Source organism: Strongylocentrotus purpuratus, unplaced genomic scaffold, assembly GCF_000002235.5.
Source record: "Strongylocentrotus purpuratus isolate Spur 01 unplaced genomic scaffold, Spur_5.0 spur5_scaffold_6, whole genome shotgun sequence".
NCBI classification, from domain to species: Eukaryota; Metazoa; Echinodermata; class Echinoidea; order Camarodonta; family Strongylocentrotidae; genus Strongylocentrotus; species Strongylocentrotus purpuratus.
In genome coordinates, this window is record NW_022145612.1 from 45068830 (window position 1) to 45312406 (window position 243577).

Genomic DNA, 243577 nt, shown 5'->3' on the forward strand with positions numbered 1-243577 from the left:
TCTAAAATCACATTTATTCACTAAAGAAAGACGTAGAAATAAAAAACGATACGTATCCCATTTTGTATTTGTATTGAATTAGCAATTTGCCTTCGAAATAGAAAAAAATGACAGTTTATTCGAAGAAATATGAATAGGCGGTGTCACAAAACCCACGCGTCACATCCCTCATACACTAATGACGCCATACTCCACGAGGGGGCGCTTGGCATATCCCACGCCAAGCACGTCACGAGGCAACGAAACTGACCCCCCCCCCCCCTCAACGAAAAAATAAAAGATATGACCGCCCCTTATTGTCATATCCTCATAGAAGGATTGAAACATAATTACGCTAATGTTGCGAGCTCTTTGCTTGATATCTTATCAATCCAGTCCCCTTTCCACGGGTTCCTTTCGGTTTACCGAATATCGCGTGCTCATTTAGATATCTGCATGGCAGCGATATCAAACAACAGACGAAAAAATAAAACCCCAAATGCTAATGTCTGGTAGACATGTGCAGACTTTCTGTCGCTGGCTCAAGTGGTCTCGTTTGGTTTTGGAGTCTTCGGGGTTTCACAGAATTTCCGCGCTCTTTATCTATCTGGCAGCTTCCCAAGGCGAGCACGAAAAAGCATTTAAATCATCATAGATCCTTTTCCTTCCATATCCCTTTTTTAACCAGCACATGTACTATCTTTTTCAAATTTGGTCATTGTTTGGTGTTAAGATCATTGACTGGATGTTAATGGAAAGACCAGCTAGTTAGTTACCTCGGTGGTGTCGCACCAAACCCAATATTCTTTCCGTTTTTCACAGCCCGCACTAACTAACCTTTAATCAGTATGTCAGTATGAAAGTGAGGGGGTGGGGGGGGGGGGGGCGGCAGCACACAATACATAAAGACATCTATATCACTGATTCCCAAAACAATCATATGCCTCATTTATTGTACAATTGCTTCACAACATTTAAAAGATAAATCCCATTTAATAATAATAATATTTAGTTTTTATATAGCGCCTATCACAATTGTCTCTAAGCGCTTTACAAAATTAATATACTATTACCCCGGTCATTGGACTCAGTGCTTGCCCGTACACACTGTGTGCACAAATGACGCAATTTCTACGGTTTAAATGTAGTCATTTCATGCTGTGTAAATAATCGGATGTGTAAGATGACTCCAGGATAATTTATACTAATAATAATTAAATATTTGTATATATAGCGAATAACACATAATTGCATGTCTCTATGCGCCTTATGCTAAGGTCACAAATCTGAGCAGCGACCGACCGATCAGTAGCCTGCTCGGTCGCTGCTGGAATTTAGGCATCGCCCAGCAATTAGGTCGGTGCCGGCCGGCGACCGCCCAGGCACCGAGCGTATTTTGGACGGCGAGTGAAAAGTGAGCAGGCGCCGCCCAAATTTTAACTCCGCGCTAAAACTTCAGCGGCGACCGAGCGATGCCCTAAAAACGAGCGATGCCTGGGCGGCCGCCGCTCGGTGGCCGAGCGGCCGCCGGGCAGAATTGGTTAAAAACTCGCCGCTCGGCCGCCGAGCAGGCAACTTTTGGGTAATGTGACCATAGCATTACAGAACAGAATACAACAGCAGTGGAAATAGTGCACTGGGATCATAATTGTGAGATTTCACAAAGTGCTAAATAAGTATGTTTTCAAATTACTTCTGAACTTTGTGTATTGTGTTTATATTTCTAAAGTATTCCTGCAAGTTATTCCGTAAAACAGATATAGATATAGGGTGAGAGTTTGGGTTTGTTCAACCTTATACGCGAGCGGTTAAAGGAGTAGGCCTCAACATAAAAGGGTATCATGAACAAACAACAAATTGGGAGAAAATGAGAACATGTTTTAGGAGTCGATAAGCAGGAGGAACGCTCCCCTCCCTAGATCCGTTTAATATCGCTGCTATTAGTTGACGAAAGTTAAGGAATTGTATCATAACTAATCATAATTTGCATACGGTCCTTCCTTGGGGACACCCTTCTTAAATTTATCCTGGCTCCTTCAATGGACTGTTTTATATCTGCAGAAATCAGGACGAAATAGCCTAGAGAGGAGAATTGAACAGCTTCAGTAGACGACTAAATTATTCATACCCCTCGTAAATTTGATGTTTTTTTTTGTTTTTTTCGTAACTCAAGAATGAAAGTTGGACTGGTCGCACAATGGCCTGTTAAATACTTTTAGACATATGCTTTAATGTGACCATTCTCAAGAAACATAAATCGGGACAAATTAAATGTTAACATACTTATAATAACTTACATAATTATAAATCTTGGCAAGGGTATGAATAGTTTGGCTGTTAACCGTAGATAATTAGTCAAGTATATAGACATGATATAATTATAACAAAAATGTCAAAACAAGTGAATCAATTACCTGAAATAGAATTGAAAATGGTAATAAGGAGGTTGCAAATGACTAGTTTCCAGATGGTTGATCAATATATCGTCAAATGAATCCACGGAACTCAACTAAGAGTTCAAAGACCCCGACATGCATGCAGTCGAATTTACCCTGTCTTATTCCGGCAAACTACTTCACAGATCGCGCTATGTAAATTAGTCGTGTAAATAATGTTTGTGATCACAGTTGATCATATCGAACTCTGGTGTATTTTTTCTTCTTCTTCCTTTCATTCTTATAATTTGTATAACTTGAAAGCGCCCAACACGATATAACCAAATTCAGCGTTAATTCTACCCTTATTGTTTCAGAATAATTAGACCTACTCCTAATGCTGCTGCCGTTGCTGCTACCACCTCCACCATCACCACTACCACCCTTTATAATATGTTTCCTTGTATTATAAAATCTTAATGCATGGTCAGCAACGTAGCAAAAGTTATCAAAAGATACACTGATGTATTAACTTTCTTATGTTACCGTTTTCTCAGCGTTTGATGGCAACCTCGTTTAAATGTTTGTATATTCATCGTTATGATAATTTAAAAAAAAGATGCTAATGGTGATAAAGATTGAAGTGAATAGCATATCTCATATCGCTATATCATTAGGATAGGTATGAGTAGTTGGGGCCTACGACATAAAAACAAAAGATGGAATATCAGTCTTCAGCAAATCCAAATATTGAAATAGAAGCGGACAAAGGGGCAACTTCAGGGCAAATGGAGTAGACACGGCTAAAGGAAGAGCAATGTTGTTAAAGAAAGAAAACATCAAGCCAAGAAGAGGAGAAAAAAAACATGAAGAAGTTAACTTTAAAGCATGTCCTTAGAAGCCAAGAAAGTCAACCACGGTAGATTAAGTACGAGGATGAAGCGCCGCATCTCTATAGAGATAACATATGGAGCGAGGCTTCTAGCCGGCGCCTAGCCTAATGAGGAGGCATAGCTGCCAGACCATTACGACATAACAGTTCCAAGAGCCTCCGAATCTCTCCTCCTCTATCCTCTCAACTACTATCATCCCAACTTTCAATTTTACATCCTGAATGTTAAAGCATGGTTAAAGGTTCAGTGACTTTGGCTTGTCATGATTCTGCCGTGTGTGCTGCAAGCCTTCCATAATTTCGAATAGCATTCATCATGCTCCGCTTCCCTCATGTGTTGAACTATTTGAGAACATCGCGAACATTAGAGATGCAACACTGTTTTTGCCATCGTTGCAATCAAGTCATTAATATTGCGAGAGGACAAATCTTTGAAGAGCAGAGCATGAAGGATGTGGATGCGAGCGCCCCGCCCCCCCCACCCCCACTCAGGTTTCGAAATGACCGCATACTTGTTGCCAAAATGTCCGGTAAAGGGGTACTTTTCGTGCGACAAAGTCCGGCCCGAGAATTGTAAAAAAGGGGTGTATTTGACTTTTCACCCGGAGATTTCTTTAAAAAGGGGGTGTTTTTTCTTTTTTTCTCTCATCTCGTTGGACTCCTGAGAAATTATTCCGAATTTAGGCGGATAACATTGAGCATTTTTCCTGATTTAGGGGGGTCTCCAAGGCAGGAAAAGCCCATGAAAAGCCCGCGAAAGGGGGGTTCGGAAATGTTGGCAGTCCTCAGATAGGGGGTGCTTTCAAAAAGAGGGAACAAGCATACGCGTACCCTAAATAACACTGAGTGGGGGGCCGGGGCGAGCGCCTTGCTGGTATCTTTTCCTCTTATAGCGGATGATCTTAAGATCCTCTCGATATAGAAAACACGATCGCAAAGACTTTCAAGAAAATAACTCGAGGCCAATTGCAATGCCCTATTTGAACTGCGTACAGAAATCATGTTCAGATTATGTAACATCTCATCGTAATATTCGCACATATAAGTATGTGATACACAAGGCCATTGAAATCGGGTTGGGTTTTTAAAGAGAAGGTTGAGTTCTGGGGAGAGGTGAAAACTAATTTGTGAGCGTTATCATTGTTATTATGCAAGTGTCGAAGAGCATCAGAGAAAAAATGTTCCTGAAAAGCATTGCTCTCCAAATGCCTCCATATTCTAAATATGACAAGTAACAGCTTATAAATAAGGCCCGATTTTATGCCATATACATCATTATGTGTACAATAATATTGTTCCTTTTCCAAGACGATTTCTTATCATTTTGATGACTCCAGAACCTTGCAGTACTTATGCTACATGATTAATTTTTTCTGATCGACTCCACACCGTTTCGTTCACAATGCAATCGGATGACCAGAACTCAACTTTATTTTAAGTCTCCGCGTTCGGGTCAATCTACGGCTTCTGTTAGCATCTTCAGTGATCGTACAATCTCATAGGAAAGTTTTAACTCCAGAAAATGTTGACCACCATCATAATCTATTAATATATTATTACTTCTTTCGATGCCAAAAAATATCGGCAAAGCAATAACAATTCAAAGAAAAGTGATAATACTCTAATTTGGTGCAGGCACCCGCTTCGTGTTGGTTCAAGCAAATCTTGGACAGCCAAGAAAACACATTGCATATTAATTCTTGGAATTTCACTTTAGGCGAGTAGATTATAAATGATAGTGAGAGATTAAAATTGAAATAAACCAAATTTTCTTATATTACGATATCGTTTACTGATATTAGAACTCGGTAAAAGAAATTTTAACTTTTTTTCATTAGGGACAGTGGTCCGTTATCATCTTTTTTTTTTACAGGGGACAATTTTGTTTGAGAGTAAGAATCTTTTCTATCTTGCCCCTAGATATGAATATCTTTACAGAATTGTAAAAAAGTAAAAACAATATGAAATTATGTGGTAACTCCAGAAACTGACAAGCAAGGTAGGGGTGTGGTGGGGACAGAATATTATCTAGGCAGCCCCGCGTGCCAAAAACCCGCAGCACCACTTGTATCGACTTCATTTTCCTTGCCTTCAAAATAATGTGAGGAGTTATAGAAGAAGAAGAAGAAGAAGAAGAAGAAGAAGAAGAAGAAGAAGAAGAAGAAGAAGAAGAAGAAGAAGAAGAAGAAAAAGAAGAAGAAGAAGAAAAAAAAGAAGAAGTAGAAGAAGGAGGAGGAGGAGGAGGAGGAGGAGAAGAAGAAAATGAAGACAAAGAAATAGAAGAAGAAGAAAAAGAAAAGAAAATGACGGAAAATACGAAAAAGAAAACGAAGGAAAGGTGAAAGAAGGAGAATAAAAAGAAGGAGATAGAAGAGGAGAGGAGGAAGAAGAATATCTATCAACAATACACCATTATGAACGTAGACAAAATTTCATTTTGAGCTCGGGTTGGGATCATCAATATAGGGAGAACAAAACGTCATAAAAGTCGTTACTCGTTACCGCCAATTAGCCCGCGTCTAGACAGCCTGCTTGATCACAATATCACATTTTGCTTTTATCTGACGTCTAATTATCTCGCTTGCTACTCGGCTTTTTAAAATGACTGCTAAATGGAAAAGGAAAAATGATGATTGTGGGCGCTTAACCATTTGTATGCCCCGCTTCGTAAAAATTGAATAATTAACCAGTTTCAATAACTCGATTCAGCAATAATTTCGTTAGGAAAATTAATATTGTATATGTTCTTTTGAATCCAGCGATCTCTTTGAAAGTTTGTCATCGGTTATAAAAACTTTGATCATGTTTGCAGGCGCTTTGATTCTGGAGGGCATGGGGAGGGCATGGGGGAGTCCCCCTTAAAAATTAGGAATGAACATTGTTTCCGTTGTTTACGTTTGCCCCTCCCCAGTCGACTCACGCCTATGCATGTTTAATAATTTTAATTCAAAACTAAGAGAAATAAATACTTGAATTTAAACATTTAAATATTTTAATGCCACTTTAAAAAGTAGATTAATCATTCAAAACGACAAAGACATTAATCATGGAAGAACATCGTGAAAGTATAATGTTATTTGACGTGATACATTAGAAATATAACTCAAAGATTAAAGTATGTACGGTTGATTACATTACAAGGGTGTCCATTCTGTAGGGTACTTTTGTTAAAAATACTACACAATTTGTTAAGATTGTAATAAAAATAGTATTATTGATTATTATTGTTGTTCAGATCTCCCAACAGGATGGAACTTCCAATTCCATTTTGATTCTCTCCCCCACCCATTTTCCCTTCTCTCTCTCTCTCTGTCTCTCTCTCTTTCTTTCTCTCTCCCACACTCTCTCTCTCTCTCTCTCTCTCTCCCTCCCTCTTTCTCTCTCTCCCTCCCCCTCCCTCTCTCTCTCTCTCTCCCCCCTCTCTCTCTCTCACTCACTCTCTGTCTTTTCATCAAACTAATTATTCTTTAAAACAATGTTATTCTTCATAGAGTATCAGTAGCATGAGTTGTCAAGCTTTGGCGCCAGCCCGTATCTGCGGGTACCATCTACTCCTATTGGTGGCCAAGAATAGCACACTTCAAATAAAAATGACGAAAGTAAATCTACAATTGCATCTTTCCCCAACAGCATGCATTTGCCTGGAATCAATCTTTATAATTTTGTATACTTCATAAGTAAAATAGAACTCAGAAGAAAGTTTGCCGATGCACAAATAAATCTATACTCTCCAAATACCAAGTGAGCCCATGCACCAACCAATCTAGCCCTTTTTGTTTTGTTTTAATCCTGTTCGTTTAAATTAGGCGCGTGCGATTTGGACTGATAAATGTGTTCGAGATTCGGACTATATATATGTCCATACTTCATGTAGAGTATATAGTTTTAAGTGGAGCGGCAGACAATTGCTGTTTTTGAGACTTATCATGTCAATATTGTTGTCGGCGAGAGGCGGAACGCCGCTTTGATGTTGTCGCTTTTAACGCAATTTCAAAAATGGGATACATGCGTTTTGCTTAGCTGCAATCTGAAATGTCAATTCTGAAATCGAACATCCCACATAAGTTCAGGCATTCCGTTTAGAAAGAAAGAGAAATTGAAATTGGTAGATTTAGTTTGAAGTTATTCTTCATGTTCCTGTTCTCATTCGTTGGATACTTAAAAAAAGGACTTCACAGAATGCCGGCGCCACAAGAAAATTATCGATCTTTCTTTATGGTTGGGAATATAAAGTTTTGAGTTGGATATCCTCAGAACCGTTTAAAGCAAATATTCATAGAAGTCAAAAGGTCACTCTGGATATAAAATGTATTACATGCCACAGGCCACTAACAGTTTAGCAAAGGAGACACGGGTATTCTCGTCAATGCTGTCAGCAAGTTAGCTGTTTTTAAACCCATTTATTTCATTTACATATAACAATGAATATAGAGTTTGAATTTGAGAACAATCTTTAATCAATGAAAACGTGTCCTGTCTACAATGATATAAGAAGCTAGCCGAAAGCTTGCATATATCTTATAATTCATTAAAACAAACATGTTAGTGATATTCGAGTGATAATAAATGTGATCAGGAGGCCTGCATCTTGTATGAAACATATTATATTGCAACTACTAAAACTTTTAGACGTAATTAGAGTAATGTTCCCACATGATAATAAATTCATAGCACTCTGTGCTTTAAATTCGACGTCGATACTGATATGGATGTAAATTAAATGATATGATAATAAAATATTTTATCTGCCATTTGATGAGTCTAATTGGCATATCCAGATCTTGGTGGTGGTGGGGGGAGGGGGGAGGTGTGGGGCAGGCAGAGAGAAGGTAGTCTGAGGGAGATAGAATATTTAGACTGAATGTTTGACATTAAATTAAAAATGCTGTATCAAGCTCACTAGAGAGAGCTAAGCAAGGAATCGACATCTTTGTGACAACGCAAAAACAGTTTCAATTATTAAGTATTAATTTGATTATTTGAGGATACTTCGTGCTGGCTTCATAGAAGAAGTTATTCAATCTACTTTTGCAACGCTTTATTATAATCATTTTATATTTTTTTGTCAAGAAGTACATGGAACTGTGCTCCTATTACCCCGAGTGGTAATACATCTAAACCTTAACATTACTGATGTATGAAGCAACGTTACAAACGAGCAGAACACCCTTTATTAAGATGTCCAGAATTCGTGAGGTTTCAAGAGGAACATAATTTGCTTGGTTGGAAGTTTATCGGAGATATCCCTTCCTATTCCTTCAAATAAACCATTGATGAGATTCTTTAGGGTCAGATCACAAAAGCGGACTAACTTTAGTCTCGACTATTAGACAGACCCCGACTGAGTGAGCAGACTTCTGCAAATGATTGGAGCGCCAAAGGTTCAACCTATTCATCTCGTAAAACTTATCATAATTCTGTGACAAAAATCTTAATTATTATTATAATAATTCTCATTTCCATTCCATGACTCCTGAGGAATTGGAGATGCTGAAATTTAGTGTGGGCTAGCGTGAATATGATAAAGGTGTTATGAAATGCGCTCTTAAATAGTCCAGTGAAGATTTAAGGCTATGACATTTCATTTTCATTTCATTTAATTAATTTTCAGCACGGAAACAATCTACTTTTCTTAATGTTCTATATCCTCATATTTGATATTATGGTTTTATCGTTCTTTCCGATTTTATTCAAGAATATGATCTTGTGTCATTCTATCATGCTTTCTTCATCAGTACTCCTCTATAGTTTCTTTCCCCTCATATTTTAATATATGATTTAATAAGGGAAACTCCCTCTAAATCTTACATCCGAACAACTACCCCCCCCCCCCCCCCCGACCACGAATACTTTCCCGGACACCTATTTCTAGGATAACTAACACCTAGGAAAATTAACCCCGGATAACTATGATAACAACGTCAACAAGGAGTAATCACTGGGAGGTAGATTTTCTAAGAGAGTAGCTGTCGGGGGTAGATGACCGATGGCATTTTTTACTTGGAGATAGTTGTCTGGGGTATAGCCATCTTTGAAAGAAGATTTACTGTCTCTGTATCTTATGAAAGTTATCATTTATGTCCTTTTCATCAATTGTTTACTATTCCATCTTCCCATTTTATTCTATTTCCAAATATTTCCTCTCGAGTCCGTGTTCAGGATGACTATTTTCATCTAGATCTCATTGTCATATCCTCCCCAAATTGTACTTTCTTTTTAAATTCCTGAGTTAACATTGATTTTTTTTTATATTCGTTAAGAATTGCTTAACTAGTATAGAACAACAATAAAAGTAGAGGTCCCAGCATGGCTCATCTAATTTGGGAGGAAACCAAAATTCATTTTCTCCCCTGTTACTTCAATATCACGGGACAGAAACAAATTTTACCTCGTGTGTCTCTGCGTGCACGCAGTTAACGAGCAAGACACCAGGAAGGCGGGCCAAACACAACTCTGAGTAATAACGCCATATTTTACGAGGGATTCCGCCAAAATATGAAGATAATTCGACATCAGACGAGATCGCAGACAGTTCATCTGCAGAAGAGACAGTAGAGTCGTTAGGCTAATCCCCTTTTTCCAGTCTTTTTTTCCTCCTTCAGCAATTTCTTTTTCATTTTGATTTGGAGAGAGGGAGATAGACACCCACACGCACACGCAGGCATGTCGTCCCTGATTGCTCGTTTCTGAAATCGATTTCTGATATTGTCTTCTTTTCAACAGACGTAGGAACATAAAGTATTTTCAAAAGAGTATAAAGGCACGATTGAATTCAAAATGTAAACGAGGGTACGTACCAGGTAAATAAAGATTAGAGCCCAAACGTTATGATTCACTAAATGGTGGTTCAGGATACAATAGTTGAGCGATTTAGAAGATAATACTATTTAGAGAATACAAGATGTTAAAGAGATAAACAAAAGAGGGATAACCACATAAATCATGCATGTAGAAAATAATGATGATCTAAGGTTAATATTCCTTGTTTCCATTTGTTCAAAAAAGTAAGTATTACTAAAGGATCTTCAAAACTTTGATTGTATTTCTAAAAGTTAAAGACAACGAATGTCATAACACATTAGAGCTTATCACCAATCTTAGTTCTGATCATAAGCACGGCATGCAGAGCCAGAGAAAGCTTGGAGTTTGTGATAGGAGAAACACTTTTTCCCCATGTGAAGACATTGTCTGTACATTTCCGAGTCAAACTTGGGGATAATCTTAATTACAAAGTTCAAGGGTTTACTAGGGGAAGTGCATGTATTAACTTGAACAAAATAATGCTCTTCTGATCATTTAGAATTACTGATAGCTTGCAGCCAATCATAACCATCATTCTACGAAAATTGAATTTTTATTAGGATCGAGTTGAGGGCGGGGTCACAATAACTAACCAAATCAAGGAGAGTTTCTGATTGCTAGGAGCTTGTACTTTTCTCATGAAGGACAGTATAATTGAGCTGTAATAAACGCATTCATATCTCGTAATTATCTGTAGTGGCTCGGACTTCCAGGCAGTATAAATGAGTAAAACGAACTGTATGTGAATTAGAAAGCAGGAAATCTTTGTGATGTTCTTTTTATGATAGAAGCGGGAGTTACGTGAACTCTATTTTGTACAGCGGTTGTCAATATAGAAACTTGTTATAGATACAAAAAAGGGAGGTATGCGAATATAGGAGAGATGAGAGAGAGAGAGACACACACATAGAGAGAGGGGGCCGAAGAGGGATGGCGAAGAGCATAGAAAAAAAGGAGAGAGAGAGAGGGAGAGAGAGAAAGAGAGAGAGAGAGAGAGAGAGAGAGAGAGAGGATAGCGAAGAGAGAGGACGAAGAGAATAGAAGGAAAAGGAGCGAGAGAGAGAGAGAGAGAGAGAGTGTGGGGAGAGAGAGAAAGGAAGAGAGAGAGGGAGAGAGAGAGAGAATGAATAGAGAGAGAAAAACCGAGATGGATGGAGGGAAGGAGGAAAGGAGGGAAGGAAGAGGGTTGGAGGGAGGGATGTGGAGGGAAGAATAGAGGGAAGGGTGTAAAATACCATTGTTTATAAGGCAGAAATAGTTTGTGAAATAAGAGGCAACTAGGAGCAGAGATATAAACAAAACTGAAGACAGGGAGATTGCTAGCTAGAGAGAGAGAGAGAGAGAGAGAGAGAGAGAGAGAGAGAGAGAGAGAGGTGGAAGGTAAAAGATGTAAAAGAAATGATGGACATATTAATGTGAAGGGGTGATGCTATAGTCGAACAACGACAAGTTTATCATTGTCATGAAAACCCTGTTGAAGCTTAATGGCATCCTATAAACTTGTCGTAACTTGAGCATGTTGAAGGTTGATGTATGGATTGAATTTTTGACATCACGATTCATAGTGATTTCCTGAAATAATTATGATGAACAAGATATCATGCATGTCACCGGAGGCTTTTATGTATACCTTCCTCCGCGTTCTTACACCCCGTTCCCCTCCCCCAACCACCAACCCCCTCCTCCCCATCCTACCACCACCACCACCACCCCTTCCACCCTGGTCCCTGGATGCTCCCCCATTAATGAATTGGAAAGCATAATCTCCATTATGGTCGTCTGCAGTTGACGTCTGCCAGTTATGTAAAAAACGGGGTGAACGATCTTTTTTGGCGCCCGAGCTTATTTTCATGAGTGATCGTATCATCATTATTAATTCTCATTTGCAATTGAAATTTCCGCATCATTCTTTATGCATTGTGAGAGCAGTAGGAGCAGGATCTTTGAGTTATTATTGATGAGATTCATTTCTCATTACCGTAACCGACATCTATAGTAGCATCTCAACTCAGGTTTGTTCCTCTCCTCATGTTTGCATGCCTCTGGAATTTTTGAGCTTTCATTCATTTTCATTCTCTTTCACATCAAAGATGACGCTAGCTTATTAGCAAAATTAAAATCTTTTTTGCGAAACCACTTATTCGTTGTGTTACACAAATGCAAATAATACCCCGTGTGCGTTCTTTACATTCCCCCCGACAATTATTTATTGCCTATATTGTCCTCGAATAGATCTAATTTCATAAAATGTTTTTATGATTGAAAATGTAAGAACCCTTTCTTTCTTCAGAAAATTAGTTTTACTCAGTAAATGCCTCGTCTGTCCCCTAATACCTTCCTAATCATTTTTTCTGCATGTTCTTGTGAACTTAATTTTACATTTATAACACGAGAACGGGATTAGGAACATCATCGAGATGAAAAATAAAAAAAATCAGTAAAATGGTGATCATGTTAGAAGAGTAAAGTAGAGATTGGGAGAGAAGTGAAAATGTAAGCAATCAGAAGTGGGTCTTAATCAATCAGTTTTCATTAGAATAAATGTGACTTTGTACTTTAACCATCCATGCCACTCTTTCATGTCCGTGTCTGACCTCAATTTCTATTGGAACGGACTGGTAGAAAGGAAAGTGGTGAAATCGGCAAACTTTTTGACCAATCAAATCCGAATAGATAGAGACGGATGGGCTAGACCGGTCATAAAGACACCTTATACCAATACTACGTTTTGGTCTGATGGAAACTCGGGTGGATATAGCATTGGCGTCATCATCAATCTAATGAGCCATTGTAGTACAATATCTATTCGCATCTCGATGGGTAGTTTCATCAGTGCTCGTATATATTCCCACCGAGATCCAGGCGACTGATGATGCCGTGTACGGGGGCTTCCGCAGTAGCGCCGATGACTCTCCCAGCCCTAATAGCGAGACAAATTTGGGTAATGAGCTTTTTAGATTAAAAGATACAACTTTGATGACTGACATGAATAGATTGGAGGGAGAGTGTATTATGGATTATGATAGATAGAAGGAGGAGGAAAGGCCCAGATCATGCAGAAGATAGTCAGAGGGAGAGACTGACTGCATGGGCGATACGAGAAAGAAGGAGAGACCGAATGAATTGAGATACAGAGGAAGGCATATACAGATAAAGATGAAATAAACATAAAATATCATCAGAAAGAATGAAATCGAATGAGACAAAGATTAGGAAAATGTTAAGAGAAAGGGGTCGAGAGGGAGGGGCGAGATTACTCATAATATGAGAGAAGTAAGAATGAGATATAGATTAGAGAGAAAACGGTCAAGAGGGAAAAAGAAAGACAAGAGATACTCTGATAAAGAGAGAGAGAGAGAGAGAGAGAGAGAGAGAGAGAGAAAGAGAGAGAGAGAGAAAGAGAGAGAGATGAAGAGAGAGAGAGAGAGAAAGAGAGAGAGAGAGAGAGAAAGAGAGAGAGAGAGAGAAGAGAGAGAGAGAGAGAGAGAGAGAGGGGGGGGGGGGAGAGAAAAGAAAGAAGAGAGGCGAGCTGGATGGTGCGTTTTAAAGATCTTAATGCGGTTACACCAAAAGAAAAGAGAATAATAGACACAAATCTAGAATAGAGTTGTAAGAGAAAGAAAAGGGGCTGATAATGGACTCTTTATATATTATTCATATGTGGAGCCGATGTGGAGCCGGTAATACAATAACTGAAAAAATATGTTTTCATTTGAAATGGTAATGAGTGCAATCTCGCAGCAGTCGGACAATGCAATATGTATTTGTTGATCAGTCGCTCCCTTTTTTTTATTGCAAAGTTGATTGTGTGGCAAGACTCGACAATATAAGGCTTATTTATTGTTATTAGGATGACATTTCCACGTATTTGTTCATTTTCTTTTCCTTTTCTATTCCGAATGTAACTTTTGTGCGAAGGGGGATAAGCAGCGGTGCCAGTTCCATATCCGGGGCTGGCGCCTGAACACATTTAGGTCCGAGAGCCGGGCTACAAACCAGCAGAAAGAGAATATAACAACAACGAGCCAAACTGATATGCCTGTCCTACGAGCAAGAGAGCTCAGTGAGACGACAAAATGGGTACCGTAGGCTGAGTAGTTTATTGGAACATGATAGAATACACGACTTATTATCAGGGTGGAAATTTATGAGAGTAATTCACAAGGACATGCTATCTCATTTGAGTGGGATTTTGCCGCCAAATTCCTTTGAAGGCATGCCGCCGTTGATATTGACTCGCACTCCTCTCCAAAATAGAAGATTTATCATTTTTCCTCTTCCAATTCTCTTTGTGTTCAGCACATAATCGAAGATACGAGAGAAAGGACACGTAAGGAAGCGTTACAGGAACGTTTAAACGATGAAGGAAGTTAGAAGTAAATTGATCTCAAAGGCGGACGACACTTCAAGATTGAATCTATTTCCCTTGTTCTCAATTGATCTAATCTCTCTCAAACTTCTAGAATCAAAAGACCTCCATACAAGTTAAACAAATTTCCAAACACGGACATGTTTTTTTCATTCTCCACTTTCATCCAAACGTGCAATATATGGCAAGCTCTTTGCTCAACACCGTATGGTACAATGCAATGTATCAAAACAAAACAAAACAAAATGAAACGAAAATGAAAGGAATAAAGAAATGAAAAGGAAGAAAAACAAAACAAAACAAATAAAAGAAATCAACAACACACACACAAAAAAAAAAGATATAAAAGAAACCAATCAAAACAGGTGAGCTTCTTCTGATAGCCCTTACACAACCTCCTCTCCACCTTTCTCTCTCTATCTCTCTCTCTCCCCTCTCCCCCATCACTCTTTCTCTCTCGTCAGTTTACCCTTCCTCTTCCACTACATCACTTCCCCTTCACCATTCTCTACATTCAAACATCTTTTGAACGACACGAAAGGCAGAAGGTTGAGTTTACAAAATATCATTTTAATTCTATTTTATAGCATTATGAACATATTTCTGATAGATTTTGTACACAGCTTCTTCTTTGTATTTACAACCAGTCACAAGAAATTATTACCCAAGCTAATCACTGCTTGTGTTTCAGTGAGAAATTATCATATCTCTATACGTCAGAAGAAAAAAAATGAATACAGCAAATAAGGTGTTTAGGGACACAAACACATTAAAGGATAAAATATATAGTCATGTGAAACGTTATTTCACACATAATGCTTTATAATCAAACTTTTCTGATTGAAAAAAATATCAAGTATAACACATAAGACTAGGAGAGTTTTAATACATGATGTGTTGCTGGCTCTCTGAACTGTTGAAAGATAAGCAAATGAACAGCTCTAGATAAATTAACATAAATGGTGCTATCAATTTTTCTTCAAATGGAGATTATAAAAAATGAGCCCCAAAATGGTATAGAAATTAAAACCATATTGCCTGGGCCGACAATTACATGGAATTTATTTAAAATTAATCCCCTTATTCATAATGTTAGAGTAATGTTGGAGTAACATATAATATGGTTTATAAAAATTATCACAGAAAATCGACATGCATTTCGTCACATCTTTAAAGAATTAACATTGACAACTTCTATGAATATTTTTTTCTCACATGTTAAGACAGAATTCATTTACAACTACCTTTACTTCTATGTAAAGTTATAAGTAATTCCTTTAATAACTGCATCTCTATCACAGAACTCTCAAGAACTATAAACCAGAAATCGAATCAGCTCCTAATTAAGTAGATTGCCCAATGTAGCAAGATGCAAAAACAATCTGCAACACAACATCAGAATGATCTCTCCATGTGATAAATGTAAACTTCATATGTGTGCACCATAGACAATATATTAAGGAGACTTCTAGAATGGGAGTCAGCAAACCCTGACAAACTTACTTTCCCGCAGTCACAGATATTTTGTAAAATGGCAACTTCAATGAGCATTTGAACACCTAATACAATACAGAGAAAATTATCATATTCCGTAATGGCAGAAAAATTCATTTTCTGCTGAAACATAGTAACTTTTAGTTTTAATACCACCCTTTTTATCTTTCTTTTTTAAATAAAATAAATGTGACGGTGAATAATGTAGTGCAATATTCTACTTTGTGCTTTTCCTAGTATTCAAATAGCTAAATTGGGGGGAGTCTTTATCTTTAGAAAACCACAAGACTCCAGTTCCAGGCTTAGTTGTGTAAAATTACAACACACTAGTTACCTTGCTTAACAATGAATACCCACACATGGGGAATATCATTCTTTTACTACAATTGAACTACATTGTACCATATGAACTTGATATGCCTCTGCAGGCTTCTGCTTGCTGTATTTCATTTTGATTGATTCAACTTACCTCTAAAGTTAGTAGATATAGATTAAATCATGTTAATTATAATACATGTTTTCATATATGAAACAATGGACCTATTTGCATCTAGACTGTTTAAATAACTATTGATCAAAGCATACTAAGGTTGTTTCATTCAAAAAGGATATAGACTAGCACACTTAACATGGAGTGATTTCATTTCCATATAGACTATTCATTTTCCCCCTAAAAGGTGATAAAATTTGCTTTGATTTGAGAATAATGTTCATAAGATAGAATTCTGAATCTTCCTTCTGACAGACATAAAATTTGCATTATTAATGTTTAACATCATTGATGAATAAACAAATATCCCAAAACCAATTCTAAAGACAAGGAAATTAAAAAATTGAACATTAATAAATTATTTATGTATACAGTCAAATGTGTTATTCAATACTGTATCTATTTCTAAATTTGTTTTATTGTTTGTTTTTCCATGCACAGCAGCACCACATATGAAAACAAATGGTGAGGAATCCAACCAAATGCTACAATAAATAAGAACTGCCAAAAATAAATCTTGTACAAAATTCATGTCGGAATAACAGGCAAAGAATGGTAAGTGCAACAACTGGGACTGCAAATTAGTCTTCCTACCTTCCTACCCCATAATTTGTGGTGGTTCTTATACATAACATATTGAACAATCTGAAATCACTTTAAGACAGTTTCTCCATAATTATATTTCAATCACCCAAAACTCAAGATTATCTTTTAAGTGGTTGCCACTCTCCAAAGATTGAAAAATTAGAAATAATGTTTCAGATGTAACATAAAGAGTGGTCCTCATTAGAAGTTATCAGGTAAGTTGAGATAAATGTAATCTGCAACCAAATATGATTCTAGCCCCAACATAGAGTATATCCATAGAAATCTTATAAAGCATCTTGCACAAGAATCATTTGTATCATACAGTATACAGCATGGATAATTAACATATATAAAAGTGATTTTCAGCAAAGATATCAAATTTGCTATCTACAAATTCTAATTTGAATTAGGAAGATCTTTCTTTATACACAATTTGCACATATGTAGAAAAAACACAAACACTACCTGATATACACTAATTAGCTGAAAAGTGCACTGAATTTAATTGCTAGAACCAATGTTGGCTTCCATATAATCAACTAATTTGGCTTTTCTGTGCACATTTCAGTCTGTGATAAAATAAGTTAACAACCTTATTGCAAAATGGTAATAAAATATTAAAATAATCATACACTATGAAACTAAATATTGCCGAATATACATATCATGTATGTACAAACATGCTGGAAATAATCATTCTCCCCATCCCCTTGGAAATAAAAAAAAACATAGGCCATAAATGGATAGTTACATTCAGCAGTGATGATAATCCTCGTCATATACAGATGGGAAAAGTTTTCTTTCCTTTCCAAGATTTTGTCAATTTAGTTGTAAGAGAAGGAACTAACTTCTGCACCAACAAATGAAGTTTCATTAACATCAGAGTCTTACAGGACACTTTTCTTGATGAAATTTGAAATCTGTATCTCAATAGAATGTTCATGAGGGCAGCTATCATGCCACGGATCAATTTTCTAATCCCCTCAATAGGATACTGTCAGTGTAAATCACACTTTGTAAGATGCGAACTTCTCTAAATCTAAAATTGATCCTGGGTGGTGTTGTTTCACAAAGCCTTTTTTCAATGACAAAAACCAGAGAGAAATCTGCTGATAACCAATCAGAAGCAGGGATGTTAGTAATTTGTCACTGATGACAAGTTTTGTGAAACACCCCCCAGGACTGTAATTCAAGGATTGCGTAGGAAGTTATCCAACATAAGCTTTGGCAACAATGCTCTGACAGCATTCGTTCTGAGCTTCAATTTTGAAGGTTTGGTCTAAAGCTAGCTGTGTTTGGGCTTTAGGTTCGATTTACAATTACTGGTATGGTTATACTGCGAGTCTAGGGTAGATTGTGAAATTGGATAAGTTGAGCATATATTGAACTGTCTGAGCATGGGGGAAAGATGCACGTTTATATTAGAGGGTCTTTGGGAATTACCTACTCCTCAGAAAAAGGAGTTACAGTCGCTTGTCCAATGGAACTATCCTGCAGGCATGCATACTTTGTGTCCTTAAAACACGTCAGCAGGGGGTTCTTACAGGCTATGATGTCTTGTATCACTCCTGGAGAAGGGTTCTTAACAAACAATCCAGATCACCACACAGCACACGTTCTGTCGAAGCTGTTATGACTTGTAGCATCTACGGTGATCTGGAGTCCAATAAACCTTGCATAGCGATGGACCAAGTACCACCACAAGAGTTCTATAACGTCTCTCAGGCTAGGATATGTCATGTAGCATTAAGAGAGAAGAGTTCTATGCAATCCAGATCAACACACAGCACAAGTTCTGTCGAAGCTGTCATGTATTGTAGCATCTACCCGATCTGGAGTTTGCACAGCCATGGACCGAGTACCACCACAAGAGTTCTATATTAAACATCTCTTAGGCTAGGGTGTGTCATGTAGCATTAAGAGAGAAGAGTTCTACACGGTCTGGATCCCAGTACATGTTTGAGGAGTGATAGACTAGGGACCACACGTAGGGGATGAAGAACTCCTCTGGTTGGTCCTCCTCTACGTATCGAAACTTCAGCTCAGGAAATTTCTGGAGAAAAAAACAAAGAAAAGGGGAGAATAGATCATCATCATTATTATAATTCCGTATTTTGCATCACATGTACCTGGAAGGCACAAAGCAAACTGAATCACTGTAACCTATGATTCTCTCTTGTTGGTATAACTGATTGGGAGTGTGCAGGTGGACCACTACTCTTATTCAAAGTGTGCAGTGGGTTCTTAACATGCAAAGGTGGTGACCCTCCTATCCAAGGGATGGAGTGTTTTCCACTGCAACATAGCCTGTGTCTAGGACACAGGATGCAAACTTCAGTCATTCACCTGGATTGGATTTGAACCCACGTTATATGGTTCAGTTGGCAGATGCTTTACCGACTGAGCCAACTCCCCTCCTCAACACTTAATATTCAAATGACTAACTAAGATCTTATCCGATTCAAACACGAAACATCTTAGTAATACTGAATTAGTTGGGGACCCAAGTTCAAGGGTCAGTATGCAATATTCTAGAAAGTTAATTAACAAAACTATCAACTTATTTGATATTTATTCTCACCCATGCATTAAGAATAAAACAAATCTGGATTTATATAGCGTTTTATACGGAATACAATCTCCAAGTGCTTTACAGATAAAATTATTACCCTGGTCATCGGACTCATGTCTTGCAAAAGGACATAAGTGCCGTGTCGAGGATCGAACCCACAACCTTTGCATTTCCAGTCAAATGCGTAAACCTCTCGACTACGCCACCTCTACATAAATGGGTAATCACCAGGTACAGTAATCAGGGATATCAATATTTTTTATTTAGTCAATATTTTGCATGGGACAAACTACTTTTGACTCGCCCATCTCACCCATCTGTAGAGGTGCCGTGGTCGAGTGGATACGTCACCTGACTGTCGATCACAAGATTTGCGGCCCGAGTCCTGCTCAGCACTAATGTCCTTTGGCAAGACATTGATCTACATTTGCCACTCTCCACCCAGGTTTTAAATGGGTACCCGGTAGGATACGAAAGCCAATGTAGTATGCTTAGCAATTTGAGCCTGGTAGCTCTTGCTGGAATGCTCCCCAGGGAGTGGAGAAAGTGCATATATATTGTGTGGAGGCAAGCAAGAATCTGATGACTGGGGTAATAACATATCTGTACAGCACTTAGAAACTCAGACATTGCTGATATATTAAGCGCTATATAAGCAGAAATACTATTATTAGTAGTATTATCTCCTAGCTTGAGAGACTTACCCTCAACCTATCCCTGGGCCATTGCAGCATGCCTTGTTTGATGATGCCTAAGACTTCATGAACTGACGGTGAGTCATGCTCTTCTTGAGTCTCTTCTAACCTCACAGAGAAGTACGTCAGTACCTGCAAAGAGAAAAGCAGAAATCTTTTTATGACCTTGAGAGGTTTATAAACTTTACTGAGAAAAAGGATCAGAACCCCGAATAAAAACAAGCATGTTGTTTAGACTAAAATTTCATCAATATAAACTGGAAACATGAAGTGGAAGATTCAATTCTTTGTTAAAGCTTGAACCTTCATGAACATATGACGTTATGTTAAAGGTAAGGACCAGTTTTGAAAACGCCACCCACTCAAAAAAGAAAGAAATGGAAGCTCTTATTACCAATCATGTGAAAGAATATGTTTTGACTAATACGTGATGATACAAATTTTGCCAAGAAACCGCCTACTAATTGATATATTTGGTAAATTATTATATCTATTTGGACCTGATAGATATAACCCACGTGTTGTGCACGTATGCGTACTCCCATATACATCTTTCTGTGTACAGTGCTTGTAACTTTACCAAGACTGGGCCAAATTTCTTATCATTTTGATTATTCGAGAACCTTGCAGTACACACCAATACTTATATGCTAGATGATTAACCTTTTCTGATCGTTTCCACAAGGTTTCTTTCACAATGCGATCGCATAACCATAATTGGTCTTTATCTTGAATGTCTTGAACAAAGTTCATTCCACAGTGCATATTTTTATATTTTTTAAAACATTTTTTATAGTATTCTATAAGGGTGTAGTGCTAGAATTCTAGAGTAAACATTGAAAACATGAAATCCATTTTCAAAATCAAAACATGATTTCACATTATTAATTCAATAGAAATTAGTTGAAAATTACACTACGGGTGATAAAATTGTGCAAATAACTACACCTCATCTTAAAGGAGCACAGCTTAACAGGTTAAAATCTGGAAACTGAAAGTTTGTGGGCATGGCAAAGAACAGGCATAAGATAGAAAATCTCTGGACTTTCTACTTTCCTTGTCCCTCCTTCTCTCTTTCTTTCTCTTAAGTATTTAGTCGGTTGCCCGCAAGAAAGCCTTTACTGCCATTGGAATACATTACCCTTACAGCCTTCTCGCGGGCAGCCAATGATTTGCTTTTGAGAGCTTGGTGTGAGTCTAACGTTTTTACAGAAGAGACACTTACCGTGTCAATATTTTGTATGATGTCCTGGAACTTGGGATGTGATTTGAAGCTAGTGAAAAGGTCTTGCTTGTAGAGTAACGTGTAGACTAGATGAGGATTGTGAGGGAGCATGTTGATGAGACATGAATTGATGATTTCTAGCACCATACGAATGACCTCCTCCAACACGCTAAGATCTGATAACTGAAATCACAATAAAAATACAGAACAAAATATAATTACAATCAAAGGTGCTGTTTTCAATTGTTGTAAAATAGAATTCTTTGGCTTACCTTACAAACTTGTTTGATCATGTTTGCTACTCAAATTAATTTACATGTGACTTCAACCTCAAATCCTTGCTACAAAATCACCTCTTGTTTTACACATCAACAAAACAAGGCAAATCATTTGATTTTTTTTAAACAACATAATTGAAGACTAACAGATTACATTTCCTCAGGTTAAAACTAAAGGGCACAAACCTTATTTGTAAAATATCTTTTTTAATGCTGTTTTCCATTAGATTTTATAGGTATAATTTGATTTGTAATTCAGAATGAAAAAAATAAAAATGAGGTGCACTTTTACAAAACAGTGTAGCAATGCTCTTAACTACAAGAGTTCAATCCATGCAAGTACATTTGGTAGATTTCAAAAACTTGTCAACACATCTTTAATTCACATTCACAATAATGTTAACATATCATTGGTAATATCCAATCCAACAAACAATTCCCAAGGTGATGCACCATCATAAGGTTACCTCTACAATTTTGGAGAACATCTAAGCAAAGATAGCATGTACCATTGATTTAAAAACAATGGAAACTGAAACTGATTTATCAAATCATTCAATATTCTAGTCGGATTGAGAAGACAAATAACCTTACCAGATCATCGTGTTCCACCTCAGCATCCTGTGTAAGGTCTCCATTGGGTTCAAGCGCTGATGATGCTCTCAGCTGCTCTACAATCTTATCATGCTTCTTGATCAGTAACTCAAACAAACTACAGAAAGAAAGAAAGAAAGAAACAAAAATAAATATATAAATACTTTTCAATAAAAAAATTCAATCCTTCCTCTCTTAAAAAAAAAAAGAAACCATATTTAGTCCTTCAACCCATTGGATATGATCAGCCTTTGTATAATATGCATTTGCCACAGACCAAGTTATTCAGGAAAACAGCTTCACATTAACTATCATGTTAGGAGGGGGAGGGGGGGGGGGGGGGGGGCTAGGTAAGCACTGAATCCAATGACCGGGGTAATAATATATTTGTAAAGCGCTTAGAGACGTTTGTATTAAGCGCTATATAAAAATTAAATATTATTATTATTATTTTTTAGGGGGGGGGGAGGGACTTCAGAAACGTAGAAATACAAATTCTCCTCTACAAGAATACAGGCAAGGGTAATAAATATGCCTATGCATTCTTCCAACCTTCCAAACCACCACTCTGGGATGCTACAAGACCATATGTGACTCGATAATCTGGACAAACAGAAAATAAATTCTTCTTGTGAAACCTGTATGCAGGAGAGACTACTCACCTGACTATTCTCTGTGTAACATAGGGATGCAGGGAATGGAACTGAGAAGACATGTTGGCAAGAGCTGCTAAGCAGTTTGTATGCAGGTACTTATCCTGTGGGTACAGAACAACATACAAAACGTAACATATCAAAGAGGCTTCCATCCCAGTGGGCTTTATTTAAATAAAAGTTTTAAGCATCTGTGTATGGCACTAGAAAGCAGATCTAGAACTTTCTTGTTCTTTCGTTCTGAAGGATGATAGTTTACTGTAGCATCTAGAATTGGAGTTATTTTAGGACCTAATATCATTTCACAGATTTAGGAATGACCAACAAAGTTACAATACATCAAGTAAAAATTCATAAACTAGACATGTTTCAATAGATATTTCTCTCTCACTCCCTAAAAATAATTGCCAAGCAACTACATTCACATTGAGCTTGATTTCATAGCTTATATATCAAACTGTCCAGAAATCAAAAGTGAGTAAAATTTACGTAAGAAAGCCATAGAAGGGGAAAAGTGAGAATGTAAAAAAAAACATGTTATCATTTACTTCATATTTTCATAAAAATAAAACAAAATTTCATGGCAAAAGTAGTCAATTCTGACTAATTGCTAAATAAAATCAAACAAAGAAGAAAGAAGGAGAAGGTAGATAATACCCACCCTCATTCTTGTCATGTTGTACTGTATGGTCCTAATGACAACCAGAACAATCAGGCCACCAAGTGTGATCTCTGTGATGGTTCTGTCTGTGTACCATGTCACTTGTTTCACCATCTAAGACAAAGAGAAAAGGGTACACATGATGACACAAAAGTGAATATCCTCATCATTATGAATAATGATATTTGAAAAGACTATCCCAGTATTAAAGACAATATTAGTGAATAAAAAAGATAGAAAAGAAGATACTCTCAGTCTTATGAGCATCATATTAACAGAACTGGAGGGCAGATAACCTCACTTAATAAATTTGACCTATCTAACCAATTTCTTCACAACTTAAATGATGTAATAATAGACTAAGACAATGTTGGACGTTTTTTCCTTTTTTTTCTTTCTTGCGTGTGAAAACTGAAAAGCATGGATAAAGTGAAAAACTATTCACAACATCTGGCGTTAAATGAGCATTTGTTCATGTAATTCATATGACTCCTCCCATATCTTCAAGTAGAAGTCTCCCCAAGCCAACAGTTGAGAGGCTTCTGTGTATTTCCTTATTGTTGCCTTGCCTAGGAATGACCTTTATAATATAAACAGGATTACTTGAGACAATTCCTTCTGGACTATTTCCTTCCTGTTTCCTTTAGCAGGATAAATGGAACCAGACCATATCTCATTGCTACCGCTTTCCAGGACATTGGAAGGTCAATGAAAGGTCAATACAGGTTAAAGGTGAAGTGTCTCTTTTGTAGGCTGAAAATATAAACTTGTGTGAATCCTATGGTAAACAAGAGATAATACCAACTAAAAACTCCCCTGAAAAGATTAGAACTGGTAATTGCCTTTATCTGGAATTATATCGACCATTAGGAATTTTCGCAACGCATAGAAAATAGTCTAATTTTCAGACACTTGTACAGTATGGTCTTATGTTTTGTGCTGCGCAAAGATTCAATCAGCTTAATTTTTGTCATGACAAGAAGTGGGTTATTGATGTGAACTAATGCTCATGTACTCTTTACAGCTTATTTTATGTATGTCAGTATTAAAGAAAAAAAGAAGTCAGTCAGTCAGTCAATAGTGTCTGACAGTAAAGTCTGGAAAATAAAAAGGTTTTCTTGCATAATTTGAATACTAGGACACTATTAACGTTTAAATTTCACAGAGAGGACATACGTGACATATTCATAATTCCTGCAAAGTTCTACAGAATTTGATGTTGGCTGCAAAAGGGATACGCTACCTTTAATAAACCAGTCATACTAAAGACGTTCCAGATAGATATCAAAATCAACTTCACCCAGTTAAATGGGCACAAATCAATGAAGACGTTTTACGACTCATGAGAAATAAAGAGTCCTGCGGAGATGTTGCCACCTGTAATTGCTTGATGACTCACCAATTCATGAACACACTTATTGAAGGAATCATCTTCACTCAGGATGAGCAGGATGATGAGAGTCATGTAGATGTGATGTGAATTCCTCTCCTGGGCATTGTACAGTATCTTCAGTAGGGGTATCACCTGTTTACATAAAAACAATCAATAAATAAATAATACCAATCTATTGATGAGCACATAGAGAATTCAATTGTTTTTATTATAGGATTCATTTTGCATCAAATAATTGTTGCCTTGTTGAGCAAGCCTTTATAGCCCTTAACAAATGCATCGAAATGTTGCAGTGAAATAGAATATGTAATAATTTGGAATATTGATCTACTTATAAAATTGGTCTGTATAAGTTCAATTGGTGATATAGAATATGTGGTGGGGGGGGGGGGGGGTAAAAATATTACTCTTGTAGACATTGTTTTCGATTAAACTAGAGACAAAGGCAACATTTTAACAGACAGATTTAATGGTCTACATTCCCCTCCCCCACAGAAATATATAAAAATGATTTAAAGTTCCTATAATTTGATTAACAGTTCAAGGCTTATCAATAAAATACACTGGAATTATGATGGGAATGCTAGCTAGGGTCAACTGCCAACTCTTTGGCTCTACTATCTATGATAGTAAAACTGAAAAATGCACACATTTTAAAGAAGCACAACCCAAAAATATACATTACAGGAACGTACCAGTGTGTCGATGTATGTTCTTGAAAGGACATATGATCTACAACAGCACAAATATCTACATCAATACATCAATACAACATCTACAACAGTAAAAATGAAAAATGCACACATCTCAAAGAAGCACCCCCAAATATTAAAGGAATGTACCAGTGTGTCTATGTTTGTTCTTGAAAGGACGTAGTTCCTGAAGTTGATGTTCTGATGTAGGAGGAGGTAGAGGAGGAGTGTGCTTTGATCATCTTTGAGATGGTTGCAGAATGCTTCATACAGGTTGGCCGAATTTAGCTTGAATGGTGGCAGGGAACCAGATGGACCAATGGGCATTCCACCGTCTAGGGGGAAAAAGAAAAAGAATCAAAATATGATGATGATGGTGGTTATTTTACCTGACTGCTAAGAAAACATAAATGCTTGTAAGTGAGCAGCCAGACGGCCTACGGCTTTAGGTCCTCTCCGAGGGACCTGGTAATGAGGATTAATGCCTTACCAAAGGGCACTAGCGCATCGACTTGGTTCCGAACCCGGGTCACCGGAATACGAGACTACTGCTCTACCGACTGAGCTATCGCGCCTCTTAAATGAAAATTATATCACTCTGTTAACAATAACAAATCAGCCTAAATTATTGCATTTAATAGAATTCTGATTTCCTCTAGATCATAATACTCTCTCAGGTTTGAATCAGACCGGGTTGAGCTTCTGAGATATATTCACCAGCATCAAGGACAATGAATGATCCTACAATCATTTTCTTTCATTGGTCCATAGTTTAGAATACTAGACTCGCAAACACATACTGCAGCGAAATTCCCCAAAAGGCTGCAGTAAAATATACATTGTGTATTGAATCAAAATAGACATAACAAGCATTTAACTGTTTGGAAACTTACACTTATGGAGAAGACTGTGTTTACCTTGTGAATTTGCGAAATTGCAGAGTGCCTTCCTGTAGGGATTGTGTATCCCCTTCTCATGTGTGTAGTGATTGGTGAGGACCTGTAGGAGTAGGAGACTCTGGTTGGCTAAGAGTGCCCTGTCTTCTCTATCATCCGGCTTGGATCTTGTCCCGTAACCTAGTGTGAGCACTGCCCAGATACCAGCTGAGGAGAGAAGGAATAGCATCAGTTTCACTCTGTGTGATTTGATAACTTAATGCTCCCCAGGGAGTGGAGAATGTGCATACATTGTGTGGGGGTAAGCCTGAATCTGATGACAACGGTAACAATATGTACTACGCCTAGAAATAAATTATCAGGCGCATTATAAATGTGAGCTATTATTTTTTTATATTATACTAAAATAATATGCCGTTCTTGTATAACGTCTCTATGCACTTCTACAGGACTTAAGATATTATTACCCCGGCTTTGTCTCCAGCAACCGTAGCGCTCGGTGCATTCAAGGAATGATTCCTACCAGGTACCCACTTACTACACCTGGGTTGAGTGTGGCAAATGCACCGGGGTTGATTAATTAAGATAGGAAAGCCAACCGTCTTTGTGAGTTTGTTAATCATTACACATCACACATACAACAAAATGTTACTGATGTACACTTTCCATATTTATGAACGACTCTACCCTTAAAATGTAATTTTTCCTCTTTTTAATCTTTTAATTTAAAATTCAAATGGTCCATAAAAAAAAGCTAAATGCAAATTCTAATACAGCAGGTATGCTTATATTGGACATTAACTCTATGTGAAGAGACGATGTAATGGCCTTTTGGCTTTGAAAGGCAATGTAGCCCTTGTGTGCATATTCCCATTCTATACAAGAACTTTGCTTAATAGCTTTAAATTATTTAAAATACTCTAAGTACAGTGTCATAGAGAAATCCAAAAAATGAAACAGTTAAAGAGAGAACTACACTAGGTAAGAATGCCAGGTGATATTTTCAAAACACTTCATGGCTAGGCATGGCATGGCATGAGTCTGAGTGGATACGTCGCCGGACTGTCGATCACAAGGTCCGCGGTTCGAGTCCCGCCGCCGCACTAATGTCCTTTGGCAAGATATTGATCTACATTTGCCACACTCCACCCAGGTGAAGTAAATGGGTACCCGGTAGGAATTTATTCCTTGAAATGCTAGAGCGCTATAATGGCAGCACAGCTAAAGCCGGGGTAATAATAATATCCAATATGTCATGCGCAGTTGAGTATATACATATAGAAACTGCGCATTATAAATTTACAATTATTATTATTATTATTATAACCTGGGGTTACAGAGAATATTAGTTGAGCCTACCTGCTATTGCTGCAGAGATACCGTAGAGAAAGCTGGCTGGTTTGGGCGAGTCTCTTAGAAGCTCTGCTGGACAGTCTTCTCTCTTGATGAACTGGTCCAGGAGAATCTTAACCAGAACATGGGCATCACTGGAGCTGCAGAAAGATAGACAATAGTAAAACAATTAGCAATTTGGCATACCGTAATCAGAAAGTAGTGATTGTGAGGTCATTCGGTCATTACATCTCAACTCAATACAAAAACAAAGTATCCCCACCTTATCAAAGAAAAGTGTTCAATGTAATAACTATACTAAAGTCATTGTCTTTCAACAAAGGTTACTACAAAGTGTGCATGAGCACTTTATATTTTGAATATTTGCTTATGAAATCTACTAAGAACATCTATCTTGAAAAGTGCTTTTCACATATCATTGTGAGGCAGGCAGAAGGGCATCAGCTATCAAGAATGCCATAAAACAAATTTCTGGTCACTCGCAGCTAAGGTTTTGATTGTTTATTTAAGACATGTTCTAATTTATTTTAAAACATGACAGGGATTCTGCTCTTTACCAACTTCTTAAAAAGTAAAAATGGATAGCTTCGTATCAAATGAGCACATATTTCTGTAGTTGTAGGTAGTTTAACGTGAGCGACCTTCTGCTTAATGCAACAGTGCATGTCCATGTATTGCACAACGCAATTACCCCTTCTGCCAGCCGCACGATATTGATTTATTGCGACCTTGAGATATGGATTATACATTCCGTTTGGAGCCAGAAGGGCGTTAATTCATTATACATTAACACAGATGTAGCGCCCTTCTGGTTCCAAACAGACAATAACAAACGCACCATCCACGCTTCGCACAACGCGTTTACCCAGCCACACCAGCTGCTTACGCAATTACCCTGGCTTCTACCAGCCACACATTGATATTAATCTGGTGTGACCTTGAAATATGGATTATATCTTCTGTTCGGAGCCAGAAGGACGTCAATTCACTCTACATCAACATAGAGTTAACGCCTTCCTGGCACCAAATGAACGATAATATACTCACCATTTTCCATGCATGATGTACTCTGTTATGAGGCTCTTGTGTGATATCCTTGGAATGTACATCTGGACCGATAGCAGAACCAGGAGGGTGTTTATCGTCTCCAGGTGTATCACATAAGTGAAATTCCTGCAATTTAATTAAAAGGATCACTAATTCCTATTCCAATCTGATAAATGATGATAACAACATAATCTTATACATGGAGATACAACTTTTAATGACTGTTACACATGATAGAGCAAGAAATATGTCAGTAGCACCCCACATTAAAACCAATGAGCATCTAATTAATGTTACAGCAAGACAAATACATTTGTATGACTAGAAACATTACATAGTAACAAAGAAAACAAACTTCCTGTATCAACAGTCCTCTCATCCGTGGATTTTAGTTTCAATGAACCATAAATCCTTCCTTTCTCAAGTACTACCAATCCCTTTTTCAACAAACAGGCTCATTGGATCTGAGACTGCTACATTGTGCACTACAGACGAACATCAAGTCTTACATTCCCTCCCACTGTCCCACACATTATTCAAAACCAGTTTTACTTTCAATACACTTTACATCTACACAATAATCTATAAACCATACACTACAATCAAAAGACATGTTTTGAAGCTCATGAAAATAAAACTGAAATAGAATGTCTATCAGTAACCATATAAGTTAAAGGCATCATTTAACAATGTTAAATCTGAGATGCATGGCCCTACGTGTAATCAGTGTCTGTGATATGGTGTAATATTGAAGCCCAAAAAGAATGGCGCTTCAAAATGAACATGAAGTGCCTCAAAAAAGTGAAAATCTTTCAGTGACCGGTTATACCATACTCATTTTCCCCAATAGACTGAAGTGTTACAAAAACCATTAGGAAAACGGTTTTTGAAATTTTGATTTCCAATCATACTCTAAATATCTTGATAATCAGACAGGCGATTGGGTTGTAAAATTCATAGAGTTCCTGACTGACCTATAGGTTTATAATTACCAACCATTGCAGCATGAGCTAAATCCAGAATTTTGTTTCAGAATCTTAGACAAAAATAGCCAATCCCTTTAAATAGGATGAGTTCACTTACAGCACAGGGACTTCAATGAGGAGTTGTATGAGAGTCTGGATGAACCTCTCCAGGAGCGACTCGTCTCCATCTGCGTCCCCGTTCTCCATCACGTCTTCCACATTGAGCACGGTGGAGGAGGGTTTGGTTCTCACCAGGACCGACAGCTGCTGGAGGATACGCCCCTCCGACAGCATCTCCAGGAAGTACTTCATGCTCCGTCGGATGATGAACAGGGCGTTGTAGGTCTGCCAGGTGAAGACATGGCTGAAAGACAAATGCAATATTTCAGAGCTCAAATGTTGCTTCTTTAATCGGGTATTTAATATATAGTATTGAAAATGACTAGCAAACAGATCCTAAAGACACTCATATCAGGTCCCATATCCAATGTTGATCTTGACATATATTGATAAAATCAAAAACACAATTCATTCCAAACGATTCCAAGACAGGGAAAAAATACACGGGAGCTCAGGGAAAATTACTCCCCGAAAGTCATGAAAGAGCCCCCCAATATTGCAAAGAGTTCAACGCAAAACAAATTTTTAGAGTGTTATTTTCATGCAAGCAAGCTTGAAAATTAGACCCCGAAATTGTTTAAATATTTGTTTCCCTGTTCCAAGAGCAAGATACATGTACATGCACAGACATTTCAATCCAGACTGTCTTAGGGTACCGTATTCATAATGCAAGGTAAGTGTCAAATTCAGAAGTGTGTCCAGTCATTAAAGGTAAAGACCAGTATTGGAAACGCCCCAATTTCAAAAAATGAAATGGAAGCTCTCATTACCAATCATGTGAAAGAATATGTTTTGACTAATACATGATGGTAAAAAGTTTGCCGGGAAACTGCCTACTAATTCATATATTTGGTAAATTGGTTTCTCTCATGGTCTGTGAGAGATATAGGGTAGTCCCATAAACATCTTTCTGTGTATAGTGCTTGTAACTTTACGAAGAATGGGCCAAATTTCTTATCATTTTGATGATTCCAGAACCTTGCAGATGCTAGATGCTAGATGATCAACCTTTTCTGATCGATTCCACAATGTTTCTTTCACAATGCAATCTTATGACCATAACTGGTCTTTACCTTTAACATATTTTACACATGAGGACAAGCTCAGAAAAGAGGCAACAGAAATTTGAATCCAAAAAATAAAATGAGAAAATAGAGTGCACCAAGACCAAGGAAAAGAGCACTAAAAAGGGTACAGCATGTAAATATTTGATGATAGTACAAACAAACCATAGAAATATTTTACATTTTTCTGCATAAACAAAATAATAGGACTACAAAAGTGTTTAAAGTTTAATGGTTCAGTATTAAAGTGATATAAACTTTGGTAGTGTATTTTTTAAAAAAATCCATTGTTCTATCCAAAACTATTTTAAACTTGGGCCCATTTGATTTTGTATCTATAGTGACAGTGTTAATGCTTTTACATTGATATGTAATGAAAAGGTACTAGTTACTTGATATGACATTGCTAATGAAATATGATTCTTCTCAACATTAAATTTTTGTTTGCTAAACATACAATTTATATCTAAAGGTGTCTGTTTAATCAAATAAATCCAAAAAATTAATTCATTTGTTATGGTTCTAGGATTTACAAGAGATCCCATAGATAATCTGAAAAACCTTGTTAAGAGAAAACAACTTAATGTCTCAGAGGAATAATTTGCAAGATTAAAAAAATTCTGAAGAAAATTATATTAACAGAGTACAAACAAACTTGTATTATTGTAAATATTTTGTGAATTTGTTCAATCATGTAATCTGTGTAATATGAATATTGTATCATTTTTAAGCAATAAATTCCTTATAAGGGGATTTAATAAAAAATATAAAATCCAAATCATGTTAATTCACGTGTCTCAACACAAAAGTTGCAATATTCATGTTTTTATAGACTTGCACATGACCTTAGTGGATATATTTGAATCTGTTATATGTGCATGCCCCTATAAGATTGATAACACTGCATTCAAGAACACAATATGCTGTTTGATATGCACTGCATAGGCAAATTTTTACCCTTCCTTCTCCAATACAGCCCTCCTAAAGCTGATAGGAATAACGACAAGAAACAAAGTATGAGTAAATTTGGAGGAAAAGAATGGAGGTATGTAAATACAACAGAATAAATCTAAAAATTTTGGAAGAAAATACACTGTATCAAAAACCTTGTTACTACTTTTCATTATTTTAATGTGACTAATCACATTTGTTCTTTATTATATAAGAAAAGACAGAGACTAGTCAGAGAGGTTGTAAACATGTATGGAACTTACTTGAGTAAATAAAGAAGACTAAATTCAAGGTGAATTGTTTTGGTGAAAAATCGTCCTATAATTTGAAAATACTGAACAATTTTTACACTAGTCACTTTTAAATAAAATTATTGTATTTTGACGGTACTCACTCTTCATTTTGTGCAGAGACTTTGAGCTGCATGGCTCTTTTGTTGAACACACGAACTAGGGCACACAGGTTACCAGAATGGAGATTACTGTGCGCTGTAAAGAAACAAAAATGAGACCAGGGTTCTTGTTAGTGCATACCAGCAACACCTCTCGAGCTAATACCAATTGTGGGGGATTTCTGGAGAAAAAAAACACCAGGATACCAACAACTTCCACAAACACAAGGGTAATAAAAATGTCACTGCTTACTTTGGAAAATCATCACATACTGCGTGACCATATTTCAATCAATGTGAATTCACAACTAGGTCTGAAAGCTTTAAGCACTAAAAACAGAATGGATGAGATACATCTAGGATTAACTATTTATAGTAATAAGAAACTGCCCTACCTGAATTCAAAATTGATCTGTTCCACTTTTACAAAAACAAGTTTATATTCTCTTGATAGTCCATTTGTAGGAAAAGCCTGCTGCAAGAAATCTCACTTTCAAAAGAGAGCCATTATACACTGAAAATAAGTTTCATAATACACTGTCTGCTCTCTCTCTCTCTCTCCCTAACCGCAACAATCAAGATCTTACCTAGTGTCTTGCAGAGATTCTGTGAAGATTCCTCTATCAGCCTAGCATCGGCACTACTATGCGGGATGTTGAATGAAAAGGACAGGAGCTGCTCCCAAAAAGGATCTGTATCGTCGATGGATTCCTTCCCGACGAACCTCCGAAGAAACTCATTCTCTCCAAGCTCACTCAGGCTACTCCCAGTGCCACCCATTGTGAACCAAAGATGGCCCAAGAATCAGATGGTCTTCCCTTCTTTAAAGTCTTCTTTCTTGATGCTAGCAAATCTCTCTGGTTCTGGTTCTGGTTCCGATTCAGGTGTTCACATCAAAACAAGTTCTTGCTGATGAGTTTGTCACTGAAGGCCATGATGGTCGGGAAATTCAGAAGTGGATCAAGTCATTTGTAGAGTTCCAACCAACTGTAAAGATATAGCAACATTTGAAATATAAGAAACTATAATTCTTTTTTTCCCTTCCAACTAGTACTAGACAGGGAAACAGTTGCAGCCCAAAGTACTACAGAGAGTGAATATTCAAACAAGATAATGATTCCCTTGCATGGAGCATTTACAATGAAATAGACCATATTAGGATTTAGGATGATTATGACATGTACCCTAAAAGACAACTATCCCTAGACATATTCCTTCAGACAACAAAGTGAACAAACTCATCTAGTCCCTCATTTTTCCTCAACCCAAACTACATCTAGGTCTATGATTTATCCTATCCATATCATTGTTCCAAGAGTGTTCCAGTTTTGAATTGGAAAAATGATTGTACATGTAGACCGTATACTAATTAATTATTTTTTAAATGAACTTGGCTTTAAGTCTATCAAGACTTTTGCAACTATTTTTTTTTACGGACCATCACAACAGTGGCGGGCATTGCTAATGATGATAACTTTTTATTTATTTCTTTTCTGTTTAGAGCAAGTTTATGGTGACCCAGTGCCAGCTTCACAAGATCCAACTAGTCTTTAGCACCAAGCATGTTGCAATTTGGTGCTATATCTGTATTTTTGACAATGTCGACACTCAATTATTCAATGTTTGTATGTTGTGATTAATGCAGTGTTACAAAAATCATGAGTTTAGATAGTTTTAATCCCTCACACAGTTACTTTAATCAAAGTACTGTTAACATTATTCTGCAATTCTGTCTAACTTATTAGGGAAAAAAATTTCGCCCGATTTTAGTGAATAATCGGCTTGTTTATTAATCCCCCTCCCCCCTTGTGCATGCCGCAATTGTTACTGTCTGTTTATGTCATAAATGGGGAAGGTTGATGAATGTCAGTTTTAAGTTTGATTGTAGAAATCCTAGAACTCCCCATGGCCATACCATTACCATTTACCAGACGATTATCTCTGTCTATGAGTACGACTACATACATGAGCCTGACTGCCGGCTGCGAAGCTCGTTAGACCGTTACTTTTTAGTGTTCTTCTTCTTCATAATCTTATGGATAATACTGAAGATTCTTGCAGATGTTATACTGGGGGGTGCAGGTGGACCACTACACCGGGGTTTCCCCCTACTCTTAATCTTATACGAAGAGTGCAGTGGGTTCTTATCATGCAAAGGTGGTGACTCTTCTCTACACAGGGCCTCCATTTAACATCCTATCCGAGAGACGGAGTGTTTTCCACTTGACATAGCCTGCGTCTATGAGACAAGGGGAGGGGCATGTTAAACACTAGACCGAAAGCTTCAGTCTCTATACCGTCGGTTGTTCCACTGAGACTACGTCTGGCTCCACTAGACCTCCGGTTATAGAGACAGAACGATCGCCTATGCCAGCCTATGTTGAAGATATCACGGCTAGATTCTAGCCGTTAGGCCCCTCCCACAAACATGAACAAACTTGCCACGGCCGTATTGTTATGCCCCCAAAATCCCCCAAAATGTCATTTTACCTCGTGCATATCCAATTTTACATTAGGCCTAGGCTATAATACATCGGTTCCACTTACTAACTTGATTGAAATAATCCGTTTAATGGTCCCTTTTAAGGAAATTATGGGTCAAAATCGACATCCATGTTGAAAATCTTGCAAGCCGTGTTAAACTCTTGCTGCCGTCAATCTCATCCTTTCTAGTCTACGCCGAAGGCAAAATGATTATGAAGGAAAAACTGTGCGCCATCTACACGTTCGTAATGGCGTTATCACAGTTTTTCCTTCATGATCATTTTTGCCTTCGGCGTAGACTAGAAGGGATGAGATTGACGGCAGCGAGAGTTTAACACGGCTTGCAAGATTTTCAACATGGATGTCGATTTTGACCCATAATTTCCTTAAAAGGGACCATTAAACGGATTATTTCAATCAAGTTAGTAAGTGGAACCGATGTATTATAGCCTAGGCCTAATGTAAAATTGGATATGCACGAGGTAAAATGACATTTTGGGGGATTTTGGGGGCATAACAATACGGCCGTGGCAAGTTTGTTCATGTTTGTGGGAGGGGCCTAACGGCTAAAATCTAGCCGTGATATCTTCAACATAGGCTGGCATAGGCGATCGTTCAGTCTCTATAACCGGAGGTCTAGTGGAGCCAGACGTAGTCTCAGTGGAACAACCGACGGTATAGAGACTGAAGCTTTCGGTCTAGTTAAACACACAACACAGGCTTCAGTCATCCCCCTGCCCCTGGGTGCGATTCAAACCCCGAGATTATTGGCTTGACAGGCAGACGCTTTAGCCTTTACACAGAGCTATCATTATCAAGTGTCACGCATTTTGAGGGTCAGGAAACGTTCTCACACACGCGATTTCAAAAAAACGCTATGCGCTATATGTACGTTATACCCTCGCCCATTCACTCGCGCGCCGAGTCATGATAATGTCAAGCCTAGCTGATCTTTGAACTTGGCATCTCTTTTTACATGATAGTTGATACATCGTTTATACACAAATCTTTTAGCCTTTGCCTTTGGCTTTACCGACTGAACCAACTCGCCTGATCCATCAGCTGATCAGCAGGATCAATGTCCATTGACATTGACTTTTGAAAGTGATAGAATCTAGTGACGAATGACCGATTAGTAACAAACATATATTTTTCAAAGTAAAAAAAGACCCTGGACTAGATCTGACTATTAAATACAATTCTTGTTACGAAAATTTAACACTCACAGCTCAGGTCACATCTCAAAACCCTCACAATCAATGACAACACTGCATGCTGCACAAATGACAAACAAGAAACAGTTCCGACAACAACCGTCATGACACAAATTGATTTCTCATCTTTATGTGCAGGTGAAAATCACGTAACATAGTAAATGTTATACTCTCAAATATATACATTACCTAGATGAAAGCCCATATTAATATGGAGATCAAATGAAAAATTTTACTAGCGCCGATATGGTTGTAATAATGTGAACGATGAAAATCCATTGACGTGTCGGCATCCGTTTCAATAAAATTTTAACTTCACTGAATATATCGATTAAGAAGTTCGCAAATTAGTTACTTGGTGCATGTACTGCAGTGTCAATTTAACAACTAATACTGATTGCACATAGAACATTTCAAAATCGTCCCATTGAATATAGAGACACAATTAAATACTATCAAACTATTTAAAAATTATCTTAAATTTATTAATTACATTTTTGTATAGTATATTTTAATGTAAAAAAGAAAAAAAACTAAATATAATTCCTAATATTTTACCTTTTATCAAATCGGCACCTCCCATTGTTTATGAGTGGATAGAAATAGTTGGTTATTATATTAATGGCTCAGCAAGATAAATTCTAGACTTGTAGTTACAGTCGCTTGCTTACAATCAGTGGGCTGATTATATCTGAAGGGGATCGCAGACTTGGTTGTGGGTGGGGGGAGGGGGGGGGTAACATTTATATAGGCCTACATGATGTACAAGCAGAAAGGAGATACAGTATAGGTAGAGCTAGCAGAAAATAACTATGTTCGGGTCCTATTTGATCAACCCATTGGTTGCCCCCGCTCCCCTCCTAGTCGCGGATCTAGCTTTTTGCTATGGGGGAAGGGGGTTTGACCCAATGACGTTGCAGAGCATCGTCCACGAGTCCCCAAGTCCGAGCCGCATAGCGGCTAGGCGATTTTTTGTGTGTGTGTGTGGCTATTTTGAACCCCCGTAAGTGATGTTTTTCCTGGCATCTATACGTCAGTTTCTATGCCCATCACATTTTCACTTGGCAGAAATCTTTTCATACATGATATCCCATCGAGTAAATTATTCATTATAATTATAGAAAATTCCTGCCATGAAATCTGGTTACTTTTTTTGTGTGGACACACAATATTATAATGATTTATGTATAACAGAGATAGAATTCGAGTTAGAATGAGACAGAGAGCAAGCGAGAGAGAGAGGGAGAGAGAGAGAGAGAGAGAGAGAGAGAGAGAGAGAAAGAGCTAGAGAGAAGAAAAAACTAATACGACATGTGTATTTGCAAAAAATTGAAATCAACGATGGTGTATTATTGCCTGTGACTGACGCCCTCTACATCGGTATATCTTTCAGATCAGACTGTTGTGAACGAAAAGCTTTTGTTATTGTCTGGGAAGATATACATAAATGGCATGAGCGATGTTGAGTCATTCATATTATCTCAGAATTCTCCTGGTAATCGCACAGCTCGGGGAGATATCATTCTCATCTTATCTCATTATACATGCTTATGCACTGTGAAGAACAGTTGCTGGTATATATTCATTCAGTTTTATTTATCATCGTCTGTTAATTCTGCAGATGAATTAGCTTCAGAGCAGCGACGTCGTTCGTTCATTCATATTTCTCTTGCGCGCGTTCTATTTTTGCGAAGTGGTGAATGGACTTTATATGATCGCGAAGCCTCAACTTCCAGCAGTGGCTTTTGTGGTGTATTGGCGTGCGACTTTAGGCAATTATGTACGTTGAATTCTCTTTGTTGAGTCTATGCAGGCAGGAATAGTACAATAACACGAATCTATTCACTGCATAGAGTGCACATCTAAATTTTATAACTGTACAATTGGTGATAAAAAGAAAGCGGGTTTTATCCCATCGAAATGACAGTTGAGCTGGTGACACCGAACTTGTTCACACTAACCTACATTTAAGAAGAGCTGTCCTCGAAAGGCCTATTTTATTTTCAAGCCTTTCCCGTTTCTAGCAAGTGGAAACCCCAAGCCTTGGGCTTTAGACTGAACTTGTGATGATAAAGGCCAGACTTTCTGTGGATTTCCGTCCGAAGGGACTGGACAGGACGATGATGGCGAAATCAGTGATTTTCTTGGTCATTTTTACTGGAATACTGACTCCGTTTGCGGATGGACAACTTCTTCAACCAAACAAGGAGGTCATTTGCAACTTGTAAGTTCGATTTGTTTTTACGTCAGTTGTTTTGATCAAATATGTGAACTGTGATTACGTTGTGTTAAGATGTGTTTGTTTTTGCTGTTCCAACATTTGTACAACCCAAGTGGTCGAGAAATAAATAAAATTGCCATGCATGCACACTTGCAAAAACTGTAATTACGCCATATACATGATTGATGTATACATGATATGACTTTTATGAGACAGTTATTTTATGAACTTAGTGGGTTGTATTTATAATTCATTTACAATTATTATGAAGTATTGGGCTTGATGTTTCATGACAAAGTATATTTGAAATAATTCCTTTGAATTCTGAAGTCTATTTCTCTTCAAGCATTAATTTAATTGGTTTCAAATTTCAGCGAAATATGTTGTTTCCAACACAATATCAACAGTTCATTTTCAAGTTTTTATTCAGCCTAAGTGTGTTTTTGATGGTCTGGCACTAGTCTGGCAGAAAACATAATGCTTTTAGTCCTTTAAAAAAATGTGATGGCCTGATGAGTATACATATAGGCCTAAATAAGGAATTATGCAACTGTATATGATGGTATATTACGGTAAACATCTCAACAAAATAAAATAAACATCCTGAGACACTAAGTAAAAGTAATGAAAATCATTTCATTGCCTAGTACTAACATCAGTGCTGCTGGGGAAGAATTGTAAATAACACAAGTATGACAATAGAGACCATTTTCAAAATACTCGTTTATTTTAAGGGGTGGGCCTTATACACTTGTCAAAGGCAGGATTTATTATACAATGAACCTTTCTATTACCAATTAGTAATAACTATTCGAAGATCATTTTGTGATTATCACACGTACACAAACCATACATTATAAGTGTATAAAACGATTACGACGACCCAGTAAGTAAAAAATGATCTGGGGGAGAAAAAAATATTCGCGTGGAAAACATACAAGCAAACCCCTACGCCATGTCTGATAATTTTTTTTTCTTCAATCAGTATCTAAGTCATAATAAATCAATTTAAAGAATCACTTTTTTAGGTTGACGATCTTTATCTGAGCAATCATATCATGTGTCCATAGGTATTCAATTGAGAGATTAACAGAAAAGAATTGATTATTACTATTAAGAAATCAATCTTACGCACTTGACATCTTTATCTGCTATTCAAACATGATCTATCACCCGTCTACATAATAATTATCTCCCTTTGAATAAATAGAGTTTTAAGACTCAGTAATTTATCACGAAGACGGTCAATAAAGAGTTAGGAATCTGCGTCAGCTGATGAAACAGAAAGTACATCGATGGAAGATATGTTAATGTCATTTTGGCCTTGTTTGAATATGATGTATTTGCCATCTGTTAGAGAGCAAATGATACCATCATCGTTATCATCTAGTTTATGGAGACTTAACGTGTCAGAAACATGATTTATGAATATAAATCTTTCTCTTTTTCTGACATGGGGAAGGGTGGAGGCGGTTACCACAGGGGTGTGACATGGGACCTATATATTCAGACATTTAGATATCGTGCGAACTTGATTGACCTGTTATCAGTCGTGAGATAAAATTAAAAATTGAACAGGATCCTCATGAGAGGGTCTTCCGTATAGGCCTACTGACTACATCATAATCGTTTATCCATTTCACATTTTCTGGCGAAACTGCAAAAACTGTCAGAAGTGTCAGCTGTGATAATATTTAACCTCGATAATTAGTGTTCATGACTGCACTCGAAACTGATTAAAAATGTCTGTAATAATGATATGACTCCTAAAAAGTTCATGCGACATCATTTTCTTGAAACGAGTCAGCATTGCCATTTTCCGCCATTGACGATTTACTTTTCTTATGGAGATGACGGCGCAACCTTAATTTCGAAACTGATCAATCTAACATTTTAGATTTGATTAATTTGGCGAGTATTTCGGAGAAATTTGGGTCACCACAATATTATTAATCTTGCGAAATCATTTTATAAACACTTTGATACTAGTACATCAAGCATCAAATTATTTTATGAATATGTTCTCAAGCATATTTAAACGATTAAAGTATTATAGGGTTGGGCCGGTACATCAATATTCATTTTGTACTCTATATAGATTCATAAACACGTCATCCCTTTTCACATTATTTAAAGCTTACATATTCATGATATTGAAAAATGATGATGCAGAAACGAATTTCACTGCGCCATCAGTCTTTGAATATCTTACCTCACGTGAAGGTTTTGTCTACATGTATGTCGTGTACAACATGTAGATCTACATAGCGGTGACATTGTACAAATATTGTCTGTATTGCTAGCTTCTTTACGATCAATGCATGACCTTCCATGCTCTCAGCTAGCCATTATTGCAATGCAGGAAATTAAATAGGTATTACGTAATCAGTCACGCACTCCAAAAAGACATAGCTTTGCGCATATAGTAATATAATCGCCAATGCGTGGCTGTCGGTCTAGTTTATTAACTTTATTGGTTTTCATAAAATCGGTCACGTGATGAATACAAGGAAATCCAAATTGGACTTAATGGCTTCAGTATAAAAGTTTGTAGTAATGACGTAGAGACTAGGTTTCCCAATGAATGAATGATACAGTCAATTTCCTATACAGATCAGAATAATAACTTGTTCGTCGGTATACTTTATTGCATGTACGAATGAATATCTTCATCTTATACGTTGATAGTACTGTTGATCACGACTTTCATACTGGCCTTTTTGAGAATTCAGACTTGAAATTATTTTCTCACTGATTCGATTGAACCAAACTATATCAATGCAAAGACATATAAAATACGTACACGTTGTTTGTGGGCATGCCTCGTTTGATCATCTGCAACGGTGCGAATAATCATTTTCTTGGAAAGGTATTGCAATCCTTCAAACGAGAGAAATACTTTGCAAATCAGTCGAAACGTCTATCGTAACCTTTCAGAAGGCAAAATATAAAGTTCCATCATTTTTAAATGGGAAGGAAATTTATGGAAAGTATAAGGATATAAAAGTCTATTTCATTTCCTGTAACTAAATAATTTTGCATTGCAAGACTAAAAGAAAAACAATGTAAAAAAATATTTCAATGCAAATTTTCGGTTATATCATTATGTTTGTTATTGTGATTATCTTGTCATTGTTTATATTATGTGGAAAATGAAACAAATTCGCTAGATGCATATCAACATGAAGAAAGGGAGAACATGGACTGCTTTTTACTCAAATGAATGTCAATCATACACTGAAACCCATTCAGAATCAATAGTTTGTATTTATATATAAAATACACAATGTATATTCATACACGTGTGGTTAGTTGTTTTGTACAAACATCGCAATTCCCCATTTATATACTCTATTCAATTTTGACACTCGGAGGCACTCGGTGGCACAATCATGTTGTTTGCTGCTAAACTCGTATTTTATTCTGCAAAACCACACTTTCTGAAGTTATTGTTTTGGAGCTGTCTACCGCAAAAGAGGGCAGGTTTTCCTGACGACCAGTTCCCATCGGTTAGCCACACATTGACAAGATGAGCCAAATATTTTCCCGCGCAAAGTCAAAGAAACAAAATTAGATTCAAAGCTAAAAGTAACATGCCTTGCATAATGAAAATAAAAGTAAACCTCACTTCCAAATACAAAACAAAGTATAGTCTAAAATGATTGATAAGTATGGCAAAATTGCCAATTTCTCCCTCAATATGTTCGTTTTGTAAGATTCTAAACATCATGAAAATAATTCTAAAATTGACTCTCTGTTCCACTTAATCATTAAAGTTGCCGATATTAATTATATATATATATATTTCTTTCTTTTGTTTCTATGTGTTAGTTTTTTGTCGACGAAGGCGTTCGAAATAATTAAACCTTTTAAAAATGATAGATATCATCGAATTATCTGGATCATCTTTCATTTTTCGTATGTTCACCGTCGCAAATCTTGTTATTGCTCAATTCTATTTCTAGTGATTCTGACTAGTGTAGATGCATGCAACTGCATGACCGTGATTGCCATTTAAATTGCACAAAATCAATCAGCGACTCAATTTATTGTAAATAAACTGCATCTCATGAGTGTATTTTTTATTCGGATAAAAGATATTCTGAATAGGCAAACAACCTAAATATGTTATTAAAATCAATGGAAATTCGAAACGAAATGTACATGTACATTTCAAATCGGTGAATTCTATTTGAGGGTGAATGTGAATTGATCATAATCTTTAGAAAGGAATAGCTGGGTTGCACTACGGAATACGGATCTGATTATGCTCCCATGTCCTAACATAATAAAACAAGGATTTCATTCTTTTATACTATATGTATATAGCGACTGTTTCTTATGCTTGAAAATATAGAAATACATTTATAAATTCTTACTTGTAGTGAATAGGTCGGATAGCTGAATTTATTGCGGGTATATAGGTAAACGTCCCATGCAGTGTACCAGCGCACCTTGTCGAGTTCGTTTCGATTTCCCCAACGCTGTATCATCGTAAAATCAACAAGATGTTTTGTCAACTGCAGGTGCATGCTACATGAAGGACGAATTATTGTTTACAAAAATGATGGTACGTGCACTTTTTTATGAATGTCTTATCATTCACTTTCAATGTAGCCTACTGGCAGCAGGGGCTGTTGCTGGGAGGGCAGTTGAAGGCAAGGAAGAGAGTTGAGGGTCGAGTAGTTATGATTACATAACGTAAGAGGAGAATAAGGTTGCTTGGGCCATTTGTATGCCTTTGACCATGAACCTAAAAAGAAAGGTCTGGGTGTAAGTCGGTGGGTGCCTAGTAATGAGCTGTTAATATTTGTTTTCTTCATTGGGTTGTCATTGATGCTTCTGTATTACATTAACACAGGTAACACGTTAGTAATAATCAAATCCAAAAGATTTTAGTTGAAGTTAATTTTGGAAAGAGTGCGAAAGCAATCTGAAGTAAAGAATAAATAAGCATTTGATAAAGCAAATTTAATTGAGTAAAAAAATCAATACCTGTATAAAGCTGGTTGAAAACCATAAAGGACAAGGTGCCGGGACAAGGTGGTTCTAAAGTGATATTCAGAACAAGAAATACAAGAAAATGTTAAAAGGAAATTCTATACATCTTCACTTTATGCCAGTGCATGTGGTGTATCAAAACTCATGTGCTTCTCTATAATTAGACGACAGTTGCACTACTATACTGGAATCAAATCATCATCAATTGTAAATATAGAAAGAGAAAGTGTTGCAATGGGAGTTTACTTCCCTCTGCATACCCACCATACTACTCCCACTCTGCTTTGTTCACTGCATATATTATGAGTGGACCTGCATGGACCTGTATGAGCAATGCATCTCATTGTATGCTTCGATAAGCATCACCCACACATAATCGAAGAAGGTCATCCTATTGTTATCTTCATACTGGCTATGTCTTGATCTCAGAATACCCATCTATTGTCTGCGTGGGACGCAAGATCTGGAAACATAATTGGTGGTTATAATGGTGACAAGAAGCATATTCATCGGGACTTCTAATTCAGAACGTCCTTACCGATATATAGCTGTGTCTTTATGCACTGAGGAGAGCTAAACGAGAAGGAATAAAATTATATTGTCGCAATCCATATATTTATTAGAAGGACAGTGAAGAAAAGATACTCCCATTAATCATATTTGTGAAAAGATTGAAAGAGATATAGCAAGGAAAAACGAACGAAAACAGCATCATTTTGAAGTTGCCAAATGAAATTAGTCAACACGCAAACGATGTATGTCACATGATATGCTTGTCATAGCATTTTAACAACAAAATTTAGAGCAACTCTAGTCGTCTTTACACACTCATTATACTTGATATACGATACTCCACTCGCACTAGCATCTGACGAAGTTAATGATTATTCAGAGTTTCCTGGTACGACATGTTTCTGGCTTCACATGTCCAACAGGTACCCATGTCATTCACTAATCCTTTTGGACTTTTATTCAATTATCCATGACGAAAATATTGGCACCAAGACAATATATAAACTTTGCTCTTTAAATATTATTTATGTTTGCTTTAAATTTGCGTTACAGTTGCACAAAGAGAATATTTTCGGGAATATAACGAAATAGTGAAATATTGCATTTATGGAGCATCGAAGTTAATAATTATTCAGAGTTTCCTGGTACGACATGTTTCGGGCTTCGCATGTCCAACAGGTACTCATGTCAGTCACTAATCATTTTGGACTTTTATTCAATTATCCATGACGAATATTTTGGCACGAAGACAACATTCAGACTTTGCTCATCAAATATCATTCATGATTGCATGTTTACAAAAAAATATTATTTTGGGAAATATAATGAAATAATGCTTTATAATGCAATTTCAACTCAGTTCATTGACCGGGGTATTTATTATGAATTCTTTCAGCACTCCTTGGATGAAAAACGTTCGTTTTGTATCTATGTCCATTTCATGAATTTCATTATTATCGGGTCGCGAAAAAAATGATAACAAAATTAATGTTCTAGAACTTTATTTGATGAGAAATTTGGTCGTAATAATAGCTACTATCCATTACGTTATGATGTATCGTGAAGTATAATCGAATGAAATGCAGATGATTAACTGGCAGCGATATAAATCAAATGACACTTGGATTTTATGAGGAATGAATTAAGTGTGCACGTTTAAAGGTTAATCACGAGAGATCCAGACAGAGTTTCCTCATTTTAATCTAAAATATGTGATAAGAAATTTTAAGTCAATTTGATACACTGTAAATCAGTTGAACTATTGATATCTTTTAAAAAAAGGGGGCGATTGTTACATTTTGACATCATAAACCTATAATGTTTTTACGAAACATGTCAGGCTAGTATAAAGGCATATTAAAAAAGCTATTTCAGATGTATACCTTCGCTGATAACAAGTTCCATTTAATGGGTTTAATGATGGCCACCAGTATTTTGCTTTATTGTTGGATTGTGCGATGATGGGACTTTAATTGGGACCTGCATACAATGGGGGAAAAAGATACCCTAAATCGAGGCGACACCCACTTCATGCATCTATTGATGTATATAAGCCGATTTGATGATTATCTACATTGTACAATGCATTACAGTCGATTAACAGTAACACCCGTAATGTAACTGTATAGGCCTATTTTCCACCAGATTTACCCCAAAAACTTGAATACAAGCTGATTTTCAAAGCATTCGGGAAGATCCATTTTGGGGGCTTAATAGTGTCCACCAGTCCTGCGTTGTATGAAGTGCACGAAAACGAAGACTTCAAGTTGCATAAAAATGAAAAAGGTATAAGCTTTTTGGTGACAATACCCACTCCACATTTTGAAGTGTTTTTAACCGATTAGTTGATTATCTACAATCATCTATAACAGACTTCAGACTAACAGACTATATTCAAGACTTCAAGTTGCATACAAATTGAAAAGGTACCGTTTTGGTGAGAATACACACCCCACATTTTGAAGTGTTTTTAACCGATTAGCTGATTATCTACAATCATCTATAACAGTACTACAGTTAATTTACTGAAACTGTCGATCAGAGAGTCAAGAGGTTCTAAACCAATTTTCAACACGGGTGTTCCTTTGGCTATTCGGGGTTAACATCAAGTGCTAGTTTCTTCCATTGAAGTTGATTCCTGGTAATTCTAATTCCAGAACTCATTGACTCCATTCTCTGAATATAATTAAATTGCGCCTTGGTGTCCCCCTGAAATAATTTTAACGCTTTGGAATGAATACACAAGCTGATGATATATGATCCAATCTCAATAAAAAGAAGAAAAAAAAAACGAAACTCCGGAAACAGGATAAGAAAAACGTAAGGAAACAATTTCAAAATATGTCACTTCATTCATTTCTATTCATATAATTTCTTCTTCTTGTTTTCTTTCATAATGCCTTGGGCATCTTTGGGATTTTCATTGATTCTCTGAATGGTTTAACTCTTTCGGATGCCTTCGTCCACGAAAACGAAAACAAAATTACAGAGGTATTTCTTTCCCAGTGTTATAATCGGCCTTGGCAATGCAGAATATTTTGCCTAATTACCATTCCTTTGACAAAACACTACTTTAATAGTTATGGTAATAGTCATACATCATGATGCTGACAGTGTCAATTTGCTCCGGTGTATGTTTTTATTGTATACACTGTCTTTTTAGTAATGATTGCATCAGCCAAACATTCGCACATTTACAGACGTGGTACGGTTTGTATTGCAGTATCGTAGATCTTTCGTTCACGAATTAGAACTCAGTTCATTGGAGATTTATTTTAGAAATCTCCTCCGTCCCGCGGGGACTATACACGCCGTCAAATTTAAATTGCCAAAACCACAAGTCCTGCCCTTGATGTGGCAATGAAAGGGAGATAACCTACTCTTTGAACTTGCCAACAGGTAGACTTTAAACTTGGCATATGGGTGAATGAGTTCTGAATTAGTCACCGCAAAAACGAAAGAGGCAGCTGGAGTGTACGTAAACACGGACCAGAAATATTATTGTGCAAATTATTGGCATGATAAAGCATGGTGTGTGTTACATGCAGTCCAATGTATGCAGGAATGGGCTGAATCGTAAGTGCCGTTTGGGCATGTTGGGTGCCAGTTATCACAAGTTTGGAATAACAGAAAGCAAACGGAGGAGACAAAGAAACACAAACGTAAACATTCTCATCTGCATGGAATATTTACCGGTATGAAATATGAAACAAAATATCAGTCTGCAATTTGAATAATACTTAGTTTAGTCATCATTCATGACGAGATTTTTCCACATACCAACAACGAAACCAATCACAAAATTTCTATATTTACAGTCATGTTGGAAACTGTACATGATAATGATTAGCTCACGCATTATACAATTTCATTGAATTATCATGAATTCTTATGGAGCAATTTGTGTAGTACATCGACTCTTTTGGTACTCTTCACAGTAATAAATCGTGAAAGGTCGCATGCATTCATGGATTGCAACACCTGACATGAGTTTCCCAAATTATGAAAGAAAAAACAAATTTTTAACGAACTTAAGAATACAACTTCCTCCAATAACATCACGTTCACGTTATCATTGGGCTTGATAGGTTAACCTAAATCCCATATTATTATTGTTTGAGGAAGAAAAACCACATTTAGCTATTAATTGCCCTTAATTTTACAGCATGTGTGATTGTTTTAGATAGCACAATCAACATTGGTCAGTTTATGTGGGTGGGGTTAAATTCTGACCAAGGCAATAGGATCATTGCTGAAACGAACAGAATAACAAAAAAAAAAATAGAAAAACAAAATTGAATCTTTGTGGATCAGAGCGATTTTTGAGTTGGTTGGTTGGTTTTATCTTGCTGCTAAGAAAACATGTAAGTAAGCAATCAAGGAACCGACAGCTATATGTCCCCTCCGTTGGACTTGGTCCTTACCAAAGGTCACTATATAGTGCATCGGCGTAGTTTCGAACCCGGAACCGACCGGTTACGAGACCATTGCTCTACCACTGGACCATCGCGCTTTCCGCATCCTATACATTCCCGGCCCATTTATAAACTCTCGATCGAGAGGCTTTTACTAATTCTTAGAGTAGTGGTATTTAGCACTTTTGGGCCCACGACCCCAACTGACATTCTCTGTCCATGTTGTCACCGTCACTGTCATTACCCCCCCCCCCCCCCCCCGTCTCCCAAAACTCCCACAAACAATGGTCAATGTCATTGTCCAATTTCATAACACTGTTATTGTTAAGCTAGGCAGGGATTTAGTTTTATCCATTTATTACCGCAACCCTGAAAAAGAAAAAAATACGAATGAGGCACACCATTGCTCAATAGATGGAGTGCAAGAATCATACTTACTTTGTAACATTCACGATTAAAGATGATTATGTAATGATTGTGATCATTGTAATAAATGACAACCACCACACTAACAAACAAACAATGAGTATGTAATTTGATCATCCAATTAAACACAACAAATTTCCTAACTTTGCGATTTTGGCGGTATTCTCATGAGCCAGAAATCAATTACCGAATCACGTATAGCTTCCGCCGATTATGAGTTGGATTTGTGTATACCGCGGAAGGAAGTTGGGAGCTTCCCATTACTCGTGCGAATTACTGGTTGGAGGTTCCGTTCTAAAGAATCTTTCGGAAAAATTGGGGTTGCGTCTTGTGGGAATTTAACAAGATTTGATTCGTAATTATAATTACTCATCAAACTTGATTAAACTTCTCTGAGTCATGATTGTTTCACATTCGGAAACAAAAATCATAACTGCCTTCTAATACTCCACGACATTCAAATCTCATTTTTTTTTTCTCAAAGAGCAGTGATATCTTTTAAAATCAACTATCAATACAATCGTAGGAATGATATACAATGTTCGCATAGTAAAATAGAAATTAATATTCTTATCTTATTGAGATATAGCAGTCGATTTTGTTCTGGGCAGTAAACAAACACTGAGTAAACCATATTTTGTAAAATTAAAAGAAACAATCGAAAACTATTTAATTAACAAAAGAATTGTGGCAAGTTTCGGTCCATGGTACGTCTGTTGAGAGCTGAAATGTAGAAGGGCATCAATTTTTTGTTAAAGTATATGAGTTAAAGCCCTTCTGTTTCTCATTGGACGGTACTTTGTCCTACATCTACGTGTAATCTGTCACACAGACATTACAGAAAAGCATCATCATTTTTCAACCGCATGAAATCACTTTGCCCAAAATTTCCCAACATGTAACAAAGAAATCGAATAAGGAGTAATGAGTATTGAATCATACGAAAAGACTTTCAGTTTCCAAAAGTTTGATGCCCTATGTCTACATTAATCATGCTAATGAATTGCTTTTAATTTAATTTAATTTTCTTTCAAATAATAAATTATAGCTGATTTGTTTTTATTTTATTTTCATAACAGTTCATGAAAACCAGGACAACCGTTTAAATCGTGGGTTGGTCATGATAATTTTTTCAAGGGTAACAAATCGCACATGGCTTGATATTTCCGTTGTTTTAGAGTAATCGACATAATATTGATCCACAGTGTCCAAAACAATGATAGTCCTTGGATCATATTCAGTACTATAATGACAATAAGATATATTTACTAAATATATTCTTGAAAATTCAAAAAAGGTTGATGGGCGGCAATCGACTAGTTGCATAGTATGAGGTGTACTACGAAACATTGAAACAATGCTATAAACCAAATTAAGCAGATTGATAATTAAAATAAAGTTTTTTATTGTTCAGTTGCATGGAAGATACACAGGGGAAAGAAGGTGAGATCTGAAAGGAAAAGAAATACGGGGGTAGGGGTGGGGCCAGACATTAAAAAAAAAAAAAAAGGCGGGAATTGATGGGCAGATGGAAAAGTGGCCATTTAAAATGGAAGAAGGAGAAGAGGTGAGACAGGTTAAAGGGTGAGAAACAGAGAGAAGAAACCAGATATAAAAGGAGAGAGAGGGAGAGAGAGAGAGAGAGAGGTCAGATTACTGACCTAGTGGTAATAGGAAAGTTAAATTTTATGGAAAGTAGAGCAAAGATAGAAAGAACAGCGCTTCCAAAAGAAATTGGGAGAGCTGAAACTAGAGGATAAGCCACAGAACAGTAATAACCCCACGTGATGATATCAAAGTGCGGTCATTAAAAAAATTCAGGAACCTGCGCATTGGTCGTCCTTAAACTTGGAATTCCGTTTAGATTAAACGCATTCCTAATATAATATTTAGTCTCTCTCTATATATATATTCGCACATACATGAAAGTACCGAGCATAATTCTTTGTTAGCCCTCAAGCAACAGTCAAAACAGTTCTATAATTCTGGTGTGATTTTTGCGATAATCGGTGACATAGGACATAATTGACGGTTATCGGCATTCCTGTGAAAATCATCGGGTAAGAATTCAAACCTTTTATTCCAAGTATAAAAGATAATTTATTACAGAATGCATGCGAGCTTTAAATGATTTGAATATAATCATATTTTCTATATAAATTATTATAGTGACATATACCTCGACGGCACTTTAGAATACAGGGAATCAACATCGTACTAATTATACTCTGGTGCAAACACATGGCACTGACTGTGTAAACCGATTTATGGCTTTTGCATTTCTTTATTTCCTTCAGCCTGCGTTGCCTGGCATGGCAGTTCTTCAAGTTTAAATGATTTTTACCTTTGTCAAAACAATGTTTGGGTATTAATAACTGTCTGTTCGTTTTCACCACCCTTTCATTCGATAGGATAGGGGAACACATTTCGTCTGCATTCTGCATAACGAGTTGTTGTATATAATATCACAATATTAAATATTATTTTCGTAATTTTTTTCTCAATGTTGAAGTATTAATTTCAATGTTAAAGTACAATGCTGCTTGTATTGTGTAATGGTGGAACAATTTGAGAGTCTACTTCCGTAGTTCGATTACGTATATAATTCGAGAAAATACATATAGTTAACAACTAACTTAATTATACCCTCACCAAATATTGTAATTGTTCAAGTATGTGCAGTTATGATTTGTCCCGATTTATGTTTCTTGAGAATGTGACATACTAAAGGTTACATCTTAAAGTATTCAACAAAGGCTCTCATTCCATCATTCTACCTTTCATTCTTGAGTTAGGAAAAGCAAAAACAAAACAAAGTTACAAGGATACGAACAAAAATGGTTTACTGTATAGATTCTAGTAAAATGATGTCGTTCTTGTATAACGAAAAACAATAATACACTATTTTCTCATCGTTATATGCCTTCGTTATTTCCAACAAATCTGTGGAACTTAATAGTGTGACTACCTTTTGCATTACATGATTTTTTTAAATAAATTTTACACTGACTGGGTGTTGACGTTCGTGGTTACTTAGACACCCGCTTTCAAGTTTGGCCACTTCATTATGAATGTATGCCGTACATGAATGATTTGATCTTGTGCACCATTTGAGAAAAATACCCACCGCCCCGAAAAAAAGAGAGACATCGGGTTCCGTTTTATCTTCTTTATCCTGAGCGCTGTTTCAAGAGTGCTGCTGACGGGAAAGATTTTGGCGGAAATACGGCCATTCTTGAGATTGTTAAAAATTACGTAAATCTGAGAGAAAATACATAGGATGTGAGCTCATCGTAGTGTTTGACCACATGTTTTCAGCGGTCAGTACAGTGGTCAAATCTTGACGGATCTTACAAATTGGCAAACCATTGTCACGCATGCTACATGCACTTTGGAAGACTTGAAGAACAACCCTTGTACGATAACATTTATTTCAAGGTTTGAACATTTTAGCATAAAAAGTGGATATTTCTTCTGCATTTATTCTTAGTTTTTACATGTTATCCCAGACATAATTACGAATGCTGTAGAATTGAATAAGAATTTTCTTTTGATGGTCTTAACAGCGATATGAATTGCTTTAAAAGAATAGACAATTATGTGGGTTTTTATGAATTATTTATTGTTAAAAATAAATATATAACTTTTGAACTTTCTGACGTCATAATGCATTTCTACCATTGTGTGGTCAATCGAAGACGACGGTGGTCTTTATCGTGTAAGCAATTCTAATTGCGTAAGTTATGTAGTAAAACAATCACCTGCCAATCTTGGTTTAATTTCCCACCAAGCCTAGACGGGAAGTTCCCTTTCTTCTTATGCAGACTGTTCCACAGTTCTCATCTTACTCATTATGACACGATACTGTGTATTCTCTCATGATATGGATCCGTCAGGAAGAGTTCCTTCTTCACTTGTAATCGCGTGTCCCACAAGCACAAGCCAGGAAGCCAGGATGAATAAACTTGCCCTTAAATTTCGTAATTTCGTGTTTGATGTAGTAATTACGTATAACATTTGTTTAATGACAATTAAGATACATTGCTCCATTCTTATTTATAATCAGTATAACTCTCAGTATTTCATACTTGAAGAGGGGCTAAACAAAAAGTGTCACTTTTCTTCGCACTCTCTGAATGTAGCGGAGTGGACATTCAGTGAAAGAAATTGATCACTTTCTTTTGGAGTGAAATTCTACAATCAGAAAGAGTGGAATTAAGCCCCCCAAAAAAGATTAATTCAAACCACTATAATTATATGAAGTGATCCCTAATAGTTATGACTCCTAACGGAGGGAATATACAAGGCTCCTTTGCGTGAGGAGTATGCTTGTGTTTAACAATTAAAATATGGATGATAAATTTTTACCACTACCAGCAGATCTTATAGCTTATTTCGTATCATATGATTATGATATTTCGTTTCAAAGAGGCAACTTCTAGGCACCCTCTCCTCAGCGAACACTGCGTAAATTGTTTTGAACAATTAAAATAATGTTACACGCTATAAAATTGGAATGGCTCTACCTCTCTTTTTAATGCCAACTGGCTCCACATCAAACCTCATTATGGGCTACCTTGATACATATCCTCTCAAACTGAACAAAATAAAAAGAGAGTGATATACGGAAATATTTAGCTTCCCGTGACATGAAAAACATCATCCATGGTCGCTGCTTGAATACTGTCAATAATGCTCTCCCTTCGTTACAGTGTACAAAGGACGCCATGGCGGTCCCATTAGGCATTAAGGTCATTTCCAAGATGGCGGCCGGCCTGCATCGCTATGTTATCAATGTGTCCATCTCAGAATCTCACCTTGATAACATGATTAAATGAGGCCCACGGAGACGTCAGAACAGTCCGCCTACACACCCTTACATTGAAAGGAAGACATTAATCTTGCTCGTTGTCATGAACAGTATGGATTCGTTATATATGTTCTGGATGTAAGGGTTGAAGGTCATGTGAAACATTTTTATATCTCAAGTGAAAAAGAATGCTATCCTTTTAAAAACATGTTTTATTATAACTAGCAGCCTTTCACAGAGTACAGCGAATCTACCACCCTGTTGTGCAAATGCAGCACATTGTCATTTTCTTTAGAAGTAGCTTTTCATGACACAAAGGTGTTTCACGTCTTCTGAATTGAAATTTTCAAGAACTATGCAACCGTAAAACCTTCCGTTTTACAGCGTTAGGGCAATTATTACACCTTTCATAATCAAAAACGTCTATTAAAGAATGCTTGTACCAGGGAGATGTGAGTTTACATCTCCCTGCTTGTACACTAGACATGCTGGAGAGATACGAGTGTATTTGCATTATGCAAGATAGAATGATAGATTGTCCTTCAGTGTATCTGGCGAGAAAGCTAATTGCCTCTGACCAATGGCGAAGCACAAGTGAGCAAGGGCTAGGGAATTAAATACCAAATCCCCCGGCTCAAATGTTACTATTTAATGTGATTGAAAAATAAACAGTAGTACCTTGTATGCGAGTCTACGTTTTAGACTTGTATAGAGCGTAATTGATTCTTATAGGATTATGTTTTAATTTTATGGCCATTTAGGGATTGATTACTTGCCATATTAGTGCATGTTGTCTCCAAAAAAATCCTTGCGTTTACTAGCACGACTTCACGTACTGAGACTATAATGTCTGCTTTAGGCATGTCATTCTCCTTCACTATTTGACCACATGATTGCGTCCTTGCGAGTTCAGAGAAGATTATTACTTCTTGAGGACATGTCGAGTGATTCAAATGGTATTTATTTTTATAATCCCCTTTTAATGTTACATTTTTGGGAATTCACCTTGTTTTATATTACTCTAAGAAAATAGGTTTCAATGAAATAGATTAATCTTCGTAGAAATGTAGGTTTGTTTTGTTATTTTTTGTATATATATATATATTTAAAAAAAAAAAATTAATTATACAAATATATGATCGAATATTTTATAAAGAGCTTGATATGAATTGGCAAATATAACAGAATCCGTTCATATTTGAAAGATAATCTACTGGCCTGGATGGAGAAAAAAAGTGATGTAAAAGTTATTTCCGTGATGCTTGTACTCTGCATTGCCCTTATATGGGGGTGACCGCTATAAATTAAAGAAAAACAAACTCAAATTGACATTCAGACAGACGTCAATCGATCGATCTCCCTTACAGTTTCCTGTCATTGGCACCCACTATTTCCTTTAAATATCAACTCAATATTTTAAACATCGGTTCTTTATCATTTTGGACATTGGACGTAGGCCTTCCTGGAAATTCGCACTGCCGCCCCCATCATTATTATGCCCTCTCTGTATGGTTGTGCCCCTCTCTGTGGCCTTCCGGCTCCATCCTTCATTAGCAGGTGTAGGCTGTCTGTAAAACATGCCTCCTGATCACCGTTATGACTAGCGACATCATTAACGGCATGGTCAACACGAATTCCAGAAAGGACAGAACAACATATACAAATACATCTGATAAATAATCTGATTATGTAGCAGGAGATGTCGCTAATTAATTGGCCATATACAGGTATATAGAATTTGGTGCTGTGTGTACATATGTACAGCTATGACTATACATGTAGTTGTTCTCCTTGAAATTATCAATCATATGATCGAGGGGGGGGGGGGCGAATCGAATTTTCAGTTAGGGTCCTGATCTTGTCTCGAATGATATGTTTGTTTCGCTTCGTTACAGCGTATTTCAATATCCACTTAACAACTTTATTTAATTCATTTTTTTTAAAACTGATGTTTAAAAGAAAATTTGACTGAAAAAGAATTCTTCATGCTGATTTTTTACTTTTAACGTACATTTTGCACTTCTTGTAGTTTGCCTCTTCGTTTTATTTTCCTTTCGACTCGCTACCTTTATCTTTAGTACTCTCAGGGATGGATCCAGGAATTTGTTAAAGGGTGGCGGGTCCAATTCAACCAAACTCTGACAAGCAAAACGAACATAGGATTAAACAACATTATCTCTGACAAAAAGGCTGTCCGGACTCAACAATACACGCAGTGATAAAATACTTCGTCCTCAATTAATAAATCTTATTACACTTTATGGAAGGACGTCTTGATCTGTGAAAGGGCAATGACATATAATTTATAACCTTCCTGAGTAACTGTCAATCAGCACCACCAGTACAGAAGCGTAACAAGAGGGGGCACTAGTATCGTGGAGAGGAGGTGGGGGGGGGGGGTAGGTGTTCACCTGTCTTACTCCTTAGTGAATGAACTTCGAATTGACAAGACCACTGTTTATGGAGAAGGGGTGTGGAAAGGCCGGGTTGTATCGTCCTCTTTTGATATCGACTTTCTTCTTCCCTCTTCATTCTGTTCACCATTAATTCGATTTGGGCCCCCTTTGTGCCTACGCCATTTATCAATGGATGGATTTAGACGTACGTGACGGTAGTTGAAGACTTATTTTTTAAGTCTTTTTAATGAAACAGAGGCGTACGAGGTTAAACCTTGTCGGTTGTGAACAGAGAAATACCATTTATAAAATGGCGCCATATGCTAGCGGTATTATACAATGGTTGATAAGAAAGAATCACCATGTACATGGAAAGCTGTGTGTATGTTTGTGTGAGCGCTCTCTTGTCTTACTTCGTGAGACAAGTAGAATGACGAACCCAGCTACTTTTTAACTTCTCTGTATCCATCAACCATCCGTCCATTTCTATTTCTAATTCCTGACGTGGAGTCAGTCTCTTTCTTCCAGACATTAACCCCTGGCCCTGTTCTTAGCAGTCATCACTCAATGATGCAGATGTACGGACGGCCGTTGACCCGTGATGATGCTGTCTAAAAAGACTCGCCATCCTCACGTAGTCATTTTGTTTCAGTTGCGATGCTATTGTGTCCTCTCTCGATGCCATTCCTTCCTTGGACGCCAGTACTGGCTGTGCATGAGCCTGTGACGTGATGCCATGTCAGAACGAATCATCAAGGAAGAATGATTAGTACTTTATAATCGTTTTTGAGGAAAACAATCGCGAGCAAGCAGGGACACAGGGAGAAGAAACCTTAGGGAGAGGGGATCTCAGCGGCAGCCATGTCTCCAAGAAACCACGGCCGCTGCGTGCATGAAGACCTTGAACTTGCATCCTTTCTTTAAAGTTCATCGAGGTCGTTGACTGTTGCAGATGATGGTGAAAGTAAACGATGAAACAATGTAGATGATGTAAGAGGGTATCGGGTTTATTGAAGAGACGGGAGTGACGTGGATCTGGTTTGGGGTTTAGACGTCTACGTACGTACTATACTGTTTAATATCGACGTTATACCGCAGATCACTTTCAATTTGTATGGGTGACAAAGGTGTCCGTAGATTAACGAGTAAAATTAGATAATTCACCATGATTAATTAGAAGTACCCATTATTGTCCACGTTTTCAGTGCGCTAAAATCTAATTATCAAAAGCGGAAACATTAGATAGCATAGATAATTATGCCATAAATAGTTGTTCATATTCGCTGCTGGCATGGGAGCTGCTTAATAAGGGAAGGCGTGGAGGGTTCCTCCCTTCTAAAAAATGAAAAAATAAGAATCAACGGATCTCCTTATTGTCGAAATTTTTTTAATAATTTTCTTTTCGATCAAAATATGATACTATCTTGGAATTCAATTGATAGGGAAATTAGTCGCAGGGATGTGTCCATTATAATGAGCTATAGCTGCTTATCATATTAGTGCAGCGATATTAGAAATGACGATGACTCGATATGACAGGTTGCAAGGAATGCAAGCTGTATTCGGTGATCTGTAACTGCGCCATGCTGGTCTACATGGAAGAGAGGAAATTCACTCATACTGTGTACGACTGGGTCACATAGTGCATTGCGATAATAAGCCATAATAGGATCAACATCGAGCAAAATGTTCCACCTGTAGTCACGACATATAAATATATCTGAACATAGGTTTATAAAAGGACCACGGTTGTACATGACAAATGTATAGATGTTTGCGATCGTACTTTCAAGAGCGATGGCAAGTACAGTATTTTCGAATCAAAGCGTGGTTGCATGTTTACAGGTTACACTACTAGACATCACATTTACTAGACATCACATTTTAACTTGTCTCTCTCGACCCTGGTCTAGAAGCCTAAATAATTACCAAATACTTCTTGCATGCTGTGATAGCCATTAATATAGACATGCTAATTTCATTATTGTAATTAGAGGCGTTCGCCTTTCTTTCATATTCAATGCAAATTACACAATTATTGGAAATGGATCCCCTCGTTCGATTTGGCTAAGTATGACCTGTTGGGGAAGTTTATTAATGGTTATAACCTTTTGGTTGAAGAGAATAGATCTTTTTATAGCTCAGCGTATCATTCAACCTAGTTTCACAAAAAACTGCAATCATGACTTATATTACATCAGCGGATGTGTTATCGCTACATCATTAAATGACCAGAGGTTACCCTTGTTTGGCTTTTGTCCTGGAAAGTCATGGAAATAATAATGTTATAAACAAAAAAATAATGTTATGAACAATGCATGCCACTCAAACTTACCCCCATGTGCCTTGCATGGTGTGGTTCGCGGAATTTCAAATACATTACACAAGGCTATCAAAACACACATCAATATATTTTTACTTCATAAATAGGCACACCGAGAAATTGATCCCTTTTCGATCATTTTTTCATTAGACATTATTTGTGAATGATTAACTCCTAAAAGAGACACTTTATTCTATACTTCATAGGCCCCCCTATAAAAATTATTAAATTAATGTATTGCCGTTTTGGTGGGAAAGGGATTAGTCCATCGCCTGCTGCTTGGATGCACATGCTCATAATGTGATTCGCATGAAACCGCGGTAAACCGATTAACATCGCGAAGGTGGAGCAGACGACATTATGAACATGAGATGGAAAAGTCGACATTGCGGTGCCTCCAGTTATTATTCACTCAGTTGGACATCTGCTGACGGCATGTGCCTTCGATGCTTCCAAGAATTTGGGGTCGGCTGTTTCCCTCGTGATGATTGCTGGCATAGGTTCAGAAACTTTCACAGGGCTTAGGCTCCTAACTTGGTTTAGGAGAAATGGCGCGAGAGGGGCCTTTCATGAACCTTGAAGGAAGTACATCTTGGAAGGATCATTGTGGGAAACATAAGCGGAGAGGGTTCCTGACATCATGATTAATTGTTAGATTGTATATAGTTGTCTTTAATATCTGACTTTAATCACGTATCTCGTCCTCATTTGGTGGTTATTTAGTGGTGGTTATTTTTACCTGACTGCTAAGAAAGCATAAATGTTTGTTAGTAAGCAACCAGAGGACCGACGGCTTTAGGTCCACTCCGAGGGCATATCAGTAAATGAGTAATAAACTCTGCTTATTCATGCTGAAAAGATATTTCGATAATGTTTGATTGGAAGATGGAAACGAATAAAAGAGAAAGTTGAGTATCTATTGGTAAACTCAGGGAGAGTGAAAAAGGGAAAGGACAGGAACCCGTGAGATATTTTCTTCAACCAGGTTTGTGTTGTTGTGCGGAAGTAGTCGCGAAACGCGTTTCAATAACTCTTATCGAGTCCCGAAGTGATATTATGAGATAATTTATTTAGTCTGTCAACACAGTCATAAGGATTCCTTTCCACATTACCTAACCATAATTTGCAGCCTTTAGATTCATACGGTAATCGTTTTGGTGCTCTCTTTTTTCACCATTTCGCTGTAATCCACTTAGAAAGCAGCCAGGCAACGAAATTCAATTTTCGTTTCTGCTATGAGGGCCCTATTGTGCCTACAGGAAATGCGTATAGTTTTGTCGACACAAGTGGAACTTCCAGGTGATTGTTGTCATATGGCTGCTAGTTCACCATTTGGCGTAGTCATGGTAGCTACATGAGGAGAGGGAGGGCACGTGCCCCTAGAATAGCGAAAGAAAGATATTAAAAGAAAGAGAGAAGGAGAAATCGGGAGGGAAAAACACACGGGAGAAGGAGAATGACACAAGCCCCTACCACACCGCTCGGTCGCTTCACTCACTCGCGTGTCATCCACATAGAAAAGCCATTGCTCCCTTTTACTGAAACTACTATTACCGACTACGCCATTATCGTACTTAATCCCATACCATGTAGTCTAAAAACACTTGTGGTACTATTATGAAGTTCCGGAGTAATAATATGGACATTGAACCATTCAATACAAAATAAAGGATAACAATTCCCAGTTTGACAGAATGCAATTAGTACTGAAAAAAGAGAAACTTGCGGAAGAATTGCTTAATCCCACACCAAGTGCAACTGTGGTACTATTTTGAAGTTCCGGAGTAATAATATGGACATTGAACTATTCTATACAAAATGAACCCATTGAGCCCGGTAGAAAGGATGAAAATTCCCCGTTTGACAGAATGCAATTAGTACTAAGAAAGAGAAACTTGCGGAAGGATTTCTTTAGATCTTTCCGAACTAACAAAAGAAGTAAAATTTCGGCTAATTAATCTTATTATAAAGGCCACTATCATGTCCATTGTCAAAGTACTATTTACCAGCAATGTGGTAGTGTGGGAGTTATTGAAACTTCCGGCATACTTTGTTTTCGCAATAATCGGCAAAATCAGGAAAAAATAACTCAATGCAACTGTCGGATATGTTGTAAACAAAATAGTTTCATGTTGATGCGCTTATCTCCATACTGCCAACTTCACGGAACTCTTTGATTCAAAACATCTATAGCCATTCTCTATCACCTCCACCGTACATTAAGTAATAAATGACCCTTGTCGGGATAGATCTGTTCATGTCTAACGTGCGTACGAGCTCCTCTTTTTCATTATTCTATGATTATCTTTGGAAGGGTGCTTGAATTCCTTGATGAGCATACGGGGAAAAAAAACAGTATAATTTCCCTTGATGATACTTCGGATAAGGTCATGTTGGGTTTACAATGTGTTTTAAACCAAGCATAATATGTCCAATAACATTTGGAAAAAAAGCTGTGATTATCAAGTTATGGTGAGCAGTATGCCATTCACATGGTGTGTATTGTATAATCATCGGTATTGCAAAGGCAAGGTTTTTTTTCTTGCAATAACCTATTTATTTAGTTATTCGAACGAATAAATAAATGACGAAGGCGCCACCGCCTTGATATTTTGCTGTCAGTGGCACACGCTCGAATGTGGGTGTGCGTGTAAGTGTGCGGCGAGTGCGTGTGAGTTAGCACTCACACTCATCTATTGTAGACTCCGCAAAAATGGAATCGATCAGCATGTTTCACCCGAATTTTCTTCCCACTAATCAACTACTAAGAAAACTGAAATTCAATAAGTTTAGGAAGTAACCTATACTTAGATAGCTAAAAGAGACAGAATGCAAAGTACTTGACCACTCGGCAGTTTTGACCCGTTCTTAAGTGACCCACATGCAAGGCAAATCCTCCGCAACCTCACTTTGAGTGACCCAGAATTAAGATGGATGGTTCATTAGCATAGATGCCTTTGGGTATGGCGTCACTGGTTTGTTGTCAATCTGATGTGATGTGATGGGCGTGAAATACCTTGCGGTGTTGTCAGAAATAGCAGCAAGGCATTATGTGAGGCACATAAACGGGGAAAAATGTTGGGTAATGTTAATGATCGAAATTCCATTGAAATTACCAACATAATGCTGCATATTATACGTTCGGAATATAATTATAAGGAACAGAATATCGGATGGATCTTAAGTTGTTTTTACAAGAAAAAAAGGCTAGGTATTGCTAAATCATAATAAACATTAGTTAATGTGGATAATCTTTGTATCAATTTTGACCGTTATCGTAACAGCTACTATCAGGTTGTGCAAAAAAAAAAATCCCCTGTCGTTGAGTATGCGTAAAAGAGAGAGACAAGCTAAATGTATTGACACTTGGATGACCTGCTTTTGATATCTCTGAAGGCTTATAATCAAATGCGCTTAGTATTGATTACCAACAAAATGGGTTGAACCCAAGTCTCCGCGACCTGATTTTATTTTCCTACAGGACAAGCAGGGTATATCAAACGTAAACCTTTCCAACACAACTGAGGTTATTGTAAATGACAACACATTACAAATTGTTGGTTCATTTTATTTATTCTCTTAAAACTTTTACAATTTTGGGAGAAATCTTAGTGGTCTTATTTATCTCAATTTGATGGCAATATCGGGTTTTTCATCAGTTTCCTTTTAGAATTTTCCTTTCTTTTTTAAAGCATCTGAATTGAAAGGCCACAATTTATCATTTTTCTTTTCGATTAATTTTTCTCCTATAAAGGACAGCCGGTCATCGAGGTTTTTTTAGTTTCCATGGTTATAACTGTATCTACATTTACTACACCTTAACAACATAACTATATTATGCGTTACTACAACATCATTACATGATGTATCATATTCATCTTCATCCCAATGCACGGGTCACCATGGTAACTGGATGCAGCCATGCGAGCAACGTGATTCTCCGGTGTTGATCTGGAATAAGCCTGTCTATTTTAACAGACGGACTTTGAAGCTTTCTAAATCGGATTATAAGCCCACACCTTGCCGAGGCGCGATTCATTGGGTCGGTATGTCTACATCGGTAGCAGATGAATAATGGTGGCGCCTCAAAATAATTATGGTAATGCGCATCCATACAAAAGAGCTAATGTTTCAGTAATCTCACGGCATACAATATGATATTCATGGCTTTAAGCGTCCCATACAGCAATACATTAATAATCAGTTTAGATATCGAAATATTAAATGGCTCAATTCGGGATAAAATGTTGTTGTAGCAACATTACAGGGATGGAGATGGTGATATTAGATTAATCTAAGGCTACGATTTTTGTTCTCGACACATCTACATCATCGGGGTGAAACCGCAATGCGTAGTAGTAACAAGTTGATAATATGAGCGCGTCAATGATGCTTGCAATTACTAGACGATGTACTGGCCAACGATTAAACATACGATGTAACCAGTTGAATTTTCATTACCGACTTTCGCTTGTGAAAGAATGGGTGAAGCATTAAATTTATTAGGGAAATTTTCTCTCTCTAGCATCGCTTTCGATTCAAATGCACGAAGGCATATAGTCTTTTTCTATGATTGGATTTAATGAATTATGTAATTTCTTATCCTTTAAAAAAAAAAATTCATTTCAAAAGCATTCTGTTATTGGAAATGTGGAAAACTTTATATCTAGTCAAACCTATATAACCTTATTCCATAGATGACATTAATCTGATAACATAATGTATTGAAAGTACGAATATGTTATCAGATGCTATAGTGACTGATTGTGTTAAGTATTATCATTATTTCTTACATAGTCACTGAAAACCTCATGACCAGGTCATCACCAAATTAAAGGCTCAAGGTCACCTTGACAAGGTGTGTATGGCATGCATGAAAATGTACGACGGCGCCACGCTGCATCTACATACTGGTATCTTTCTAACCGAATCGGTGAACGCATGACTTCTGCTTTCGCGCCCATTGTTTGCCTGTGATGATGACTCATCGTCATCATCCAGGTTTTACTCAAGCGCGTGTCGTCTGCAAAAAGGGCGAAAACAAGATTTGGAAGATGAAAATCACTCATTATGTTCCTTTCGCCACACTTACTGTCCGGAATAATGAGATTTGTTTCTTAACTAGGATTATCAGCTCACGATTTGGTTATGAGAATGATTTTGATACTTAGTTGCATTCATGTTTCGTCAGGCGAGCACGCGATTTTACGCTTTGCACTGAATGTTCGTCTCTTATGAGTCATTATTTGTTAACTATTTTATAATCATCAATCCAAGCCGATGTGTCTCTGTATATATTACAAGCAATGAATAAATTAACATTTATTTGTACCACTTCAGAGCGTGAGCCAATAGAAGTTTCTAAATAAAGGCAGCTTGTTACCAATGCTGCAGGTACACTGTACAATTATGTCAAGTCTTTTCCAGTTCTGTATACTTATGATACACAATTATAAAATTATTATAAACACGACTGTTCTTGTAAGTCTAGCGAAATGTATTGGTAAAAGAATGATTTTGTTTAGTTGACTAATGTTAAGATCTTGACAAAAAGGTGTACTTGTATTTGGAATACTTTTTTTCGGGTTCGCAATCATATACTGACAAACCTGTTCGTGAGAACCGAGTGTCTGCCTGATTGCGTGTATAATGTACCTGGGCGGGGAAATCGATTTCAAGTTGAACGGACGCTGGCAGTATAATCAAATTCAAATTATTCAAGACAGCAGGAGGAGCCTATTGTCATAATTCCTGGAAACAGGGAGGAATCACCGGGAAGCAAAGTCTCTCCCTCTCTTCAACCTCCATCTCTCTCTCTCTCTACTCTCTCTCAGCTCTCCAGCTCTCTCTCTCTCTCTCTCTATCTCTCTCTCTATCTGTCTTTCTCTCTCTCTTTCTTTCCCTCTCTCTCCCTCTCTCTCTATATATCATTCTCTTCTATCCATCTCTCTCTCCCCCTTTACCTGCTTCCCCTCCTCTCTATATCTTCCATAATTCTTACTTTCTCTCTCGAACTCTCTTTCATCTGCTCTTTTCTTTATCTTTCCCCTCCTACTCTCCCCCAATCTCCATCTCTCTGTCTCGTTTTTCTCAAATTTTCTCTAAATCATTATATCGCTGTCTCCATCTCTTCTCTCTTTTTTTCTCTCGCACAATATTTGTTTCTATCTCTTTCCCCCCTCTCTATCAATTTCCATTTCTGTTCTTACATTACTTTCTTTGTCTTTCTATGTCTATCTTATGTTCATCAACTTCATCTCGCCATCTCTCTCTCTCACACACATACACACACACACACACACACACACACATACTCTCTCTTTCTCTCCCTCCCTCTCTCTATCTCTCTCTCTCTCTCTCTCTCTCTCTCGCTTTGAATTCCCTCTTTCACTCGGTCTTTTCTCTGTGTATCACCCCTATGCGTGCCATGTATATTGCCTTCGCACGTGTTCCATTTATTTCCATCACTTATTTTTGATTCAGTAGGCTCGTGGATTCCGAGAATCGAGGGTCGTTGGCAGAATCGGTTTCTAATATTTCTCTGGTTTTATCCATCAGCTCTAATAGCTCCATGTATAAAGATATTTATGTAAAATAGGGACTTATATTGCAGCATAGTGATTGGTATCCGAGGAGAGTAACGGGAAATCGTTTGAAAGGTTAATGCTTTCATCTCGAGTTGGTTGTAGTAACTTGCTTTTCCGTATTCGCATCATTATGTTATAAAAACTTACTAGCAGAATAATAACGCTATCTTCACGTGTGTCACAGTACGGTTTTCATTTCACTGTTCAGAAGCAAAATTCAATGAAAAAAACAAGATAAACCGACTGATATATAGCCAACTATATAATGAAAACGGGTAAAGCAACTAACAAAAAGATTTTTATTGTTATATCTTATAAAATAGGGATAGTAGAAAAAAGATTGCAAATGTGAAAAGGATTAATAACAAACATTTGCTATTACTCTGAAAAACTTAATGAGAGGGGAGAGTATGATTGCATGGGTGAACGACCGCATGAGATCAATGCCATTGACGAAACGAGTGTAACACCCATAATACATGCGATGGTATAAATCAATTAAAATGGCCAGCTGGGACTATTGTATCAAGATGATATTAATAGCGCTGGGACGTATTGAAGTAGTATAAATCATTGATTGTTATGTTGATATATTTTTTAATGTCTCAATGACGTTCCACGCTTTCAGGGACTGTGATGTGAGTCATACCACAGGGTTCACTAACATATAAGCATACTAAAAAGGGGTTATTGACACTTCCTTTTTTTTTTACCATCACATATTTAATTTGGATGAAAAACATATATTACAAATTCAAAAGGAACAGCTTTAAAAATGTAATATAGAATAGAAAATTCCAAGAATGTAATCAACATGGTCGCCAAAACTTTCGAAAAATTAACTTTCAGTAGTCTTGTTCAGCACCTATTCAAATGTGCAAACATTATAATGACGAATTCTATAACCAGAACATGATTTCAATTGGATACCCATTGAGTTTAATTTTTGAAAGGCTTTGCACGTTTGTGCAATGGTAATCTGAATAGACAGGTACAGATTTGGAGGTACGTGTACATGTATAAGCAACGTTTGTCTAATTGTTGTTCATTTTTTCATATATTTTGACAGTGTATCCTGCGTGGGCTGGTGTGAATGTACAGGAGCTGACATCAACTTAACGCAATTCTTAGACCCGTTCGCTTTGAATGCCTGCTCACTTGGTGATTTTATAGGTAAGTTAGAGTACTTAATAGCATTCAACTTAAGAGAAGGTGTCCTTTTTTGCCCGCACACTTCAACCGGTCGCAAATTTCAGAATTTTATAAATTTTATAATGCCAAAGAAGATCAGCCCCCTGTGACACTTTTGTTTTCACTTCTTGATGGGCATGGTGAATTAATCGGGTGGAGATACCGCGGTTTTTTTTCGTATTAAAATAAAAAGGATATAGTCTTTTTTAGCGGGAAATTGACTTTATTTACTTTAACATTCATGACCTACTTTGACATAAGCCTTCCGCACCATCTGGGAGATGTGTGATGGCTTCTGCTTCATGACCTCAAGCCAGATCTTCCTATCTTGTGACGTTCTGGTCGCTTCTGTGAGGGATCTCAGACATCTAGTAGCACAATCAGCCTTTACACAATCAAGCCATTTCTTGGCTGGTCTGCCCCGGGGTCTATCACCATGAATATTAGAATTTAGGAGTATCTTTAGGTATCGTGATGGTCTCATCCTGTTGACGTGGCCAAAGAATCGCAGCCGTTTTCGGGCTATCTTGTCCAGAATGGTTTCATCCAGTCCTATAGAGTCCTCCGAATTGTTGTGTTTCTTATTTTGTCTAGTCTGGTTAAACCCAAGATTTTTCGGAGGCAGATCATTTCGAAGGTAACATCCATGCTGTACCATATCTGTTATTGCATTAATACTTAATATGTTCTCTCCGAAATACCATTGTCTATACAGATTTCGGAACGTGTCCCAACGACCCAAACAAGGTGGTTATCGCTCAGAATCGGGAGGCTAACGTAAAGACTTGTCTTCAGACGAGACCGAACCCTCTGGTCTTCTTCAAGAACGAGACAAACGGTACAGACTACGCTCTCAGAGCTTGGGACGCCAGTCAACCAGACAGCTACGTGGTGCTCAGCGAGTTCTGTGCACCTCAGTGTAACCCGATTTGCGGCATAGCCTTACCGCCAACGCCAACGCCATTTGTTCCAATGACGTAAGTATCAATGATGCCCATTGCACACGATGCGTCATCTCGATTGCGTTATACATGCGCTAATTATACCTGCGCTAATTAGACCTGTGAGGTCAATCAACCCATGCGCCAGCAAATCAACACAACGTATGCAATGCTAATGTTGCATCCACGCTTTGAACAATGTCACACTATCAAATGATGCGCCAGACAAGTTGCTGACGCAGTCTTAAGTCACACATAGCTGACGTAGGACAGTGTCAGCATACAACACGGCCTGACGCGCTGTGCGAGAGTGAATGCAAAAACAGTGCGTTAAATTACACACGCATTCGCTAATTGCATCCATAGGCTTGAATAGCGCATGTACCTAATAACGCAATCGAAATGACGCCTTGTGCGGCAACGGGCATAATGTATATTTGACATTTTTAAGTGTTAACAACAATAACAATAACAACAATAATAGCCTAATGGTCCACTCCAAATTTTATTAAACCGAAACGGAAATTCTTTTTGCCCAATTGATCGTGAGCCCGGCAGCCACTGAGCAGCGCCAGATCGACGTTGCTCTATCCCTTATTGTTATGTCGGATTGACTTTTTTCGTCCCATGCACGTAAACATTTTGTCTTCATTTGTCAGAGTATAACTTCATATTCAGGAACAACTTTAGAGGAAAACACAGAATTTGTATATGGCACTGGTCCCACTTGTAACACTCAAGTCACACAATTGCTATCAGGAATTTCGATTCCATGATTGGGGAGGGCATAACCACACTGATGAAAAACCCCACAAGCTCTATAGATACACAATGCTGTGAAACTATTTAGGGGGAGCTGCCCCCATGCACATCAGGGTTTGATGCCTCTCCCGGTTTATGATGGTTATGGACAAAATATTTTAAATAAATTTGATAAATAAATAAATAATAATTCTTAATTACTCATGTATAATCTTATGTGCGATGATGATGTACTAAAAGAATTTCAAAATTTGTCATCAATCTTTCACAGGACCCGAATGACGACCGGTCGGCAGATTGACGTAGTTATTCCAAGAAAACCAGAACCAACAGGTTAGTCAATTTCCTGTCATCTTTGTGTGAGTTGCCTGTTGTCATGGTTACGAAGAAACCATTGTCAATGTATTCATGAGATGTTGAGAGCGTTCTCTTTTGCGTTGATAGTTGCTATCCTTTTATACTATATCGCATTAATACAATTTTGTAAAACAAAAATCGAACTGTAGCACGATTTCCTACTCGTAAACTTTTCGTATTCGTATACAAAATAATGGAAAATAATATTATTAATGTATTTTACTTAAATCAACATATTATACTTCGTCAAGATATCATCGATGTTATGACATGGGATTCAACTTGTGGGTTGCTTTTAATGTAACAGTATGCATACATTTTGATAATTGGACACCAGAACATGGTACTGAATATGGGAAGAGACTAGTATAAGTCGCTTATGTTGTGATACCCACCCTCAGTACATTGTCATTTCAACCAGGGGTAATAATTGTTAATATGATACAGCAGTGTACGACACGTGTAATACATTTGAATGATACGAATTGTATTTCATTAATTATTGAATGTCACAGAAATATACTTCCAACAGCAGCGTATTGTGAATATCGTACGCAAATAAGAATGAGTAGTGAGTCTGGTGGTTGCAATCAGGCGCATACGCAGGGGGGGGGGGGGGGTTTGGGTTAAACCCCCCTCCTGTGTATGTTTTGTATATGTTTTTTGTGTAAATCCCCCCTCCCCCTTTTTTATTTAAAAAAAAAAAAAAAAAAAAAAATTATGCCAATGACTGACCTAAAAAAGGTGACCTTACCCCCCCCCAACGGAACAAAATGTCAAATTTTTAAATTTCGAGACCCCCCCCCAAAAAAAAAGTGTTCTCTTACCCCCCCCCCCCCCCCCCCCCCCCCACTGAGCGACTTTTCGGCTGGCAGAGACGTTGCGATTTTTTTTGGACTCCAAAAAAAAAAAAAAAGCGTTCGCTTACCACCCCCCCCCCCCCCCACCACTGAGCGACTTTTCGACCGGCGCGTTTTTGAAATTTTCGGGAGCAAAATAATAAAGCTGAGTCGTTGCGAAATTTTGGCCCGATTTTAACCCCCCCCCCCCCTTGAAAAAATCCTGCGTACGCCACTGGTTGCAATAGATTGATTATACCATACCATATTGACCACAGTGGTTTATATCAATTTAAAGGTGTGATTCAAAGCAAATAAAGTTGACAAATGATTTACGTATTCTTGAAACAGGTTCAGGCCTCTCCCCCGCTGATGCTCGAATTTTGGGAATTGCTGTGGGCACCTTTTTGGCCGGTCTCCTCATCTGTCTCATCGTCGTGTTCGTTTGTTATTTTCGAAGGAAAAATAACAAGAATCGAGCTCCAAAACTTCCTCCCAGGTAAGACCAAGTCATGCCCCTTATCATCTCCTTTCATTTAAGTCTGGGATAACAAAAAAAATCAAGTTCATATTAGTCACATGTAGAAGATTATGAAGGTCTCTTCTAACTATGATAAGTGGAATGGAAACCCTAGAAGGTATTTTACTTTTATGATTTATCCCTTTGTTTTATATGCAATATAGGACCTGGTATGACGATGTGGATCTCAAGAATGGACCAAAAACCCTTCGTTCTTTGATGTCAATGTTTATATCTCAATTTCTCTATTTTGGTTTAGTTATAGTGTTTAAAAAAATGTGTAATCTTCTAAACACGTACCTGAGTAAAATCACTCCCACTTTGTCAGAGGATGTGCTGTGGTAAGCTGTTGGCTCCTTATAGCTAGTGGTAAAATGTATTGACTCATAAACACTTTGAATATGTCCTCTTGAAAATTGATGCAAAATTTAATGGTGACGAGCTGACATGTGCACCGGACTGCGCAATGGACCGGTTTCGCGATAATTTTGTATTGTTTTTATTATATTGTTTGACTCTCAATAAACCAGACATGATCTCTGTGTGTGACAAACATAAAATGCTCTTTTGAAGTATATATTATGCATAAATTTAGGGAGGCCCTTCGAATTTGAACTCATTGGTAAATATTCTCAATGTTTACATTACAGGCGCAACATGCCCACTCAGAACCGGGATTATGCAACGATCGAAGAAATCCAAATGACATCAGCGAACAACAGTAAGTAGATAGTTCTAATTGTTTGAGATGAACCTCTAATGTTAAAAATGATTGAGGTGTCATGACACTCAGATTGGAGTTGTATCATTGTCTGAATTTAAAAACCAAATATTTCAACTGTTGTCTGCAGAATGTGAACATAGCTTCCATGTGAGATACACTGTATATTTTAGCTCTCATCGCTCTGGGAATAATTATTGTTTAAAGGTGATAGGTCCGACAAACAGTTTTGATGTTAGTGATTTATTCATACTTTGCCTTTTAACAATATTATATACCACTCAATTTTCTAATTCGAATATTTTCCATGAGCTTTAGGTTACAAAATGTGAAGCACATTTAAGATGAACTTGTACAGAAAATTTATAAGATATAAACGAGAAGGTAGCATTTGATATGATTAGGAACCTAATTCGCTATGTTTCATCAATCTTTCATCTACCAGGTCCTGCCAGACGAGGTGGAGCCTATCCAAACGGGTTGTATCGAAGTGAGAGTCTGTCTGCAATCAACTCATTCAACCCAGATCCATCAATCCATCGGTCAGTATCAGACATCGAGCTCCTAGGCGACCCTCCCCATCCACCAGTCCGGCAAATGAGCCTTCTACCAGGGGTCAATCCAGCTTTGGCCGATTGTACAGATGGTCCTGGTGCACCCCAAGATGACTACGGATATACCAAGTACCTACCCGAGAGTGACCAGCAGGGGTTGCCTTACATGCACCTTAAGGTAACGCCTTCCCTGTCAGATCCTGAAGGTCAGCACCAGGCTTCGAAACCCCACCGGTACAGGAGCAACACAGCCGATACGCATGCTAACAGCGCAGATGTAGGAAGGGCTATTGATAGGATCCGGGCTCGCCAGGCGTTGAAAGATGGAGGCAACAGGAGGTTTGTACCAAACCAGACAGGAAGGGGTCGAAGCACTACGCTAGGGGAAGATTACAATCGCTTGAACAGGAATGGACATAAAGGTGTTCCTCGCTCGAAGAAGAACGATTCCGCTGCATTCACACCCGTTCCTGTACATGGACAGTACCAGTCCAGACCAAGAAGGTCTCCTGAGAGTGTTCGCAGGTGGAGGTCTCTACCGGATATGACAGATGGAGGGCAGGCCCCACCTACCATGCAAGCTGATAGTGTTGACGAAAACGCTCCAGTTTATCAACTCCTCGAAAGGAGTCCAGCCAGCTCAATTGGAGACTATAGCAAAAGGAAAACTTATCAGCTACCCTATGGACGTGACGAAACGGACCTTCCAGAGTCAAAAGCGCGAGATAGCCGAGGAAGTGGACGTACCGCATCCGAGTCAGGTCCATCTTCATACGGCTCGCAATCTCAGGGTAGTACAATGGATGATCGATACGACCCTGTTTATGAATCTCGCTTGACAAATAACACAAAAGCTCCACAGTCTCCGGACGAATACCAACCCCTTTCGCAGTCTCGTCCGGTGTACCTAGAGTTCGACGATCATCCAGCCGCAGATGAGGCGGCGTTAGATAGCGATTCGTATCTTAAACCAAACAAATCGCACAGATCACCAAAGGAGAATTGTAAACTAAATGGCGGCAGGAGTGGGATACATGCACCTAACGCACCAAGTAACGGCCATCTACGCGATAGCATGCAGGATACGGCATACATCTACGGGGGTGATAACAACAACCTCTCATTGAAGAAACAACCATCAAAGTCTGTCGGAGGAAACACATACGCTGCTCTAAAACTGAGACAGACCGAGGACGGTTATGATAACCCGAACGATGAAGATGAAATGGAAAATGGAGAATACATGTACCATCCGGCTGGTCCTGATGTCATGGTTTAAAGCTATCCAGATCATGCATAATTATGATCTACCATAAAGTATTTATGAATATTTATTTATTGTTTAGGAAGAATGTTTTTATTACCTTGGGCGCTTTGTTAAGTAAATGCAATCGACGAAACGCTACGAGGGATACGTTAAGTATTCCAAAGAACTATTTGTTATTGACTTCATAATTATGTAACCTGAAGAAAATGGGAACTTATAATTTAAGAAGAGATGATGTTGGCTAAACGGTGGTACGATGTATTCTTCAATTGATTTGTGCACGTTTTTTTTCCTTGCGATACTTCTTCTTCTTCTTCTTCTTCTTCTTCTTCTTCTTCTTCTTCTTCTCTGTTTTTGTCTTCGTGCGCATTTTGAATAATTTCGTTATTATGGGCTTTATTTTTTTCCTCCAAAGCTTTGTCATGTTGTAAATCAAAATGTGCCTCCCATAATTTCTTTCATTTATGATATATTATTAGTCAGGATTATATCTTTCATGATAAAATCCTCTTAAAAGTGCATGAATATATTCAATTTTAGTGTTCGACAATGCATTACAGCTGTATATATAGCAAACACATTTTATATATCATAGAGGCGATTGAAAATTATGCTGCGTTTGTGTGGGTATGACGAAGGGAGACAGTTGATACTTGTACGGTCAGAAAAGAAAGGTTTTTCATGGGCTTATCTTGTAAGTTTGGCAGAAAAATAAATGTAGGTTGATTTAAATGAATGAAATTTAAATAAAGAAAACAACATGTCTAGTGAGTGGACTCATATTGAAAAGAGTTAGATTTACAGACGGCTCAACAGGGTTGAATAAGTTTTATATATATTTTATTTATGTGCATAATTTAGATTGCATATTCGCACTTCTAAAGAGGGCTACTTTTAGTATTATTCATAGAATTGAAGGCCTTCAAATCCGTTAAATTGTACAAGCTGCAGAAGTATTGAATTAATCTATTGATATCATAACTGATGCAACTGAAGTCTAAAAAGGTATGTTTTGTTATGTGGTATTCATTCAATAAGGGCCTTCAATTTGGACTGTTTTCTACACACTCGGTGTTGTAGATAATGTTGATGAATCAATACTTAATCGCTTATTTGACATTGATAATTTACTTTGCGACAGTTATGTTTTGTGAAAATATCAGTTACTCTTTAGATTAACACACAGATCGTTTGTCATAACGTAACTCATTATTTTCCGTGCAAACGAATTCAATTTCATTCAGAATCCCACAGTTGTACGTATGCTTCATTGCGCTTGGAATGATCATTGGATGTACAATAACATATCGTAACAAAAAAAACTTAAATTGATTTTATAGTCTAATACTTTCGCATTTTTAAAACTTAATTTTTTCCAAATTCAACCACAGAGGAACGGAAAGCGTCTAAACAGCCTTATCAATGCAAAATTGTCGAATCTCAATTGGTGTTCATTTTCAAACCATTTGAGATAAAGACATGAAACTTCATGAGCATATTTGTTATATAATTCTCTATCTATGTGCCAAGTTTCAGAAGTTTTCGTTGATCAAAGGCCGAGACAGGAGAGTATTCCCGATAATCCAGTCTTTTTAGGATTAAACAATCTACATTCATTTATCAAAAGAGTTATTACGTTTCTCAGTGACAGACCTTATACAGGCGTAACTGTGTTTGGAGCCATGTGAATCTTATTCACGTCGTTAATCATGGTAATATCACCTGTTATAAATGTATCATTATTATATACATTAAATCACACTATTTTCTAATGTAATACCATAAAACGCACATGAATGCCAATATTTACTTAATCATTGCTTACAGCGCACTTTCGGATGACTAAAAGTCTTATTTTGTTGTAAAATAATTATATTTGTGTACATTTGCATCACTAAGCCAAAGTCGTTATTTTCTTGTGTATGTGAAATGTAATGAAATAAAATGTATCAAATTCGTTCTTGTGAACGCGTCTCAATTGTGTATATTATTTTATCGAAATAATGGAAAACTTGTTTTCTATGAATGCAAAGTAGGTCAAGCAGTTTCATTTTCCTCCATCAAATCCAGTTATACAGTACATGGAAAATAGTAGCTATATAGTATAGCAAGCAGCACAGATATATAAATTACGTATTCTATGACAGCTTGATGAATAGTGTCAGAACAAAATGAATACGGATAGTGAAACAAGAGACGGTGCAGGTTCTAAGGGAATCGAAAGAAAGAAACTAAGTGGATGCATAATTATGTATATGCATGAGTCGGTGAGAGAATCGGGATTTTTTTTTGTATACGAGAAAAGGAAATGAAGGATAAAGAGAGAGAAAGAAAAATGTACGTGTGTGTGTATGTGTGAAGATCACAAGAGAGAGAGAGAGAGAGAGAGGGGGAGGGAAAGGCAGAGAGGGGGGGGGGGGTAGGGACAGGACCAGGAAGGGAAGAGATTGATAAAAAAAAAAAAAGGAAATAAAAGATTGGTCAAGAAAAAGCATTCAAATAATGAATCGAAATGAACCCTGAACAAAATAGAATCTTATCCAAACTGATAGTCAAGATCTTTACTATACCCCGTCGCAATCATTCGAAATCATATTTTTATACAGAAAATATTTATAGCTCTGCGTCAATGATTAACAATATTTGATAAATAGTATTGTAACAGCTGTTGTATTTCATAAGAACACACATAATTATGAGATATCATTATAGGTCATCTTCTCTACCACCGTACTAATAACGTTACTATTTATGTCATCTCCAGTCTTGTGTCACTAAAATAAGGAATCATTGCGAAGAGGTCTTCTAAATTCTTTATTCCAACCTAATGGTAAGTCAAATAACATTCAGTGAAGATACAAATAAAATGTACGATTTCTACGAACCCTTGTTTGATTTGTCATGACAGTCTCATATATTCTGGGGTTCAAACGGCAATATTTTGTTCGTAAATTGCGATTTGTGTAAATTTCTGTAAAAAAAAGAAAAAATACGTGGCGTAGTTTTTATATCACTTTAGCAGTTTTGTTTGTTTTTTGCTGTTGTTGTTGTTTTTATATAATTAGAAAATGGACAACAATCTAGGCCTATGGATCATAAATTAATTGACTCTACCCTGTTTGAGACTGAAACAAATAATTTAATAATTTATACCCCCCCCCCTCGATTTCCGCTTAACTTTATAACAGATTCACATTTCTCTGTCGAAATTCTCCTTCACTATTCCATACATCATGGCGTTTGTTTATTTGGTATCTTTTTGTTGTTTTGTTTTATATATTATTTTCTGAATTTATAAAGTAAGGCTACCTTGAATCTGTATTGCAGGCCTTTACAGTATATTTTTAAAGACAAGCTTGATTTCTGGTAATGATAAGCCCGACACTATGTGCAAATGAAAGTTGTGGTTTTTATTGATGATGCGTGATTACCAGCAAGTTTTTGTGAGGTTGTTTTTATTTAAGTGGTGCAAACAATCAATCTACTGCAGGACAAACAATCCAGAATGAATTATAGCCATGTTCTCTCGACATTCGATTCCCGTACCAGAGCTCAAGATTAGCTTTAACCCCGGCTTTAACCAGGATCAGGATGATTCAAGCTCTAACCCTACTTCTGCTGGCCTCGGCGGTCATTGCCGAGGAAGCCGCTTTATTGGAAGCCGCCGAACCGATTGCTGGTAGCTACATCGTAAAACTCAAGGTAATTCGAAATGATTGATATTTACTGGTAATAATTGATGTTGATTGGCCATACATTGAGATAAACAAATGATAAATCTTATCATTATGTCGTCTTATGAAACGACCAAAGTGATCTGTCACTAACGGCATGTTCATATAGATTAAACCAGTGGCGTACGCAGGATTTTTTCAAGGGGAGGGTTTTCAAATCGGGCACAAAATTTCGCAAGAGGGTAAGAGGACACTTTTTTTTTTTTTTTTTTTTTTTTTTTTGGGGGGGGGGGGGGGGGGGGGGGGGGGGGGGGGAAATTTTGAAAATTGGACATTTTGTCCAGTTGGGGGGGGGGGTAAGGTCACCTTTTAAGGTCACCTATTGGCAATTTTTTTTTTTAATTATTTTTTTTTTAAAAATTTTTTAAATTTATTTAAAAAAAATTAAAAAAAATAAATAAAAATGAGAGGGTTTTCCAAAATAACATACAAAAAACATACACATAAAAAAAACTCGAGGGGGGGTTTTACCCCAAAACCACCCCCTGCGTACGTGCCTGGATTAAACAGCTGAATACGACCACGGTGCACACTAATTTACTTGCAAATATATTTTCAGGTTTTATTCCCTTCGTGATATAGAAAGTGATAATGACATGAAGCAGGGGCGGTGCTCCCGGGGAGAGGAGGCAGGGGGCACAATGCTCCCCAACTTCTTAAAGAACCCCAAAAGTGCCCCTTTTTACATTGGAGAAATGCCCTTTTAACTTTGTAAGAAGTGACCCTTTTTGCACAGGAAAAGTGCCACTTTAACTTCGTGAAAGTGCCCTTTTCCCTTTTCACCTCTGAAAAATGCCCCTTTATTTTGACACGTACCCCTTTTCCTTCGACAAGTTCTCATTTTTTCTTTGCATAAGTGTCCATTTTCCATTCTCATCAGTGCCTTTTTTAAAATCTCTAGTAAGTGCCCCTTTTAAGGTACGAGAAGTACCCTTTTTAAATTTTGATAAGTGCCCCTTCACCTCTGATAATTGCCCTATTCAAATCTGAGAGGTGTCTCTTTCCCTTGACAAGTGCTCCTTCCCCTTCTGATAAGTGCTCTTTTCATCTTTGATGTGTGCTCGTTTTTCACCTCTAATAACTGCCTTTGTTATATTGACACGTGCCCTTTTTCCTTCTCATGAATGCACTTCCCCTTCTCATAAAAGCCCCCTTTCACCTCCGATAAATGCCCCTATTAAAATCTGATCGGTGCCCCATTTGTTTCAATCTAATCTAATTTTCCTTTATTATAAATGCCCCTTTTCAGGTGCGATAATTTCCCTAACAATGGTACGTTCCACTTTGCCTTTCTAATAAGGGATCTATCCCCTTTTCATAAATGCCCCTTTTCAACTCTTATAAATGCCTTTATCAAAATCTGATGGGTGCCCCTTTTCCGTCGACAAATGCCCATTTCCCATTCCTTTTTTCCCCTTTGCCCTTTTTTCATCCCTGGTGAGTGCCTCTTTGTGGTGTGAGAAGTGCCCATTTTCCCCTCTGATAATTACCTTTTGTACTTTGACACGTGCACCTTTTCTTTTCTAATAAGTGTCTACCCCTTTCCCATTTTCCTCTCATCATTAAACGTGCCCCTAATTTAAAGCAACTAAGAGCAATTTCATCAAAACTCACTCGCATTTATAGATGATACAATTATGTTACTTATCGAAGGTCTTTTCAGTCTACCGTTATGAGAATGTGCTTATAACCCCATCAGGATTGGGTTTTTCCTCTTTATGAGATGTAATTTATCGAATTGCTACCTCACAAATCTTAAAATTGTCTTCGCTCTCTCGCAAATTAGGGGTAAATAGCCATGTCTAAAAAAAAATATATATTTTCGCTTTGAGATTTCCCTTTGAAGGTGGCCCTTTTATTTTCTCCAGAAAGTGCCCTTTTTTGTTGGTGCCCCCCCCCCACCCCTTGGAAGTCGCTCTGCCGCCCCTGGAAGGAAGATATGCTCTTCAAATTCATACATGTATAAACTACAAGTCTTTTATAATTCTGCTTCTAATATTGATGTAAACAAGTTCTGTCTTAGTGTGCCCAGAGTTAGGTAAAATCGTGACGGCTAAATGGAATAACGCGATGGTGTAATTTTCTTAAGTCATTATGGCTCCGGGTCAAGGCTCCACATAGTACCTTGACGAATATGAAGGTACCAATACTTCTTCGAATCTAAGGTGGATCAAACAATGGATTGACGAAGTTGAAGCTGGATATCAGCTCCACATGAAGGGAATATTTATTACCTATTTTGTAATGACTTATTTCTGCTTACAGACCAACGCCGATATCGAGTCTTGTGTATCTACAATCAAACTTGCTGGTGGTCATGTGGAACATCGTTATAACCGACTCTTCCAAGGATTCTCGGCTCGACTTTCTGATACGCTCTTGAACATGGTAAGCTTTTACCCCATCCCAGGGCATCATCCTCTGGGTCTACGGACTGACACTGGGGCAAGGAATCACCCCTCCCCACTATAGAATGGCTATGAAGCAAAGAACAACAGAAAAACAAACTAGGCAAAATGAACAACAACAACAAAACAAGAAAAAATGACACTGAACTATAATCATAATTAATTGCTTTAGCAGGCTAGTATTGCCCATTTTTCTTCGTCGTCGCCACCCTCCCCCCTCTTCCTTAATCAAACGAAATCCTAACTCTGATGATGGTGTCCCCTCCCAAATGAGAGGGGCCCAAGTTTAAGCCATTTGCTATACACTAAGCCATAAAGTGACATCTGGTATCCTGTCATAACCAGCAAAGGTCTTATTTAGATGACGATGGTGATGGTGATGGTAATGATGATGAGGATGGTGGTGATGATGATGATGGTGGTGGTGATGGTGATAATGATGATGATGACTGATGGCGACGACGAAAATGACGCCAATGGTGTTGATGATCATGAAGATGACATTAGAGATATGGTCAGCTTGTGTGAAATGCGATGATAAGAATAATATGACGGCGATGATAATAGTCAACAATTTATTCTATTCATGTCAGCCTATGCTTTACCTTAATTTTAAAGTATTAAAATCCTCTTTATGATAAAAAGAAGGGTGAAATCAGTTACAGGATACCATTTTACTTACAGCTATAGATTCAACGTTCTTTTGAACGCTGGAAAGCTTTTTAAACGCAATGTTTTATATTGAATTAATGCACTATTCCTTTTTACAGGTACGTCGACTGCCGGATGTCGAATACGTGGAGCAAGATGGTGTAGTTCGAGCCATGAATGTTGGATCTTGGGGACTTGATAGAGTAGACCAACGCTACCTACCCCTTGACAATAGCTACACACCTTCTGGTAGATATAGTTCTATCTGTTCAACATAAAATGTCACTGATCTTCTCATTATGACGATCTTTTAATGATATCAATGTTTCTATTACTGAAAGAGATTATTTATATGATTTTTTCCTCATTTTCATCATCATCATCACCATCATCATCATCGTCATCATCTTCGTCATTGTCATTATATCATTGTTTTTTTTTTTGTATATTGGTTTCTTGAAATGGTCTTTGCTATGTTATCTGTAAAATAAGGAGTTTTTAATTTGTTGATAATTTACACATATTTTCCTTTTATATCAAACCATTCCCCCGTTTCCCTGTTTCATTTTTCGCAATGTCTAATTCCTTTTCTCCCGATGGATACAGCCTCTGATTGCTTCTTTGTTTTATTCTTTAGTGTCTAATACTTTTCTCTGATTTATAATTCATAGTCATTAAACTTTTGTTCGATTGTTTGTTCATTTATATATTTATTTACAATGCCTGATTCTTATCCCATTCCCATTTTATTTGCTTTTGCAGCTACTGGGAGTGATGTTGTCGTCTACGTCATAGATACAGGTGTAAACCAATATCATGTTGACTTCGGAGGTCGTGCAATCCATGCCTGGACATACACGGGCGGCACAGCTGTAAGATGATTTATTGTTCTTTGTTTCACAATAATTGTGCCTGTTGCGCCATTTCGATTGCGTCATTACCTGCGCTAATTGAACCGTTAAATGGATGAAATTTTAGTGCATGCGCTAGCAGTTCAACACAATGCTTGCACTGTTCGTATGGCGTTCACTATTGTACGAAATCGCTCTCACAAGGTGCGTCAACGACTGCGCCATTCGCTGACGCAATTCTGCGTCTGTGAAATGACGCCTTGTGTGCAACTGACATATTTTTGTCCAATTATTTTACGTTACAGTTGTTGTTTTAATGATAAAACACGGTATAAAAAGCATACAAGTAGGTATAAAAAGTAGTTATATCGTAAATAATAAATGAGTAAAGGAGCACAGCTCATAGATAGTGACTATGATCTTGAGTTGTATTATAACTTGACACATGGCTGCAACAAGCCAGTCACAAGTCTCCGGGAAAGAAGTTTTTATCATCAGAATTTCCGTATATAGGCCTATGACTCAACATTCTTGAGAAAAGATAGCTAGACATGGTAAAAATGCGAACATTTGATCTGACTTCTCGTCACACATTTCATATCATAGCTTTGTTATGAATTCCTCTTATCCTTTCTGTACCATCGATTGTCTACAGGAGGATTGTCAGGGTCATGGGACCCACTGTGCTGGTATTGTTGGTTCCAAGACGTATGGCGTAGCCACGGAAGTCCAGATCAAAGGAGTTAAAGTACTCAACTGCTATGGTAGTGGATCATACTCCAACATGATTGCAGGTAAAGGGTTATGAAAATGCTTTAAAAATCTACCCATTGAGTGAATGTATCCTTCATTTGGGAAAAGAAAGAAAAAGAATGTTATGTGTGCAACAATTTGCGAAATTATGATATAAAGAACAATGAACACATGCTATAAAAAGATTCTAATTAAGAACATAAGGGCAAAAGGGCACTATAATTTGCCCGGAGCAATTAACCCTAATAAGGCCGGGGGGCATTATGCCCCCACCCCCCTCCACGATTTTTCCGATTGCTCGGGAACGCATATGGATGGCGCCCCGCCGCACAGTGGGCCAGGGAGGAACCAAAGTGCGCCAAAACTCATGTTTGGGGATTTATTTTTTATAAATCCAGAGGAAATGTTTGGATTTCCAGGGATTTGCGCTAAAATTTTATTACCAACATTTTCTCTGATGTCTAAGCTTTAAGTTGATACCAGATTTGGCTGCCCGATTCTGCCCGTTATTATGTTAGAGCCGTTTTCCTTGCAACATTGCCCCGAAAATGTGTTTATTTCGGTCCGCGGTGTCAGAATAAGTGTCACGCGCCCCCTCGCGCCGTGATTTATGACCACGAATCCTTCATGATTCAGCCGCGGACCCCCAAAACCCACAGTTTTCGGGGCAATGTGGCAAGGGAAATCGGCTCTAACATAACAACGGGCAAGATCGGGCAGCCAAATTTGGTATCAACTTAAAGCTTAGACATCAGAGGAAATGGTGGTATTAAAATTTAAGCGGTACACTGCGGAGATCTAAACATTTCTTCTGGATTTATAAAAAACATGGATAATTAGTCCATTTTTCAGTGAATTACCCTATAATATATCATGAAGATTGTGTTTCTATTAATTTTAACCCATTCATTCAACGAAATGAACTATCAGGAATATGTGAGAGCAATTTCATATCAATAACTTAAAAACTTCATGTTGAATTGAAAGATTTATAAAATAAGTCACTTTTGCACTAAAACTGTGAATATGTAGGATTTTGCTGTTTGAAGTAGTAAATTTATACCCTTATTGTGCATAACGGAATTAAATATTTCACTGAGGTATTCCTCTATGTATTACCTTTCAACTGGGCAAGAAAAAAATTTAAAAAAAGAAATCACCCAAACTTAGTTTTGGCGCACTTTGGTTCCTCCCTGGCCCACTGTGCGCCGCTCGCAGACTTTTTTCTTTCGAGTCTTGCGCATCTCTCTCGAAAAAAAAAAATGAAAATCGGACCAACAGTTACAAGGTCACGTGACCTTTTGTCTTTTTGGAGACGCTTATGATTACTTGAATATTACTTAATTTCTCAAGCCCTTTCAAAATATTTTCCTACTCCCCTCATTTTCCTTTTCTCAATATTTCTCCCTTACCCCAACCCAACACTTTACATCTTCCTCTCGCTTTCCCTCTCCCCCCCCCCCCTCTCTCTCTCTCTCTCTTTCTCTCCTTTTCTCTATTCGGACAGGTATTGAATGGGTGGGTGTAGACTCAGTTGGTCGAGCTGCCGTCGCCTCCATGTCTGTAGGAGGGGGCGCCTCCACCAGTCTCGATACGGCCATCAGGGAGCTGGTGTCGAGCGGCGTACCCGTAGTCGTAGCTGCGGGAAACAGCAATGCCGATGCCTGCAACTTCTCTCCTGCCAGGGAACCTTCGGTAGGGTTTGTTCTCTTTTATACAGTGGCGTAGCTAAAGCGGGGAGGGGGCGGGGGTATGTGCCCCAATCAATTAAATGACACAAGAAAAAAACCCTGAGAGAATCAGATAGAAAGGAAAAGGGGAAGATCATCTAACCCCTTCGCCCTCCCCCAAGTCACTCTATGGCCTTTATCCACGTAATACTTTGGTGCTACCCCCTCCCCAATGATACCGATGCCTTCTTTAATAATGAATAGACCCATACCACGTAACTTCTTTGTTAAATTCCTAAACAGGACAACGTTAAAATCATAGAAATTATCAATGACGTTTTCTGTATATAATAATCTACTCTTTCTTTGGTTCCCTTTTATTGTTTCTTATTTTGTCAGATCCCCCCTAATTTGATTTCCTTTCAACATAAAATGTTCCAGTATATTAAAAATCCAATGTTACTTTACATAATATGGATATATTCCTTCTAGGCTATAACAGTAGGTGCATCCACCCAAACCGACTCGATTCGTAGTTCGTCCAACCACGGATCGTGCGTCGATATCTTCGCCCCTGGTAGCGAAATCACGTCGACTTGGTATACGAGTAACACGGCCACTGCTGTGCTTAGCGGCTCATCTATGGCTTGTCCTCACGTTGCTGGTAACAATTTATTAACTTTTTATCCTTCACTCTTTGTTTGATTTCTACCCCTTGTGTTTGTGTTGTCCATATTCTCCTCCTTTCCTTTTTTCTTAACGTTTTTTTGTTATATATTTCCCCTTTTCTATCTCATCTGCTGTATGTTCCTTTTTAGATGATTCATTTTCTTCTTAAGACTCCTTGTTATATCACTGACCTGGTATGAGAACCAGTAGTGTCTTTCAAGAAATACAAATTTCAATCCAAATTCAACACTAATTTAGACCCGTTATCATTAAAGCGACAGCATAATGTCCATATTTTGCCAGGTGATGCCTTTTGAGGCTCAGAAGGAAAAATGTTGATAAAATAACTTTACTGTATCAATCAATCGATCTCCTTATATGCTCTATCATTCATCAAATAATGCAAGTTGCTTTTTTTCTAAATCTCATAAAACTATGTTTTATGTTAAATCTTTAAAAAGTTTTATAATAAAATGGCTTAAATGGAATTACCAGAATTCTAAATTCAAATCTGACTTCCTCATTTTATCTGCAAAGTGGTTACCAGATGGTGCTTTAATATTCTTGTGACATATGATCAAATGGAGGACTCATATTCCAAGATCTTGTTTTATGATTCTTATGCTAGAAATGTTACGAGTACTTTTAACATAAATGTGTTTTCCACATTACATTGATGAGTACCCCATCGTCAGATACTTAAGCCGTACCGCCCTAGTTTGACCAGGAGGGATTAGACCTCCCTGCATGGTCACCAACAGGTGGTTATCTCACTCAAATAAACTCTCAATTAAAATAAGAAAAAGTGGATCATGGGGGACCAATGGTCACCAATTAGGCATTGTTTGCTATATAGAGGGCGCAAGTAGTTTTAAGTAGTGCAGTGGGGCTTTAAAACTTCCTTCTTTTTCCTTCCTCCATTTAGGTGCTCTTGCTCTCAATGGACGAGATACAACTAGCCTTCTAGATTCTGCAACCAACGATGTGCTCCAAGGTGTACCCACCGATACACCTAACAAACTCCTGTACGTGCAGTAATTGGTGTCACGGAGGACTCCAGTATTAATCCGAGCAAAGAACAGTATTTCTGGTTGTGATATTACCACAAAGTGAACATGAATTATGCCTAGAATTCTTGATAGCATTTATGGTTAACTTGCACGTAAACTTTGGATTACAGATACATTTCAAAGCATGCAAATCTGAATAAATGCAAAGCAATTCATCAAAATATCAGGAATATAATGCAACTTTATTTCAAGCAATCACACAAACTTAATGTAGCTTTTACAAAATGCACGACTTTCATCTCCGGTGTTTTCTGTACCCAAACTAAACGAAGACAAAATATTACAAATATACATCTAGCATGAAACCATGAGCCCGTTTCACGAAACTTGTTATCGGTGATAAATGACAGTCTTTGTTATAAGCTACTGAAATCCATTTTTTTCATTCGTCATTGAAAAAATGCTTTGTGGAACGGGTCCCGGGTACAAGGTTAGGAATGCCTTCTTCATGTCTCCATGAAGCAAAAAATTAGCAGTACCGGTACTTATAATCTGTGAATGCGACAGTATTGCCAGCCTACAGCTAACATGTATCAATAAATGATAATGCAGTACATTACATGTACCCAATTGTTTTGAAGTTTAACTTATGCATTTCCATCAACTCACAATAATTGAGGTTTAGATCCTGTACAAAAAAGATACTATTGACATAATTAGCATTCTATTCACATATGTACACGTACAAATAGCCATATTCTGAATTTCATTCAACTAGTTTCCTTTGAATTATCCCCCTTATAAGCAGTATAATGCCATCATATTATCTGTTGAGAGGCAGAACGACTCAACTCCAGGTTAAAAAATATGCCGCTCAGTCTCAGAGCAAACAATATTCATTTAGAATGATGGGGTCAATTTCACACCATCTTGAAAAATTAAGCAAAGTTGATCCAATGAACGAGGTTTAAAGGACATTTTGCAGGCAATGTGCAATCATAGTTACTCATCATATAAGAATATATTCATAAGGGATAAGACATGACATAGTAATGGATGACCGTTCAACCAATCTAAACATGCTAATGCATTCCACTATAGTGTTATCATCAACATTGGAAATTTTTTTGGAAGAAGGTGTTTTATATCTCTTTATGAGATCCTAAAAACAGCTTTTTTAAAGATGTCAAAGTTGAGTGGATGCCGAAATGAGAATCATGGGTTTGAATCCCCAAATTGCTCCTGTCCTTTGGAAGACATCAAATCTACAACATTTGCCACTTTCCAGCTAGGTGTGGTGAATAGTGGGTACTTTGAAATATAGGAAGAAATCACTTGAATGCTGTGAGCACCAAAAATGGTAGATGAGCTCCAGTCATATCCCATCTCCGTTGCAGTCTCATCACCACAAGTGACATCACAACCCGTTAATAGTTCATATCAATAATTTAGCATTCAGTCTTCCGGGAGGTCTAGTCTTCGATGGAGAAGTTCGGATGGACAACCAGTAGAGGGTCCTCTTCAGTAATCATCTCTTCACCCTCTACGGCGGGGGTACCGACTCGTCTTGTCTTCAGTCCTGTCTTGGCTAGCTCAATGATCACATGATCCTGGAAAATAATACAGAGAATATTCAAAAAGAATTTGATGAATCCACGATACCAGAAAATAATTCCAATAGTACAATGACAACGTACTGGATAGTAATCCTCCCTTTTTTTCTTGTTTAGTAACGATATTTCCAATTTAAGTCTAAAGACCTTCAGCAACAAAATCTTCTTTGCATTATATGGTTTATTAGTCCAGAGGAGTGTTTCACAAAGACTGAGATCGACTTTAAGTTGGACTTAGGTATGGCAGGCCGTTCATGCCACTGTTTGCTCTCACCATTAAGATCTTTAGATAATATTTTTCCCTTCAATAATGAATTATCAATAAATGTAAATTCTGTAGATTTGTGACCATGATTTGTAAGTCCCTCGAGAGACCAATGCCAGTAAATGTTGAGAGATAACAGTGGCATGAACGGCCTGCCATTGTTAAGTCCAACTTAAAGTTGATCTTAATCTTTGTGAAACACCCCCCAGATCCACCAAGGTTTTGATGTAACAAGCAATTTCCTTGGTCCCAAGGAGTTTATTATCATGAGGTTCCACGGAAAAACACCAACCGGCAGTGTAGACAATCATCAAGGCTTAACCAACCTTCATACAATTTGGCCAAGTGGTTTGATCTAGCTACAGTTTCCCCAATCTTTAAAGTCATTGATGAATAATAAAATACAGTCGAACCCGTCTACAGCAACCTCCCAAGGGAAACAAAAAAGTGGTCTTTGTAGACAGGTTCCTTTAGAACATTTTTCAATGAGAAACCATTTTCAAGGCAAACAAATAATGTGCTTGTTGTAGATAGGTGGTCTTTGTAGACAGGTGGTCACTAAAGCAGGTTTGACTGTATAAAGTACATTGCAGAAGAAACAAAGTATAAAACCTACCCTATGAACCAGTCTGTCGATGACCTTCTCGACCTTGGTCTTCTTCTCGATGAGCTCCTCTTCCGTCTCAATCTCCTCCTCCATCTCCTTCAGGTACCAGTTCACCACGTCACTCTTTCTTACCCCTTCAAAGCCTTCCTCTGAAAGCAATAATACATGAGTTAATTATTATATCTATTTGGACGGGATAGATATCACGCACGTGTCGCATAGTCCCATATACATCTTTCTGTATACAGTGCTTGTAACTTTACCAAGACTAGGCCAAATTTCTTATCATTTTGATGATTCCAGAACCTTGCAGTACACACCAATACTTATATGCTAGATGATCAACCTTTTCTGATCGATTCCACGTTTCTTTCACAATGCAATCGCATTACCAGAAATGATCTTGATCTTTAATCCTCAAGATGAAAAATGTTACCTATCAAATCTGTTCAGACCCAAATTCGATCATGTGATCAAAAGGCAATCCATTCATCTCCTTTCCTACACATATAATTAATCAAATGTAAGAATTTTGTTTCCTTTTAGCTATAAATGATATATATCAGCAAAAGTACAATATCGCTTGATGATTTGTAAGTTATACTCTCTGCATGTAGAGTGACATTAAGATGTTGAATTTTAGTGAATATACTTACCACATACTATCAACAATGACATAGTCTGTGGTAGGTTAGTCTGTGGAATGACAATAAAATTTCTCACAAAAAACTGAAAGAATACAATTTGAATTCCATTCACACTAAATATTAATTTTGATACCGTTTCTCTCTCCTAAAAAGTAAGATATACAAAGACGTTACAATGCACCCACCTTCCTTCTCCTCCTGTTGTCTCATGTAGATAACAAGTAGGTTTGACGTCATCTTGTACTCTTCAAACGACATGTGCAATCCCTTCTTCTTGGAGGGCTAGGAGCCGCAGAATCTTGCGTCGTCTGCTCCTGGGTGGGAGGCGTGTCCGTTTCCATGGCTTCCACCGGGGTCGCTGTATCCTCGTCCAGTTGGGGCCCATCGTCTTCCTCCTCTTCAAAGTTGATGACCGGTTGTTCGACCCGGATGATGGATTTATTGAGGAGACGGAAGGCCTCCTTCACGTGCTTGGGCTGGACCTCGTCCTGGCAGTGTAACCTTGCCATTCCCTCCGAGAGGCGGATCATGCTCTCGAGCTGACGGACGGTGATGCGCCATGACGACGTGGTCGACCCGCTGTCTCGCTGTCTCAGACGACGGTATTCATCCACCATGAAGTCCTGGGATTCCTTGGTGATCTACATTGAAAAGAGTTGGACATTCAGGATTGGACATTGTTTCCTACCTTGGCCTACAATCTAGATAACAACCTTGAACTAAAAATGCAGTCAGAATCAAATTGTTCTGGAACATCTACCATGAATCTTCCTTAGAAGTTTAGTGGTATTTTCTATTTCACATAACACAATTTTCATTGTTAAAAAGTCAGTTGAGAAAATGACTTTTGGAACTGTTAACAATATGATAATAGCTATTTCCATCTTTACATTGATATATTTCTACTTAACATACTTCAATCTAAGCACATGTGAATTAAATATATTATTCACCTCCTCTGGCAATTATACATAGTATTTCTGACTTGCAGATATTTACTTAAATTTGAAATTCATGATATTCCAGTCAGAGTAATGAAAGATCATTTGATTCAGTCCTAAAGGCCATGAAACCTCCCAAGATACATATCATCTGTTCAGAGCCAGTAGGGCTTAACTCTGTGTAAAATGATACCATAGGACTCAACTTTGTGTAAAATGATACCATAGGGCTCAACTCTGTGTAAAATGATACAATAGGGCTCAACTCTGTGATATGAGGCAATGCCCCTCTGGCTCCAAACATGACACGTGAAGACATTTGGCAAAGAGACTTACTGTTGGCTTGAACTGTCTGGCAAACATGAGGTATCTCTGCATGTCTTCTACCGAGTAATGCCTCTCCACACTCTCCTCCCTCCTAGCATGCAGGTCCACAATACGTCTGGCAATGGCATAGTCGGTCACCTGAGGGATCATTCAGAAAGAAAAAAATCATTAGAAAATGGGACCCTAGAAATATTAATTATCTAAATGATATCTCTTCTCCATCTATCAGTTTCTCTTAGCATATAGGTTTAAAATTAACTTTCCATACATACATAGATCATGCAGTCAATCTGTAACACTAGGGCCACTATTCTGCTCATTCATTCAAACCTGGCACTGTGACAAGTCATATAGAACAATGGGAAAACTTGGCCTCAGTCTAACATTCCTTGGTTAAACTTGACTTAAAACCAAATGTAAACCCAGCAGGAGGTATACATCTTAGTAGAATATATGGGCTTGGGAATTATTAAAAAAAAAAATTCTTAAAGGCCATTGTTTAACAACGTTCCAGTTTTACAAATCTGAGATGCGTGGCCCAACGTGTTATCAGCGTCTGTGTTATGGTGTAATATTAAAGCCCTTCATTGCGCTTCTTAATGATCGCTAAGTGCTTCAAAAAAGTAAAAATCTTTGAATGACCGGTTTTACCATACTCATTTCCCCAATAGACTGTAATGCTATAACAAACTTTTCAAACCAATCATAAATATCTTGATAATCAGACAGGCGATCGGCTTGTAAAAGTCATGGGATTCCTGACTGACCTAAAAGTTTGTAGTTATGATTGCAGCATGAGCTAAATCCAGGATTTTGTTTAGAATCTGAGGCAAAGGAATAATTAAGGATTAAGGAATATCTAATCACAGAAAAATCTTGAATGTTGACTACATTTTGTCTCATTATTATAATATTTCAGTAGTAGAGATGAATAAAGTTGTCTAAAGAACACTTGCCTCATTGCATTCATCCACAAGGATGAAGAAAAGGTCGAATCTGGACATGATAGGAGCGGACAGCTGGATGTTCTGCTTGAGTGGTTTTGTCTTGTCATAGCGCCCTCCGATGGGGTTGGCAGCTGCCAGGATGGAGGTACGAGCGTTGAGAGTGGCCTAAAGAGAAAGAAGAAACAATATCAATCACAATTAAGATAAACTTGAGTTCTGGTAAAAAAAAAAAATGAATTTTCACAGAATCAAACAAAACTTACACTGAATGTTGAAGATTACAAATAAATGTCATTTGCCAAACAATTTTGGTAGAAAATGTAAATTGGCACAGTAATGAGCATAGAAAGATAAGGAAATCAAGGTAAGTAGGTCCAACACCATTTGTGTAGTCCCATATACATCTTTCTGTGTATAGTGTTCGTTACTTTACAAAGACTGGACCAAATATATTATGATTTTGATGACTCCAGAACCTTGCAGTACACACCAATACTTACATACTACATGATCAACTTTTTCTGATCGATTCCACAATGTTTCTTTCACAATGCAATCACATGACCAGAACTGGTCTTTACCTTTGATCAATATATTACAACCACTACGATATACTCTACAATGGTAACACCTCATGGCACTTGTCTATATAGTCTGAAATGCTCTAGCGGTACCTCCTATTATGAAATCAAAAGCATGTATTCAACATCTAGTGCCATTTCTGCATTTAATGTTACCTAACCTTCACTATCTCACTCTCTCTCTCTCTCTTAAAAGCTTTGAAGTTAATGATTGGAAAAGCTGTGTGTACTAGTTTACCCACACTGTGTGGACATAACTATGTTTATAGATAGTGTACTTGGGTAACCATTCATCAAGATCCTTCTGTACATGCAATGAAGATGTCGCTCAGAGCTCAGAGCGAGAAGGGAATTAAAGATAAAATTGAGTTCTGGTCATGCGATTGCATTGTGAAGGAAACGGTATGGAATTGATCAGAATTTTTTTTATCGTGTAGCAAATAAGTATTGGTGTGTACTGCAAGGTTCTGGAATCATCAAAATGTAAAAAATTGGGCCAGTCTTGGTAAAAGTAACAAGAACTGTACACAGAAAGATGCATATGGGACTACTACACAAACATGTGGCATAAATATGAGGTCCTCATTTTTAAGCTCTTACATTTCATATTTAGAAAGTGAAGGCATTTGAAGAGCCATTTTTTTCAGGCAACATTTTCTCTCTGATGTTCTTCCTCACTTGCATAATAACAATGAAAATGCTCACAAGAAAATGCTCACAAATTATTTTTCACCTCTCTCCAGAACTCAACTTTCTCTTTAACTCTTTCTCTTTAACTCTATGTACAAGTAGTTGAGTAATTCTAGCTTTCAACAGATGATATTGAGTTTGGCATGGTATCGGCCATATTTCCTATAACCATCCCTCATTCTCTGCCCCTCCCTCCACCCCTACCCAGTAAATCTCCCCATCATCCATCCCTCCCTCTGCTGGGATACTCACCTTGACGCCAGCCTTTGTGATGGAGATCGTCTGTTGTTCCATGGCTTCATGTATAGCCACCTGATCCTTGACGTCCATCTTGTCAAACTCATCGATGCAACACACACCCTGGAGAGCAAAACAAAAATCATTCAATCAATATTTCTTACATATTTTCTTACTTTACTTGTTGCATCTTTTTTTCTTCATCAGTATATTCACAGACATGTATATCGTTAATGATTTTACACTATGAATTATTTGTTCAATTCAATATCATTCACACAAGGACTAATTAAGAAATAATAATACAAATAAAACACTTTTGTAATCTAATAAACCTTCTCCTCATTTCAATCTTATTGTATTACCATACTCGTGTAAATTTTAGATTATGTAATTTGTCAAATATTCACTTTATCTTGACAGAATACACCGAAAGCACTTGTAAAGTTTGTGTGCATTCCATATATTGCAAATTCTACATTTGATTTCTCTTAATATTTTAGCACTACACCTTATTTGGAACTTTGTTCCTATGAACATTTGGTAAAAGTGGTGTCTTTAAAGAGAAGGTCGAGTCCTGGGAGGAGGTGAAAAATAATTTGTGAGCATTATCATTGTTATTATGCAAGTGTGGAAGAACATCAGAGAAAAAAATGTTCCCCGAAAAGAAGGGCTCTTCAAATGCCTTCATACTCTAAATATGGCATGTAACACAGCATACAAATCGGACAAATTTTTATGACACATGTTTGTGTAGTCCCATATACATCTTTCTGTGTAAACTGCTTGTAATTTTACCAAAACTGGGCCAAATTTCTTGTCATTTTGATGATTTCAGAACCTTGCAGTACACACCAATACTTGATTGATCGACCTTTCCTGATCAATTCCACACCGTTTCTTTCACAATGCAATCGCATGACCAAAACTCAACTTTATCTTTAAAGAACACTTGAATCCAGAGTTTACTTACATTATCAGCCAACATCAACGCACCAGCCTCGATGACAAACTCTGATGTTTCTTCATCCCTGACTACGGCTGCTGTGAGACCTGCGGCAGAGCTGGCCTTTCCACTGGTGTATACTGCTCTTGGACTAAACTCTTCAACAGCTCTATCAATACAAATAAAGAAGGAAATATATGGATATGGTTGGCCTCTATGATATGTCATTAACCCTTCAGGGGGGTGTTTCACAAATCTTGTCATCAGTGACAAATGACAGTTTTTGTTATAAGCTACTGAAATCCTCGCTCCTGATTGGTTATCAGCAGATTTGTCACTGATTTTTGTCATTTGTCACTCATTTACAAACAATATTACAACTGGCGTTTCATGAGATAAGCTTGAGTTGCAGTGCATGCTTTCATTAAAATAAATAAATGAGTGTTCCTGATTTTCAAAGTCAAAATTCAATGTGCATTTTTTTAAAATTCCACAAAGATATAAGATCTTGGTCAAAATGCCATAAAAATACAATATTCACGCTGTTAACCCTATTTTAACTGGGCTATTTCAGACCAGGTTTTTACTTGGGGGGGGGGGGGTGACCCCCCCCCCCCCATAAGATCTTGGCCATTTCATTGCCGATCGCCGCGAAAATTTGCATACATGTCAAGTGAAGTTCTTGAAAAATTCACTCATTTGCATATTTATGGTAATTTATGCAAATAAGGTCATAAAATTAACATTTTTTGCCCATAAATCATACATTATTCATATTTAAGCATTCTTTTTCACTACATATATTTGTTAGGCCATTTGGAATAATAATACAACACAAAAAATTGAAAGAGCCAGGTTATTCCATATGTTATCTCTTGTTTTGATAATTTCTTATGTATTTTATTGTTTTTGTTGTTTTCTTTTATTTATAACTACAATTCAACTATTTTGACCCCAATACAAACACCTTAACTTTAAACAAGACTAAATAACCAATGTTTTATCTCTTTTTAGGAAAAATGACATTTCCATATGTTTTGTACACAAATCACGGGATGACATGCAAAGACAAAAGGTCACATGACTTTGTAACTATACGTCCGATTTTCGAAAAAATCATTTTAAAAGATGCGTAAGACTCGAAAGAAAAAAGTCATGAAAGGAAATTTTTTTTATCTGCCGCAGTTTCGGAGTAGTCGCAAAATTTCTACAGGGGGGGGGGGCTCAAATTGACCCCCCCCAGTTAACATAGGGTTAAAACAACCTCAAGCAATGATCCAACAGTAATTTGATTTTAAATTTGAATTTGAAACTTTTATTAGGATTAAGGAAAGGAGAAAAATAAAATTACTTGAATAACTAGATACTACTTTTTCTACTGCTGAACAAATGGGATTCATTTTTAGAAAGATAAACAGGTCTTACTTGAGAAGCTGGCTTTTGGCTGTACTGGGGTCACCAACAACGCACACGTTTACATCACCACGGAGACTGGTTTTTTCCATCGTTGTCTTGGGAACTCCCCCAAATAACATCAGCAGAATACCTCTCTTCACTTCATCATTACCTGCAGAAAAATTATATAATTTTTTTTCATGAAATATGGCTAAAACCATCAATTTCCCTATTTTTCACATATTTTCCCCACATCCATCAAAAGTAAGGAATGCTAATTTGTGATCCAAAGATTCCTGAGCATCATTTTCTTGAGCGAGTTTCAACGATTTAGACTTGGATAGATTAGTCTATGAAAAAAATAACATGACAATCCCCACTTGGCACTTCAAAATATATTCATGTATTATATGACCATCAGATCACATATTCTCCTAAATGCTGAAATTCAACAAATTTAAATATTCCTTGATGCCATCAACTTCCATTTTCAAACCTCATAATTCGTATTTTACAAGTCTTCATTAATTTCTTGCTTATAGTCGCCTTTTTAAAAACATTTCTCATGATGAATGGCTGGGAAGACTCATTACGATGTCGTTATGGAGACTTATTTCTTCTTCTTATTTTCATAAGTGATTTATGCCAACAATCATCCTTTTTCATATTTCTTACCATGAATGGTTGGGAAGAGACTCGTGATGAGGTGGTGGTAGAGGTTCTTGTCTTGACTCATTTCATAAACCTTCTGCCATTCTTGATCCGTCATCTGTTTCTTGATGGCTTCCGCAGTCATCTCCTCGCCTCGCATGTCTCGTCCACCAAACTGTAGCAAGGGTGGAAAAGTTTTGATCATTAAAGGCATCGTTTAGCAATGTAAAATCTGAGATGCATGGCCCTACGTGTTATTAGTGTCTGTGATATGGTGTAACATTGAAGCCCTAGAAAAATTGCGCTTCAAAATGATCATAAAGTGCCTCAAAAAATTAAAAAATCTTTGAGTGACCGGTTTTACCAGACTCATTTCCCCCAATAGATTGTGGTGTCATATAACGGTTTTTGAAATTTCAATCACCAATCATAAATATCTTGATAATTAAACAGGCGATTGGCTTGTAAAAGTCATGTGATTTCTGACTGACCTTAAGGTTTATAATTATGATTGTAGCATGAGCTAAATCCAGGATTTTCGTTTAGAATCTGAGGCAAAGATACCCAATCCTTTAAGAAAAGTGTTGATCACTTGAGCTATTCTATCAAAAATAAACTCTACATTTAAATTCAACTTCCAGTTAAAATTTCTTTTTGCTAATCCACAGGGACTTATTGCACGATTTCATATAAAACTGGCAATAATATTAAAGCTTACTTGGCCGGGGTATAATTTACTTCTCCAGTGTTTTGATGCTATGACCTTGTTAGCCAAGAAGGCCAACCTGCAAGAAAAAAAGGTCCGTAACACCGATGGCTCTTGAATTTCCCTCCTACTACAAATAATGTTGTGAACTCCCCTCCCCCCCCCCCCCACATCCCAGAAGAAAAAAAACTATTCTCGACTTACCCTTGGGTTCGATGCTGTGACATAGTTAGCCAAGAAGGCTAACCTGTAAGATAGATCCCTTACACCTAAAGCCTTGAGTCCCCTCACACCCTCTTGATCAAACCCTGCACCACCCTTACCACGGGCTGCTGTCTCTGCACGTGCACCTGTAGAAGAGGAATAGAGTTCATTTACAAACTAGGTATCCACAGAAACAAACAATGGCCATATTTTAAAGGGGAGGTCCACCCTGAAATTAAGTTAGTTTTAATAGGAGTAGAAAAATGAGAGAAACAAGTCAGTGAAAGTTTGAGCAAATTCCGATTAAAAATAAGGAAGTTAGGATTTTTGAAGTTGTGATCAATCAAACACAAATTGGCAACTCTATGACGTATCATGCGAGCTCAACTTCCATTTGTTCAGTACTAAAAAACTCTAAAATTTTCATTTTCCCTCAAGAAAAATTTCAACCATACATGCACCCTAAATATAATAATTGCAAATATGTTTCTATACTCCCCCTGCAAGGATATTCCGTCATCAATAACGAAGAAAACATGATTTTATGGAATATTATGCACAAAGCAAATGAAGGAGAGCTCGTATAATAAGTCACAGAGTTGCCAATTTGTATTTGATTGATCACAACTTCAATAATTCATAACTTTCTTATTTTCATTCAGAATTTGCTCAAACTTTCACTCACCTGATTTTCTTATTATTCTGCCTCTATCGAAACAAACTTATTTTGGGGTGGACTTTCCCTTTAAGATCTGGTCAACAAAGACATTTACAGAGGTTTGACCTAATACGAATTTAATATATTTGCTAAAGAAAAATAAAATGAATTTCATGATGTTTTTGAGATGAAAAAATAGAAGTTACAACCTTGATATCATCTATTACTGTTTGACTACGAGAAAAAAAGCGCAAAAAATATAGACTTCAAGGAAAGAAAATAGTTTTCCAATATGCAAATTAATTTTTGCAAGATAAAAAGGTATTTTTAAAATCTTGTCAAAACTACAACTCAGAGATTTCATCAGTGCAAAGCGTGAAATTCTAGCAGCTTCTCTTCACTAGTCAAGTGACATTTTATAGGGAGTGTAGCTTAGCAAATACTGATAAACGCCATCTTCGTCTTCTTTTGGACAACAAATTTCCCCAGAGTCGGGCCACAGGAAAGACACGTAGTCTCGTCAGGCTACACTCCCTCTAACGACAGTCCCACTGTTGGTCTGTGAGCATACAACCAGCCCACTTCAACCACTTCAAACTTACCTGGCATGGAGAGCGTCGATACATCAGGTACTACGATGAGGGTTCCGGTGAAATCACATTTATCGCCTGCCTGGGGGCGCTCTACGGCTTCTGCTCGCAAGACAACTTCAACACTGCAATTTGATCAAAATTTAAAAACGTAATATTTGCTGGAGAGGTTGGTTTTAGTCTTTGGATTCATTTTAGGTAAACATAAGACACTTGCTGTTAAACACTAAAAAGAACTGTCTTTGAAGTATAGTTTTTTGTAGGAACATAAATCTTAAAAGTGCCAGCTAGATGTAAGTTTGTTTTTGTGTGTGTGTGTCAGTGTATTTCATTTTTAAAACAGTCACATCACAATGATCAGATGTTACTGGGGTAAGAATGAAACAGAATTGCTCTGCCTCTGCATTTTACTGAAACAAGGGAACATGATATCCCATGCCAGTGGTAATCAAAGGCTTCAGCTAGATGTAAGTTACAAACCTGCTCGCAAAACATAGAGCCCTTTACAAATATTCTCTTTGATGCAAACACGTTTTTCTATCTAAAAGACAGAATTTCAGATTTAACTGCCTACATCACTCGTAATGTTCAAAACATTATCTGAGATCTGGCTTTCTCTGACAATTCAAAGGCATTGAAGTACAAAAATCATCATTCCTTGAGCACTAGTATAAATTTTCAGTTTAATTATCGCATGTATCTTCTTGTAAATATCTGGAGTGAATTTCCAGGGTCAATTACATGCTATCATCATCAAATTCAAATTTTCAATCTTCACTTATTTCTAGATATCATAGATGCTTCCTGAAATAGTGTTTGGAAGAACAACATTTAAAGGCCGCCTGTACTAGTTTGGCTATGAGGGATTAGATCACCCAGGTGGTCATTGACAGGTGGCTACTGATCTCATCAACTCAGCTCTCAATTTACATAAGAAAAACAGGATCATGGGGGACCAATGGTCACCGACCAGGCATTGTTTTCTATATAGAGGGAGCAAGTAGCCACAAGTAGTACAGAGGGGATTTAAATTAGAAATCAGATTTGATGTATATACCTGCGTGGTATGCTTCCCCTTGGTAGCTCTGCTTGTGTCTCTTGGATTCTGACCTTCTGGAAGTCCACAAAGCGAGACTTGTTCGTGTCCAGCATGAAACGGCTTCTGTTGGCACATACTGGATTCCTGCATATGGTGGGCTGCAATTGCGAACACAGATACAATATAAATTAATTAAAATTTAAGATATAAATTTAAATAGATTTTTTCACATCAAATCCATTTTGCAATTATCAATTAACAAAACTACAGTCTGCCTAGTTTTTCCCCTTGAAAATGGTTTCTCATTGAAACATGTACTATTAATGAACCTGTCTACAAAGACCACTTTTTGTGTTTCCTTGGGCGGTTGCTATAGACAGGTTTGACTGTATATGGAAAAGCATATATTTTCAGTCTCTTCTACTTCTAGAGAGCAGACGCCAAGAGACTTGAGTTACGGATATCAATGACTGATATTAAATGACATATAGAGAAAATAATGTCTGCATAGGACCAGCAAAATATATGTCTTGTTTATGGGGACTATTAAAGTTTCTATCACTTTCTAGAAGCCACACAGTAGATTTTGGCTATCATGATGTATTACAACTCCCTATTCCTAGACTTATTCCCCCTTCATACAGGTCATTTCATCAATTAGAAGAAGAAGAAAGTAAATAGGGGGGGGGGGGGGGGGACATTATCGACATACCTGTGTGAATTTAAACTGCTGCTCCACATCTTTGATCTGTGTCTGGCAATCGAGACAGACAAACGTTCCACTGACCAGCTCAGGATGGACAGGATGAGTTCGGACGACTTGACCACTGATTCGAATCAGAGTACCGATCTTAGCCGTGGTCATCTCACGAACTCTGGAAAGGAGAGGATTGTTTGGTTAAAAGCAACAGATTTCTAATTGAAAACAAATTAATATACAGTCATAACTACTTTAGCGTCTGCCTATAAGAATACTACATTTTTGTTTCTCTTGATCATTTTTATATGAAACCTACTGTAATTCAAATGTAACAATAAAACTCACACACAGTTGCTGGAACAGTTCTAATCAACATGTTTGACTATATTTGTATATAATTGTACTGTCCATAATCTAAATCACCATGCATTACGTTCAAGAAAACGGTCTGATCAAAGAAATAACTGGCAAATCTTCCAAAGTCACTCCAATCTTTCAAAGTTGTTATCACTGATACAAACTTTTCCAGTACATCATTTCAAATGATGTCACAAAGACTGAACATTGATCAATCATTATTCATGTCACACAACAAACATAGAAACATTGACTTACTTGTGTCTGGTTGGTAAGTCTTCAAAGGCAATGTAGAACTCCTTGTTAGGTGGAACCTGTGTGTGATCACGAGCAAAGTTCCTCACCGCTCGGCAGAGATGAGAATACACTCTGAAACAAAAGGACAAAGTCTATTAATTTTTTTCTGAACTCCCAAAGTAAACTTGACTAAAGAACAACATGAAGACACACATGTACATGTACATTATAGAAGAACAAATAGCGTGACCAATAGTAAAAATTGATATTTAATTCATTTGGTCTTTTTAATCAGGCTATTAGCAAAGGGCATGTCTGGACATCCAAAAGATTCCCATTTCTTGTGGAAGATTCCCTGAATAGTTAAGTTTAATCTACACTGTACATCATTTGATAAATGCTATTTTTTTCTCGCTGAACACCCGTATTTTCAATATGGACACCCAATTTATAAATCCTGGCTACAAGCGCATTTTCAGTGTAACATTTCCAAAACAAAAACAGTGTTTCTTATTTGAAGAAATTCCTTTGCTTCTTCAACCTGGGACTTGTGTTTCTTTAGAGTCAGATTAACCCACCTGTAGTATTCCTCTTGTATGGTGGTTGCAAGCTGTTGATTATATTCCTGGATGTCTTCATAGCTCACGTTAAGAGTATTCCTCTCTGGTCGGATCAACTCCTGGACATCTCTCAAATATTTCACATCATCGTCCACTGTGAATCTGGAATTACAAAGTATTAACATTTGATTTGCATACTGTGAGATGCTAAAAACTCCCAACTCACAACCTGTCCAGAGTATTTCTCTCTGGAATGATCGACTAAGTTAGGCCAATAGGGGTCTACCGTCTAGATCTAGATTTTAATAATAATTTATTCTTCTCGCATTTATAAACTTTTAAAGCCAATCATCATATATCTAGACTAGACTAGTCGACACCTAGATCTAGTAGGCCTAGACCTATGTCTAGACTAACTGTTAGAGTCTACATTACTTTTCAGCTCTGCATGATTCCATGTCAGTCATATAGTCAGGAGGATCTAGACCTCTAGATTTGAAATCCAGGTGAAACTCATAGACGAAAGATTTGCATTCAATTAATTAGATCTATTGACTAAAATCAAAAAGGACCCTAGCTTCATTTTGGCAAATAGATTTTGCATAGATCTAGAGTCTAGTGCTCAAGTCCTGGGTACTGCAATAGACTAAGACGTGTTTGTTTTTAATTTGTAATTCATTGTCATTTGGCATTTGTCGGTTTTATTTCTTTAAATTTGTTTACAACTTCACAAGCCAACAAGGCACAGCTCACATTCACAACTCAGAATAGGGTCTAGGAAGAACCATAAACAACAGATTACTTAGATCTTTTGACCGTTCCTAAAGTAGTGAATTAGATGACTTTTAGCCTTGGCTTTTGACACAAAGAGCGTGGAAAACAGTAACGTAAACAAAAAAATATAATTCATTCCATGTCACTCATCATAGACTAATGTTTTTCAATCATCACTGAAAAATGAAAAAACTCACTCTTCTAAAAAATCTTGAAACAGCTTCTGACATTTCTCTGCAACGTCATCCTTCACTTGAGTAATTCCGGTTCTTTGATCGGCAACATCCATCGTTGATAAGAAATTGAATTTCTACGTAAGAAAACAATCCAGCAAATGATTCTCTCCTAAATGTTGTTACCTAGAATCTAAATGTCGTAGGGCCTAGAAGGTCTATGTAAATTCACGCGAAGTTAACTACACATGCACTTCAGCTGTCTGTACTGTCGATCGAGATGGATTCATCGCACAGCTCTTTCGCGCCACGGCACCCATGTGATTTGTTTTGTGCGATCACATCTGAATAGCTTACTTCCTACAATCAACATCCTTTTTTCAGTTATTTGTCTAAATATTTTCTCATAAAATACATAAAAATGCTTCATTTGTTATTGAATTTTTAAAAAAATCACTGTAATTACAAATCATAAATTATTCAGATAAATGAATACAAATTTTGCCTTTGAAACAAAATCATTTGAGGGAGTAAATTTTGCAATGGAACAGCAACAGGCGGGTAATTTTCATTTCTAAAACGTAGATGGCGTATGTTTAAATGGCAATTTGTGCATAAATTATCGCCAACGAATCAGATTAATAATTTTCCATCATTTTTCTATCACTTTCCTTACCAAAGAGTTCATAGCTCAAACATAGTCAATAGATATGTATGTAAGGAAGTAATATCAAAAAGTTGTAGAGTAACTGAGCCACTTCACAACTTGACTTGTTAATATTTTCTAAACTAAGTTTAGTATCACTTTTGTATAACAATTTTAACTTGTAATCAATTCTACACATGTTTAAAAAAAAGGATTTATGATACACTGTTTATCTCATTTTATATTCTATATCACAAGTAGTGTACACTTTAACAGGTTCATGGTTGTTGTTGTTTTTTGCACTCGCATACCCTGAATGGGGGTCAAAAGAGTCATTGAAATCAACTCGACAAAAAAACTTTGACCAGAATTTTGAAATCAACTCAACTCAAAAAATAAACTTTTACCAGATTGAAGGGAAATGCTGGATGTAGTATGAATAAAATCATGAAAACGTTGTTTACCATTAAAAAATTAAAATGAAGATATCTTGCAACATTATGAAAAGCAGCATTTAAATGTTTGAATATCAGAGGCTATTCTGTGAAAAGAATAGTATTTATAATATAGATTTAGGTTGTGCCTGAAAGACAAATTAATGAAAAGAAATAGGCCTACCAAAGTAGAAGCAATAATCAAAGAAAAGGGAGAAGAAAACTTGAGATTATTTGAGCACTTTGCACTCACCCATTATATCATAGTCTTGTTCTCTTAGTGCCCCATACAATCCGAACCCCCCCCCCCCACCACTGTTCCCCCTCAATTACTGGCTCTGTGCCATGCCACTGTGTAAAAGGGAGAGACAGCTATTACCTAATTCAAAGTAAATGTGAACTGATTTGACAAGAAACAAATAGACTGTGTTTGGCATCATGCATTCTTTATATTTATTCCAAAAATATATACAAGCAAAAACAACAAAAGTATATATATATATGTACATGAGTTGTACACTGGCAAATACAATGTAAATTCATAATCACACTGCACATTTTAAATAAGCTTGGGCTACATTGCAAATCCCAGCACCAATTACCCCACCCAATATATACAAATTAAGATGAAATAAAATCATATATCATATAGAGATCAAAGAAATAACAAATATATTTGTGTAATTCTTCAAGCAAGTAACCAAGCAATAACTTCAAGAGGCTTATTATGAAGAAGAAAGAATTTTGAAAAAGTGTGAAACTAATTATTTCACATTTACATTTTCCACTTGTTTCAAAGAACACCATACGTTTGTTAACTTTAGACAATATCAGAATTTACTTTTTACAAGAGATATTTTGTTCTTTCAATTCACTGTAACTCAACTATGCTGCATTGGTGAAAGCTTGGAAGACTATACATCAATTGACCTTCATACAGCGTTTAGTTATACGTTATAGACACACTAACCTGCTGATTGTAACAAAATCAAATCAAATCAAAACAACATGTCTTCGATCATTCCTTTTTTATCTTGATTTCCCTTTTTCATTAGATTTAGGGGAAATAATTAACAAATAAACAAAAACAACAAAATATGTAAAGCTCTTAAAGGTAAAGACCAGTTATGGTCATGCGATTGCATTGTGAAAGAAACGTTGTGGAATCGATCAGAAAAGGTTGATCATCTAGCATCTAGCATCTGCAAGGTTCTGGAATCATCAAAATGATAAGAAATTTGGCCCTTTCTTCGTAAAGTTACAAGCACTATACACAGAAAGATGTATATGGGACTACCCTATATCTCTCACAGACCATGAGAGAAACAAATTTACCAAATATATGAATTAGCAGGCGGTTCCCCGGCAAATTTTTTATCATCATGTATTAGTCAAAACATATTCTTTCACATGATTGGTAATGAGAGCTTCCATTTCATTTTTTGAAATTGGGGCGTTTCCAATACTGGTCCTTACCTTTAAAAATGAGTAAGAAATATCTTTCACAGTTTTGGCATTAAAAAGTTGCACAATGAAAATTAATCATTTCTATTTTCTTTTTTTAGTACAAAACACAGGAGACATCTTTGCAGGCAAGAAAATGGTTTGCAAGTTTTTGCATTTTTTTCTAATGCATAACGTACTCTAAATTGTCTAATTCTGAGAAGACGCTGATATAAGTTGACCTGATGTTTTTGACACCCAATATGTTTTACCGGTAGACAAACGTTAAAAATATACAAATGCAAAATACATTAACAAATCAACCTGATATTTTAAACCATTTGCCTAAGTGACATATTCCTATATATATATACTTTTACTAGCTAAGAGTAAAAACAAATAAGGCTTTGAATATAGGGCTGTGACTGATTTTATCTTATAATGTCTTGTCTCTTCTGAAAGCCAACAAAAAATCTTTTAGCAATACTAAATTGTTATTTCCTTCAAGAAAATAATTCCAAGAAAGATAAAGTCAGGTAATAATATAAAAGAAATATCTACATTTCTGAATTAAGTTTGAAGACCAACAAAAGGATGGCAATTTACTCATCATCCTGATCAGAAGAGAGAATACAAAACACAAAAATATAAAACAGCATGAAAGAATATCTAAACATGCTCAACTTTCTTTCTAAAACTTTTGATAATCGTTGAAAATTCTTTGAGCTGATTAATTAAAAGACCGGATACAGCAAACACACATACAAAAACAAGGGAAATTCTCTCAGCGGTCTCGCCTGCATTACGCAATTCAATATGATGAAAAATTGAGGTTCAAACATTATTTATAGGCAGGGTGACCCATTACAGAGCATATAATTATACTAATCTTGAGATGTAAACTATTTCCCCATCATACAGATAATTTCAAAACAAAATTCACTTCGTTGTAAATCATGCAACAATGTTAACAACAGAAATATTAAAGGCACACTATTTCTGTCCATAGATATCATTTTGTTATATTATTCAATATAGAATATAAAAAAAACACTCTTTGATATAGTACTGCTTCATCAGTGTAATGTAAGGTGAAAATCTGGAAAAGAAATCATTACTTCAACCCAAAATGTACATGAGATTTTACAACTGAATGCAAAGCTAGAATTACACAAAAACTGTTGTGCAAACCCACTTTTTGTTTATTTCTTTGTACATTACATACATACCGTAATTCATTCATAATACTCTTAAACTCATAAAGCAAGTTCCTGTTTGGCACTTCTGCTTCATCATATGTAATAGAGGTATTAAATATGAATTACATTACAACTACAATATTCTTAGACAAAGACAAATTTGTTCTTCTTCTAGATATTCAGAAGTTTCATGATTTGGAATGATGGAATTCGATGTAATAAGATGAACAATGGAAAAAGGCACTGTGATCGATAACATATTTTACAAACTTGCGTTGTGAAACAATTTTATAAACTTGGTGGCATCGTAAACATGATCATGGCAATATATTTTTCATAAGGCAATGGTCAATAGGGTGGTTTGAATTCTTGAAAATAAAGCTGTTAATTTGATTCATAATAATACTAAGTAGAAATTCATAGTCAATCATCTCCACTTCTTAAAATATGACATTGTAAACCGACCATTGAGAGCTAAAAGGGCATTAAATCTATGTTAAAAAAAAGTATGAGATAGTGCCCTTCTAGCTTTCAACAGATGATATAATTATTTCAATGTATATGATTTTAACCCGTTGACTCCTGAATTGTTTAATTCCCATAGGCTTAATACAGGAACCACCCGATTCCAGAAGTCAATGTGTTAACACACTGACATAGTGTAAAAATGTAAATATAACCATAAAATGGAAGTCTAATACACAAATTGGTAGAATATACCCTTTTTCCAAAGCAAAAGGACACTATACTTTGCATGCACATTTATTTTCTAAAGCTCTCTTAGACTCTCTTTGATATAGGCGATACTTCAGCTTGTTGTCGTTCACCAAACTTCACATTTCCTTTTCGGGTTCATAGGGGTCCCTGATGGACAGTTGAAGACATCTGAAAATACTGGCATGTTTGAAACAGCACCATTAACCCTGCATGATATAAAGGAGTAAACAAGGAAATCAATTATCATCTATAGATAGAATAAAATAGCAGAGTAGAATACATGAGTAATATCTTCAAATAATGTTCCTTTTTGTCATCTCTGCATACATTCTTAAACCCTGTTACTGCTCATATGGAAGATAAATTTCGCATAACAATTCTGAAGTTGTACGTAGAGGTTAGTTTAGATTTTTTCGTTATTAGATGAATGTTTACTTGAAGTGGCTGAACGATCAATGAAACAAAGACTTGAAACTCAGAATCTTACATACTCTTGGAAACGGGTGTATTATAATAGTTCTTAAACGTATTGGCACAAAAGTCTTTGCAAATTCATGTTACTTATATCACATCATTACAATTCAGTTGATAAGAGGCATTTCTCAAACTGGAACCTATTATATACCTCTATTTTGGTGATACTATCCATGTGGCTTTTTCAATACTCAGAGTTTACATATTCTCAACTTTTCATATGTAATCCCAGCGCAATTAACCAAACAATTAGGCATTGTGCCATTGTAATATTTTGTTACACTATACAATGGTTGGCTTTAAAAAATGTTAAATCTGAGATGCATGTTATCAGTATTTGTGATATGGTGTAATATTGAAGCAGTAAACAGACTATAACAAAAATATCACACACAGCAGTTTAAAGGTATAGACCACTTCTGGTCATGCGATTGCATTGTGAAAGAAACATTGTGGAATCGATCAGAAAAGGTTGATCCTCTAGCATATAGTAGGCGGTTTTCCCGGCAAAAGTTGTATCATCACGTATTAGTCAAAACATATTCTTTCACATGATTGGTAATAAGAGCTTCCATTTCATTTTTTGAGGGGGGGGGGGGGCGTTTCCAAAACTGGTGTATACCTTTAATGATCTATTTTGCAACTAAGTGAGTGGCAAAGAGGGGTATAAAACTAGAGGTGTGCTGAACAAATGTCATTTTATTTTTTCTGCAGAAGTTGTTCCTTACGGTGTTTTTTCATCTTGTTTGAATAGGACCTTGATGGAAATCCTGAACCCTCACCTGAACTTCTCAGCTGTATGAGTATCAGTCAGGATGGACATCTCCGCACTCTGAGGAGTAGCGTAGGAACACCAGACCTGGCTGAAGCCCACAAAGAAGAGCTGATCCTGAAACATACCCAGACCACTCAGCAGACCCATGGTGTCGTTGAATGTCTCGCGCCACTGCTGGTAGGCCTGGTATGCTAGCTTCAGACCGCCGTTATCTGCGATGTTTTCACCCAGTGTAAACACACCATCCACCTGTCACAAGAAGAAAATAGTTGCACATTCATACAGCACGTGATGTGAATACTACAATGGTTTATACAATTATATCGTTATTACCCCTGAGGGCTGTTTCACCAAGACTAAGACTGACCTTAAGTTGGACTTATCTATGGCAGTCCGTTCATGCCACTGTTTGCTCACTGTTTACTGGCATTGGTCTCTCAAGGGATGTACACATCATGGTCACAAATCTACAGTTTTTGATAATTCATTATTGAAGGAAAAATATTATCTAAAGATCATACTGGTGAGAGCAAACAGTGACATGAACAGCCTGCCATAGTTAAGTCCAACTTAAAGTTAATCTTAGTCTTTGTGAAACACTCCCCTGGTCACTGGATTTAAAAGGCTGTATAAAAGTTCGCACCATCTCCACCTCTTACAAAGTATTCCAAATATGCAATCCGAAAGGTATTTTATATAGCGTTTCTAACTAGTACCTAATCTCTTCTGGGTGTGAGTGACAATACACATTAAATGTCTTGCCATAGGAAGTGAGTGCCAATGCTGAGACTCAAACCACACACCATGTAGTCTGTAGGCCAGTGATAGACCATAACACCTCTACAAAGAAAGACTTAAATATGTATAAAAATTACAATTTCTTTGGAATGTATAAGAAAATACCTTCAATAGCATAAACACAGATCTTAACCTTTGTAAATCTACCACTTACTTAAACAATAATATTGTTTGTTCAGACCTATAAGGGCATTATGAATTATGAGTATATGAGTTAACACCCTTCTGGCTCCAAAGAGATGATATCTGTTTTGTTTTTGCTTCTTTGTTTTCAAAACCAAAATCATCATCTGGAATACCTCTTTTGCAGAGAACTAAAAATAATTGACTTACATGTTTATCCCCAATCTTGTAGCTTGAATACTGGTCTACCATACAGTCCGTCTTGTTCTTATAGGCTAGCGCCGAGGCATTACCCCACCAGTCTCTCAGGTTTCCATCCTTGTCAAACTCACGACCGTGGTTATCAAAACCGTGGGTCAACTCATGACCCATAACCATCCCAATGCCACCAAAGTTCATTGACCTGTAAACAGAAAATGTGTCATTGTTTTGAGTATGATGTGTATGATCTGTGTTCAACTTTAAAACAGATTCGGTACATTAGTCAAACTGAACAATGTTTTTTGTATCAGAAAAAGTTTTCAACTCAAATGGACCGATACAATTCTATATTAAACCACAGTCAAGTGGACAGAGGGATTGGGTATCTTTGCCTCAGATTCTTAACAAAATCCTGGATCCTGGAATCCCATGACTCTTACAAGCCTGTCTGATTATCAAGATATTTAAGATTAGAAATCGAAATTTCAAAAAACATTTTCCCAATGGTTTTTATAACACTACAGTCTATTGTGGAAAATAAGTATGGTAAAACCGGTTTTTACTTTTTTGAGGCACTTCATGATCACTTTGAAGCGCAATTTTTTAGGGCTTCAGTTACGACATATCACAGACACTGATAACACGTAGGGCCGTGTATCTCAGATTTAATATTGTTAAACGATGCCTTTAATACTTACATTGGACGTGATACATCATAGAATGGAGCTTGGAGTATACCGGAAGGGAAGACTATCTCATTGAATGTTGCTGAGTAATAAGCATTCACCTCTGATGGTCCCATGTGCCATCTACATTTCATATTGTGAACAGAAGAGGCATTGGATCATAATATCATAAATAATTTGAACACGCACACAGTTTGATTCATTTCTTAATAGGGAAATAGAAGAAACTGATTAATTTTTAATTAATATATGATTTAATTGTGATATGAGACAAAGACTATGTGATTGCTCAATTAAGCCACTAATATTGATATCATGTTAGCCGACTCTTCATGAAATGTTAGAGGAAGAGAAATGGGTGGGGAGGATAAATGACATCCTTGTATTTAGATTACGACTGTCTTGTTCTTGGGTTTGAACAAAAAAACTGGTTGAAATCATGCTATAGTAGGTATACGGTAATCAAACTAACCATTTTAAAGCACTCTTTCATGGATAATGATGATTCACTACATTGAAATCTTGTAGACAACCATGGCTTAAACATTATGTGTACCGGTAGGTCAATTGCAGAATGTTCATTGCCTATTCAAAATAACAACATTAACAAAAATGGACCTGGATTCAATATAAATTCATTCACCACAGCAATTTAATTGTACTTTTGAGATAGATTTTGAATTTGATGTTCTGAAACAACACATACTCAGTCTTGTCAACCGGTTTATCAAGAAGGTCTCTCAAGTATAGCAGAGAATAATGCCCGACATTCATGGCATTCTGGAATACGCTAGTTGCTGTTATGTTTATCTGAAAAATGAGAAATAAATACAATTACAGAAGTCACATAAGGTGGGGTGATAATTAAGAAAGGAAAGTTCATAAATTTTCTCTGCAAAGCCAACAGCTTACTGGTATGGTAGCAATCCATAAGTAGGTCAAATACTCAGTCAGACATTACTACTGAAACACCAAAACCAGATGGAAATTGGTGAATGATATGAAGTCGCAGAAGTTCATGAAACTAAAAGGTTGACTTTTGCCACAAAAAATGCCACATCATAACCCCTAGCAGGTATGGATCACAAGGCATAATGAGTACCTGACAAATCACAAATCAATGTCCTTTGGCAATACATTTTCCTCAATTAACAAAGGTGAATCCCCCGCCCACCCCCCCCCTCCCCCACCCCACTCAGTGTTATTTAGGGCACGCGTATGATGTTCCCTCCCTTTGACTGCACCCCCCCCCCAAAGGTCCAGTGTGTAAAGTCAATACGGGCCAATTTTGTTTGTGTAATATGAGCCAGACTTTGTTGCGTGAAAAGTACCCCTTTACCAGAGAGTTTGGGGAACATGAATGTGGTCCCTCCGTTCCCGGAGTGGGGGGGGGGGGGGGGAGGCCGGGGGTGAATCACACAGGTATCGATAAGAAGAATTTCCTTGAGTGCCACAGCACCTTATCAGAGCAGCAGGGCTAAAGCTCTTTTAGATGTATGAGTATGACGTTATATGCCCTATATAAGAGTAAAACAATAATAGTATTGGTATGTCACCAAGGTAAAAGGTTGGAAGGTGGTCTCCCATATCTTCCTCACTTACATCTTTGAAGTACGCATCTAACTGGACAGTGTCTTCAATCCAATCTGGGAATCCTATCTTAGGTTTGATTGCATAAGCTTTCTCCTCTGCAGCCTCTTTAGTCGCATCATCCATCCAAGTCACATTGGGTAGGTTTCCTATGAAGGCATCTTGTATGTAATGGATCAGGTCCTGGGTCTGTAATGAGAAGTCAAACAAGAGTTTAGCATTTTAGTGACATACTAGAGTTCAGACTTATGAGGCCGCTGACAAATATTATCTTCCATTGGTTTTGAATGTGCAAACGCCAAAGCCACTAAAATATGGCCTTGACCGGACTTGACAATACTATTGCATCATTGGACAACCTTGGAATGTTTGGATATCTTTGGACATCGATGGTGATCATATCCATTTATATATTTTCTAAACCTAATCAGATTCTGCCAACTTTTCTAGGCCAGTATGAATTAGGAAATATATTTTACAATCATCATCATCATCATCATCATCAATAGTGATCCGTCAATTTATGACAGGTTCAGTGACCCAATCAGAATTCTATATCAACTGTCTCTCCAAGTACCTCAATCTTGAGCCATCCAATAATCAGTATTATTAAACTATTATTAGAATGAGTCTATACACCAAGGCAACCCACATTAACCATGAAGACATGAAAAGGAAAGGGATATTTTAAACCTCAATATCTAACTTATGGTTCACCTCATTCTTGAGCTGTGGAGTGACAACCTCTCTGACAAAGAGGGCTCCTGTCACAAACGCGAATGTATTGTCCGTCCTCTGCAAGCACTTCTGCCATAGAGGGACAGTAGTGTTGGATCCACTGAAGACGCTGCTGTACTTCAGAATGATGTCTTCATAGACCTTGGGCAGGAATCTGAGAGTGGGCTTGACAGCATTCCAGGTCAGGTAGTCAGCGAGAGTTCTGCAGAATAGGACAATGCAATGTAGCTTTAGGGTGAAACCTAGTGGCATTGTACAATACATGATGCAGCAACAAGGGCTCCATGGGAAACTCTAACAATAATCAAATTCCTAACTTCAACTGAAGACCCAACATTGTAACTAATCCTCATCCAAACCTATTACCCGAATGCAACCATTAAATTAATAAACTAGATGGAATTTTGACTGCGTGCAGTCGAAAATGATGCCTCCGCCATAGACCAATTTAAACAAGTTTGGAGTTTAAATCTCCAGTAGTTCTTGAGATATCATGATAACAATCTCAATGTATGGAATTTCATAAGTTGACCTCTATGACCCTTGACCTTTGACCTACGTGCTCCAAAATGTAATCAGATTGTTTTCCTATAGTGATACACACTATCACTAAGTTTGAAGTTTAAATCTCCAGTGGTTCTTGAGATATCATGATAACAATCTCAATGTATGGAATTTCATAAGTTGACCTCTGTGACCCTTGACCTTTGACATACGTGCTCCAAAATCTAATCAGATCGTCTTCCTATGGTGATACATACTATCCTTAAGTTTGAAGTTTAAATCTGAAATGGTTCTTGAGATATCGCGCTCACTAACAAACTCAATACAAGGAATTTCATAAGTTGACCTCTGTGACCTGTGACCTTTGACCTACGTACTCCAAAATCTAATCAGATCGTCTTCCTATGGTGATAAATACTATTCCCGAGTCTTAAGTTTAAATCTTAAATGGTTCTTGAGATATTGTGATAACGGTCAAACGGGACGGACGGGCAACCCGAAAACATGATGCCTCCGGCACCACCTTCGGTGGCGGAGGCATAAAAAGCCAAAACAAATGTCACTGTGACAAACATCAGAGCACAAAGTAACAATATTGTCCGCACAACTCATTGTGTACCAGAAGGAGTCTCGCCTAGAACCATGGCTCTACCTCTATGCAATAACATTATACTTTCTCAAGAATTAAACCTTGTCTGTTTTCACGCAGGGGTTTTTTATACCACAAGATTTCCATAATCAACCTTAATAGATACTGGACTGCTATTCAAATTCCATCACAAATACTATGAAGAATAATATTATTAACCAAAGCATGGATATAATTGACCTACCTTTTGTCAGTTTGCTTCAGAAGGTCATTCAACTTGACAAAATAGGAGAAGGTAGGTACTAAGATTTTCCGATCTCGAGATATTGCGGTAGCAAACATCTCATTCATGTAATAGGTCATATTGATCTGGAAAACAATACAAACAAGAGTTACGTAACGATTGATGGTTTCAAGATGAAAAATGAAATACGAAAGTCATGAACTTTAAAGTGTCGATGCCATATTGATAAATTAGGGAAGGGGTTGGTGGCAGGCAAATTGAACCTCTAAAATGTATGAACATAATCTCCTTAAAATGTCTAGAAAATATATAATACTTCTCCCAAATTAATATTGTATATAAGAAATCATTAGTCAGATAGGATTATTATGATGTGCTATGAAAACAACGTTTTAAACTAGTTTTCATTGTTATGATAATTGGCGATGGTTTTGTTTGCTTTTCCATATCCCAGGAATGTTATTATCTGTATTTAAAAAAAAGTAAAGAACACATGTGTGCACTACATGATACTGAATTTTCTGAGTATTAAAGGAGCTACACAAAGAAAAAAAATCACTACAACTTATAATTAGAACAAATTATGATGGAAAGATTTTCTCTTGAAAAACACCAATAATATGCTGAGAAATCATATAGATATCATGGAAAGGCGTAAAATACAATTTTCAAGACCCTTCTTAGACCCCCGAACGCCCCTGAACGTAACCAAACACCCGAGCGTAGCGAGCTCTGAATAGTGACGTCACACACTGGACAAACAGCTCAGTACCGGAGTCGCGCGTGTATTAGTCTGCAGCTAGCCAGCCGTGTCCTGTGTGTGACGTCACAAATATTGACGCTCTACAAAGGACTGCTGAAGGCAGAAAATCTGGATCTCAAAACTAACATTTTTGAGAGTTGATTTTTGAGAGTTGTAATTCTGTATCTATCTGGGTAGCATTTCACAAAAGTGTCTTAGGTACAAGTTCACCAACATCCCATTAAAACTGGGAATTGTAATTACCACACGTTTCAAGGGGACATCAACACTTTGACAAACAACGGTTTCATGAAACAATGCCCTGATAAAATCTTGACACTTACCTGAGGAATAATATCAGCAAACTCTTTCACAGTAACTTTTGTGTATGTTTTGGATGGATCTCTGACAAGGTTTTTAGGCATGTATATCTGTGTTGAGGATAAAGGATGAAATCAGATGTACTCTACAATAGATTTGTTAAATGGAGTATATGATTGCAGTAAATGATAACTGTAGATAACTGGCATTTAAGACTTATTGTATAAAAGGCTTCAATTTAAATTTTAGTTTTGTTTTCATTTCCATTCGAACATTAATATAAACAATTATGACATGAAATCAATTTAAGGAATCCAAGTACAATAAAAAAAAGATGAAAATGTCTGTCTTAGAAAAAAAATATGCTATCAAACCAACTATCTAACAAACTATACTTTCTACAAGAGAAAAAACTGCAAATTCGTAATGCAATTGTAATCAAATGCAAAGTACCTTTATAATGTAATTTGAGAAAATCATTTCATGATAACAAAACTAAGTTTCGGTTTTTCCACTGTTCCACTACGTTACAGAAAATCACAATGGAAGTCTAAAACAACAAAATGGGCAGCATTTCAATCTCACATATTTCTTTTCCATCTTCTATTATAATCACACAAAGCAAATACTATAATTTGAAGAAAGATGCTACTTACTTTACTGATATTAGCTTCAAACTCTACTATGTTTCTCATCCTTTCTAAGGCAGGTGCATAAGTGGAATGGCTTGTTATATTTTCTAAGACTACACTTTCATCGTCAGTGAGAGAGAGAAGCACCACTACTTTGGCTCCAAGTGCTGCATATGCTTCCTCATGTGTCTAGGAATGAAGATAAAAATATGTGACGAGAATGTGAGAGAAAATATGAATGAAGGAATGAATATGGTAAATTTCTTTCCAATTAACCTCCAACACTAGGTTCATTTACGCAGCCAAAACACCAATTTGAAAAAAATTGTTGATTATTTTGTTGCTGCTATTTACACTACAGGAAAACTCCCCCCCCCCCAACAAAAAAAAACAAAAAAACAAAACAAACATTGATGCTTGAGATAGGACCCTTAATTTAATACAGGCATAGATACATGTATACTTTCTTTTACTCTAATAATAATCATAATTAGGTGTTTTGTTATAGTGCATAACACATCAAGCATAATCACCTGTATCTATGCACTTTATAGAACAGCATACAGCAGGAGTGGAAATGGTGCACTGGGTTTATAATTATGAAATGTTAAAAAGTGCTAAACAAGTATGTTTTTAAATTACTTCTGAGCTTGTTGTTTGTTTCTATATTTCTAAGGTATTCCTGTAAGTTATTCCATAAAACAGTGGCTGCATATGAAATTGACTCTAGTACAGTATATATTTTAATCAAACGGTAAATTATTCAAATAGAAATACAAACTTACTGTGACATTATCAGAGTAGAGCTCAATTGCATTGAAGCCTATCCCATCCTGGACGAACTGGATGAGAAAAATATGGGAAAATTACTAAATATCACACAAAGTCATTTGTTGCAAGTACCACACAATAAGTACCTGAATTGATGGACCATGAAATCCCTTTTCGTTGAGACAAACAACTTTCAATTCTAATTTTCTCTCCTCTTCAGTTTACATATAAAGGATGAACAAATATATTGCGAGGCCAATTTCTTTGTCATAATGTAAATTTACATATGTCGAAACTCATGTCTATAGTTTGTACCTTTAACTTTATTTCCTATTGTATCTTTATATGATAAAAATGGTGAATTGCTGTTTGGCCTACAACCAGTTTGACTACTACACATTTAGTCTATTCCCCTATGGTCTCCACCAAGCCCATCTGCTATCCACATTTCCTCTACATATCGGTTGGTCTAATCTCTGATTAGTCTACTACCCATTTGGTCTATCCTTCATTTAATCTATTAACCAGTTAGTCTAATTCTCATTTCATCACCTGGGGGGTGTTTCACAAAGATCCTAAGTAGAACTTAACTCTAAGTTGGACTTAAAAGTTATGGAAAGCCATTAGCATCTTTGAAAATATTTTGTAAAAGTTATTTTAAAAGGCATAAAATACTGATTCAAATCATAAATATGTTCTATTATCAAGGACATGTTCTTGATGTGGAATGAATGAGAAGTCTAAAATACTTGAATTTTTGCTTTTTAATATATTTTATCATAAGGCTACAAATGGCTCTCCATAATATTTAAGTCCAACTTAGAGTTAAGTTGGACTTAGGATCTTTGTGAAACACCCCCCAGGTCTAATAATCATTTGATGACTATTATTATTTATGATTAAATGTTTATAATACCTTATGGATAGTAGACAAATTGAGCATCAGACAAACTGGGAATTAGACCGACTGGAAATTAGACTAAATGAGCAACATACCAAATTGGTAGAAGACTCATCAGAGATTAGACGAAATAGAAATTAGACCAAATGACTATTAGCCTTAATGGTCATTAGACCAAATGCTAAGTAGACAAAATGATTATTAGACCATGGGAATATTAGACGGGCTGGGTGTAAGACCATATGGGAATGGACCAATTGGGTAGTAGACGAACTAGTTGTAGACCAAACAGCACTAAACCATGAAAATATTAAAACTGATGCAATTCGATTCCATTCACCTGTATGATCCCGACACTGGAATTCTTCTCATCGGGAGCAATCCCCATATCGAAGAGAGGAGACCCATCTTTAAGATGGATGGATGTCAAGTCTCTGGTGAGGTCAAATGAGGTTTCATCCCAATCGACGATTCCAGGTGTGTTCCGTGGTAGGATGCTCCAGCCACCAAGCTGGTTCAACAACTGTGAGATGAAGATGAGAAATAAGAAAATGATATGATATGATTTTGCATGTATGTGTGATCTAGGTTCTCTTGCTTCAAGAGCTGTGTTCAAATACAATTTTTAAAGTAAGAGAGTCCAGGTAGCAATTCAAATTTCAATCAAGAGGGTTAATATTTGAACATATTTTTTTTTATCTGAATGATTTGATTCTTCGACACAACTGTATCATATTTCAAATATGATCATGAAATACAATATTTCAGATAAGATCATGAAAAACTAAATTTAAGTTATGATCATGAAATCCAATATCAATATCAGGGTTTGTCATGAGATATACATATTACATGGAGACTTATGGATTAGTCTGAATAACATAATCATAATCATTAGCTTTGTGCGGGAGGGGGTGGGGCAGGAGAAAGGGGCTGTTCAGTCAAACTCTCTCTTAATCAGGATATAATAATAATAATAATAATAATAATAATAATAATAATAATAATAATATGTCTTGCTTTTTTTACCCAGGATGACCTCATATTAATACTGTTCTCCCTGAGGGCCATGCAATCATATCATTACCCCGGCTTTAGCCGAGCTACCATGAAAAGGCGCTCAAGCATTTCAGGTATCCATTTACCTCACCTGGGTGGAGTGTGGCAAATGTACATTTATGCCGAGGGAGTATACCTGTTTCAGTGGTGCTGAACCTGCTTGCTCAATGGCTGTCTCATTCATGCATGCATGGTAATAATCCTTGGCCTTCCTCAGGGCTTCACTGTGATTTCCATTGTATTCATATCCATCCTCTGCAAGAAGCTGCAGTATACAAGGCAATATAGACAGTGCAAGGTATTTGATCTAATACAATTAAGGTAATACTGAATACTGAATGTGGTTAACACCCAAAACATCATTATTCTTGATAGTTCATCTGATCAAAACTGGCAAAAATCTCCTTAGAATTGCAAAAATCACCTTGGAATGGCAAAAATCATGATTCCATATCATTACCCATACCGGTATATGTAAAAATGAAGACATCAATTATTTCTGTCCTAAACAAAAATAAAAATCATTTCACTGGTATTGCGAATGAATTGGTAGAGCAATTTGGATAATCTGAAAAAGCTCAAATACCAGTGCTGCCTTTACATTTTACATTTTTATATGTATGACTTTCTTTAAAGAATTTTCCCATGATGCCAGGAATATTCAATTGTCAGTGTTAAAAAAGAGATTGTATGCTTAGCGTATCGGACAGTTCACTATTCATTCAATACCTACCTTTAAAAGTAAATCATTATTCCGGCTGTAGACTTCTCCAAACGTTCCCCACTTGGAGTATCCTTCTGGTACTTTCACATTGGCTACCCAGTTACCACAGGTATACTCGTAGAAGTCCTGGCAAGGATCCACGCTCGAATTCATTGCACTCTTTACCGAATCACATACTGGGCATGGCTTCTGTGGAGAAAAAAAAATTAAAACTCCCGTTATATAGCTCAGTGGGGGAGTAGTAATCTTCTACCCGTAAGGTCCAAGGTTTGAATCCAAGTACATGCACTACAAGCAATGTACTAAAGGCATTACTCCTCAATTCCGAGTCCCACAGAAGCAACTAGAAATACCACCCTCCCCCTGGCTGATTGACTACAGGCAAATACCTGCTTTCTTGGCAGTCAGATAAATTAAAGGGGGTGTAGCAGACGAGACTATGTGTCTTTCCTGTGGCCTGACTTGGGGCTTATCCCGAAAAATAGTATAGTAGACTATGGACGACGCAACCGCAGCAATCACGTGCGTGCAACATACGCACACAAAGCGTGAGGAGAACTTTGGTCTGTTTAGTGAACGCTAGCGCGCTGACCATGTAGAGATAAAGTCGATGACTACCGTTTATGAAGTCCTTTCGTTTACCTGCAGTTGTCCAAAAGAAGACGTAGATGGCGTTAGCCAGTATTTGCCGAGCTACACTCCTTTTAAGTCATCATCCTATCATCATTACACAAGGTAGCCAAATCAACGCATAAAGTCCTTTGGATGGAGCCGGGGGGATCGATGATTGTTTTATCTGACTGCTGAGAAAGCATGTATAACAACCAGGGGATCAACAGCTTTAATTCCTCTCCGAGGGACTTGATAATAAGGATTAATGCCTTACCAAAGGGCATGAGCGTATTCATTGTCTTGGTTTTGAACCCGGGACCTCCCGGTTAAGAGACCACTGCTCTATCCAGTACTGACCCACTATGCCTCCTGACAAGTTGAAGATACACAAGCAAATATACACCCATTTCAGTGAGGCACAGAATGACAATCATTAGCAACACTCTTGATTCTTGGGTGGTATCACATGTATCATAGCACTGAATTCACATACAGCTGTTTTATGAAAACAACAAAACATGATGCATATCATACAGCGTGTCCACACACAAATTTTTAATCCCGAAACTCTATAAAGAAACGTCACATAGGTGCGCAGTTTGAGACTGCGGTCATGAAACGGAAGCAGAAATGAGAGGTCAGGTCTCCTTTCGCGCGGTCACGTTAAGCCCCGTCCAGTTATACCGTTCTAGTTTGACTAGTTATACTAGTTACGTCCACACACAACACATTCCGTGATTCTTTATTGATTTTTAGATCGAAACGATGCCCGCACCCTATTTTCATTATACAACATATCGTTAGTAAGCGTCCACACACACAATTTCATCGTATAACTATCCCAGAAGTTATACAATGAATTCGTTGTGTGTGGACACGATGATAGTATGATAACTTCCAGTATGACAATTTCCAGAAAAACAAATCATTTCATTTTTCCCCAGACATTTCATCATGTCTAACATCTAATTTTATACAGCATTCCTTGATCACATGAGTAACGAGTCTATGATTAATCAATTGCGATCACACTCGTTGGAAATATCTGTTGAATGAAGATGAAATTGTCTCCAATGGATTCATACACCAACAATGGATTCACACACCAACAGTGTATTCTGAACAGCTGGTGTGCTATGATGTTCCATCATTTAATATTTGTTTGACATTAATTAATTACATCATCAGAACTTACCACATAGTGCCTGGTTGTGAGAACTATAATGCAGGTGCCAATAATGACAAGTAGAATGAAAGCTACAAGCGTCATGATGGCTAAACAGCGATCCTGCTTCTTTTCTTTGGCTAGGGCGAACCTCAAACCAGGTCCTATTCAACAACAAAAACATATAAAAGTTTGTGAAAATTTATCATTTCATTGTTACTATCTCTATTAAATGTAGATACAATGTCATTCCAAAGCATTCTCAAAAATATACTTTTAAAATGGAGACGGACAGAACTGATTCACTTGTTCATAAATTGGTCTAAAATACTGATTGCGGATGTCATTTTAACATTTTAACAAAATTACATAGATTTACCTTCATAAGAGTTTTTGCGACCAGACATGACAACAGCTTTCTTCCAATGAACTTGAATGAAGCACCTTTACTCTTTCACTCTGACTTTATGTTTTTGATGATTTTCACATATACACGTAAACAATTGAAACAATTTAGAGAGAAAAAGACTAAATCTGCGGGAGCAACGACAGAGACCTGCAAGACGCCCACAATGACTGGCTGTTTGCGAGTGTTCTACAGATATCTTAATTTACACCTTGGCAATGAGGGTGAAGGTTTATGGTTACAATGTGATTTACATGACCCCTACACAAAAGATCATAAATGTTTACATAAAGTATGTGATTTATACTTTTGAGGTTGTAAAAAACAAAGATAAAATGATTTCGGTGTTACCATTCCTATTGGATCCTATAATTTATAGCTACATTCTGGTTTATGAATATACAGAGGAAGTCATATTTTTCACCACGCACTTTTGTATTTACTTTCTTACCGAGGATTACAGAGGTAGAAATATCCGCACATCATTTTTATTTGATTATAAATGACAGGTAATGGTTAAATAGAAAATCAAAGCAAAAGATTGTCAAATTCCTCAAAAAGATTTCTTAAAATGATTACAAAAAAAGAAGAGGAAGAAATTTACTGAGATAATAATCGTCTTCCTGATCCTCGGTCCAACCCAGCATTGGCTGACCTGCATCTTTTTCTCCGTTTGCTGTCATGGTGATTCCGTTGTTGTTCCTCCACCAATAGCTGCCACCGTTCTTCTTCCATCTTGCCATTTGAATAACAACTGCAGACTAATGATGTGATTGGCGCTGAAATTGAAGTAACAAAGTCGTGTATTAGATGTTGAAATAATAACATTAATATTGGCTTCTTGAATACCGGTAGCACTAAATCACTTCTATTCTTCATGCAATGCGCTCACAATTTATGATACCCTAACTAAAACAATCAGGAAGTTATCTATTTCAGTGCTCAGACTCGCCTAACAGTATTTCTAGAATTTCATCCTACCTGGGATTCATTTGCCACACCTGGGTATGGGGTGGCAAATATATATTCATGTCTTTCACATACATGTATAGCCATACCTAGGCTCACACCCACAAACCTTCATCTTCAGACAAGTCTTTAAACCACACAACTATGACATTTGTACAATCACACATTTTTGCATGTCTCATCCTCATCAGTATTTTCTCTTGGCTGATAAATATTGCATAATCCAGCGTTCAACATAACAAATTCAGAATTTTTTGAGTGATATTAAAATATCATGGTACAAAGGGAAGTCTTAATTTGGAGGTGAATATATAAATATTGAACAAAGAAATGCAAGCAATATTTGTGATATGAAATGAAGACTAATATTGATCCTTTGGCGTTGAGCCCTCTTGACTACATTTGTTTTCCTTTGCGTCAGATCTAAGACAATGCAAACAATGGTTACCGAATACTGATGTGTAGTTTAATTCACTTTTGAATGTGTTATATACCATGCAAAGAAGGTTATGTTGCATGCTCATGCACATATAACACATTGTTGAGTGACACCTGTTCAGCAAATAGGATACTCATTTTATATCACAAATTATGTCACAATAAAAAGAAATTATACTTAACTGTAACTCCAAGTTTCTGTACATATATGTCAAACTCAAACAATACTTGTTTGCTCTATACCTGTATGTACCAGCACAGTATAAGCTCATTTACAAATCACTGCCATCTGTTCACAGTAACACCGTGTTCTACATAATTTATCAAGTTATGCTGGTACATGTAAGTCTGCCATATCATCTTTCATTTCCTTTTCTTTTCATTTGTTCTTATTCTTCTTTCTTCTTCTCTATCCCCCTCTCTCTCCCTTACATGTATATCCCAGTTTATTTTGTTTTGAAGATAACTCATTAAAAAACAATTACAACATTAATCATACATTGATGGGGAAAATTAAATTTTAAATTGTAATACACCTTGTACAAAGATACACAAAATATATTCCTGTTGTAATAACACAATATAAACAGTATCCAAAAAGCACATCACATAATTTACAGACACTCACATTGAACATGTAGGATTTTCACAGAAAAAAAAAGGACTCCCTGTTCACAAGTACTGCACCACACATGAAAGCCACTTCAAAGAAAAATTCTGACATCAATCCATATATATGAGTTTAACCATAATAAAACCAACCTGATAACATACAAAATAAATGATATTTTACACAGCTGTACAGCTCTTTAAGGGCACAGACGATTATATACATTTATTTATACAATGATTGATGACACAAGCTCCCAGAAAATGCAACCTTTTCCCACCTGGCGCAACTAAGTAAACACCATGGGAATTTCGTGGTTGTTACCAGCTGTTCATATTTACACCACTTGTAGTATAAAAAACCCTTAAGAACGGCAAACATCAACGTACTTAACCCGTTGCCCACTGAATTCTCTAATCCCCATAGGCTTAATACAGGGACTAGCTGGTTCCAGTTGGCAGTGGGTTAAAATTAAATATAGTGTCATCATAGAGTGGTTTTGTCTCTCACATTTCAGTTCAGAAATTACATTACTACGGTAAACTTTTTTTCAGAACTTTGCCATTAAAGCTATTTCAATGTAATTTAATCAAAACAGCTTCACAAATGTCTCATTCTGAATATCAATGATTACAGATTGCATTTATAATACTTTATAACTAGCATTTGTGTAGATATCCAGGAACTGTTCAGCATTGAGTAGGAAGATTTTCAGGCGCTAGTGTAGTTCCGTATCCATTTTTTTAGCAGTTTAATATCCATTCTTAGCAAATGAATTTTAGCCCATTTTTTTTTACTAATTTTAATAATAATCATATATTGCATTTTCCACCTGAATTTGGATCACATCCGACATCGGGAAACCTTTGTTTAGGGCTTCGATGTCGACGTCGCCGCTCAGTACCGTCTCTACACTGTAGTCCTGCACCTCAAACTGAAGCTATCAGTCCAAAATTATGCAGACTTCTCGTATGGGCGATACCATAAACCATACGAGAAGTCCGCAAAATTTTGTACTGATAGTTTCAGTTTGAGGTGCAGGACTACAGCGTAGAGACGGTACTGAGCGACGACGTCGACATCGAAGCCCTAAACGAAGGTTTCCCGATGTCGAATGTGATCCAAATTCAGGTGGGAAATGCAATGATTATGATTAAAATTAGTTAAACATTGGAATGGATTTTTAAACTGCTAAAAAAAATGGATACGGAACTACATGTACACTAGCGCCGATTTTCATTCAATACCTTTTCCTGATTCTTCAATAGAATTATTAAATGACTAAATTTGCTTGACTGCCTTTTCTTCTTCTTGAGAGTTTATAACAAGATAATATAGTACAATGCAACTCCCAATGATCAGCTTTATGATTTTAAGTCTGAGACGAAAAGGTTCTCAGACTGTGAAACATACATGAGAAGTAAAAAGGTTTGGTTAAAGGAATTAGAATATAAAAAAAAACATACCTTTCTTCTCTACTTGATCATAATATGAATTTCATGACAATATTGTGTTTGTAATACAGATGCTTTTGATGTTCTGACCTCAATCTCTGAGTAACAAAATAGTGCCGTCAGTCCTGTCACTCCTGTGGAAGGAATCAATAAGAAATTTAACAACTATGGCTGGCCATTAATCTCAATCTTTTCTTTTTTTCATCATAGAGCAATCCAATTTAAAATAAGATTTAATACTCCACATATTTAATTGGATTTCAAAGAGCAATCAGTCTTTGAAATTAATATATATTTGTGTCACCACAGAAAAAAAAACAAGGGAAACGCTCTCGGTGGTCTCGTCTGCATTATGCAATTGGATATGATGAAAAATTGAGGTTGGAACAATATTTATAGGCAGGGTGGCCTATTAGCAGGCCCCCAAAATTGAAATCCTCTGAATATAATCAGCATTTTGAAGTGAATATTGACTAAGAATCATGAACAGATAACAACAATTGATTCATTTATTCTCATATTAAGTTGTGAAAAAATAATCCAAGACGACCGACCTAAAATGACCTTTGACCTTGTGACCTGGAATTAGTGTCACATGATTTGTGATACTTGATAACCCTTGGTACAAGTTTTTAAGAAATTTGAACAAACACTTTTGAAAATATGCTAAAAATTCAAAATCTTGATGTTGATGCCACAACGAAGTCTGTTGACCTGAAATGACCTTTGACATTGACTTTGTGACCTGAAATTCAACTCACATGATTGGGGATACTTGATAACCCTATAGTCCAAGTTTCATTGACTAAGGACTTATACTTTCAAAACTATATCAAAAATTTAAAAACTTAACACCTCAGGTTAAGTTTTTGATGTTGAAGCTGCCGTCGCCGCCGTCACCAGAAAAGCGGCGCCTATGTCTCGCTTTTTGCTACACAGGCGAGACAAAAAGCATTCTTAGAAGTTTAAAAGAATTAGAGCCAAGAGGCATTTTGCAACTTCCCGAGACTAGAATCCCCACACAGGTTTTAAGTTAATCACTAGCTGCATTTCATTATTTTGAACATAACCTTGATCTCAGAAACCATTTTGTTCTTTGAAAATATCTGCAGACTGAACGTTATCCATTGGTTTGAACTCACAAATGAAATAAATTTAGAAAAAAAATTGACATACAAATAATTAATTAATTGAACAGGAGGCGAGTTGGCTCAGTCGGTAAAGCGTCTGCCTGTTGAACCAAAGATCTCTGGTTTGAATCCCACCCAGGCAGATGACTAAAGCCTGCATGGTGTGTTAACGTGCCCCTCCCATTGTTTCATAGACACAGGCTATGTTAAAAGGAAAACACTCTATCCCTCTGATAGGACGTTAAAATGAGGCCCCATGTGGAGAAGAGTCACCACCTTTGCACGTTAAGAACCCATTGCACTATTATAAGAGTAGGGGGCAACCCCGGTGTAAAGTGGTCCACCTGCACACCCAATATAGTACGACAATACTCTGTAATTGAAAATTCGTCCAGACACTCTAATTGGAAGAAGAAGTCTAGCGCTGCACTGCAAAGATCGAAGATAACAACTTTCTCATACTTAGTTATCAAATATCAGGTTATTCCTCACATAATGCTACTAATAATGAAACATTCATACTCATTAACACCTGTCGATCAAGAATCATGAATGAAGAGGCGTTATCAGCAGCAAAGATATATTCACACTGCCAACAATGAACAGTGCAGTGCAGCAAATGAAAGTTACTCATATTTATTGGGACATTTGCAGTAGGGTCTAGAGTACATAAACTAAACACGCATGGGACTGAGCAATGGATAATGTACAATCCAAACCGGCGTCGATGTAAATGCTGAACAAGTAGAATTAAATTACTATTGATTTATAACATAGTTCCATACATTGAATATCAAGCTACATGTAGCATTTGTGTAATTTAAATCATAATTAGGCAAATTGTTTTACCTTCGTTTCTGAGCTGAGCTGCAACAAAGTGTACTGAAGCTGTACGCAGACGACAATCTTATATGATGGCAACTTCCGGGTGTCAGAGTACGAGTGACGTGAAATTAGCAAAGCCAAATAAAGGAGCACGAGCAGATTTTCTCGGAAAGGCGGCAAGTGCAGGAGCCCTGCGACATAATTATCATGTATAAATTATGAAAAACAATTTAACATCAAATCTCTTTCTACCAGTTTCTACGCATTCAAGTTTTAAAAAGATATTTGATTTGAAGACGTACTAAAAAGTGTAGGTCTATGCAATATTTATGCCTACACTTTCTAGTACAAATTATATAGAGAAGAGTGGCCTCATTTTGCCCCTCGAGGCATCTCTTTCTTCTTCTTTTTTTCATGAAGAGATTGTTGGGGTTAGTGTCCCAAGCAGGGGCGGCGATTTCTTTTCAAGACCGGGGGGACGAAATGCGAGGAACGAGGGAGGAGTTACGTAAAAAAGCAATTTTTTTTTTTTTTTTTTTTTTTTTTTTGGGGGGGGGGGGGGGGGTAGTTACATGCAGGCCCCGCGGAACGTTTTTTTTCAAAGTCGGAGGGGGGGGGGGGGCTAAAGTATTTGCAAACAGATAGATCAAAGCAAGTGGGGCGTAAATTGGCATGGGGTCCAGGGGCAGAGCCCCATGAAGCTTAGAGTTTTTAGGCAATAGATCAAAGCAAGTGGGGCGTAAATTGGCATGGGGTCCAGGGGCAGAGCCCCATGAAGCTTAGAGTTTTTAGGCATTTAATAATTAGGGTCAGATGAGCATATTTTGGTACCTTAATTGTGACACTTGCATGGAGGTCACTAATTGGAGTGGGCTCCATGGGGCGAAGCCCCCAGAAGCTCAGCGGTTTTAGGCATTAAATTACGATCAGGTGAGCATCCAGGGGCCGCCTTAGGCCCTTGGTGTGATCTAGGGGCGGAGCCCCCGGAAGCTCAGGGTTTTAGGCTTTTGAATATGGTCAGATGAGCATCCAGTGGTCCGCTTAGGGCCCTGGTGTGGTCCAGGGGCGGAGCCCCCGGAAGCTCAGGTGTTTGAGGCATTTATTTATGGTCAGCTGAGCAACCAGGGGCCACCTTAGGGCCCTTGATGGGGTACAGGGGACAGAGTCCCCGGAAGCTAAGGGAATTACCATGCCATTTCAGTAATAACATTTGTGAATTATTCACTGGTATCGAATTAGAAATAAACCAGTTCGAATTTTATCGGGAGGGCGATGGGGGGACTGCCCCAAGCCCGAGTGAGTGAGCATAGTGAATGAGAGGGCTGAGGGGGACGAAAGTGAGTACCCCCTCACAGGTTTTGAAGTTTTGTGTATTACAAAATTATATTCCTTGGCAAAACTATAGTATGAAAACAAACCATGTACTTTTTTCACACTTCACTTTTCTACAATATTTACTTGTACATTTTGAAGGATGTTATGCGAGGGAGCATAGCTCCCGAGCCAGGAGATTTTTGCATTTTTATTGGTCTAAACGCTGCACTCTTGGGCCCTCCAAAGCCTAATAGTGTGTTGAAGTCTTTAGTCAGTTTTTGCTGTACATTATTTTTTTGCACTTTTTCAATTTTTCCGGGGGGGGGGGACGATCTCCTCCTACAAAAATCGAGGGGGGAGGGGGACGTGTCCCCCCCCCGTCCCCCCGGGATCACCGCCCCTGGTCCCAAGTAGTAGCAGCCTAATATTGATGTAGACAAATGCTCATGTACCATTTTCAGCTCATTTTCTGTATGTAGATAGTTTAAAGGCCAGCCTGAAGACTTACCTAATGGCCAACTTTAACTAATATCATCTTCTTCTTTTTTATAACCATGTGTAATGTAATGTAAACAAAATTATATCTAAGTATAAAATTATGTAGCTCATTGTAAGCGCCTTGAGCACCCTCTGGGTGGATATGTTGCGCGTTATAAATGTCTGTATTATTATTATTATTATGTTATTACCTAAGAAAACAAAAAGTCAGTTGGTCACTCAGTAGTGTCTGACTGTGAAGTCTAGAAAGTAAACGGGTTTCCTTGCATAATTTGAATATTATAGGACACTGCTAGCGTTTAAATTCCTCATTACGTTTAAACAATTTCATTTCTTAATTTTTTTTAATCGAAACTTATTCACATACTCTGCAAAATTATTAATCCATCCCAACTTGTATGTCACTATGATTTTCTAAGTCTTTATCAGTACAATAGGTATTTTATTAGACAGAACCTTTATTTGGTTCTTTTGCAGTTTCCCATTTCATGTTCATTTGGTCTGAATTATGAATTTAATCTAATCTGAATTATGAATTGCATTTAATAACTTAGTCTGAATTATGAATTGTATTTTGGTCTGCATTTTGTGCTATCGCATCTCGTATTATCTATGTTCAAATCAATTGTTTATTCTGTATCCATTTGTTTCTTATTGATGTTTATAATCTGTAATTTTGTACTGACATGCAAACGAAACAAAATTAATTTCCAATAATAATTGGACAATAAATTTAAGTTTGAATTTGAATTTGAATTATCTATTTCTGTGCTGTAAACATGTTACTTTTTTACCCTTGTCTTTACATCTCTTTTTAATTTTGTGTTTAAAGTTCAATGTATACTTCTAGTATATTTTTTATTCTACATTTTATAATTATGTTATCGATGTACAATGTGTTTTCAATGTACTTTTTTGTAATGGAGTGAATAAATTAAGTTGAATTTAATTGAAATTACATATTTAAAATTCTTGCAAAGTTCTACAGAACTTATAGCCTATAATCTAGGCGGAGTGCCGAGCTTTTTTCTTTGCTGCTAGACTAATCTTAAACGTCTGATACGGCGAGACTACGAACCGTGAGCCGCGAAGCGACTCACGGTTCGTAGTCTCGCCGTATCAGACGTTCTGCTTAGGGTTAGTCTAGCAGCAAAGAAAAAAGCTCGGCACTCCGTCTAGATTATAGGCTACAGAACTTAATGTTGGCTGCAAATGGGACATGGTACCTTTGGATGACATGTGAAAGCAAATAGGCCTGATTATCTACATTATTTGTTTGGGTTTTAAAAAAATTCGGCATTTTAAAGCATTGCAAACTAAAACTCCAAGCGTGTGTGTGTGTGTGTGTGTGTGTGTGTGTGGGGGGGGGGGGGGGGGTACTTTGATATCCGCCCATTTTCAAGGGGGATGAGATATGAAAAGGGATATGACCCCATGTCCTTCGCCTATTGATACCCTTGAAAAGAGGGAACAAATGCCGTCCATGTGCTATCATTCTGGGTTTTTTTCAATTTGAAAGTCTGTTTTTCCCGATTGTTAATTAACCCTATCCTGTGTATTAAAAAGCAAAAGATTTTGATTATCATAATCGGTTTCATATCCCCTTTTAAATGGTTTGAAATGCCATCACATTTATATGCACTAAACTCATTATAATTTGAGAAATAATAACATTTCAATTATGTTTATACTTTTATGGGATGTCGTCTGCTTGGGCAGTATTGGTGCATTATGTGACGTCATTAAAACATCGTTTTTTGGCGAATCTCTCTTATACCCCAGATGCTATGGAAGTGGTTTTATTTGTAATTTTATAAATCACCCTATATGTAGTTGACCTAAACTTGCACTATGGCCATCTTTTGGCTTACCAGTTTCTAGTGATACATTATTTGACATATTTGTGATTTTCTTTGAATGTTCACCTTAAGGATACAAGAGGCAGTACTAGCATTGGGAGCTAAACAAGAGTTAAACAGGAAAGCAGAAATAAAATGTAAAGAAAGTAAATTAGAATTCTCATGTAATTTGAATTTTTCCCACTACTTTTCATTTCCTTTTCTCTCTCTTCTTCTTCTGTTCCTTTGACTCCTTTTTCTTTCTTTCTCTTCGTTTGCTTTCCCTTTTTGTCCTTCTCCTTCTTCTTCTTCTTCTTCTTCTTCTTCTTCTTCTTCTTCTTCTTCTTGGCTTCTTTTATCCTGTCTTTTTCATCTGCTTCTTCTGTTATCTCATTTTCTTATGTTTCCTTGTAATCTGACAGGTTTTTAAAGAGCGCTTCGATGCCGCCATTCATGACCGCCATGATGGTTACGGACCGGACAACATTCACCCTACCCTTTATAGATTTAGATTGTGCCTGAAAGACAAAATAATGTAAAGAAATAGGCCTACCGATGTAGAAGCAGTGGTAAGAGAAATAGGGAGAAAGAAAAGGGAAAGGAAAGAAAAATCATTTGAGCACTTTGCACCCACCCTTTATTTCATAGTCTTGTTTCGTCCCAATACTTCAAGCATGGACCCTATTAGGATAAGATTGGTGCCCCATGCAATCCCAAATCCTCTCCCTCCAACACCATTGCCCCCCTCAATAATTGGTCCCATGCTATGCCACTGTGTAAATTTATTTGACGAGAAAAAATAGACTGTGTTCGGCATCATGCATTCAAAAAATATATATACAAGCAACATAACAAAAACAGTACAATATATGCATGCGAGTTCTACACTGGCAAATACAAATTAAATACATAATATTACACTGCACATTTTAAATGATTTGTTTAATAGGAGCATGAGCAACATTGCAAATCCCAGCACTACTTCACCCAATTTATACAAAGTAAGATCCAATAAAATCATAAATCATAGATCAAAGAAATTACGAATATATTTTTGTAATTCTTCCAGTAAGTAACCAAGAAATGACTTCATTAGGGTAAATATGAAGAAGAGCAAACATTTCAAAGATTAAACAAAAGCGTGAACTGATAATTTTATTTTTCCATTGTCCATCGTTTCAAAGAACACCATCGATTTGGCTACTTTAGACAATATGACTTTTCTTTAAGAACTATTTTTGTTCTTTTAATTCACTGTAACTCAACTATGCTGTATTGGTGAAAGATTGGAAGACTATACATCAAATGACCTTCATAAAGTATTCAGTCACCCATATCTGCTGATTGTAACAAGAATAAAACCAAATGAAAACAACGTCTCTTTAATAGATAACTTCTTTTTTGATCTGGAGTTAAAAAACAATTAAAAATAAAATATGTTAAGCCATCAGTTATGAGTATAAACGATATCTTTCACAGTTTAAGAAGTGAAAAGTTGAACAAAGTTAATCATTGGAACAGGGGACATCTTTGCAGGCAAGTATATGGTTTGCAAATTTTTGCATTTTTCTTAAATGCACATTCTACAGTGTCTAATTTCTGAGAAGACGTTGATTTAATGTTGTTTCAAACCATATTCCAGTATGTACAAGATAAGAGTCAGAACAAACATGGTTCTGAATACAGGGCTATCACTGGTCACTGATATTAAAGTTGTCTCTTCTAAAAGCTAAATTTGATATCTTTTTGCAAAACAGAAGTCTTATTTTCTTCAAGAAAATAATTTCCGGGAAAATAAAGTCATGTTATAATATTTCATAAATATATGAATTTCTGCATTAAGGTTGAAGACCAACAAAAGCTTAAAAGGACGACAATTTATCCTGATTAGAAGAGTGAATACAAAACACAAAAATAAAACAGCATGGGAGAATATTGAAAACATGCTCAACTCTCTTTCTAAAACTTTTAATAATAATTATAATAATTGATTCATATTAAAGCGCTATTACAGCAGAAAAGAAACATAAAAATCATAACAATCAAATAAGGAACAGTAATTAAGATATTATATTTAGTGTTGAAAATATTTAGAGCTAGTTAAATAAATGACTAGATACAGCAAACACACGTACAAGATAAATGATTATTAAGTGATTAAAGCTACATCCATTCATGGATAACAAAAACTACAATGCAGACTCATTTTACTTCAGTCTAAATGACTACACAAAGACTACGTAGACATTTGCCTTGGCCTATAGATTCAGTTTAAATCCAGAGCACCATAGTGCTAGTCTTCAGATGTAAACCATTTCCCCATCATACAGATAGTTTCAAAAAGTCATTTGCTATGTTGAAAATCATGCAACACTGTTATGTATAGAATATTAAAGGCATACTAGTTATGTCTGTAGATAACATATTGCTATTATAACAACAAACTCTTCGATATAGTACTGCTTCATCAGTGGAATACAAGGTGAAAATCTGGAAAAGAAATCTTTATTTCAAACTCTTTTAACATTACTGAAATGTACATGAGATTATACAACCGAATATACAACTTTAATACGCTAAAACTGTTGTGCAAAGCAAGTTTTCTGTGTTCATTTAACATTTAAATATCGTAATTCATTCATAATACTCGTATTAACTCATGAAGTAAATTCCTGCTAGGCAATGTTGCTTTATCATAGATAATAGAGGTATTATATATGAATTACATAAAAACTACAATATTCTTATAAGGAAAATCAAAGGTTAATTAAACTATGATGCTCTATCATTTTGCACCTTCACCCTTTCAGTAATAGAAAAGAAGTTAATCTGCCCATTTTTTTCTTCATATTTTAGACAAAGACAAACTTGTTCTTCTTGATGTTCAGAGGTTTAATGATTTGTGAAGTTTGATATGATGGAATTCTACGTAACTTGAAAAGATGAACAATGAAAAAGGCACTGCAGTTGATAACATATTTTACAAAAGGATCCCTGTGGAAGAGAAAAAAGAAAAATATTTTTTTTTTTTTTACAAACTTGTGTTGTTAAAGATAAACTTGAGTTCTGGTTATGCGATTGCATTGTGAAAGAAAAGGTGTAGAATGTATCAGAAAAGTTGATCATAAAGCATGTAAGTAATGGTGTGTAATGCAAGGTTCTGGAGTCATCAAAATCATCATAAATTTGGCAGTCTTGGTAAAGTAACAATCACTTACACAGAAAGATGTATATGGGACAACACACATGGTGTCGGGGCTAGCTAGTACTACCCTGATTTCCTTATCTTTCTATGCTCATTACTCAGCCAGTATACATTTTCTTCCAAAATTGTTTGGCACATGACATTTATTTGTAATCTTGAACATTCAGTGTAAGTTTCGTTAGATTCTGTGAGAATTCATTTTCTTTTTTTTACCAGAACTCAAGTTTATCTTTAAACAGGTTTATAAACTTGGTGGCATTGTAAACATGATCAAGGCAATATATTTTTCATAAGGCAATGGGCAATAACAAATTCATGGGAGAGTCCATTTTTCACAGCAAAAGGACACTTTGGTTTGCTTGCACGTTTTGTGTCCTAAAGCTCTCGTAGGCTCTCTTTATTATTACTGCCCATACTTCAGCTTGTTGTCGGTCACCAAACTTCACATTTCTTTTCGGGTTCATAGGGGTCCCCGATGGACAGTTGAAGACATCAGCAAATACTGGCATGTTTGAAACAGCACCATTAACCCTGTATGATAATGAACCAAATGAAGAAATCAATTATCATCTATCCAACAGAATAGAATGTATGAGTAATAATATTCCTTTCAGTCATCTCTATATACATATTAAGCCCCGTCATTGCTCATAAATGAAGTGATAAATTCCGCAAAATAATTCTGAAGTTGCAAATAAAGGAAGTTTAGTTTTACATAAAAGTTAGTTTAGATGTTGTCAATATTAGGTAAATGTTTATGATAATAGGTCTTAAAAATAATGGTTTAAAATCTGCCTAAGTCTTGTAACTTATATGACATCATTATGATTCAGTTGATAGAGACGTTTCTCAGACTAAAAGGCCTATGATAACCACCTATTTTGATAGTACTTTCCATGAAGCTGCTTCAATCTTCACGAGTTTCCATATTCTCAGCTTTTCATACGTAATCCGAGCTCAATTAATCTAAAACCAGTAGATGGATCTTCGAATGCGCGAAGTCGAAAATGATGCCTCCGCCACAGACCAATTTTATAAACCCAAACATAACCAATGTTTAAAATTCAAGTTTAATTGTAATCCATTAACAGGTTCTCAGAATATTGTGATTACAAGCTATTTTTCACATATACATGCATGTATGACTCTTTGATTTTTACCTCATGAACCTAAAATCTAATCAGTTCATTGGCTCTGCAACAGGTAGGCATTTCGGGGGCAAATTCGCCCTGAGCCCCCGTGTATTTTTGTCACTGCTCTGCAAGACACATAGTCCTTAGTTTCATAGTAATCCTTCTGTCGGTTCTAATGAGAATGCGTTCACAAGCTATTTCTTCATACAAAGTGAGAGTCCCGTGACCTTCCGACCTTTGACCTCGTGACCCCTAAATCTAATCAATTCATTATCTCTGCAAGATATGACCCACGTTTGGCGGGAATCCATCAATAGGTTCTTATAATCAGGCACGTAGCCACGGGGGGGGGGGGGGGGGGGGAAATTCCAAGATCGGTTGAACTTTTTTTACCGGCTTTTTTTTTACCTCGATCGATTACAATATGTGCCCCCCCCCAAACATCAAACTCTGGCTACGTGCCTGCTTATAATAAGGCATTATGCCATTGTAACATTATATTACAACAACAACAGTTGGCCCGCGATAGGGGGCGTAGCATGATGTCTTTCCCATGCCTGACTTGGGGCCAATCGGGTATACGGACGGCGATGCAACTGCATGATTCACGTGCGTGCAACATACGCGAAACGGGCTCGAAACCGAAGCGTGAGGAGAACTTCGGTCTGTTCCGCAAACGCTAGCGCGCTGACCGTTAATCAAGTCCATTCGTTTACGTGCAGTTGTTCAAAAGAAGTCGTAGATGGCGTTAACTAGTATTTGCCATGCTACACCCCCTTTAAACCCCGCTTACACGAGGCAGTAAACATCAAGAAGAAAAAACATCAGACAGAGCGGTTAAAAGAACCATTTTGCGGGTGAGTGAGTGGCAGAGAAGGGTGAAAAACTTGAGCTGTGCGAAAATAATGTGCACTATGCTCATGTCATTTTATTTTCCTGCAGCATTTTTGTCTTTACCGTGGTTTCTTCATCTTGTTTGAATTGGACCTACTAATACAGAACACTCACCTGAACTTCTCAGGTGAATGAGTATCCGCCAAGATGGACATCTCTGTATACTGAGGTGTAGCATAAGTACACCACACCTGGCCGAAGCCCACAAAGAAGAGCTGATCATGAGACAGACCTAGACCACTCAGCAGACCCATAGTGTCGTTGAACGTCTCACACCACTTGTGATAGGCCTGATAAGCAAGCTTCAAACCGCCGTTATCAGCGATGTTTTCACCTAGTGTGCGTACACCATCCACCTGCCGCAAGTAGCCCTAGTAAAAAATAATTAGGAAAAAAAATATTTAAAAAAATAGGAAAAAAATAAATAAAATTTTCTCGTCCCCAAAAAATATATTTCAAATAGCATAGTTTTGGAACAAAAAATAGGAGAAACATAAAACCACAAATAGTTTTGAAATATATTTTTTCCTATTTTTCTCGTCCCCCCAAAATATATTTCAAATAGCGTAGTTTTGGAACAACAAAAAGGAAAAAATAAAGCCACAAATAGTTTTGAAATATATTTTTCTCCTATTTTTCTCGTCCCCAAAAAATATATTTCAAATAGCATAGTTTTGGTACAAAAAATAGGAAAAAAATAAAGTCACAAATAGTTTTGAAATATATTTATTTCCTATTTTTCTCGTCCCCCCAAAATATATTTCAAATAGCATAGATTTGAGTTCCTAATCTATTCTATTTAAAATACGTTTTGAGAGGACAAAAAAAAAAGGGAAAAAATAAATTTTGGTATTTATTTTTTCCTATTTATTTTTTAATAGGGAGAAGAATGAACAAGGGATGGCAAGAGGAAATCACGAAAATATTTCGAACATATTTCTTATTTAGAACGACAAACCAAATATATTTAAGAGATATTAAAAAAAAAGTTGCTATCATTTGATTTGATTTTATGATAAATGATTGCTGAACTATATTGTTCGGTCAACTCAAGTTCTATTGTGTAGCACATTGTTGTACGATATACATATGAAGGTGTTATGCATGCATGTACAAAACAATACTTTTGTAAAATCTAATGATCGAATCCCCCTCCATATATCATTCCCTATATTCCCTTCCCTAGTAAAAAAAAAAAGATTAAAAATGGGAATATAAATTTTCTGCTGTACAGTACAGATAATGAAATGCACACAAATTTCGATTTCAGTTTGAAATGTTCGAACACTTTAATATTACGTGAAAATATCAAATGCAATGTACATGTACACCCTTTGGTGAATGAGAGTACCAAATAAACAAGAAGCCTACAAAACTTCTAAATCATAAATATACCAGTACTAAGATAACTAACAAAACTTTGCTAGCATTTTATTTAGAGAATTTTGGATTCAAAGGTAATACCAGTACATTTATCAGCTAGTAAATATATGCATGAATATATATCTCTGTCTAAATGCTGGCTGGCAAACTGATTGGCATATAATTATATACCCGTCTTTTAAATGATACAAATATAAAGCAAATGTACTAATACTTTGTATTGTAGGTCTAAATGTAAGACAAAAACACGAGAGAGGAATTTTTTCCCCCTTAAATCGTTTGCTAATAACTGGTCAAATTTGCAGATAAATGTGAACCAATATTGGTTCACATGAATACCTCAATAAAAGGAATATGCAGCTTTGTCAGAAACTAGGGGTTCACAAGTCCAGATCTTCACCCTATCACCCACAAGGAGCTGGAATTGTTGAACGAGCAAATCGTGTGATCAAAGAACAATTAGCACGATATATTGCAGACCAGGGAGGAGATTGGGATAGTCACCTCCATCAGCTACAGCTTGCTTACAACTCAGGTGTCCACTCGACTACATGACTCCTTACTTCATTTTCCATGGCAGAGAAGCCAGGGTTCCAGCAAATATCACATGCCCAGTCCCAGCCGAATATGCCACTTCAACCGAACTGTATGCAGTCGACCTTCATCAAAGACTCAAGAAAGCTTTCCAGTATGCTAAACAGAAATCACAGATTGCAAAAAGGCAGCAGAAGGAAGGATATGACAAGAAGATTCGTTCCATCAAGTACAACATTGGTGATTTAGTTTGGCTTCATGATCCTACGAATGCTAGGAACAAACTCGATCCAAATTAGACAGGACCGTTTTCCATCCTATCCCCATCAGAAGATGGACTGAACTATAAGATAGCAAATATCCACAATGAGAGAAGTCAGAAGGTATTACACCATAACCGCCTGATCTGTTCAGATCTAGACTTCCTCGACAGATTAAGAAGCCGGAAAGATTTCGCAATTTTCAGCTCTGACGGATTTTTGGAACTTGACATTTCTCAACATGTGCTACAACATATTGACCATGGATGTTTGAATTTATGGAAGAAATAGCGTAATAACTGAAAGTTTGGATTTTTGCTGAACTCATTGGATTCCGCGATTTTGATAATGAGCGTTATAGTGAACTAATTCCACACTCAACAAGGAATTTTGAACTGTAAGAACACAGGAATTATTGTGAGGAACTTTTCATACTTTGAGGAACGTTACATCATATTGTGTCTTCAATGACAAATGAACGATATTGGACTATCAGCAGACTTTGATTTCGACGATTGCGAACAAACTTTTGAACTGTGTAGTTGCAATAACGACCTTCGTCATTGCCTTGTTTTCGTTCACATTCTGCCCCATTAATATTCTCCTTTTCCTTATCGTCAGAAAATCGCATTCGTTTTGCACGTAGTGATTGTTATTCCTAGTTAGGTACTTTCCTCATGTTCTTTTCCTTTCAAATTTCATAGGCATAGTCTCTAACATCTCATCGAGGTCACTACATTCTTCGATTTTCGAAATCACTCATGCATAACCGTCCAGGCGCCGCTTTGTCCGTTTCTGGTCCATTTTAAGGCCTTTCTTTCTTCCTTCCTCTCTCCACTATCCTAGATCCTACAAACTTCTAACAAATTCCTTTAGATAGTCTATGTTCTTTCATCTGCGACGTATAACCTGACCTTCAAAATGCCATCTTCGTACTCAAAATTCAAATCTGAAACCGACTCCGTCAAAAATCTTTAAAATTCTTGAAATATGGACCCCTACAAATCTAAAAAGTGAAATAACCCTTTTTTTTTTTTACCAATTCCGTTTCGTCTCATTTTCTCGCAGTATCTGTATTTCATAATTGCACATAGCCATGCCAAATTTTACGCTCCAATGGCTATGCAAAACATAAATAGCGCTCTCTAAAGTTTTGGGAATTGGCTTTCTTTCTGTGGCCGTATCTCCATTATGCCTTGGCAAACCCGTACCCGTTTGGATTTAGATACTTGAAGATATGCCCTTTCCAGCCATATATAAAAAAATTATATACCTAGCTAACACTGACCGACTTTGCGAAAAATGCACTCCAAGTATGCAGTTTTCAAGAAAACTGAGAAATAACTTCAACTTGCTCTAATATTACGATCCTTAGACCTACGCCAATGAAACCTGGCAGAAATATGTATCCATATTCGTGACAAATGTCTGCCAAGTTTGGTAAATTACGATGACGTCAGCGCAAAGTTATCGCCAAAAATGATGAATTTACTATGCATTACGTAATAGCGCGTTTATATGCGTGCAGTACATTGCGCGCATATGACAATTGGTGTTTAACTGACCGCAATGGAGTGCCCTTTCGAATGATACTAAGTATGGTATATGTTCACACAGAAAATTTTAAGTAAATCACATTTGAACAAGGGTCACTATACGAATTCCGCCGAGTATCCGCCCAATTATAACACGTATCGGCTATGACGTCATTTTTTTCAGACAGCTTTTCGCCCCCTAAACGTCCTTTTCTTTCCTTGAAATTTCGCAGTGACATTCCGAGTTGCAATACGCAGGGCACCTCGAGGCCGGATTTAAAAAATTGGTCAAGGGGGCCATTAAGCCATTTAAGACGCCATATTTTGTCCTATAAATCTATTTAAAATCACGTGTTTTTATAGGATTATCATAGAACAAAAGAGAGTTGTTTACAATAACAACCATGAAATTCTCTTTCCAATGATACCAAATACGTCCGATAAAGAGACATAAAGAGAGAGAGAAAAAAACACAATTAAAGTCCGGTCATAATACAGATCCTGTACGTTTTCCGCCCATGTATTACACGCATTGTCTATGGGGCAAATCGGGTTCACGCTTCTGAACCCAGAACGATCTTTATTTTTCTTGAAATTTTACAGGCACATTCTAAGAGGCCAAGTGCAGAGCATCAAGAAGCCGGATTTTTGAAACCGGTCAAGCATGACATTAAATGCTATTTCATACTCTACGTAACTAGTCCGAAAGACGCTCTTTCGTTTGACACGTAAAAACATGGCGTCATTGCACGCACATCGTTCTGACACGATTTCATTTCTAGTTTACACTTTGTTATTTTTCGAAGAATCTTTGTATATCGAGCGTGATAGATCTGTTGTCATCTATATGGCACACTATCGGTTCTCTGTTTCACTTTGTTTTGATGTTTCACTATACATGATGATGTACACTTAGTTATTATTATTATTTTTAATATCTGTGTTCATTTTGTTGTTGTTATTTGGATGTTTTTTTGATAATTTTGGTGAAGAAACAAAATTAATCTTTGTATTGTTATATTTTTGTTGTTGCAAAGGACAGATTGATCCTTACTCTATTTAAAGACAAGAAAAAAAGTTTTTTCTGCAATTTTCAGATTTTTTTTGGGGTATCCAGGAATCACTGCGATTTTTGAAACCAAAGAGATTTCATTATATTTTATATACATGTATATATATCTCTATATATATATTTTTTTTTTACAGTAAACGTTGATTTTGAATGGTTACTTTTTATGGACCTTGTAATACGTCAATGTATTGCTACTTGTGATGATGGTGTAAGAATGAAGAAAATGATGTTATGATTTATTAGATGAAATACCAGTTTCTCACATGAGGTTAGTGATATTTGGTTGAAATAGAACATTGAGCATGTTTGCTTAGACTACGTAGCTCAAAATGTTATTTCTCTGCTATGTATAAGGCAGTTTATGATATATGATACATAAACATAAGAGAAAAGTTTTCATGTCTCGAAAGTGACAGATTATTGATTTGAATGTAAGTACACATTACTCGTGTACATGTATTACCATTGTATTGGTCACATTCCTACAAGCCTTGAATATTGGTATTGTGAGCTTAAGGATGATATCGAATTTTATTGCAGCCATTACTTCACAATTTTTTTTTCTTTTCTGGAACAATGTTTAGAATGTTTCAATTGCTTCATCATACCAAATGAACAACAAAAAGTAAACAAAAATTGAGTGGTTTTTGTTACATATAATGCTGAAAGAAGTAGCATGTTTTATTTGTTTGTTCAAATATGTTGATAGTGGAAGTTGCTCAAAACGTTCAAAATTATTCTTTTGATGTCCAGCTTATTTGGGAATCAGTGTTTAAAATGGGGACATTTTATTTGTGAGAAGGATATTGTTTGTAGAGCTATATTTTGAACAGGACAATATTGTAATGTAGAATATGTATGAAAGCATCCTATCTTGCCATATTTGCATTCTTCTATCATCAAACTCTATTTTGCTCATTCCATCACATTCAATCACCGTCACCATTCCCTCTACATGCTCTCGTGCATGTTCACTCTTCCCAACTTCAGTCTCTTTTATTACTCCTTTCACGTTTATCCTTTTATGTTCATTCTTTGGTTTATTGTTCTTTACAGTATGATTGGTTAAGCTTTATTGAATATTCATAGCAGCTTATTGATATGCACGTACCTCCTTTTATTTACCAGCTCTGTTGTTTGCATATGTATTAGTTACTGTTGTTACACAATGTACATGTAAATCCATGGCGATATATAATAATAATAATAATCCGGTTTTTTATATAGCGCTCAATACACCGATCCAACGATGTACCTAAGCGCTTTACAGATATATTATTACCCCAAATAAACCCTCGGGTTGCAAGCATGCATTATCCCAGGCAGTTCCCCACATGCAAGCATGGAGTGAAGATGTGTTTGTTTGTTGTGCTCTGCAAGTTAGAGACCCGCCGTGCCTTCGCCATGCCTTAGCCCTATAGGCCACCCTACAATATGAAGAAAGGGTTCCAAAAAGTCATTTGGCGAACGGTATCTGAATTTCAAAGAGAAAATCACATTTCCAGAAAGTTCTTTTTCTGCCCTTTCATATGACACCTCAGTCAGGAAAACTGAGCCAGGAATAACAAAATTCCGTTAATCGTATTCGTTTTCACTAAGAAAATATTGTAACATAACTAGCCCAGTAATTTAGTAAGACATAGAGGGCGTTATAGATAATTGTGAAATAAATATATGTACATCGTGAGATGTCAGTCAGTCAGCGTTGACCTGTCGTTGCGACAGGTGCGTTACCAGGAACGAGTTACTTGAACTGCAGATATACTGTGCAAGTGTTGTTTCTTTAGTCCTGTCAGACATTCAGTGATTGCGGGAGTGAGTAAAATGAGAGCTAGTCCACGTTATTCTTATACGATAAACTTTTGTGAGAGCCCACTGAGAGATATAGTTGATGAATGATTGTCGAGAGCGTGGACGGGTTTTGAGAGACTGCAAGGCAGAACGCTACCCCGGCAGATCGAGCCCGGTTACGCCACAATATCTTCAACAACATAAAAACAGAACTTGACCATTGTAGATCTACCACTTTAAAACAAATATATCATCTGTTCAGAGCCATTAGGGCATTAACTCTGTGTGTTGAAGTATATGAGTCAACGCCCTTCTGGCTCCAAAGAGAGGATATCTGTTTTGCTTTGCAGCTTTGTTTTTTTAATACCAAAATTTCCATCTTGTAGCTATAGTACTGGTTTACTAAACAGTCTGTCCTTTTCGTATAGGCTAGAGCGGAGGCGCGACCCCACCAGTCTCTAAGGTTCCCATCCTTGTCAAACTCACGACCGTGGTTGTCAAATCCATGGGTCAACTCATGACCCATCACCATCCCAATGGCTCCAAAGTTCATTGACCTGCCAAAAGAAAACGTGTCATCATGTTGAGGGATTGAGTAGGATCTAAGTTCAACTTACAGATTCGGTACATTCTCCAAGATGAACTATGCATTATTCTATCAGAAAAAGTTTTCAGGATCTCAAATGGACTGATACAATTCTATAAGAACAGTCAACTGGACAATGGTCTGACCGATGAGGATAATGATTAGTTTAACTGAAATTAGTTCACAAATCAGTCTCCTGAAGATTACGTGGAACACGGATTGTATATATGACCTATCAAAGAATATGTGCTCAAGGTCACATCCCAGTGAATCAGATATACGTGTCCTTCGATCCTGGTTTTCTTGGATCACTGGCATATCCAATACTTTAGGAAACTGATTTGAGAATAAGTTAAGATTAAAATGAGAAGTGTCCTTTAAAAATACAGTTTTGTAATGATTCATCCCTTCAATACAGCTCAAAAGAGATTTGTTTAAACAAGAAATCTGAATAAATCTAGTACAGCATATGAATAAACAGAAGTCCTCTAGTCATCATTTCATCTTGTAGACAAAAAGGTCTGCCAGTACAATCTTTTATATCTTTGGATGGGATCATGTTACTTACATTGGACGTGGTACATCATAGAATGGAGCCTGGAGTATACCGGAAGGGAAGACCATCTCATTGAATTGTGGTGAGTAGAATGCATTCACCTGTGTTGGTCTCGCGGGCCATCTAACATTTTATATTGAACAAAAGTGACATCGGATCAAGAGTCATTAAAAATATTCTCAAACACACACAGGTTGTTTCATTTTTCGACAACCATTCCACATTTTATATTTATGGTTTGGCTTAATGATTTTTAATTCAAAGCCCTCAAAAATATGCTAGATGCCTGAGTTGACAGGGCAAAGATTCGGCACACACAGCGTCCATTTTTGTTTCATGACTATATTGCGTTTGATGGCAGGAATTTAAAAAAGAAAAATATGCTTTGAAATTTTTAAATTGGCAACACGTTGAGAAATTCAAAATCCTTGTTTGTCAAAGTGATTGGCAAATTTTTCGTCTCTTTGAAAACACCCTCGCCAACTTATATTGTTTTCAGAGACATTACATTTTATTTTAATTATGTAGCAGTAAAAAAAATTAAAAATTGTTGTCAGTTCAAAGGACAATATGTGATCAACTTTAATAACCTACAAACAAATCCTGTCCTGAAAGGGTTAAGGAAATATAACAAACTGATTTCGATTTATTTTCAATGAATATCCTGATAATTGAGATTTGAAACAAAGACGGCTCAATTAAGCCACTAGTATTGAAATCATGCTAGCTGGCTCTACACTAAGTGGTAGGGGAAGATAAGTGACATCCTTTCATTTAGTAGATGTATGACTGTCATATTGGTGGTTTTTAGAAACTGGTTTAGGTATTGCTATGGTATAGGTATAATTTAGATTTAGATTTTATTTGACTCTATCGACCCCCGTCAGGATTATGAGAGCACAACATATTTACAATACAATACAGAAAGATATATAAAACAAAATAAGATATAATAATAAAATACATAGACATGATAAAAAAAATTATATTTCTAAAACACAATAAACATGAGCTAAAAACTAAGTATACACTATACAAAGTTATTAAAGTTATAAGTCTAAAATATCACGTGGTTTGGTTTGTTTACCACTACGAGTAACTACACTTTTATTGACAAAAATAGGACTTTGCCCTCAGCCTTGGATCCAACGAAAATAATTATATTATTACTGTTATGAATCTTATTATTATTATTTTAAATTATTTATTCGGCAAAAACAAAGAAAATCATTGAATACAAAACTAGAGTACATTTGGAAAAAAAGTCACATGGATGCCGGGAAAAGAAAAAGATTAACTTAATTATAACCTGAAGGTCTTCTTTTCCAATCCATGTGACTTTACAGAAATGGTAACAATAAAATGGTGAGGTATTACAATTTATGAATCACTGTGTAATCAACAACAATCATTGACAAGATAAAACCAAAAAGACAAAAAAAATAAAAAATAAACCCCTCCCCCCCCCCAATTTTTTTCAATTGTTTAACACTAGATCTATTAAACAATTTGTCCATGTGAAATGTGCTAGGGTTACTCACAACAAACTGTCAATCCAAATATAATTACCTTTTCAACCACTCTTTCATGGCCGATAATGATTTACTACACTATATCTGGAACACAACTGTTGCTTAAATAATGTGTGTAGGTCAATTGTAGAATTGTCATTGCCTATTCAAGATAACAACATTATCAAATGGACCTGGATTTCATGAAAATTCATGAAAGACGTTCACCACATTTTAAGCAATTCGATAGTACTTTGAGACAGATTTTGAATTCAATATTCTGAAACATCACATACTCATTCTTGTCAACCGGTTCATCAAGAAGGCCCCTCAATTTTTGCAGAAGATATCGCACAACATTCAGGGAATTCTGGAATACACTGGATGCTGATATGTCTATCTGTGTAGGGATAAATAATTACAATTACAGAAGACACATAGGGTGGGGGTAATAATCAAGAGTTTTTTCTGCATAGCCAGAAAACCGATATCTAATTTGAATGGCCAACAGTTTCCTTACAAAGGTAACTTAATCCAGCAAAAAGAGACTTGGTATACATATCAAAGAAATAAATCTAATTTAAAAAAGTATTCTATTCATGTGGTAGTGATCAACAAATTGGTCTAATTCTCAGACAGTCTTATTAAAACACCAAAACCAGAAGGAAGCAAGACATTTTTGTGAAATTTGTGAGTGATATATAGTCTTTTGCTGCCAAAAAATGCAACAGTTAACATTCTGTCAAGGCTTCTAGATTTAAAGTATGTTATAAGATTATAACCCCAAGGTGGATAACATAGGTATCGATATGAAGAATTTCCCTGAGTGCCACAGCACTTTATCAGAGCAGCAGAGCTAAATCTGGACAAAGTTTTTCTGAGCTCATTCAGACTACGATGTGATATGCCTTACACACAAGTAAAACATTGATACATGTATCATTGGGATGTCAACAGGGCGAAAGATTAGAAGGTGGTCTCCCATCTCTTTGACTTACGTCTTTGAAGTATGCATCTAACTGGACAGTGTCTTCGATCCAATCTGGGAATCCTATCTTACGTTTGATTGCATAAGCTTTCTCCTCTGCAGCCTCTTTAGTCGCGTCATCCATCCAAGTCACATTGTGTAGGTTTCCCATGAAGGCATCTTGTATGTAATGGATCAAGTCCTGGGTCTGTAATGAGAAGTCAAACTTTGGTTTAGCATTCCAAGGATCAATGGCGGATTCAGGGGGGCCCGCCTCCCCCCCCCTCTGGAAAAAAAGAAAAGAAGGAACAAAAAAGAAGAGGAAAAAAGGGGAAAGATTTTTTTTTGTGTGCTAAAGAAAGCAACCAAAAAAGTAACTTCACCTAGGGCCCTAAGTCAGGCACCTGGATGCTCATCTGACGGTATTTTAATGCCTAAAACCCCTGAACTCCTGGGGGTTCCGCCCCCTGGAACCCACACCAATTAGTGACCTACCAGAACCACAAATAAAGTATCAAAATATGCTCATCTGACCGTTATTAAATGCCTAAAACCCCTTGACTTCCGGTGGCTCTGCCCCCCTGGACTCCACCTAGGGCCCTAAGACGGACGGCTGGATGCTAATCTGACGGTAATTTAATGGTTAAAACGCCTGAGCATCTGGGGTCTCGGCCCCCTGGACCTCACGCCAATTAGTGTCCTGCCAGTGTCACAACTTAGATATCAAAATATGTTCATCTGACCGTAATAACATGCTTAAAACCCTGAGCTTCCGGTTCTCTGCCCCCCAAACCCAACCAATGGCCCCAAGGTGGCCCCAAGGCGGGCCCCTGGATGCTCCTCTGACCGTAATCTATTGCCTACCACCCTGAGCCTCCGGGGGCTCCGCCTCCTGGACCCCACGCCAATTCGTGACCTGCCAGTGTCACAAATTAGGTATAAAATATGCTCATCTGACGATAATTTAATGTATAAAAACCCTGAGCTTCTGGGGGCTACACCCCTGGAACCAAAACCAAATTGTGTCCTGCCAGTGTCACTCACAAATAAGGTATCAAAATATAGTCATCTGACCGTAATGTATTGCTCGAAACCCCTGAGCTTCCGGGGCTTCGCCGCCAGGAACCCACGTCAATTCGTGACCTACCAGTGTCACAAAAAAGGTATCAAAATACGCTCATCTGACAGTAATTAAATGCCTATACCCCCTGAGCTTCTGGGGGCTCCACCCCTTGACACCCGCGTTCAGCGGGTTCTGCATGTAAGAGTGGGGTGATGGGGAATTTCTTTTGTCTACCCCTAAAAAAAAAAACGTTTCTGCCACTGCCAGTGTCACCATTACGTACTAATATTTGGATCGCATAATTTCAAATTTGGCCCCCCCCCCCCCTAAGAAATCCCGGATCCGCGCCTGCCAAGGATGATATTGCATCACAATGACTTGCAGGAGTTGAGACACACAAAGTCGCTGAAAAAAAAGTTATCCTCAATTAGTTTTGAGCATGTCAATTTGTTAAAGGCCAATTAAGTCTGTATGAGGCCGCTAAAATATGTCCTTGACCGGACTTGACAACACTGTTGCCTATTTCTCATTAACTGCTTAGCTATATTTTCCTAATAAAGAATACACTTTAAAGGTACTATGTCCCATTTGCAGCCAACATCGAATTCTGTAGAACTTTGCAGGAATTATATGAATATGTCACGTGGTCCTATATGTGAAATTTAAATGTTAGCAGTGTCTTATTATTCAAATTATGAAAGGAAACCCATTTACTTTCTAGACTTCACTGTCAGGCACCATGAAGTGATTGACTGAATTTTGTTTCTTCTTTGGTAATAACATACATAAAATGAGCTATAACGGTAGATGAGCATTTGTCTACATCAATAACCCACTTCTTGCAATGGCCAAAATTAAACTAATTGAATGTTTCACAGCACAAACGTACGACCATTCGATGAAAGGGTCTGAAAATCAGACTATTACCCAAATGATTGCAATCACTAAAGTCGATTCGACAACTAATGCTCGTTATTTTCCCACTACAATACATTTTCAAGCCTTTTCGTTTTGAGGGAAGTTCAAAATTAGTATTATCTTTCAAATACCGATGGAATTTAACCTTTTCTTGGGGGGGGGGGGGGGGGGGCCTGCAAATGGGATATATTACCTTTAAGAAGAAAAAAAACTCATCTTTGAAAAAACTATAATACACCAGTTTACGGTTGTGTGCGCCATTTCAAACAAAGCCAATGACCTAGAGGTCATGTATTTATGCGTAAATTAAGATTGCGCCCATGCAAATTATGATGATATCACTGCCTACGCGCTGCGTTGTGCGCGCAAATCATCATTTGCATGGGCGCAATCTTAATTTACGCATCAATACCACTGGTCAAAGGTCACTGGCCCTGAATTCAGGGCCAATGACCCGAGGTAAACGGTCTGCGCATGCGCACTGATACAACCGTAAACTGATGTATTGTTTAGTGCTTACTACTCAAAACTTTTACCGTCATTAATGTTCAAAAGATTCTGCTGACTTTTTTTAGGCCAGTATGAATTAGGAAATTTTTTAAAGATTATCAGTATTATCAAATCAGTATCAAAATGAGTCTACACACCCATACAACCCCATTAGCCCTCATTTAAACCTCTCATTATCTAATACCCCATTCACAGTGGTTTTGAAATTTGTAGCGGCGTTGTAGCGGAGCGGCGACACGCCATAACACCGCTACAAATGCATTCACAGTAGAAAAGTTATCCCGCTGCAGCAGCGGGATAAATATCATGTACCCATTCACGCTGCAGCGGGTGATTTTTATTACCTCCGTAACAAACACGTGTATGCATGGCTCATGACCCGCGAGTGACCCCGATATGACCGGAAATACTTCAGCGCGGGGTTTTCGATTGCTTGAAATTGCGCGCGCTAGCTGTACTTTACACACTCTTCCTCATGCAGCTAGCTCGATTTAGCTATGGATCTACTTTTTAAAAAACTAGTATTTTTATTGCTTCCAGTCAGAATATTTTAATTTTTTGAAGTGTGAAATATTTTTATTTGGATAATTATAATATCTACATAATAATAAAATCAATTTGAATCCACTGGTTACTTTATTTCTATTTCACTTTATGTTCCCCATTGCTGGAGAAAAGAGGTCAGTGATAGGTAAGTAAACAAATCACACGTGTTTGTCGCGGTGTTATAGCGGAGAGCCTTCACACTGAGTAAACACCGCGACAGCAGCGGGACTGTCCCGCTGCTGTAGCTAGGCGAACCTAGCGATAGTTTGTCGTGGCGTTATCGCGAGGCGGTGTTATCCCGCGATAGTTTATAACGGGTCCGAGCCTTCACACTGAAGACAACACCGCGACAGCAGCGGGACAGTCCCGCTGCTGTCGCGGTGTTTGAGGCCACTGTGAATGGGGTATTACTTATGGTTCACCTCATTTATGAGCTGTGGAGTGACAACTTCTCTAACAAAGAGGGCCCCTGTCACAAATGGGAATGTTTCGTCGGTTCTCTGCAAGCACTTCTGCAAAAGAGGAATACTAGTGGTGTTGGGTCCACTGATGACGCTCCTGTACTCTAGAACGATGTCTTCATAGATCTTGGGGAGGAATTCGAGCTTGGGTTTGACTGCATTCCAGGTCAGGTAGTCAGCAAGAATTCTGTACAATAAAAGCATTTATTTATTCATTTATATTGTACAACACATGCTCTCGCAACAAGTTCTCCATGGTCGATTCAAACACTAATCAAAGTCCTACCTTCAACTGGAGACCCAACATTGTAACTAACCCTTATCCAAAAATATTACCCGAATGCAACCATTGTATGATGGCCAATGAAGGAGCGTTCACGTCATGGTCCCTGTCAGATGAACATCTGCGAATCCTTGAACCACACAACTCAAGTGCTATTATTAACTGCATGCATGGCTACCAACGACAATAATGACCAATTTGTTGCTAAGGCTCAAAGTCGAACTCATGGGCCTTTTTCAGGACCGGCCCTGAGTATCATCTCATCCATCATTGAAGGTCTTACAGGCACCAAACCCTCATCGCACAGAGACCAATGACCAGTACGGAAGTGCGATCTTTGCCCGCAATGGTCTTACTGTGGACAAATCTTCCCTATCAGACAGCAATAACACTGAAGTCCTTTCCGTTGACCTAATAGGAATCACCATAAACTCAGCCTACAAGCCACCTCTTGAGCCTTTCAACCTGCCCGGCAGAGCTACTGACGGCAGGATAGATGTGGTCATCTTTGATTTCAACAGCTCAGCACTACCTGGGGAAATGGAGAAATTAACGAAGATGGTGAACTTCTTGAGACATGGACAATTGCTAACCAACTGTCCCTCATTTATCATGCTAAGCTCCCCCCCCCCCCTCCACTACACTAAGCCCATTTCAATTTCCAGGGTTACCAGTTGGCATTAACTAGTTCATCAACTGGACCAGTTGAAACTAGCTTTTTCTTCTGGGATGTTTGCACCCACCCCCCCACCCCCTCTAATCCCAAACTGCTTCCGGCGCGCCTGGACGTAATTATTAGGTTTACAAACCATGGTCTCCAAGGTAGGAATAATCACGTTATTATAATAGTGATATTCCACTGACAATTGCGTGATTTAGTGTACGTGTTTTATAAGTGACCTAGTGCAAGAAACGTGTTAACACAATCACGTAAATGTCAAGTGTTTGAAGAACGTAAATCTGTTCAAGTCGATACCTTGATATTGACGTGATTTTCACGTGAATGTGTTTAGTGGGCTGGCCGGACTCCTCCCATACTACGCAACCAACCACCTGAGAGCTAACCCTGACAAACTCAGATAAGTGCATTCCACCTCAAGAACAGGGATGCCAACCATCAACTATGGAGTAGCTGGTATAAGAAGAGGCTGAAGCACACTCACAACTTAGTCTACCAAGGCATCAAACTGGATCGCTCCCTTACCTACAAGAACCATCACCAAGAAACAATATTATCTGCATATCTCCTTTTATGTAAAACTAGATTAGGGACCTAGCCCAGCTTCATGACTCTACTTCTATGCAATAACTTTATACTTTCTCAAAAATTAAACCTTGTCTGTTTCTATGCAGTTTTTTACACTACAAGATTTCCAAAAGCTACCTAAATTTAAATCCACACCCCAACAAATAAATCCAATACATGTATTTATATAGCTGCCTATACAAAGACAAATCATATCTTATTTTGAAAAGCTTCCCATACCTTTTCCCCAACCCCTACCCCCAATAAAGCACAAGTAGTAGTACCCTCTAATATAAAAATAAATCTAATTCTGACTTCTTTTTAGAACTTCTTTTATGGCCCCTTACAAATGCTAGGTAAGTTGTTTTGTTAGAAAGATATTGAGTTAACATTGAGATATAGAGTTTACCATCTGATTTACCACCGAGGGAGTGACTGGACTGTTATTCCAATTCCATCGCAAATAATATGAAGAATGATAAACCAAAGCATGGATATTGACCTACCTTTTGTCAGTTCGCTTCAGAAGATAATTCAAGTTGACAAAATAGTTGAAGGTAGGTACTAAGATTTTCCGTTCTAAAGGTATTGTGGTGGCAAAGATCTCGTTCAAGTAATAGCTCATATTGATCTGGAAAACGACACGTACAGAAATACAGAATGTAGCAATGTTGGTTACTATCATCTAAAATGGGGTACAGGTTAGATGAAAAAGAAAATATGAAAGACATGAACTGATAAAGTGCCAATGCAATATTGATAAAGGAGGACAGGGGTTGGTGGTAGGCAAATTTAACTTCAAAATTCATTAGCATAATCTCCTCATCAATGTCTAGAGAATATATTATATTTCTCCTACATTAATATTGTACACAGGAAATCGTGCATTGAAAACAACATTTTAAACTATATAGTTTTCACTGTTATGATAATTCTAATATTCGTTTTGGTGACTGCTTTGTTTGCTTTTCCTTATCCCAGGAATGTTATCATATGTATTGGAGAAAGTGAAGTACACTGTTGTGCATTATATGCTACTGAATATTTTGGGAAGGCGATCTGTAAATCTGTATCTACATGTTTCTCGTGAAATATGACACTTACCTGAGGTATAATAGAAGCAAACTCTTCCACAGTAACTTTCTTGTATGCTTCGGCCGGGTCTCGATTCGTAGGCATGAATTTCTGTATTGAGGATAAGAAATGAAATCAGATGTACTCTACAATGGATTAAAAGCAATCATAGTAAATGATAGAAGCAAATGATAACTGTGAATAACGGGCATTCTAGAGTTACTGTGTTGAAGGTGTTTAATCCGTGGGTCTGTTCAGGTGCAGAAACGAAATGTCTGTCTGAGAAAAAATGCTCTCAAACTTTAACAATCAACCTACTTTCTACAAAAGCAAAAAACAATTGTAATGTAATTGTACTGTAATCAAATGCAAAGTCATTCCATCATTTCATAAAACAACAAAATGGGCAGCATTTCAATCGCACACATTTCTTTGACACCCTGAATTGTGATCACAGAAAGCAAATACTATAATTAGAAGAAACATGTTACTTACTCTTCTGATATCAGCTTCAAAGTAGACTATTTTTCTCATCCTTTCTAAGGCAGGTGCATAAGTGGAATGGCTTGTTATATTATCTAAGACTACACTTTCATCGTCAGTAAGAGAGAGAAGCACCACCACTTTTGCTCCAAGTGTTGCATATGCTTCATCACGTGTCTAGGAATGACAACGGGAAAATGTGACAGCGTGTGAGAAAAAACATTAATGATCAAACAAATATTGTAAAATATCTTCCAATTTACATTCAACATTTGAGAAATTAAAGACAGAGTGAAACCTGCTTTTGCAACCATCTGCCTATATAAAGACCACTTTTCTTGTCTCCCTAGAGCAGTCTTTATAGACAGGTTTAACTGTACATGTATCTGCCACCCAAGCAGGCGCGTACGCAGGGGGGGGGGGGGGGGTGTTTGGGGGGTTAAACCCCCCCTTTGGTATTTTTATGTGTGTAAACCCCCCTAAAAAATCCCTAAAACCCCCCCCCCCTTTGGTTGTTTTTTTTTTTTTTAATTATTAAAAAAAAAAAAAAAAAAAAAAAAAATCACCCCCATGGCTGACCTAAGAAAGGTGGCCTTACCCCCCCCCCCCCAACGGAGCAAAATGTCAATTTTTCAAATTTTGAGACAAAAAAAAAGTGTCCTCTTACCCCCCCCCCCCCCCCCCCCCGCTTATTCAGCGGTCGGTTGAGTCGTTGCGATTTTTTGGAGACCAAAAAAAAAAAAAAGTGTCCGCTTACCCCCCCCCCCCCCCCCCCCCCCCCCCCCCCCCCCCCCCCACTGAGCGACTTTTTGGCCGGCGCGATTTTCAAATTTTCCTGAGTCGTTGCGAAATTTTGATCCCGATTTTAAACCCCCCCTCCCCCCTTGAAAAAATCCTGCGTACGCCACTGCACCCAAGTACTGTTTATTAACTCAGCAGCATATCTGTCTTTCTATTATCATCTTACCATTTGAAATTGTGACTTGATACGATCAGCCAAATGAAGAAAAAATGAAGAATTTTTTTTTTATCAATTTCTGCTTGTAAGTAAATGGTTCCGCAAAAGACAGAGGAGTCTTGTATTAAAAAAAATACCATCTTCCCAGAACTGGGAGTGAATTATTGAATGGTCAAAGGTCTGATAAACAGAGAGTCCTGGGGTGGGGACTTGGACAAGTATCAATCCTGAAATACCTAGTCCTCAATCGATTCCTTGCTAGGGGAAGCAAATCTCACACAAGACAGCAGGTGCGCTCTTGGGAGTATGACCTGTTCAATACATGTTTTTCCTTTAAACGCAAATATGCATATACATTGAAACCACACTAAGCTAACAATTAAAAACTAAAAACTCCCAATCTGAATCTTGAAAGAGGATTTTATGATGACCGTTCATAAATCTACTAGCACAGATGGGGTTGAGAATAGAGCTGTTTACCCAAGAGGAGCTCACTTTACTTTTTAATACTTGCTCTCTTTACATTTCATTAATCAGTTAATCAGTCAAATAGAAATACAAACTTACTCGAACATTATCAGAGTGAAACTGATTAATTGGATTGAAGCCTATCCCATCCTGGACGAACTGGATGAGAAAAATTATGGACAAATATGGAAAAAATATGGGAAATATTACAAAAAAGCCATTCGTTGTTTGTACCACACTGTAAGTATCTGAATCGATGTACCATGAAATAGCTCTCCATTTTATAGCCTAATTATCCATTCCCATTTTCCTCTCCACTTAAGCATTATATAGTATATACATGTATATCAAGTTTTAAGAAAAGCATTCTCATGATAACGTATCTTCAAGCTGTCAATACAAAATCAAGTTAAATCTCTCCATTTTGTTCGGCCATACCCAAACCACATTAATAAAAAACACTTATTTGATAAATCTATATATTCTCCTATACCATACCTGCCAAAATTAGAAAATAAGAAATCTGTACCATTAGCGGGGTCTGGGGGCGCAGACCCCAGTGGGGTCAAGGGGCAGCGCCCCTGCGGGGGTACGGGCTTTCAAGTACGTTTGTACATACGATGAAAACAAACCGATGCAATTCAATTCAACTCACCGTTATGATGTTGACACTGGTATTCTTATCATCAGGAATGATCCCCACTTGGTAGAGAGGAGACCCATTTAAAAGATGGACCGATGTTACAGCTTGGGTAAGGTCGAATGAGGTTTCGTCCCAATCGACGATACCAGGTGTGTTCCGTGGTAGGATGCTCCAGCCACCAAGCTGGTTCAACAACTGGGAGATAAAGATGGGGAATAATATGGCACGTATGCACGTTCTGGGTCCTCATGCATATGGAGCCGTGTTCAGATGCAACTTTATATGTATGAGAGCCCTGGTAGCAATTAAAATTTCGTTGTACATGACTAACATTTCAACACATTTGTTTTTATCTGAATGTTTTGATTCTTCAACACAACTGTATTAATATATTCCAGATATGATGCTGAATTACAATATTCCAGAGATTATCATGGAATACAATATTAATATCAGGAACATTAATATCACAAGGCTTGTCATGAAATATGAACAAAGAGACTTATAGATTAGTATGAATAACACACATTTCATTAGCTTAGTGCGAGAGGGGTGGGGGAAGACTGGGAAAGAGTGCCGGAGAAGGGGGCTATCCAGTGAAACTCTTTCTCTCTCTTTAACGAGGTTTACCTGTTTCAGTGGTGCTGAGCCTGCTTGCTCAATGGCTGTCACATTCATGCAAGCATGGTAGTAATCCTTGGCTTTCCTCAGGGCTTCACTGTGATTTCCATTGTATTCATATCCATCCTCTGCAAGAAGCTGCAATAAACGGGGCAATGGGTAAGTGCAAGGTATTTGATCATTTAAAGATACTATGTCCCTTTTGCAGCCAACATCAAATTCTGTAGAACTTTGCAGGAATTATGAATCTGTGAAATTTTACGTTAGCAGTGTCCTAATATTAAAATTATGCACGAAAACCTGTTTACTTGCTAGACTTCACTGTCAGACACTATTGAGTGACTAACTGGCTTTGTTCTTCTTTGGTAATAACATACATAAAATGAGCTGCAAAGGGTACATGAGCATTTGTCTACATCAATAACCCACTTCTTGTAATGGCAAAATTAAACTGATTGAATCTTTGCGCAGCACAAACCGTACGACTATTCGGTACAATGGTCTGAAAATCAGACTAATACTTACTGGCTCTATACACTATGAACATGACGGACAAAGAAAGAGGACAAAATATACAGTTCCTCATTCTACCCTCAACAATGGCTGTGGTAGACAAAGGAACATCCCTTCACTGCTATTATGTAAAATAAGTAGAACAGGTGAATATGCATGTGACACCTGTTCTACATATTTTTACATAATAGCAGTGAAGGGATGTTCCTTTGTCTACCACAGCAATTGTTGAGGGTAGAATGAGGAACTGTGTATTTTGTCCTCTTTCTTTGTCCGTCATTTTAATAGTGATAGTTCTTAAGTCGATTCGACCACTAATATTCGTTATTTTCTTAAAGACATTTTCAAGCCCCCCCCCCCCCTTTTTTAGGGAAGTTCTAAATTAGTATTATCTTTCAAATGCAGTTAGAATTTAACTTTTTCATCTTTTTGGCCTGCATATAGGACCTTGAAAGTCTAATACAAATATGGGAATACTGAACATGATTAATACCAATAAAATATCATTATTCTTGATATTCCATCTAAAACCATACAAGAGTTGGTAGGTTTCTCAACTTTATAAATCATGAGATATACTTACATTTGTTAATGAAGTCAGTAACGTATGGCATTAAAATCATGACTCCATAACATCAACCATATACAAGAAATTGTAATCATTTCTGTCTTGAAAATAAGCGGAATTATTTCTCTAGTATTGCAAATGACTTGATAGAGCAATTTGGATCATCTGAAATAGCATACCAGCGCTGCCTTTACATTAAAAATTTGTATGTGTATAAGTCTCCAAAAGAACTTTTCCATGACGTGCATATATTTTGTTTGTACATGTTAAAAAAAAACACGTTGTATACTTAAGCGTATCAGAACGTTCAGTATTCATTATCTACCTTTAAAAGTAAATCTTTATTCTTGTTGTAGACTTCTTGATACGCTCCCCACTTGGAGTATCCGTTTGGTACTTTCACGTTGGCTACCCAGTTACCACAGGTATACTCGTAGAAGTCCTGGCAAGGATCCACGCTCAAGTTCATTGCACTCTCCACCGAATCACATACTGCGCATGGCTTCTGTAAAAGTAAAAAAAAAATAAAAAACCCAAATTCGGCTTTCTTTAAATGTGATAAATGAAACGTGATGAGCTCAGTGCAATCTGTAAAAAATCTGTAAACAAGTCGTATACTAACCATAACAAATCGTTACATTTTTTGTTACGAGTCATTTACAGATTCTTGCGAGCAGTTGCGGATGGTTGCGTGTTCTTGCAAGCAGTTTACGATACTTACGGATTGTTACGAGCTATTTCCGGAAAAATTAATCCGTGGACAATCGTAAGAAGATTTTTGACATGTCAATAAATTTACCTCTCCTTTCACGGATCCTTGCGAGTGTCTGCTAGTTGTTGCGAGTTGTGACAAGCTATTTACGGATACCAGCAAGTTATTTACGGATGCTTGCGATTGACTCCGAGTTGGTAATACGTAAGGACTCGTACAGAAAATCCGTGTATGTGAAGGGGGTATTACTTGTAACAACACGTAAACAGGTCGTAAAATGCCAGTAAGTTGCTCGAAGTTATCCGTGACAACTTATTGTGGAATTTTGCCGTAAAAACATTGTAATAACTCGTAAATTTACATTGTAAATAATCTGTTGCAACACGTAATCATCCGTAAACTGCTAGCAAGAATCCTTAAATGACAATTTTTTCAACGATTTGTTTTGGTTAGTTTACGATTTGTTTACGGATTATTTACGGATCATTTACAAATTATTACGAGTGCTTACGTGTTGTTTGCGGTTTCATTTGGGTCGTGTAACAATGGCTTTACAGATTGTAACGAGTTATTGCGAGCACTTTACGTGTAGCTACGAGTACTTTACGAAAAGATACGTATACTTTACATATTCTTACGCATTGTTTACGCTTCGGGGGAAAGGTATAAAAGTTGTAAATTTGAACACTTCATTTTCAGTGGTTATTTTTTGGTATGAAATCGTAAGGACTCGTAAATACTCGTAACTAACACGTTAATTGCTCGCAGTTATCCGTGACAACTCGTAAAAAATCGTGGACTTTTGCCGTAAATACATTGTAATAACTCGTAATAATCCGTAGTAAACAGCTCGTAGTAACTCTATCTGTTGTAAAAGAGGCCAAATCATAAGGATCTGTGAAAGATCTGTGAATTTGTGCGATCCGTAAGAAAAATCTGTGTATGTGAAGGGGGTATAAAGGGGGTATAACTTACGAGTCCTTACGATTTTGCAGCTTTTATACCTTCCCCAAATCACAAACAATACGTAAGAATACTTAAAGTATACGTACACATAAGCACTTGTATATTCCGTAAATAATCTGTAAACAAATCGTAAACAAATCTTACACACAAATCATTAAAACAATTGTAACAAGTCATTTACGGACTCTTGCGAGCAGTTTACGAATGGTTGCGTAAATACTGGTAACTAACTCGTATTTAATTGTAACAACACGTTAACAGGTCGTTACTAATACGTAAGTTGCTCATAGTTATCTGTGACAACTCGTAACAAATCATGGAATTCTACCGTAAGTATTTCGTAATAACTCGTTGTAATCCGTAACAATTCGTAAATACTTGTAACTAACTCGTATTTAATTGTAACAACACGTTAACAGGTCGTTACTAATACGTAAGTTGCTCATAGTTATCTGTGACAACTCGTAACAAATCATGGAATTCTAACGTAAGTATATCGTAATAACTTGTAATAATCCGTAACAAACCGTAAATAGCTCTTAACAACTCGTAACAACTCTCAAATCGGTCGTAAAAATGGCCAAATCGTAAGAATCTGTGAAAGATCCATGAATTTGTGCGATCCGTAAGGACTCGTAACAAAAATCTGTGTATGTAATACCCCCTTCACATACACAGATTTTTCTTACGAGTCCTTACGGATCGCCAACTCATAGTCAATCGCAAGCATTCGTAAATAACTTGCTGGTATCCGTAAATAACTCATCACAACTCGCAACATCTCGTAGACACACTTAAGGATCCTTGAAAGGAGAGGCAAACTTTTTGACATGTCAAAAATCTTCTTACGATTGTCCACAGATTTATTTGTCCGTAAATAGCTCGTGAATAGCTTGGAACAATCCATTAGTATTGTAAACCGCTCACAACAACACGTAATCATCTGTAAACTGCTCGCAAGATTCCGTAAATGATTCTAAACAGATTCTTGTAACGATATGTTACGGTTAGTTTATGATTTGTTTATGGATTATTTACGGACTATTACAAGGGCTTAAGTGTTGTTTACGACTTCATTCGGGTCATTTTACGATGGCTTTTGGGATTGTTACGGGCCATTGCTAGCACTTTACATGTAGTTACGAGTACTTTACGAATAAAAACGTATACTTTACGTATTCTCAAGAAATGTTTACGATATGGGGGAAAGGTATAAAAGCTGCAAATTCGAACACTACATTTTCAGTTGTTTTTTTTAGGATAAAAATCGTAAGGACTCGTAAATACTTGTAACTAACACGTTAATTGCTCGCAGTTATCCGTGACAACTCGTAACAAATCGTGGACGTTTGCCGTAAATACATTGTAATAACTCGTAATAATCCGTAGTAAACAGCTCGTAGTAATTCTATCTGTTGTAAAAGAGGCCAAATCATAAGGATCCGTGAAAGATCTGTGAATTTGTGCGATCCGTAAGAAAAATCTGTGTATGTGAAGGGGGTATAAAGGGGGTATAACTTTTATACCTTCCCCAAATCATAAACAATACGTAAGAATACTTTAAGTATACGTACACATAAGCACTCGTATATTCCGTAAATAATCTGTAAACAAATCGTAAACAAATCTTACACTGACCGTAACAAATCATTAAAAAAATTGTAACAAGTCATTTACGGCCTCTTGCGAGCAGTTTACGGATGGTTATTTGTTGTTGCAGGCGGTTTACGATACTTACGGATTGTTTATTTGCGGAAAATCAATCAGTGGACAATCGTAAAAAGATTTTTGATATGTCCAAAAATTTGCCTGTCCTTTCACAGATCCTTAAGAGTGTCTGCGAGTTGTTGCCAGTTGTGACGATTTATTTACAGATACCACCGAGTTATTTACGGATGCTTACGATTGACTACGAGTTGGCGATCCGCAAGAACTCATAAGAAAAATCTGTGTTTGTGAAGGGGGTATAGATTACATCATCAAAACTTACCACATAGTGCTTGGATGTGAAAACTATTATGCAGGTGCCAATTATGACAAGTAAAATGAAAGCTGCAAGCGTCATGATGGCTAACCTGCAACACCGCTTCTTTTTTCTGCCTATGGGATGCCTCAAACCAGGTCCTATTCAACAAAACAAACATTTACAAATTTATGAAAATGTATGATTTAATTATTGCTATATCTATTAGGTACAATGTCAACTAAAAGCATTCTCAAAAATGTTCCTCTTCTTGCCACCGCTAGGCCGAGGGGCCTTGACTGCCTTCTTGGAGCCTTTCTTAGCAAATTGAGCTGTTGGAGCCATGATGAATTGAGGTTTTCTGGAGACGGATAGAACTGTGTTTTCACTTGTTCATTTAATAATCAGTCTGTTTTAAATACCATGATATGCAGATATCATTTTAACATTTTATTGAAATTACATAGATTTATCTTGGTTAGAACATTTGCGACACATGACAACAGCTTTCTTCCATTGAAGTACCTTTACTCTTTCACTTTGACTTTATATTTTTGATGATTTTCACATAAAATAATTTAGAGGAAACGTGCTAAATCTGTGGCGGTAGCAACACAGGTCTTCAAGATGCCCACAATGACTGGCAGATTGCGATAAGTGTCATACGGGTATCTTAATTTTTAGAACACCTTGAAGGAGAAAACAAATGAGTTTGAAGGTTAAAATGTGAACCACGTGACCCCTACACAAAAGATCATGAAAAATGAGATTTATAATTTTGAGGTTGTAAAAAACAAAGACAAAATGATTGCGTTACAATTCCTATCGGATTATACAGCTACATTCTGGCTTATGAATAAGAAAGGAAAGGTCATATTCTTTTTTATCTAGGCTCTTTTGTATTTAATTTCTTACCAAGGATGATAGAGGTAGAAATATCCGCATATCATTTGATGGTATAAATGACAGACTATGGTTCAATAAAAATCGTAACAAAATAATATCAAATTCCTTGAAAAGATTTATTAAAATTATGACAAAAAAGAAGAGGAAGAAGAAGACATAAGAAAGAAACAGATCCCCTCCCCCCCAAAATACTTACTTATATAATAATCGTCTTCCTGATCCTCGGTCCAACCGAGCATTGGCTGACCTGCATCTTTATCTCCGAGTGCTGTCATGAGGATTCCGTTGTTGTTCCTCCACTTAAGGTCGCCACCAACGTTCTTCCATCTTGCCATTTGAATAATAGCTAAAGACTAATGATGTTCTTGGCGCTGAAATTGAAGTAATAAACTCGCGTTTTAGACGTTGAAATAATCATAACATTAATATTGGCCTCTTGAATAGAACTTATATCCACCATACAATGTGCTCAATGCGCTTAAAAATGATACCCAAACTAAAATCAGGTAGCTTTCAATTTCAGTGCTCACACTCAAATAACAGTATTTAAAGAATTTCTTCCTACCTGGGATTCATTCACTACACCTGGGTATGGGGTGGCAAATATGCATTCATGTCTTTCACAAGGACATTAATGAAGCCATATACCCACATCAAGACTCACACCCACAAACTTTTCATCTACGGTTATTAAAACTAATCATATTTAAAACATCATAAGCTGTCCACTGGCACACTTGTTCTTCGTTAAACATATAATATACATGAGTTGATGCTTTTTTACAGGATGCGCGTTTTGAGTGGACAACACTCTTTACATATTCATTTACAGTGTGCATGTGGCGTGTAAGGCAATTCTCACAGGTATTGTTTGTTTGTTTGTATATTTTATTTTAGCACGGTGGCATACTTCAGCCAATGACTGTTCTTCAGCATGGCCTGCATATAAAAATCAATCACAATTTGTCCGTGTAAACGGAAATAAAACAAACAAACAATCAAACAAATAGGTGTGACAACTAGGGCTATTACCATGGTAACGGATCAAAAACATTAGAATGTTAGAAAAAGTAATATATTTGAAATTTAAAAACACGTTGAAAACATGTCTATATTTGTATTTAAAGCTTCTCACTCGATTTCAACTGCAAGTTATTACATGTGTCAGTCATATTTAAAAATATGAAGAAATGGAACCAATTACCCATATCTATAAATATTAAGTTCAACTTTATCCTTTTTTAAAAAGCTTTGTCGCAAATACCTATTAGAAAATATGTAATAATACAGTATTTTGTGTAGGTATGTGTGTATGCAGTTGTGTGTATGTGTGTGTGTGTGTGAGTGTGTATGTGTGCGTGTGTTGGTATGGTGACTGAATAAATATTTAATTTAATTCGTTTTCGCGGGGGCCCCATTTATGAGCAATTTGCTTCTTTGTGGTCCTGACCATATATTTGCTTTGTGTTGTATGTTTCATGTATTCTATTTCATATTGTGCGTTTTGCTTTTAGATGTATATGGTTTTAATGTATTCAATTCAATTGCTGTTGCTATGGAAACAGTCAGAAAAATTTGTATTAAAAAATTACCTTAAACTAATACATTTATTGTTACATAAATATTTGCATGATTCCAAATAATGATTTTCTGTTCGCTAGGACCCTTTATTTACTCTCTTTGTTTACCATTACGTAGGTGGTAGACGTGACTGCTAGGCTGTTATGGTAACAGATCAAGAAATATTTTAATTGTAGAAAATACTTTAATTGTTGTTTCGACAACATGAAGCAAGTGGTAATTGTTTCTGACCGTTTGATTATGATAAAAAGAAATAGGCTATTTGAAGCCAGGGTCTTTAAAAAAAATGGCTGTTGCCATGGAAACTGAATATTAAAGAAGTTGACTTCAGTGAACCAAACAAGAAAGGTAAATAATCAACATAAAATATATTATAAAATATAGTGTATAAATACCACATATTATTAATCGAACAGCATAAATACAAATGAAAGCATGTAAATCAAGGTATTGAGCTTCCAGATTGATTGCAATGTAATCTGAGCCATTTTTAGGTTACGATAAGTTAGACGAGAAATGTTGTTAGTATTGAAAAGGTATAATGAAATGCTCTAGTTTTTAATTCACAAGCCGTTTGAAGTTTTCTTTTTTTCTCTATACCACACGGTTTCACTCATATCCTACTGCGAATATAAAATACGGTAACAGTGGCAGATTATCCGGATGGGGGACACAGGGGCACATGCCCGTCCCCTGGAACAAAAAAGTTAACAAAATTTGATGACTTTTTTTCCTTCTTGTCACTGAATTTATGGACTATTGTCCCTTTTTACATGTTGTATAACTATAACAAGGCCTAGTATCAATTGTGACTACGAAATTAAGAAAGTCGTAACAGTTTATTAATCATTTTAATGGTAAGTTTGTTGCAGTAGATTAGAAATTTCAGATACTGTCAAAACTAAAATAAAAAAGGTCGAACAGAAGAAAAGAGACCCCCCAAAATGATCGGTATTATCATGCATATTGTATTACTTTGCATGTGACTAACCTGAGTTTACCATGCAATAATCACGTAATGTGAAACTGTAGTTGGAGGCAATTAAAATTGTCGTCAATATTCCATGATTACTATCCCGATATTTACTTGCATTTTTAGTACTAATACATGATATTAAATTACAAAATAAATATCAGAACTGAATCGTACTCTCTTCAGAATCTGGGAATACACCTATCATGCAACATCTTGGAACATTGGGCTAAAAAATGTATGCAAATTGCCCAATATTGCCGAATATTGAATGTGTTCTCTAACGACATGGGATCACGAATCTTCACCATGATCATAAACAGCAACAACAACTGTTCGACGGAAAGAGCTTTTTTAGGTTCATTAAATGCAAAGTCCATTTTCCTACCGTGTAATTTTTGGGAACCGCTTCGAACGAGATGATGTACATGTACCATACGTTACCAGAGACAAAATGCCTTATCCTTGTCCAGTGACAGACTTAAGAAATTTAAGATAATATGCTAAAATGTGGGTTAAGTCCACCTCATCATCATTCTCACAATACTGATAACATTTAGTCAAATTTGTAATGATATTTACTAAGGATTAGGATTTTTGCAATACAAACATGGATTGTATATAACTCTATATTCCCATGAGCTTATCATTATAGTGGCTATTGCTTAAATCAGCAAAAATTTAGAGCTAACGAGGCAAAAATGATATATTATACTCACTGTTTGGTTAGATCCTGCTAAATGCGGAATGAATCGTGGAATGATGCGTCGAGTCCTCTCCTCAGAAATATTTATCAAATTATGGCCGAGCTAAAAGGATTTACACATAATCTTACACAGGTCAAATAAAAGTAACTGGCAACATGTGACATGAGAGGTCTCTTCTAGAACGTGTTATAAAGGCGTTTACAATGTCTCTTTCGCAAGAATTTCATGGGTCATAAATCCAGTTTGACAGGCGCCAAAACATGCAGTGTGTCGCAGAAAATGATCTAGAAATCAATTCAATGCAGATGCCCTTTGCACAAATGTGCTTCGTCCCATCAGGTGCTCATGTAAAAGTGACGGATAACCCGTATGAAATGAAAGACATAGACTGCGTGAGTCAGTATTTCACCGTCTGGTATTGTGAAATTAGGGACTTTCGGGATTGCACGTCGACATGGTGGACTGCTACGTGCGACGTCCTTTTAAAGCATGACAAAGGACGTCACACGTAGCAGTCCACTATGTCGACATGAAAATGTAAAAGTCCCTAAGAGCAGGAAGCCGATTGCAACATGTGGTCCGAGAACGAAACAAAAAGTAATACAACTAGAGCTAACCAACCAAACAAAAGAATACATATCTCTCGCTCAGTGAGTCGGTTCTGATGCACTATTATACGGCACTAATTCATGATAGTCATTCATACTCATTAATGCCTGGTGATCAGCAGCAAAAATATATCCACACTGACAGCTTCACAACTTTTTGCCAAGCCCAGAGTCAAGACAAAGGTATTCATTATTTATTGGGACATTAATTTGCAGTACAACGCAATAAACTAACGCGCATGGGACTGAGCAATGGGTAACGTACAATCCATACCGGCTTCGATGTGAATGCAGACAATTGTAAAGAAATTACCAGTCATTTAAAACATAGTTCCATTCATTTTAAAGAGACATAATGGGCAGCCGAAATATTGTCAAAAAAATATGTTATGTGTTTCATTTGTGTAATTTTAATCAAAATTAGTTTATTGTATTACCTTCCTTCCGGGTTCATGAGCTGCTAAGACTGATGAACGCAGACGACATTCTTTGAAATATAACTTCCGGGTGTACGTTGTATTATGTACGTAGTCCAATATCGGAAGAAAGCTGAAGAAAGGAACAGAAAATATTATTCCTCTGAGAAAGGCGGCAAGTGCAGGAGCCATGAGACATAATTATCATTAACAAAAAATGAAAAACAATTAAACATCAGATCTCTCTCTACAACTTACTTCTCTTTAACTAAAAAAGGAGATTCGTTTTGGCAACTAAGGCCTAGACAAAAGAAGAGTGCACCCAATTGAAGGCCTCAATATTGTGCCCTTCATGGAATCTCTTTTTCTTTCTTGCTTTCCATAAAGAGATTTTGTGGGTAAGTGTCCCTAGTACCGTTCTGGTCCGCACGAGGCACACCCCGTTAAAATTCGTTAACATGTTCTCATAAGGGTAAGGGAAGGTAAATTAGGATGTAGGCCTAACTGTAGGCAGGCACGTAGCCACGGAGGGGGGCGCGGAGGGGCACGTGCCCCCCCCCCAAATTTCCAAGATCGGTTGAACTTTTTTAGACCCCTTTTTTTTTTTACCTCGATCGATTACATGTATGTGCCCCCCCCCCCCCCCCTCCAAACATCAAACTCTGGCTACGTGCCTAACTGTAGGATGTAGGAAATGACTGATAATTTTGATTGATTGACTTTGTTTATCAAGTATATTCGGATTTACATTATAAATTAGAGAAAATGATAGAGAAAAAATACATATATACCTTTAAAACAGGATGACCTGTGAATGCAAATAGGTCTGATTATTTATTTGTTTGGGTATTGAAAATACTCTGCATTTTAAAGTATTGCAAACTGAAACCTAAAGCGTGTTTGTTGGGGGGGGGGGGGCGGGTGAGAGGGGTGCTATGATATCCGCCTCCCTTTTTTTTTAAATGGGAAGGGGATATGAAAAAGGGATATAACCCTATGCTTGTTGATACCCTTGGCGGTAAGGGCCCGTTATCATACATCAACGAGTTTGACACTCAGAGAGATGCCTCAATTACTTTTCCTTAGAGACTCGATGTGATGAGGGGTTGTAATGTCAACTATTGAGCTAAAATCTACAAAAGGTCTATCCCGTTTACCAAGGAAATTATCTTCTTCACATTCTCTTCTTTTCTTTTTCTCCTTCTCCTTCCTCATTTTCTTTTTCTTTCTTTTCTTTGAAGGTGCTGATCATGGTACACATTTTTTATAATTTACTGCAGACGACACAGGTATACACCTGTTAATACACTACGTGCGTACACCACGCGCGCAGCTCAACTTTTAACCAATGACGTAAGGTATACCGCGCGCATACTTCTTGCGCATGTGTTTTCTACTTCTTTGATGACGTAGTGCAGTTGTTTCCAAGCTCATGTAGGAACGGTAGCGCGCAGCCAAACAAATCACATGTGAAAGGCATATTAAGCACATCTCCGCTAGCTCACTTGAACAAGTTGAAAACAAAAGCTGCCAGTATCAAATCACAAGACGAATACTATATTTTGAGGAAGGAGATTTATTATCATTCAAAGTTTCACAATGGAGAAACAAATCGAAGAAGCTTTTCAATTTTTTAAGGACAACCCCAAAGTGGCGGCACTAGCATTGGGAGCTCTGTTCGGGGTCGGTGCGGTGTACTATGGGTATGTTGCTGTTTCAACAAATTATTACGTTTAAACACATGCAAAGGTCCTGGAAGTAAATTGTTATAAACAGAGATAATGTACTTATCATGAGTTATATAGCTCATAAAACAATATAACAATGAACTGCTTAGTAAATGGGAGATATACCTTGGAGTTTATGTGAATTCGCACTGAATTTTCCATCAAGATCAGGCGTAGTCTTATGTACATGTATGTATTCGCATACATGTATCGATCATTTTTAAGCATATATCTCTTTCATAAGTGATTATTACTATTGTAAAATATATCAGATTGGTAGATGGGTATGAAAAGCATGGTCAATGGCATACAGACCAAATTTTGTCACATGCAGCAGAGTCAAGTAAAGGTGGAAAGCGCGGGAGTTCCTCGGAGGGGGCGGGCGGGGGCAAATTTCACCCATTGGGCGTTGACAAAACTGACAAGGGTGTTTAGCTAGATGGGTTCTAACCCACCTGCTCACACCTTGCGTGTGCCTCCCTGCAATCAGATGGCGAAAAAAGAGATCTAGAGAGATCAAATGCAAAATGGAGGGAGAGAGAGGGGGGCAGAGTGACGGACAGGGAGAGAGAGAGAGAGAGAGAGAGAGAGAGAGGGGGGGGGGGCAGAGAGACGGGAAGGGAGAGAGATATAAAGGTGAGAGACAGAGAGAGAGAGACAGACAGACAGAGAGAGAAAAAGAGAGAGAGAGAGAGGGGGGGTAGAGAGAGAGACGGACAGGGAGAGAGAAAGAGAGAGAGAGAGAGAGAGAGAGGGGGGAGAGAGGGGAGAGAGAGAGGGGGGGGGGGGGGGGAGAGAGATACAGAAAGAGAAAAAGAGAGACAGAGAGAGACAGAGAGAGAGAGATCTAAAGTTGAGCAACAGTTTAACCAGTGTTTGAACTTGAGTCTCACACTCAACAATATTATTTACTGGTTTTGATCGACACACAGAAAGTTCAAATGCTGTGGGGGTTCCCGCCAGCTGACCAGGCCACGCCCTACCGGTATCTCTTGCTATCCGGACCTCGTCAAGCATAACAACATCATGGCCAAGTACCTGACGGTCAAGCTCTACTCCAAGCTCTGTGACAGGAGGACCAGTACGGGCTGGACGCTTGACCAGTGCATCCAGACCGGAGTGGACAACCCGGGACATCCTTATATCATGACCGTTGGCATAGTAGCAGGGGATGAAGAATCATACGAGGTAATGTTCTCAATGGTGCAGCTGTAAGTTGTGATGTTCATAAGGAAACAAATTATATTTTATTATTTTATCGTGATATCAATACTATGCTGAATTAGGAGAATGCAGATGAAGATGTCAATCGTTCATAATGAGAGGAAACGCGAGGAAAGATAAGTAGAAGCAGGATGAAGGAAAGGTAAGGGACGAAGATGAATGACCTTTTCGCTGCAATCCGACAGAGTTAAAAAGGAAAGTAGAAATAAAATGTAAAGAAAGTAATCTGAGTTCTTTCACCGCTACTTTTTCTTCTCTTTCTTTCTCTTCTTCTTCTGTTCCTTTGATTCCTCTTTTAATTTTACTTTTCCTTTTCGTCTTCTTCTTATTCTTCTTCTGCTTGACTTCTTTTAACCTGGCGTCTCCATCTGCTTCTTCTGTTTATACATCAATGTCTTCTGTTTCCTTGGAATGTGACAGGTTTTCAAGGAGCTCTTTGACGCTGCCATTCATGACCGCCATGACGGTTACGGACCGGACAACATTCACCCTACCGACCTGAACCAGAACCATCTCCGAGCCGTAACTCTAGACCCCAACTATGTCCTCTCGTCTCGGGTGCGCACCGGGAGATGTATTAGAGGATTCCGTCTCCCTCCCGCATGCAGCAGAGCAGAGCGCCGAAAAGTTGAAGAGGTATGAACCCCCCCCCCCCCCCCCCGTCATGATTATCATGAATGTTGCTGTGCTTGTTTTTAATGTAAATGTTAACATGGTGGTGGTAGAAGAGGAGGTCTTTTAAACTGATTGAAGATATATTGGTTTGTGGAAGAAACATTTTCATTATCCTCACTCTATTTCAGGAAGGTTTTATTGTTTGCTTACATCATAATAATTTGATATGTGAATAATTTTTTAGGCATCGAACTTGAAAGATCTTGTAAAACGTATGAGGCACTTAACGGATTAGCATTCATCAAAATATTGTAACATGCATTCTGCAAATATGCAATATGTTTGATGCTTGACATAATAATATTGTACACTTATTGAACACTTTAACTCTAATGAAAGTGAATTTGAATTTTACGAAAGAAGAGTATAGTATACTCTTCTTTCGTAACATTCAAATTGCCTGTGCCTCTTTTCTTTCCTCTCACAAATAAATGAATGTTCTTAAAACCAGTGCTAATAACTTGAGGAGTGAGGTATTGACACCATTTGAGATGCAACACATGCAGGACACATCTGCAGATTTCCGATATAAAGAGCGGAGGAAGAAACAAAGGAAGAAGATAGCAATGATCGAAGTAGATGTTTGCAAAAGTGCTATTTCTCTCTTTAAAAAAAAAAATAACGACAATAAAAGTGAACAAACAAGTGTTTTGATTGTTGTTCTTTGCGAACATTGATTTTAGCATATTCATTTTATGATATAAAAAATATTTTATTCCCAGTATTCTTTTAATACGATGGAAACTGTGTGTCTAATCCTTTCACAGCAAAAACTGACAATGCGTTTATTGATCTGTAATAAATTCAGTTCATTTCAATTTCGTTTAGATTATAAACCAAGCTCTTGCCGGCCTCAAGGGGGATTTGGCTGGGAAGTATTATTCCTTGACCACCATGTCTGAGAAGGATCAACAGAAGCTGATCGATGACCATTTCCTCTTTGACAAACCAGTCTCTCCTCTGCTGACCTGCGCTGGCATGGCCAGAGATTGGCCCGATGCTCGGGGAATCTGGTAAATACTCCTAATACTTTTCTCCCACGTCCAGTAATTTCACATACAATTTTACTGATGAAGCACGCAAGATCAAATTTGGATGCTTCCAACTATATTACAAATGAGGTACAAGTCAAACATATGTATTTGACAGATAAGATAAGAGTATGAGACTTTGTGTACTGCAAATGCTTATTATTTGCGGTCGGAACAGAACACGTCGTTATTCTGTTCTTGGTGGTTAGTTTTGTATTTAAATCTATCCTTGATATTACGACGTTTTACTGAAACTATGCATGTTTGTGTTTTAGATAATTATGAAATAAAAACTATGCAGGTCGTCACAATACATGAATCAATAGCCAGGCTCTCCATCTCATACGAAAAGAATACGTCGTTATAATGTTCTTGGTGGTTAGTTTTGTATTTAAATCTATTCTTGATATTACGACGTTTTACTGAAAATATGCATGTTTTTGTTTTAGATATGAAATAGATATCTATCAGGTCGTCACAATACATGACTCAATAGGCTCCCCATCTCATATGCGAAGAGAATACGTCGTTATTCTGTTCTTGGTTTTTAGTTATGTATTTAAATCTATCATTGGTATTACGACAGGCACAACCATCAGAAGAACTTCCTGGTATGGGTGAATGAAGAGGACCATGCTCGACTCATCTCGATGGAGACAGGTGCCAACATGGTCAGAGTTTTCCAAAGATTCTGCAGCGGCTTGAATGAGGTATAATTATTGTTTCATATTCATCGATTTTCCGTCTTGATAAATAATTGTTATGATATCATGAACTTGCATATATGATGCTTAGTTGCTGATTAGGTAGTAGTAGAATTTATAATTTAAACAAATCCCTGCCGAATCCTTTGATCCCACAAAGTATGATTGTGTTGAATGATGAAATTAATCCGACTTTTTTTTCTCTCTCTCTTTCTCTCTCCCCCCTCTCTCTCTCTCTCTCTCTCTCTGTCTCTGTCTCTGTTTCTCTGTTTCTCTCTCTCTGTTTCTCTCTATTTCTCTCTCCCTCCCTCTCTCTCTCCCTTTCTCTCTTTCTCTCTATCTCTCTTTCTCTCTCTATCTCATAAATAGTTTGAGAAGAAGATCAAGCAGGCTGAGCATGAGTTCATGTGGAATGAGCATCTTGGATATATCTTGACCTGTCCGTCAAACCTCGGTACAGGACTCCGTGCTGGTGTCCATCTCAAGATTCCTCTTCTTAGCCAGGTATACCTGAACCCGTCCTCAAATTGATATAATTTAATTCCTTGTTTTGCCCTGTAATGGCAATATCTTTGCATCCATGCATACATAGCAGGTATTATATCTTCATCATCATAATAACGAACCAAATGTAGCCTTTCATCATTTAAACAACTCGTTGTTTTACTGTAAGCACCCTTTAATATTTTTTGTATTGCTTCATGGTCTTCCAGTACTATCACATTATTCCTTAATACATGCATTTGAAATTACGTCATTCCTGGGCAGTCGTACATTTCACCACTCAAGGTGAAGTTGCTTGGCAATGCGTAGTGGCGCCATCATCCGCTGATATGAAGATATAGATGTTTCTTTCCTCTTTTTTGTATATCGTTTTTGTTGTTGTTGTTTATGTTTGTTTGTTTTTTTCTTAAATATGTTATATATACCTTTTTTATGTGGGGTCATCATATCTGAACTATTATGGTCGTAAAATAAATGAATCCACAAATAAATCATATCACATCACATACTATGTGATGTGATATGATTTATAAAGTTTATTGTACAGAATATTCAACAGAAAATCTTATCACAGCACATATTTTCCAGAATATTCAACAGCATTCCAATTTAAAGCTTTTAATATTTTCCATTTGACACGGAAAGAGAAAAAATAAATCTGGGTCCTTGCGTGTCAAACAGTCATTGAAAGAATTATCTCTGACCGTCATAATTGAAGATTTAATGTGGTCTTGGCCGTGGCCTCTGATCGGGTCACGTGTACAAAACCGAGGGAAGGAAACATTTTCAGTGGCCTCGTACAACTCGGAAGTGATGGCCTCAACTATATCAATGGAATAAGCTCTTGGCATAGACGGAACCAATTTTTATGAATTAATTTGGCATGTTCTACAGGATCCAAGGTTTGAGATCATACTGGAGAGACTCCGCCTACAGAAGAGAGGAACGGGTGGAGTAGATACGGAATCAACCAATGGCATCTTTGATATTTCTAACGTCGACAGACTGGGCAAATCCGAGGTAATTTAAATTCTCATCTGAAAATGCAGTTCTGAAAGAATGTCACCGGGTGCCAGTGTTTTTTCGTTTTTATGTCTTCTTCTTCTTCTTCTTCTTCTTCTTCTTCTTCTTCTCTTTCTTCTTCTTCTTCTTCTTACTTTTCTCCTTCTCCTTCTTCTTCAACATCTTAGTGGCCATAATTCCAGTTTTTATTTGCCCAACGAAACATTTAAAGAAAAAAAAAAAGTTTTTCCCTTCTTTGTAAGAACGTCAGTTTGGGAGAATATCGTAGTTGACATGTCCCTATACAAGATTGTTGTTCATATGACCTCCCATTCAAAAAATGAGACAAATCTGATATGCTCTGACCAAATGTTTACATCATACATTTGTGTGTAGTCCCTCTGAATAGTGCATGCGATTGTATCATTTCGGTGATTCCAAAACATCAAATTGTCAACCAATTGTTATGTACTACATTACCAACTTCTTCCGATTGCGCCCGGACAGTTTCTTTCATAATATAATCGCATGCCCATGCAGAACTCAGCTCAATGATATCATCATGTTATAAACATTCAACGCACATTCTGGTTCAGTATAGTATATAGGTCGATTCCAACGAACGTGATTAAGTTTCCGGTTCATCTTACTAATGAGAAGAATTAAGTGATCATAGATATCCTTGTGTTAAATTAAAGGCAGCTCCAAAATACCACGCTCGAAATTTCTAATGCCAAGGTCTCAACGACAGACATCTCTTGATATTCATTTAAAACAAAAAATATTTTATATTTCCGCCATTTTCATTGTAAGGCTTAACATCTGTATTATTTTTATAGCACCTAGGGGGCGTTTCACAAAGATCCTAAGTCTAACTTAACTCTAAGTTTGACTCAAAGATCACGGAGAGCCATTTGTAGCCTTAAAATAAAGTATATACAAAAGCGAAAATTCAAGTATTTTAGATTTTTTATTAACTCAACATCAAGAACATGAATCACCTTGATAATATAGTAGAAAACATGAAGGATTTGAATCAACATTTCATGCCTTTTAAAATAACCATACAAATATTTTCACAGAAGCTAACGGCTTTCCATAATTGTTAAGTTCAACTTAGAAATAAGTTCAACTTTGGATCTTTGTGAAACACCCCCTGTTGTCTTTCACAAGGACGATAATATCATTCATAATGGAAATTTGTTTTTCTTTGTTTTAGGTCCAACTGGTACAGACTGTCCTTGATGGAGTCGCACTGTTGATCAAGATGGAAAAAGAACTGGAGCGACAAGGAAACATCTCCCAATATCTTCCCCAATAGTTCATATTAATTCATTACCAACGTTGAAATGTATAACTGCAACCCCAAAACAATAATTATGAATAATATTTTTTCTTAGTATAGTATAGTGATAGAATCACCGAGAACAAATTTAATCTCATAGCAATTCTGATAAACATTTTTATGTCTTAAGCTTTCAAAATTTAACAAGATCTGCCGCGGTAGTTAAGCGTAATTTGCTTGATATTGAGGCATTGCTTTTTACTTGCATATGTTTTTTTCCTATTAAATGGATTTAACATTTTAACCTAAATAGAAAACAGAAACAGAAACAAAAACAGAAACAAAAAGGAAGACAAAACAATACTAAAAGGCACTGGTGATTGGTGACATTATGCACATAAGATGAGTAACACCTTTAGTGCTTTTTATATTAAATGCTAAATCATAAGCAAACATACGACATAGAATTCGTGAAAAATCAAAATAAGACACTTGTATCAGAAAAAAAAGAGTACGGATTTATAATTTGTAATGAAGAAAAGTGAATTATTTGTTATTGTATTACATTATTGTCGAGGTATTTCAATGAAACAAAAATACGAATAAATGTGTTATACTCAACTTGTTTTATCACTGTATTGTGATGTTCTGCTACATCTGCATGTGTCAATTTAGTACCGGAGTGCTAATGTCATATTCGCTCATCGTCCGGGTTGATGATTTTGAACAACAAAGCCTGCGCATGAGGTTCACCGTGACATCATTTAAGCAACGGGCTGAAGCAGGGCAGATTCAATATTTGGGAATGGTGTGAACACCACACACCATGTATACATAGAAGTGATGTGAAATTTGAAATGTTCTTCATTCGTTTGAATTTAAGATACGCTTATCAAATTTTTTTCGAAAGATTTTTCGGACAAGAGACAGTGGTATGTAACTTCTCCCAGCTCAGCACATGCTCACAAAAGAAATGCATTCTTTTATACAATACCTCCACATTACCTTTCTTGTCCTGACGATGCTACAGAACATCTGACATAGCAACTCATATGTTGGTATTATTACTATGGTATATTGTAAACAGGTGGTCAGCTCTGGTGAAGCTACATACCACTGTCTCTTGTTAGCTCACTAATGAGTAACATAATGATGTCACAAGACGAATGAGATCTGGGGATCTTTAAACACTTTTTTTAAAGGTTGGAGCTTAGCAGATCTGAGAAAATTATTGTAAAAAATATTTGAAAATCTATGAAATATATTTAGATGTTTGAATAAAAAAAAAAGTATGAGTTGTATGGAGCCCTGTACATCAACAGGGTCCCGTTGCATAAAACTTACCATTGATGGTAACTTTGCCATCAATGGCAACTACCATGATGGTAACAGGGCTCAACTGCCAATCAGAATCAAGGTTTCCATGGTAGTTACCATTGATGGCAAAGTTACCATAAATGGTAAGTTTTGTGCAACGGGGGCCCGGAATCAACTTACATTTGGATATCACCCACCTTTAAACTATCGCAATTTCTCGCCCCCCCCCCACTCTCTCTCTCTCTCTCTCCACATTATTATCTCTCTTTAATCTATATAAGCGTGGTATATATTATTTATCTCTCTTTCATTCCTCTTCTTCTCTCTCTACCTCGATCTATCTGTATCGATTCATGATTTTCAACTTCCCCAGTGGTGCACTTGGTTAGCGCGCTGTACTTATAGACAGTACCCAGTGACCGTTTGGCTACGCTGTAGACATGCAGAGGTTGTGAGTTCAAGTCTCACCTGGGGAAAGCAGTTTTTTTCTTCCTGATGATGCTACAGAACATCTGACACAGTAGCAACTCCTACGTTGGTATTGTATGGTCCAATGTAATCAGGTGGTCAGCTCTGGTGAAGCTACATGCCACTGTCTCTTGTTAGCTCACTAATGATTGACAGTTGATGTCACAAGATGAATGAGATCTGGAGCATTATTTTTAGGGTGGAGCTAAAGCCTCGGTCTGAAATGCCATTACGAACTGCTACGAACGCCGTTCGAACGATTTTCAGACAATGGAAATTCGGGAAGACTATAGAAAAACAGGGAGATTCGTACGAAATTATCGTTCGTACGAACCTTTGTGACCGTAGCATTAGCAGGTCTGAGATAATTATTTGTATAAATATTTGAAAATTTATGAAATATATTTAGATCTTTCAAAAAGAAAATATGAGTTGTATGCAGCCCTGCACATCTACAGGAATCAACTTATATTTGGATGTCACCCCACCTTATCCCCATATCTAGCCCCCCCCTCTCTCTCTCTCTCTCTCTTTCTTTTTTTCTCTCTCTCTCTCTCTCTCTCTTTCTTGCTCTCTCTCTCCGATTCTCTTTCTCTCTTTCTCTCTCTCTCTCTCTTTAATCTGTAAGTGTGATATATATTCTTTGTCTCTCTTTCATTCCTCCTCTTCTTCTTCTTCTTTCTCTCTCTCTCTCCCTCTCCCCTCTCTCTTTATATTCTTTGTCTCTTTTTCATTCCTCTTCTACTTTCTATATCTCAATATATCCATATCGATTCATGATTTTAACTTCCCCAGTGGCGCAATTGGTTAGCGCGCTGTACTTATAGACAGTACCCAGCGACCGTCTGGCTACGCTGTAGACATGCGGAGGTTGTGAGTTCGAGCCTCACCTGGGGAAATCAGTTTTTCTTTTCCTGATGATGCTACAGAACATCTGACACAGCAACTCCTATGTTGGTATTGTATGGTCCAATGTAAAAAGGTGGTCAGCTCTGGTGAAGCTACATACCACTGTGTCTTGTTAGCTCACAAGTGATTGACAGATGATGTCACAAGATGAATGAGATCTGGATCTTTATTTTTAGGGTGGAGCTTAGCAGGTCTGGGAAAATTATTTGTATAAATCTTTAAAAATCTATGAAATATATTTAGATCTTTGAATAACAAAATATGAGTTGTATGCAGCCCTGCACATCTACAGGAATCAACTTATATTTGGATGTCACTCCACCTTTAAACTTTCCCCATTTCTCTCTCTCCTCCCCCCTCCCCCTCTCTCTCTCTCTCTCTATCTCTCTCTCTCTCTCTCTCTCTCTCTCTCTATAATAATAATACATGAGATGTATATAGCGCCATTATCCATTTTAATTAAATGCTCAAGGCGCTCTCTCCCTCCCCTCTCTCTCCACAGTAATATCTCTCATTTATATTCTTTGTATCTATTTCATTCCTTTTCTTCTCTCTACCTCTCAATCTATCCATATCGATTCATGATTTTAACTTCCCCAGTGGCGCAATTGGTTAGCGCGCTGTACTTATAGACAGTACCCAGCGACCGTCTGGCTACGCTGTAGACATGCGGAGGTTGTGAGTTCGAGCCTCACCTGGGGAAATCAGTTTTTCTTTTCCTGATGATGCTACAGAACATCTGACATAGCAACTCCTATGTTGGTATTGTATGGTCCAATGTAATCAGGTGGTCAGCTCTGGTGAAGCTACGTAACACTGTCTCTTGTTAGCTAACTAGTGATTGACACGTGATTTTACAAGATCTAGAGCATTTTTTAGGGTGGAGTTTAGCAGGTCTGAGAATTTCTTTTGTTTAATATTTAAAAAACTATGAAATATATTTAGATGTTTGAATAACAAAATATGAGTTGTATTCAGCCCTGCACATCAATATGAATCAACTTACAATTGTATGTCACCCCACTTTTAAACTTTTCCCCATTTCTCGCTCTTTCTCTCTCTCTCTATTTCTCTCTCTCTCTTCCCCACTTCTCTATCTCTTTCTCTCTCTCTCTCTCTCTCCCTCTCTCCCCCCACTTCTCTCTTTCTCTCTCTTTCTCTCTCGCTATCTCTCTCTCTCTCTCTCCACATGAATATCTCTCTTTAATCTATATTAGCGTAATAAATATTTGTTTGTCTCGATTTCACTCCACTTCTACTTCTCAATTTATCCATATCGAAAAATGAGTTCAACATCCCCAGTGGCGCAATTGGTTAGCGCGCTGTACTTATAGACAGTACCCAGCGACCGTCTGGCTACTCTGTAGACATGCGGAGGTTGTGAGTTCGAGCCTCACCTGGGGAAAACGGTTTTCTTTTTGGTTTCAGGGTACATAGGACTCCGATTTATATGCGATAAAGGCGCTTGTCTTTGCTTTGGATTGTAGACAATGTATAGGGGTTGTCGTATCGAGCTTGACCTAGGAAAAGCAACCTTTTTAATTTCTATAAAATAAAAACAATGTCTTCGGACCCTCGTTTTATCTTCGTTTTATCTCTATTCTTCGTATGACTCCACATGCTCACTTCATTATTATCTCTAGATTCTTCCATCTCTCAACGCTTTATTATCTTCGTATCTTCCTTTCTATCAGTTGTTCTCCTCTCTGTCTGCATACATTTTGTTCAAATTATTCGTTCATGCCTCACACTATCCTATACTTGTATATCCAAATTCATTCTTTTCGATATACAATAGTCAAAGTTTATTTCACAATGCTCTTGATTTACTCTACCCCATCAATATCGAATAAAATGCCATCGCTTACCCATGAAATTAATTTTATTTATCTGAATTCATCGTATTACAGTATTATTTGTAGTACATAACTTTCAGCGAAATAAGCGCTTTAGCGATAAACTGTCGTTTTGTGTAAAGTAGTCAAATATTCTTTAAACTGAATGAGCCTTGTTTATGAGACTACTTGATCTTAATTGTAAACAAAGTGAATATATTATAGACTAGGATGATTTCAACACCTAGTTCTTCGTTTTAAATGGTGTCGCAATGAACACATGAATTTCATTTGGAAATGCAGAATATACAAATAATTATTATGAGAAAGACATACACTCTTCAAGTTGTGATAGTTTTTTAAATTTTATTTCAATTGTCCAACTTTTTCATATTTTCAGGACGGGAGTAACGACAAGCTTTGCAATAACTGATTTTAGAGAGAAAAATATCAATCGAACTTTCTAATTTAAGCCTACTGGTACTCGTTAGGCTTACATCGACGAGCTCCAATGGTAGCATCTAACTATAAATGTATTTTAACAATGTTACTATATCAAAAGAATATTAATGGTATAGAATTAAATAATTTACTAATATTGTTAATTAATTCACCTTGAAATATTTCCAATTGTCCATTACACGAGCAAATTTTCTTATCGAATATTAATATTTAGAATGACACAAATCTAAATTAGGAGGAATTTAAGTCTCAATCTTCTCTTTGTTTCACGAATAAAACAACATTATCTTGATTATAGTTTTTATCTTGTAGATCAAAACTAAAAACGAAATACAATTATACAACAGAGTAGGTTAGCACATTCTAGCACCAATCTATAATTATAAACATCATGTGGTTCCTATAATTCTTAAAAACAAAATTATTTGACAAACGAAAGAAGTCTGTACTTCTTGGAAACAACTTTATGGACAAATAATGTTCGACCCTCCTATTCTGTACATTCATGATGAAGTCATGGATTCATTAAATTCTTAAGTTTTCAGATAAATTTATTGTTCTCTTTTAATATCAAGGTGAGATCGAGGCTGAAAAATATTACATTGAACCTCGAAAATAATGTATGGCATTGAGCGTTTATCCACAATGTAATACATTAATATTTTTCTCCACATAAAAATACTATACATTCAAGAATAAAATTACACGCGAAACGAAAACCAATTCAAGTCATTAACCGGTTTAATTAATGGAATTACAATTTCCTCAATCTTGTTAGAACGAATACACGAAATGTTTCAAATTTAAGTTCACTCAAATAATCTCGTATTCTTATATAATTTGCATTCGTTACGAGTCTCTAATATACAGACTTAGAAGCGGTTAATCATCTCAGAAATTGATATCTTTGTATCCATGAAAGAAGCAGTATACACATCCAGTATTAATTTACACTTATAATTCTTCTTCAAGCCAAAAGTTATAAGCGAAATCACGACATTATGAAACAAACTTAACAACTTACTTTTTCTTGCCTTTTTTCTTACTGAACATATTATATATCGTTCTTAATAAGCCCTTTTTCCATTTTATAATGAAATACAATACAGCAACTTGTCACACGAGCTATTTCAGGTATTTGTAATGCCAAAAAAAAAGGGAATGTACATCAAGCTGGAAAATAAGAGAACTTAAACCGAATATTCATAATCAAGGAGACTAGGAGCTTTGCTTATTTTGTCTGAAAAATGGAAGAAACTGAATGTTTGCCAAATCTCATTTCCTTTCAAAATGTATACATGTTTTAATTTTGTATTGTCTGGGACAGTAAATGGATTATTATGAACAAAGACAAGAAGAAAACGTAGACATTCACTGGATTAAAATGGGAGGGAAAGAAGGCTTGATTGTTACTACTTAGTCCAACTCCACATTGGATACTTATGCCATCGATTTATAGGGAAATCTGGGATAGGGTTACACTTCACATCACTCCAAAACTGGACAGAGTTCGGGAGGGGTTAACCACTCATCCTATGTTTGCCTTCTTTTCTCAGGGGTTCATGAATTGCAAATTGGACACTATCATGTGATCACATTTCTTCCACAGCTATACAACATCACACTCTCTACGATGCCGACGTTAAAGACTCCCAGCAGAATCTGAAGTATCTCAGTATTGGTTTTCTAAAGAGAACACACTATAAAAAGAAAATTGTACGTTTTTTGCTTTGTCCAATTAGGGTGTATATATGCTTAGGTTATGATACCAGAGTCGCACACTCAGAAGTGTTTAATATCAACGAACTTAACGAAGTGTTCAACCAAAAAATGAGACAGACCGACAATAAATAATTCTTATTTACAAGTGAAGATTCAATGCTTCTCACTTCTATTAATTTCTTATCACCTTTTCTCTCGATGGGAGAGGGCTTGCATGGAGAGGGGTTGGAAAAAGCAGGCCTATATACATCATTGGTAAATCTCAAAGCGAATAAATGTAATTATAAAACTCAAATTACAAGACTTCCGTTAGGCCTAAATTCTATTCATATATTCATACACTTATAGTACTGCAGTGTTAAACTTTAAACCGATTATACCAACCATTTCTAACTCCTTAGCATAAGGCTAAAAAGAATGAGAATCAAGCACTAACAACAACAACAAAAGTTAATAGACTTTTTAACCTTTTGAAAGCTTTATGAAAGGGCTCTGTGACGACGTCATCTATTCTAGCATCATCACAACTGTCGTTCAAACAACCGAATTTAAACTAGTTTACATTCATTAAAAGGTCACCAGACGACAGTTCTTGCCCTCTATCTACACGTTTTGAATAGCGGGGTTAACATTGGATGATCTGAGAGGGATACGGAGGCAGTTTGAAGTAGCTCGTGTGCGCCATTTTGATTTCTCCCGTGAGTTGTTGATGATTTCCCCTGTGTCCCTTTTTCGAGTTTTTGTTTAAACATTGACGACTGTTCCTTAGCTCTTGTAGCGTGCTTGTCGCATCATCTGCATATAAGAGAAGGAGAAGTGGAAAAAATGAACAGATTATTAACATGATTACATCATCAATTGTCAGCCCATTACGTGCCATAATTCCCAAACAGTGCGTGTTTTGGGTATACTTTTTAATATTTTGACATGACTGTTAAACTATTTAAAATTCCTTCCATGCATCATCTGCATAAGAGAAGGAGAAGTGGAAAAAAATGAACAGATTATTAACATGATTACATCATCAATTGTCAGCTCATCACATGACATAATTCCCCAACAGTGCGTGCTTTAAGTTGATCACAATTTCAAGGAATTTATAAAATAGTTTATAAGTCATGTCAAAATATTAAAAAGTAAATCAAGATTTAATTTTTAATATTTTGACATGACTTATAAACTATTTTTTAAATTCCTTGAAATTGTAATCAACTTTTACTTTTGCAAAATTGAAATTCATTTTCCAACTAGAATAATTAGAATTCTATTCGTACCGCGTACAGTTACTCTTAAATTAAGTAACAACTTAACTATTGAGGACAGTATTTCAAAGGAATTCGATACTTTTGTCTTTACCTATTATGATGATTTTGTATAATGATTAGGGATTGGGTGAGATTTGTTTTAATTCAGAAAATTGCAAAGTATCTTGAACAGATTCACAAATTTTTGAGGCCTTTTTCTTATATTAATTGCCCATAAGTAAATCCGAACATGTTGAAAACCGAATATAAAATATGCAGTGAAGCTTTTTTTCTAGTAGGATTTAGCAAAAGTTTACCTCAATTCATTTTTATTTAAAAAAAAATTGTATAATGTAGTTTTAAGAAAAGATCAGTATGACGCGTTCCGAGATTATATCTATCTATCTGTTGAGATATTGAGCATTTGATCTGAAGTGCCCTCCATTTTATTAATGGTTTTACCTGGTCCATTGAATTGAGTGAACGAGAAAAAAAGAAGAAGAAAGAAAATGAAAACAGCGTAAAACAGCCGATTCCATCCCCCCTAAACAAAAGAAAGAATAGCAATTCCGCCATGGGGGTTGCGTCTTCCAATGGTATTTTTTTCTCTTCTTCTTTATGGTATACATTAAATTTGCCATTGTATATTTGTAATTTCCCCGAGGAATGATACATTTTTGTACTCAAATATTAATTGAAATTCTATTCACAAATGACTTTGGTTCCTATCGATCGAGATCACACATTAATCCTGCTGCTGCTGTTTTTGTTGTTGCTATGATTGTGTTCAATCTATATTACTAGACTGGTCAAAGTTAATAATAGAAGTTGGCAAATATATGAATTGATAGCATTAATTTCCGTTGAAAAGTACAACCACCCGTGGGCATGCAACATGGACAAATTAGCACGACACATGCGGGCCATCTCATATAACTGATAATGATATGGGCCTGCCCGGCTGCGTGAGATGGAATGAATTCCGATGGAAAATAGAACTTTAGCCGCATTACTACCTCTCGCTCGCAGATTTACCTGGACAATGGCAAATGATGCATTGCTGATTTGACATATTGTGGCTGAATGATGTTATCATGTGAGATTTTTTTTCTCGACAGGTTTAAAAGAGAATTTCAGAGAGGCATCACAACTCGATAAAAGTGACATGATGATTATTATTGGGGGGGGGGGGGGAACAGCGTGAATGATCGCAATGTAAATTTTGGAGTTAGGAATAACTTCAATAAAGGTCACCAGTCTTTCTTTTATCTCCTACTTTACTACACTATACTAATAATTCTGTCTCTGACCAAAAAGAAAACAAATCAATCTTAACCTAAACACATGTCATTTGATTATTCATTTATTAATACGAATATTATTCTGCCTTTTGAAAAATAAAATTTGTTATTTTGTTTAACGTACGGCGCCACTTTGGTATTATCTCGGAAAAAAATGTGTTACATCTCGGGTGAATCTATCGCTTAAAGCCTACCTGAACCAGTTTGGCCAGGAGGGATTAGACCTCCCTGCATGGTCACTGACAGGTGGTTATCTCATCAAATCAGCTCTCAATTAACATAAGAAAAAGGGGACCATGGGGGACCAACGGTCACAAATTAGGCATTGTTTGCTATATAGAGGGCGCAGGTAGCTATAAGTTGTACAGTGGGGCTTTAAAAAGGTGCTCGATCGGTACCTAATCTTTAGACCAAAATGTTTGAAATTCTAGTGGAGTCTGAGGGACGGCAGAGAGTGGATAGTGTTGGGTCCTAGGTGGTGGATTAGGTATGAATGTATTTTGAAAACACCTTTGCCACCACCTCTGAATAATAATAATAAACAAGTAGTTTTATTCTTAAAAGGATCGCATATCCATCGCCTAATTCAGGCTGGAACATTGGCCCATCTCTCCCTTTCCACACATCTATCAAGCCCTCTATGACTAATCTAATGCATACTAATCACTCTTATTATTCCAACATTAGAAGTCTCACACCTATGTCTACAAAGACTGACGAAATTCAGCCGCGCGCCTTGCATTTGGATCTATAATCATACTCAATTCCCAGGAGGGTAGGGTATGGCTCAACGATGTGGAATCTAAGTTGAACCGTCTCGCTAGGGGCTGAGACGTCCCTTGTCCAAATATCGACTTTACATTTTATGACACTTTATTTTGGGGAAAGTGCAATTCCATCATCAAAATACGCAAAGAACCATATCAAATATAAAGTCACTGCTCGAAAGTTCTGAGGTGACGGGTGCCTGAATGCTAACACTGTCAACATCTTTGAGGTAGGGGGTGCATCCAGCCCCCTGCCTCATTATACGCCTATGAATGGAAGCTTCACCTAACCTCATATTGACACACTCTCTATCATTAGAGTGACAAGTATTCCCGTGATATGATACACAACATTATCAAAATGCCATGGTCTAGATATTTTACCGGCCTGTGAATGAGTGTGACCGAGTTTAAATCCCAGTGATAAAAACTAACAGCCTTTGACCAAACATTGATCTACTTTTGATACCCTTAAATAGGAGATGGTGGAAGAGTTGTAAGAAGTAATTCCATAGGGTCTAATTATGGCAACTCGGCTAAAAACCAGATATTGCACATCTCGTCATTAAGAAAAGTCGCTTTATCATTCTTTCCCAGTTGTAAACGTGTCCGAATAAAGGTTTTGTATTCATATTTTCGTCAAGGTTTGTGTTAAAAAAATAGAACCATCATTTTGTTTGAAAGACATGTTTGAGTGGGTGTGCTTGGATTTTTCCAGTTCTTTTCTACGATTAATGAGGAACTCAGGTTGTCAAACGTCACTATCAGGGGCGTCGATTTAATTCGATTTAACAAAAGGTTTATATTGTTCCATACAGTATAAATATAATTTCTTGATTTTCCCATGTTTAATTCACCTAACACTCGATCTAATGTCTGTTTTATTTCTGAAATGAATGAGAAATTGTGCATTCATTGAATATTGATTTGTTGAGGCATAAAGTTCATGATAAAAATTACTTTCCAAGAACTGAAGACGCTTAAGTGTTTTGTGTCATCCTCAAATTTATTGTCCCCTATAATACAGTTAGCTTTGCATAAGTCGAATTTTTCGGGACCGCAAAAAATAGTTCGACTTATGCAAAATTCGACTAAGGAAGTGTAAATATTGTGTTGCAAAGCTTGTTCCTATTCGACATTTCGACTTAGGGAAAATCATGGGGAGAAAAGAAAAGTCAAACTAATGTTGGCTGAAAAGAAAAGAAACGAATAAAAGGTTTTTTTAAAAAGAGGTATGACTAATCATAATCTTTAGTAAGGTATTTCTAATCGTGCCTGTACCTTTTCTATAACATCTGTAAACAACATGTCTTTCTTGTATATCCTTAAAATAAGAGCTCATACCATTACAAATCCATGAAAGGAATCTTTAACAAAAATATAAACTAAGTGACAAGAAACGAAACTTTAAAAGGGCATTCAGTAGGAAAAGATTAATCCTAACCATAAATTTGTTGATTATGATCCTACTTCGTCATATAACGCCTCAAAACAGCGTGTTTTTTTCTTAACGCATTCTCAAAGGATGAGTTTTGTTTAAGCCGATCTACAAACGCCCCAAGAAGATTCTTTTCTCAAGTGACGATTGGGAACGAGTATGTAATCGTCTCTTCGTCATTTTACAGTGTTGTCAAGACTAGGGAACATGAGAGGTGTATTTAAAAGCAATGATTGATGGAAGTAGGAGGAAAGCAATCAAGAGGGGTCCAAGGGGTTCATAATTAATCACACCAATAACAGTACTGCATAAGATAATCCACACAATATATACGAATGCGAATGGTTCATGATAAAACACGCAGTTTTATAATTATGATTATGATTGACTCAATTTTGATGCGGAATTACAATACAGAAGTTCACTACATTATGATAATTATTATGTACCTTTCTCCAGCCACTCACAGCCCAAAACGTTTTTTCTTCGAACATGGAGTTGAAGTTTGGACTTTAATTTGTCCCACATTCACATTAAAATATGATTACGATCGGTGAAAAAAAACACACGTGAAATATGTGTTGATATTTGATATAATTGTATGGATATAGGAGCTTGGCGTGTGGGATGGTGTCAAGTTATGTGTTTCTGAGGAAAGATGTATGTGTGTGTGTGTGGGTGTGGGTGTGTGTTCCGGGTATTGGAATAAAAATAAAATAGATAATTGTCAATCAGCAGTATCTATTACTTCCCTCAGCAATCCAATCCTAATCAATCTTTTTGCATTACTTCCCTCAGCAATCCAATCCTATTCAATGTTCCGGGTTGAATAAAAATAAAATAGAAAATTGTCAATCAGCAGTATTTTTTTGCATTACTTTCCTCAGCAATCCAATCCTGTTCAATATGTACATCGCAACCAGATGCATTGCATATTTCCTGCGATCAAGGGGGCACTGGCACTCATGTAAGGCAGGGGCATCGATCCTACTGGGGAATGAAATCGAATTAACAAGGCCAAATAATGTTCAGTGTGAGAGGTCGTCCTATTATCTTCTTTCCTTTAATTAAGTTTTGTTTTGTGTCCCTCTGATCTTTTTTTAATATTTTGCTTATCAGGAGGGAGGAGGAATATGACCCATTCCCCCGCATCTATGCCTCTGGTTACAACGATAAAAACTTCATTTTCAAAATCTTCCTGCAACATACACACTATGGATTAGCACATTTAATTTTATTCTAATTTATGCTAATCATAAATGTCCTTATTACTTGTTAGATTTATTTGAACTAAAAAAAAATGTAATTATCATATGAGAAATTCAATTAATAATTTCTCACTGCCTAAATTAAAAAAATGTTTTAAGAAAAAGAGTTTCAGCTATTTCGATGCGAAGTGCTGGATCTCAATCTCACCAGAACTTTTACGTGAGTTATCTATAAAATTTCAAACGTAATCTAAATAAGCATATGGAATCAAGAGCCATTAATGAGTAATCCCCGTCCCCTTTAAATATTTCAAATGTATTTTAAGTGTATGTTATATTTGTTTTGTATATATTTATGTTATCATTATTATGTTGAATTATTTTGTGTATATGTTATTTTGATACTGTATGTTTGTATGTATATTCATAGCCCTAATACGGAAGAACAGTCCGCGGGCTGAGGTAGGCCTTCGTGCTTAAATGAATGAATGAATTCGCAGAAACCGCAAAACCCATTCACTAAAAATACAAAATACATACATTTCGATACATATGCATTTACTATTAAAAAATCAATCAACAATGGCGTTGCTATACCAGCAAAAATGAAAGGGCTCATGCAAATACCCTTCCTTTTCCGGCTTATCCAAGTATATTGAAAAGCAAAAAGTGAGAACAAATTAAGAGTGAAAGAATGATAAGATGACACCCTCCCCTCACTTCATGGCCTTGTTCTCTAACAGCTAATCTACATTTAAAGGTAAAGACCAGTTATGGTCATGCGATTGCATTGTGAAAGAAACGTTGTGGAATCGATCAGAAAAGGTTGATCATCTAGCATCTAGCATCTGCAAGGTTCTGGAATCATCAAAATGATAAGAAATTTGGCCCATTCTTCGTAAAGTTACAAGTACTATACACAGAAAGATGTATATGGGACTACCCTATATCTCTCACAGACCATGAGAGAAACAAATTTACCCAAGATATGAATTAGTGGGCGGTTTCCCGGCAAATTTTTTATCATCATGTATTAGTCAAAACATATTCTTTCACATGATTAGTAATGAGAGCTTCCATTTCCTTTTTTAAAATTGGGGCGTTTCCAATACTGGTCTTTACCTTTAAAGACGAGTTTCCCATTAACAGCTGGACCCTAGCTACGCCACTGTTATTATCAACAATCACAACATGTACACTCATATCTAAATAAAAAATCAAACACAGGTTCTCATCATTCATCTAAGCCACAGACATACATTTCATCATTGTCATATGGGGATTTATTCCTAAAGTACATTCAAGAATGAAATTAATATTTGTACACATGATTGCGGTTCGTTCAACTTTTATTTGAACTGTAATGATATACATGTACTTTATAATAATCCATCAAATGTAAATAGGTACGTTTTATTTCTTTAATCTTGGGTTTTTACGACTCCAATATGAAATTCTTTACATGATAAACTGAGACAGTGGTATGTAACATCCCCTCAGCTCAGCACATGCTAAAAGAAGAATGGTATCGTTTCATACAATATCTCCATATTACCTTTCTTTTCCTGGTGATGCTACAGCACATCTGACATAACAACTCCTATGTTGGTACTGTATGGTCTATTATACATACCACTGTTAGTCTCTTGTTAGCTCACTAATGATTGTCAGATGATGTCACAAGATGAATGAGATCTGCAACTTTTTTTAAGGTGGGGCTTAATTAGCAGGTCTGAGAAAACTATTAAAAATATATATAACAATCTACGAAATATATTTAGATGTTTGAATGACAAAATATGAGTTGTATGCAGCCCTGCACATCAACATGAATCCACTTATATCTGGATGTCACCCGGCCTTTAATATCATCAGAATTCTACAAATCCGGATATATCATGCAAACTTTGTCTCAGTCATGCCGACGTTTAAAGATAAACTTTAGTACTGGTAATGCGATTGCATTGTGAAAGAAAAGGTGTGGAAAGGATCAGAAACAGTTGATCATGTAGCATGTAAGTATTGGTGTGCACTGCAAGGTTCTGGAGTCATCAAAATCATAATAGATTTGACCGAGTCTTGGTAAAGTAACAAGCACTCACATAGAAAGCTATATATGGGACAACACACATGGTGTCGGGGCTAGTACTACCTTGATTTCCTTGTCTTTCTATGCTCATTACTCAGCCAGTATACATTTTTTTCCAAAATTGTTTGGCACATGTCATTTATTTGTAATCTTGAACATTCAGTGTAAGTTTCGTTTGATTCTGTCAGAATTTTTTTTTTTTTTTTTACCAGTACTGGAGTTTAACGTTTAACTAGCATGGCATCATAGATCATAATGAAACAGGATAAATTCTTCAAATGGTTTTCAAACTGCTCTATGGTAACTTAATGTAATCAGAACTACTTAAAAATGAAAGTTCGTATGCTCATGAAAAAACTACATGGAGCAGCAGATATAATATAAAACAATGTATTATTATCATCAAATGGTAGGAAAGAGGGGGGCGGAGACAAGTTCTTGGAGCTTTAACTCTTTGTAATAGGATATATATGAGTTAACGCCTTTCAGGTTCTCAACGGACGCTTTATTAACCCCTCAAAAAGTTTGGGAAACTAGATTTGCTAGATTTCATCTCTCTTGTCATGGCATAATCATCGCTGTGTTTAGTATCAGTAGAAGGTATGTTCATTTTTCGTTAACATGGCACCCCCATTTGTTATGAATTTTTAAGTCAAGGAATATGCAGTGGATCAAAATAAGGTGCAAGGTCACAAGTAAAAAGTTGCGAAATGCACAGCTGTTTTTCCACTGTACATTCACATTTCCGCATTGCCCGAGCCTTTTTAAAAGTAATGTTAACCTATAAGGCCCGGTCACACACAGACGACGCATGGGGGACGCACGGCCGGCGCATTGAAAATTTGCAATTTTGGCCAGTGCGTTGTCGTTCGCTAGGCGTGCGTCATCACTCGTTACTCGTTCGTCGAGCGCGCTGGACCAACGCTATGCGTTCGCCGTCATTCGCTGTTGTGCGTCGGGATTTGTTGTGCTTGCTCAAAAATGTGCGCGGAGCTCGACGCATGAATGTACTCGCCAGAAGGACACCGAACACGCGCAGAGCGCGCTAGACCAACGCCAGACATGCGCGGAGCACACGCTGTGTATTCGTTGTGAGTTCGCCGGCCGACGTCTAGTAAACGCCTAGCGCACACCACTATACGACCAGGGAACAGGGGCTCAGGTCTTTGACATGTGAAGTGGCTGTGTGAGAGCCAAGCATGTCATGCTCGGCTCTCACGCATGTCATGTTTTGAAGCCGTTTGTAAGACAAAAATTTATACTGATTTATAATGTCATCACATTTGCAGTGAGCGTTACATAATATGATGATTGTAATTTGTACTATGATTATAATTTGTTTCAAGAGAGAAAAGAATAAAAACTGACCATGAAAAAAAAAAAAGTAATTTGCATTGCTTATTCGGGACTTTTAGACTGGCGCAGATCCTTAAAATTACGTCACACTTAATAGCGGTCCACTATTTCGACGTGCAAATCTAAAAGTCTCTATTATCTGCGCTGATCGCACATGACTTTGAAGACGGTCCGCCGATACAGTAGTAATTCAACGCCATGTTTGAACCGTTTACTAATTTGCGATCACATTAATTATGAATATATTCTCAAAATGGTGCGTCAAGGTGCGTCAATTAAAGACCGCGTCAGTCGCAGACGCAGTCCTATATGCCAGCAAGATAACGCCTCGCGTGTACTGTCATATGTTTTCATCGGTTCTAGGACACCTACCCCCTGGACATCCACCCCCGGATAACCACCCTAGGATAATTATCCCCGGACAGTTAACCCCGGACAATTACCCCCGGACAACTACTCCCAGACAACTACCCCCTACGACAACGATTCTCTAGGACAACTACCCCCCGGACAACTATCCTAGGGGGTAGTTTTCCGGGGTGGTAGTTGTCCTACGGCGTAGTTGTCTGGGGTAGTTTCCCGGGGGGTAGTTGTCCGAGGGGGCAGTTGACTGGGGTGGTTTTCCGGGGGTGGATGTCCAGTGGGTAGTTGCCTAGAGGGTGGTCGCCCTAAGGGGTAGTTGTCCTAGGGGGCAGTTGACTGGGGTGGTTTTCCGGGGGTGGATGTCCAGGGGGTAGGTGTCCGTATACGATTATCCTGTCATGTTTGATTAAATTGAATAATATATTAGATTCAAGCCAATTCATTTCTTGTGTATAACAAAGAATGGTCTCTAGGTCTGATGCAACTCAATTCAAGGTCTGATAGAAGCATGCATGACGCTCGCTCATGCATTTTACATTATTGCCGGGATCAATTTTTGAAGAAAAGACAAACAAAACCTGATATAGAAATGACGACGAAAGATATCCTCAAAGGCACCATTCAACAATGTTAAATCTGAGATGCTTGGCTCTACGTGTAATCAGTGTCTGTGATATCGTGTAATATTGAAGCCCTAAAAAATTGCGCTTCAAAATGCTCAAGAAGTGCCTCAAAAAATGAAAATCTTTGAGTGACCGGTTTTATCATACTCGTTTTCCCCAATGTAGAACGACTGTACTGTAGTGTTGTGAAAAGCTTTAGGGAAAGGCAAAATTTTGTTTCGATTTCCGATCATAATATTTTGATAATCAGACAGGCGATTGGCTTGTAAAAGTCATGGGGTTCCTGACTGACCTAAAGGTTTATAATTATCATTGCAGCATGAGCTAAATCCAGGATTTTGTTTCAGAATCTGAGACAAAGTTACCGGATCCCTTTAAGCTCTCACTGTATCAAAATTGTCAATCTTCATTGGATTTGGATATTTCACTGTTACATGCCGACTCTGGTTAAAAATAACAATTGGGTAAATGCTAGATTTCGTTATGGAAAGCCTGCATTTTTCGAAAACTCGAATTTCACTTCAATCATTCTTAAAAATGTATATGACATGCCTTATTTTTGGAAGTCTTGGGGTAAACTTTTCATCTATAAATTGAAATGAAATTCACAAGGTTAGACCGCAAGATTTAAATTAAAACTGCATTCTCCCATAAAACACTCCATTTTGTAAAAAAGAAATTCTTCTGGATGTATCGTACCACTCCAAAAGAGCCGTTTTCCTTTGCATTATTCAAGGTCTATATTTAAAAGATTTACTTATTGGCAAAAAGACGGATGAATAGAAATGCCCTAACAATTCCTGTTTGCTGACCATGCGAAATAAGTTATAAATTAAATATGAAGGTGGCGAGGGCTACGACCCTTAGTTTAAAGAGGTGTGATAAATGTAGTTTCATATCCATTTGAGATAAAACTGTCATGGTTAAAGGGACTTGGTTATATTGTTTAGATGAGAGATAGTGGTGCTAAGGTAAAGACTTCAACGCTAGATGTACAATTAAAGATAATCTGAAAATTTGAGTGAAAACAGACCATTATTAATGATACAAATTGGGAAAAACAAATCTGATCGATTCCTTAAATCTCCCAACTATATTATTTAAATTTAATTACATTTCAGGTGAATGTAAATCGTCACAAAGCAAAAAAAATCGCTCTATATACCATTCCAGACGTTTAAGTGTTAACAGATTTTTAATAGCCTGTGTTATGTCTTTTTTCAAAAATGGTTGCGAGAATTCACAGTTAATCACTGTTAGAGGGTGTTGCACAGTGACGCCTTCAAAGAAAACCATAGATATCTTCGTGGTTTGAGACTTTTATCAGGATTTTTTGCATGTCAGAGGGTTAATTTACGAAAAGGAAGATAATAAGTAACATTTTATACAAAAATTAAGCAATTTTGTCATCAACCTTTAAAAATGTTACCGAGTTACTTTAATACCTCAGTCACACTCATTGACAGATTCTCATCCATTAGATGAACACCATGTATTTGCAATGTACTCTTCAGTTTATGTTTGGCCAAGCATCTGTTTCATAAAACGTGTTATCGATAACAAATTCTAAAATTCTATGGCACAAGTTGCTTCCAACCAATGAAATGCCACGATTTCAGTAACTTAAAACAGTTATTGTAACTTGTTATTGATAACAATTTTTATGAAACGGGGCGCTGGCGTCGGTCTCGTCGATGTGACTGGAGTATGAATACTGATACAGCATACGGTAAGATACGGTAAGGTACGCCATCTCGTGCGAACAGTCTCTTTCTCCGGTCATATTGTACACTTGAGTGCGATCATTATTTTGACGTCTGTCTTGAACCGTTATGACATCGTTACTCATGGGGAAAAGAGTTCGAAAATGTATGTAAAAATCATTATATTCAACAAATCCTTTTGTTGTATAACCTCCCTGACGAGCAAACGAGTTTGCGTTGAAATTTTGACAGTAAACGGTATTTACTACTTATCAATTGGCAGTGAAACATGACCACGGTCTTTTCTGTCTGCTTCATTTGATGCGAAAAAGTAGAGATTACCCGATTCATATATATGTATATAAGAAAGAGTGGAACATTGTGAGTGATGAATTTGTGTGAGTAAGTGTGCGTGTGTGCGCGGGTGCGCTCGGTTGCATCTCGACTTTTATTCATTTATTTGAGTTGTGATTGACTTGGAATTAAGCAATAAATTTGTGGCCTAACGGGTGTATAACTTAGAAATATCCTACAATCAATAAAGGGGGTGATTTTTCTTTAGTTTTTGTTTATTTATGTTTATTTGTTTATTTGTTTGTTCGTTTGTTTGGTTGGTAAGGGTGCGGTGTAGGCTCAAAATGTTATTTCTACAGGGTCAACACCGCGAGTAAATTAATTTTATTCTATCTTATTTCCCGTATCTGTTGCTGCCAACCACACCAAGTAATCCTGTTTCATGGCTTACATTTACCAGGAGGTTCGAATAGATATAATCCTCAATCTCCATATTTACAATAGTCAGACGAATGTTTGATAAATACAGTGTATATCTTTATCTCGATCAGAATCAAACTTATGTGTCTAAAGATCAGGATTACTATTTTATAACAAATTGACAAGTTGAGGAAAGGATAGAAGTCTGCGAAATCTCTTTGAACATGTGACCCAGTTCTTTGAATCAGAGGTCTATAACCAATGAGAAAATAGACTGAAAAGAGATACCATCTTTTTATAAATACGTCGCAGAAAACTAGCAGTGAATCTAGTATGCTTTAAATAAGATATATAATATCTGCTGTGTGTGGAGACTTCGATATTCCCGTTATATGGCTGATCTCAAACCATTATCACAATTACCATAATTTTAATGCGTTCGCTACAGTTCACATAGTGGTTCTTTGAATCTAAAACCTATTCATTTCTCGATTTGTGGGCGTTTCCTAGGTAACCGACAGAATAATAATAATGCCTTGGAAATGTGAAAGTACTCACAGCTCACAATTAAAGGGAATGTGGAAACAGAGTTACGCAAATCTGGTAATAAATATGAAAACTAAGGGGGTGCCGTTTCTATCGTTGCATGATTTAACATGACGTACTTTCTGAGTTCACGAGATCCACACATAAATCATGAAGGTTTAAAGCTTTTGTGAAAGGCAAATGAGGCATCTACTCGACCTTTCTGTTACTGCCATTGTTAAAGATCAATTTACTTGATTGACCATGGATAAAAGAATGCTCCCTCATAAAAGATTCATCATTCATTTTTAGAAGAAAAAAAATACACAGACATCACATTCTTTATATCTGATAATGTATTACATATATATCGCAATCCTCGCATCTCGTTGACGCCATGTTCAATTTAAGAAGAAAAGAGTCTAATAAATCATTCACAAAATGAAACATGGCAAATTATATTGCCTCTTTATCCTGTTAAGTAGTTCCAGTACAGTAAAGGTTCCCCGAATTCGTCTCTGAAAAGACTTTTTCGAATAATGTTAACTATAGATGATACAATTCTCTTTCGTTAACTATACGCACATGTATTAGTATGTCCGTCGATTAATCAGTGAATGTTTTCTATCAATGATGATTAATATATGTTTTCTATCAATGATAAATTGATATATGATTCCATTATACTTAAACAGAAAAATCCTTTGCCCTCAACACCATTCATTAAGATATTAATCAGTTAATCAGTACTAACAAAATGTATTTGACTTTGAGGAGACCTTGATAAACCCACGCACAAATATAAAATATGAAAATACGTTATTTTCTGTTTTCATTCAGAGGGTTTACTAGACCTCCGGCCGACGTTACGGACAGCCCACAAAACCAACACTTTCGTATCTTTTATTTTTTATTGTCTTTATTTTCTCGGTCTCATTAGGCCTCGGTCTCTTGGATTCTTTGGAGCCTTCTTCTTTACTATATTTTCGTATATATTTCTTTGTTTTTAGCAAGAAGCTCATTCTCTATTCGTTCTTCAGTTTGAAAACATGCAAAACATTGAAACCTTTACAAAGCATTTGAAGGTAAAATACAACGTACATTAAATGAATTCATATAAAATGAGAAGAATAAAAGGGCCATCATTAGAAGCCTATGGAGACTTGACTGAAATTGACCTTTGTTACGTGTGTTTCTGTATACGGATGTGTTTTATGTGGGGGTGGGTGTGAGAGAGTGGGCGAGGGTGTGCATGGCATAGAGCTTCGATGCTTAATGTAGTAGAATGTTTGAAAGAATTAACCGAAGTAAACACGACGGGCAAGGGAATTCAGAACATCTCAATTCCGTAGCATGATACTCTATTCAGACGGGATTCTTTTCAACACTTCTCAAGATTGCATTTAAATCAAGGATCGAATACATCTGAATCTAACGTTTGATATTCCCATAGACTCATCAAAATAGGCGTTACTTTTTTGTCTCTTCTCTTCAATATTGCGAGCATTGTGCATCAATATTAGCTTGACCATTTCTTACCATTCATCGCGTCCATACCATTGTCTCTTCAGAGCGATGTCTGAAAACGTAAACACCTTTCATACTCATCGAGCCCCTCATTTTTGATTGATGGAAACCGTGTAATCTTCCACAATTTCTTTCAGATGGATCTCCGATCAAAGGGGCATAACTAACAAATGGATCCCACCCTGGCGTACATAATTCACCTGCCGATATTTATTGGACCAATTTTTGGTCGGGTCATGATTCTGTCAATTCTATTTGCAATGTGACATGGCAGCCATTAGACGCGCATGACCACGAGTCCGCAAGCAAAACCCTCTAAATCATTCCAATTGGGTTATTTTCCTATGCCGGTAGGCAATAAACGACAGTGGCGTAGCTACGGGGGGCAGGGGCACCCCCTCGAACGGTGTGTAGAAAAATAAAAAAAGAAAGAGAAAGCGAGGGAAGGGAGAGGGAAAAGGAAGAGAAACAAAGACGCCTGGACAACCTCCTGCATCTCCCCCTAATCAGTAGCCACATTCATTTTCCATGTAAGACCGGTGCTCCCAATTGTTCCAGGGCCCCCTTCAAGGGCGTCAGTGATAGAAGAAATAACTATTTATTATCAAAACGTGCGTGACGGACATGTGCGCTCTCTAAGAAGCCACCATTAATAATATTAGTAGTGTTGTTATTATTAGTGGTAGTAGAAAAAGAAGTAGTAGTAGTAGGGTAGTAGTAGTAAGTAGTAGTAGTAGTAGTAGTAGTAGTACGTTAATATCCGAATAATAAAGGAGGTATTGGGTTCCGTCGGATGATGGGTAGAATCAGAATTTATAAGGACAGATTTTTGTGATATATAGCTATTTTGTATTCCGGAGAAGACTGGAGCAAAAATAAGAAAACCGGTCAACAAAACTATAATAATTATAATCATATCCTGATCATGCGCGTGGATACACTTTCTTTAGAACGATAGAAGGAAAAAAGATGACCATTGAATTTGTAATGATGCATGCTCATAATACGGACGAGAAGCGTAAATAGAAATTGAGTTTCCCGAATTCGAAAATCCAATGTTTGGTGAGTTAATTCCTATAAATCGGGATACTAAGTGTGTCACGTTTCTTATCAGTTCGATTTCCTGTTCAAAGAAGAGCACATTATTGTATAACGCTGGAAGCGTCGAGATCTCGTGAAAAGGTCAATAATCACGTGTAAAACGTCACAGCATATGTTGCTTTGTCTTTCGCTTATGGAACAGGCGTAGTTTGCATTCACGGTTCAATTCAACATTTCATTACTCAACCTAAACCGAAGTTGTCACGGTTTTATGAAATGCTATGTTAATGAAAGCACAATATCCATGTTTTTGTTTTGACCATATTAACCTAGTTCTCACCTGGGTTCAGAATGTTTGACGTATCCATTTGCCGGGGATAGTATCAATTTTGTCAATATATTGTAATTATTTTTGCATTTATTAAGTGCTTCTATATATCAAAAGCACATTAAAACAATCTATATTTAAATGGCTTCTCACTCACCAGGTTTACCTATATTATTTGATTTATACAACTCTTATATATCTCTACAATTTAGTTTAAGTTAAACATGCATCGTGAGGTATACTTTCTGAAAGATGGAAACTAAAAGTATTAAACCGGTCAAACATAGCCAATTTCAAATAACCACAATTCTGTATTTTGTCAAGTGGACCAAATGCAAATTTGCACATAATTTACAAGACAATGCTGTTAATTATTGTGCATGACCTTGAATGTCTGAGCAAGGTATTTTCGAAAATATATGTTTATTTTTTATATTACTAATCAATATTTGCCCATATTCATGGTCTTGAAGATGAACACTCTGTCCGAGGTATCCATGAACATGTTCACCAACTTTCTCCATGGAATTCTAATTTCATTAAGCTTATACAGTAGTAAAGGAAAACAATTCAACAATATTTCCCTCCTTCAAAATATTCTTCCGTCATTTTAGAGTAAGAAGTCATCATTTAACAGCTAGAAAACGGTGTACGATACTTACGTACGTACGTATATGCAACGTATACAACTAAAGTGCGTTGCACTGTGTAGATAGTACTACTATCTACACAGTGCAACGCACTTTCACTGAAAATAGTAGTACTATCTACACAGTGTAACGAACTTTTCTTCTCCCATCAATGATGGGCGAACTATCTTTCATCACGTGAATACTTTTGACCAATCGTAGAGAAAGATTATTAGTATGTGGAATATATTAAAAACTATTGACCTGTTTACCTTCATAATCATCTGTTGCCATTCGGGTGTCAGTTGCATGAAGAGAGAATCCAACGGACATGTTGTCGATTTTGCAAAATCAAACGCACTCGTCTCAGTCTGCATAAAAGAGCAAGAAATCATACATAAAAATATATTTGATTGCCAGTACCAACCGTAAATTATTTCATTTTCATCATTAGAACATTTAAATACAAATGGCGTATTTGTAAATTGCCAATTACTATGCCAACAAACCTTCCGATATTGTATTGAACAAGTATTTTGTATGAGGATTAAATCAAAGAAACAAAATATCACTGGAATAGCATGTGACTAAAGTGCTTAATTGACTAACTCCTTTCTTGACATTATTATATTGAGCATAGCGTCAGGTTGAAATGTATGGTAACTGTAATGCCCGTTTCATCATGCCGATTGCATCGTTAATAACCCGGTGTAGACAATTAATGCTATTAATTCAATGCAAGTGCCACATCGCAAGTAACAGTACATTTGAAAATATGCCTAGACCTCAATAATGTACACTTATTTTGCCCTGGGTTATATCATTTTTTATTCAATTAGCGATACACTTGAAATGTCATCTTACATTGTTCCTTGACAGTCACAGAAGTGACCAAAGTACAACGTATGTGGTTACGTGAAATGTACCCAATTGTTTCTATCTAACAGTTTCTACTCCTTTAGTAATATAATATGTCAAAATGTGAAATGAAAAATTTAATATTACATCTCTAACGCATATCAGAGTCAAATACACCGATGAAAGCTATTTTGATCACCAAGGCGGATGTTAAAAGTTTTACCCGTGCAATCATACTTATTGATTTAATGATTTTTTTTCCCCTCCCTCTCTACATTCATGCATGGAAACCTGTACAATAAAGAACATCGCAGGCGAATGCGTCAATTCAATTTCACTGTACAAGCTTAACATCATTGCTTATTTGCGAAAAAATTGGAAAATACTTTATTGATTGTGATCTTTGTTTAATTAACCTCATACGATAACAAAGGAAAACTTATTATTTGGTTACATTATTTTTCGAAAACGTACCAAGAGAAAATGACAAGAACTCCCAAATCAAGCTGTATTGGTACAATCGTTACTTTATACGTTATGGCGTATGACTATACAGATAAACCTGTCTATAGAGGCCATCGACAGAAAAAAGAGAAAGTGGCCACTGTAGACTAGTGACCTTTCTAAACAGGTTTTACAATTCTTTATTGTTGATAGAGAGGCGGTATTTCGGACAGGTTTGATTCACCCTCTCTCTTATAGTATAAATCACACACAAACACACGCTTACAAGGGCACGCACACTTTGCACACCCATTCACGTACGCAATTAGTTCTATCGAGAAAAGAAATTTGACAAGGAGAACGTTAAAGCAGTGGACTGTCTTGCTTTTTACAATCTCTGAGGGCTAATTAAGGAGAAAAATCTTTTCACTAAAGTGGCGAGGAGAGAAATACGTGTTAGAATGTTCAGCGAGGTGGAAACCACGCAAGACATTTATCATGTTTGCAAGCGACATCAGCGAGCTTTGATATTATTGATGCGTAAAATTTGCGTTGACCTCTAAAGATGTTTTATGTAAACGTATACGTGTGAGTTACAGAAGACGGGGATTGTGCATTGGCAAGAAGTATATTGCTTTACATGGATTCATTTTCTATTCTCTTTTTCTGCGCCTTGAGCATTTGACTGTCAAGTGGATTTGGCGCCTTTTAAATCTCATGTATTATTATTATTATTTTGTGGAGTTATTTATTGTAAACGACCAATTTTTATGTAAGACATCATTTGTAATTGTCTTATTGTTTAAAAAGTGATATCTTGTATCAATTCTTTTGTCACAATATGACATACGTATCAGTGTGCACAGTGAGGTCTATTGAAAGTGTGGTTTATAAAAGTATACTCTGTACTTGCCGCAGAATGATTAAATAACACTCCTCACGCAAGGAAAGGTAGAAAAAAATATATATTTCCGAACTACCGCAGGTACATAATGACTCCACAGCGACACCACATTACTAGTAGGGGAAATACACTATTCGTTTGATTGATATGATCCTTTACACTTGTATTGATGATGATTTCAACCATTTAAACAATGAAGTAATACTGACATGCTATTCCTGAATATACATTCCAAAGTAGGCCCTAAATTGTCTGTCTAGAATGGAAAAATAACGTTGATGGTGCAAATCAAATTAGTTTATGTAGCGCAGTTATATTAATAGCAGATGCACCTTATATTGAACGTCCGAGATATTCATAATAAGTAAGAGTCATTCATCATGAGGTGAAGGGTATGCTGGTGAAATGCAATTTCTGTTAAGTGTTGTGTTCCAAAAATATATTTTTCTCGTGTGGCATACATTAATATAAATTATTTTATAAATGGAAACACAGTTTTACGTAATCGTTCGTGAGTTATATCGTTATGAGCACTCTAAGGTACTCAGGCGATACCAACTAACACGGATATTCGAAAGGGACTTTGGACGAAGCGGAGACTATTTTCTTTACCTGGTGTATGATTAATCTTCTATTAATTAAGCCTTTCTTTTCGCTAGAAATTGGCAGACTCTGTAAGCAATAAAAGAAGTGATAATGCGTATATCGTGACATAGTCGAAGTAGGTTTCATATAGGATTCCTCCAAGTACACGGGATTTGTTGTCCCCTTGAGTTGATAAATTGTGATTTAACGGTTATCCGGTTTGCTCCACACCACTTCAAGTGTGAAGTGCAGTGGAGATGGGTAAATTTGACTTTTCCCCTATTCCTCTTTGAATCGACTTTATTAATAAACGCAAGGATATTTTCAGCTCAATGTACCGTTATAATCCAGTCGAGTTTTTCCCAGAATGACAGCCCGTCACAAAAATAAAGTTATGGAGATTTACAACTTATGCATGTTGCAATATTCCGAAATATGCTTGAGTAAAAATCAACATGAGTCAATTTTTATCACTAAATTCCTTGCGTGATTTATTGTGAAAGAGTAACTAACAAATATTTTTAAAGGATTTGCAATGAAAAGACACTTTTGGCTAATAAAAGCAACGTAAGAAAGATGGATATAAAAGTATTCAATGAAAAGACTTTTAGCTACCAAAATGCATTCGCTTTATCTGAGAGCGGTAGATGCAATGAATTCATAAGTAACTCCATTTGTCCTTGAGTTTGGATCCATGGAATGATTGAAATGCCATACATATATGCATTCATATTATTAGTAGGCATATGGCCTCTCCATGCAAGCAGAATCAAAGAAAGATCGTGGATCGGTAGCTTACAAATCTAGCAATGGTATTTGCAAGCAAATTATGCATGTCTTATTGGGCAGTCTCTTGTCACTCCATCTCAAATACTGAAAGGAAATTTGATTGAAAGGAAATAATTATGCCTTCTTTTGGTTGAAAACGTTGCCAGCGAATACGAAAACTAGAGCTTTGAAGAGACATCGAGAGTTCTTGAATTGTCAGAAGAGAATGAGTCCTGCACAGCCTTGCACAGTGTCCATTGATGTTTTAAGGGCTATAAATCGTTGTGAATAAAAGATATCTATCAAAAGTATTTACGAGCTGAGTTCTGAGCAAAGACAGATTATTAAACAAAAAGCAATCAAGATCATAATGCCTATGAGTAAAACGTGTAGTTCCACAAGGGTGTATCTTAGTTCTGTGCTATTCAGAGCGATGTTCGTATATTCTATTCTTTGCTACTTGCCAACGTAGTTCATTCACTGAATTGTTCGGAATGATTTCTACTACCTCTCAAAATACAAATTACCCGCGGCCTCCCAGAAGGCAAGTTTACCTTCAATGTGACCAGTTCACTGGCCTCGAGTGCTAGAGGTTCTACCCCACCTGATGGTTTTGTTTTCTTTTTCGTCACGATACTGTACACCTTAGCTCATCGGTAAAAGCCGCAGGTGTGCTGTAAGTGAATCGTTGCGCATCGACCAACCCAGCCGGCAAGAGTGACGATCAAAATACTCCTCTATTGATTAACCCGGGTGAGGTAAGAATCGCACTTGGTATCCTATTTTTTTAAGGGTAGCACAAAGTGCTCGAAATCCTACTTTACTCTTTATTCGATGAGATATTCCCCTAATTACGACGGAAGAGTTAAATGAATGGTAGGATAAACAATAAAATACTACGCAAGAAGGAATTAGACATGTTGTCTTTATGTAAGTTTTGTAACATTTAATTTTCAGTATGAAAGTTTCAACTATGTAAATTAATTTTCATACTGAGCGTTGGATATTCCTTTAATTTTTCCAATTGTTAAATATTTAGGGATATTTCAACGCACATAATAAACACTTGTATTACTTTGTTGTCTTTGTTAAATTAACACTTTAATGAATGTGTTTTATTCAAATTGACAAGATTATAATCTTTATTTCAAAAAAGTGTGGAGCAAATTAAAATAGTCTAGATCCTTTTCGAAATATCTTTGTATTAGTCGTGGCAAAAGACCATGCGTAGAATAATAATACTAATTGACGCTTTATTTTTTTAAGCAAACTGCATGTTATCGCAAGACGGATAATTATAATAATAATAGTGGATTCTTGTATAGCACTCATATATGTCAGACTTGACACTCCTGGCGCTTCGATAATTCTCCTGTTCGTGATGTTATTGTTTGTCAAAATGTCACATGGATTATTGATATCCTTATTATGATTTCATATGTTAAGGCCATCACATTCTCCGTATTCAATCTAACACAGAGGTGACAAATATAAATATGAATGGAACTCCCGTCGCGAGGTTTAATAGAGTATAGGTATCGAATGATTGATTCCGCATCCTTTGAACCTGTTAGAATGTACACATTCTTTACGAAATCATTACATTGAGCTCATTGCCACTCTGTCAATTCCTTTCAAGAGTGGTTGCAAGTAATGAGAAGACAGCGCTACCTCACTTAAGAGGCAGCTTATATGCTTGAACGGCATTTCCTTGAAGGCTTGCTTTCTTCTCGGAGTGCTTCTTCGCTCGCCTTCGTTTCCTCTCCTCGGCACGCTCAGGTAGCACATGAAAGACACATTCGTTTAACAAACATGGCAAGCTGTATTACTGATTGAGTTTCTTTTTAAAGCAACCTTGAGGACTTTTGTCTCGTCTACCATCACCTGTTTCCTACCTGCTTCGAAACGATTGTCGGCTCTGTCAGAATCCATCGAATTAAAGAATGATAATATAACCCTGCCACGCTGACACACTCAACCTCTTTTTCTTTCTGTACCCAGAGCATAGCTAAGGTCTAAGGAGTTGGCGGGCTGGGGAGGCAAACACTAGAAGACGTTTAGCCTTGAGAAAGAAACGTTATATGTTTGACTTGGCGGGCATCATTGAGGGATGTAATCAAAGATTGGATGCATGTCACCGGGTTGGCATTGGTATCACCACCGTCTCGGATGACTGAGATGGGGGGGGGGGGGGGGACCAACTTCCCAAAACATAGAAGCTTACAGAACCAATCAGCGCAGGGAGATGCTAATGATTGGAAACAAATCCTACGAATTCACCGGTTTTATTATCCATGAGTAGGGATTGTATGAGATTAATGCCACACCTCTTTATAATTTTCGATAATGTACATAGGGGTGGTAGAGGCGAATCATTCGTTTCGAATGACTGAGATGGGGGGGGGGGGGACCAACTTCCCAAAACATAGAAGCTTATAGAACCAATCAGCGCAGAGAGATGCTAATGATTGGAAACGGAACCTACGAATTCACCGGTTTTTATTATCCATGAGTAGGGATCGTATGAGATTGCCACACCTCTTTCTAATGTTTGATTATGTTCATAGCGGTGGTAGAGACAAGTTCGGCGATGTCTTTTCATGACCGTGGGGGAGGGGGTAGGGAAGAAACGGGAGATTTTCCACAATATTTACTTTTATATTTTGAAGGGTGTTATGCGAGGGAGCGTAGCGACCGAGTGAGAAGATTTTTGCATTTATATTAGTCTAAACGCTGCACTCATGGGCCCTCCAGAGCCTAAAAGTGTGTTGCATTCTTTTGTCAATATTTGGTTAACACTTTTGGGGGGCACTTTTTCAAATTTTCCGGGGGGACAATCCCCCCTAAAACATTGAGGGGGACGTGTCCCCCCCCTTTCCCCCGGTATCGCCACCCCTGGGTAGAAGCAAATTATTCATTTCAGTTCACGTACTCTATTCATCCATTCACACACAAGCATGATTGCATTTACCAAGTCGATAAGGACCTCTTCAAGCTCTCGGCAAAGCAGACACCAACATGAAATATATCTCGATCAAATAAACATACAAGCAGCATTTTTATCACCTTATCGTGTTTCAGTCATATGAGATATTTTTGCCAAATGTCATGCAATAATGAAGTTGATTCTCTTATGTTTTTCTTCCTATTTGTTTCGCAACTGTCATCTATTCGTTCTCAGAGCCCAGGGTTATACCAGAAAGGTGTTAAACAGTAATTTAACCACACACAATATAACAGGGTCAAGTGACATTTTTATAAATCTATGGTAAACTATCGTGTCAGATACAGAAATGTGATTCATGAACCTGCAAATAGGTCTTACCAACCCAGTGATGGCTACAAGGAAACGTATAGCTTACTTTTAGTATTTCCATTTCTTTAAATGTGTTGCCACCACCTTTGAAAAAAATTGACATGATATATTAATTTTCGCTTAGACAGCTATTTTGTTTATCATCTGTAGAATAAACAGTGTAAATACAAATTGTTTAGCAAGATGGGGATTAAATAGATCGAGCGTTATGGTATGGTTATTACAAAGCTGATAGAAAGTGTTTTTAATCCCTACTCACCTTTTGCGAGTCATCTGGCACATTAAAATCAAAGACTTCTTCTCCAGCTGATTCTGTTTGTGTCCTTTTACCCACTGTTAAATGAAATAGAAAGAGAAAACATCCATTAATGTCCATCCTATGACTTTTGAGTATTATGCGAATGAAAATTTCGAACAAAGACATGATGACAAAACATATTGAAATGTAATTAGTGATAACAAATTGATTACAGACAAAAATTGACAAATGTTTATGGTTCTTTAAGTAAGTAGCAGTCATTTAAAATGTAAAAAAAATGGGATTAAATCTGAGTTATTATTTCATCACCTCTCCGAGAGCGCACAATTCAATATTTGCATGATAATATCAAGGTTCGGGTTGGATTGGGTCATGACTATTACTATTCCCTTCCTTTACGTCATATCATTTAATATTTTACCAGCTACGATAGAAGTCATTAGTTTAAATATGGAAAGTCTTAGAATTAGGATATATATATATATATATATATATATATATATATATATGTGTCTACAAGATTGTGGGGGCAAATGAAAAAGTGTCAGATATAATGTTAGAGTTCAGCTGCGAAATGTGGGAAATAGATTTATTGTTTTATATCAATGTCATGAATTTCTTAAGTTTCATTGTATATTATTCAAAAGAAATGTGTTGGTGACGAAACCGTTCTGTGCGCTTGCAAAGATGGTACAAAAGCAATATCTATTCCAATACCATCAATCACCATAAAGTATTGATTGTGCGTTTGGCTATACCATGACGCAATACCCTTCTCTCGATAATTCAACACTCTTTATATGACGTATATTCTTGAGCCTATAGGGACAGGTTAACAGAACTGAGTAAATATGTCTCTTCAAAGTGCGATAACCCTTTTCCATGTATTTTCGTTCTGTCTTACTTCCCACTCTTTTTTTTCCTCTCTCTCTCTCTCTCTCTCTCTCCTTCTTGATCACACGGAAAATATCAAGAAGTGATCTTACACGACCTTTTTCTAGTAGCTAAGCTTTCAAAAACAATTATAAATTACCTTTCATACTTTTAAATGAAATTCACCCGAAAGCTTTGTCATATTTATAGCCACTCCATCCCCTCCCCTCCTCCCCCTCCTGGTAGAATAATTCACAAGTACGAGGAAATACTTTCATGTACATCTTGGCATTTATCATTTCTGCATTTCTGCAGGTGCTAATACATTTCTATATTTTTCGAAAAACCAAATCATGATCTCTTTTCTTGACTTTATTGATTTGTTATTTCCTCTATGACACCATTCATCCCCCTGTCGTCATCCTCTAAAACTAATTTCGCATTTATGGCGGCCCCCTTTGCAGGGTGGCAGGGTACGTCGTTAACACAGATTGATACGTATGGTGTTGGAAGTGTCTATTGTTAATGCCTGCAAAGTACTCTAGGGCAGGTGAGGGGAGCTTTATGGCAACAGGGCGCAGATTTTACAGTTCACCATGAATATTTCAACTAAAATATTGGCCGCCAAAAGGTATTTTATTAATTAACGATCTCAATTTTAAAGGATATACAACCCAGGTGATGTAATTGGGTACGTGGCAGGAAATAATTCCTTGAACTGCTAGAGCGCCGTAATGGCAGCCATGCTAAAGCCAAGGTGATAATTGGGAGCGCCAGGAGTGTCAAGTTTGACAGATCTGACCGCTAAACAAAAATCCAATATTATTATTATTAATATCTGAAACTTAGAGATGAATGAGCTCGAGAAAAAAAATCCACTTGCATCAGAGATAGAAGATAGGTTAGAAGCCAATAATAATATTAACAAATAATAATAATGATAACATTTGCTGCAGAGTACAAAGGGACCTTACAAAATCACCCCAAAAACACAACAACGAGAGAATATCTTCAAATTTAACAATGAATCAGTGAACAAAGGCTTCTGTCACTGATCTGTTATTCAATATTTATCTTGTCTGAGAGTTTAAGTTCTCTAAACTATGTTTTTGTAAACATGCGTCAAAGGAATTTTAATCTGAGACAGGAATATCACGTCATATACCGTGTTTATTTTTTTGGATTGGGTATGTTCTGTTGAAACACAAATTAAAGTGTCAATAGTTTACAATCAATGTGAACAAAAATGATGAAGAATACTGCTCTGTGCATTACTTCCGGCAGATTGGGTAAGATATAATACGTTATTCAAAGGCATAGGACACACTAAGACCTTTCCGGTCAATTTACAATTACAAACACTACAACGTACCCTAAAAAGATATCGGATAGGAACTAATTTTTCATGATATATATCTGTAAAAACGGAAACTTTAAGCTGTTGACAATTCATTTGAAGAAAAAAACTCCAACTTGATTCTTCCAAACGAGGTGAAATAACAATCAATCCATGAAAATGAAAGTATTCGACCGCCAAAGAAAGAATAATTTGTAGAAAGTGGCCCTGACAAGCCGTAGGCCACCAGAACCCATTGATAAGCACTTCTGGATAACTGCAATACATACGAACTGCTTTTAATCCGGCCTTTATCTAGAAAAAGGGCGAAACCTTATGCCCGCAAAGCATACCGTGCATGCGCACAAATGAGTCCCTTTGGGGGTTAGACCGTCCATGGTTAGACGACGACCAGTGGTCGGCGAGCGTTTCCCAACAAGTAAGGCTTACCGAATTTTGATGCCAGAAATTAAGCCATTTGACAGTTGTTGAAACAAGTGATTGGTTAGAGTGACATGCAATAATAATTGTCTGTTTATATTGCTCAATAAAATACAGCAAGGGCGAATCATAGACTGTGTGAGAGGAAATTTTACAGTTGCTTTAAATCAGCTGTCTATCTCCTGGTTCCACACTTAAATTGGTTTATTTACTGAAAGCTCACGTAAGATTTAACCTAAACCTGTTTATATTTCATGGTCCCTTTCCAGGTTCATGTATCCAGGAATTGGATAAAGCACCACGTTTATCATGACAACACACTCTTTCCCATATACTGATACACACTAGAGGTGCATTATTATCAAGAACACTAAGTCTCGTTTGATAATTCTTTAAGATGAATTTAACAGTACCGGTACACATGGTGCATGTAATACAAATTTGATTGTAGAATAGTTTAAGTCATGAATAAATCCCGAAGCAGCCTATTCATGTTCTCTTGATAGCAAATACATCTATATATTCATGAATTGATTCGGAGTCATTTTGTGTATCTATACTGGGCAAGTAACTCTTAAAAGTTTCTTTTCATAAATAATTTCCAATGTTAACCGATGACTTAAGGAAGTAGGCTGGGCTATCTCACTTTTCCGAAAAATCTGCTCTTTTTCTTTCTTTCTCTCTGCACAGGGACATATTTGTGAAATGCGCCACATAAGGTTGGTATATCATTATTAAGATGATTTATTTATCTATGGAAAACTCAAAGACGTGTGTATGTTAACAAACATCTTTTTCGATACCGCAACAATGTATTATGAACATCAGGAAAACTTTCTGATTTTGGCCCAACTCTTCTCCCCTCCTATACCCGATTGGTCATATCGTGTTGATTCGTGACACGACCTCAATTAGATGAAACAATTCACATGCATTTCATTTCAATTGTAATCATTAAAGAACACGGTAGACTGGGCGATGGAGTCAGGCCTCCATGTAAAGTAACATTTAGACATAAAGCCTACCTCGAGTCTGAAGAGCAAGGCACAGATTGTAGCGGCATTCATTTCACCTCTAAACCAATGTCGTCTTGATTACTGAAGTAACCAAAGAGCACTTAAACTTAAACGGTTTGATCATATACATGGCCTTGCAACTTGGAGCTTTTTCACCATGATTAGGGTTTTAATCATTATCCTTTCACTAATGGACTTCCTATTTTAATAGATATCTCCCCAAATCTTGTGGGTTGGTGAAACGAAGCGCAGTTGGCCACGGACCCGACTTGATAGCGTTGCACTTTAGGACAATTAGTTCATTAATTTCCCACTTGTTTGTGGTACTTTTTTTGGATGTACTCATGGTGACCAGCTACTGGAGTACGGTGGGGATGGAGAAACATGGCGCCAATTTAAATGTTAACTTAGATGCGCATTCTTGCACGGTCTTGACACATGATTCTTTTATTTTTCTTTCTAACTCTCCTAATCCATTTTGAATAAAAATCCCCCTATCCAAATATATGTATTCGAATTCTTAAAATCCTCATGACTCTGTAATGAATTAGTCTTTCTGCACGATTCAAGCATTATAATTACACATGAATCCAGGAGGAAAAGTAATTGGTATCATTACCAAAGATTATTTTGTATCAAAGTAGTCGTTCTGTTTTGGTTGTAGTATACACTTTCAACTTTGAGTCACGTGATAAGTGTGGCTTCGCTGATTACAGATAACCTAAAATCCCATGCTTAGAATTAAGATCAGTTAGAAATAAAAATACAAATTTAGCTCTCTTTTTTCCAGAGGAAACCTCACACCCACGATTAGCAGTGTCCTTTTTTAGGTATCTGATTCTGAAGTATTTTTTAAAGTAACTCCTCGTGATTATTTTAACTGACTTGTAATCATGTATTTCACCCCAGAAACGCACTTCTTTGTTTGGCTGAGATTTCGCCCGTGACAAGCTAGTTCTTTATCGCCTCTGGCAGCTCGTCACAGAACGGACATGATCTCACATACATTTTATTGCGACTAGCAGTCGTTGAGCCATCGCTCAAAGCGTGACTTCGAAGTGAAAGACGGGAGGCGAAGAGAGAGACCTCATCGTAAAATGCACGAAACTCTGATTTTCGTCCGAGAATCGACTCGAAACACGTTTCAGTAATGAGCGCACGAAAATGATAAATCTTCTTTACTCTTTCAATATAGGATGGCTTTTGCAACTTCAACTGCACTGTCAATAAAGAAGAGAGTTCATTATCAATCCCAAAACATTCTGTAACCTAGATGTTACTAATTATGAAGCATTGAAGTAATTGGATATACATAAATAAACCTCACTTGGACTTTGTCTGACATATTATAATACTTTCTTTAATCTATAATATACAAATAATACCGCCGAGGGTGTTTGGACTGTTTTGAAGGTACCGAGTGTGAGTAGTTTTACTAATGCCCGGCCAAAATGCTGTGTATTATTTGTTTTTTAATATTATGTTTTATTTGTTATAAAATGATGTTTTATAACATAATTTTACTAATGACCGGTCATTAGAATTGGATAATGACCGGTCATTATCCAAATTACGCGTTAGGCAAATAAAATGCCTGGTCACATGTACTCTTTCAGCAAGTCATTTGATTAGGACCCATGTCATCATCTTATAATATATGATATTAAAAGGACCACTCTAATGTGTTGAATGGTAACGCCACTCGACGGATTGATGTGCATACCACAATTTAATCCCCTAAGATAGATGCCCTAGTAAAGCTATCCCTGAATCATCAAATAAAAATCAAACAAAACACGAGTCGTTACTATGTTCGTATCTACCTCTGATAAGCACTTCCGTCTATGATCTACCACTTTTAGCCCGACCTCGTGTGATATCCGGTATCGTCAACCTTCATCAACGCCCTGTTCTTTCTTTTTTTTGCAAATTCTGGTCCATTTTCTCCCCTTTATTTCCTTATTTTTCTTATTTTCGATGACGTCATCGTCGTGTCTTATCCTTTACATCGCGGGCTTCCGTCACAAATGGAAAGATAGTTAGGATAGAGCACGGCTGAATCGCATCAATACGGAACGGGTGCGGACGGGGCACGGAGAAGATAGATGGTGTTATGCGATGGTATCAAAATCTTTTCGACGTTTTATCCGTCTTGCCACGTATCCCGTCAAAACTGGAACGGGGTGAGGGATTCGACAGAGACTGCCTCCTGTCCAAACTGTAGTTCAAGTCGGTTACTTTACTTCATCTCTCACGGTTTATAATGTTATAACTAGGGTGGCGATTCTCGAGGTGTGGTCACATTGCCACCCTCCCACACACAGTTCCTGACTTCCATACATAAGTGCTTCTTTGAATTACTAAAAAGTGCCCCTGATTTTAGATGTAATAGGTTAAGTACCCTTTAAAGGTCATGTAACACCCTTTCATATTGGAATAAGTGCACTTTTTTGCATATTGAAAGTGCGCGTTTATGCTTTTAAAAAGTTTATATCACGACCCTGAAAATTTGGAAGGAAATTCCAAGGGTATGGGCTAATACTAACTTTCCGTGAACAGAATGATGTGCCTTAATCTATTGCAGAGTTGGTAGATAAAAAAATCTAATGCTTGATACATATCTCACAAAATTAAAATTTTGAAAAGGAATTCATAAGCAGCAAAATGAATAATGCTTGGAAATGATTGAGCCAACTTCTCTAATGCCATTCCTCTACAGGTGAGTTTAGAGAAAGATTTACATGAGATGCATCATAAACATTAATATATATCATTTTGATAAAAGCTACGATGCTATAGAGTTCTGTGCTGTATTATATATTATAGGGCCTTATGAATGAAAAGAATAAGATTAACTGTAACAGGAAATTTGTGTCTTTCTATATAACCATATGAAGAAGAAAAAAATGTGGGAGTAACCACTCCAACAACCAAATCTGTGGCTTTGCTTCTCAACTTGCATAGGTATCACATGCAAGTTTCTATTTTAGCTTCAATATCGTTGCAATTTGAATATCCTATTCACCCACTTATTCGTGCGTTATTGAATGCTTATACTAACATTATTACATTAAGTAATGCAGAATAAACACATGGGACATTCATTCCATTGATAGTTTCACATGGCCTCTTAAAGCTCTCTTAAAATGAAGTACGTAGACGAAAAATGAAACCTTCAATGGAATGCAGTGAAGACTCCCCTCTTCATAGCGAGAACGTAACTTGAAGCCCCCCATTCCTCTCATCTCCGATTTACCTGCGTAGTTTTCTCGCAATTGCACGCGGTATTGGCGCCCACGCCTCATCACTTACCCGCCAATTTTTCCGTGATAGTTTAAATCATTTCGAGAGACCGCCTGATACATTCCGTTTTGATAAGGTTTAAGTGTTCATCGAGGCGCCTGAATAGGACGACATTGATCATTCCTTTTTGTCCCCCCTTCTCTTTGCTCGGTTTTGGCCTCTGAAAGTGACTTCAATAAAAACAATTATCGATCCAGAATTTGGTCGTTAAGATGAGACAGGTGGGATTTTGGCTTAGCTACCTTGCACTGCTGCCTATGTTCAATGCATGTCCCTATTCATGATGACTCCACATCGGGATTAATATTTCAATTTTTTTCTCTCTGTAAATGCTCTTTCATTGAACATTATCAGAGCAAAAAATCGATATTTGTCAAATGAGTGCCTCCAACTTTAGTACCATGTCATTTCTCTTACGAGAAATGTAAAACAGATGGACATTTAGATGACCCAATTCAAAATCAATCATTTAGCGTCTACGTCACCATTAAGATTAAAAATAGTGTGATAAAAGAATAACATCTCAGCTCGTTTAGTTCAGTTGGGCGGTATAGATTATTTGAGATGCCTCATTGGGGTTAATACTGTTCTCTTCGAGGGCCCTATTGAATCTTTTTTTTACTCTCGGCTTCAGGCCGACTACCACGATAAGGCGATAAACATTAACTAATGTCTTCGTAACAGGCATCAATATGGAGAGTGGCAAATGTAGCTATATACCTTCCCAGAGGACTTTAGTGCCGTTGCAGGGATTTGAACCACGCACAACAAGCTACATAGTCTGGTTTGTTATAAACTAGACTACGATGATTATCAATCTCTATACTTAAGACTGATAAAATTTGCATGACTTGTACCAGCTAGTACGTCAACGGAGATTTACGAGACCTAATAAATGTCGTTATTTTGTCAACATTTTCTTTTGATAAATATTGATCCATATTTTGGAGCCTGGCAGTCGACGATGTGACGTAGTGCGAAAGACAAAGATGGCACTGCGGCAGACACAAGCCTTTGACGTGTGTTTTAAGTTTTAATCTTAAGTACAAGATACTGTATAGCCCCTTGCCCTTCAACTTTAGTTTATATTCAACTATCCTTTAATAAAATGAAAGAGTCAGGGGGGGGGGGTTATCAAAGTGCTAGATTGCAGTAAAAACAATTAGATGATAACCAATCGATACAATCGGTATGATCTAGCAGTTTTTCATTATCAATGATTAGAAACTCTAAATGACTTGGTACTTTCCCATAACAAACAAGGATGCGTGCTAAAACCGTCGTTAGTTTATGCAGTCTTATCTCGATGATGGTCTATACATGCACAAGTCTATACACAGAGTCTACAACTACGCCCAAGGGCGCAGTGGTGTCGTAGAGTTCGGGTTAGGTTTTGGTGATTAAACAAAATGGAGGTATGGCGAAAGCATCATGTTCGTTTTTTTGTTAAATCTTTACAATCTGTATTTTTGACTCAGGATTGCGTTATGCCCGGTGAACACGAGGCGTCGAATTTCCATTGCGCGATCACTGCTCTAATGACGCCTGATATAACTTAAAGTGCATACGCGATGGATCTGCACTGTCCGCTTTGCATTCACTTTGTACGATACAACTCTCGAAAGGTGCGTCAAAGGCCGCTCCAGTCGCTGACGGAGGCATACGTCAGGCAAATGACGCAACAGGTATTACATTAATGTGTATGTTGCTGAATCACTCAGGAACTGACTTCATCACTCACTATTCATATCCAGACATAATTATTTAGTCATCAAGACAGTGTGGTGTGAAAGTGGACTATCTGCTTTTGTTCACAGCCGAGACTAACCGCCAAATTTGACGCCTGCAGGTGAAGCTTATAGTGATCTTAAATCAATCCCTTGATCAAGTAGAACAATTCATGAATAACATAATAGACTGGTCGTTAGCGTCATTTTATTTGCCCTTTCTTGCACTTTTTCAGATTTATGTATAATCAAACGTCGTGTTGATTTTATGAGAGAAAGTTTGTGTTTATTGGTACGTATATGGCGCTTTATGAAAACAACAGATTCAATCGGTTATTACCTCTGGTGCCGTTCGCTCAACAAATGTATTTCGAATGTAGTAACTTTTGATGAAAGTATTATGAAAGGATAGGTAGATGAGACTGAAGTAAAGCATTCCAAACTCATTCTAGATACTATGACATTCTACGTTGATTGTTCATTTGGAATTCTTTGTTCACCGAAATGATATTCTGCACATTGCGTTGAAGAGCCGAATTGATCTTCAGAATCAAATGAATTCGTCCAAAAATTAAGCCACAAATAGGCATTTGATTGAAGACGAGGTTCTCAAAGATCACCGAAAGAATAAAAACAATGATCTCCCCGCTTTATATTCTGCACTATGTGGGAGCAGATGTCTTTTTGAAATGATTTAATCTTCCTCAAGCAATTCAATCTGTTATAGAGGTCAGCGAATACGATATTCAATTTTTTACAATATTTTCTTAGGAATCCCCATTTTTACGGCGACACCCGATCCAATTCCGCACCCTTATCTGGGTTTCCTACCCCGGTATTAGAATACTGGTCACGGTTCCTTAACTCAGGTTACGAGCCAGTCACAGCAGCCTCAGACAATCCTATCAAGAAGTGAATATTATATCAGACTGCTTCGGATAATATATCTACACCTACAGTCCCAGTCAGTCCACGAAACCGATTTCAAGCCTACCGATATCTTGGCCATTCTGTATCATTCAATTTTTGTTCGGTTTATTGTCGGGCTGGAATCGGTCTCGTCAGTGTGACTTGGGTGTAACAGGCGCAAAGGTTTGAATATCTTGACCCATTTTTTCAGAGGGTATCAATTCATTCACATAACCTCCAAAAGCATTTAAGTTGCATCTTTGAAACACCAATAATCCTTCTCATTACGTCAATTTGTTATTTCCATTTGGCCGAAGACGTTAATAAAACGCACTTTTTCAGATTATCAAGTCATTCACATAACCTCCAAAAGCATTTAAGTTGCATCTTTGAAACACTAATAATCCTTCTCATTCCGTCAAATTTTGATTCTATTCGGCCGAAGACGATTAAAAAAGGCTAGACGGATGACTGTATCTCATTACAACATTATCCTGGAATTGTAAAAGACCATCACGAATTGGTCTCAATGTTTGAGGGTAATTAGTCAAATGTCTTTTTAGGGGGAGTTGATTGACAGTATGTATTTATGCAACGTCATCGTGCCTTGCCTCCCCTGGTATATTCTTCATCAAACGGATATTTGCATCAGTCAAGATGACAAAGTAATAAATGCAGGAAATTCTATGAAGCTGACGATCAATGATGTGATTATGCCTGGATACCAGCGTTTCTAGAACCACATATACTTTGGCAGAGGTTTAATGTAAAATTTAACTTTTGAAAACGCTTGCATGAAGAAAAATGAACTTACGAATGACATATTCTAAAACATATATGAATAGAATCAAAATAACATTCTTTAATGAGAGTTACCGCAATATTACGTGATAGGGCTACTCATTATTGACACTAAAGTCGTGTATGTGTATAATCAATGACCAGCTGGATGTGGTTTACACAACTCTCCAGCCCCCCTGTTCTATGGGATAGCCAGCAATACAATTCGGCGATGACAGAGTTAAGCCATAGACTCAGATGCTTTCTGTACTAAAATATCCTGACAATAAGGCACGGAATGCATTTTGGGCACAAAGACCCTTTGATACACATGGGACGAAAAATGACACCACTTTCAACAAGCTGCATCATTTTATTTTCTGTTTGGCTTACAAAAGTTTACATTACTTTGAGACATGAAGTATAAGCACGTCTTCGATATGAGACTTTCATATATTAACATCAATATTTCATTTTTTCAGGGTATTTTGTTTCATCTTTTGAAAATGATTCTGTTATTGTAAAGAGATTATAGACTATTATCAACGTCGACTTAGATGACTTCCAGGGGTTTCCAGTGGTTACCAGTCTCGATCTTTAAAAATTCGTTTAAAATATGTTAAGTGGAATTCTAATTTGCATACTCTAATTATAGAACATGATGAGCCGTTACCACCTCCATACAATTAACAAAAGGTGATGAACTAATTTTGAGAAAATCCAAGCGGCTTGCGGGAATCAGTCATCAAAATTCGCTCATCATTATCTGCGTGACTTCTTACCCGGCTTATTTTCATCTTTTTCAATTCTTTTGTATCATGGTAACTCGTATAACGTTGCTACCCTGTTGGAGATCTGGTTCTCTTTTATTTTTGTGAAATAACTTTTGTCGAAGATGCCTGAGCTCGCCAGAGATACGTCACAGTGTTGTCAATTTGTGTGTCACTGATAATAACTTCAAAAATGTATAACTTTCATATTCTTAAGCGGATATTGGTCAAATTTTAACTTCACTAATTTGCTTCTCTCATATTCTGTTTTTATTAGAACCAACTTGATATCAGGATGGACTTCCCCTTTAAAGAATGAGATGAGATTTTTTTTGTTACACCCTACACTTACGCTACACTTTCATGATTAAACAACCGTTTGAAAAACTATCCAAACAAATTTCCTGCGTTTTCTTGATAGACATTTCATATAACATCCGTATATTGTGAGCACTTATTTCCATCGCTTTAGGTAAAATCAACATCCTTTCTTCAATTGTTTTGTTAACTTTATGAAATGAGAAATGGTCTCACTTTGACAGGTGAACATTCCAAACTCATGAACGGTTCGCTTTATGCCTCATTCATATTTTATTGCCCTTTGTGTCCGGAGGGAGATGAGCGGCGGAACTCCGAGCTTTCGTTCACTTAGTCCCCTGATGTTACTCAGATATGTCAATCACAGACTTAACATTCTCATCATTCTACGATTCTTATTCTTATCGGTCACACATGACTTATTCTCAAGATAAATATGACCTTTTAAACGGTTTGCGCACACCTTAAAGAACAAGTTGTAATCGGTACAAGTGTTTGAATTTGAAATTTAAATCGACTTTATATATGTGTCATTGACTCGTTTAAAACATTAAACATTGATAAATCATTCCTGCGTTGCCACTTAGGTACTTTATAATTATTAATAATTTTGAACTTCATTATTCATTAATGATAATTTAAAAAAACATTGACAGATAAAAGTCTCTTACTTTATTTCTTGTATTCTATTTCTGATTTGAATCTATAGTTCTTCATTTTTGTGGTGCTGATAGCTGTCTCCATTTTTTTCAATATCAAACTGTATCCTCACAATTACAGCAACTATTGATGCCAATGCAAGTAGGTTATTTAAGTGATCAGGGGGAAATGACATTTGAATGTTATTGTACAAAATATTGATAGAACGGCTGTCTGACCTTAGCAGACCTATAGAGGCGGTCCTCTAATCAATATGTTGGTCAATGGTTCGAATGGTCGGAAAATTTGTATACATATTCGCATCAATAATTGCATCGAGGGGCATTTGACAATTTATACAATTAGTTATATCGGTAAAGGTTTATAAAGATATTCAATTATTATCAGCATTGAGTAGCTCATTCCTTACAAAATGTATGAGAATGAGAATGAAATTAGCTTTTTTAATCGCTGATTCTTTATCATCAACATATTTCAAAATAATACCAACCAGGTAACCAACAAACAAAATAACTATTTGGGGATCAAAATAAATGAAGAACTGGTCTAATAGTTATTTGAATGAAGGCGTAGGATCCAGTCCGCTATCAGGAGGGGGTGGAGGGGGTGGATTAGTTGGTGGGCAGTTTTCCTTTTCATGTAGTCCCTGTGTTCTCACCCACGCTTTGGGAAGTACCATTGATGATTTTGTATGTTCAAACCTACGTCTTACAAAAAGTAATACCACTGACAAACCGAATGGCCCAAAACGGTCTTTTTTCAAAACACATTATACCCAAAATACGAGATCACGGTTCTAAAATCATGATGACGTTGCTTTAACCAATATGCCATATCGTGTTTTATTAGAGAACTGTGCATCAGCTCAAAGATACTCCGATCTTTACCGATATCATCTGGGCAACATAAGCCGGGCTACTTATACTTATACAGCTATAGAGATCGGGTTGTTAAGCGATGGACATGAATATTGAATAAGTGTTGACGATGGCAAGCACTCATCTTCTTCAGAACGTCAACTATACAGGCAATCAATGTCAGGCGGTATTCGCGGATAATCGTTTGCCTCAGGATCGAAGAGGCCGTGACATTGGTTTTCTGACGTATATCAATTCGTGGAGACTTCAGTCATCTATCTGGTCAATAGCGGTGGCTCTTTGCCAAGCAAGGAGAGGAGCGGGTTTGGGGGCAACCCCCATCTATGATATGATGAAAATGCCGGTTCTGCAGTCGGTAAATTTTCAAGTTTGTCGTTAAATGTTTGCTTGCTCACCAGGACTATTATGCAAAGTTTAAACTAGCTAAAATTCGTCAATCTGTAGTCTCTACAATAGCTGCTAGATGTTTTTCCTCGGATAACGACATTAATCATGTCAAATGCTCTCTCGGTAGAGAACTAATTAAAAAAAATCACTAGTCAACTGTACATTATTGGAAAACCTCAAAATAATTTGTATCCCTTTTTTCATTATTGATTGCTAAATTGATGGAAAGATATTACACATCAAAACTGATGCTCTTTTCCTAAAAGGTGGGGTTATCATCATGTTAAGGTCAAAATATTTTATTTCACATCGCTTGTAAATCAACACATGATTTCCTCTCATTTTTTAGGTCTTGTAAAATGGCGCTTAGAAATTGCTACACCGAACGTAAAACGGAATTTCATTGTCTCCCTTGCTATTGTGATAATGTTATCAACACGACATTGGAAGGGTGTTTCTCAATTTCGTCATGAAGTTTCATGAACATCACTCTCTGTCAAATGTACACCTTTTTAATATCATGTCACATCTCGGAGAGGGATATAATTAAGTGTTGTGAGGCAGTATCTACTCTCAAAGTTCATCCAAAGTGTCGTGCAGCTCTTGTCTTCGTTCAGGTTATTGGAATTGAACAGGTGTTAGTACAAGCAGAGGTGTGTGATTGTTTGTAATAATAAAGTTTCATACGTGCCGGTTGACATTAAACAGGGATGTATATACTATATAGCATGTCTTGTAATGTAAATATTTCCGTACGCATGCCCCTGATCAGACCTTTCATCATTTTTTGAATAAAAATATAACCTAAAAATGAATTTTTAGAACCGTATCGAATTTGGTTCATGTGGAGCATTTTTTTCTGGGCATATTAAGATATTATTTATTCTGGAGATAGTTGTCCATTCGCTGCAAATACTTAGAGACAAGTATTTATACCCTATACATTAGTGACGGTTGTATGAATATGGGTTGTTCGTGAGCCTTTGCCTTCACCCACACCCACACCCACACCCGGACAAATTTACCCTGAGAGAATTGCGTCCTTCCAGGCATGTCCGTTTAGTGTAGGAGTATAATGAAGCCGTATACTTACATGCTTCAAATACTTCGGCCTTCCTCATTTCATGGCCTTTGTAAAGATCATTCTATCTAATGTTGTTCCATCCCTTTATCTGTTAACATTCTGTCCACTAGATTACTCTAACCCTTCCATATTACTTTATTTATAGGGCGGCTATTTCTATCTTTATTATCCCAAGGTACCTTTAAAAATATTTAAAAAAAAAAAAAAAAAATTCTTGGGGGATGTAGTTCTTGTCGGTTAACTCAGATTTTTGTTGTTAATTGCTTGTTTAGAAAGCTCTTCGACAATCTATTCCAACAATAAACCGAATTCAAATTTGTCCATACAACCTGGCCTTAAACATAATGTTTTTTTTTTATAAATGTGGATTCGGGTGGACTAAAACAATTTGACCTGATAATTTTGTATTAGCCGGCCTACATCTCTTTTAATTATCTGATTGAATTAATCTTTCAACCTAACACCGAATATGAAGTCGATTATTCTTGTATTTCTTCTATGCATTTACACACAATGTATGAAATGTAACATGGGTTCTAAGTCATAAAAAGTATATATTCCTCCGCACAATACCTATACCATCTGTCATTCATCAAACACTGCAAAGTGATTATTTCAACGATAATAATAATACTTCATTTCCTTCATTGTCACGTTAGACATTTACAAAGTAAGCATGAATAGAATACGAAGGAAGTATCAGAAAGTCAATAAAATATTATTGTGAAAATTTGAAATAAATAAAAAAAACAAAAAAGTTTGAAAGGTGATGACAATTTCTGATTCGGAGAACCTAGAAAAGAAATAAGATAATGTTGCGTTATTTCAGAGTTGGATTGCTTCTCTGCTAGTTATCATGTTTAAAGAATTTTTTCTTTATTTTTTTGCTTTGTAACAGATATAGTTTACATGGCGTTAAATTAAACTAATACTTCCTCATGTTGAATTAGTAAAATTTATTTGTCGTATCATAAAAGCTTAGAAAAGTGAATTTTATAAGGAGAAGTCTAATATGACTGAATATTAAGAACCAACAGAGAGAAAATATGATGAACTATCCACAGTATTTAATGCAAGACTATTTTGATTTCCAACCTGTTGCATGGAGAAGGGTTACTAAGGAAACGGAACCCCAGCCTTCCGGCTTTTGTTACTAATTTTTTCCGGAATAACATTCCAATCAAACTAAATCCACTTCTTCCACACGTAATATCAAAACAAATTTATTCCGAACCTCCCTTTCGTAATACGAAAAGTACTATACCATGAAACTCAACCAATGACGCATCAAGAAAAGCGAATCACACACACACGCACGCGCACTCATTTACTATCTTCATAAGGCCGTGGTATAATTGGCGTCGCCTTCCTTAAGCGCCTCATTTCCCTTTTCATTGGGATATACTCCATTGGTCCGTATTTAGCTTCCATTGTAAGAGGTATAGCCAATTCATCTTTCTCTCATTCAGTTACCACGCGACGGAGGAATGTCTGACGGTTCGCAAATTTCTTCAAACATTGCGCAAAGTTAATTCAAACGCCATGTTTACTTAGGAGTAAATTACAGGCTCTCGTTATTGCCAATTTTTCCTACAATGACTAATGTAAATTTGCGTGTTCAATACAATATTTGCCCACCCATCCTTCCTACTTTAATTTGTTTCTTGTCTCTGATTATCCATTCTGTCTCATAATGTACCTTTCTAATATTTCCTTAGCTTTTGGCAATTATCGTATAACTCAATATATGTTTGCACTCGGAAGTGATAAATTCCATTAGTTGATTTTTCTTGGTAATTCGCACGTTTCTATTATTATTTTGTTGATCTGATGTATACTGGAAATGTTCTTTTCCTAGGTAATAAATTGTCTAATGACGTATCTACGAAACGGTGTGTGCTTCCTCTCCACAGTCTAAATACCCAGGATAGAAAAATCAATAGTACTTGCATTGCACTACTGTGCGCCGGGCTGTCTTCCAGGAATGGTCCGCCCCTCCATTAATTTCTAGATCCCACTGCTATATATATATTTTTCGACGGGAAATATTAAAGATAAACAAAGATGAATACCAATATCCTTATTAATTAAGTCATAATGATCGCCATCATAATATCGATGTTATAGTAGCATTCTGTTTTGAAAGTGTAATTAAAATTCATCTCGAAACTGACTTAAGCATTCACTTCCTTGGTAATGTTCATGAACGAAATCTATTGGCATAGCAACAATATCTCATTTATCAGCCTGCTTCTTTTTTTAAGATGTAGAAAGGAGAGAGAGATTGAAAAAATGTAGGGAATGATGAGGTACAAGGACAAAAGATGAGGGGATATCAAGATAGAAAGAGATAAGAAAGAGAGGGTGAAAGAGAAGTGAGAGAGAGAGAGAGAAAAAAAAAGAGAGGGAAAGAGAGAGAGAGAGAGGGAGAGAGAAAGAGAGAGAGAGAGAGAGAGAGAGAGAAAGAAGGGTTGTGCTGTTTAGATGACAAACATATTATAATTTTAGCGCTCTTGCAATAACGAAGGTTCCAAATCCACTGCATAAAAAGAAGATCCACATATTTTTTTATAAAGAAACTTGAATTTTATGTTATCGCCTGCTGTACTTCGAAATCTACTTTACACTTTGTCCACCATCCTTCAGCATTTGTAAATATGATATGATCTTAACCTGAGATTATTACTTTTAAAATATCGTTAATTCTATTGCAGACTTTCTTTATCGTTTGGATTATTTGTGTGTCGAAGGAGCAATCTCCAATTACAGGGAAGGCGCAACTGGTCAAGTAATCCAAATTAGATTATTGGTCAAGGATCGTACAACAAAAGCACTGATGGTATCTGGTTTATTATCGTTCGGTTAGAATGTCTACGACGTGATTAATATCCATTGCCACCGAATGATAATGATGGATCATGCTGACACGGCATAAACCCCTCCCTATTCATAACCTCAAGTGGTAAATGCATTCATCGTTTACTGACAGAAAATGTATTCCACATCACTTCTATATTGTTTGGTAGTTAAAGATAAACTTTAGTTTTGGCAAATACATAAATAAATTCTGACCGAATCCAACGAAACTTACACTGAATGTTCAAGATTACAAAAAAATGACATGTGCCAAAAAATTGTTGGTAAAAGATATAGAGTGGCTGACTAATGAGCATAGAAAGATAAGGAAATCCGGGTAAGTTGGCCCGACACCATGTGCTCAAATAGGAGTTGTAGTTTTCATCAAAGATGATGCCCAGCAAGTTTTTGTGCGCTTGTTTTATTTCACTGGTTCAAACAACCAATCTACTGCAGGATAGACAATCCAGAAGATATCATAATTTTTTTTCTCAAACAACGATTCCCATACCAGAGCTCAAGATTAGCTTTAAGCTAAATCCTTACTCACACCGCTAAACCGACTCCACACCTCCCTATAACCCCCCCCCCCCCACAAAAAAAAAACAAAAAAAACAAAAAAACAAAAACGATCTAGTATTGCCGAAATTTAATTTATTTTGTTCCAAGAAAAAAAATGAAAATATAAACATTTATTTCTATCTGCAAGAACATCATTTTCATTATGCACCCTCTCAAGACCAGTTTACACTCTTCCACTCTGACGAAAGTACAAGCTTTCATTTTTAGAAAAACAATACATTTAATCCCCGGTATGATAGCAGAATAGCAAGAAAAAAAAACACCCTTATTAAGTAAAACAAAAATCATCAATTTCTTATCCAATTATAAGCATCGTGAAAAATAACACACCAGAACTCTCATGGTAAATCCTTTGAAACTTTATGGCACAAGAGAAAGGAAAAATGTGAAACTAAGGGAATTGTTTCACAGGTCTCTTTAATTTTTTTTTTAACTCTTGGTATTGAGTTGGAATAAAAGATACCAGTACTCACGCATAGGTCCAAATATCCTGTTATACCGCTGTGCTTCTGAAAAACCAACGTTGCAGGCTGCAAGAATTGTGAGGACAACAAGACACCATGACCACAAGCTCGTCAAGTTCGGCCTTTTGCCTGTCAGCATCGCTTTCGACGTCGTCATGATGTCCAGTGGATATAACTCTTAGTTTCCTTTCTTCCAAAAGGTGGCAAGCGATAGTTTGCTTCGACGAAGTATTCAACTAGAGCTAGAAGTAGCTCTTGCGTTGAGGGTTCGTTGCTTTATTTTATAGCGTATCGAGTTTCACGAAAAGAATAGAAAAATGTAACTGCAGAAAGCAGGATTAATGCAATCGAAAAAGATCTTCCTAAAATACCTTAAATGAACTCTAAGTCAGTCATGCGCGTGTTTTTTTCGATGTTCGTTTGCAAGATTTTGTCTTTCCTCTTCTTTGTTTAATCAAACGCACACTTTCCACCAAAAATCTCGCCTTTTATCAGCGATGTGTTGCGAGCCGCCGGTATTTATAGTGGACGTGGCCTGACGACAAATCGAACGTAAGAACGTGAGTGACTTTATGAAGAGGTTAACAACTAGAGTTGGCGCGGTGGCGTCACGCCCAACCTATGCAACGCGGAAGCGTGCACACTAACGCGCATACACACTCACCCATAACAATGACAGCAGAAATTAAATAGATAATGCCTTTCAAACTGATTTGTGGCTGTTATGACGTCTATCACAGAATAGACATCAGATATTTTTAAACATCATACGTCGGGTAGAGAGATGCCATCATAAACGGCGAAACCTTTTGACATTTTATTGAGAGGTCGGAAGATGGGATGGAAGACATTCATAATTATGAACTCAGGCCGACAAAGGCTTTTTGCAGGAAACAAAATAATATGATGCAAAATGTACGATAAAATCAATTTGATTTTTATCTATTCACACCTATTATTGTGTAGTCACCTGATTCAAATTACTGATACGGAAATCCTAAATGTAAGATATTTTGTTACATGATAATGTCCTTAAACAAATTTTTTTTAAAATAGTGTGTTAGGCTCCCTGCATTTCAAATTATTAAGCTATGATTATTCATTTACAAATTTTTGAATGAATGTTATCGAGATCATCATTAAATTTGCGTTTTTAACCGATAAAACGAGCGGAAATTTGAGCCGTTGAGACACAGCTACTGGATTTTTGTAACTAAGTCTAGCGGATTATGATGTGCTGAAGTTCTGTCATTTCTATTTTCTCAAAATATGTCACCTATCAAACCTCACACTATTTGTTTCAATCACGTGTAGGGCAATGTGTTCTTCAATGTCTTCCGTTTCATAATAATATATGGTATATTTCTTTAAAGGATTTGGGTATCTTTGACTCAGATTCTTAAAAAAAATTCTGGATTTAGCTCATGCTGCAATCATAATTATAAACCTTTAGGTCAGTCAGGAACAAGCCGATCGCCTGTCTGATTATCAAGATAGTTATGATTGGAATTAGAAATTTCAAAAACTGTATTTCCTATGATTTTTATAACACTTCAGTCTATTGGGAAAAATGAGAATGGTAAAACCGGTCACTCAATGATTTTTACATTTTTGAAGCACAATTCGTTTAGGGCTTGAATATAACACCATATCACAGACACTGATAACACGTAGGGCCTTGCATCTCAGATTTGTAAAACTGGAAACATGTTCAACAATACCTTTAAGTGATTTTAAATGGTTTCTGAGCTTAAATATTTACGGTTTGTGGCATATTTGATTAGAATCCTCTTTCTTCCAATCTATTTTTTTTTAATATACGATTTAACAAGGACACAGTCTCTGATTAAGGCTTGTGAGAGAATTACAGTGTTAATCTTCGTAATGATGCTTATACTTCAATGTCTTCCTTAACGCATGCTATAGCACGCGCACGCACCCGGCGATTTGTTTATGTTTTATTTCTTTGCTTTCGAAAGATTTCAAAATTCATCAGTTTGTGTTACATGTCTTCTTAGCAATTTGTTTGATGACACACTAAGAGTGAAACAAACAAAAAAAGATGAAAAACAAATATATAATCATTTCCAGTTTGACCATAATTATGAGCTGTAACTCTGAGAAAAATTCGATGGTATGCCGAAAACAATATCCGAAGGTTCTTTACCCCTTCTAATTAGTGTCATTAACCAAAACAGATCCACTCATTTGATTCACCATTACTAATGAGTGGACCTGTTTTGGTTAATGGTGTATCCGATGACTGGATGCGAGCAATGATGTCATGAAAATCATTAACACCATCTACTCTCAATGGCATAATAGCAATCAAATCATTTTATTCCACTCTCAGAGGCGAAGATTGGGAATTCTACTCGAGTTTTTATTTTGTCATCGGAAGTGTTTTGTTTTTAAAGAGATGATGTAAACTGGCAGTGATGATAGCACGCTTTAATGGATTTGATAGTGCGTTTATCGTTTCGCTTACCACAATTAGCAATAAAAGCTTAGTGGTACTTTTTCAAGGTAAACCATACTTAAATATTGGATAGTTGAGTAATCCATGTCGATGCTGCGATTAATTTCGATTAGCGAGATGATGAGTATCAAATTGAGACATTCTGTTGCCATGGCTCAAACGGATTTCGATGATAAGCTTTCTCAACTTCTACAATCGTGCGAATTAATGCTTATGGCATTCCACTCTTTATAAAATCTGATAAAAAAAGGTTTGGAGGTTAGATCCTAGTTGATAAGGTTTCCGTTTTTACAACATGCTGTTTTTGTTCACTTCAAATGTTTGTTGATACGCTTGTATCCATGCATTATGGCTAATAAATGGAGAGATGACATTCAACAGCAGCCAAAAATACATTTTAGGATAAACTCAAAATAATCTCAGTCTTGCAAATTAAGAATGCATGAAATATAGAACCAGCGTGATAGTATTAGTACAAATGAACTGTAGACTAAATTCCAAATATCAAAACCAGAAGAGACTCCAAGAGAGACACAATCGATAACAGAATGCTGACGAAAAGTAGTGCGCCGTACAGTGATAGATCAAGTAGGGGAAATTCGAAGTCTGAATACCGTTTATGAATATCCTTACATAATTCCTTTAAACCCAAGTCTAAGTTTTGAAGCCAAAATGCAACCCAAGCTCTAAACTTATTTTCTTGAATGAAATAATCTCTTGAAAATATAGACGACTTAATGCAATAGTCTGAATATCACACCCAAAATAGGCATATATCATGAAGATATACAATCACTATGTATAAAATGTACGGAGAAATAAGGGAAAGTGAGACAATTTGATAATTTAAAGTAATTATACTTGATGAAGTTATAAGCATTAGGTCGATTTCAATTTTTCTTTTGGGTTTCTACATTTCAATAACTTGCTACAATCAAGGCTAAACTCCTACACTTGCTTTAACTTTCCAAAACACTTCAACCTGGAGAGGCCGTGATGGGCCCGTTCTAAACCAGGCATCCGAAATTAAAAAAACAGTTTTTGTTAATGTCCTAACTTAACAAATAAAACTGATATATGGTACATACTGGAAAACCATCTACCATCATACTTTTTCAAATACAAAATAGAATAGTTTAAAAAAAAGATCGAACCTTGCAAGAATTTTGGAATAGAGATGTTTCAGTGTGTGAATGTCATTCAAATATTACAATCTCGGGAAATATAAGAAAAGTGTTTTTCTGACTAAATTTTTTAAACCTAATGATTATACGAAGAATCTATTGCTTGATGGGTGCCTTGTCTGTTCCAGACGTTGGCGATCAAGGCTTTCCATCTACCTCTATATCTCTGGTTCTATAATGCGACGTTACTTCTGTTACCAGTCAGCCCAATGAACCTAAACTTGTATTGGATGCACTGGCTCCCTCTGCTTCTCTTTTCCTCATTTTTGTCCTGTGTGCATCCTATATGTGCCTTCTCTTCTCATAATATGCCCAACAAACTGGAGATCTCTTTTCCTTACGATGTTAAGGAGGGATATATATCGACACATGCCTTATTGACCACTTCTTTATTTGATATTCTGTCAGTCCAAGGTATCTTAAACACTCATCTGAAGAAACACGTTTCTACTGCTTGAATTATATTTATACATAGAAGTGTGTGCATGGATGCGTGTGCGTGTATGTGTGCATGCGGTGCGTGTGTGCGTGTGTGTGCGTGTGCGTGTGTGTGTGTGTGTGTTGATTAATGCACGTATTGAAGGTGTTCGACTTCGACAGGCTTTGGACATATGCATTTTATGCAAACTATCTTGTTTTATTTCCAAATTTGTCGGGGTCTTCCTCAGAATCGACAATGCTTGTGGGTGATCAGAATATTTACAATATTTACAATAATATATTCTAATATATATATATATATATATATACAAACAGGAATGATAAAGAACCATCAAAGAGTCATCCCAATAATTGTTACTTGAAATTTCTAAAATTTGGGGGGTGAAATGTAATCCGAGAAATTAAGAACATTTAAAATTAGATATCTCCGTTTCGTACATGCTAACGTATGCCAATTTCCATTTCTTTTACCCAAACTGAAAAATCATTCGATATGGCGATTGAGATATGTACACTTTGTAAAGGTTATAGAGCAAATTCCATCAATTATTTGTGGGGATGTAGTCGGTAGGCTCGAAATTTTGTGAAGATGCGTTTTTTCTTACGGAAAAATGTCCTTTTTCTAGAGGCGTTGCCTTAATGCGTTTCCTGACGAGAAAAATAAATCGCATCATTCTCCAATAATAAACGGTTTATATTTGTGTTTTTTTCGTAATGAAGTTAACCACATTCGATTCAAAATTACTCCCACAAGAATGGACTTATACACGTTCGTAGTGTTCACTTACATTGGTTAGAGGGATATGTATTTAATATTTGAACGCATACAAATACTTTAAATAAATTAAATAGCCGCTGAAAAACTGGTAATACAGATCCCATGCTATGAAATCACACGTTCAATAAATAGTTATTCGTATTTTTATACGCATGCATGTAGTACTGGTCGACTCTACAAGGAAGGAATAAAGAATAGATCCGTTTTTTATCAAAAGCAAAAGCAAGTACATTTGTAGCTGTTTGGGCGTTAAAAGAAACTTCATTTGTCAAGGGTTGTTTTCCTATCAAATAGATTTGCACCACAAGCCTTTTAGCTGTGATGTCTAAATCCGGTTGACATTAAATAAAAAAATAAATTGATTTTTGATATAAGAATTTTAAAAGATGAAGGGATTATCGCATACCACAACAAACTTTTACCGATGCTGCTGGAAATGTGGACGTTTAGAAAAGAAAAGTGATCATTGTACCCGATAAAAATTAAAAGATTACAACTTATCCCAAGTTGAACCTTGCCAATGTGAAATCAGAGTGTTGAATTGATATGAATATAGAAGTATTAAAGATCCGATTTTCGCATTTTGACATGACTGTCAAGACCATTAATAATGTTTATTATTTCAGGACACAGGTATCACATGGATTGATTAAGCTACCTCGAAATCAAGTTGTAGAATTCTGCATGATTGTATGTGGTTTTTTTTCTTTATTACACAAACCTTATCTCCTCGGCTGATCAAGAAGTCGAAAATGTAATTGCATATTTTATGAGTTTAGTATTAAACAAGTTCAAAGAATTCGCCAATCTAACATGATGCTAAATGTATTTTGATACAAGTTGTAACTTTAGAATTATCATTGGTTCTAAGTTTTCTTCTTTATATTCTTTTTTATCACCCTCCTTTTCTGATTTTTTTTTTAAACACCGGATATATAAAGATTGTTGGAACACTATAAATGGGGGTGGGCCGGCTGGGTCTCACACCCACACCGCACTCAAGAGCGTTGCCGTTAAGGATATAAATGCAAATATTGAAGAGACCGTTTTAAAATGCGGTAATATGTGTACAACCTGTTTTTTTGAGGGGGTGGGTTAAAATGATCAATCACCGAAAGGAGAAAGAAATAATTACTCACTGGATGGCCCGAATAGCCTGTTGAACCTCTGACCTTCCACTGCGTGGACAGCACTACATGCTAGCATTGCGATGAGGCACCAAGACCACAACCCTGCCAGTCCAGTTGGCATGACGATAGATATCTGCTTGGTTGTTAGCACCATTTTCCAGTCTTCTTCTTCTTGGGGAAACCTTACCTGAGAAATGTTTAATTTACCAAGCATTTCCCCCTCTTTTATATGCTGTCAACAGTTACTGATTAACGGGACGCACTTGTCATAGAAGCCACGCCTTCTTTCTTTATTATGGATTTATGAGTGGTAAGAATTGTCTTGAAGGTAGGATACGACCATGTTTTTTAACCAGGTCTGTAGAATGCACTTTAATCATGAACACCGTGTTATGTGAGGAATACTGTACGCTTTAAAGTTCATCGATCGAAATCAGAGCTAAATTTCACTTAAATTTTCTCCCAAATTCAATGCCACTATGAAAAAATAATTCAATCGTACATACCACGAACATAATACATTGATTAAACCAGGGGCAAACAATTGCCATTTTTGTTGACTAAAAATACTTCTAAGTATAAATTATATAATTCAACTTGTACGAGCTGATTAGTAACATATATAACATCACATATATTTGTATAGCCGCATAAATATTTTGCTCTATCTATCCCTCTCTATCTCTCTCTTTCTCTCGCTCTGTCTCCTGAAGCAAGTCAGTTTTGTCCTTTTTTGGCCATTGAATTCCCTTTTTGTTTTGCCTGCTAATATTACCATAGTTTGCTGTTGCTGTAATCTTAAGTTTAAGAGCTGCATGCACTTCAAGCGCAAGCTTGCGCTGTAGCTCTTCTGAATTTGCTATGTAAAATGTTAACCGTTTCCAACATTTTGTTGCATAATTTGTGTTATTCAATGTCAATGTGATTTAAAAGAATATTGCCACTTTGTACAAAAAAAATGTTCACAATTTTTTATGTGACTGATTATTATTGTATGAAAAATGCAAAAATCAATAAATCAAATCAATTCAATTCAAATCAAATCAAATCAAATATTTGTTATGCCGTCTTCATCATCACACTAAATACCTTTAGTACAAATAGTAGCATAATGATTAATTTTAGAAAGAGTTATCAATCAGTTCCGTTGATTTCTTTTCAAATATTGTTGAAGGACATGTCTTGCGTTGATCTTCAGTCATGGTGAAAATTACACCGCCACCTGCCCATGTCATCATCTCTCGTTTCGCTTTTCGCTTTCTTCAAAAATAATATTTGCTGTGGGTATAGTCAATGGCGTAACTAAAGACCCCCCCCCCCCCCCACCAAAACAAAAATCGAATGACGCAGATGAAAAAAAAATCAAGAAGGGGATAGGTAGAGAAGGAGGGGGAAAAGGGAGAGAACATATTTCTAATGATTACACCCTTTCCAGATCCCTGACCCATAGTCTTGTTCGTTTGCATTTCTTTTACATAGAATGGGCCTAAGACAGAACCCCCTCCCCCGCAATCAGCGTCCCCTATCCACTACTGCAAGTACATGGTTCAGATTGCAAAGGCGGAAGTTGCATAGAACCCCCCCCCCCTCCCCACCCCCATACGCACATTATACATCGCTTCAAGTTCTCTGCCGATTGTACGCATGGTTTAATGCTCATGGCTCGTGAGGGCATAGGTCCACAAGTAGGGGCAAATGGTCGAAAAAGGGTACTTCAAACGTCAATGTCTTTACATTTCATGTTCCTGATACATTTTATCTTTCCTAAATTGGTTTATATTGGTACATGGCGAGCTGGAAATTTTACTCATGAGTATTTTTTCTTCTTCCAAACGGAATCCCCTTCTAATGAAAGGAAGCCGTATATAAAAAAAAAAGTACATAGGCTTATTTAGGTAAAATGGTATCAATACTCATTAAGCTTAAAACGTTTTGATTCATTCACATTTACCATGATGACTGAATTTAGTTCACTAGCCTGACCTTCTTTATTCACGTCATAGGCATCCTAGAGTCATGAAAGTGTATTTGAAACATTTTAGTTCCTGATGTCTTTGTGACAAGTTGGTTTAATCCAATCCATTTATATCATGTACCATCATAGGATCGATATGATTCCTCTTAGAAATTAGTCATTTCGATCGATTCCCCCCAAAGTTGATTGATGTTTGGAGGAATTTTTCGTGCAAGAAAGATTATTGATGGTTGCCGTATAGAAGGGAAGAAACTTCAAGTACAAGCATCATTAGTTGGGTAGCCGCAAATTGGGTTTCCTCTAATCAAGCAGAGAAGATATCGACAGTTTGGGGGTTTCTGGTGAATCAGCAAGAAGCGATGCACGTCAAACGGAAAATGTTGCATTTTCTTCTCTCTTCCAATCGCTGAGTTTTAAGTGCTTGAGCTTCATCCAGGCATGAAGAAATAAAATCCTTTCCAAAAATCGACGAAAATGGACTATGCTTTGCACCTTATAAAAGAAAAAAAGGCGACTATATCGAGAAACTGTCATACTAAAATTGGCGCCATAATTGCTATGTTGTTATGACGTTATTAGCTAAATCCGACAGTAGTCTGACCTTATATGTTTGTTTGTGAAATTATTATAAATAACGGAAACCTTTATTAACACAGAAGCTTTGGCAGGGAAGAATGCGTTTTGGAAAAAACTGTTATCACATCAATTATCATCTTTGATTAATGCTGTCTAATCCCATTTTCTGAGTTTTCTGAATTTGTATTTCGGTGGTAAATACATACGGATGCTCGTTAAAGTTAAAGTGAGCACATTTTTTTTTTTGGTCCTCGAAAATTTAAAAATTTGCACCCCCGGCCCCCCGCCCCCCCCCCCTGGATCCGCCACTGGTATTATACCCCGGTCATCGGAGTAACTCCCGCACAATGTGCACCACCTCCACTCCCTATGGAGTATTCCTACCATATGGTCACCGTGAGGGCATATGCAATTACTAACGTGAATGCTTTCGTCATCCTACCGGGCCCCCATTGCGCTCTTGGGTATTGAGTGGCAAATGAAGAGTAATGCCTTGCCAAGGGACACCAGTGCCGTGTCGGGGATTATAAGAGGACTCATGCGTGATGAATAGAGACGTTGTAATCTATCTGTAGATACACGAATAACTGAGCGAGGGGTATTATTGGATATGGAAAAGGAAATATGGCTTCTCTCGATTCCTAAACATCGAATAGAACATAATCTGTAAAAAAATTCTTTTCATGAGTGAATCAGTCGAGATACAACATAAAGCGAATTAACACCACACATGATTATGCAAGTTCTGGAAAACGCAGGCTTTCCACGGTGAAAATACCAGGAATTGTTACATGTAGGCGTTGGTTTATCCAAAATTAGATAAGTTAGAGCTCCGCCGACTTTTACCAAATATAGCTTTTACAATTACATAGAGAAGAGACAGGGTTATCAATTTTGTTATTTTCCCATAAGGTTCTAAAAATGTCAAAGCTGCCGTCAGAAAAGTTTGATCCGACCCCCATAATAACTGCCTTTAGTGAGGCTTTTGATATCATGAATAGAGAATGGATCCACATTTTACTTTCTCCTTTGCTTTAGGAGACACTTAATTGAATTGAATTGAATTTATCAACAAAAACATATCAAATTAATGACAGTATGTATTATGAACAATCATACAATGTAAAGAATAATAATGAAACATGAATACATGAAGAAAGAGTAATGGTCATTGAACATTAATGGCTCTCATATTTCGACATATAGATCTGCAAACTATTTAACCTAAAAAATATGCAAGTAATTAAATGTATATGTACAGTATATGAAGTTCTTAATGGGAACTAGAAGTTCGCACAAGTGTAATTAGTCGATCCTAGTTGCACTTTTTGGATTAAAAAAAAAAAAATATCTGCATGTAAAATCATGTTTTTTATTTACAATATTGTATACCAAAAATAAGATATAGTAGCCTGAAACGGTTTAGTCAATTTCTTAAAGAAAATGAAAGGTAAAAGCGCTAAAGGATTAACAAGGCTGTAAACAATTACGATAATCACTATGTTCGCAATATTAATGAGGCATACAATTATTATATATGTGCGTTCATGCGCCAATTCTGTAGCTATAAATCATGACAGTGTATACATACAAAAGGAAGGCAAGAAAAACAAACACAAAATTAATTGGGGGGATGGGTGGTGAACCCACGTTATTTACATAGCCATCGGTAGTTTGAAAGATGTCACCGAAAAGCTGACGTAAATAATATAATTTCATGTGGAGATCGTTCCATAGTTTTGTTCTGTGGGCTGTATAAAAGCTTTATGTAGTAACTCCTTGTGTAGGCCTAAATAATGACGCGTGACAATCAAATTACTGAAGACCGTCAAGTTTGACGAGAGGCGCTTTACGTCATTCTCACTCGATCCACTCCACTTGCACCCCCCCCCCCCCACAGACGTATTTTAGAGTCCTGTGCCCCCCCCCCCCGGATTCCAGAATCGAAACAAATTTTCAACCAATCATAGGATATCTTACAAAGGAAACACCATTCCATTGACCAATCAGGAGTTAGATTTAAAGTTTCCAACAGCTGCTGTGGGATTTAAACTTGGCAACAAAACTACCACAAGCCACAACAAGACGATTACGAACTTGGCATATTAGTTTAAATGTAAGTGTTTGATGTGTATATTATTTTTCACATACTGATTCATGTCAAAAGTTTGATTAGTGGACGGAGGTGTTCTTTGCTTTAACGCAGATTCTGGTCGATCGCGGCTAAACCGTGAGCCCAGTCCCATACGTTCATATTCCAGTTGGTTGATTACTGTGATAATTAATTGATTGCACGGTTTCGGCTTAGCTCGCCCGCGCGCTGCGCCCCGGCATTTGCGCGGTGCCGGTGATGTCTGATCGTGATAAACATAATCTGTCACTGACACTGACTATGACTGACAGTTATTAATCAGCATCAGCATCAGTGTACGGAAGTGTGAGGTGATCCTGTTAAAACTTCAAGTCGTGATTGTTTCATCGAGTGCATGCCATGGTGCTTCATTCTAACCTGAACTATTTTTGCTTGCATGGTGCCTGGTTTAGACAATGGGAGTCGGGCTAACTCGCCCACGGGACATCTCGCCCCAGCCTCAAAGACTGGGGCGAGATGTTCCGACATGATTCATCAATCTGTAATGTAATTTTGTCAATTGATACTATTGAAGACAATCTAGACCCTTTATCTTCTCTTTAGGTAAAATGACAACAAAAATGGCATTTTATTTTTGGACAATTTACTCACAGCTCGCAATTCGTGATTCATCGATCGAGAGATACCATTTGTGTATATGTTTGTGCTCATTGTGACTTAATAATGCCATTTCCAACCACAATCTGTAATGGAATTTTGTCAAATGATACTATTGAAGACAATCTATCTTCTCTTTAGGTAAAATGACAAACAAATTGAATTTTTGACAATTTACTCACAGCTCGCAATTCGCATCGCCGCATGTACATTAAATGTGCGTTGTATCGATACGAACCACTGAAATTCGAGCAGTGTTTCTGTCAGTAAATCACTGCAAAAATATCATTTTCATAATGTATGAAGGTCTATTTTTGATTCCTGATATAAATTTTGTTATTGAGAAGTCGAATGTAGTACATTTTAGACGAGATGGCTGATGTTTGTTCACATTCTTTCGTCCTGGCCATAAATTATCTCTGGACCGCTGAATCATGTCGAGACATCTTGCCCCAGTCTTTGAGGCTGGGGCGAGATGTCCTGTGGGGCGAGTTAGCCCGGATTCGCCTGGTTGGCATGGTGGACGCACAATCTTATCATGATTGTTATGTTACTTACTTACTTACTTGGTATACTTGGGTGTAGAGACTGGAAGCTTGGCTTATTTGTCCCTCTTTACTGTTGCATCCCGTCTCACGTATGGTTCAAACTTAATTGGATTGTTTCTCCAATACCTTTCTAGGGATGACTTGAATTGGTTAATGGTGGTAGCATTGACTACTTCCTTAGGCAGAGCATTCCAATTATTTACACTCCTTATTGAGAAACTATACTGCCTAAGTCTTGTGTTGAAACGTTGTTTGACAATCTTGAAATCATGGCCTCTTGTTGTTGAGCCAGTTGCTAGATGGAAGAATTTTGAAGGATTCACTCTGTCAAAGCCTCTCAGGATTTTGAATATCTGTATCTGATCTGCTCTTTGTCTTCTGTAAGCCAAAGTAGGAAGTTGTAGTTCTCTAAGTCTGTCTGGGTATGCTTTTTGTCTCAGCTCAGGAAGAAGTCTGGTGGCCCTCTGCTGGACTTTTTCTAGTATGTCTTCATCTCTCTTGAGTATTGGGCACCATGTTAGTTTGAACAAGTTTGTTTCCAATTATCATGTTCCATGGGCGCTAGTGATTGTAGTCTAGGTACCGTACAGTAGTGTACTTTTGCAACGGGTGGGTGTTCACTTTCATTCCACACCGGGCGCCTAAAATTCCCTTATTCTGTTTATCATTACACTTACAAAAACAATTTAGATAGATCTAGATCTACATTGTTACTAGCTAACTACTAGCTCTGATGCCGAGGCCATGCAAACACCCAAAAGTTGTGGAAAATGGGTCTTTTTTTAAAGAAAATGACCTAAAAAATGACCCCTAATAATGGGTAGGGGTTTCGAGGCTTGAGCGGCACACCCCCCGTCCAAACCAAATCTGAGTATCCCCCAGGGTTGTTACTGTGTTATAGAGATACACTCCCTGTGATTACTTTAAAGGAGAAGTGCGTGCATGGTTATGTTTGACCAAACTTTTAAAAGGGGCATGTCATTGTGCAAAAAGTGCTTTTGGCTGGTGGCATATGGTGTTAATATACTGTTAATTTATTAAGTCCAGCTTTACAGTCAAATGTACCTTATTCTATATCTAGTAATAATTAAATATTAACTGAGCTTAGGCCAATATGAGGTGGACAGCCCTGGGAGCTGGGTTACATTAAAAAAAGAATAACAAGGCAATTTGGCACAGCATGACTTGTACTGCCTGTTACAATTTGTTTAGAAGCTGATCTCTCATTAGGTCCCTTTTCATTTTTTTCAACAGAAGCGGTATGTCTACGTCAACTGAATCCGATAGTATCCCCATGCTTCCTCCTGATGATTCTCCGGGAAGCTCCATTTCCTCCTGTCTCCAGGAAGAGTACCAGGAGCTGCTGCAGTATGCTGTAGTGACTCCTCTTTATGATCCTTCTCGGCTCCCTCAGACGCTTGCTGGAGCCGCACGGTCATTTCAGCCTCAGAGACCAATCAAGGACCAGCTCATCTATCTCCAATCAAGCGGTAAGTTATGATCACTAAAGTCAAACAAATTTGAAAGTTACAAAGAAATGGGTACTGTTATCATAATAACAGACTTGAAAAAAAACTTGACAAGGCATTCAGTCTTGTTGTTCTTGTTCATGAGTAAACAAATTATAAAAGCATGTTTGCAAGTTTATAGTGCCAGTTATTTTATTTTATTTTTATGTAAACCTGTATATATGGAAAATTAGCTGCACTCATCAAAGGCCATTACATGTATTCACTCATGTGTATGTTATGCGATGCAAAAGATGTGAAACTTATGATGAATAAACATTATTTGATTTTGATTTTGGTAGTTGAACATGTCATGAGATGTTATAACAGACTTTATAAAAGCTCATTCAGAATATGACTGGCTAAACCGCCATTAAAAAAAAAAGTGGCACAATTTGTTTATACATACCGGTAGATAAATGGCATATACGCGAAACATAGGTCATGTGCATGTTCACTGAGCAGTGAGCTTTCAGTTAGATACAGATTGTGAAGCATACTACTCTTAAAGATAAAGGGGAGTTCTAGTAATGCGATTGCCTTATGAAAGAAAAAGTGTGCAATAGATCAGAAAAAGTTGATCATGTAGCATGTAAGTATTGGTGTGCACTGCAAGGTTCTGAATTCATCAAAATCATAATAAAATTTGGCCCAGTCTTGGTAAAGTAACAAGCACTGTACACATAAGTACATGGGACTACACAAATGGTGTGGTGTAGGGGCTAGCTTACCTTGATTTCCTTAGCTTTCTATGCTCATTAATCAGCCAGTATACATTTTTTTCCAAAATTGTTTGGCACATGACATTTATTTGTAATCTTGAACATTCAGTGCAAGTTTCATATGATTCTGTGAGAATTCCTTCTTTTTTTTTTTTTTTTTAGCAGAACTCAAGTTTATCTTTAATGTCATAGTGAAAAACTGCTGTCATATGTGAATGATGTTTAAGAGTTATAATATAATTTGATGAGTGAATCATTTTGGGTCAATTTTACTTCATTGACATGACTATCTCCATCAACATTCTTTTCTTATCTTCTTCTTTTTTTCAGAAGGGAGTAGCTCAGCGAGTGAAGCTTCACCACAACTTAGAGAGAGCATGGTTGCTACCCATGGTTCACTCAATGGTGAAGAGACCCAAACAGAGTCGCAGGATGAAAGAGGTTCTAGAGATCAAGAGCTCAGGAGAAGAGACCTTACTGGTTGGTATAGTATTAATAATCATAGCCAGTCACTTTTGATTGGAAAAAAAAATGGTGATACTATTATAAGCTACGTGTAAATTTGTATTGCGCACATTTCCACTCCTCCAAGATATGCTCAATGCACCTACAAAGTACTACCACAGTCAAACCTGCTTTAGTGACCACCTGTCTACAAAGACCACAATTTTTGTTTCCCTTGAAAATGGTATCTCATTGAAACACGTACTAAACGAAGCTGTCTACAAAGACCATCTGTCTACAAAGACCACCTGTCTACACAGGCCACTTTTTATGTTTCCCGTGGGTTGTCGCTAGACAAGTTTGACTGTATTACCCTTGCTTTAGCCAAGTTACCTTAAGGCACTTAAGGCACCAAGATAAACAGGCAACATTTAAAAATTGGCCCATAGAGAAAATGTAAGTGATTTATGAATTATTAAGAAGTACTTTGAGGGCACAGAATCATTTTTTCTCCTCCAGATTTCCCGTACCATAATATAGGTCTAGTGCACTTAACCTTTGAGGTTTTTTTTTAGACAATCCAAGTGCCAAATCTGGTTGCACAGTCTCTATGCTTTCATATTCATTATTTTTCATTTTTTTGTCATTCTTTTTTTGTTCTCTCTTTTTATGTCTCCTCTTTTTTCTCTCACTCTCTCTTTCTCTCTCTCTCTCTTTCTCTCTCTCTCTCTTCTCTCTCTCTCTCTCTCTCTCCCTCTCTCTCTCTCTCTTTCTCTCTCTCTCTCTCTCTATTTCACTCGTTCCCTTCCCCCCCCTCTCTCTCTCTCTTCCTGAAATTCAGCTCCAGCGAATGAATTATGTAGCCCAGTTAGATCCTCTCCGCCGGATGATCCCGGATCCGATAGTACCCCAACCACTGACCTGTCCACCCTAACTGACCAGTCCAGCTTGGCTAGTTCTCCTGCTGTGGACCAGGGCCTGATCCGCATGGAGAATTTGCTAGACAACTGGAGCCTGGAGCTGAAGAGGGGTGTTTTAGTAAGTTATCCAGCCTTGTCATCGCAAAATTTGGTACCTGTCTGGTTTTATACTTAAAGACTCGCCAATGATATGATGAACAGGTCCAGGACGGTCCTCTGACACATGCTCCATCAACGGTTGTCATAAGCTTAATTTTTACACTAACCTTGTCGCTAACCGAGCATCAACCCTACAGGTCCATAATGCTCAACCAAGCATTAAATCAAATGGCAACCATAATTCCTACCATCTATCTGGTGACGAAACAAATCCAGCCTGGAGAAAATGTCGCTGGAGCATGAGTCACATTTAAAATTGCATACCGGTATGTTCAAGGTAGATTTTTGTTATAAAGTGCAAAATTAAAAATAAGATTTAAATTGCAGAGACTGCTAGGAAAATTTGGGACATTGAATTCCAAAGCATGCACTAAATGCTTTTGATCTCCCTTTTTAAAATTTTTATATTTTTTACTTAGAACGTCCCGAAATTTGGTAAACAAAGTGTGTAGTGAATAACGTTTTGCATTATGATGACTACCTGAATTCAATTGTAATAGTACACCTTGCATGATTTTATGCCATTTGTTTAACTTTCATAAGTCTTTATAATATGCAGCCCAGATGATAAAGGATATAAAAGAGGTTCAATTTCCTTTGCTTTGTTTGCAAGTTGCCTAATTAAAAACAGTTACCGGTATTCAAATACATTTCAAAATTTAAAATTAAATTGATTGATAAACTTGACTCATTTTGCTGGTATTCAGTTTGGAAAATTTTAGTTGAAATGATAATGATATCCAAATGAATCAAGATGGTCGAAAAATTAGGGCACTTGATTTACCTTGCTCAAGATTTAATTGAGGAGCAGAGAATTCTACAGATTCAGATTCAGATTCAGATTAATTTTATTGGTCCATTTGGAAATTCAGTTGTTGGCATTACATAGGCACATGAACAATATACAATAGAAAATAATATACACAAATAGAAAATACACAGTAGCAAATGTACAATGACATATTCATATGGAAACACGGATATAAATCGTTTTACATAGTGGAATGATATAATAAAATAGAATAAATAAATTGACTTCCAACACTATTGAAAACGTACGATTTCGTAGAATTCGGAAATAGTATTGTTATTATGTTTTATTATTATTATTTTTATCATTATTATCATTATCATTATTATCGTTACCATAATTCTTATTGTTACTTTTATTATTATTATTATTATTATTGTCATCATCATTATCAACAGTATTTATTACATGTATCATTCTTTGTCACGGTTTTATAGCTGAATGCTTTCTTTGTTTTTTTTCCTTCATAAATTAAACGGTTTATAACTAAAACTTGAATAACATATGGTATCATAGGGTAAGATAGATTATTTATTTATTCCCTCGTGATACTGGTACAATCGGTTGAAAAGGAAAGGGTACAATGCAATTGATGATTAGCGAAGTGGCAAGATACAGGCTTATTCAAATTGACTGGAGTTGTTCATTGTATTTACGAATGGAAAGCGGGACAAAGGAATTAAGGAATCGTGAAGTTCGAGCCTTCATTGATCTGTACCGCTTCCCCGATCGCATTAGGGTATAGCAGTGATGAAGGGGGTAATTAACATTTTCCAAAATCTGGGATACCTGTTTCAGTATTGTACACACGCATTCCTGTTTCAGATGAGTTAAAGAAGGAAGGGATAGTGTCAACTGGTGGTCTTTTGCTTTAAGTCTGTATCTTAACCTTTGAAATCAAAACACATTTCGGTCAAGATGAAAGAAATTTGCCTGGTCGTAAATCATCCACCTTGTGGCCATGATCTTACAAGGAAATGGAGGAAGGAAAATTAGGGAATCCATGGTGCCATTTTAGTCTGAATCGAGACTTTGTTGCGGTTATGCTGAATGTTCGCAATGCTGACAAAGCTTGTAGCAACACAGGTCAAGTCCTTCAGTCCGTGCAAAGGAATAATTTAATTTTCTAGATGATGATCTCATCTTAATTTATTTGCCTTGTATATTCATGCAATGAAAACCTCTTCAAAACAGAATTTAAAAAAAAGTCCTATGGAGTGACTGAAAAGGGTCTGCCATTGTAAACTAGCTGAATAGCTTTGAGGCCTTTACTACTAGTGCTTGTTTTGCATGGATTGGTACACTTATTGAAGTACACCTACAAGACTGCTTGTCGTAGGTCAACACTCACCTTGCTAGTATTAAACAGCTTGTGTGGCGTTGGTTCCAGGGCACCATTGACTATCGTAGTAGGTCTCCTTGGAAAGAAGTAGGTCGAATGTTTAATGAGGCTGTAGTAGGTAGATGTCAGAAAGGATCGTTGCTCTTCCAGGTCAAGAAGTGGTAAATGACATAAAGAAAGGAAGAAAGAAGGATAGAAAGAAAGTAAGAAGAAAGGTGTAGAAAGTAAGAAGAATGAAATCAACAATGAAGAAAAAATGTAAGAAAGTAGAAATAAATGATAAAGAAAGAAAGAAGAAAAGAAAGAAAGGAGAAGGATAGAAATGAAAGAAAGGAATAAACCATACAATATAGATCTGTAGATATGACTGAAAGTCATGAAATAAAAAATAAACCAAGGGAAGACATTAAATATTCTGCTTATATTGAGGAGAGGGGAGACAAAACAGTGTTTTTGCCTTAATTTGCTTTTCCATAATCATTTCTTACATCGTTTATTCATGCTATTATTCTTCCCATTTTTCCAGGCTGAGCTTAGTCAGGCCAAGATTGCAGTCATAGAGAGATCCAGAGTGGAGGTTAGATTACAAAGGGAAAGGTAAGTATTACAATGTTTTAGAATTGTAATTTAGATAAGACATGGTAAATAGCTGCAAAAAGTATAGCTGCATGAAACAGTTCCCCCTGATGCTTTGTACTCTTTGATATGTGTGTATTAAAGCAGATAGACATGTGATGTGCATTGTGCTTTAGATCCTTTTGCCTCATGCGGATTTTTTTAATCTTTTTTTTTCTTCAATTTTTTTTCTATTTTTTTTCCTTCTTTTTCTTTTTCTTTTTTTGAAGGGGTGGGGGGGGGGGGGGTGGGGTGGTCACATGTGGCTTTTCCTCAAAGATACTTATACTTTGTAATAAACTAAGATTGTCATCTCTTGAGTTGCATGTCTTGTTCTTTTTAATAAACTAATACATTTCTTTTCATTTAAAAATTAACAGAAAACATGTACAGACATGTATAGCCTGTAAAAATACTGTAAAGATAATCCTAACTGTTTCCTTTTCGTGCGCAGATCTGACAAGGACCTGAGACGGGTGCAGAATGAGATTGAGAATCAGAAGGAGTTGCTTCACACGTACGAGCAATCGGTAGAGCGTAAGGATCATATCATCTCCAACCTGACCAGGGCCGTCCAGAAGGAGAAGGATCGGTTTGAGATGCTGGGGAGATTCCAATCCTGGAAGCTAAGACACAGCGAGGATAAGAGACAGGTATTAGGTTTAAAGCTGGACTGCACTACTTGTAGCTACTTGCGCCCTCTAATAGCCAACAATGCCTAAGCGGTACCCGTTGATACCCCATGGTCCCCTTTTTCTTATGTTAATTGAGAGCTGATGTGATAAGATAACTACCTGCCAGTGATCACGCAGGGAGGTCCAATCCCTCCTGGCCAAACTAGTGCAAATAGGCGTTATTGGCATTTTCCTTGGAAGTTTGCATTTCTAGAGAATTTTTAAAAATCTTATTAATTTCATGTGAAGTTCAGAATTATAAATTGACCGTTTGGGGCCACAAAGGCATGAGGTGCTGATGTTCTTTCACATAGAATAATGCCCTTTCGGCTCTAACAGACCAAACATTACCAAAATATCAATACCTTATCAAGTTATCATACCTTATACAAATTTCCTTTGAGATTCATAATAAAAAAAAGCATTTCTATCATAGCCTTGTGCACTGTCTGCTGATTTGCGTAACATCAGATTGACCTTCCTCTTATGGCAATTACCCTTCACAGTATGAACCCATTGCCTTCGCACACAATACAATTGTATCAACCGGACTACTATTGTGGAATGAACTCCCGACAGATTTGACAAGTAGCTGTTCCTTGTATACCTTTATATGCAAATTCAAAGTGTTCCACCCACACACTTACGTAATTCACCCCAATGCTACCTGCTACATACTGCTCTCTTTTTTTTTTATTGGTCCTTCGTCTTTTTACGCCTCTCGTTTTTTTGCTTCTGTTTTTTAAAATATAATTGTTTAAAATATAATAAAATTGTTATTAAATATAATTTAAATGCACAATAGACTGCTCTCATCTATAAGGGGAATGTACAAGTAACAAGCTTAGCTTTTTCCTAGATTCCCTCATAATTCACTACAAATATTGTAATTCCATTTTAAGTACCATGAAATTGAATTTATATCTCTGTATGTTTTTTTTACTGTATTAATACTTCAATGGCTTGATATAAAGGTATCTAAATTTACACCTGTCATTCTTATTGTTTATGATTTATGTAATGAATGTGAATGTGTAATATGCAATAAACTAAAATGAAACTGATATTAAAACTAATTGACCTAGGGGAGTATTCCCAGGGCAGTTGTTGTCCAGGTAATTGTTAAGTATTTTTTTACCCATTGAAATGTGCAAACATAATGATCTGTGCAGTTGTCAGGAGGTGTGGTATTTGATCTAAATAGTATTGGGGGGGGGGGGGCACGGTCCATGGGGTACTAGTAGTCATGGATACTATCACCAAAAAAAAAAACTCCATTTGTGTCATGTATCGGTTGTAATTTTAAAAAACCTATTGTTCAGCAATCAGCATTATAGAAAGAAGACATGATATCAATCCCAAATATGTTTGAAATGTTTTTCCTAGGTCTTCACTGCCAAACTTGCGAAGCGGCACCATGAGAGGCATTTGAAATCGAAAGTCTGGTCAGCCTGGCATAGCATCATCGTTGCCAAGTGGAGACAGAGGGTAGAGAAGGCGTGCCAGAGTAAGGCTCAGGAAGTCTGTATGAAACTCACCAATGACTATGAGGCAAGATTAGCGTCGGTAAGTTGTTTGTTTTGTAGTCAGAGGGTCTGTGAAAAGTCTTCTCTAACATTTGTTTAGATCTGTTCAGATTGTACAAAATTGCAAAATAACCTTGAGTGGTATTATAGCTTTAAGAATTGGACAATGGTTCAAAATAGGACATAGAAAAGTGATGCAAAGTTATCAAACTTGGCAACTTTTAATTATCATTTTGACCATGTTAATTATTTAACATTCCCATCAATTGAACTAGGAATGTCTCTCCAAAAACATATACACTGTAAGTTTTAAACATGAGCCTAAACCATGCAACTAGCAGAGAACAATTTGCTTAGTATTTTAGCTCTATCTGATTCTAAATTTACTATTGGTAAAATATAAGCTGTTGTCTTGGAAGTTGGACCAATAGTAAACCAGAGCTATAATCCAGAAGGTAATGATACCTTAAATGCTTTCCAATTAAGTACTGCAGTAAAATTTTAATCCAGCCTTAATCCCTTTGCTTTCGTTTTTTTTTTTTTCTTTCCTTCTTGATAGTTGAATGAAGCCCTGGAAGCTTCACGAGTCGAGGTGACAAAGCTCCACGCAGAGAGAGATTACTATGAAGAATCTATGAAGAAAGCATTCATGAGGGGTGTTTGTGCGCTCAATATGGAAGCCATGGCTATGTTTCACGATGGCGAAGGTAAGAGTGTGAAGTTATACGTGGAGGAGGAGGAAAACTACAAATAATGTGCTGATTTTATGGCCTCAATTAATGCACATTCTTTACAGTCTAATCCTATTTAATCCTATTTGTATTCCCTGTGAGCATGATAATGGTGATATTGTTATCGAAATGTGTTTCTTGAATGGCCTCATTCTTTTTTAAGAACATATATTGTTAGATGCTTATTGTTCAAAAGTCCTTGACTGATTTTGAGTAAAGGTATTGAAATCATGTTTTCTAAATTTCTACACAACTTTAGTAGAAACATGCAGTATACAATGCAAAATAAACCAGTGGAATCTTTGAAAATTTTAATAACTATTTTCTTTCAACATTTGATTTTTGATGTGTATTTTGTTGGGTCTAAATGTTTTATCTCTTTTCAAATTTTGTTAATACATTAACTTTATACGAGCTTTTCAAAATGTTACAGAATTTCAGTTATACTGCAGAGTGTTTATTTTGCTGTATTTAACTGCATGTAAAGTTTGTCATGTCAGTACAATATGCTCCATTAAAATGTCCAAATTTATATAATAGCAGGGAATAATTTATAAATAAACAAGTACCTAATTTCGTCTTGCAACATTAATTGCATGGGAACGAAATGACAAATATACCTTAAAGCCTCCTAAACAGTTAAATTAAAGCTTAACAGTAGTGTATTTTGAGACAGCATGACTTTATGTAGATTTGTTCCAATTACATCACAAAATCTCTAATAATTAAAAAGTGCCTTATTCAATTTTAGAATCCATAACATTCTTACTCAATTCCAGTTCTTTTCAAAATGATATAGGAATTGAATGCTGATTGTATGATATGATTTCACACACTTGATATTCCAATGTCCCTTTAAGGTTTTTTACATTCTCTCATTTCATTGTGTTTACTCTACTACTTGTATTAGATGTCTCATGAATATATGCATTTAGAAAGAGGCTGTATTCAGTTACATGCTTGGTAGAGTATGCAAACTGTAGCAAGTGTATGTGTAGATATTGATGACAGAACAACTATATTCTCAGTTTTCTCGTCTATGTATTGAATCTGATTTGTGAGTGCCAAGGGAATATGTTTGAAAGAAAAGGAGTAGTGTCTACATTATATAGGTTGCAAAGACTGAATAAAACATAGTGGGAGGTTTCCTAAGGGTTGATAGGTGTAACCATGGATACGGAAAGGGAAGTAATTATATTTTTTGTTATTATAAATGCAAGGTTATGAAGGAGCTACTGCGCTGTGTAATCAAAGAATTCTTCTAAGAATAAACTTGACTTTTTCTAAAGCAGTATACCTTTTAGATGTATAAACAGATTAAAATATGAGTAATTGCCTTTGAAATACAACACTTGTGGTTCTCTACCAAAATCAAATCAATCATACTGCGGTTTCTGCATTCTGCAATATACTGCAAAACCAAAAACTTGTGTTTGCATGACATTTTCACTAAAATGTTACAAATGGTTTAGAGGTGCAAAGGTTTCAGGATGTGGAGAAATCAAATCAGAGGTAACATAGCGCTCAGTTTTTGTTTGTTCAATTCACTAAAGTATCTTCCTGGAGAAATGCCAGTGGTTTACAAGTTGCAAAAGTTTTTTATGTTGTCAAAGTCTATTTGTTTTGGAAACACTCAACTTTGCAAAATTAGAATTGACTTCAGTTTGAAAAAAAAGAATAGTAATTTGATCAAATCGCATTTTGTTGCATACCTGGTAGTCATTGATTTAGAGACAGAATCACAAGCAATCCACCAGTACAATTACGATCAACTTTGATTTAAACAAAATTTGAAACTGTGATTTTCATATATATTCTCAAGGGCATGTAACTACTGATCCATGCCAAATGTAATTATGTTTCCACAATTTTGATAGCCAAATGGAAATTTTTACCTTTAAATGCCTAAGTTTGCCATCTTTTCTTCCTACTTTTGATTTCTTTATTTCAATTTTGTATTTATGCATTGTTGCAGAAGGAAGTGGACAGCCTCATCCTTCGTCCCACGCCCCCGCACCAACCCCAGCAGCAGGTGCCCCTGTCCCTACCCCAGCCCCCACCAGACCCTCGCCGTCAGTCAATACCACTTCACTAGGTCGCTCAGCCATACCAAGCACTCAACCCATGGGTCACCATGCACAATCCACAGTTACAACACACAGCCAGAGAGGGAATGTTCCTGCTGTCAAGAAAACGGTAAGTATCTTGTCTTTTCGTTTTAGTGTTTGTTGATCACTCGAATAATAGGTCAAAACCGTGTATGGATTCGATGAATATGTGTTTTTCTTGGAGCATCTGTACAAGGACTGTCAACCTGTTGGTTGTGGGTGCATATCCAGCCCAAGCAGTTGACAAAAGTCATTGCTGTGTGTGAACATGCCCCTTCCGTTTCATAGAAAAGCAGGCAAGTTTACAGTGGGAAACAACCCATCTCTCAGAAAGGATATTAAAGTGAGACCCTGTAGGTAGGAGAGGCACCCTGTTTACACATTAATGATAGTCTGTATTCAAAACAGGAATTTTTTCACTCAGTACGTGATTGTTGTATTCATTATGAGGGATGCAAGTTTGTAAATCCTGACACCTCCTCATGCAGGCCTTTTCAGGTTTTATTTTGTACATGTATATAGGTTTCAGGTTCATTAAGTGAAACCAACTGGTATACCCGATTAATACAAATGCTGTGCTATTATAGAGAGGTTTTGTGTTTCATTATCTAATCACCTCTTTAGATATTAAGATATTTATGATTGAAAATAGAAATTGCAAACACATTCCTAATATGTCTCTTAGGTTCCTTGGACGTTTATTTTGTATCTTACCCACAAGTCAGTGTAGTACTTATATATGATAGCCCTGTGTGTAGGCCTACTGTGCATCAATGATAATACTATATCTTGTTTACCCAGGGTAGCCTCATCGGTATTATTACCTTCTCTCCTGGAGGGCCCTGCAATCAATGACCCAGCTTTAGCCAAGCTACGTTGAAAAGGCGCTCAAGCATTCAACAAATTCCTTTCTACCGGGTACCCATTTAATTACCTTACCTGGGCAGTGTGGCAAATGTATATTAATATCTTGCCAAAAGACATTGGTGTCATGGCAGTACTCAAACCACAAACCATGTGATCTACATTCTGGTGACGTATCCACTGTGTTTGAACCAAACATACATATTGTGCAATATGTTGAATGGAAGCTCTGGTAAACGTTGGCTCTAACTTAAATAGAGTATTCAATAAATTTAAACGTGCATTTTATAAAATGCTCTCAATATTTTGTTTCTTTTTCCTCTAGGCGATGGGGAGATCATCTCAGATTAAGACGGTAACAGCCAGAGTGAGCGGTAGAAGTGAGCTGCAGGCATCCAGTGGCCTTGGTCTCAACCCACCTATGGCCTCGGTGGTGGTCGAGAGACATCATCCTATTACTCAGGTTAGATTACTGTTCCACGATGATTCCTAACCAATATCAGAGCTACAGAGAAGAAGAATTTGTCTAATCCTCCAACAAAGATCAGAACAGGAGTTAAAGATAAAGACCAGTTCTGGTCATGCGATTGCATTGTGAAAGAAACGTTATGTCGTTATATCGATCAGAAAAGGTTGATCATATGGCATATATTAAAGTATTGGTGTGCAGTGCAAGGTTCTGGAATCATCAAAATGATAA

At 37.0% G+C, this 243577-nt stretch overlaps 9 protein-coding genes and 4 non-coding genes across 16 annotated transcripts; 8 read left to right on the forward strand and 5 right to left on the reverse strand.

The window, feature by feature from the left end:
- Window positions 1-14965: 14965 nt before the first annotated feature.
- Window positions 14966-36538, reverse strand: LOC105445244 (dymeclin). Of its 2 annotated transcripts, XM_030972410.1 has the most exons (16): window positions 36426-36538; window positions 33126-33525; window positions 32542-32635; window positions 32154-32183; window positions 30131-30376; window positions 29048-29173; window positions 28007-28140; window positions 26669-26854; window positions 25902-26086; window positions 25066-25191; window positions 23667-23780; window positions 23015-23109; window positions 22353-22470; window positions 21481-21663; window positions 20265-20387; window positions 14966-19041 (listed from the first exon to the last, which is right to left on the reverse strand). In XM_030972410.1, the coding sequence occupies exons 2-16, from the start codon at window positions 33316-33318 to the stop codon at window positions 18895-18897; spliced, it is 2100 nt and encodes a 699-aa protein (XP_030828270.1). In that variant the 5' UTR covers window positions 33319-33525; window positions 36426-36538; the 3' UTR covers window positions 14966-18894. The 2 variants fall into 2 exon arrangements, with proteins under 2 accessions (XP_030828270.1, XP_030828271.1); XM_030972411.1 differs by lacking the exon at window positions 32154-32183.
- Window positions 36539-37688: 1150 nt separating this feature from the next.
- On the forward strand, window positions 37689-73547 carry LOC100889510. Its single transcript, XM_030972352.1, has 7 exons — window positions 37689-38460; window positions 65497-65600; window positions 66334-66595; window positions 67593-67654; window positions 68869-69016; window positions 69688-69758; window positions 70204-73547. Exons 1-7 carry the CDS (start codon window positions 38303-38305, stop codon window positions 71589-71591), a joined length of 2193 nt encoding a protein of 730 aa, XP_030828212.1. The 5' UTR covers window positions 37689-38302; the 3' UTR covers window positions 71592-73547.
- A 642-nt stretch (window positions 73548-74189) lies between these two features.
- On the forward strand, window positions 74190-83555 carry LOC577940 (aqualysin-1). Its single transcript, XM_030972093.1, has 9 exons — window positions 74190-74409; window positions 75129-75281; window positions 77579-77701; window positions 78492-78621; window positions 79135-79244; window positions 79879-80017; window positions 81484-81671; window positions 82139-82310; window positions 83241-83555. Exons 1-9 carry the CDS (start codon window positions 74407-74409, stop codon window positions 83351-83353), a joined length of 1131 nt encoding a protein of 376 aa, XP_030827953.1. The 5' UTR covers window positions 74190-74406; the 3' UTR covers window positions 83354-83555.
- On the reverse strand, window positions 83549-99379 carry LOC577868 (zygotic DNA replication licensing factor mcm6-B). Its single transcript, XM_030972091.1, is given in 17 exon segments — window positions 83549-84935; window positions 85820-85959; window positions 86643-86735; window positions 86738-87098; window positions 87735-87863; window positions 88682-88837; window positions 90196-90303; window positions 91154-91295; window positions 92552-92693; window positions 93197-93347; window positions 94083-94228; window positions 95343-95455; window positions 96388-96527; window positions 97082-97244; window positions 97685-97795; window positions 98242-98385; window positions 99195-99379. Coding segments are annotated over 17 exon segments (2469 nt in total). The 5' UTR covers window positions 99287-99379; the 3' UTR covers window positions 83549-84797.
- A 2427-nt stretch (window positions 99380-101806) lies between these two features.
- Window positions 101807-123195, reverse strand: LOC578052 (endothelin-converting enzyme 1). 2 transcript variants are annotated; one of them, XM_030972094.1, is made up of 18 exons: window positions 123115-123195; window positions 121148-121269; window positions 118269-118443; window positions 117289-117422; window positions 115491-115670; window positions 114894-115022; window positions 114039-114221; window positions 112812-112868; window positions 112051-112215; window positions 111418-111504; window positions 110332-110456; window positions 108974-109196; window positions 108269-108445; window positions 107373-107476; window positions 106679-106789; window positions 105990-106182; window positions 104866-105107; window positions 101807-103815 (listed from the first exon to the last, which is right to left on the reverse strand). In XM_030972094.1, exons 3-18 carry the CDS (start codon window positions 118405-118407, stop codon window positions 103716-103718), a joined length of 2349 nt encoding a protein of 782 aa, XP_030827954.1. In that variant the 5' UTR covers window positions 118408-118443; window positions 121148-121269; window positions 123115-123195; the 3' UTR covers window positions 101807-103715. The 2 variants fall into 2 exon arrangements, with proteins under 2 accessions (XP_030827954.1, XP_030827955.1); XM_030972095.1 differs by lacking the exons at window positions 121148-121269; window positions 123115-123195 and adding an exon at window positions 119255-119395.
- Window positions 123196-130138: 6943 nt separating this feature from the next.
- Window positions 130139-160435, reverse strand: LOC583486 (endothelin-converting enzyme 1-like). The gene is made up of 17 exons (XM_030973450.1): window positions 160343-160435; window positions 157266-157440; window positions 156191-156324; window positions 152848-153027; window positions 151451-151579; window positions 150833-151015; window positions 150277-150336; window positions 148764-148928; window positions 148299-148379; window positions 147701-147825; window positions 145627-145852; window positions 142199-142375; window positions 141497-141600; window positions 139702-139812; window positions 138915-139104; window positions 132087-132343; window positions 130139-130476 (listed from the first exon to the last, which is right to left on the reverse strand). The coding sequence occupies exons 2-17, from the start codon at window positions 157402-157404 to the stop codon at window positions 130278-130280; spliced, it is 2460 nt and encodes an 819-aa protein (XP_030829310.1). The 5' UTR covers window positions 157405-157440; window positions 160343-160435; the 3' UTR covers window positions 130139-130277.
- A 2410-nt stretch (window positions 160436-162845) lies between these two features.
- Window positions 162846-170014, forward strand: LOC115919532 (creatine kinase B-type-like). Its single transcript, XM_030973599.1, has 8 exons — window positions 162846-163057; window positions 164014-164269; window positions 164726-164941; window positions 165809-165993; window positions 166598-166721; window positions 167085-167219; window positions 168114-168239; window positions 169441-170014. Exons 1-8 carry the CDS (start codon window positions 162954-162956, stop codon window positions 169540-169542), a joined length of 1248 nt encoding a protein of 415 aa, XP_030829459.1. The 5' UTR covers window positions 162846-162953; the 3' UTR covers window positions 169543-170014.
- A 1175-nt stretch (window positions 170015-171189) lies between these two features.
- TRNAI-UAU lies at window positions 171190-171299 on the forward strand. Its single transcript has 2 exons — window positions 171190-171227; window positions 171264-171299. It is a non-coding gene; the product is annotated as a tRNA-Ile (tRNA).
- Window positions 171300-172079: 780 nt separating this feature from the next.
- On the forward strand, window positions 172080-172189 carry TRNAI-UAU. Its single transcript has 2 exons — window positions 172080-172117; window positions 172154-172189. It is a non-coding gene; the product is annotated as a tRNA-Ile (tRNA).
- Window positions 172190-172793: 604 nt separating this feature from the next.
- TRNAI-UAU lies at window positions 172794-172903 on the forward strand. Its single transcript has 2 exons — window positions 172794-172831; window positions 172868-172903. It is a non-coding gene; the product is annotated as a tRNA-Ile (tRNA).
- A 592-nt stretch (window positions 172904-173495) lies between these two features.
- TRNAI-UAU lies at window positions 173496-173605 on the forward strand. Its single transcript has 2 exons — window positions 173496-173533; window positions 173570-173605. It is a non-coding gene; the product is annotated as a tRNA-Ile (tRNA).
- A 1306-nt stretch (window positions 173606-174911) lies between these two features.
- On the reverse strand, window positions 174912-219143 carry LOC115919535. The gene is made up of 4 exons (XM_030973609.1): window positions 218603-219143; window positions 200210-200283; window positions 193348-193446; window positions 174912-177014 (listed from the first exon to the last, which is right to left on the reverse strand). Exons 1-4 carry the CDS (start codon window positions 218748-218750, stop codon window positions 176985-176987), a joined length of 351 nt encoding a protein of 116 aa, XP_030829469.1. The 5' UTR covers window positions 218751-219143; the 3' UTR covers window positions 174912-176984.
- Window positions 219144-229196: 10053 nt separating this feature from the next.
- LOC115918305 (centrosomal protein POC5-like) lies at window positions 229197-242152 on the forward strand. Of its 2 annotated transcripts, none has more exons than XM_030972845.1 (9): window positions 229197-229272; window positions 231708-231943; window positions 233014-233163; window positions 233969-234165; window positions 236886-236956; window positions 237429-237627; window positions 239035-239214; window positions 239734-239881; window positions 241881-242152. In XM_030972845.1, exons 2-9 carry the CDS (start codon window positions 231715-231717, stop codon window positions 242135-242137), a joined length of 1431 nt encoding a protein of 476 aa, XP_030828705.1. In that variant the 5' UTR covers window positions 229197-229272; window positions 231708-231714; the 3' UTR covers window positions 242138-242152. The 2 variants fall into 2 exon arrangements, with proteins under 2 accessions (XP_030828705.1, XP_030828706.1); XM_030972846.1 differs by having other exon boundaries at window positions 233017-233163.
- The last annotated feature ends 1425 nt before the right edge of the window (window positions 242153-243577 follow it).

What these genes read in the sequence shown, in the direction of transcription:
- LOC115919535 (XM_030973609.1), bottom strand. Translation starts at nt 218,750, where the DNA reads ATGACGACGTCGAAAGCGATGCTGACAGGCAAAAGGCCGAACTTGACG. An exon ending in CAGGATATTTGGACCTATGC is followed by an intron (nt 200,284 to 218,602) that starts GTGAGTACTGGT and finishes TTCATTTAACAG; the next exon opens with TGGGTAAAAGGACACAAACA. An exon ending in TGCCAGATGACTCGCAAAAG is followed by an intron (nt 193,447 to 200,209) that starts GTGAGTAGGGAT and finishes TCTTTTATGCAG; the next exon opens with ACTGAGACGAGTGCGTTTGA.
- LOC115918305 (XM_030972845.1), top strand. Translation starts at nt 231,715, where the DNA reads ATGTCTACGTCAACTGAATCCGATAGTATCCCCATGCTTCCTCCTGAT. An exon ending in CAGGAGAAGAGACCTTACTG is followed by an intron (nt 233,164 to 233,968) that starts GTTGGTATAGTA and finishes CCTGAAATTCAG; the next exon opens with CTCCAGCGAATGAATTATGT. An exon ending in ACAGCGAGGATAAGAGACAG is followed by an intron (nt 237,628 to 239,034) that starts GTATTAGGTTTA and finishes TGTTTTTCCTAG; the next exon opens with GTCTTCACTGCCAAACTTGC.
- LOC583486 (XM_030973450.1), bottom strand. Translation starts at nt 157,404, where the DNA reads ATGGCAAGATGGAAGAACGTTGGTGGCGACCTTAAGTGGAGGAACAAC. An exon ending in TTGCTTCTATTATACCTCAG is followed by an intron (nt 147,826 to 148,298) that starts GTAAGTGTCATA and finishes GTCGTTTTCCAG; the next exon opens with ATCAATATGAGCTATTACTT. An exon ending in CTGAAGCGAACTGACAAAAG is followed by an intron (nt 145,853 to 147,700) that starts GTAGGTCAATAT and finishes TTTATTGTACAG; the next exon opens with AATTCTTGCTGACTACCTGA.
- LOC100889510 (XM_030972352.1), top strand. Translation starts at nt 38,303, where the DNA reads ATGATAAAGGCCAGACTTTCTGTGGATTTCCGTCCGAAGGGACTGGAC. An exon ending in CTCACTTGGTGATTTTATAG is followed by an intron (nt 65,601 to 66,333) that starts GTAAGTTAGAGT and finishes TTGTCTATACAG; the next exon opens with ATTTCGGAACGTGTCCCAAC. An exon ending in ACGCCATTTGTTCCAATGAC is followed by an intron (nt 66,596 to 67,592) that starts GTAAGTATCAAT and finishes AATCTTTCACAG; the next exon opens with GACCCGAATGACGACCGGTC.
- LOC115919532 (XM_030973599.1), top strand. Translation starts at nt 162,954, where the DNA reads ATGGAGAAACAAATCGAAGAAGCTTTTCAATTTTTTAAGGACAACCCC. An exon ending in GTCGGTGCGGTGTACTATGG is followed by an intron (nt 163,058 to 164,013) that starts GTATGTTGCTGT and finishes ATCGACACACAG; the next exon opens with AAAGTTCAAATGCTGTGGGG. An exon ending in TCTGCAGCGGCTTGAATGAG is followed by an intron (nt 166,722 to 167,084) that starts GTATAATTATTG and finishes TCTCATAAATAG; the next exon opens with TTTGAGAAGAAGATCAAGCA.
- LOC105445244 (XM_030972410.1), bottom strand. Translation starts at nt 33,318, where the DNA reads ATGGGTGGCACTGGGAGTAGCCTGAGTGAGCTTGGAGAGAATGAGTTT. An exon ending in AGGTGGAACACGATGATCTG is followed by an intron (nt 21,664 to 22,352) that starts GTAAGGTTATTT and finishes TTGTGATTTCAG; the next exon opens with TTATCAGATCTTAGCGTGTT. An exon ending in TCATACAAAATATTGACACG is followed by an intron (nt 20,388 to 21,480) that starts GTAAGTGTCTCT and finishes TTCTCTTTGCAG; the next exon opens with GTACTGACGTACTTCTCTGT.
- LOC577940 (XM_030972093.1), top strand. An exon ending in CATACACGGGCGGCACAGCT is followed by an intron (nt 79,245 to 79,878) that starts GTAAGATGATTT and finishes GATTGTCTACAG; the next exon opens with GAGGATTGTCAGGGTCATGG. An exon ending in GGCTTGTCCTCACGTTGCTG is followed by an intron (nt 82,311 to 83,240) that starts GTAACAATTTAT and finishes TCCTCCATTTAG; the next exon opens with GTGCTCTTGCTCTCAATGGA.
- LOC578052 (XM_030972094.1), bottom strand. Translation starts at nt 118,407, where the DNA reads ATGGCAAGATGGAAGAAGAACGGTGGCAGCTATTGGTGGAGGAACAAC. An exon ending in ATAATGATTTACTTTTAAAG is followed by an intron (nt 115,023 to 115,490) that starts GTAGGTATTGAA and finishes TGTATACTGCAG; the next exon opens with CTTCTTGCAGAGGATGGATA. An exon ending in CTCCACAGCTCAAGAATGAG is followed by an intron (nt 108,446 to 108,973) that starts GTGAACCATAAG and finishes TTCTCATTACAG; the next exon opens with ACCCAGGACCTGATCCATTA.